The sequence below is a fragment of the Marmota flaviventris genome, chromosome 9, assembly GCF_047511675.1.
Source record: "Marmota flaviventris isolate mMarFla1 chromosome 9, mMarFla1.hap1, whole genome shotgun sequence".
NCBI lineage: Eukaryota > Metazoa > Chordata > Mammalia > Rodentia > Sciuridae > Marmota > Marmota flaviventris.
The window spans coordinates 35,517,233-35,805,590 of NC_092506.1; positions in this window are offsets into that span (position 1 = coordinate 35,517,233).

Sequence of the window (288,358 nt, forward strand, 5' to 3'; positions counted from 1 at the left end):
CAATGCTCAACTCTGCCCCTTCTTCCCCTGTTTTACAACTCGTCTCTCAGCTATGGAAAATTGTAGAAACCATATGTGGTCTAGTCAGCATGTTAGTTCTATTCCTCCATTCCTATGTGACCCATGGAAAATTATATAACTTCCTTATATGTTTGTCATCTAATAGAGATTTGACAGAAAATTACTGAGATCTCTTCCAGTTCTGTTATTCTGTGAATCCCTAATATAGGCAATAATATTTTGAGCTGACACAAAAAGTAAATTAAAATTTTCCATACAGAAAAGGAATACAATAATTTTGAATGGGGGGCTGGGGCTGTGGCTCAGAGGTAGAGTGCTCGCCTAGCACACATGAGGCACTGGGTTTGATCCTCAACACCACATAAAAATAAAATAAAGATATTGTGTCCACCTATAATTAAAAAATAAATATTAAAAATAAAAAACTCACAATTTTGAATGGAAAACATGAGGTTGATATGATACCAACAGTAAAATGCAAATGATGATGTATAGGTGAAAGTCAGTAGGTCTGGATGATTAAACCTTAATAAAGAATGAATGTGAAATGAATAGAGACACAAGGGAGTTAGGCAATAGTAGAACATGAAACCTCAAACCCTAGATTTCCTAAAATTCCCATACCAATTCATTGTCAAAGTTCACCAGATCAAGACCACTAAAGAGAGCACTCCCCACCAAGATAATTCACACCAAGTAAAGAGTTCAATGATCAAATCAACCTCAGAAACAGGAAATCATTACCTTTCTCCTAAAAATATAGAACATACTTTGACATTTTAAAGACATGCAGCATTTCTGCTGTGAGGAGTCCTAGCATCTTTGTTTGGCTCAGTGTTTCCCTTTATTTGTGCTTTATTAGCTAAAACACTAGAGCAGGTGAGTTGGGCAGTATGTCTATAGCTTAGATGGGACATCAGAAATACTGAGCTATAAAATCAGGCCTCATTATGGCAGAGAAAGGTTGATGTTGAACTGCTCAGGGGCTTCTCTCAAAGACAAACCCTTCAAGATGGTAATCCACTCAAATGAATTTCTTACCAAAGAGTCTCTTTGATTCTATAACCTCATCCTCTCTATCTTTCCAGTTAGGGATACAGTTCAGGGACCTGTAGATAAATAGAAAGGGATATCAGCTGTTTAAAGAAAGGGGTTTTTGAGTATAAAGTGGCAAGTGAGGCCCAGATAAACACATCTCAAGCTACCTTAGCAGACCAAGAAAAGAAGCTGTTTTTTTTTTTTTTTTTTTTTTTCAAAGTTTTAAAGTTTACTGGCCTTTCTCTGTGAGATGCGCTAACATAACAAGTTTGACTCACCAGGAGATGACGCATATAGCACAGGGAGTTTGAAAAGGCACTGCTTAACCTTGCTAAGAAATGCTGGTTATAAGAACAGCTGGAATATTGCTTTCTGATCCTCGACCATCAGCTCAGCAAGGACAAGAGATGTTTTGATGAAGAACAAAAAAAATAAATAAATAAAAATTAAAAAAAATACTTCATTGGGCAAATAAATCTAGTGAATATTGACAGCATTGGGGAAAACAACTTGACTCAAAATAATCCTTTTGTATGTAAGTAAAGGTGGCACCAGAGCTGCAGGATTCTGGAGATGCATATTGTATGAAGAGACCATTTCAAAGTGTCTTTTTTCCATTGACATTTTAAAGAAATATTTTTAATCTGCTCTTGTAAAATCCAGTATTCATGCTTTATCACCAGCAACTGAAACAACAGGTTGGAGTTGAACATTACCAATCTGGTGACTCAAATATTTATAAGGACCACTTCTGTTTTTTCCATGAGTGCTTGACGTAAGACACGAACAAATAATAACAAATAATAATGATCTTTGTGGGCAAACACTGAACTAATTATTGGTGTGGGGAAGTGTAGAGTACACAAAAATGAAAAAACAATGCCACGGATTTACTGACTCCTACTATCCAAAGAGCACCTGGACAGAACGGAAGGAAATAAAGTAAGAGAGAATTTAGTTTCTCTGGTTTTAGTTAAAACTGATTTCTTCAAAAATAGAGTATACTTTTGCTAATTCAAACAAGGGCTGTTCATTGACCAAAGAATCTCATACAAAACAAATGCAAAAAACAAACAAACAAACAAAAACAAAGTACAAATCATTCTTTTGGAAGCTGCAAAACTACTGGGAACCAAATAAACAGTTGTCTATTGACTGGGATTCCTCCATTGTCACCTATTCCATAGCCTTTGTCCTCCTTCAACATGGGTGGCACATGGCTTTGTCTTATCATGGTGCTGATTCTGGCCTTGACTTCACACAAATGTTAGTGTAGAGGAGACTGTGTCGTAACCTATCAGTTTGAATTTTCTTTTCAGAGAAAATTTGATGGTTGCTAGATGGGAAATAGACCAAAGGATTTGGGGCTAGGGGTCCAGCTCTGTCCAGGGAGCAGGAACTGTGTTGATAGTAATTTCATTTGTTTCTGATATGTTCCTCTGTTCTCTCTTTGGACTATGAAGAAACTAGTTCTTTACAAAGGGATATTTATGGGAAAGACCACTGAGTATGTTTATTATGCTTATTTTGGGAAACCTTATATTTACATAAGAAAAGAAGGCAAAAGATAGAAACTATATGCTAACTACTAGGTTATACAGATAATGACATCTTGTGTGATCTAGACATGGAGCTATATTTTAAGAAATATTTGACTTGGAATTAGGAAGAGAAGATGAGTCAAACAAATGGAAAAATGAACGAAAGAATGTGTTTGATGGAAGAAATGGTATGAGACATACATATACTAATGTGTAAAGAGTTTCAGAGAAGGACTTGGTTCATTTAATTTTTTAAGAACTCTCTTCTAGACAATGTAATATATCCAATGTATATTAAATTAGTTCAAAAATATTTATTGAGCAGCTATTTTGTGCCAGACATCATTTTAGGGCCTAGAAATTCATGAGAAAAACAAAGTTCTTGCCCCAGGAAACTTCAATTTTAGTAGAGGAAATAAAAATTATCATTTTTAAGTATTACTAAGTGGCCTACAATGGTTAAATAAATAATGTAAACTCAGCTTTATTCTTGAAATCAGCTTTCTCCTAAAGACCTTGATTATATCTAGAACTCTGTATCTATAAACTCATATTTTTATAGACTAGAGTCCATAATATTTTCTGAAAATTCTAGTTAGGAAATCTTCAAATATCCTTGCAAGCATTATGTCTATTCTTTCCTCTCTCTTAAACCAAACTCTATAGTCAGGAGAATAGGGTATTTTGGTGTAGGTTATCAATTTCCATGTAGGACCTAATGCCATGTGGGTGCATTTCAAGGACTTTCTGTGGACTGAGAGGTTTTACTAGCTCATCCTGTGTTACTAGATCCTCTAAATAGTGGATACTCCATGGTTCAGTTCTGAGACCCCATCTTATCTCTAGTTGCATTCTGTTCATAGGTGATTTCACTCAGTCTGAGGATATAAAGCGTTAATGCTGCTGATTCAATTTTTTTTAATTTTTTATAAATCCTTTCATACCTAGATTGTATAAATAAGAATTGGCATACAATTTAACTTTACTGGCTATTTTATGGGTATTTTAAACAAGAGTCCATATAGTACACTTGAGATAACTCCTACATCTGTTTCAATGTTTGTGTTCACGATATAAATAAATGATCATGATTTCCACCCACATAAGCAGGCAAAATGAAGCCTGTATCCTTGATTTCTATTTCACTTAATCTTTCTTCCTACAACTAATCCATTATCAAGTCTTATTCACTGTACCTTCAAATATATATTGAATCCATTAATTTCTACCTACCTCTAATACTCCACTATTCGGTCATATTCGCCTCTCACATGAAATTTGGCTACAACCCTATATTTTCCCCTGTATTTCTACTCTTCTGCTCTTCTAAACCATTTTTCTCAACATAAAGTAATCAGCAGGTTGTATTATTTCTCTGCTTTCAACATGCTATCGTCTCCCTATGACACTCAGGATGAAATCCAAATACTTTATGCTGGTTTTCAAAGCCTGACAGCATTTCAGTTGGCTACATTGATCAGAAAGTAACAGTTCTGTATTGGAGAAAGAAAACATATCAACATACATCAATAGAGTAACAAATTATGTAAGCATGTTCCTGAGATAATATGCTCATTTGCAAACATTATAAAAATAATAAGGAATTGCCAAATGTTTACATTTTTCTGACCACAGAAGTAGAAACTGACCAAATAAATTTGGGTTATCTGCAAAGGTTGAACTGCTCATGCTCCACATTTCGTTGCCTTGGAGATGAAGTACCTGCATAATGATACTTTTGTAATAAATAGAAAAGTCACAGTTCAAGGTGGATAAAAGCATGGTCTATGTAACTCTACTTTGGAAGAAGGTACATAGAAGTTTATAGATGTCCTGTGGCAGAAATATAACATGAAGAGGAAAATAACGTAATTAATAGGTGATCTGGGGCTTTAATACTACTCCCTTGACCTTAGTCGAGTCAGCAGTATTCCTAATAAACCCAAATTTTTTAGTGTCTGTGTTGCAACTTCATTCTTCTCTGATCTACTGCTGAAGGAGATTAAACCTTAAAGAGAGTAAAATAGATAGTCAACAATTTTCTCTGTGGGCTTATATACCTTTCAAGTTTTATTCCCTATCATTTTGAAAGTGACCATTTAAATTATTGTTCATACAAAGCCATTAAAATTATACTATGGTAGGTATAAGCAGGGCTGTCCTGGGGAAATGATGATATAGGTGAGCTAGCCCTAGGTTATTCTCCCCTTGGTATGTGTCAGACACATTCTTTCTTCTGACTTTTCAATACATCATATTCCTTTCTGCCTTGGATCATTGCAGCAACTCTTCCATTTATTTACAATAAGCTTTGACTAAATTATGACAAAAAAATCACCTTTTGAACATTTATGAGTAAAATCACCTTAAGTCACTTCTTAAAAATGGTCTTTCCTGGCAGCCCAACCTGAACTATATAGTTTACTCATTCTTTATCCTGTGAATATTCTCATGATATGCATAGTGTATCTTGACTTTTCATATCTCTTCCTTGTTTGTTGGATACATAACCAAATCATAAAATAAATTTCTGGCTGGGGCTAGCAGAAGAGTAGGCACTTCATTAATGCTCTAGAAAAAATAAATGAGTAAATAAAATCAAGTAGTTATCACACTGGGATTATATTAGAGTCAGTGATTTATATTTTAAGTATCATGATTTTTAGATTTAATATGCCTACTTGCCTTGTTTTATACTACAAATCTATACTTTTGGGCTTTTTCTTTTTTTCTTTTTTTTTTTTTTGGTCTGACATTTGTCTTGAATCCTTTTAAGAGCCTCATGTTTGTCATTATTCTTAGTACCTTTATGGCTTTTTAGATTTTTGTTTCCTTCCCACATGAAAAAAAAAGTTTAGGGCAGTATAGAAACTCCCCAGAGGTTGCTTCACTGTCTTCTAGAATTTGAACAAAGATAATTCTTTGCAAAACTCATTTTTTCCCACCATGTAGGGTGTAAGAACATAATGTGATCCTTTTCCACAACCACCACCACCCAACAATGGCCCCTGCCTCTCACCGCCAACACTGGCCCATCTGGTTGCAGGTGAACATATTTATTTCTGAACTTCAAATTCTTCTTCAGACCATTCCTAGGCATTGCTTACATACATTTTTCAAATGGGCACTTAGAATTTAGTCATTTTCAACTTTAATATGTTTAATTTTGTGAATATCTCCTATTATTTGCTTTAGAAACAATTTTTCTTCATCAACTGAAATTTTGCTCTGTTACTCATTGCCACCTCTTTTCCTCAGTGCTTTTTTTTTTTTTTTAAAGAATCCCTACTTACAGATTTATCTATAAATATTACCTCCATATTTTGGAGGGGCATCACAGACTTATTATTTGCATTATTTATTTATTTGTTTGTTTGTTTATTTATTTATTTATTTTTTTTCCTGCAGTGCTTTCTGGACCATGAGTCTTCTAATGTTCTTTTTAATCTTGGAAGTTCATTTTTAGCAGTTTATGATTTTTCTATACAGGTCTCCTCCAATTTATACCTCCTCTGTCTAAGCTTGCTCCTCACGTTTCAGTCATATCCTATTCGATTCTTCATTTCTTATCCGTATTCTGAAGTCTTTCTATTTGTAACCTACAATGCAAACATGTAAAAAGGTATGTATGTTCTACAGTAAATATTTTTAAAACTATACCCTTTCCAAGCATCTTAAGTATTACCATTATTATTTGAATACAACATAATGAGATCTGGAGTGTAAACATTATGGGTTGAAAAAGGGAGTAAGGAAAACTGAGATGTTTTATTCAGCTTTTTCACTGCTATGACCAAAATACCTGACAAGAACAATTTTAAGGAGGAAAAGTTTATTTTGGGCCTCACAGTTTCAGAGGTCTCAGCCCATAGATGGTCAACTTCAGTGCTCTGGGTGTTTCAGGAGAGGCAGGACTTATGGAAGAAGAGTATGGTGGAGGAAAGTAGCTCAGGACATGGCACCAGGAATCAGAGAGAGAAAGAGCTTTGCACAACAACGACAAAATATATACCTCATAGGTATGCCCCTAATCCACCCCTTCCAGCTACATCCTACCTGCCTATAGATAACACCCAGTTAATCCTTAAAAGGAGATTAACATACTGATTAAGTAAAGACTCTACAGCCCAAACATTTCACATCTAAGCCTTCTTGCACTGTCTCACATGTGAGCTTTTGGGGTATACTTTCATATAAATCCTAACAGTGAAGTCAAGGTGAAGAAAGAAGAAAAAGACTAGAGACCTGGATTTCTCTGAGAAAAAATATTAATTATTACTTATTTATTTATTTTGGGATACTAGGGATTGAATCCAGGGCACTTAAACACTGAACAACATCTCCAGCCCTTTTATATATATATACATATATATATATATATATATATTTTTTTTTTTTTTTTTTTTTTTTTTTAATTTTGAGACAGTGTCTTGCCAAGTTTCTTAGGACCTTGCTAAATTGCTGAGGCTGGCTTTGAACTTACAATTGTCCTCTCAGCTTCTTGAGCCACTGAGATTACAGGCATACACCACCACCCCAGGCTAGGAAAGATTAAATTTGAACAGTTCTGGGGCAGTGTAGTGATTTACAAAACCTATTTCCCAATGAAGTTTCACGGTTTGTTTCTGTGTGAGTTAAAAAAGTGGAGTAAAAGAAATGAAAATGGAACCCGAGGCTCAAAGTTTCTAGAACATGGAGAGCTATGAGAAATGATTTGGGAATCATACAAGATGAAATGGAATTTGATTTTTCCAAATTCAAATTTCTAGAGTCAGAGCAGAGGTCTTTATTCCAATTAGCAATTAGTTTCACTAAAAAAAAAAAAAATCCTCAAACAATGACATCATATTCAAATGTTGGATAGTGGGATTGACATCTGGGGATCCAAAGACTTTTCTTTGGACTGCTATTTCTAAAAAGTTCAGAGAAGTGGGTGCTTCAATTTTTCTTCAAGGAAAAGTTGATTAATTGATAATAGGTAAATTTTTCTCTAATTTTCTTCTGCATCTTAAAGTGCTTCACAACAGATATGATGCTTTAATGTCTATGGATGAGATATAAAACTAATTTTACATGTTTCCAATATCTGTAGATAAGTTAAACATCTAGTACTTAAGTGGTGTTAATGTTTAGTATCCAATGTTTAGTAGTACATTTATGTTATATAAATCCTTTTGTTGGTTTTGCTCAACAAATGGTTGTGCTCACTCAACAAATGAAAAAATATGGGGACTGGTTAGGTTCAGAGAATTCCTATGGAAGGTGCTTTAGAGATGCAAATACTTGCCCTCCAAGAAATCACAACCTATTATGGAAGGGGAAGGTAGGACAAGTGAACCATACAGGACAGAACCATACACTTAACATAATTTCTTCCAGTTTCATGACTTTTAAATTACAAGCTGCATTTCTTATAAAAACAATTGTGTACAACTTCTTATTCTATATGTCAATTTGTACAGGATCTGGAACATAAATGGAGCTCTATTAATAGCGACAGAATTTGGTCTATTTGTTTTTATCTAAATTTGCTCTCTAAGGAACTATTGGCAGCTCTTTGAGTCTATAGGATTGATATTATGCTAATATTGTCAGTCCTTCCCAATTAGCAAAGGATTGTGCATATTGGAATTGCTTACTAAACATCTCTTCAGTGATTTTCTAGAAAATAATATTCAGAAGATCATTATTATATATTTTGAAGTTTCCTAAGAAAGTTTGTGATAGAAGCACATCTACCAACATGAGCTAAGATCTTGAAACCAATAATTAGATAGCTTGCTTGTTATTTTCAAATGTGCTCTTTAAAATAAAAATTGTATTCTGTGGTACTCTCTTAGCAACTTCCAAGCCAATAACAATATATTATAATTAAACACAGTCACCATGATGTACAGTGAATCCCTAGAATTTATTCCTTCTGTCTAGTCAAAATCTTGTGTCCTCTGATCAGCATCTCCTCATTCCCTGCATACCACAGTCTCTCTTTTCTTGATTGTAACTTTTTAAGATCCTTCATATAGGCATGCTTCTTGTCTTTCTGTCCCTGGTTTTACTACACTTAACATAATTTCTTCCAGTTTCACTCATATTGCTGCAAATGATAGGATTTTCTTATTTTTTTAAGGCTAAAAAATATTGCATTGTGTATATATGTGTGCATATGTATATGCATATATACAACATACACCACGTTTTTTCTTTTTAAGTAAAATTTTACTTGATTAACACTGTTAATTATACACATTAATAGGGTTTGATGGGACATGTTTCAACACATGCATACAGTGTACACTAATCAAAATAGGTAATTAACATTCCCCTTTCCTTATTATTTCTTCATGTTTGGGATGTTTGAACTCCTGTCTTCTAGGTCTTTCTGAAATATATAATAGATTTTTGGGAACTATAATCTTCCCTTTGGGTTACAGAACACCTGAACTCATTACTTCTGCTTGTGTTTTGATAACTGTTACCCAACCACATATTCTCTATCCCCTCTCCCCACTTCCCAACCTCTATTCTACATTCAGGTCAAACATTTTTTAGCTTACACATAGGAGAGAGTACATGCATAGAACATCTTTTCTTTATCTATTTATCTCTTCATGGACACAAGTTGATTTAATATTTTAGCTATTGTGCAATGAAAATAAAAGGCAGATATTTTTTGTAACTACTGATTTAATATCTTTGTATATATCACCAGTAGCAGATTATTAGATTGTATAGTAATTCTTTTTTTCAAACTTTTTGAGCAAACTCCATTCTGTTTCCATAATGGTAGTCGTAATTAATAAGAAGGCTTTAATCATTAAAGAGCTTTGGTGGTGCCAGTCATGTTGGTATGCAGCTTGGGAGACTGACGCAGGAAGATCATGAGTTCAAGGGCAGCCTGGACAACTTAAACTTTGTCCAAAATTTAAAAAAAAGAAATAATAATAAAAGAATAAGGATGTAGCTCAGCAGAAGAGCAACCTTGGGTTCAATCCCCAATATGGTAATCAGCCAATCAAAAATTGGTGGGAAAATAAAAAGATTATAAAACAATTATCTTGGGTATGTGAAATCTAACTACCAAATTTTCATAAAAATGCTTGCTGCTTCTGCTGACATTAATTATGAAGATGGTTATGGAAATGGTGTTGATGATGACTATGATAAAGAAGGTGATGGCAACAATTGTGATTGTATTGTTAGTGAAGTGCTGATGCTTAAATTAGCAATGGAAATAATGCTGCACTCATGAAGTGCTTTTGATCATTGATACTGGTGACATAATAAGAATGTTTGTGTTGATGATATTACTCAGGACATAATCATATAATGATAAAGATGATTGATGGCAATGGATGATGACAATGAGAATGAGGATTGTTGTGAGAACCATTATCACAAAGCTATAGGACTAAGAGGCACCAAAAGGATTGACATCATATGTCTTGTTGTCCAGTAGGAATAAGTAAAAGATGCATGGAGAAATATCATCAATATCTTGGGACTAAATAAATCCTCAGGACTTTTGCCTAGTCCTGAAAATCAAACAAAAAATGACTAAGATGAAATTATCTCCTAAAAAGTTGTTTGTGAACATGACTTGAAATTGGTAGGAAAAAAATAAAAGCATACCATTTCTTGAACACTTGCAACACAGAATGACACCCTACACATAGAATTTCAGAAATTGACAAGCATCTAGAATTCACCTGTCCAAACCTCAGCATTTTTAGCTGACCTGAGAAAATGAAAGGAAGTGACATACTATTAGGTCTACCAGTGTTTAGGATTCAACCATTCAAAAGGTATTCATAATCTTAAATCATCATTAATCTTAAGTAACTAAAGGAACTTCTAAGAGTTTACCTTAAGAGTTAGCTCAGTGGATCATGATGATGATAATGATGATGATGACAATAAACTTTGAGTGCCTGGAATTGTTTACAAAGAGCACAGGTTCTTCACTTCCTGTGTAAGTTCTGCATGAAGGACTGCACATGCCTGATTAAATGCAGAGCCAACTGGGCCTGGATACAGTGTGCATGGTTCTTAAGTTGAGTATTAAGAAGTTCTTTTGCCCTTAAATTAAAGCCATCTACTCAAATTCAGCCTCTATTAGGTATAAAGGTGATATGTTGGTATCCACATTTTATTTCTTGTGTTATCCTCATTTTTCCCCCAGAACTCAGGTAGGTGCCATTTGTTGAGGTCTCTTTTGGAAATCCCCAAGTGAACTAGTAGTTACTCTATAATTAATACTACACAAAAAGTGATTAAATTAATCCAGACAGTTCTACTTATCTTTTATCTAAAGTGTGCTACATAAATGAACAGCTTTGGTATGATGAATTCAATTATTCCATTCGTCTGAAACCAGATATCCAAGAAATAAATCAAGCTTTCTTTCTCAAAGAGGTAATTATCCAATGGACTCTGATGACACTCAGTTTTGTGGGCAATGAGAGTAGTATCATTTGTGTCACATGTTTGCCATCATTCACATAAAAGTAACCACACTAAATTAGGGGACTAAGAAAAAGGAAATGGGAGCAAGTTTCTCTGAAATATATTTCCTTACTCTGTCAATGCAAATCAACAAATCATGCAAGACCTCATATGGCCTAAGTCATAATAGGCTCTATTTGGAGATTTTTGAGTTTATCAGGAAAATTATTAGCCATCTGAAAAGATCCTACCCCTCCATAAATCAGGGTAAAAACTTATTAATCCCAAGTAGTCTCCTGGCCTCGATATGTATTTTCCAATAACTCTGATGATCTGCAGATTAGGCTAGAATTCTTTAGCAAGACTTCAGTAAAGGCATAATTAGATTTAATGCATGTCTGGGAGTGAAGCTCATTGGTAGAGCACTTGCCTAGCATGCTCCAGGCCCTGGGTTTGATCCACAGCATTGCAAAAACAAATAATCAAACAAGCTGTGGGAAAACAGATATAAGTAAGGCATGGAATTGACTCTGAAGAATTCACCAGTCTGGCAAATGAGTTCCAAAGTTCCTGTAAATGATTACAGTTAGTGAAATAAAAGCAATAAAAAATATGCAGAAGCTTCAACAGGAGCCTAGGAAATAGTGATTTACTCTAAGGGGTTCATATATTGGACGAGAAAAAAGAAAGTCATTAGAAACCAAATTAAGAACAAACACAAAAACAAAAAGGTCTTTTTTAGAGAGCATATTTCAGTATTGCTAAGATAATAATATAGGACAGAGTAATACAATAAAAAATTTTAAAAAAAAGTACATACAAGAGGAAGTGAGGGGAAGGGGAAAAATAATACAAGGGGGACAAATGAATGTCAGTAGAGGGGGCAGAGAGAGAAGAGGGGAGGGGAGGGGAGGGGAGGGGGGATAGTAGAGGATAGGAAAGGCAGCAGAACACAACAGACACGAGTATGGCAATATGTAAATCAATGGATGTGTAACTGATGTGATTCTGCAATCTGTATATGGGGTAAAAATGGGAGTTCATAACCCACTTGAATCAAAGTGTGAAATATGATATATCAAGAACTATGTAATGTTTTGAACAGCCAACAATAAAAAATTAAAAAAAAATAATATAGGACAGATTTAGAGAGGAAAGTTGATTCCAATTATGAAAGATTTTTTTCCTCAAAAACCTAAAAGACTTATCAAAATATTTGCCACTTATTCTGTAAAGAGGTACAGCTATTTGATGAGTTTCACACATGAGATTGATGTCATATTTCCATTTTAGAAAGAACATAGTGAAGACAGAGTGGAGAAGGGCTTGGATCGGGTAGAGAACAGGAAGGAACCTACTGTTAAAAATGTTCTAGGTGAGAAAAGCCATAGCTCTTCATAGAGAAGGTTAAACCATGAGCCAGCTTTTGAGGAAAGGTATGAATAGGGAAGATGGTAATGAATCTCTGCCAATTTGGCATCTCCCTTTTTGCATTTAGTTTTAAATTAATAATGATCTTTTTCGTTTCTAATTAGCATTTTAAAAGTACAGGTGAGAGGAAGAAAGACAAATGATTCTTTGAAGGAGGGCTAAAGCTGAGCTTGGGAATCAGATCAAACAAGAAAAAGTTGCCAAAGGAGTATCAATGGAGTTCTTCTGCAAGGACTCCAGTAATGAAGCTGATAAACAACTGAATTTCAAAAGCAAGTTGTGATGATCTGGTCCATGACTTGTGATCATCTGACCTGTGGCTTGTTCTTCCTGACCTGGGACCTTTCCACGAAGAGTTCCCCATAAGACCAAAACATCAGATTCCAAGAAGTACCTAAAATGATATCCCTGTGCAAACTTTTATTTTTAAAAGAAGTATACCTTGGTACTTGCTGTCCTGAATTATATCTTGATATTGGCAACTCAACTCCATGTCTTGCATCATTCTTAGAATTTGTTGCTATTTACTGAAGCCATTTGTTTTCCTCTAATATTGGTGAAATCATCCTGAGATTGCCCTGCATTGATCTCTTACCAGTCAAATTTCATTTCTAGACATTTTTCTCAGCCAATCATGAACTTCCTTGGCATAATTATATTGCAAATATGATTATCATGTCAAATAATTATAGTATTAGATAATTATGTGAAATTATTATACTAATTATTATAGTATTATATAACATCTTAATGATGTACTTTTTTGGGTTAGCCAGAATAGAGAAGAAGAACACAGGATTTAGAGTCAGACTTACCTGAGGTGTAGTACATATTTATTTCTTTTTAGCTGTCTGATTTGTATAGCCAATGCCAATGGGTGCATTTCTCCTATATAAAATGAGAATAGGGACACCCATCTCATAGAAAGGTATAATCATTTTTATCTAAAACTTTCCCCCAGTAGAATTAAAAGTATTGGAAGCACTATGTTGAATGCTATTTTAAAAATCAGAATTATTACAGTGATTAATGCTACACTGAATTTTATTTTGTATTTGAACATTCTACTTCCATATTTTTCCACAATTTAAACAAATGAAATCTTTATTCCATGAACAATCTATTGTGTACCTTCATTTATTTAAAGTTTCAGATTTTTAGAAATGTAGTTTTGACTGAAAACAGGTGGTATCATTGGCTATAGAATTACATCTTTCATACCATTCTTCATTTTTAGGACAACAGATACTTGCTAAAAAAAAGTCACATCGTTAAATCATGTTTCAGTGATGAGCTACAATTTTGAAATTATTCCCTCCTTCCCAACCCATTGCAAAGATAACTGGGAAAATATAAGCACATCTATTTGTTCACAGAGAAATACTCTACTCTGCTATGAGACTTGCAAGTGGCAATAAGGAAATGTTGCAAATTTTATCTGAAAGAGCCTCTGGGAGACTACAAGAAAGGTAAACATGACAGGGAAATGTGAATGGAAGATTTGCCAGTCAGCTGCAAGCCTTTTTAAACCATTTCAGGAACATGACACATTTCCCTCTTCAAATTGAGATGTTTTGGAAACGTTAGGGGTCTCTCTCTCTCTTCTTTGTTTGAGCTCATCTTAAACTCTGCTCTTTGATATAAAGTCTGTTTCGACTTCCTGCTATGGGAAATTGGGAATTGAGAACCAATGTATGGAAAATTCTGGCTATCAAAAAGAGAAGCTACAAATGGCCCCAGAGCCTTCCCAGCCCATAAGCTCAGGATGAGCATAAACAGGAAAGCTGCTTGGATGACAGCGACTGACTCACCATGTGCGCCTGGGACTTGTTTTGCAGTTCACCTGGCAGGTGCAATTATGTCGGCAAAGAACGGGATGAAGAAATGACCTTTGAAGGCAGCTCTGGGGTGTGGGAGTTATGTGTGGAAACCTTATTAGACATCGGAAGCAGAGCTTCTGAAATAATAATCCAAGTGTAAAATAGCACCTCTGGATAATTGTAGCATAATACAATAGTTTTGGCAGGAAAATTTGAAAAGAAATACTGGATAAAATGTGAATTGAAACTCTATGTTCTTACAGGAAGTTCTTTTAATTTCCTGAGCCTTTTCCCATTCAAAAATCTAAGAAGTTTAGTAGCATTTTAATTAGCTGTGTTATGCTGAATTTCTTTGCTTTATATTAGTAAAACCAAATATTAGATTGACCTAGTCAAATGTGTTGTATGTGAGCTACTCCAAATATTCTAAATTAGGCAAGATGCATCATAAAGCTAGACTATTTATTTAGGTTACTTATCTAAGAATTTTACTTTACCTATTTCCCAAATATATTTTGCAGAATACATGTATACTAATTCCTTAATGAATAGAAATTCACTATCAATTATCTTGAAAGAATGGAAATCACTTGTATCAATATCCCAGTACACTTAACTACTGTTTTTAAACGTTACCTGTTACCCTATCTTTCTGACATATATAAGGTAAAGAGTGATATGTGAATGTAAACAGCATTTCCATAACCTTACCCAAGAAAACATTCAAGTTTTTCAGTAGAGGTCTACTATTCTGTGATAATTAGTTCTTAAAAAATTTTATAATGTGTGCCCTGCTATATAAGAAAAAGAACAAGAAAAACTGTCTTCCAGGCAGATAAAATCTATTAGATAAGTAGCAGAGTAGCCAAGGGTTATAGGTTATACTCTAACCACTCTATCAAGCTCAAATTTCTGCTCTACAGACAAGAACTAATTTCCAGGAAATTAATGTCTTTAAATCTTAGATTTCTCCTCTAAAAATGAGATGATCATTATAATGATGATGATAATAATAATAATAATAATAAATATTATATAAGATTCATGGAGTGTTTAAGATGTGATGGTCCTTTTTGAAATATTTTTCATATATTAACTCATTTAATCCTCACAAAAGCCTATGTGATTGGAACTATTATCATCATATTAGCCAACACATGTCACAAAGCTATAAAAATTTGGATCCAGGATTTTACTAGCTCCTTTATGGAATTATTGTGAAATGTAAATGTGATAAGTGTTTAGGAAAACAATGTGTGGAAAACATTTAATAAATGTTAACTATGATTTTCATTATTATTAAAGAGACAAAAATCAATCCACTTAGGTTATAACATAATTCAAGAATACAAATGCATTATTTATTCTTGTTCCCAAAACACTGACACTAGTTGAAAAAGAGATTGCACAGTTTATAATAGTACACTAGAAAGTGATAGAACATGAGCTATCCCTTGTCTATTGGGATACATTTTGAAAGGCAATGTAAAATGAGTATGGTAGGAAAGGAAAAGAGAAGGACCAAGGCTCAGGGGAAGAAAATCACAGGAGGTTTTCCAATGAAAGAACGGCATAAAACATGAGGCTAGGGATATATTTCAGGTAAACACAGATAACCTGAAATAACAAGTTAAAAGATTTAGAAGACTCTGAGGCAATCGGGAATCACTGAAGTTTGAACCGTAGTTGACAAAATACAAGTATAGTACCACGTGAAAATTTAGTACAGAAGATGATGGCTGCATGCAGGGTTTTGATAGCTGAGCCCATGGGGAAGAAAGAGGAGACAAACCTTTTTCTGGGTGTGAGTTTCCCAAGACTGAGTTTGGTCCCCTATGGTATGGTTTGTGCGGATTTTCCTTTGCTTATTTGCTTTGTTTTGTTTCTACTTTTTTATTCATTGTATTCATTAACTTTATCACTTGTATTAGTAAGGGTCCCACAGGATATAAATGGCAAGCTGAAATTGAAGAGAATTTAATAAAAGGACTATTTATTGACGTGTGGGCAGCGTTAAAGGATTTGGGCAGCAGTACTGCTTAGCTGCAATGGGAAGCTTATAGTTTGGCCTAAGTAAATGAGAGGGACAAATAATTGCCAGAACTACTCAAATTGTTAGAGTTAAGGAGAGGATTCCCTAGGGAAACAGTGGCCCTCAACCAAAGAATGCTTTCAATGCAAGGTCAATTTGAGGAGAGGAAGCTGAGAAAATCAACACCCCAACCTTGCTTCCTTCCCTCGTCAGTATCTTGTCAGACACTTGTATTGGCCAAGCTCGCCCACTAGCCAGACAAGAGGCCTATGGATGCACAAAGATTAGCCTCTTGGGACACACAATAGGGTGAGAAAAAAATGAAGAAGTGACATGAATGGGGAAATAGAAACCTATAGACCTCAAATTCAAATTGATATTCATCTTTGAACTTGGCAATGACCACTAAATCATAATTATTTTAAAGCTAGGATGGAGGCCTAGAGATGTGCCTCAGTGGTAGATAAACTTGCGTAGTTTATAGAAGGATCTGGGTTCAGTCCCCAATACCATTTCCCTCCCCTTACACACACACAAAGCTGGAATAGACCCTAACATTTATCTAGTTTACCTTTTCTTGCTGTTACTCCCATTTAAGAAATTTTTTTTAAAAAATCAAAGCTCAAGTTGTTCTGAAGATTACATAGTACATTGCAGGAAACAGAAAGGACTCTAGGTTTTTCCAACAGAAAGAGATTTCGAGCACAGAATTTAGAATTTTTATACCATTGTTGGAAGTACTGGGACATGGAGGGAGGTCAGTTCCTGAGGTATTGAATTCAAATATGCAAGTTCACAGCTGGTGCAAGTCATCACTACCAACACCACTCAACATTCATGAGCAAACTATATAATTCCAGCTGCTAGAATTGTCTCTTAAGACTCAATTTTTCTTTTGATTTTGCTTCCAGAATTGTAACCAAATAATGATGGTCTCTGTCTAACTACCATTTTCCAAATTTCAGGCGAACATATCTAGTGAGTGCAGTGCAATTTACATTCAGAACTATAACTACAAGAGAAGCATAGGAAGGTAGCTCTCACTTTTCCAGACTTGGAAAGACAAGAAGTCATCGGGAAAAAGAATGGATGCCGATGCCAGTCTATCATACTCAGCAATCAGCTTGTATTGGGAGGAGCTGAACTATTCCACAAGTGGAATCCCCAGATTCCAGACAAAGCTAGATTAAACAAACACAACTAGTATCAAATGATATTTCTCTTTCAGGAGTGATTGATTCTTTATAGCATCACAAAATATAAGTGCTGAGGACAAAGCTGTCAATGGATACTACATCACACAACATAGAACTGCAGTTTCTGGGTCAGAAAACCCAATGTGAAGATGGGTGAATCACTAAGTGCTGTGATTCTATGAACCATATCTATGTTTAGGCAACTCAAATCAACATTTTAACAGTATTATGTGTTCAACTTGTTATCTAATTTAGATCCTATGAAAATTCAACGAACTTTGCATTATTATCCTCCTTGCACCTGTTAGGAAAGTGAATCTCAGAGATAACAAGTACTTTACCCAAACTTACATAGCCAGTATGAGACAGGATTTAAGCCTAATTTTGTCTAATGCTATACATGGCATTGACTTATTTTTTCTTGTTCCTAAGAAATTTTGTTTTCTAGTCAGAAAACAAAAGTTAAACGGCACTGAGTTAAAAGGCACTGAGAAATTGGGATCTCTACCAGAAGTGTTACATCAAAGATGTTTGTAAATTTGACCATTGGTGACACCAGTAAACACTTTCTCCTTTCAAGCTGATTTTCTATGTAGATTATCCCAGTCCTCCCTTCTCTGGAGGCTCTTTCATAATGGGATGGAATTCTCCTTTTATTTGTTCTTTTCCATAAGTTAATACTTTGATATGGGTTTCAATAATGTAATGGGAAGATTGTGAAACTGCCCACCTGCTTCACTTTTAATTTTACTGTGAGGGACTGTAGGATTGGAAAGTAGAAGAAATGATGATGACAAATGCATGCATGAAAGCCCCAAGCAATACGGCTGTCCCCTTCTGGGCAGAGCAGCAGGTTGGAGGGGGTGTTGGTGGAATAGGTGAAATTAAATTCAATAGAATTTTTTTCATATTATAGGATTCAATCTCTAATGCCAAGCCAAGTAAGCCACCCACACTATTTAATATTTTCCATCTGTTCAATTTTACAACTTTGAAAACAGTGACAACTGATGTATAAAAAAGTACTTAATATATTAATATGAGTTACAAATAATCTAGTAGTCAAGGGGAGTTTTAAGGTAATGTTAGTACCACTCCTAACTGAATTAATTTCATCACTGGTAGTAATAAGGACAATTGCTTCCCCTGGCCTCCAAATACTATATTTTTCTTTTATTTATATACACTACTGGTATTTTGTTTATATAGTTTATTGTTTATATTTATTTTATTTTATATCCTTTCAAATTACTTTGAAAAAAATGTTAGAAATTATAAACTATTTATATCTTAAGTGTTAATTACTTTTAAATAAGATTTGGAATAACAAATGCAGATCTATGGTTAGATAAATAGTAACTTCATAAATTGTAGATAAAAGTGATAATCATATTCTGCTTTTTACAAGAAAGAATGTTGATACAATATTTTGTATTTATAGCAGATGAATATACCACTTTTAATATGTTTGCTTTTTTAAAATAACAAAAATGCAAAGATAGTGCAAGGAGTTTTTATATATCAACCAGCACTCCAATTTCTCATTATTAATATTTTACTTTAGCTTGTCACATTTGTTATATTAATTAATTCCTATTTTATTAGTTTTACCTAATATACTTTTTCTGTTACAGAAAACAACCCATAATGCAATATAACATTTTTAGTTGTCATGTCTTTTTAGGATATTCTTGTCTGTGATAGTACATTTAATTTTTAGCTATGAAAAATTCTTTTGAAACCACATGAGAATCAAATAGCAAAGTATGTTAAAAAGTTGCATTAAAAAATACTGTATACCTCTCTTACCTCTAATTTTTTTCAATGATTTACTTATTAAATTCAGGTAAACCTGTACTCTACCTTTGTGAATTGTTTTTATTTACTGCTGTGGCTTTAGGGCACTAGTTCTTAACCCTATCTGCATATTACTTATTAACTGGGTATCTTTGATAATTAATGATTCCTAGGCTCCACCCCAGACTAATTAAATCAGAATCTTTGAATGAGCCACCTGGGAATGGATCAGTGATTTTAGTACCCCAGTTTGTAACAGCATGCAGACAGAATTGAGAACCATTGCATTTAGGGGTTGAATTTTTGCACCTCAAGTTTTATAACTTCTCTGAGAATGTAAATGAATCAGGTTGGCAGCTACTGGTTTGATCTCTTACAGCACTGGATCCAAACTGTGGCAGAACTGAAAATCAACTTCTCTGGCATGTGTTGTGGGAGACAATGTGTGTAAGTAGAAAGGCTGCGATGTAAGAGTTGGTTTTATTTCCTTCTGAATGACTAGTACTGTGTACACCATAACTTTTATGGTTACAACTCACCATTAGAGGATTGGGCTAGATGATGTCTAAGAACAAGATGTATTCATACTAAGTGTAAACACCCTAATTTTATCTTATTACTGCTATTGTTGTTCCTGAAAGTGAGAATAGTGAGGAGTTCTATCACAAAAACAAGATATAAGGAAAAGGAAGAATAATATAACTACACCTAATTTACTTTTTCTTTTCTTAAGGTTAAAGAAGTTTTCCATTCATGCCAACTGCATACCAATTGACCATGAGAAGATCTGTCTGTCTACACAAATACTTCAATTTCTAGGAATGGAAGTCTCCGTGTAATTTTTATTCAGAAAAATTTAGTTTGTAATCACTTATTATTAGTGCATCCTTTTTGTTGATGGAATCTTAAAGTTAGTTGCATAAACACTCAAAGTTTTGGTAATTGCTATTTGATATCTGTGTGTCTGAAATATATCTGTGATGGAAAGAAGGATTATTTATATTCTTAATTGTTCATTGTGGAAAGATGAGTTTTCAAGCATTTATGCTACAGATTCTAGGTTTTTCACATTCTAGACCAGCTAATCTGAAATACTGGTCATCTAAGCCCTTGACAAATCAATCAATATGCAACATACCTTCATTTTGCACCAACTATATAATATATTACTCCAAAATTTTGGAAAATGGTGAAATTAGAGAAAATCTAGAAATTATGTTCTAAAGAATATAAATAAAATAGGAGAAATCAGACCATTTTCTAGGATCTGGGTATAGATATATAATGTAAACATTATAAAATCACTTCTATCACAGTTGAATGAATTTTTTTCCCTTTATTTGTTAGGCTTTCTATCAAGAGAACACAATGATAACTTCACAAACTGTGTGTGTGTGTGTGCGTGTGTGTGTGTCTCTCTCTCTGTGTGTAAATGTGTTTTGTACACTAATACAACCACATTTCTTTATTCAGTTATTTGGATAAGCACTTTTTTATCATATCCTTTTTTTTAAAACTAAGAACCTATAAAATAATTTTGTTATGTATGTATACAGGTATACATGTATGTACACACACATATATTTGTGATATGCATATAGGTATATATATATATATATATATATATATATACATACATACATATATATGTGTATATATATATATATATATATATATATATATATATATATATATTACAGATAAGAAAACTAAGACAAGAGAAATGAGATAAACTTATCTAAGCTGCCAGTAATTATCTGTAATAGAGTCAGGTTTTACATAAATATCCATTTGACTCCAACAGATAGATACTTAGTCACTATATGTACTATTTGACTAATTTTTGAGAAAGTATAAAGAATGTTAATTTTTATTTTAAGATTAATACATTACAGATACTATAAACTTAGAAATGGAAGACAAGTAAAATACATGGCATAGAGATGTTCCCTTAAAAAAGTAGAACCGATCACTTTTGTGGGGAAATACATTAATGGGGGCAAGACTTATTAAAATTACTAAATAAAAAGAAAATATAAATTAATATTACTGTTTTAAAATCTGATTAGTGAGAATATGAACATTTGCTATATTTTCTTTATATATTTCTCATTAAAGCTTCAAAAAGTCAATTTAACTTTTTTTTATAAAAATAGTTCAGTTGTGAAATACACATTAGAATTTTGATTATTAGTAACCAATCATTCTCCAAGTCTGAAACTTCCTATTCAGAAAGTTAAGAAAGAATTAGAGATTTCAACTGCCTTGTGTTAAAGAAGAATAAACAAACAATGAAATACAATCAGTTATCTACCAAATTAAAACAATAAGTGATATAAATAACTCTGACCTGGCTCATGGTGGTTAACTGCTTGCATTTGAAAACTCAAGGTCTTATTTTCTTTGTTTGTTGTCATTTCAGCTTAAAATAAATACATTAAAATGGATCTATGTATTCTTTTATGAAATAGGAAGATCTACTTCAAATTGGAAGCAAACTCATCTCTTTAGAAATTGAAATTAATGCTTTGAAGAGTAAGCCAGTTCGTTGCTAATAGCTTAGGCCCACATTTCAAAGACAGTTCCTTTTATGAAACTATGAGTGAGCCACTGGGGCTTTGCATGTGAAAGGATAAATTTGGGTATAGTGGAGATATCACTGAAGAAGTGAAATGGAGGTTGGAGATTAAGTGGCAGTCTAAGAGGCTTCAGCCCTCCTGAGAGCAGGCCTGTTGACTAGATGGCATTGAGTAAGTGGGACAGAAGAATAACTGGTATGTCCTAGAGATATATTGGACTAGAACCATCAATAGCAACATAGTTAGTTGTATGAACTGAAACCCTATACCTCTGAATTTAGCCTGTACTAGTCCAGTCTTTATGTAAATAAAAATCTTCATATTTCTCTGCTAATTTCCCACTTTTGTTGACCATTCAGAAATGGCATCTTATTTTGCCATGGGTATTTATTTTACCATTCTCCAGTCATACCTGAGGCTTCTCTTAGTACAGCAGTTTAAGTATGGAAAACCTCAGAATACCACTCAAGGTTGTGGCAACAAGTTTCAGCTTTTCCACCATTACTTAGAGTTAATTGGGTTAAGTCAACTGCAGAAGTCCATGCTGAAACAGTGAAAAATAAGCCTTCCTATCACATATGAATAGGAAGACCAATACTTTTTTTCGACACTGTGATTTATGCCAACAAATTGCCTCTTTGGTAGACTCTTGAAAATGGAGCCTTTGGTACAGTGAATAAATGTCTTCAATGAGTTTTCACACAAATCTAGGAATTAAGTGCTTCAGACTTTTAACTCCTCAATGGAAAATTTTTAGGTTAAATGAAAGTTTAAGTAATGATATGAACAAAAATTTTATTCAATAATTAAATATGCATATATGAGGACCCTGAATTACTATTATTAATCAAATAGTTCAAAGCACTGGAGACACTTCAAATTCTGGGATTAGATGTCTGTATCCCATCATTTCTCATCTGCCTGCTTTCTGTTTCAATGTTACCATTCAACTTTCTCCTTCTGGATCTCTCCTGTCTCCAGACCAGGCAATCAATTCTTAGCTTCTTTCTCAACTAGATGCAAATGTGTTTATGATATTTAGTAAGATTTTTATTGTGCTTTTACTTCTTGTAAATTTTACAAATCAGTAAGTAGCTGTATTAGACACTTAGGTTGGTGAACCAAATGCTAATTTCTTACTATCTTATCCTTTGTGTTTCTATTCGCAGAAGCTGGTCAGTCTGATATTAAATTTCGCAGTATAAGGTACACACGATAATGTAGGTAAGGGGAAGTTTGATGAAGAAACTACTGGGCAGGCTATCACTTTTCTAATAAAAAGTGACCAGAGATATAAACTCTATAGCTTTCATTCTATTTTTCCTTTTCTTCCAACCCCGAATGCAAATGTAATATTTGGATGAGGAAAGTAAACTTATAAAATTTCATATCAAACTAAGGATAGGTCTTTTAAGACAGAAGTGAAAATTTACAACATCTATGCATATTTATTGCTCCATTTTCTATTTGTGAGAAAATATACATCTATTTGATCAACTAAGTAATGTTTTTATTACTTGCAGCTTAATACATTCCTAAGTGATATAATGGCTAACAACAGTACTACAAAATGTTAAAAGTTGTAAGATACCTAAAGTGGCTATAATGGCCTTTCAAGACTGAATTATGGCCTTTGGATAAATGACTCTTCCTTCCCTCCCACATCCCACTGAAACCACAGTTAAAGTATTCAAAGGGAAAATATATAAATGTTTCAAGAATAAGAGGGAGGGATAAACATCATAAGAAAATATTATTTATATAATTTCTGCAATTTGTATCTCATTGAGAAGTAAATCCAAATGAAGAATCTGCAGCTCCAATACCACACAGATAAGCTTCATGAAGATTAAAAACGTATTTTTTAAAGAACCTCATAGAGATTTCAAGCTTGGAGAAGGTAGGTATAGACATCCAGCATTGACTCTGAAATCACACTCAACATAATGAATTAAGAACTACCCATAGAGGAGTTGAGTCACATTGCCACTATAGCCATTCTATGTATGTAGAAAGAACTGGCAGTAAAATAATGCACTCTGCAAATATCTGAGATTCATTCTGTAGTAGATAGAACATAATAGGTGGTTTGGAATGGAGACCAAGGTGTAACATGTTCTAAAAATTCCCCAGATGGTATAGATTTGGGTTGAGAATCCCCTTTCTAGTGGGAAGGAAATATATAATTATGTTATCATATAGATTAAACATTACTAATATCAGCAAGGGTCAAATTCTATAGGATCCTCTAAGCAACTTAGGAGTAAGAGAAGAATTCCCCAAAGAAATGACATCTGAGTAGTCAATTACATCACTCTTTCCTGTCCTCCTTAACCTCATGTTATCATCTTCCAAGATGAAAAGAGGTTAAGGGTTGTAGAAAAAACGTTTCTGACAATATGGCATACTTCAAGCGACACAAAGCAAATGAGAATGTGGCCTTGGTAGGTAACTACCAGGTGCTCGGTGTGGCTGGGGCTCATGGTATATAAATGATGTGGCAGGATTTGTCACCAGAGAAATATATGGTGGTTAGGGACATCTGACAAATTTTACTCATGGAAATCACATGATTGGCTTTTAATTTTAGAGAAGTTATAATGAATATAACATAAAAATGCTGAGATCTGAGGGGTTTTGCAGGTGGTTGAAAGAGAGAGAAAGTGGTTTGATATAGAACAATCAGAGTGAAGGAGGTGAAGACTTCCAAATGATTAAAGAGAGAGAAATAGCTAAACTTGATAATGCATTGAAATGGAGATTAGATGAAATAATTACAAGGAGCAAGGAGGTATGTCAGACAATATAATGAGAAAAAATAAGTTGATGAAATTGACTTTTAGAAAACACTGTTTGAGATTTCTATAGAAAATTTTTAGGAACTGATGATCTACATTTTCCACTTTCTCTCATAAAAAAGTATCAAAAGTCTCCACCTTCTGTCTCTACTTGTTCTGAAGAACAGAGTTTGTCCTTTGTCAATTATAAAACAAGAAAATGAATTTATATCTCAGAAAATCCCCTGGTCATTTTTTCTTTGGTCTTTGATTGTTATTTGACTCATGACTTTCATAAATCACAAGGTGAGTCTCTAGCTAAGCCGACCTCAAATGTAAGTCAGCAACGATATGTCTGAGGGGAAAGGAGTTCACCTTTTGGTCTCAAAACACCTTCCTCAATAGTTCAACTATTATTTTATTATCATATATCCTATTTTTTTTCCTTAAGACATTGAAGCCAAGTTTTAAACTTTAAATGCCTTCTTGGATCATGTAACTCATTAAGCCACCATTAATCATTAATGCTTTGTGTAGAAAAGAATTAGCCAGTTTAGTCAAAGAGTAGTTTTTGAGGTTTTGAGATTGCAGAAGTAAGTAAAGTTCCAGGTAATTTGGAAGGAGGAAAAATTGCTCATCTGTTAGGTATGCATTTTTGCTGAAGGTAATAGAATATCCTACTCACAATGGCTTAAACAACCAGGGGTTTATTGATCTTGTATAACAAGGAATCTGAAGGTAGGCGGCTGCTGGCATCCACTCAGCTGCTCATCAGTTATATCAAGGCTCATTTCCTCATTGTTTTGTGGTTTGACTTTCCAACCCTCAATGATTGTTCCATAGCCATAAGATAGTGGGCCCAGCTTCAGGTAGCATGACCAGAATCAAAAGACAGGCATTGAGGGAACAGCAGAGAACAGGAGGACCTCAGCTAAGCAATGTAAAGAGAAACAAATATACTTTCTGAAGAGAAGAAAATATTTCCTGGATAAACTTAAAATGTCCTTTTATTCCAGGCATGGTGGTGCTCCCTGGTAATCCCAGCAACTCAGAGGCTGAGGATCAGTAATTCAAGGCCAGCCTTGACAACTCAACAAGACCCCATCTCAAAAACAAACAAACAAAAAAATAGACTACAGATACAGCTTGGTGGTAAAGCACTCCTAGGATCAATCCCCAGCATACAAAAATAACTAAATTAATGAATGAGTAAATAAATTTCTCTCATATTTTAATTTCCCAGAAGTTGAAGTTGTGTCAAACTTTCCAATGGCCATGATTTTGGCTTATTACCTCAATAGATTCTGGGTCTCTTAACAGGTAAGATGTGGGTAAGGAAAATTCCAGTTGAGTAAAACTAGTTTCATTTGAATGTCTAGATGTTCTAGAAGCAGGGTAAAAGAGAAAACATTCTTCCTTTGTAGGCTTTTAAAATCATCTATGTATTTCAAATGTGTTTAAGTAGTAGAGCCAGGGCATGTAGTGATTTTTTTTTCCACCTCATGGGGACAGGATTTGGTGTATAGAAGGACAGCTTTCTTGTTTTCTTTTTCATATTGGTTGCTAAATTATATATTCTAGGTATACGCTAAAATGTGTTCTAGATATACTGTTAATTGTATATTTTAAATATACTAGAAACTATGTTCTAGATGTATGCCTTGTCAACATTCTGATCTTCTCTCTTTGAAGCAATAAAAAAGTAATTGACTGATCAGCATATGTGGGGGGATTGTGATTTGGAAAAATAAGAGACTTTGCTTTTAAATAGGCAGGGAATAATGGTGGTTGAATGTAGATGCAGGAGTGTAAAAATATAGTCTTGTTCTTATCGAGACAGGCAAGAACATCCTCTTTCTCCCTAATCTTGAAAACAAGGGACAGTAGAAAACTATATATATATATAAGCTTGTTTAAACGGTGGCCTTTCCCCCTGTAATTACAGTAAGAAACTAGGAGTATTAGTATGGAGTAGAATGTATGACCAGCACCTCGTCAATCTCCCAGACTCTGAAAGAAACACAGCAGCTCATAGCTATTTGCTAAACCACAAATGTCATGTCAAGACATTTCAGACACATTCCCCTTCTCGGTCTATTCCCTAAGGACCTAAAAAGAGCATGCTACAGGGACACTGCTACATCGATGTTCATAGCAGCACAATTCACAATAGCAAGACTGTGGAACCAACCTAGATGCCCTTCAATAGACGAATGGATAAAAAAATGTGGCAGTTATACACAATGGAGTATTACTCTGCATTAAAAAATGACAAAAATCATAGAATTTGCAGGGAAATGGATGGCATTAGTACAGATTATGCTAAGTGAAGCTAGCCAATCCCTAAAAAACAAATGCCAAATGTTTTCTTTGATATAAGGAGAGTAACTAAGAACAGAGTTGGGAGGAAGAGCATGAGAAGAAGATTAACATTAAACAGGGGTGAGAGGTGGGAGGGAAAAGGAAAGAGAAGGGAAATTGCATGGAAATGGAAGGAGACCCTCATGGTTATACAAAATTACATACAAGAGGAAGTGAGGGGAAAGGGAAAAAAAACAAGGGGGAGAAATGAATTACAGTAGATGGGGTAGAGAGAGAAGATGGGAGGGGAGGGGATGGGGGATAGTCGAGGATAGGAAAGGCAGCAGAATACAACAGACACTAGTATAGCAATATGTAAAACAGTGGAGGTGTAACCAATGTGATGCTGCAATCTGTATACGGGGTAAAAATGGGAGTTCATAGCCCACTTGAGTCAAAGTATGAAATATGATATGTCAAGAACTATGCAATGTTTTGAACAACCAACAATAAAAATTAAAGAAAAATATAATTTAAAAAAAAAGACATTTCAGACATTGCTACTATGGCTCTTAACCTATATTATTTTATTTTTTCTTATTCATTCAGCTATAGCTATGCTTAGAGGAAAATATATAGCCACATGCGCATGTATTCATATACAAGAACCAAAATCTATTATCTAGACATCTAGATTAAGAACTGAGAAAAATAACTACAAATTAAACCCCCAGATAGGGCAAAATAATAACATGATTAAAATCATAAATTAATAAACTAGAAAACAAACAATAAAAAAACCCCAGAAAGTCCACATCTGGTTCTTTAAAAATAAGTTAAAATTGACAAATCAGTCTTTATCTAAGCAAGAAAGCTGTTTATATATTGAAGACAGCCCATAATAGATTCATAAGATTTAAAGTAGTTTTTGTTAACCTCAAAGGCATGGCAATATTCGCACTTCTACATAATATCGCAGTATAATACAAACAAAATATGGTCTTGCTACTAAATAGTTGAGCATTGTTGCTGGCATCTCAGTTCCCCTTGTCTTTCTCAGCTGTTTTCCGTTATCAAGTCAGTTTGAGACATAATAGAGTCTTACCTAATGAGGCCATTGCCTTTTGGAAGTATGCTCTTGACCTTACATGGACAGGGTAGTGCAGAAACGTTAGACTCAAATGAACATGTTACTTCATTGGGAAACAATGGCATTTGGACAGAATGTATACCTGCCTTATTAAGACTCAACTCTCCCTCATGGCTGTGGTATTTGGGTTGTTATTATTCTAACGCAAACAAAGGGAAATGTTTGGGCTTCTAAATGAACTTAGAGTGATAATGTCATTAACAAAAAGTGTGGGAGTTTAGATCATGGAAGAAGAAAATAGTCTTGTTGGAGGCTTTTGAGTTAGCCCCAAGGACAGAAACACTAGAAGAAGGAAACTGGAATGGCTCCCACTCTTAAAGAGCAAGGCCAGTTAATGTCAGATTCATTATTGCCTTGAAAACTACCCCTGACTCACAGAACTTTATTAAATTCTTGATGCAGCTGAAGATTAACCATTCTTTTGAAGAATTCCTTACTTGCACATAATGAATAAATTTTCAGAGACAGCTATTCTTGCCCCTTTAGGGTCAGCTAGCTGCCAGATTTCTAATTTGCTTGGGCCTGTTAGAGGTAAGAAGGTGGCATGATAAAGACTGAGTTAAAATTCCAATTATAAAGGGAGATTATCAACAGCATGACCTGAGGTGGAACCAGGAAAGGCTGTAAAGAACTTTAGGCAAGATCTTGCCTTAATCATCTCTGTATCATATTGTAGGAACCACATGATCTGTTTTTCTTTTAACGGAACTGAATTGAATTAAATTGGATTGAACTGAGTGAAGCTCTGGATCATGAGAACCAACCTAAAAGAAAAGTCAGACCTTTGAAAAGACAATCAGTGTGAAACAAATAAGGGGAAAAAGTGATATTCATGAAGGTGCTAACACAAACTGGCCCATGACCAAACTACCAAAGGCACAAAATCCAAGTGGGGAATATATGGGAGGAACAGGGACCCAATATGTGAAATCACATAATCAGAAACAAGCCACTATCTTGATTTCTAGACATAGTGGTCTTTTCATGATTAAGATTTTTTTGTGTGTATGTGTGGTAATGGGGATTGAACCCAAGGTCTTGTGCATGCGAGGCAAGCACCCTATCCACTGAGCTATATCCCCAGCCCCATGGTTAAGATTCAAGTAAAATTATTTGTTTTTCCTATTACTTTACAATCATTAGTAAAATCATTAGTCAAAATAAATAATAGTTGAAGTATATTATAGGCCAGACTATGCTATATCTCAATTAAATTTTACAAAAACTTACACAATATTTACTTTTAGTACCACATTGGACAAATGAAGAGAGTAAGCTTAGATTAGATAAATTTTCTAAAATAGCAAATAGATTGACATGTTCTAAAGGAAGAAAAGAATACATCATCAACAAATACATATACACATGAGTTCTTCATCCAGTTAGTTTGCTAGCTATTGCTTACATATTTAGCTTTTACAATAGATAAAGGAGGTACCACATTGGTTCTTGTTAAGACTAGGCCAAACTGCTCCCTTCTGCTCTTATTGTCTCTGGGTATTCTTTGCATACTTAGCACATTTTAAATTACATAACAGTAAATATACACATTGCTTTTATTTTAAAAGTCTGTAAGATAGATGGATTTTTCTTTTCTGCCTCACGCACAGCTCTACTCTAAGGACAGTACTTAAGTGATTGAGAGAAACACAGGGGCACTCATATATAAATATCCCCCTTCTTTCGGCTTCCAGTAGTTCTTTATCTGGCTCCCTCCATTAACAATTTACATTCATGAGCACAAAAATCTTTAGTAGCATTAATCTATACTCTGAGAAGTATGACAACATAATAAGAGTATAGCATATACTATGGAGCTGGACTACCTCAGTTTGGACACTAACTACACCACTTCATGCCTGTGTGAACATGGGCAACATTTTCACCTTCTCCTCAGTGTCCATACCTATAAAAAGATGAAATGAATAATATTGACTCAGGGTTCTTTGTGTGATCATTGAAGGCATTGCTATAAACCAATTACTTAGAAAAATGCATAAGAATTGAACTATATAAGTGTTAATTGCTTTTCATGATCTTCCCAATTTTATTGCCCTGTGAAATAACCATGTACTAACTCCTCCTCAAGACACTTTCTAAATATGTCTTTGAAGAGCAGAAGGGGAAAATAAAGAGTAGAAACAAGAATATGATACCCATAAGAGAGGTTAAGCCCCCCCCCATTTCAGTAAAAAATTGATCTGACCCATTTTTCAGCTGAGATAACCCGCACACTGAAATTAGACTTTCCAAGGAGTTAAATGTCCAATTGTCACTCTGTAAGTACAGTCCCAAAATGCAGAGGGAAGCATCTTTAAGCAACTAAAGCAGCCTAGGTCCATTCCCCTTGGCATCTATTGTAAGACTCAACAATCGATGGGAAGAATAGAAATTCTCTCAGACCCATGGCTTGATATCACATGGTGTTTTCTCTCCTGGGGAGGAAGTTTGGAAGGCATAGCAACTCTGAGATCCAAAGCAGCTTGCTTGCCCCATAATGTGATACAAAGTGATAATAGTCAGGAATCTTGAGAAATGAGTCAGAAGAAGATATTGCTCTTTTTGTTCCGAGTTGCGGAAGCTTTGCTGGCATCCACTTGCCTGCAAAGCTGTTCCTGTCCCAGATAGAGGTAAGATGCATGAATGGAAGGGAGGACACAGAACACTGTGTGGCATTGGTACTAATCTGATCAATGAATTGGGTAAAAGGATGCCATCTGACTACAGCGCTGTCCGGCAGGAAATGTGTAAAAGCCCCGCAGTGAAAACATGATTTTTGCTAATCGTCTGCTTTCATCATGTAGATCCCTTGAGGCAGCCTAGCTGGCGTATGAGAAAGCCTGTCACTGGCTAAACTGCTGCCTAAGGTCCATTATGGGAGAAATCTGGGCCTCAGATATACCTAAAGTATGAAATATCATTAAGTGTCTATTCTGTCATTAATCTAGTGTATGGCCAAGAGCCAGGATTTTTAGCTTTTCCCGTCTGTTGTCAGTCAGTCCTTGTCTTCTCAACATATGTATCTGTCAATCTCTTCCTTTAATAATGACCATGTTTGAAAAACAGAAAAAGACTGATGTGACCTTGAGTATGGGCCACATTCCTGTTCATTATTTGCTCGAAATATGAAATATATAAAAAAAATAGATGCAAACAAGAATTATTCTTCATAAACTTGGTTTAATTCTTGCAAGCAAGTTTGTGAGTCATTTTATGAATGGCTCCCGCTTCAAATTAGGGCTCCTGTTTCCGCTTCCAATGAGCCTCTAGTATTACATCTAATATTGTTTCCTCTCAGCAATTGAAATGTACATCCCTGCTGGGTTGGTAAGAATAGAATTTCTTTCCGGAATTCTTTCTTCTTTCTGAATTGCTTCATTTTACTTCCCCCAAAACTAAAATAAAGTAATTTGTACCTAAAACCAGACAAAATTAACCTCGTGGCTTGTTCTCCTTTCAGTTTGCAACCTGACTGCTTGGCAAAGAAGGCTGCTCTCACTCATGGCCCCATTTTCTCACCTCTCTTCACCTCCCCTTACCTCTCCTCACCTCCTTTGGGCAGGAAGAAAATGGCCTCCATGGGTGGTCAATGGGCTTAGGTAAGATAAACTGCTTAGTGGGCTTTGGGGCTCAATACTGTAAAGGTGGAGACCAATGAAGGGTCAGTATCAAGGCTATGCTACCTGCTTCACATAAGTCCCCTGGGTGAGTGTTCCCTGTCCTCAGATCAGTCACACATGCTTGCAACTATGGAAGGTAGTCTTATGCCTACTTCAGAGAACCATGTCCTGTTGTTTCTGTGTTCTTGAGTATACTAGCTTTATCTAAAAGGCCCTCCTCATCTTCTTTGATTCAAAGAGAATGGTTCCATCATGATGATACAATGTATTTTTCACAAACTTCCCTCCTGTGTACAGGGCAGACATTACTAATTAAGACAATATCCTTCCCTGCTGAGGCTGGCAGTAGACTCAGGATGTTTTCCCACAAACTGGGTTTGGGAAAGCTAAAGGCAATCAGTTAGCACCATTATACATGATAAACAACAACAAGAAAAAAAAAATACTCTCTAGACTCAAGGTATTCATGTGCTCTGATGTTGTTCTTTGTGTGGTAACTAAGAAACAAAGAACCCAGAAATTTGATAGAGAAAACCGTAGTATACACGAGGGACCTTTGACTGTACCTCTAGTAAGCTACTAGAGGGGGCACGAAGCAGGAAGGACAAACACAAGTTCGATACAAGTGACAATTAATCATTATTATCATGCACTAAATAGTTATCATGCCAACACAAATATTTGTGTTGTCATTAATGCTCTAGACAGGAAGAAAGGATGAAGTAAGGAGAGGCTAAAATCAAAAGAAAACTTTCCCAAAATTACCTATTATCCTTCCTTCCACTCACATATTGCTGGCTAGAACCGTGTCCTATGGCTACCTGTGATTGCTAGGGAAGCTTAATTTGTGTGTGCGTGTGCATGTGCGTGTGTGTGTGTGTGTGTGTGTGTGTGTGTTTAAGCTAACATATAGGTGACCCAAACAAAATGAGGATTTCTGTAAGAAAGGCAGAATAGACTTTTGGTGATGAAACATGTCTGACACAGTGCTCTTTATTACATCTTTCGTAATATTATCTACATCTTTTTTCCCAGCAAAATTATGCAGTCACTTATATGAACATTGCCTTTGCCACCAGATTGTGAGCTCTGAGAAAGCTGAGTATTTGTCTGATTTTTAGCAACCATTTTATCTTTAAGAACCAGATCAATGTCTGTAACATAATAAGCACTCAAAAAATATTTGTTAAAAAATGGATAAATTCCACCATGCTTTCCTAATTAAAGCAAGTAATATTTTTTACCTGGTTGAGTACATTTCTTCCTAACACCTCAATTAGTGTTCTTGCTTTTACTCTACTGGCTAAGTGATCCCTCTAAATAATTTGTAACCAAGTTAAGCCACTCAATGTCACCATTACCTTAAGGACAAAGATTGGATTCCAGAGTATGATTTACAAAAGCCTTAATGATCTGCTCTCCCTATATCTTACTTGACTCATTGTTTATCACTGCATGATTCCTACTCTATTTCTACATTAACTATTGTTCTCATTTCCTCAAAAGGATGCCATCTTTCTTTTTTCACTCAAGTGTCACATACATCCAATAAAATCCATCTTTTTGTATACCAATTTAACAAGCTTTGACAAATGGAGAGTCATATGATTACCAACACAATCAATATGTAGAACATTTCCATCACTCCCACAATTCCCTCATGAGTTTTGTAGTCAACCCCTGCTGCTACCTGCAGCCCCTTACAACTAATAACCAGTTTCTTATTCCTATAAATTTGTTGTTTTCCAGAGAGACATCTATTCAGAATCATAGAGCATTGAGACTTTAGAGTCTAGATGTGTTTGCTTAGCATAATGTTTGAGATTTATCCACATTGGTATGTATATGAGTAATATGTTGCATTGGTTGCTGAGTAGTATTCCATGCATGGGTGTACCATAGTTTTTCCACTTACAATTAAAGAATATTTGCACTATTTCAAGTGTAGGTGATTATGAATAAAATCACTATAAATATTCACTTACATGTTTTTTCTGTGAAAATAAACTACCATTTCACCTTGGAGTAGAATTATGAGATTGTATATTTATGAAGTGTATGTGTAACTTTAGAGAAACTACCAAATTGTTTTCCAAAGTGGCATACCATTTTGCTTTCCCATCATATTGTCTTTTAAAGCTGGCCTTTTTGCATATCTTATTATTACTCCTCTCATTCACTTCATCCCCCTTATTTATACCTGTGGTTTAGTTTACAGCCTGGAGATTGCTTCTTTGGGAAAGTCTTTCCTGATCCCAGGTCTGAATTGTTTCTTCTCCTGTGTTCTGTCATACTACTGTATATCTCCTCAATTAATGTTTCATAGTGTAACTGAATACAGAGATAAGACTATTTTACCCTCAGTTTGAGCTGAGCTAGCAAGACAACAGATACTACTTCTCCATCTTTCCAAATACATATGCTATCCTACTACCTTAGTAGAATTTACAAAGACAATATTCCATGTCTGTTTTCAAGCTTAGCTTGGCACCCATTCAAGGACATGTAAGAGGATGAAGATTAAAATCCATAAGAGAATATTCCCTGGGAAATTCCTATTCATTGTGAGGCAAAGAGAGGTTGCTTCTATTTCCCTTCAAGACCAATGAAAGTAAATTCCAGAAGACCATTTGGAAAGGTTCATCTGTGTTCATGTGCACCTGTGGGGCTATATCAATATCTGTTCAAAATTATGAGGGCAAAGGACATATATTTCTTGCTTAAATGTGAGCCATTTAATAGATAATCTTCCTGTTCCACCACAGAAAGAATTAATGCAAGTGTGATAACTGGAAAGTAATGAGACCTTCAACAAAGAGTCTGTATCAAGTGAACCTTCCGTAACTGTGATCCTCTAAAGGAGACATTGCCCAAAGGAAAAGAAGAAAAGGAGCAAGACCCACCATGATAACTATCTTCACAGAACCCACAAATACACACCAGGGGAGATAGAAATGCAGATCATGGATGTGCCTTCCATTTGCCTCTTTTATATAATAAACACCATCTAACTAGATAAACTACAATATCTAGTGAGTGAAAAGGGAGGGGTAGAAATGCTACTGGGGAAGTTAGAGGAGAGGAAATAAAAATAACTTATTCATCCCTTATATTTTGACATTCAACTGTAGTTAACAATTTACCACTTTAAGTGATGATGCAAACAAATATTTTGGTATATAGATCATTGTCCAGATTTCCCACTCTTTTCTTAGATAACATACCTACATGTAGAGAAATCGGAACACAAAGTCCTAACAGTTTCAGGTTTTTTAAACATACTCTTTAAGTTTCAGTTCATAGAAGTGTGTAGCTTACATTCTCACTAGTAATTTATCACTTTACTCTCACCAACAAAATCATTTTCAGAAAATTCTGTTAAATTAATAAATGCAAAGAAGATGCCATTGTTTTAATGTCAATTACTAATGGAATTGTTTTATTTTATGTTTATTTCCACTCATATTTTCTCTGGATGAATTGTGGTTAATATTTGTAATGATAACATATGATTCAAGAGATTATCTTCCCCTCATGAGCTAAATTAAGGTAAAAAACATACTCCCAATCTTTCGAGGCCTCTCAATATCTCATGTACTTATTTCTGAGAAACCTGCATTTTGCAATGCAAACCATCATGCTCGACTATCAGTCTTTCTTTAATGCACATCTCTCCTTTTTGCTAGTTTAGAAAATCAATTCAACCAATTAATGTGTTGGAGATAAGAAAGGAGAAAAAAATGATGATGGTTCTCTATGGCATCCCTTTTCCTGTCATTTGGAAATGCATCTTAAATGTTTTAAGGAACATTAACAAAAGTATGTGAATGGGCATCCCTCGAGAGAGCAAGGAGAAGAAAAAAGAGAAAAACATGTGGATGTTCAAGTTATGCTAAGGGTAGAGGATGGGTAGACAATCATGACTCCAGTGCTTCTCTGAATCAACTTGAATTACAGCATCTCAGGAAGTAAAAAAGGGTAAGCAGAAATAGACTTTTAATTTCAGATAATATGTTTCCTGAGATGGCTAATGAAAGCATAATATAGGAAACTATAATTCCCTTAAAACTGATTAAATAAATAGGAAATAAAATATATTTATTTGGTTTTTCTTGGTAGGACCTAGAGAAAGGTGGGGGATAAGAAGGGTGACACTTCCCAGCAATATTTTCTTCTTTATGGCACAAACCATTGCAACAAACCTAGCCCCAGCCCAGAGAGAAATAGAGTCAAGAAAAAAATTAAAATAACTAGTAAGTTACATTTTTAGACACCAGCAAACAATTGCTCGACACATATTATTTTATTCTATCTCAAGCTCATAAGTTTAGTATAATTATTTTGCTAAGTTCTTCAGTGAGTAAACTGAATCTTAAGAGATGGGGAGTTCAGTAACTCAATATCACACATCTAAAATGTGGCATAGCAGAGATTTAGAGTAAGAATGTTTTAAACTCTAGAGCCACTGGTTCTAAACCTGGGATACACATTCTCCACCTTGGGTCCCACCAGGCTTGGGTAGCATCGTGATTCATTGGTCCTTTCCAAACACACCAAATCAAACCCTCTCTCTCCTTTTGAGATAATCCTATATTTTGTTATTCATTTTCATCAGGGCTACTTATTTTATTTGAGAATCCAGTGTAAAATGAAAATGCAGGGCCCTCGATGGTGTTAGAAAAGTCAACCGTCCCTTCCTTGGGCACATGATCCCAAACCACGGAAAGTGGGTGATCCCCCAGGACATTAAACCTCTGTATCTGGTCCTTGATTCCTAGAAAAATGATGCGTAAAAGCCTCTGCCAAGTTATCTGCCAGGCAGGATTGGGAATGGCTGCCTCCTTGCTTGGCCCAGAGATGTAGTAGGGTATATGCTTAAATTTTACTCCTAACATACGCAGGTCTGATAAGGGTAAAGGGCAATATGAAATACAGACCTGCTCCCAGCTATTTTGAGCAAGAAACCAACTTAGGAGGAGAATGATGCAATGATGAGATGGAAACCTGGTAAGAAAGCTTGGGTGGTGTCCAAGGGACTGGGTAGGGGAGTGCAGGGAACTCTGGAGCCCAAGGCTCCTAAGGGTCTTTGATCATTCATCTCAGAAAGGAGGTAAGAAATAGGACTATGTGTGAGCTAAACCTGCAAATGCCTTATATATACTCCTTTGTGTTATCATATTTCACTTACAAAACATAAATTTAAAGATAAAATTATTAAGAATTTTAAGATAGCAATTATAAAGTGTTAAATCCCAGTGTGGGAAGTTCTGAGCATGGCATCCTGCTACACACAACGCCTATGAAGTTGACCCTGTTTTTCATTTTCTGAATTTACTGAGAGAGGGAGTAAGGAATGGCAGTTTGTTTAAAAAGCCTGTGTATTGATCTTGTACAGTTCTGTTGCTTTGGTAGCAATAGAGTGTAATGGTTAAAATCTAAATTTAGACTTATACAGACATGGGTTTGAATCCAAACTCTTCATGTTAGATGGTTTGAGAAAGCATTTCAGTCTCTCAAATTCTGTTTCTCATGTTGTAAAAATGGGTCAAAGCAGGTTTAAATTTTTTGAGCATGTTAAAAATATAATTTATATAAAAGATTCAACACAGAGCCTGGCAGATACTATTGTGGTTAGTAAATGTTCTCAATTATTATCATTGCTATTTGTGATACGTTCAAATTTGGAGACTTAAGTAAATTTTTAGTTAATAAAAATCTTGCTCCCAATAAAAATCCTGTTCTCCTAGCTCATGCATTACCTTAGAGACACATCTCAAAATCTTGAGGAATCAAATTATCATACTAAAATGATACATCGAGCAATAACTATGTACCAGGCACTCCTTAAGTATGTCATGTTCATTCTTATTCAGTTCCCACAACAACTTTTAAGTATTTTATAGATGAAGAAGCTGAAGCTGACAAAGGCTAAACAAATGCCTAAGATTTAATAGCTGGTGAGAGAGTTAAGCTCCAACCTCCAGTCTGTCTGACTGCAAAGTCTACGTTCTTAACTCCTGTGTCATATTGTCTAGATTACTAATTCTTGACCACATTTGCACATTTAAAAATGTTTTAAAAGAAAACATGCTGGGGACCCAAACTAGATTATTTTAATCATAATACTGAAGATTGAGGTTCATGGGTTAAAAATGTTTTTAATGTGATTCAGGTAATTCTCATGTGCAGCCATGACTAAGAACTAACTGGTCTAGTTAGTTGTTACAGTGCACCTGGAAAAGGCTTACTTTTGGGATCCAATGTACTTGGTCGAATTAGCAGGTCATTTTGATTTGTGAAGGGAAATGAAACTCTAATCTGTTTTTTTTTTTTTAACCTGAAGAGTATTTTAAGACAAACACTAATGCACATCCATTGTAAGAAAGCAAACTTATTCACTTATTCTTTTTTTGAACAGGAAGAAAGACTTGTTATTGTCATGACCTTGAATAATCTTTTATAGATGGGTGTGGGAGTATGATTTATTTTCTCAAACTCAGAGAAGTAAAAGCATCTGTGTACTGACCTGAAATAATGTGTGGAAAACATAGCATGAGGAGAAGAATTACTACACTGTTTAGATCAGGAAATGTCAGGGTGGGCGGATGTGGGCTGGTAGAAAAGGAGTGTGTCGTGAATACTTCATAAGTGGGCCCCTTCTTCACATTTGTAAGTGTCATTTATAATGAGATGAATAATAATGTTAGGATGTGTGCACTGTGATATGTCCCTTTATATAAACAAATTCAAAGCAGCCCAGATAAAACTATTAACCATGTTTAGCCAGAGATGTGGTGTTAGTGATTTAAGTTCCTGGTCCTACCTGGAAGTTAATTTTTCCAGATAATTACTTCAGTTTCTCCATTTTATTCAGAAGTGGGGAGTTTATGATCAAGACTATACATCTTCCAACTCTTCTACCCATTAATTTTGTTTTGCAGTGTAGCTTTCTAGAAAGACATGAAATGAAGGAAATGATGTAGTGTGTAAAGAGATTTGGGCTATAGTTCTAGAGATATACTCCAGTCAATTTAAAACAGGTTAAAAGAAAAAAAATACAGACACTCTGATCATATTATGTTAAAGGCTACCAAGCCCAATAATATCCACTGTAAAATTCCCACCATTATATAATGTGTTAATCCCCTATTTAAGAGAAAAACTCAAATGATGTTAGAGGACTAAGAGTATTAGTGATTGATATTCAATAGGTTCAGAAGGAAAACCAATGAAGGAGTTCATTTATAAGGACTGACATATGGCTTAGAGTTCAGAAGTGAGGTTGTATCCCAATTTGCATCTTTGGGTAGACAGTTTGCTTGAGATACTACCAAGATAACTGACACAGAATAACTATGACTATTCCTGGTCAGGCATTTTATCTCCGCCCCCCCCCCCCCCAAAAAAAAAAAAAAAAAAAAAGAGTAGTTGGTCTCTTCATTTAAACAAAGGTGAATCTGGCTTTAGAAAAATGGGCTGAACCAATTGTGCTGCCTGGGGTGGGGGTAAGAATGTAAATTAACAGAAAACAAAAAACTCCTGCTTTTACTCAGATTGGTTCTGACAACAGGTGGTAAGTTTGAATCTGTTTTTTTTTTTAATTGTTTTAATCAGTTATACATGACAGTAGAGTGCATTTTGATGCATCATACATAAATGGAGTATAACTTCTCATTATTTTGGTTGTACATGATATAGAGTTACACTGGTTGCATAATCATATATGCACATAGGGAGGGGGGAATGTCCAATTTATTCTACTATTCTTCCTACCCCCATACCTGCCTCCTTCACTTCACTTCCTCTGGGTAATCCACATACCTCTATTCTTCCCCAGCCCTCCCCCTTATTGTGAATTATCATGCACAGACCAGAGAAATCATTAGGCCTTTAATTATTTGGGATTGTCTTATCTTGCTCAGCATAATATTCTCTAGCTTCATCTATTTACTGGCAAATGCCATGATTTTATTCTTCTTTAAGGCTGAGAAATATTCCATTGGGTTTATATATCACATTTTCTTTATCCATTCATTGTTTGAAGGGCACCTAGGTGATCCCATTTCATATCTATTGTGAATTAAGCTGATATATAAACACTGATGTGGCTACATCACTGTAGTATTCTGAGTTTAAGTCTTTGGGTATAAACCAAGGAGTGGGATAACTGGTCAGAGATAAAATTCAGGAGGTAAAAGATCACTTCAATAAAGAGATGGAGATCCTGAAAAGAAATCAAGCAGAAATCCTCAAAATGAAGAAATCAATAAATCAAATTAAATATTCATTGGGAATCATTATCAACAGACTAGACCACTTGGAAGACAGAATCTCAGGCAACGAAGACAAAATATATGATTTTTAAAATAAAGTTGACCACACAGAGAAGATGTTAAGAAACCACAGACAGAACTTCCAAGAAGTATCGAACAACAGGGAAAGATTTAAGATTTATTGGGATGGATGAAGGTGCAGAGATTCAAACCAAAGGAATACACAATCTTTTCAAAGAAATAATATCAGAAAATTTCCCAAACCTAAAGAATGAATTGGAAAATCAAATTCAAGAGGTTTAAGAAACCCAAATGTAAAAAAATTACAACTGACCCACACCAAGGCATATTATAATGAAAATACTTAACATATAGAATAAGAAGATAATTTCAAAGGTTAACAGAAGAAAACAACAGGTAACCTTTAGAGGGCAACCAATATGAATCTCAGCTATCTGTCAACCCAGACCCTCAAAGATAGAAGGTCTTGGAATAATATACACCAAGGTCTGAATGAAAATGAATGCCAGCCAAGACTACTATATCCAGCACAATTAAGCTTCAGATTATAAGATGAAAAGTTAAAAGAATTCACAACTAGAAAGCCTGCACTATAAAACATTCTCACAAAATATTCCATGGAGATGAAATAAAAAAATAGTGAAAACCAGCAAAGAAAGGAACTACACTAAAGGGATAGTCAATCAAAGGAGAAACTAAGCCAAATTAAAAACAAGAAATAAACCAAAATGACTGGGAACACAAATCATATCTCAATAATAACCTTGAATGTTAATGGCTTGAACTCATCAATCAAAAGACATAGACTGGCAGATTGTATTGTAAAATAAGACCCAACACATGCTATCTCCAGAAGACTCACCTCAAAGACAAAGACATCCACAGACTTAAGGTGAAAGGATAGAAAAAAAATAAGAAAAAAAAAAAAACATATCACATGGATCACATAAACAAGCAGGTGTTTTAAACCTTATATCAGATAAAATGGACTTCAAGCCAAAGTTAATCAGAAGGGACAAAGAAGGACATTTCATACTGTTTAAGGGAATTATATAACAACAAGACATAACAATCATGAATATTTATGCCCAAACAATGGAGGATCTACATACATCAAAGACACCCTTCTTAATTTCAAGAATCAAATAGACCACAATGCAATAAAACTGGTTGACTTTAATATACCTCTCTCACTATTAGATAGCTACTCAAATAAAAAATAAACAAAGAAACTACAGAATTCAACAATTAAATCAATAATTTAGACTTAACAGACATATATAGAATATTTCATCCATCAATGAGCGAACATACTTTCTTCTCAGCAGCACATGGATACTTCTCTAAAATAGACCATATCTATGCCACAAAGCAACCCTTAGCAAATAAAAAAAAATAAGACAATACCTTACATTTTATCAGATCATAATGGAATAAAATTAGAAATCAATGATCAAATAAAAAGTAGAAGCTACTTTAACACGTGAAGACTAAATAAGACACTAATGAATGACAAATGGGTAGCGGGAAAAATAGGGATGAAATGATAAAATGCTTATTTCTCTGCTTAGAAGTAAATGAGAATAGTGATACAACATAACCAAATCTTTGGGACACTATGAAGGCAGTACTAAGAGGAAAGTTCATTGCACTGAGGCTCATTTAGTAGAAGAATATAAAGTCAATCAATAAATGACCAAACATTATATTTTGAAATCCTAGAAAAAAAAAACAATCAAGACAGGAAATAATTAAAATCAGAACTGAAATCAATGAAACTGAAACAAAAAATTGACAAAACAAAAAAAAGTTGGTTCTTTGAATCTGCTTTTGATGATCAAATGCTCTTTACTATAGGATACCAGATCTAAAAAGCCTGGCAGGATCTGACAGTTTGTTCCAAATCATGCAGCTGCACCTCCTTGTTCAGATAATCTTCTGTCTCTCACCATTGTTATGGACCACTAGAATCTCATGGGATTTTATGAAATTAATATTTATAGATTGTATGGAACTACTGTAATTCATCATGGCCACAGTGTTTCTTACCATGATATTGAAGACAGGCATTACCCTTCTCCTAGTGATGAGGGAATATTCAATGATTGGTGCCATTCACTAGATTGCTTCCTTTCAACACATTATAAATGGTTTGCTGATAGCCATACCAACAAAGATTTATTTTACTTACCCTTACTGGAGTTTCTAAGTTTTTTTGTTTGTTTGGAGAATTACTAATAACACTCCCAACTTCACTGTAATTAATATTCTGTGGGACCTTTGGCTCTCCTGTGTACATTCCAATGCATGTGCAGATATCCCATGGAGAAGGGTAGGGACTTTTCTCATTGTTCCACCCAGGAAATGTCAGGGAGGCATTTACTTTCCTTGTAGATTGGAGGAAGAGAAGAGTTGAGCTTTAATATTTTCTCTCTCCTATCAAGTTTGGAGCCTCAAGGGAAGGTTTGAAGAACGAAAATTAGCCTTCCTTTCTCCTTCTCCCTTTAAATAAAATCTTTATGGGATTATGAAGAGGTAGTTGGGTAGGAAACCAACACCTCTCATGTACTAAGCAGAAAACCTGTTCAATAAATCCTAAGAGTAAAATTTTTAAAAACATTTTCCAACCATACTTTTATGACATGGGAATATATATACTGATTATAGTTCATATTGTCTTCTCCATGTTCCTGTGTTGAGACATATGCTTCTTAACTTACCTGAGCTGTTCTAGAAGGAGTCATATAGTAAAGTGTAATTATTATAATTGGTTGGACACTACTATAGATAACCTGTTCTTGAATAGTCTCTTCCAACTTTTTTCTCCTTTTCTAGTGGCCTGAAATTAAACACATCTGACAAAATGATTAACTCTCAATCTCAGAAAAAATCTTAAATGATAATTTACTTCATTGTGCAAACTAAAAAAACAATGAAGATTCTACTTTTCTATGTAATGTTGAGAGAGGTAGGATAACACTTTATATCAAACCAATAATTTTACAGAGGGATTAAATCATGGCTTATTTCTTTTGGGAAAATATGTTCTCTCCACTGAAAAACATATTGAAGATAGCTGTTCTCAGTAGTATCCAATATTGGCAGCTAGGAAAATCTTCAAGGGGCGAATCTCCCACTTTGGAAGCTATAGAGTGGTAAATTGGTGACTGCCTCTTGAAATTGCTGAGACTGTCACACACAGAAATACACTGAATGCTATTTATGTGCCTTTGTAGCTTGCAGATTTAATGAGGCTGAAATCTGAAGAATAAGAATATTTCCACTACAAAAATGAAAAAAAAAATTGGAATGAAATCTAGGTTCATTGCATGCCTAACATCCCAAGACCCAAACAAAATTTTTCTTTCATAAGATCACAGTGAGTGAAAGTGAGTCAATGTTCATTAGGATCTTTGTTTAAAAGACATCAAAGGGATGCTGACAATATCAGTATTTCACTTCATTTCACTATCCTCTGTGCAGACATAATATACTCCATTTTCAGGAAGCCTAAAGAATCTTATAAATTGTTGGTACTCTTCATGGAATGTGGATTGTGAAGTTATTTGGCCCTGAATATATAAACTATGAATTAAGTGTCACTTGAATGGAAAATTATTTGAAGAAAGTACACTATGATTCACTTCTAATGAATGCTTTCATAATTCTCTGCAAATATATTCATCCAAAGAGGTTCTCACAGAATCAGGGCAAGAAACTATTCTTTCCTTTTTTATTTGATCTAACAGTTTTAAAGTCAAATAATTCACTAAACCTAAGAAATTTCATTTTATCAAATAACACACAAAAAATTTTCCCCGTGCTTGGTTACAAGCTTACTAGATAGCCAAATAAAATTAAAAGTTTTTTCTAATCCACAAAAGCATATATCACATAAAACACAATGAGAACACTTGATAGAATTATGAAAACATATACTTAATGCTTTTTTATTTAACCTACCTCAAATAGTGTAGACTTACCTACTTTTAGAATGTGAGTAGTACCCAGTAGTTATTCATATACATTTTCACAATTTATTGTATTTTGGGTCAAGGTTATAAAAACAAATAGATCTTTTATATAATAAAGGCTAAAAAAATCAAAGGAAAAATAATATGCATATTCTATCGCCTAGTATTTGGATCCAAAGCAGTTGTTCTTGGCTGATGGCTATGTAACATTATCAATGACATATTTGTGTGTTGTGATAAAATTTTACAAAACCTTCCCAGCTAACAAAAGAATTGAGTTTTATCCCCAAAGACAAACAGTCAGTAGTAAATATTTCCCAAAAGGTGAAATGATCACCTTTGTTTTAGGAAACAAAAATTTGTAACAATTTAGAAAATGGAATTGCATCTAGAGCATTTAGTTGTAATTGCCGTTTTTCAAATGATAGATGATAAGAGGATGAATTTAACACAGTGGCAATTGAGATAGATCTGGAAAATGAATTTTAAAAAATCTCTGGATATAATCAACTCTCTATATACTGCTTATTGATTAAATGGGAGAAATGAATATAGAGGGGGAGGCATCAAGAAAGACATCAGAGGTGCTAGCTTGAGAGGAAGAGAGAATGATTTTAAGAGACTGAGGTAGAGAATGATTAGAGGAAAATGAGAAGTGCTATTTTAAAGGTGCCCTATTTCAGTTGCCTATAATTAAAGTTGATTGCATCAAACAGGCAATTCGAACTCTGAATTATGTGAAACCAAGTTATAGTAAGAAGCACTATTACCTTTTTCGTTTCTCAACTTTCTCCCTAAAAAAATTAATGGGACTGCTTCAGGGGATAATTCCAATGTCCCAATCATTGCCCTCCCCCACCCCAATTATACCCTGAAGATGCATATAGGGCTGCCTATGCTCTGTATGCTTAAGGGTGTCTACAGTTGATTTCATTAGACTAGCTCAGAGTCTTACACTGAAGTCTATTTTTTCCTGCACCTTCTTGGGATTTACAAAAGTTGGAATGTTCTCTGATCATATTTCCTTCACCAATATTGCCATAGAGGTAATATTGGTGAAGGAAATATTTATTTTTTAAGGTAATAAGATGTTCAAGTATGTCTCTAGCACCTATTGTTAAGATAGTAGGTTCTAGAGACATACTTGAACATCCTATTACCTTAAAAAATAAAACGTGGTAGAGCACTTGCCTCACATATGTGAGGCACTGAGTTCTATCCTCAGCATCACATAAAAATAAACAAATAAAATAAAGGTATTGAGTCCATCTATAATAATTACATTAACAATTAAAGCCCAATCAACTGCCTTTTATAGTATTATTATCATAGCCTCAGATTCTAAATGTTTCAATTCAAGTGTGGTTGAATGGAAAGAATACTGAATTTACACTGAACCATTTTTATTTTCAGTAGCTTTACTAATAAACTATACTACTAAAGTTTTGTTTTAGCATAATTATTTCACTCCTTTGCATAAAATGTCACTAGTAGGCACATAGCATTCATTTTCTGATTTAATCCTCCCAACTATTTTGGCATTCAGTAACTTTTTAAAAAAACTTTCTTTGTAGATGGTAAAAATTAAACAATTAAGTTGTTGGTAAATTCTGCTAGTCAATAATGAATTATTTCTGCTCTACTCTGCTTAATTGTATAGTATGAAAACATTGGGTTTTTAAAATCTAAGGTAAGATAAAATCTAAGTCTAACATCATGTACCTAGAATCTACACAGTTTTAGAAGTAGAAAATTATGTTTTTGGTTTAGATATGAAAAAATATGGGAATTACTTATCATGTGTCAGCCTTGGGAAGATAATTATCACTGGGCTTCGTTTCTGGAAGACTTAACATTAGAGGTAAGATTTAGAAAAACTTTAAAAAAGAATTAAGAAGGCAGATTTAAAGTCAAATGTCATTCCAAGAGTAATGAATAGCATTGAGTGAGAATATAAGTGAGAAAAGCAAAGTGTGGAATAGGGTAGGAAATGAGAGTGTAGAAGGAGCAGGGGTTCTCCACTCCTGCATGTCTTATATTTGACAATGAATCTAGAAAAGCAGAATAGTCAGAAAAATGAAAAGTTGTACTCCATTTGTGTACAATGAGTTGAAATGCAATATGCTGTCAAGAATAACTAATTACTACAAAAAAGAGTACATAAAAGTTAAAATTCTTGAATTTTGCATTTTCTCTTTATTGTAATGAGAAATAGAAATTTATTATAGTGACAATAATAATAAATGTTAACAAAAGCTTTGAAAATTTCAATATTCCTGTGTCTCTGCTTGAAGCACAAAATTTAAAATGATATAGTTACACACACATACACACACACATACACACACACACAAAGAAAGGCAGGACAGTACGGGTAGTATGGTAAGATGGGTATTACACAGGTCATCTAGGGAGATTGTTGAATTAGCTCTTTAGAGATTGGGCAGAAAAGGTAAATATTCATGACCTTCACCATAGCCTATCATTTAGATTCTCAAAGGAGAATTTGGATCTGACTTTGGGTATCGACAAAGAAGACATTACAAGAGATACATGAAGTCCAAGCATTGAGCCACAGATGACTCAGATGACTAACATTCAAAAAACATAAAATGGGCTGCTCTCCTTTAAGGATGTGGATTGGCATAGGATAGAAACTGTGGGAAAGAACTCAGCTATAGCAAAGTAACACTCTTTTACAGTGAGATATAACTGTTTAAAAACATTTTGTAAGTAGGGCAGAAGTGGCAGCTTCACAGCAGATAATTTTGACCAAGTCCTTTAATCCCTAAGATGAAGTTCCCAAAACTTGGGAGTTTGTTAGAAATTCAGGGTCTCAGGCATCGCTCCTGACCTAATGATCTGAATCTTTGAGAAACACTGCCCTAAATTCTCTTATTCTTAGTTTTCTCATCTGTAAAGTAGGGGAAATGGTTTCCTCATAAGGTTATTGTCAATTGACAATAAATAAAATAGAATACCAAGAAATAGAATACCAAGAATAGAATACCAAGAAATAAAACACAATACCAATAGAATGTTTAGTAGGTGCTTCTACAGTGTATAGCAAATAATGGGAAATCAATGTATTAATAATAGTAGCATATGTTAAAGGATAAGTTGCTGAGACTGGCTTTGAACTTTTCATCCTCCAGTCTCAGCTTCCCAAGTAGCTAGGATAACAAGCATATGTGACTGAACCTGGTTTAAAAATAATTTTAAAAAATAATATAAAATACGTTTTGTAAAGACCAGATAAATCTGACTTAAGGGTTGGGCATTTTAATTTCTGTACCATACACAGAGTTTGGCCACGTAGGCTACTCAAAATTTATAATTAGACCTATGTTTAGTAGAAAATTACCAGGTATTGGTTTTATTTTGAACTATGGCTCAATTGTCTCTCTTCCTCAGAGATTGTTATTACATGAGGATTCTGAGTCATTTCCAGTATCAGTGACTAAGAAAGGGAATTCTGAGCAGAAAAACCAATTGTTAGATTAACACAGTTCTAATATGTAATGCAAATATTATGCTAATGAAATAAAAATACAGACCTGCCCTTAATTACTCAAACCATCTCTCCCTGGGACATGAAAGGGTTTGTTTTTTCACTTAGCTTTAATTTATTCTAACTATTCTTAATCAGGCTTGCAAATGGGTTCAAAAGACCTGAAGGCCTGACAACATTTTAATCAACCCCAAAATCTTCTTTCTTCTTCCAGCAATATTTCATAAAATTGTTGTACTATGTATCACCAATGCACCTTTATCTCTGTTTTTTTCTAACTATCTAGATGGAGACAAAAAATTTGAATATCACAATCTCTATGCTAGACCATATCTCCAAGACAGCTTTGATTTTGATGCCCCCACAAAAGAAAATAGGGCTAACATAATGATAATCATTTATGATGATGGAGATGATGATATTGGTGACAATTACAGTAATAACTATCATAATAAAGATAACCAACAGTTACAAAGCATTTAATACCGTCTTCAAACTTGGAATATCTTCACTATTAATTTTTTGGGGTGGGGTACTAGGGATTTAACTCTGGGGCACTTTAACCAGTAAGCCACATGCCCAGCTCTTTTTATTTTTTATTTTGAGACAGGGTCTTGCCAAATTGCTTATGACCTTGCTAAGTTGCTGAGGCTGCCTTTAACTTGTGATCCTTCTGTCTCAGCCTTCTGAGTTGCTGAGATTACAGGATTGCACCACTGGGCCCGGCTACTAATTTTACCTGTAGTGGAAAGACTTGCCTCTGAATTTTGGACAACACAAATACAACTAACCTATTTAATATGTCTAATTTCGGACATCTGTGAGCCTGACTGTATAAAGAATTAGCTTACCATAAAACACTGTCCATCTTATAATCACTTAATCTTCATAATGACACTTTTCATTCTAAGAAAACTTGAGGTTTGTTTTTTGTCCATATCATCCCATTTGTCTGCAAATTCAGCCATCTGCCAGTCTGATGGTATCAACCATGATCTTTCCCACTGTGCAACTCTGTTTTGCAGGAAGAACTATTGCTGTTCATTTATGCCACTGATATATCAAAGTGGTTTTCTAATTTTGAGTTGCAAGGAATTCAGTGAAGAATGGAGATGTCCCTACTTGTCACAACTCACAAAATGGAAGATGTAATATAGAATGTGTGCAGAAAATATTGGCAATTAATGATAAGAAAAAGAGATTAAGTTCACAGTAACTTTGGCTTCAAGAGGTCCCTTTAGACTTAGAATAATTGTGTGTGTGTGTGTGTGTGTGTGTGTGTGTGTGTGTGAGAGAGAGAGAGAGAGAGAGAGAGAGAGAACAGAGAAGTATAGAAGTTCATGGAAATTCAACAATGGTTCCCAATGACAAGCATTTATTAAGTATTTACTGCATGTCTGGTACTATGCATTAAGGAGATGGAAAGACAAATATGAATAAGACAAAGTCTGTACATCCTCATGGAACTCTGATAGGGGAGTTAAAGAAGTAAATAGTTTAAATAATTATCGACTCAATTGACCAAACACTGTGACAGTGTTGATACACAGCACTATTCACCTGGGGGAAACAACCCAAATAGACTAGGACATCAACAAACCATACACAGTAAGTTTGCAAACCCACCCCCCACAAGCAAGCACAACATCACAGGGCTTGGGATTTACCAAATGTCATTGATTTGTTTAACAAAACCAAGAATAGAGCTTTGGGAATGGCTAAGGAATTGTCTTTTTAAAAAATGTCCACTTAACCAATGTTATAATTTTGTGCTATCAAATGCCATTTCATGGTGAAAGAGTATCCAGAACTGATTTTATAGAAAAGTGTCTGTTTGGTTTACTTCCCAAGAGTGTCTGTGTATTTGGGTGATCCATCCACAACAAATAAGCCACTGAGTGATACAGTACAGGGAACACTATACTCCTTGTGAGTTCAATTCAGGAGTGACATGGAAAAGATGGAGCATTAGAACACAAGCCAAGCTTTGGAAGCTTTTCTTATACTCTCAGTTGTGTTTTAAAGCAAATTTATTATCACTAAAAAGAAAATGGTTCTGCTAAAATGCAATTATTATGGAGAGTAAACATAGGCTTAACCAAAAGGGACTGCTTAGTTTAAATAATCATTTGTCTAATTATTATTGTTCTTGAAATATTTATTGGAGACCTACTATGTGCTGGATACTCTAAAGGGATACATAAAAAAAATGTAATCCCAGTATTCCAAAAGTGGATACCTTAGTGGAAAATGCACTATCAAACAAGTAACAAAGCAAGTAGTAGGATGGGTGTAGGTAGAAAGTGTGATAGATGGTCTGTCTCAAATATACCATAAAGCTGTGGCTGGGATTGTGGCTCAGAGGTAGAGCACTTGCCTAGCACACATGAGGCACTGGGTTCGATCCTCAGCACCATATAAAAATGAAGTAAAGATATTGTGCCCACCTACAACTAAAAAATAAATATATTTTTTTAAAAAATATACCATAAAGCTGAATGTGAAAACTAGAAAAAAAATAAGCTAGTGAATAAGTGACCTGAAAAAGAGAGCAATATTTCCAAGGGCATGGAGCATTGGGAAATTTGCCAAGAAAGCAAAACTGTTTTCTAACATCTGCCATTTCTTTCTGACTGTTGCTTAATTGTGACATTTAGCAGAAATTTTAGCTATTAGGAAGTCAAAATGATTTGTCATGGTAAACAGAAAGAAATGGGTTCTTACTCCCTAGCTATGTACAAGAGGCTATAGTTTCAGTGGTAAACTCTGTTTTTCTATCTAAGGTATTATAAGAGGCAATATTTCTTAAAAATATGATTTTCATGGATTGTTGATTCTAAAGGATATAAAAATACTACTGATTCGGATAAAATGTCTTAATAATTTATGTAAAATCTGTTGTTTGATTTTTCACCTATTTATTATATCATAAATGATTTGGGGAGTTAACAGGGAGCAACCTTTTATGTTAGACTCTGGAGAAATAGAGATAAATAACACACATCCTCATTTTCCAAGACCCAATATAATAGAATTTCATATACATCTAAATACATATTTACAAATGAGTATGAATAATTGGTTGTGGTGGTACATGCCTATAATCCCAGCAGCTCAGGAGGCTGAGGCAGGAGGATCACAAGTTCAAAGTCAGTCTGAGCAACTTAGCGAAGCCCTAAGCAGCTTAGCGAGATTCTGCTTTAACAAAAAATAAAAAAGAGCTGGGGATGTGGCTCAGTGGTTAAGCACCCCTGGGTTCAGTTCCAGAACAAAATAAAAGAGTAGGAACAATGTAAAAATAGAAACAAACAGGTAACAGAAGCTTAAACAAAGGTGACCTAATAAGAATGGATAAATATGTGGGAAACTAGTAAAATCTGCCCTGGCTTTTGATCAATGAGAAATGAGTGGGAATGTTTGTTTTAGACTAGAAAGGGATTTACTCAAATATAGAAGATGTAAAATGTTTGGGATGGCTAGAGAAGTTACATATAACATTTATTAATGATGGAATACCAAGAACACTGGAATAATGCAAGATGTAAGTAAAGACTTAGAGTTTATTTACACTTTTAATGTTGTGTGTTCTTGTCTTCACTGACAACCTACTCTCAGCCAAGCAGCATAATAATATCATAGGCTGTTCTGTATGGCTCTGGGATCTTTAACATCCAACAAAGAGGGAATACTTTGGGTATAGCTGAACAGTTGCCGTTAAGAAACAGATTAACAAATGAGTCAAAATGTGCTACTCAGGGTTTGTTAATACATTATATCAGTATTAATTAAGGTATTATTAAAAGGCTGAGTGTTGCCTCTCGTAATCCTAGAATGTATACATACACTCCATTAATCTTTGCCCTCCCTGTGGGATAAGCTACTGCACCTGTTCATCTTTATGAGAAAAAGTGCTGACTGCCAGAGAGCTGGTGTGTGGTTCAAGACAGGCATGGATGACATGTGGCAGATCAAAGAGAAAACACCCTGACATTTGATAGACATTTAACTTACTCTCCTTCACTATGGTGATGTACTTTTTTTTTAATTTTTATTTTTTGCTGTTGTTGCTTATCAGAGTAGAATTGTAAGACATACTCATTAAATTCCTCCTGCCTATGATGTCATAATCAATATCAAACACTATTTTTTTGTCCCAGACCTATTCTCCAAGATTTAGAATTTAAAATATGTGAAAATATTACAAGGTTTTGAAGAATGTCCCTATTTTTTACCATGGAAAATATGGCTGATCAAAGAACAGATGAAACAGATGGAAAATAGTGATCATACAGGCAAAGTACAGCTTCATCTGCAGGGAATTATTGGTAGGCATGGGAAATATAACCTTTAGCAATTCTTGGATGCAAGATTTCAAAATTTGGAGGGATAAAGCAAATAAAAATAATAACAATAGCCAGGAGCAGTGGCACATTCCTGTAATTCCAGTGGCTCAGGAGGCTGAGGCAGGAGGATCGCAAGTTCAAAGCCAGCTTCAGTGAAAGCGAGGTGCTAAGCAATTCAGTGAGACCCTGTCTCTAAATAAAATACAAAATAGGGCTGGGGATGTGGCTCAGTAGTTCAGTGCCCCTGAGTTCAATCACCAATATCCCCCCCCAAAAAAAAACAATAAAATCTGTTGCTTATGAAAGGCTTTTTTCATCAGGATTTGATCAAGTATATTGATATAAATTTGGATATATCATATAATTTTATAGGCATTTATTTGAGGTCAAAATTATATCTAATGTATAGTTGAAAAATCCCATCCTCCAGTGATTAAGTCACTTGTACACATTCCTGCAGTTAGAGGCAGAACCTGATTCAACTAGTGATGGATTTACCTCAACAGACTGTCATCTTAGCCATTAGCTTGAATTGTTTATATATTTGGGAGAAATGGGCAACTAGAAGAATTCCAACTTTGACTTTCAGTGAAGATCATTCACTGAATTTTCAGGAACTTTAAACACCAATCACATGTATCTTATTATGCTTCTCCAATGACTGGCTTGATTAAAATAGATTTTTAGGATAAGGAATGCATGATAGTCATTCAGGAAGGGTTCACAGGAAAAAATAAATAGCTGATTTCCTCCAAGTTTCACAGTCAGGCCTTCAATTTTGTCATGTCTGTGCAAATGTGATCATTCTTAAGGTTAGAAGGACTTATTATGAAATTGAAATCACAAGAGACAACTAAGTCCATTTAATAGTGTGTTTTGTTAAATACAACTAAAAATCTTATCAAAATGGCTCACTTCAGCTCAACATTATTGTCTTGTAGAATTCTATACACAAAAGTATCATATAATCAGAAAGCTGCTTAGTGATCACAGAATTAGAGCAAAAGAGGTTGAACAAATGGATCAACTTTTTTGTAGGAATATGTATTCCAAGAAGACAGAATACAACAGCCTAGTAATATGGCCTCTCCCCCAATAACAGAATACAATAGCCTAGTAATATGGCCTCTCCCCCAATAACTGATAGACACCTTGATTTTAGCCTCCTCTGTATTCTGGGATTTACTGGTATCTTTATTCTTTTGAAAAGTAACAGCTTTCAGAAACATACTCAAATTTTTCATTATATTTTTCTGAAGTGACATCCCTGTCATTATTGTACCTAAATGGTTGCAAATTTTCTATGTATTGGTAAGTGCATTCCTTCCACAGGTATTATACTACATGCATTTCTAGATATTTTTTAAAGGGATTTCTTAAAGATGATCCTAGTGTTGTTTACCACTCCTGCACTTTCAACACGTTAAGGATAAAAGCCACTATGTGCCACCATTATAGAAGGCACAAATGGTAAGACTTTATTATGCTTCTGACTAGTTTCTGTGAATCTTCTTATGCTAACATCATTTTTTTTACTGGAGCCAGAACAATCCTCTCAAAACTCTAAGTCTTAGCACATCAATGTGTCATATATTTTCTGACATAGAAATCTCCCTTTACGCTCTTTAGAACCTAAAAATCCTTAACAGGAGCTAAAGGCCCTGAAGTATGTGGTCTCTACCAACATCATCTGTCACCTAGGTCTATTTATTTTTTATGGTCCAACCACTTACTATACTAATATACTTCTTACCACAGAGCCTCATTATGGGTACTTTCTCTCTTTCCCATTTTGCCCATTTAATCCCTATCTTTCATATTTCAGATGAAATTTAATTCCCTAAGGAAAGACTTCTCTAAGCTCATAATCAAGGTCATGTCCCCCTATTAAATGATAGTATATTACCAGTGACCCCTCCTTTATAAATATGCTCTTACAACTTGTATTAATTTACATAATGATTTGCTCAATATCTCTCCCTTCTTATATATTTCTAATGACATAGGAATTCTATCTGAAAAAATGGAGTGTCAATTGTGACGACTACAATGATTGATGAATGCCAGTTGTTCTCAAATTTTTGTTGAGCAAATAATGAAATTTGTATAAATTTTTTACCTCTCCCTTTGATTTTTTAAATTTATTTTTTCCAATTCAATTATTTAAATTAGTTACCCTATCATAAAATGACTTCATATTCATTGTAAAATTTTCTTCAATATCAAATATACAGTATCAAGAATAAAAAATATAGAGAATAAAATGTTACAAAATCTCTGCTTCTCTCCCTGAAGTTGACAACCATTTTCATTTATTTTTTTCTATAATATTTTATGCCTGTGTGTAGCTTTTACATGACTGATATTATCTGGGCAGCTTCTTTTCAATTTAATATAAGGTAGAGAGAGTTCATTGATCATATATACATCAATCTCATATTTTTAACATTTATCTAGAATCCCATTGTACAAGTGTTTTACAATACTTCTTTATCATATATTTACCTTAATTTAATCATAAATAATACCTATCTTTGCCTTGCAAGTCCTTTGTATACATTTTTTTAGTATATACCTAGGTTTCTAACATGGGTATCGCAATATTAAAGGGATGTCTGCTTAAATGATAACAATATTTTCAAAGTTTTTTCATAATGAATTTAAACTTTAAAAATCCTCTAATTGTAAGAGTATCCTCATATTAAAGTTGAATATGCCCATAAATTGAAGATTTTATTAACCTATGAATTTGGCCTTCATTTTCCTTTAAACTTAACACTTATTCAAAGAATGCATGTATCTGAGAATGTAGTAGTATATATCCTTTGATATCTAAGTAGATTTTTTTAAAGGCCTAAGTGTTTAGAGCCTCTCAGTAGCAATTGATAAATATTACTAAAGAGAGCCCTGATTCTGATAACAGAATACTTAAGATTACAGTGTATTAGGCCATGGAAACATAGGTTTTATCATAAAATAAGATCAGAATGAGTTAAGGATGATAAAAGGAATGGTCAACTATGACCATGAAAATAATGGAAACCTACACTTTAATGGTTGTAGGCCCAGGTTCCTAAGAAAATTTATCTCATTCTTGTCACCCCTATTCCCATTGCCTCTCATTACAAACATTCTAACAATCAAAACAAGTTACAAAGGAAAGTTTCAGAAATATTTCCCATGCTCTCTTCACACTTATGTTCTTTTATTCTTGTGTTGAGGACTTTTCTGAAAACTGCCATGAATATACAAAGTGTAGCCAAAATGCAGATTTTTAAATCATATACCGCCAGAAAACCAATCAAGAATTATCCAAGGTCAAAAAAGAAAAATACTGCATGACATGTTCTGAGTATGTCAAACGAATTCATGTGTTAGCCTCAACTGTGGTGGAGTTGTGAGGTCTTTGGACATTGGGGGCTTTGCCCTCATGATTGATTAATGTCCTCTTGCAGAACTGGACGAACTTTCACTCTTGAGGAATGGGAATGGTTTTCTTGAGTGTAAATTGTTATAAAGTGAAGCTACCCCTTGTGTTTAGTCTTTTTTACCCTCACCATTTCCCCTTCCAGGGTTAACAAGAGCATCAGTTGGGAAAATTCTGTGTAATCTATGCTTTCTTGCCATTCAATTTCTCTGATCATAGTCAGCTTGGGATATGAGAAGACAGGGTGTCCATCAATATGAAATAATACAAAGAAAGCAATATACATAATCTCTCTTAAAATTCCAATGCAAATTGTACGTAAATGGAAGCTATTACTTAGTTCAAACCAGCCTTCTTGTATTTCAAACCTGTTTTCACTTGATCGATCCTAAATGGGAATAATGTGTAGCTGGTTACATCTCTATTCAATAGCCATAATAGTTCCCCAAACTTTGCAAGTCTCTGCCTGTTCCTACATATGATATTAAAAAGAAAACGCATTGAAAAGGAAAATTTCAAACACTTGATAAACTGGTAATTTTTTAGCAGGCCAGAGATCCTCATTACACAGCTATAAAATTTGGGACTAGACAGCTCTTTGTTAGTAGAGGTTTTCCTATGCACTGTGGGATGTTTAGCAATATTCCTGGTACTACTAAAAGAAATGAAGGGCTGCCACCTCCCCATTTTTAACAACCCAAAATGTCTCCAGACATGGTCAAATGTTCTCTGAAAGGCAAAAATTGCCCATCCACTAAGAACCACCATTTTATTTTAAGACTTACTGCTCAGACACAATTGGCAAAGGACATGTTTACATGCCATACAAGGCCCCAATGTCTTAATTCATCAGTTTAGATAAGCCAGTATGGAATTCTTCTTATCAAAATGTAGAAAACGCCTTTAAGGTTATCATCAGGCAGCTTTCATTTTTGAAAAATAGACTGTTCTGAGAATATTTTCACTGGGAAGCTATGGAAAAGATACAGAGATTGGGAAGCTAAGCACTTTCTAACATATCTTAATATATAGACCTTGATTTACTTGCCAGTTTTTGTGCCAAAGTTAATGAAAAATAATCCCAAGAGTTTCAAGCAATCAACTCATAGTCCACATAGAGAATTATACATGTATCTGCACAGACATGAAAATGCACTCTTAAATTCTCATATCAGAGATAGGAGATTGTAAAATCAATTCACCATCCTCTTCGATTAAAGAATGTTTTGTTAGCAGTAAGATATAAAAGCCCATAATGTCATATTAGGGAGAAAGGGAGATCAGTAATTTGTAGGGCCCATACTGTTTAATATGTTTGACATATATTAGTTTATTTGATATTCATATCAATGCTATTAAATAATATTAGTATACTTTTATTAAAAGATGAATAAATTGAGAGTTTTGTTGGTTCAAATGAACTGACCAACATGAGACTATAGGAAATGGCTAAAGTATGAATCTGCTTCCGGTCTAACTACAAAGTCCACTTTCTCTTTCCCCAATCTTATAGGGTCTGTTTTTGTTGTTTGTTTCTTTTTTTCAAAAAGTCAAAAAGATTCCAGAAGATTTTCTTGAAGAATCTCATTTGTGAAGATGTTACATGAGATAAAACCAAAATCACTTTGCTTATAATAAATAGTCTTAAAAAATATAAAAAAGAACATTTACAGGTCTGAATAATATGATAATGAACACAAATTTAAGAATTGAAATTTAGAAACATTTAAAATAGAAAATGAATTCTTAGCCAAAATATGTGCTCCTAGAAAATAAAAAAAGGAACATAACCAAAAGGCATTGAAACTAAATCACTTCCTGAGCCATAATGAGCTTAGGTTTTTAATCAGACTAATGAGAAAAGATCTGTAATTCAGCACGGCTCATGAGTCATACCATAAAGTTTCTCCCTACAGTTTCATGGCAGGCCTTGATGTATCATTCATTAGGTACTGGAAAAGTAACATTTTCAAGAACACAATGAACTGTAGACAGACAGGAAAAACAATGAGGAAGCAGCCCTGGTTCCCCTTCCAAACTGCCCTCTGCTTCCTCTGTCAGTGTGTTATCATCTCCAGGTCATGATGACGACCTCTAGTCTATATTAATTCAATGAATCATGGTGGGCTTTGAACTTGTGTTCTTCAAGACCCATATAATAAAAGTGTGGAATTGCGGGAAAACTCCAGTGGGAAACCATACTGTCAGTGAGGTTTCCATTCAGTACCCTACTCACTGGTCAGGGTAGGAAGAAGACAGATATCCCTGCAAGGTCTGCATGGTGTGACCTCAGACGTTCTAAATACTTATCATTTGTGGTTGGAAAGCATGGTACTAATGGTCTAAATGGGAAAATTCACCACCATATTTGCCTGTAGTTTAAAGTCTCTGAAGTTCTGAATAGGCACTGAAGCCAAAGACAATCAAGGAAACCTGAAAGACCACCTAGAGAGAGAACCAGTGGGTAAGGAGATGATAAAAGAGAGTTACAATAGAGGTTAAGATAGGAAGTACTATCTGGGTCTGTCATGTGTCAGCTGAGTGGCCTTAGAAGAAAGTTTGAATTTTCTTCAACCTCAATTTCCTCATCTGTAATTTGGGTAAGAATTCTGCATCAAAGGTTTCTTGAGATAGTCAAATATAATAATGCATCTGAAATAGAATGACAGTCTATTTTATTCTTATGCCTTGTATTTATAGCTGCTGTTATAAAGTTTTATATTAAATATACTCTTATTGTAAGAGACATGGCCAGTCCTCAATAATAGTACTAGATTCTTGACTTTTCCCCCCCTTTTTCTGTGGTACTGGTAATTGAGCCCAGGGCATTCTACCACTGGGTTATATACCCAGCCCCTTTTATTTTTATTTGCCCAGGCTAGCTTAGAACTTGAGATCCTCCTGCTTCAGCCTCCCAAGTTGTCATATGCTCTTTAAAATAGGAGAAGTTCATTTCACCCCTATTTCTTTGATTCCTGAAGGAATCCCTGTCCTCATTCATGTTGAACACATTTCCTCATTTCTGGATGAATTTCACCCTAGGCAGACTTGAACAGAACACCATTGATTTGTGCAAGTACTTGAACTGACCACGATCTTCTATCCCTTCCCTTCCCTTCCCTTCCTTTTCTCCTTCCTTCCATCTTTCCTCCCTCCCTTCCTTCCTTCACCAATTATTTTTTAGATTGTTGACTGATTCTCTGTGTTCCTTCAGACACCAGCTTCCCTCCCTTGGAAACCTCTTCCAGGGCTGTAGGTTTAGCTGTGATTACAGTTATGGCCATTAGGGAGCAGCAGAGTGCAAAGGAGCATCACTGGATTCTGGGAAAACCTCAGTAGTAAAGTCCAGCAAAAGATCAGAAGTCTGATCTTCCCACCTGAGCAGTCCCAGATTCCCAACCTTCCTGACATCCCAGAATATGGTATGGAATAGTGGAAAACAAACAGTCATATAAGTCAGAAAATGTGTTTTGAATAATTTTCCAACTGTGTGATCGATTTTTCTGGGCCTTGAATTCCATCATTTAAAATGTTAGGATCATGACAGCATTCGAATGATATTACTAAACTTTCTTTGTGTGCCAAACAACAAACATGGTGGCTGAGTCATAAAATGTATTCAATAACTATTATTTTCCTTCCTTGATATTTTACAATCACGCTTGTACTGACTTTTCCAAGCTTTACTTCAGGCCAGCCAAACCCAATATAACTATCCAGCCTTTATCTAAACACTCAGCTTACCAGCTGCCTATATGCATCCACTTGCAGCTTGCCTCTACATTTTGAACCTTCTCAACTGTTAACTCTGACTGCATTGTGACCTAGGAGATAACAGGATATCAGCTTTATAAGAATCTTGGATCAGACACAGAGTGAGTAGCAAGAAGACCAGTATAAAAGATTGGTTCTACTATGCCCTTTGGAGGTCACCATCTCTTGTTACTTAGGATCCAGTGTAATGCCTTTCCTTTGAATAACTTGCTTTTTGCCAAGAAGATACAGCAATATTGAGGAATGTCTCTTCTCTACTTAAGAGACAAAAGATTATGACTTTTGTCTTGCTAGCAGATTTCCTCTGTGTGTATGTCTTGTTGGTCTTGTGAACATGATGGAGAAAGGCCTATGTGGTAGGGAACTGAGGCTGTCTTGCAACAGTCCTTGTGGAACTGAATCTTCCCCCAAACTAAGGAAGTGGTGTGGAAGCAGACTTTTCCCCAGTTGAGCCTGCCTATGATACTGACCGACACCTTGACTGTATATAGCCTTGGAAAAAATCTCAAGGAAGAGGATCCAGCAAAATTGTACCCAGATTCTTAACCTTACAGAAATTACTAATTAAGATATACTGTTTTGGATATCCATATGTAAAAGAATGAGATTACATTCCTGTCTCTCACTCAGCACAAAAATCAACTCATTATGGATCAAAGAGGTAGGAATTAAATGAGAAACTTTGCAACTGCTAGAAGAAAACAGAGGCAACATTCCTACACCTAGAAGTAGGCAATGACTTCCTCAATAGTGGTCCTAATGGTCAGAAAATAATACTAAGAATTATAAGTGGGATTCCATCATTGAAAATGTTCTACACAGCAAAGGAAACACGAATGTGAAGAGAGAACCTACGGAAAGGGAGAAAAAAACAGTACTCTTTTGACAGAGAATTAATACTCAAAATACATAAAACCTCAAAAAAGTTAACAACAATAAAAAGCACCAAAAATCCAATAAAATTTGGCAAATAAACTAAATAGACATTTTTATTAGTACAGCTATTATAAAAATCAGTATGGATTTTTGTCAAAAGATTGAGAATACAACCACCATCTGACCTAGCCATACCACTCCTTGGTATTTATACAAAAGAATTAAAGTCAACATATTGCTATGACACATACCCAGGTTTGTAGCAGCTCAAGGCACAATGGTCAAGTTATGGAACTGGCCTAGGTGTCCACAAACAAATGAATGAATAAAGAAAATGTGACACGTGCACATGATAGAGTTTTACTCAGCCATTAAAAAAAAAATCCCACCATTATGTACAATTATTATGTACCAATAAATATGAGGAAATAATGAATGAATAAAACAAAAAGATGAAGGCTTATTTTTATTTATTTATTTATTTATTTTTTTTGGTACTGGGGATTGAACTCAGGGACACTCGACCACTCAGCCGCATCCCCAGCCCGACTTTGTATTTTATTTAGAGACAGTCTCACTGAGTTGCTTAGGGCCTCAGCTCCAGAGCCGCTGAGATTACAGGCGTGCACCACTGCACCTGGCAGAAGATGAAGGCTTTAAAGTACAAAATTTCATGTCAATTGCAGAAACTTGAGAACTTCATGCTAAATGAAATAAGTCAAACTCAGAGGTTAAAAATTATATGTTTTTTCTCCATATGTGCAGGCTAGAGAGAAAAAAATCTGGGAAGGAGATCTCACGAAGAAGGAAGGGAGACCAGCAGAGTAAAGGAACAGGATTAGGAAGAGGAAGGAGGGAAAGAAAGGAAAGGTACTAGGGATGGAATTGATCAAACAATGTTATTTGCATGTACAAATAGGTCACAATGAGTCCCACTTTACATATAATAATAATGTACTATTAATTTTTTTAAAGCATTTTTTTTAAGATGCTAAACTTGGGGCTGGGATTGTAGCTCAGTGGCAGAATGGCCTAGCACGTGCCAGGCACTGGGTTCGATCCTCAGCACCACATAAAATAAATAAATAAAACAAAGGTATTATGTCCATCTACTACTAAGAAAATATTTTTAAAAATTAAAAATAAATTAAAGATGCTGCACTTTGGGGTAGCTTGTTGAATAGCAATAGAAAACTAATACAAGGAATAAAAAGTAATGAGATCAGAGTTTATGTGGAAGCCACATCATATAGGATATTATACATGATAGAAATAAATTTATTTTTATTCTAAGTGCCTTTGGAAACCAATGGGGATTTCTCAATATAGGATAGACTTGCCCCAGATTATATTTTAGAATATTTAACTGGTTGCTTTGAGGTGATTAGACTATATGAGACCCATTCAGTGGTATTTTGTATGTCTTCATACTAAAATTAAAATAGTTTATTCTACCTTCAGAGAGAATGGGAGTACTCTTTCTCTATTGTCTCTTTAATCTCACTCATGAATAGGAGAACCTTGGAACCCCTTGCAATCATCTATTTCAGGATCAAAAATACCAGATAGGGAATTTTTTTAAAAAAATTAAACTTCTTTTGATAAACAGTTTCACTTGAAATTGTAAGACATAAAACAGAGTGATCCATATATGTCTTATCCATTTTCCCCAATGATAATATTACCATTAAGTATACTTCAAGATCATTACCAGGAAATTGGCATTGATATAATCCACTGATCTTTTTGTATTTCACTAGATTTACATGCATACACTTATGTGTTTGTTTGTGTGTATTTAGTTCTATGCAGTTTTATTACATATGCATATTCAGGTAACCATCAGCACATTTAAGATAAAGAATAGTTTCATCACTGCATTACTATTTTATAGTTGCCCAGTTCTTGTCTTCTTCTTCCATCCATAATATCTAGTAACCACTAATCTACTTTATAAGTTTTTTTTTCATTTTATTAATGTTATATAAGTAGAATCATATGGTATATAATAATTTGCAGTTCTTTTTTATATACTCACTATAATTCCTTGAAAATCAATTAAATTTGTGATATCAGCATTATTGCTTTTATTATTAAGTAGAATTCCATGTTATGGTTATATCCTGGTCTAATTAACCTTTCTCACTTTGAAGGATATCTGGGTTATTTGCAGTAATTTGCTATTCCTTTAGAATGTTATGAACATTCCTGCAGAGGATTTTGTAAGAGTGAAAGTTTTCATTTCTCTGGGATAAATGAACTCAAGTGTAATTGCTGGGCTTTAGGGTGGTTGCATATTTGGTTTTAGAAAAAATCTGCCAAATAATTTTCTGTAATGAATGTTGCATTTCACATTCCCACCAACAGTATGCAACAGTCTTTCTGTATCCTCATCAACTTTTGGTGTTATTATTGTTGTTTATTGTGCCCTTTTGATAAGTTTATAGTGCTATCTCATTATGGTTTAAATTTACATTTTCCTAGTGGCAAATGATGCTGAACAGCCTTTCATATGTTTATTTGCTATCCATATAACCTCTTCCATGAAATGTCTGTCAGGTATTGCACCCATTATCTAATTGCATTGTTTTTATTTTTATTGTTGAGTTTTGCATGGTCTTTATATTTTGCTAGACATTAACTGTCACATACATGATTTGCAAATATTTTACCCCAGTCTTCAACCATCACACTCTTAGCAGGTTCTTTCACAGCACAAAAGTTTATAATTTTGATGAGACCCAGTTTAACAGTTTTTCCTTTAATTGATATGTTTTCTGTCATTTATGAGTTCTCTGCTTAGTTAAACATACCAAAAGTTCTCTCATATTTTCTTTATAAAAGCTATTTTTTGTTTCACTTTTTACATTAAGTCCATAATACATTGTGAGTTAATTTTTACATAAGGTATACAATTAAGGATGAGGTTCATTTTTTGTCTGTGGAAGATCAGCTGCTCAAGCCAATATTATTTGTTGAAAATTCCGTCCATTATTTATATATTTAAAAAATCAGTTAGTGGATATGCACTTTTTTAAACAGATGAAGTTATATTCCTACTTCAGACCATGTGAAAAATTAATCCAAAATGATGATACACCTAAAATGCAAGAGCTAAGACAGTCTTAGGATGTATCTAGTCTGATTTGAGTATTAAATAAAACAATATGTCAAAATATTTTTTATCAAATCTTTTTCTATAATCTAATATTAAGAATGCTACTGGACCAGGTACGGTGACGAATGCCTATAATCCTAGTGACTTGGGAGGTGGAGGCAGGAGGATTGTAAATTCCAGCCCAGCCTCAGCAACTTAACAAGCTCTGTCTCTCAAAATAAAAAAAAATAAAAAGGGCTGGGGATGTAGCTCAGTGGTAAAGCACCCCTAGGTTCAATCTCCAGCCCCCTTGACCCCCCAAAAAAGAATGCTATTGAGATGTTGTTAACATGTTATAAATTTCTACTTGTATATTTTCTCCAGATCTCTTAGTAAGGTACCAAATCATTTAAAATGTAACACTAAGATTGCTAAGTTGATTTGATTGACACAATACATTTAATTTTGAATTATAATACACCTTCCCAATGTCATACTTCTGTGGGTGGCCACATCCTCTGCCATTTTTCTGAATCATGGCATTTGGCTAGAGCCAAACCTTTTATAACTTAGCTGCACTAAAGACACTTCAGGTTTTTACTCTATTGCATAATGGAACATATTAATTAATTTGGAAATGTTTTATAGCACTAGTCCAAAATATTTTCTATTGGACTTTGCTATTTAAAGGATCCATTACAGCAACATCACCAGAGACTTTATTAGATGTACAGAATTAGTGTACTCTATGCCTACTGAATTAAGATCTACACGTAAATTAGGCTTTTGCTAATTCTAGCACATTGAAGTTCATAAAATACTTGGATACAATACTAGATCCATGAACCACTAGGTTTTGTATAGCAATGGTGATAGCAGTAAAGATTCTGTGGTCAGAAGTTTGGAAAGCACCAGGTTGAATAAATTGAAGTAAGTATCTTTGTGTTCAGGTTTCTCAAATCTGTTAGCCTTCCAATAGGTATTATCAGTCTGCAACAAATTATTATGTACTGTACTTTTCAAATACATTTAATTCTGAATCTTCTTTTTAGTGAAATAACTAATATTCTACAGAATAAATTTAGGAAATCTTCATTTAAGTAAATTTTCCAGTGAGAAAAAAGTATGTTCATAAATGAAATTTAAACCTAAGAGTACTTCACAGAAATAATTTTGTTACAAGCAACAGGCTAGAGAATTAACTTAAGATGACAACTTTTGGGCTATGTATGCATTCTCCAAGTATGTCCTTGGCCTTTTAGAAATTTATCAGTTTGTAATTTTGAGCTGTCATGGCCAGTAGAGGTGATAATGACTATTGTCTTCTGGATAGTGGACTGTAACAGATATCATGACTTGTGAGGAAGCCCTTCTAAAGTATGATCACCAAAATATGACTTGGAGAAAGTCTCTCTGAATTTCACAACTAATGAGCACCAATTAAGAGCAATGAAAATAGAAAACTGATAGAGGAATAATTGAAAGTTTGTTGGACAAGACATCCAGAGATGGAATATTTATTAGTCCTATTCCTGTTATTAACTAGTGTGTGGATGCAGGTCAATCATTTAATTTCAATAATTCTTAGCTTATCCTTTTATGTGAAGAAATAGTCAGCATTTAGTAGTCATTATGAGCATGATTTAGAAACTAAAAAGACTTCTGACTGAATCCTGGCTCTGGAACTTACTTATTTTGTGACCCTGGACAATTTTTTTGATCTCCTTAAGCTAGCGTTCTCACAGGGTTCTTGTGAGGTTAAAAAAGACACTGCATGTAAAATACTTAGCGTGCTCAGAAGCTGATCATTATTATCACTTACAGACTGGACTCAGTGATTAAAGTGCATGCTCTAGAGCCTTCATTTTAATTCCATATCCATCATTTATTAGCTACTGAACACCAGACAGTATCAATACTGAGCCTCAATTATTTCATCTGTAAAATGGATATAATAAAGTTTCCAAAGCTTAAAGTTGCTGTGAAGATAAAAATGATGCATACAGGTAAGGATTTATCTAGGAACCTTACATATGTCAAATAGATAAGAAATTCAGAAATGTTTTTAGTAAAGTTAGTCAAGTAAAATTAGGCAATTCCCATAGACTAGTAGAATTAAGTTTACAACATAATTACTAGATTATAACACCTTAGGTGTAAATTTTAATACACTTTCCATTTTAATAGGTGGGGACAATTTTATAGAGAGACAGAAAGCCCAAATATAAGTCAATAGCTTTTGACAGCCTACTATGTATAAGACACAGTGACAGTCACTCAGTTACTGCATGAGCTATAATGGAAAAACATTTTTAGTAATAAAACTGGGATTGTCATCCAAGTTATTCCTTGACTCTAACTCTAATTGGAACTATATTTCTCATCATTTATATCCCAGATTCCCAATTTCTAACAGTTGGTTTTTTCTGTCCTGATGGAGAAGTCTATGTTTATGAAAACACTTCACTAAAGAGGTAGAGGGAAAGGTGCTGACTTAAATAGTAACAGGAGAAAACTGTACAACTAAAGGCAAGAGGAAGTGTACGTAGAGCAGTGCTCTAGTTGATAAAGTATCTTCCACAGGAATACTGGTTAATCATTCTGATATTGCTATAAATGGGCTAGAATTGAACAGTTATGTAAATGTATGACAAATGTGGGAGGCAAGTTTATCATGGTTGGATTATTTAGGGATATTAAAGGACAAAAATATAGAATGATCTATGAGTTAATGAATTAAAGTTGATGACATCAGTTTGAACTCATGTTCCAGCTTAATATAGATATGCATGGTTGCATATATGAATATTAATAGATATGTCTATTTACACTTATTAGTACACACATATATTTTGTTGTTTTGTCAAGTAAGACCTAGAAGCAATGATAATTCAATAGCAACCAGCATAGCTTAGCACTCAGCACTTGATTTCTAGGCTCCCATAAAGGTATCCAAAAATCCTTGGAGGAATAGCTGCTTTAAGACGGGAGTACAGAATATAAAACATGAGCCTGCAACATCCTGTGGTGACCAAGAGTAGGAAGTGCTAAGTTTATGTGTTCACACACATAAAATAATGGGGGTATGTCAAAGGGACATGACAAAGAAAGAGTTCCTACAGGCCAAAGCTGGAGCACATTAATCAACAAAACAAAGTAGTACTGGGTTTTTAACCCAAAATATGAAAGCAGTTTTGATATACTAAGACCAGTATCAGATATTAATACCAACCAATCATAAAAGAAATAAGTAAATTGGGGAGAATAGACCTGAGAAGAATTCCAAAACCTTTATACAGACACTCTGCCCTCAAAGAGGTGGAACATAACTCTACTTCTTAAGTGCAGGCTGCACATACTGACTTCCACATAAAAAAGAAATACAAGGAAAAATGGAAAAAGTCTTCATTCCTGGCAAATACTCCCTTAGTCAGATGATCAGAGTTAATATCAACAATAATCGTATGAAAGTCCATACTTGAATATGATGTGAAGCATTTAACTCTGCAGTCTTCCTTCCAAAGACAACCCTGCTTATCTTAAGAAAAACACGAGACAAATACCAACTGGGGGACAGGCCAGAAAAAAGCTTGACTATCAGTTTTCAAAAAATATCAAGTTCATCAGAAAGAAAGTGAGTCTGAAAAAAAAATGTCACAAACAAGAGTAAATGAAGGAGACATTATGACTAAATGTAATGTGGGATTCAGGATGGGAGAATTGAAAGAGGCCATTAGGTTAAAAAAAAATAAAGAAAACTAAAAAAAAAACATGTACTTAAGTTATTAATAATATATCAATATTTGTTCATTATTGTAACAAGTGTATCAAACAAATATAAGATGTTAAAAACTAGGAAAATTAGCTTGGGCATATGGGAAATCTCTATTTGGGGGTCTATTGGAATTCTCAAGATATTTTCAATTTTTCTGTGATTCTAAAACTGATGGAAAATAAAATTTATCTGAGAAAAATTTAAGCACATATTAAATGACCACTTAGAATGCTACAATAAACTTTTATAAAATATATTCTTTACCAAAACATTCTTTGTTTTTATTAGTGTATTATAGCTATATATAAGAGTGGAGTTCATTTTGACATACATGCATGGAATATAATTTGCTTCATTACCATCCTGGGTATTTTCATTTTCTCTCCCCTTCCTATAGTTTACTTGTCTTCCTTCTATTTATTGATTGTTTTTTTTAATTGGTGCCTAAATGAACATATAATTTCTTTGCATGGTTTTTAGTTTATCCTTATTCTCTATACTTGCTTTGCTACTCAAATAGAGAAAAATTGGAGGAAATATGTACTCATATGAATCTGGAACTTAAAAAATAAAGAAATAATTAGTTCACTAAAAACATTCAATTTTCCTTAAGAAACAAGCCCTTCCAAGGAGAGATTGTACTCTTAATCTGGCTCACTTGTGCATATCACATGGTCACCATATAATCAGAAAAAAAAGGAAATAAGATAAAATTTTAATAAATTTTTAAAAGCTAAGTGTGAGCTAGAGTTAGTACAAACACACAATGTTTGATTTAATGCACCAACTATTTTTCTTGGGTCTCCGTGGGGTGCTCATCAGAAAGACTGGGTGAAGAGTCAGGGACCTGAAAATATCCCCTTGGTGGTACAAGCCTGAAAAAAGGTGATGTAATCAGCAGCTGCTGAGGGAAAGACACCCTCCACTTACTTCTCTGAACTCTTCTCACCTACAAAGAAAAAGCAATACGCTCCTGGGAAAGAGGCACAACTAATTCATGTCCCATGGATGATTCATGGTATATTGTAGATAAGGTAGAAAACAGAATTTTCTGCTTGGGGAGGGAGTGTGGACCAGGAATTCTTCATCTGTCTAACATCCAGCAAAGCACAGATCTGCTGCTGCTGGCATTGGAGCAGAAAAAGCCCACATAAGACCAAATATTTCCAAGGCAGTTGGTTGCCACACTGGAGAGAAGCAGGATTGATAAATATCTCCACCACCAGTGGACTAAGCACACAGAGCCAACCTAGAAATTGGGCTGGATGAAAGGAGAGATTCCCAGTTATACTGGACCTAAGCTGCAGCAGTCTGCTGCTGGGGGCGGTGCAAGAGCATGAAGGCCTACCTCGTCTATAGCTTGGATAGGCAAAGATGAGTAAGGACCAAAAATGGAGCACAATTGCTGCCAAAAGTCACTCTTGGACTTAGTTCCTATCTTAAGCAATTAACAACAGTAGTCTGGATTTTGAGGCCCATGGTACCCTGGGATTATGTTAACAACAAAATTCTAACCCAATTCAACTCCTGGATAAACTGACTTAACACTCCCATCCAAGCATTATATTAGATGAAGAAATACATTGGTTGGTAGAATTAAACACTGTTTTCTCTGAGACATATACAAAAATCAAAAAGTTAATCAATTACCAAGAAAGGCAGGTACAAACATTTTGGCTTGTGCTTTCCTAACCCTTAAGCCACATAATATCAGTTCTCCAGAATTTTATTGGTTACAAATATGTAATTTAGTTTAACAAAGATTTAAGCAATGGGTTCTCAAACCTCATCTCTCTATACAAAAGGGTGTCAAAGAATTTTTAGACATGTTTTAAAGCTACCAAACTTATATCCCATGTCATGAGATGGTATCTTAATTCATAGTTGCATCTCAGTTTTGCATTTTAAAATCTCAGCAAAAGTAAGTGTATGCATTGGCATATCAAGAAGTTTCTGTGATTGATCACTAAGGCAGGGGTAATTACTAAAAAGACTATGACAGTGTGTATGGATCTTATTAACACACAATGGAGAACTTACAAAAACAATGACAGGCTTCATTCTTTAAACTCTCAGCTCAAGAGTTTAAAGATCACAGAACCAGAGTGTTCCTATGGTGGTCCTAGAGACTCCATTTTTTATTATAGATATGAGGCAAACCACATTAATAATGAGACACATAGTCCAATTGTATGGCTTGTGAAATAATAATAGTAAATTGTATTAGTAATAATAGTAAATTAATTTCACAGCCTCAAAAGTTGTTTATGTACAAAAGAGAGCACTGTATAGGAAGGAGTGGGACCCTGAGACTTAGAATCATAATATCTTGTTGGACTCATATACAGCTGAAAATCATGAACACCCGGGTTACTCAAAGCTTTCCTTTCCTGAGGAAGAGGTATGTCATCATGTACCTGAAGGAATTACTTTTCCCTACTTTTGAGATCCTATTTTAATCTTGTCTGGAGCGGTTGTTTTGCAAGTGGTGCTGATCCTCACCAAGACCTTCTCCTATCATATTGCATTGCTATTGGAACCAAGGCTAAGGTAAAATCTCAGTACAAGTCAAAGGGACCAGTACAAAGTCTGAGGAAATGTACTACAAAAGAAGTGTATGAATTTTCTATTTTATATCAACATAAATTAATGAATATGTGTCAATAAGTGATAAGGACAAGTGACAGAGAGGCAAGATAATATAACACTTACATTGGAATGAATGTTAATGTGAGTGTACTTATGAGAGTTTGTAGAGTGAATGTGTTAGCTTATGTAATTCAAAGTGGCTTTATCATTTGACTTGCTTTGGTGGATAAAGCTTGGATGGAATAATGGCCTCTATGGAATAAGGTGATGGTGAAATTTTGCCCATGATTTGACTTCCATGGATGTGAGAATATAACCATTAAATATGGACATCTGTTTAGACATCAATAATTAAGATTAGAACAGGTCATTCATAAATTTTCATAAATTAAATAATTACATATAAGCCAAAAACGAGAAATAAGTTTTGCAATGAAAAAAGGTTTTCATAAAGGGGCTACTGAGTTTGCAAAGAGATTAATTTACTTCCAACTCTGAATAACAATTATCATAATCAGAAAGAATCAATTCCTTTATTTCTATTCTAATACTAAACTTATTCTGCAATATCTATTAAGATAAACACAAGCAGAAAGAATCCCATTGGTTGAACATTAATTAAAGGATAAAATCTTGATGTACTATAATGCTGTAAAGGTTTTAAAATTACTATTAATTGAAAAGATATGCTTTTATTCCACAACAATATTTATATAATTTTACTTCAAAGAGTCTTTTTTTTTTCCTTCTCTTTCTCTCTACCTGATAATGCCTTTGAAATGTCTTTGTTAAACTTCCTTTGGGAAGACAGTGTTACAAATAACTTCTTCCATACATTGCAGAATGTAACTAAGAGTAACTTGGCTGGCTTGTCCACCTCCTTTGGGAGGTCCACTGGTTTGTTTTTATGTAGTATGCAGTTTTGACTAAAGTGGCAGTAGCAGGAGGAAGCTTAGAGGATGGCATTTGAAGTCAGACTAAGCTTCAGTATAGACATAGCCCCTTTTTTTGCTTTGTGACTTTGAGTAATAACTTGCTTAACAACTTGTAGTATTTCTCAAACACCCACAAACTACTTTAAACTGACATAGGCAAATGTCACCATTTATGTTACAGTTTTGCCTTTTGGTATTATCAGAATATTCTGATGATTTGAAAAGGGGGAGGCTCTTGCTCCCTCACCGTACTCACTACTAAGGATTTTGTTATGATATGACCTAGTGTAAGATAAAGTCTTCAATAATTATGAACATTTCTTAGCAAACAGGTCCAAAGACATTTATACTACTTCTTTGGAAGTTTGATATTTTCTGACCATTGTCCTTCTTAGCTCTCTAATAGCTTCCTTGAATAAAAGGTTTACTATAACAGGAATAATTCTATGACAGGATCAGATATACTTTTAGTTAGATCAAACAGGATAATTTTATGCTAAGCAGAAAGGGAAGAAATCTGAGGAAGGATGGTCTTTTAGATCAAATATACAATCCCAAATTTTTGTTGATGGAATTAGAAGGTTTTAATGTTTATTTATGTAAGAGATAACATGCCTGTTTAAGATTTAAGATTTTTATCAATCTCAACTTCTGAATACCATTTATTTCAACACAGAAAATTTATTTCTAACACCCTTTAGTCTAATTAGCCAATATGCTAGTACATTTCTAGGAATTTTTAAAAACACTCATTATGAAGTCTTAGGAGCATGGACCCCTGGTAAGCATTCTTTTTGTGCTAACCAAACATGGAGTGTAGACAAATGATTAGGATGATTCAAATGTTAACCAGCTGCCCTGGATTGTAGATTAAAATTTACTTAGACACACATATCAATGTCATTCTGTGTATCAGCGATTTCTAGACTTCAGGTCTCAGTGACCCATAAATGAGAAAAGAAAATAACGTCATGCATCAAGAGCAGCATTTTTACAAAACTATATATAATATAAAAAATATCATTATTCTCAGACATAGAAGAAAAGCTAAATATTTCTGTTAAAATTTTACACACATTACATGTACACGTATGAACACGTGTGTGTGTATGTATGTCAAACTTCAATAAACAACATTCTTCAAATTATGGATGGAGGTAAAATTATTTTAAAAGTACTAATTTTTATAGAGTCTTTTAAAGTAAATTACAGAAAATAGAGCAATCATATTCTTTTATTCTTTTCTCTAAATCTTGCTTCCAGCTCAGAGATGATTTATTAATTCTAAAATGAGTAAGAAGAGACTCATTAATTATTCTTTAAAAATTGTCCCTCTTTATTACAGGACTGCTTTTGAACTTTAAAAGTAAAGCATTTGGATCTTTGGTTCTTCTGATCCACTCTCCTTGGGGCAAGAGAAGATTTATGTCAAATGGCCACCACTGGTGAGGCCATCAACTTAAAGACAGTCAATCAGAAAAGCAAACAAACATAGCTTAATATCTGCATTACTGTATCAGTTAATTAACATGTAATATAACAGGAAATCTATAGATGGGAATGGAATAAAGGGGAGAGATTTTGAATATATTAAATATCCTTTGTTGATCTTATTAGGTGGGGTGAAGAGGGATCAGAATAATTTCAAGATACCTGGCTTGAGGGATAGCATGGGAAGGAAAAGTCATTAACTAAGGGATAAAATGTGTGTGTGTGTGTGTGTGTGTGTGTGTGTGTAGCAAATGTGGAGATAGAGAGCGTGTTACCTTTGAAGGTTTTATAGGAAAAACCATTGAAGATACCCAGCAACGAGTTATTTGAATTTGTATATAGTTAAAGAGAAAAGACTACAGTAAAGGCATTTTAGTATAATCAGCATATTTAGTGAAGCTATAAAAGTTCGATTTCTCAGAGAGATCATGTTGAATTAGATCACTTGAGGGCTAACACCATAACTTGAGACTACAGCAATAGATGAAACATAAGCAGAATACTACCCTTCAAGAAATAGCAAGGTGTGAAGAGAATAGAGGCAGAGTTTACTCATGAATTCAGTAAAAAACAATTTCAAGAAGGATAAAGTGTTTGACAGGTGCCACATGCCACACAAGGGTGAAGTAATATAAGAACTAAGAGTTTTTAGAGTGACATTGTCTATATTATGTTAACATAAAAAAGATTAGTTTTAGAGAACCAGTGAAGGAAGAAGACTGACTGCAGTGAGTTGAAGAGTAGGATTTATGGTGAAGAAGAGGAATCAAGAATAAACTATGCTTTTGAGGAATGTACCTGTGAAGGTGAGGTCCCAAGATCCAAAGGGGCAGAGATGGTGCCTTCTGTAATTTTATATGCCCTGTATGAAAGACAGTTTTGTGCATGATAATACTAAACAAGATATGAACTCTTGACTTACACACTTGTTTGCCAACAGGGCAGAGACATTTGCTGTTCAAAGGATATCTTAAACTTAGCCAACTTCCCTTCAGTCCTAATTATCCAGTCTTTATCCACCCACCATGTTCTTCATATCCACTAATGGGAGTTGACTCCTTCTAGTAGGTTAACAGAGCAAGTAAGAAATGCATTGGAATCATCCTGAATTTTCCCTTCTTTCGTCTACCCAACACTTCACATTCCTCAAGAAATCTTGTTTCTCAATATTTACCCAGTATTTTACAAGTAAAATACTGGGTAAATATTGCCAACTGTTACCATCTCCACTGCACCTAGATTGATTTTCCATCATCTTTCTCTCTCTCCTGGATTACTACCATGGGCTCCAAATGTATATCCTTATAATTTGTTCCTAATCCAAAGTATGCCTTATAAAATGTGAGTCATATAAAGTCACATATGCATAAAATCACCCAAGGGACCCCACTTCTCAAAGTGGGATTAAAGCCAGGATGATTTTGGTGGCCCATGTGACTACACTCTCTGGCTTGGTTTTCCCTGCTCACCTGACTTCATCTCCTGTTCCTTTCTCCCCTGTTGGCTCTGTTTCAGCCATGCTCACTTCCTTATTGTTCTTTGAGTGGTTCGCCAAACACTTTCCTTAGAACCTCAGAACCTTTATGTGTCTTACTCCTGCTAAAAGAAATCCTTTTCCTCAAAGTATCTGCAAAGGCAGATTTCTTACTTCCTTCAAATCTTTTAGGACTGCCCTCATTACCTTACTTTAAATTAAAAATTTCTTTCCCAAAGAATTTTCTTGGTATATTTTACTCACTGATATGTTCCAAGTGCTTGGGACAGTATTTGGCACATAAAAGGTTCTCATACATATTTAATTAATGAGAGTCTATGAATGAGCAAACTTAGTCTTTTATGATCAGTTATAGCTTCCAGAAGAACACCACTCTTAATGTGGCATTGATAAGATATTTATACATAGGTGGTTTGGGATATCTTCTTATTTTAAGATAAACAAAATTTTAAGTGCCAAGATGCCAATAACATGCCAATTTAGAAAGTATCTGAAATAATTAATAAGACCAAAGGCTGTTTCTGGAGAAAGGAATATGCACAGGAAATGCAGAAATATACATCCTCTTCTTTTTGCCCAATGGACTGTCTGACTCATCTTCAATCAAAGGAGTCCACAGCTTACAGGCAAATCCTTTGTATTCGAGAGTAAAGCTGCATAGGACACCAGTCATACCGGGAGGCTATTATTATATGCCATATTTTACAACTTGAGTACCTATTACATTATCTAGTTAGGTGGATCTGGGATCTTGAAAAAAGTTCACATTCTGTTTTCTTGTTCCAAATAGGATTGTAGCATTTATTTAGAAAGTTCTACAGATAGGACGGTCAATAAATAAATTAAATAATCCCATTTAGCACATTGTTTGACCAGAAGAAGTCAATATTAATGATATTATCAGGGTACAAACTGAGAATATGTTTGCCTTACTCCTGGATACTAAAACCCCAATGCCGTAGCGCTATAAAAGATCAGTTTTAGTACCTTCATTTGCTAGATAATGAGTTGGTTGAGTGGTTTCAAAGGATGAGACAGAAGTGGTTCAGAAGGCAATGAGAAGCAGTTAGGGAACTTAGGACAATAGGAATTTTGTACTTCAGCATTTTAGCAACCAGATTGGGTGAATGTTCTCCCTGTGACTTTACATCTCAATTTTCCTAGGGAAGTCTCATTCTATGCTTATTCTAACAGTATAATTAATAACTGTCCTTCACTTTCAAATTTTTCCTGGTTTGGATTATAAATTATTGCTATACTTTATTTCTTAGAAAATAGTTTGATTTTTCAGAATAAAAATTCACAAATAATATTGTATCACTGGCATATGTATGTTGGTAACAAAAAAAAAAAAAAAGATTCAATAAGACTTGCTGCTACTATACTAGATCCACAGCATTAATCATGAACTCTCCATCTAAAGGCACCTGAATAATAATAATATGATCCATTTCACACCTAAAGTCTCCTAAGTCAATGTAGCCTTTGTTAACGATCAGACCCACAGCATTCCCATATTACTAATCATGTATTGGTTTTTAAACTTTAAATACTTAAGTTTAATCCTAATATGGCTACAGTACTACAAAACCCTTGGAGCAGTTTTATAATCTTCTTTGATGTTAATCAAACATTACTATAAACTGAATCACTTTCTCATGCTAGATTAAAATAAAAGTTTATTTTACTTAATAAATCCCATGAATAAAAAATACAGTATATTCTGGGAACATAACCATTAAATCACTCCCTGTGTCCCAAGTGGACAAGGTCAAAGCCCTTTCATCATGACTCTTATGTAATAGTTATATGTTGTTTTTCCTACCATTATTTTTCCTTTTCTTATTTCTTAACTTACTTTTTAATTATATAGATTATACATATACACACTTATTTATGCATATGTATTTTTATATATACATATAGATTTATATATTTATGCTTATATATGTGATATATATATATATATATATATATATATATATATATATTACACACACACATACACTTAAGTAAAGCCAGGAAATATATATTAATAACCAAAAGTAGACATTAAAATTTACACAAGATAGTTAAAATTTTCTCTTTATTTTGGACCAATAAATAAATATTCCTCTCTTACAGGCCCCTGCACTAAAGGTTCTATTGAGCCATCTGTGTTTGAATCCTTTCTCCATCTTTTATGAACAGTGTGTTACTAAGCAAGTGATTTAACCTATTTTTTTCTTAGTTTTCTCCTCCATAAAATGGGAAAAATAGCAGTACTTACCTTTTACAGGGCTGAAGTAAGGATTAAACAAGTCACTACATGCAATGGTCTTGGAATGGTATTTGGCTTGTAAAAATCATTTAATAAACTTGAAAGTTTTTGCAAAGGCAAAGTGAAATAATATACAATGAATGAGGTTAGGAATTTCAGGATATGGATTTCTGTCTGCTTCTTTATTTACTAGCTGGATATCACTGAGTATATAAAATCTCTCAAAACTTCTTGCTTGCTTCTTTTTTTTGTCAATAAAACAGAGACAATAATACCTATATCAAAGTAAGGGTATGAAACTTGGGAGCACTTGTCCAAAATCAATTATTAGGCTATTAAATTTACTTTTTTTTCCAAACACACACTCTTATAATCATAGGACTTAATAGGAGTTGGAATTTCTTTAATATAATCCTCTGCAACAAAATCCTTCCAATTGCATGGTTTAATGGATCGCTGACTTTCTGACCTGAAAGCTTAAAAGAATTCAGCCATTCCTTCAAAAGTCCTTTCTTCAGTGAAAACAGGATGGTCACACAACCAAGTAAGTGTTTATCATATACTAGATAACGAGCATTAGAGCTCAGAACATCAGTCTTGGGGATGTCTGTCATCAATAATAAAATATAATGGAGGTAATACTAGAGATAATATAATAGAGGTAAGTAATGTAGAAAAAGTACACTCTTAACTTTCATTTCATATACACACATACATAGATATGAGTATACGTGCATACATTTTTATCTGCATTTATAAATTGCCCACACATGACACCAGTGTATGAGCTAGGAATAGGTTCAAATACTCCCTTCCAGGCTGACATTGGAGAGGAAGACAATGAGAAGAAGGGCAATACCAAGTCAGTAGCTTTCTTAGAAGGCAATAAGTTCTGAGAGGAAATAAGTCAACTGAGGCAGATGGTTACGAAAACCTCATAGACAAAGCCCTTAGACCCAGAGTGACCCAGAAGCAGAGCAAGCCATCAACCAGGACATGGACATTTCAGTGATGATATATATATATATATATATATATATATATATATATATATATATATATATATATGAAATATATCTAGTAATATTTAAAACTATATATTAGCTCTAGTATCTTTAAAATCATATTAGTTTTCATCTCCTATAAAACCCTGGAATTACACCTGCTGAAAAAATGATACATCCCAGGAAGGAGTGATTTGAAATTCATTCCAGTCCAGGAAGATGAGGGTTGAAATAGGAGCTATACTGAAACTAAATACCTGTGTATTTGTACACACTTGCATTTGAGGGTTGAGGATCTTCTCTGGTAAATGGCTTATAAACTCTTTTTATTCCAAGCATGTGCCTGTTTAAGTAGCCCCATGATGAAAGGCAGAGGGTCCATATGGAGAGTTAGAAAAATATCTTAAGCTTCCAGAAAGTGGAAGTAATTTTTCCTCTTCACAGACTAGCCTATACACTTTCCCAGTTCAGTCCTAGATCTAAACAACTCTAGAAAATTATGTGTTTACATAGGTGAACCAAGTAATGTATTCATGTTAGAGATTCAAAAACAGACATAAAATCCTGCATCGAAACAGGACCTCCCAATAAAAAAGAAACATCTATGCAGATAATTTTAATAGAAAAAAAATAACTTAGGACTGGAAAACATATCCATGGGAATCACAGAAGAAAGGACCTTAATCCATCCTGGAGTTTTAGAAATTTTTCCTCAAATGACCCATAAAAGATAATATATAGTAAAAACTGAAAGTAGAAGCAGCAGTAATGGTAATAAAATGCTTGACAATTATATTGGATTTATTATGTCAGACACCATTGTAAGCTCTTCTGATACATTATTTCACTTAAATGATTAATTTAGAAGAAGTGAAATATCTATTAATAAACTCTGACCTTCTGCTTTCACTGAACATATATTTTAATAAAATGGAGCTAAGGGAGCTTATACACCCTTGATCCCCCCAAAAGTACATCATTTGGCTGGACAGATTACTCAGAATGAATGCATGTGCAAAAAGGTTAAGTGTTTTTAGATTTCACCTGCAATTGCAACAATTGTACAAACCAGGAGAGCTTTCCCTTAAGCAAGAACATTTCTCTTCTTGTTGTTCATTCACAGACTCGCCTTCCTCTCACTACAAAATATGAAACTTCATTTGGAGGCAATGACAAATCCTGAGGCCTGCACCACACTCATCTTGCATGCAGTGCTCCCATGGAGGCCACTTAATCCGATTGACGTCAGCCAATGCTCCGTGCACAGAATGTGCCACTCAGAATCTAGGGGAATCGATCATCCCTCAACTTGCATTGCCATGACACCTACAGCCTCCAATTTATTTCAGTCTTGTAGTTTCTTTTCCTTTTATTTCTCTTGCCTCTCCAACTAAAGGAAGTTTATATTTTCTTTCTTCACAAATAGCACTTATTAGAGTCCCAGCTTCATCATGAGAAAATTCAGACTGTCATTTTGCACTGAAAATTTTTTTTCTACATAGAGCTGTTATGAAGAGCCATATAAGGCTGCAAAATGTACCACCACAAATCTCAGATTAAACTTTGACAGTGAAGGGGTCATTATTAGACATAAATACTTTTTTTCTGAACAGATCTAAGCATGGAATTTTATTAGCACAATTAAAGAAAGGAAGAGGAAGGAGATACACAGAAACATCTACCATATTCTGGGCATACTGCATACCCTATAACATGTAACTTGGCTCTCAACCAGATATACTCCCCACCCTTCTCCCAGAGGACATTTGGCAATATTTAGAGACATTAGCTATCATACCTGGTAGAAGGATGGTACTGGCATTTACTGATCACTAAGCATCCTATAATGTGTAGGTCAGTGCCCTCACAACAAGGAATTACACAGTCAAAAATTTCAATAGTACTGATGTCAAGAAACCCTGAAACCAAATCACATAAGGTTGTATGAGATGACTGCTAATATTACCAGTTAATAGATGAGACCACTGGAAGTGATTGCCTATATTCACAAAGTTAGTAAGTGGCACCATTTGAGCATAATCTGGTCTAGCTGCAAAATGTAGGGCCCTCCCACTACTTCAGGCTGTGCCAAACAAGTTTTGGTGAACAATGACAACAACAAAATAAAACAGAACTCTGAAGGCTGGTCCTCAGATGCATCTCATATTTTCCCTGTATCTGAGTTCACTCTTTAAAGAATATGAAGGCATCTTTGAAGTCTTAATTGTGGACAATTACTTGGCTGATGATGACTCCATGAAGTTTTAGACTGCCCATATAGAAGAAAATTCCCTTAATCTAATAACTATTTATCAAATGTCTACTCTGGCTATATTTAATACTTGGAACCATTAAGCATGTTTCAGTATATGCATATATGTAGGTATATATGATTTATTCTCCTACTTTGCCTGGCTCACACATGAGTAAATCATTATATTCCATTTTAACTTGATGAGTACAGTAGGGAAAGGTAGGTAATACAATGTGCTAAAGTTATGCACCAAGGGCAAGGATACCAGTAGGTGCTGACTTTAATTCTGGAAGATAAATTCATTCATCAGTCATTTATTTGACAAGCGCATGTTGATTAAATTTTTGGTTTAAGCTCAATGCATTCAGCCAGACACATAGCAGAGAAAAGTGTGATCAGTGCTGAGATAGACATGACAGTGAGTGGGATGGGAACACAGAAGCAGAGGCAATTCTTTTTCTTTGAAGATGGTGGAGAAGGCTTCCTAAAAGGGAGAAAAAATATTAAGATGGGAGCTCAGCAGGTGGAATGGTGGTGATGGAGCTGAAGGAGAAAGCAGATTCAGCCCATGAATCTAGTGGTCCGAAACCTTTAAATTTTGTTCCGAGAGTGAAATGAGGCTAGTGAGAGTCACACTGTTAGTGTGGATTCATGGAAGTGGTGAGCGTGGAGGGAGAGAGACATGCTATTAATCTGTTGTAGTGACCCAGGTAAGGAGTGATAAAAGCCTGGACTGCAGCAAGAGCAGAGAGAATAGAGAGGAAAGGCCAGGACCAAAATAGAATCAGAGCTAGCATTTTATAGGTCTCCAATATGGAAGCTAAGAGAGAGGGAGGGTTTCTCCTTTGGGAAATGAGAACTCAGAAAAAGCAGCTTACACTTGCACACAGTTAACTTTCAGGTAACCATGTTGAGTAAAACTATCATGGACTAACTAAATGTTAAGAGCACTAATAGTCCCTTCATATATTAATCCCCATGAAAGTCTTGTGATGTAGGTATTATTCCTTTTGCTTTATAGATGAAGGCTCATAGAGGTCAACTCGTTCCATTTCCTATGATAAGTGTCAGAGTTAAAGTGTTACTACATTTCTGGTTATCTTCAAGTCTATATTTTCTAACCACGATGCAATACTGCCTCCCTTTGAAAAGCTGATGCTCAGTGGGACCTAAAATAATATTTGAGCTAGAAATACAGTTCTAGAGATATTGTTCCTATAATTGGAAGCTGAGATCTTGAAATCTTGTATACATATGAACCAGCTCAGGGAGTGACTTAATCAGGAATGAGTGAGAAAGGGTGAGAATTACACACAGAAATCAATAGCTTTCCTCTTTCTTCTCCAATAATGAAACTGCTGAGAAAGAAATCAGGAAAACTATCCCATTTAATATAACCTCAAAAAGTAAAATAAGATACTTGAGAACAAATCTAACCAAGAAGATGAAGGATCTCTACAATGAAAACTATAGAACCCTGAAGAAAAAAATGAAGAATACCTTAGAATGTGGAAAGAACTTCCATATTCTTTGATAGGCAGAACTAATATTATCAAAATGAACATACTACAAAAGTACTATACAGATTAAAAGCAATCCCGATCAAAATACCAATGACATTTTTCAAAGAAGTAGAAAAAACAGTTCTAAAATTCATTTGCAAAAATAAAAGACCCAGAACATCCAAAGCAATACTGATCAAAAACAGCAATGTAGAAGGCATCACAATACCTGATCTCAAAGTATACTGCAAAGCTATAATTACAAAAACAACATAATGTTTTCATCAAAACAGACATGAAAACCAATATAATATAATAGAAGTCACAGAGACAAACCCACACAGATACAGTCATCTGACACCCAACAGAGGTGCAAAAAACCTATGTTGGAAAAAATACAGCCTTTATAAAATGGTGCTAGGAAAACTGGATATCCATAAGTAGAAGAATGAAACTAGATCACCATCTTTCACCCTGCACAAAAGTCAATTCAAAGTGGATTAGAGATTTAGGAATTAGACTAGAAACTTGCACCTGCTAGAAAAAAAAATACAGGATAAAACTCTAACATACTGGCACAGGGACTGACTTCATTAACAAGACCCTACAACTAAAGAAATAAAACCAAGAATTAATAAGTGGGATGACGTCAAATTAAAAGATTTCTGCAAAATGAAGAAAACAAAGGATGAAGAGAGAGCTTACAGAATGGAAGATCTTTGCCAGATAATCCTCTGAAAGAAGATTAATATCCAGAATATTAAAAAACCTACAAAAAACTTAACACCAAATAAACAAATAACCCAATTAATAAATAGACCAATGAAATAAACAACAGATGCTTCTCCAAGGAGAAACACAAATAACCAACTTATTAAAAAAAGTTCAACATCCCTAATAATTAGGGAAATGTAAATCAAAACTACACTGAGATTTTATCTTGCTCTAGTTAGAATGACAATCATCAAGATTACAAATAGTAATAAATACCAGAGGGAATGTGGGGAGAAAGGAATACTCATCCATAGTTGTTAGGAATGCAAATCAGTAGAAGTAATCTGGAAAGTCATCTGGAGATTCCTCAAAAAACTAGGAGTGGAATCACCAAATGACCCAGGTATCCCACTCCTTGGTATCTAGCAAAAGAATTTTATTCAGCATACTCTAGTGACACAGGTCCTTCAATATATATAGTAGAGCAATTCACAACAGCCAAGTTATAGAATCAGCCCAGGTGTCTGCCAGCAGATGCATGAATAAAGAATGTAGTATATATACACACAGAATTTTACTCGGCCACACAGAAGAATGCAACTATGACATTTTCTAGTAAACGAATGGAACTGGAGAACATTATGCTAAGTGAAATAAGTCAGACTCTGAAAGTCAAGGGTTGGATGCTTTCCATCATAAGAGCAAGACAGAACAACATAAAGTGGAGTATACCATGGAAATGGAAGGGAGATCAGTGGAGTAGAGATAAAGGCAGAAGGAAGAAGAATTGGAAAAGGAAAAAAACTGATGAATAAAATTGACAAATTATGCCATGTACATATGTGAATATACCACAGTGATTTCACCTTCATGTATACCTATAATCACCAATTAAAAACCAATAAGTGAATAGAAGGTAGAACAATAGAGTAAGGATAGGAGAGAGAAGAGGAGGGAAAGAGGATTTACTTTGGATTGAAATGCAATAAATTATGTTCCACGCATGTATGATCGTGTCAAATGAACTCCACCAATGCACTAATAAAAAAATTAAAATTAAAATAACATAAATAACAAAGTCACAGAGAATTTAGAACAGAGTCTCAGGCGCATGTTAATATTTAAAATAAATTATTAAAGGAGATTAAACAAAAACAGTCAAAGGGGTCAGCAGAGAGCAAAGAGGGGCATAGCGTCACAGACACAAACAAAAAATTCAGGAAACATCTTGCTAAAGAGTTAGATATTTTGCTGATTTGCACTTAGAAAACATCATATCACAGAGGCGCAGTATCTCTGCTGGGAAAAATCTTAGTCATTGGAGGTAATGTGGTTTCCATTCACTTCTTTTTATGCCCACTGCAAAGAGTCCATTTCAGGACCTGTTGTTTAGGTAAATGATGGGATTAAAGTCATTAACACATCACATCACACACACACACACACACACACACACACAGCACAATGTTCTTTTTTCATTGTCCAGGATACTAGATTGTTACTCTGACAACAAGGAACCTAATGTTTAGCTGAGAAGGACTCTTGAAACTTCAACAATTTATTAAATGCTAGTGCTACTTTGCAAGTTATTATTTGCATTGTATAGAGGTTGAAATTTAGGCACAAGGAGGTGAAGAACATTTGCTCAGATCTCAGGGCTCTTAAGTAACTGACCTAGAATTTGAATTAGCATTTGTTTGTCAATGTCTCTTCCTCAGTTGACAAATGCTGTTTTTAAGTTAACAAAAATCATATAATTTAATGTTAAAAGTAGGTTCCATCTGGTAGACAAAATCACTTGGTTTCCAAAATTTAGAGACCCTAATCACTTCCCTCATTATGGTCCCATGATGCTTAAGTCTGAGTGGGCTGAGGCTCCTTTTCCTGGCTTTAGAGCAGGAATTTTCAATCTGTGCATGACTAGAATTGGGAAAGATAATTCTGTGTTGTGGAGGGATACCTGTGCAATGTAGAGAGCTCATACGCAGTTCTGTATGTCTAACCAACACCTGCAAATCAGATTTCATTGCCACATTCTTCATAATATTTGAGAAATGGAAGCAACTTCACTGCCCATTAGTGGATTAATGCATAATGAGATTATGGCACACATAAACAACAGAAGACCAATTAGCCTTTGAAAAGTAGAAAATATTGTCTTTTGTGACAACCTGGATGAATCTGGAGGACATTATTCTGAGTGAAATGAGCTATCATAGAAAGACAAGTGCTACATGATCTCATGGATAGGTAGCATTTTAAAGCATTGAATTCATAGAAGCCGAGTACAAAAGTGGCTACCAGAGGCTGGGCTTGGGGGTGGGGTGTGAGGATTTGGGAGATACTGGTCAAAGGATACACAAGTTCAGTTAGGAAGAATGAGTTCAAGAGACCTATTCCACATCATGGTGACTATTGCTAATAAAAATGTACTGGACACTCTGAAATTGCTAAAAGGAGTAAATTTTAAATGTTCCTACTACAAAAAAGTAAGCATGAATAATGGATATGTTAATTAATTTCAATAGCCAGTGCAGAATATATACAGATATCAAAATACCAAGATTTATATTATGATTATGTATATTTTGCCAATTATAAATGAATAAAACAATTAATTCTTTTTAACACAAAAGAATACCTGGCTTCTATCCACTGGGTACAAGTAGAACCAACCAAGAGTTGTGACTAACAAAAATGTTTCCAGCATTTGCCTAATGTTCTAATTTAGGGGACAACATGCTCCCTGGCTGAGAACCACTGGTTCAGATGTATGACATCCTCAATCTAAGCACTGAGAACAGCCTAAGCCCCTGGGCTTACAATCCCCATCCAGTAGACTCTATCTGCCTATTCCCCAGGCCCTCATCTCCACCTTTTCTGTCCCATCCAAACATTCTTTACATCCTACATCCACCCCAGGTGCCAGGCCAAGGATCCACAACCTCTTCACTGACTTGGTAACTGAAACCAGCCCCTGATCTGGAGACCAAGGCAGTGAAAAGCAAGCTTCTCTGATTATGTCGCATTGGCTAGAAAGGTCCTCATAAATCACCTGATTGTTTCATGGGCCTTGGAGAGTGCTACTGGGAATGGCAGAGACTGTGACTCATCCTGTTGTACTGCTGTAATATTAAAGAAAATAAATAACGGAACTGAGAAAGCATTAAGTGAGGAAATGAGGCATGGATGCGTGAGGCAGAGTTGATCCTACTGCACTGCTTGTAAGTGGGTATCACCCAGTGACTTGGGGGAACAGAACTTAGGAAGGGAACTGCCAAATTATAGTTTTCTGAATGAACTACAGAGTGTACAGTCAGATTGTACTGAATTCCCCAGGCAAGTCTTTTCCCCTGGGCTCTCTTTCTGAACAATAAGGAAGTACATACAAGAGGGATGTCACGGTTTGTTCTGTCTTAAGTAATAATGGTAATAATCCTGCCTTATGTGTGTTCAGTGTTTCCTGGTTTACAGAGCACTTTCCCATGTATTAAGTCATCTACTTACAAAGCTACCTGGCAGACGCCCAGGCAGAAGGAAAACAGCATTTCCACAGGTTTGAGACAGAAGAGTGTGATTTTGAGAGCACAGGCTCTAGAATCCGAAGGTCTAGGTAAGAACAGCAGCTCAGACCAGCTTTGGAGGGCTGATCCTAAAACTGTCAAACTTCAGTATTCCTTTTGCGAGAGAACAATCTCATTTTTATAAGGTATTTAATGATATCAGACCCACAATTGCCAAGTATAGTACCAATCCTATACTATGCAACAGACTCTATAACAACAATTGTGGAAGGAATTTTTAAATTTTTTTTTCAGTTGTAGTTGGACACATACCTTTATTTTATTTATTTTTATATGATTCTGAGGATGGAACCCAGGGCCTCCCATGTGCTAGGTGAGAGCTCTACCACTGAGCTACAACCCCAGCCCTCCCCCTGGAAGAAATTTTTTAATTCAGAATGATTTCAAGATTACAAAAGTATAAATAACCTACTTATATTATATATTGATGAAGAGTAAAGACTTCTATGCCAAGTGACCAGAGTTTTAATGTCAGCCCTGCTTCTTGTAACTGTGTAACTTGAAATATTTCTTAACCTCCCTATGTCTTAGTTTTCTTATCCATAGAATGGTTCTTTGAGGATTAAACAAGTTAATAAATGAAAATATTTTATAACAGGGTACAGGCCCTCTGCCACCTCATCTATACTTGGATAATTCCTTGATGCAGACACTGATGTTTACTTTTGCATTATATTTTCCACAACTAATGTGATTTCTCAAAGTTGACTTTAGATATGGCATAATTCAAAGTAAACAGTGGATGCTATTATAAATCCCTATATTCAGTTGCTTAACACATTCCAATGAAAGTTCTTAGTGTGCGTGTTGGGATTTACTCTGCAAATATCCAGAGAACAAAGCTCAACTATGCTAGGTATCTACCTTCTTTAGGTTTTTAGAGTCTTCTATTTTGTGGAAGATGAAGAAAGCACGGGGATTGGCTATGGGGATTTCCAAAGGTCAATCCTGGAAGTTGAATTTTTGCTGTCATTTAATTGTCCAGGACTCAATTATATGGCACACCTCACTCAAAGCTTAAGAACTATAGTCAAGTGTCCAAGAAAAGGAGACTTCATATATTAGAGAGTGCTAGAAATCTCTTTTGCAAGACTTGAGATCAAGGTGCTTTTTAAAGTGCTGCTCTACAATAAAGGCTGGGGTGCCATGCAACTCTGACCTGTGTGGTCTCTGCTTAGTTGTTCTCCCATGGCCCTGTGAGCTATGCTTTGTATTCTCTGCATCAGGATTGATCTTATTTCTGATTAGGATACAAATAGAAAATAACCTTCCCTATGAATGGAAGTATAGGTTTCTTGATATATTCTATGTGTTTAATGATCAGCTGAGGGCATGATCCATGATGTAGAAATCCAGTGCCTTGTAAAAGACAGTTCCTTTGCTTTCAAGACTAAAATTAGAGCAATAGTTTCTCTACTGTCATAGGCACAAGGTCAAGGTGTATCTGCAGGAAACTGCAGGCAAATAGAGATGAGTTGAAAGACAGAAAAGTAAGATCAGGGCCTGTCTAGCTAGCCGCAATTTCGAACTAGAAAAAAGTATACTGACCCAGTAGAAAGTTTATAAAAATTGAGAATAAGACATCTGAAATATAGTGAAACCAGGAGAGGGAAAAAAGTGTGTGTGTGTGTGTCAGAAGAGACCCCCAAAAGATACCCTTAGACCAAAAGAATATAGAGTCAGTATAAAGGAGGGGTTTAAGAATACTGGTTTTGTGATTTGGGGGCCTGCATTCAAACCCAGGATTCAAACTCTACCCACTATGTAACTAAGCAAGTTCTTAACATTTCTGAACATCAGCTTTTCCATCAGTAAATTGGAGAAAATAACAAGTATTATTTTTCTCCCTAAATTGCTGTGAGATATACCTGAATTAATATAACTGAATTGTATCTAAAAGTGGGGTTTCCAGTTCTGGTTGAAGATTCCACGTTTGCATCTTCAACTTTCTTCATGACTTGATTTTTCCTTTGTTATTACACATATTCCTAAGTACCATCCATGGTGGTTCAAATTCAGTAGTTTTGGGGTAGCTTTCTGTACTTGTATTTTTATGAAGGATCAAAGATGATTTTAATTGCTGCAGCCCCATTTTCCCAAATGAAAGTCACCACACTATTACATTGGAGGTCATCACATTATTCTGAAAAAAGGGCCAGGCAGCAACTACCTTAGTACCAAATTTACACATGCATCAGAATCATTCAGAGGGTTTGTTAAAAACCCAGAGGGTTGGTGGCCACACCTAGAGTTTCTAATTCAGTAGGTCTCTAAAATAATGGTTTCTAAGGGATTCCCACGTGATTTTGCCTAGAGGCTACACTTTCAGGATAATTGGTCTAGAGAAAAACCAAAGCTACTTGAATCTGAAGATCTGGGTAAGAACAATTCAGATTGTCCCATTTATATATCATTTCCCATTTTTAAGGTTTGGACAATTATTTGGTGGTTGTTCATCTGAGTTTGTATACTTTAAGAAATACCTGAGTTAAAGATATTTCCATTACTTTAGCAGTTGTTTTATAGTCAGTAAATAATACTAGTTAAAGTTGTAGTCACTGGAGCAAGATCAGGGCAGATAACAGATTCAGGCAATCTCCCTCAGGTGTCCAACCTTGGGTAAGTACTTAACTTCTCAATATTTCAGTTGTCTCGTATGTAAAGTGAAGATGATCATGCCTCTATCAGAGGACTATTGCCACAAAAAAACAGGTAAGCCCCTAAAATAGTGCCTAGCCCACAGTAAACATTCAATAATTGTCGGTTATTATTACATCCAGATGTAAGTTATGACCATAAAGATGTTTTGGCAGGAACACGGAGCTGAGTTGAAGGCCCACATCAAGGGGATTCAAGTATGTATGTCAGTAGGGCCAAGATCTTTTGCCTCAGTAATTTCTGATCCACTTTTAGATAGAATTTAGCTAATCTAGGCCCATAGTTATACACTTGACCATGAATATTGTAGCTTGAAAGAAGTATTTTTTAAGTAAATATTACCAAATTCCCAAGAGGCCATTAAATATAAAATAAAGTATCCATCAGTTAACTAATATAAATATCGGAAGGTGTTAGATCTGTTGAATTTATTTATTCACCATAATCATTGAGGACTTAGTGGCAAGGTAGTGTGTGAAACACTAGTGAAAACACAGCATCCAAAGAGACAGGTACAATCTTTGCACTCAGTGAAGAAAACAAGCAAATAATCACTCAAACCAGTGACTCCTTACAACTGTCCTAAGTAGAAAGAACCGCCAAGTGTTATGAAGAGACATCACTGATGGAATTATTATGACCTAGAGAGGTGAAGGGCACAGGGATAACTTTCTTAGGGAGGACATCTCTGTCTAATCTGAGATTTACCAGCTGTTTTGTATTTCAGAGACATTAACTCAAATAATGATTTGTGGTTCTGGAAGTCTGACAAAAGTCTAAAGGGATTATTTAACTTTTCTTTATTTTCACAGTGATTATAGATCCTGCGTATAGATCCTGTTTATTAAGAGTGTTATCAAGTCATTTATGTATAAATCGAAGAAAAGAGGTGCAAGAAAGAGCTTCTGTGGGCAGACATATATTTTTATAAATTCCATTGGAAATTATCTTACCCACTAAGAGACTATTTATAGCAACCCTGACTCTTGGGATACCATTGATAATGAGTTTCGAGCACATATCCGTTCTACAGATCTTTTTGAACTACACATTTTATCCAGTTATTAATACCTAACCATGTTCTTGGCAAAAACTAAGGAAATGCTCATATATGCCACAAATGTATTTTGTTTTGGTCAGATTCTTGTTGTTGTGACCAAAAGAACAGACAAAAGCAATGTAGAGGAGGAAATGTTTATTTGGGATTCAAGGTTTCAAAGTTCTCAGTCCATAGATGACCAACTCCATTGCTCTGGGCCCAAACTAAGGCAGCATATTGCTGCAGTCTGGCTGGGCACAAATCACTAGCCACTGAAGCAGGAACAAACTTTATTTTTAAACTGCAGGAAAACACTTCACACAGCTCCCGGGGAATCGTCCCGAACGCCACGAGGCTTGTCCAGGAACCCCCAGCCGGAAATATCTCTCCCGGAAATCCCTCCTCCTGCACTTCCCCAACCAATGGGAACTCTCGGGGAATCCCCGGAAATCCCCAGGAGAACTCCAAAATAGTGCGAGAACTCAAAAGTTTCGGCAGAGGCGGATAGTAATGCCTCGCCTGTCAATCAATACTGTTGGCAAAATGCCAGGGGCCATACAGACTCAGCCGTGGCTCTCAGCAGCATGTCATGGTGGAAAGTAGCTCAGAACATTGTGGTCAGGAAGCAGAGAGAACTTCAAAGGAGAAAATTTAAACCTCCAAGGCAGGTGCCCAGTGACCTATGTCCTCCAGCCACACCTTACCTGCCCACAGTTACTGCCAATTAATTCTTCAAGTGGATTAATTCTCTGGTTAGCTTGAGGCTCTCATAACCCTGTCATTTCAGCTCTCAACTTTCTTGCATTACGTCACACACAAGCTTTGGGGCAACACCTCATATCTAAATGATAATAGTTTCCTTGACATATTTTCTTACAATACAGTAAAACGAACAGAAATAATCAGTAGAGCAATAGCTGAGCCTCAAGTTTGCCTCCTTTACTTCTATAGTATTAACCCGAAAAACTTAGTAAGTATGTGTAATACAAAGTACAATAACACCTCAAAGACGTTCAAATCCTAGTCTCAAGAACCGGTGAATGTGTTATACCACATGGCAAGAGAGGGGAGAAAAGTGACCTATGAACTTAAACTTGCTGATGAACTAACTCTAGGCCTGGGAGATTATCCTGCATTGGCTGAGTAGGCCCATTCAGGAAGAGAGGTTGATGAGTCCAGGTCAGCGTGCTCTATTGTGCAAAAGACTCAAGCACTATTACTGGCTTGCAGATGGAAGAAGAGCCTGAGCCTCTGGCAATAGAAAAGGGAAGAAAAGAGATTCTCCCCTAGAGCCTCCACTAAGGAAAGGAGCCCTGGTGACATGATTTTATCCCAGGGAGGCCCATGAATTTGTAGTAATTATATTTCAATAGGAAACTGATAAAATCCGCTTTTCTTATCAGGTATATATTTAAATAAATTAAGTACTCTAAGTTTTGAGGAGATAAGTGTTTCCTTTATAAAAACTATATATCCTTTAAGGAATAATCTAATTAGCATTTTGAATTCTTGATAATAAATACTTCTACTGAACTGAGGCCACCAGGTTGCCTCTTTCCTCTAGACCCACCAAACAAATATTTATGTAGAGAGAAGAACAGAAGAATATCTCATTTTCCTGTCTCACACTATGGGACACTATGTAAATATGTTAAATATATGGGTTTATTTATTGAAATATTCTTGGACAACTCATTATACCTATATGAAACAGATAACCTTAAATCATTAAGTTACCACATTTAAAATAAAATCTTTGGTACCAAACCAGCTCTGCTTATTTCCTAATTTTCTCCAATTTACTTAATATATAAACTCAAGAATGATACTGATGCCTCTTTTCCCTTTCGCCTCATTTTTTTAATTTTTTTTTTATTTTTTTAATTGAAGTTTGTTCAATATGGGGATTGAACTCAGGGGTACTTAATCACTGAGTACCATCTCTAGCCAATTTTATTTTATTTTATCTTATCTATCTTATTTCATGAGACAGGGTCTCAATAAGTTGCTTAGGGCCTAAGTTGTTAAGGCTGGCCTTGAACCTGTGATCCTCCTGGCTCAACCTCCTGAGCCACTGGGATTACAGGAGTTGCACCACAGCACCCAGCTCATTTCTTTCTTTCTGTATTTTTTTTTTTTTTTGGTAGCAGGGATTGAATGGCCTGGGGGCTTAACCACTGAACCACATTCCCACCCCTTTTTTATATTTTATTTAGAGACAGGGTATCTCTGAGTTGCTCAGGGCCTCCATAAGTTGAGGCTGGCTTTGAACTCATGATCCTCCCGTCTCATCCTCCCTAGCTGCTGGGATTATAGGCGTGCACTACTGAGCCTGCCTCATCTAATTTTTTAACAAATTAAAAAAAAAATCTTTCAAGGACCAACTATGTGCCTTGGCAAGAGATGAAATTATAAATAAATCCATAAGTTTCTCTTTAAAACGAACCAGGAACTGACCATTGCTCACTGCCTCTACCTCCACAGCATCATGTCTATCACATCACCATCTCTAATGAAAAATTAAAGGAGACTCCTAACTTGTCTCCTGATTCTATTCTCAGTCTCAATAATTTATTCTACATATAACGGCTAGAATGACTGGAGAAAAAATTAGATCATATCATATAATTCTTTTGCTTGTAGCATTTCAATGGCTTACTGTCATAATCAAATAAAAAACATTCTCAGCACTAGGATTGTATCCCTACCTAATCAGCCTGTCCCCTCTTATTTCTGACCTAATCCTCTACTGCTGTCTCCCTGGATCTTTCCACTCCACTCACATTGGAATCCTTATTCCTTGAACATAATCAGCATTGTCTCACGTGGGGAACTTTGCCCTTGCTGTTTTCTTATTCAAAGACATATTTTCATCAGGTTTTTCACATGGTGCATTCACATCACTCAGATTTCAGTTCACTGCAGGATCTCCAGCTCAAAAGTCTTCTAATTTTATCAAATATTCAGACAAACTTAAAGCACTTTGATTCACGGCACAAAATGAACACAGTAGTTTAAAATTGTTTATTTTGACACTCTTCTTAGAGCACCTAGGTTCGCACATTCTACTGTAAGCTAACTCATTCTAGAACTTTCTTTGAAGTTGGACATCAGGCTTTTCCATTATACATTTCGCTTGCCTTTGGTCACCTGAGAATAGGCTGTCTGTAGTCACTGGCAGTTCTTCAATTCATCAGAATTTCTCCAAAATTAAGCATCACTGATACTGAGATCATGACGGTAAGTTTATTCTTCACATTATAGTGGGATATATCTGAGAATTTACACTTGAACAGGTACATTATTTTCTTAATGTATTCTCATTTATAACAAATTATATTGAGATAATTTTAAAAATAAGGGTACTTGAATGGAAACAGAATTCTGTGCTGTCTAGAAACAATGAAAGATGACATTAAGTTCTTTAGAATTTTTAGGTCTACTTCCCTGGCATGGTCTGCCTTATCTTGCCAGTAGACTACCTTGGTTCCTGGGTAATGTGATCACCATAACTGGAGAAGTCTTGCTTTTGTTGCATTTGTGGCTAAGTGCTATTTTGTGGAATCCTGTACCCCATTTTATTTCAGAACATTTTATATTTCTAAAGTGTGATTACTATGTCATTGAAGTTACATTCTTTATCTTCTTGAAATGTACTATAAAGAATATATGTAAACTTGGTCTTTATCTGTTAACAAGAAATTAAACCAATCAGGATCACTCCAAGTGAATTTGGGCTGACTAAATAAAGACACAGACACAGAAAGTACCTTTTGGGGGGTTCAGTGACTATTCATCAGCCACAGCTCCCACAAGGTGGGCAAGACAGGCAAGAAAGAGAGGGAGCACACCTTTAACCTGGGTTTTATTAATGGGGGGAGCTAATCCATGGAATAGTCTATCCAAAAAAGGGCAGAAGGTTGGGATTACAACAAACAGGTGGGTGTGATTCAACTCCATCGTGTGACACCCACTTCCAGAGCTGCACCTTTCTTATCTGAGCGGAGGTAAAGTCCAGTTGTGTTGCAGAGTGCGAGACCAATCCAGTACCTCTTTACTCAGGACTTAAAGGTGTGTACAGAGCTCCTGTCCAGGGCAGTTCCCAACAATAATGCATCATAGTGGAAAAATAAACTTACTCCTTCCAATTGAACCTGACATACCTTGTTGTCTACACCGGTGATACAGACATGCAATGATGTAACCTCTTCTCAGTTCAGGTATTCTGTATTAATCTATGGCTTTATTATAACACACCACTGCTACTGCTGGAACACTTCCCATACCATAAAGGCTGTCAGGTGTTTCTTTATGATAACTGTTTCACCCTTTACTTCATAGTTAGCAAATTATTTGTTTACACGTTCAACAAGTATTTACTAGTACCTAGATCAGGGACTAGCTAGATGCTGAAGCATGGAAATACAAAGACTTACATTGATTAAAGAATTAATAATAGTATTGATAGAATCAGAAGCAAAAACTATCATGACAAGAGCAATAGGCTATCCTATGAAATGCTTGAATGGGAGTGCGTGGTCCACTGTAACTAAATTGTAGTCACAGATTTTATTTCTGTAGAAAGATACCCTAACTCTTTTCAGCAGAAAGTAATGTGTTTCCCCTTCTATCCAGGGATAGGAAACCAGCATTCATATTTTTGATGACAGTACTTATTTATAGCCATTACCTCATTTGATCCTTCTAACAACTAAATAATTTAGATGTTATAATTATTTCTACTTTATACAGATAAGGGCAGCAAGGCCAAGAGAAACTTGAGTGTTTTGCTCTCACATGATGCTAAGCACCATAATATAGTCTCTTATAATAAAGTTGAAGCTAAATAGAATTGCCTTTCCATAGCAATCTCTGAACATTAGACCATCTGCACCAAACAATGTAACTATCACTGTACTAACCAGATCATAACTTACAAAAGCCTGAGTTTTTATTAGTTTTTTTCAATTAAAAATATAAAACTGAAAGTTTTGGCTTTTAGATTCCATGAATTTGTTCATGCTACCATAATTGCAACACCACCTCTACTCCCTTGTTTAATTTTAGACTTTCCTTCCTTCAAAGCAAAGCATGGAGTGGTGTTTGTTCTCAGGTATCTTACTTTGAGAAAAAGAGTAAGGGCCTAGGAGGTGTGAAGCCAGAAGGGAAGGACAGACTATACAAAGAATAAGTTGGAAGCTGGTCCTATTGTGGGTAACTGGGACACCATCCTGCTAGGTTGAATTCACATAAGATGCATTTCATAATTGCCTATCCAAGGATAATAAAACGAGGGAATTAATCCCCTGGATTCTATTTCCTACTGGTCAATGGTTGATGTGTCATTATTTATATTTGTTTATAAATGCATCAAAATAGCTGAATGGAATCCTGGAAGCAAAGATAGAGGGGAACAGAGTACAATGGTGTGAGGTAATTTAAGGTTTCAGTGTACACATCTGGACTCCAGAGCAAGGGCCCGGATAAAATGCACGGCTGAGAGAACATAGGAATGAAATTTCTAACCCATCCTCCATGAGCCACTTTCTTTTTTTAATGGTCTCTTAAAAGTGTGACTGTTGAAGAAAAGGTCACAGGGTGAAGGCTGGTGAGACAGAATTGATGGGCCATGACTCTATGCATGTTTTCCTTGTGTCTGTGGTGTCTGTGATTCCCCACAGATGAGGATGCAGAGGGTTGCAATTAACACTTAAGATTCCATATAGGCTTTCTGTCTCAATCAGAAAATTCTCACATATCCTCATTGCATAATTTTTTTCTATTAATATCATCAAAAATAAGTTGCTATTGGAGATCTAGTCGCAGAAATCTAAGTATTCGCTAGGATGCACTGTCTTCCGTTTCTTAATTCTTTCATCCATTATTGCCATTCAGTCAACAATTGATCTTATCAACTGCATTCATCTCATCAACACTTCATTAATTTTTCACTTCCTTCTTTTCAACTGTCAATTATTAACTGATTATATCGTCTTTATTGTACTTATGATCCAGCCACTTTTGAATCTGTATTTTGTTTGCTTTTCTGTTTTATAGGAATATTTTTGGTTATGATTCCCCCTTTTCTAGTTGCAGTAGACATCTGCTGTTTTAGAGGCCAAAAACTCTTTTTCTATTTTCCTAGTAACCACATATCCATTACTTTAGTAAAATAGTTCTTCATCTCTCTATTCATTGATTATAATCACGTAATCTCACTTTCATGATCAAAGGGAAGATGAATCACCTGTATTGCACCGAGAACAGCATCTTGTCTCCAAGACAAAATATTGATGCCAGAAATAGTCAAACATCTAATTAAGACCAACTGGTTCTTCCCTGTCCAACTGTCCACATTCAAATTGCAAAGGTCATGATTTCACGTTCATGGTAACAAGATACCTGAGAAATATAGTTAGCATGTACAGAAAAGTAAAGCAGAGAAAGAGTAAGAGAGATGGAGTGGTATTTGGTTCTACTAGGGAGAATTATTAGTTCTCCAAATCAAACCATAAGAAGGGTGAAAGTGCAACTGACAAATCCCATTTTTTCATTAAATTACTTTAGTTGAATTTGTACTCAAAGATTTACGAGTGCTTTCCGAAACATATAGATCATCCAAATAATGTGTCAAATCCTTAGTGGTGATACTACCGTAGTAGTCACCATTCAGAAGCTTTATACTCTAGCATTTACTGAGGAATAAGAAGTTATTTAGGGACATATTAAATGTTGAAAAATTAGAAAACACTTTGATGTCTCATACTTAGACTCATCTGTGCACATAGAAGAGAGAATTGCATCTCGGCAGAATGTGTTTTCTAATTCCCCAGGAACTATCTCCATTTCTTACCAAAAACCCATTTTTGCAAAAGAAAGGGCTTCCATTCCTATTCTGGTCTAAAATAAACTGTTTTAATATCATTTTACCCTTCCATGGGAAGCAGTCATATTCTCCTTTTCTGGCATTATAAGCTTTATCTTAATCTTACTGGTAGAAGGGATTCAGGGGGAAAAATACTGAGAAGAGGCCATTTAGCAGAAAACCCATCAAATGTATCATCTCACTACATTTGGGAAAAATAATATGTGAATATAACCCTGACTAATGTCAAGTACCATATGATTATTTCAAAAAATAATAAAAATAACAAATAATACCCACTTCTGGGTAAAAAGAAAAGAAATATGCAGAAATAACAGAATGGAAGGATACTTCCTTGACATGATAAAGACCTTTTACACTAACTGCCAACTTCATACTTAATAGTGAAATACTATAGCCATTCCCATTAAAATCAGGAACAAGACAAAGACATCATTATTTTTTAACATTGTCTGGAAGTTCTTTCCAAAGCAATAAAGCATGATATTGTCTGACATTGGTATCAGACAAAATTAGCAGCATTTGCAAGTGGTAGAAATGTATATAAAGAAATGTAAGAAGACTGAAGAGTATTTGGTTAGATTGGATTTACATTCAGAATAGTGATTGTATTCCAGATTAATGAAAAAAAAAGATATTTTACTATATTACAAATATAGTACCAGAAATATGTTAAAAAACAGTTAAATTGATACTCTAAAGTCCAAATCATCCACTCTGAAAACACATAAAACAACCTATCCTTTATGCAGATATGTACACCAAACCCTGCCTAGAAATATTACTATGTGAAACAATATGAAGAAAGCTGTAAAATCTTTGTATTATCCATAATGTGCTAGGTTATGTTGTCATAACAAATAAGCCCTACAACCACCACCAAAGTAATTTTAGTTTATTTCTTACTCTTGTCACATGTCCTTGGTTAACTGGAAAGAAATTCTGCTCCATATGGTGCTCATTTAGGGACCAGGTATTGGAATGCCTGCATCTGTGACAAGGGAAAAGTGAAATGGAAAACTGTTCAAAAGAGTCCTATACCACTTCTGCTCACATTTTGTTGACCAAAGCAAGGCACACACCATGCCAAATTTCAAAGGGGGTAAAGTAGTTCAATAGGAACCACAATTTTAACTGAAAAATCCAGTAGCTATAGTAGCTGCTGGGCATAGTGGAACATTTTTATAACCCCAGTGAGGAGGTAGAAGCAGGAGGATTCCAAGTTGGAGGACAGCCTTGGCAATGTAGAGCCCATGTCTAAAAAAAAAAGTTAAAAAGACTTGAGATGATGTGGCTCAGTGATAAAGCACCCCTGTGTTCGATCCCAAGTTTGATGATGATGATGATAATAATAATAATAATAAATAATACATGAATTGCTTGCAATATTGGAACTACAGACTAAGGAATCAAGACTCCAGAAATAGTGCCTGGGTTCAAATTCTGGCTCTGACAATTATTGCCAAGTATCATTGAGTTAGTTATTTTACCTTGCTATGATTGGTTCTCCTAATCTAAAAATACTAGAAAACATAATGACATGTTCTTTAATGAATTAAAGTTTTATGAATTTATGAAAAATATTTGTTGAACCACTATTTTGTTCCAGAATATACCATTCTAGATGCTTGCATATCTCAGTGAACAAAATGGACAAATATCCCTGCCTTTGAGGAACATATTCTCAAGAGGGAAAAAGAAAATAAAGTTTTCCATGGGAAAACCAAATAAGTAAACTGAACAGAATTCTAGGATAATATTTTTAGATCATTATAAAGATTTTGACTGTTTAGATGAGGATCCTCAGGAGTTTTTCCCACAGGACTATTGATTCATTTACTTGTTATATTATGTGCATGTACAATTATGGCATAATGTATCCCACTATTATGTGTAGTTATAATGCAACAAAATATAAGAAAGAAAAACTTATTTACCTCTCTGTATTCTGTTGCAAAAAGACCCTAGTGAAGCAAGGGACAGAGAAAGGAGACTCCCAAAAAGGTCTCTTTAGCAATAAATATGAGAAATGATTGGACCAATATGGTAGTAGTAGAAATGCTACTACCCAGCACTAAATATATCCAGATATGTTCTTGATATATTTTGAAAGTAGAGTTATTGATTAATTACATATAGAGGATGAGAGAAGGAGAAGAGTCAATTAGGACTGCCAGATTTTAAACTAAGCCATTAAGTGAAATGGGGAAGGCAACAGAAGAGCCTAGTTTTGGACATGTCAAGCTGAGAATGCTTCTCAGCCATCCAAGAAATGTTGAATAGGAAGATGATACATTTAATAGAGTTCAGCTGGACACTCAGAACTGGAAAAGCAAGTGTGGATATTTTTTCAAAAGAATGTACTTAATGCCTTGGAACAAATCAGGTTGTTAAGGAAGTGAGTATATTGTGTTTTATATGATTAGTAAGCAGGAATGGCTTCAAATAATGATTTATTGTAAATACCCAGTAAATATTGATTGTTGTTATTATTTTGCTCCTTGAAAAGAAAAAAAAATCTTTCAAATTTTTTTGTTCTTACTAATTTAACTTATAGTCCTGGTGCCATCAATGTAATTTTTTTTGTTGTTGAAGAAAGAAATTAATAAAGCAATTCTTTATTATTATTATTATTATTATTATTATTATTATTATTATTATTTTGGTGGTCCTGAGGATTGAACTTGAAAGTTCTTAACCATACAGCCATACCCCGAGCCCTAGTTATAATTTTTATTTTGAGACAGGGTCTCACTAAGTTGCCTCACTAAGTTGCTGATGGGAGTTTTGAACTTGCAATCCTCCTGCCTTAGCCCCTGAGATTATATGCATACTCCACCGCTCCTGGTTTAATAATACAATTCTAAAGGTTTTCTGGGGAAAAAAAGCAAGTTTTTTTTTTTTTTTTTTTTTTGACATTTCAGCATAATGTATCTGAAAATGACAGACATGTGCTCACCTGATATTAAAAAAGTTGGACAATTTCAGCAAGTGTGGGCCTGAATTAAGTGCCAAAATAAAATAAAAGGAACACAGTACACAGTGCTCAAAGATATCATATATTTATGTTTACATCTATAAATAAAATTGATGTATTAAAAATATATTTCATACTAAAGCAGGAGGGGATGATCTTTTCACTCAACTAGCTGGGAAATTTGCCTATCCTAAATTGTTAAAATGTAAGATTCTTATCTCAGATTACATAGCAAAATAAATTTCAAATTATTAAAAGCACTTAAAAAGAAAAATAAATTACAAAAAGGTAGGAATTTTAAATGAATATTATTCCATCTACTTTTTTATCTAGAGAAGTACAGTCTGAGTAACAAAATATTGAGATATTTAACAATATAAAACTTTAAAGTTACTGGATAGCTTAAACATCATCACAAAAAGCAAATGGAAAACTTGAAAATGTTTTGAGAGAATATGACCAAGGGATGAACTCAACTACTATGTATAACCATAAAACTCTAATAAAAAATAATAATCTTAATAAAATTTTTAAAATATATGACCATAAGTAAACTATTTTAATATAACAAGACTTACTGGAAATAATCATGAAAAAAGAAATCTAATAATCAGTGTAGCAGAAAATGAGGAAAATACATGATCAAATAATTAATGGAATTAGAAACAGATATACCTCCTCTAAGATAAAATACTAAAACTTCCTAAGAAGTTCGAATTTCAAGAATAGTCAAAATTTTTGAAAATAGTGTATGTTTGTAAAGTTACAGTGAGCAAATATTATCATGTATTCTTGGAAGATACATTCATATAATCTCTTCTGAAAGTAATTTGGCAAAACAAATCCAAAGATCTAAAAGATGCATAAACATTAACCAACTAATTATACTTGTTGGAATTTATTCTAAGAATGGATCAAAATGTAAATAGTTTTACATTGAAGGGCTTGTTTCTGTGGTATTTTTTAAAACAATGCACAATGAAAAGCCATGTAAACTTCAACAATAGGAAATTGTCTACCTAACTAATGATCAATAAAAATAACATATAGCCATTGAAAATTATATTTTGTATCACTTGAATACAAACATAAAATATTCTTTTAACGTGCAAAAAACAGTGTTCAAAACTTTAAAAATAATTATCTATAGCTATATATGAATATAAAATTTATCTTTAGATCTTCATATTCATTTATACATAACAACAAAATGTTATTTCTGTGTGTTGCTGCAATTGAGTTTTTCTCTGTTTATTATATATTTTAAACTTTCCCATATTGCATATGCCTTAATATCATGATAAAGTATGCATAATATACAATGAAAATATATACATGGATCTACTTAAAATGTGTATTTGTATATGAGTTTTCTTACGATGTATCAAACATATGAATATGTAAAATAATAGAGAAAAGCAATTTATAATTTGTTAAAAATTTCAATGCTGGGAGAATATTTTTTCAGTAGTTACTAAACATTTTGTTGCCATTCTCCACAGTGTTGTTCCAAATGTCATGTTGTTAATTCACATACACTTTCAACCCTGTTGATTCCCATTTTACTCCATATAGGTGGCAGGACATTCCACATCATTGATAAATTCAAGATTGTGTGAACCAGTATTACCCCATAAATATACCAGTTAATGTCACTCGCTCACACATGTATGCTCTTTCCTCTTTATTTCAGATATCCAAAAAATACATACAATACTCTCAAGGTATCCTATAGTATTAGTTGTTAAATCTATTTTTCCCTACTTCCTTACTTCCTTTTTCCCCTGTGAAGTCCTACTCATGTATTAAGACCCAACTAAAGTAACATCTTTCTTTGAATTCTTCCTTGAGACCCACATACAACATTTTTCTATGTTATCACTCGAAAAATTTGCTCTATTTAAATATTTGATTATTTGTTTATTATTATATGTTTACCTACCCAAAAGTACTGTGAGTCTTAAATAAAAATACCACATCCAATTAATCTTTGAATTCTCAGAAGGCACTTTCGCATCTACCTTCTGTATGTAGGGGCTTAGTAATTATATATTAGAGGTAGCAGAATGTACTGGATTAAAAACTTGACCTCTGACATCTGACTAGATTCTATGACTCACATCTCAGAACTTGTTTTGCTATTTTATCATGGTGCTTAAATTAGAAAATAATTCCTAAGTCTCCATACTTGAATTTTCAATAAAGTGCTCATATGTCTTTCTTATACCCACTTCAGTGGTTATTTATTTTTTATGGAAAAAAATGCTAGATGAAATTGGTAACAACCAGTAGTGAATTCCAAAAGTCAATAATATTAAAACAATTCATCCTTGATCATAGTTTAATAGTGCTTTTTTATGTTGAATTTCTGAGTTGTTCATCCTTTTCAAAGGTCAGAACGTTCATACCAATAGCAATGACAAGAACATAATGGAAGAATTTAATAAATGTGTTCTTTTGAATTTATTTGGCAATATGAATTAAAACTGGCCACATTTCTTGACAAATCATCTTAAATAATATAATTCAATGCCAGAGCAAGTGTACCTTCAAAAGAAATTTCTACTTAATTGCCTTAAAACTTTAAAGAAACTCTATTCAAGAAATCCAGTGTGCAAATTTATGATGAGGTAAATATTTGATTTACTTTCAAAAGTCACGAAAAAAGCATTAGCTGTTGTGCCATTCTTACTAAGTTCACAAGTGATAAGACTAGTTTTGTTTGTGTTTATGTGTGTAGACATTACACAAAAAGTAACATCACAAATTCAGAGTTGAACAGGGGAGCAGGGGAGGAGAGTGTCTAGAATGTGCCCTTTTCTCTAAAATTTCCCCCATTTGGTTAAGCAGGAAATCCCTACATTATATTAAAAGAGTTAATCACTTTTCTTTCTTTTTCTCTAGGTATATCTGTAATAGCATAAATCAAAGGTATGAAATTGTAATTACAGAGATAGAAAGAATCTTTGTCCTCTGCATTGCTATAACAAAATACTTGAGACTGTCATTTATAAAGAACAGAGATTTCTAATAGTTCTGGAAGCTATGAAGTCTAATAGCAAGATGTCAACAGGTGGTAAGAGCCTCCTTGCTGGACAGTGATATGACAGAGAGCATTCATGGTAACACCAAGGGAGCAGGCATGAAAGAGAGCTTGAAGGACCTAGTTCACTATTATAAAAACCTGCCCTTGCCATAACTGCACTAATCCACTCAAGGGCACTCCACCCTCATGACTCACAACAGCATTTCCTTAAATATTCTTTGAGAATTTCTTGTGAAAAAGAGTTGTACATCCAGAAGAACTGACTAAATGCAATGTAAATTATGGCCACCTCAATAATCCCAAAAGATTATCATATTAAAGACTCCTAGAAACTTTTGAATCAACAAATCAACTTAACTTTTATTTAACCCAGAAATTTTAATTTGATTTGCTCAGAAATTCACTGTTATTTGTTAACCATTTCTATTAGATATCACTAACTTAAATAACTAAGTTTTGTATTTTATTTTAAAATTAAATCTATTTCTAAATATATTTTATAAGGATTAAATTTAAATCCTGATAGTTATTTAGTCAGGCTTTGCAGTCTTTTTTACTGGCTGAGTTAATTAAAGCTAGATTAGTGAAGTTGGCTAAATTAATTATCATTAAGTTTGATAGGAAAATGACCCTCTTGTGACAGGTAGGGTTTACAAGGCTACCAACTATCATTTTATCTAACAAACTGTAAGAACTATAGTTCCCCATGATAAACATAGCGTATGTGTTACAGAATCAATAGTTGTATCCCTTAAAATTCATATATTGAAGTCAAAATCCCCAATGTGCTGGTTTGGGAAGGAAATTAGACCTTGAGGATGAAGCTGTCAGAAATATAAGACTTAACTAGCTGTCACATGGGAGACACATGACACATGCTATCATGATATATAAAAATAGGATATTGGGCTGTGGATATAGCTCAGACGGTAGACTGCTTGTCTTGTATGCACAAGGCCCTGGGTTTAATCCCTAGCACACACACACACACAAAAAAAAAAACCCTGAAAAATTGTATATTTAATATTTATGAAATATTTATGAAGAATGTATAATGTGCTAAATGTATCACATGGACTATTTCATTCATCTCCCACAGCTTGTTAGGTAACCTTTTAAAGGTTCCACAGTGAGACTTGTTCTTTTAATATGGTAAGCTATCTAATATGTGGCATGTTTTCACTATACCACCATAGATAGAGGGAAGGAATGAGGGTTTCTGGTTTTAGCAATACAACCAAAGATGGCCCAAAGTTCATTTGAATTTTGAGGCTGATTTTTGAATTGCTGCTGCTAAGAGGAGTCATTCTACTTAATATGTAGCCCTCTTACTCAGATTAGTGTCAGACTAGACCTCCCTTCCTCTAGGGAAGCCTGAAAGACATGTTAAAGGAAATGAAGTGAATATATTGAGAACATTTTATTGGTTGTAGCTTGTTATGAGAGAATAAGGACATCAATCACGGAAAAAAAAAAAAAAAAGTCCTCCTCCTGAATTGCCTGCTTCATGCTTAGTGCTATGTTGTCCCCCTCTGCCTTCACATAACTAGAAACCAGGCTCAAAGTCAAGACCACAAAGGACAGGAAAGCTATTAATAACAAACAAAGGGTTACATACCTTCATGAGTTTGATATTTGAAATTTTATTTTCCACAGTTTGGGAGACTTAACCTATGGATTAACCTACGGATCCATGACTTTTAAGCAGTATGTAATTTTTATAAATTACATATTTGATTTATACTGCAAAGATACTACAAGCAGAAATTTGGAATCAACGTCTGATCTTCAAATATCTAATTACATCATTTTACACTCATTTATGACTGCTTGGAGACTCCAAAAAGTTATTTTAAAACTATTTCAAAAAAAATCATAGTTGTATTCTTTAATTTGGGTATTTGTGAAGGAAAATGATTTATTTATTTCTAATTGTAAGTTTTATTCTTCTTCATGAGGCAGAAGATTAAATGGATATAAGAATGGAAGCCAGGCTCCACAGCACACACCTGCAAGCCCAGTGACTAGGGAGGATGGGGAAAGAGGATTGCAAGTTCAAGGCCAGCCTCAGCAACTTAGCAAGACCCTGTCTCAAAATAAAAAAATAAAAAATGTTGGGCATGTAGCTCAGTAGTAAAATGCCCCTGTGTTAAATTCTCAATTTAAAAAAAATGGGAAAAGATTTCAGTATTTTCCAGCTCCAAATTGTTATAATTTTCCTCCCTACCAGAAATATTCTACATGGTAGAAATAAAAATTTTATAATAATATTAATGTGAATCATCACACAACTCCTGGTAACTTCAGTATTTCTCTGTGGAAAACAAGTGTATCTATTTTATAATGTTCTTGTCAATATTAAGAAAATCTGGCTCATGTAGAATAGTAACAAATATAAAAGAAATTATTATCACTAAATTATTATTCAACCAAGAAATATAATTGCCCAGAACATTTTATTCCATGAGCATTTTAATTATGTGAAGACGTTTATACTTAGTTCAGGGAATAAGAGACGTAAGCCTGCTATCATTGTTTGCAAAGAAATAGTTCTGATATCAAAATTTAAGAAACAATCCTGAAAACTTCTCACAAATTGGTATTAGTACTGACTGAACAAGACAGAGAGGGGTTGTCTGAACAGTTCAAAATAGCTACTGACATCATGGAATAGGTTCTAAGTAATTTATGCTTTGTAGCCAAAGTGACTGGAATTTCTTCAGTTCTATGATTCTAATTATTCTTGTTGTCATCGTTTTTATCATCATTAACAGGCATAAGCTTTTCCTTTTTAATATACAATGCGCAGTCAGAAGATTATTATTATTATTTTTTTAAGAACTAAAAAGGCCACTAAACATTTAACACTCACTTAGTATACTCCTGTCGTGTGTTCTACACTAAGATTCAGAGAAAAGCAGGACCTCTGCTTTCAAGGAGCTCCTGTCTTTGTGGTAAAGAGAGACAGAAAGCTCACTGCAGTAAAACAGCAGGATGAGGTCGTTGTGTAAGAGGGACACCAAAGTCACACCCATGGAAGGCGATGGCAGCTGTTTCAGGAAAAATGAATAGGCACAGGGCAGGTGATGGAGGGGAAAAACCATTCCAAGTCCAGAGGAGACAATACAGCAGAAGATCTGGGGTTGGACAGTCTCTTATAAAAGAATTGTGAAAAAGTGGCATGTGACTGGAGCCTAGAGGACTCGTGGCAGAAAGGAGGAGGTGGAGTTGGAGAAGAGGCATATGTAGAAGAGTTTGTAGACTGTATTGTACATAAATAAGGACTTTAACCTAAAAAGTAGGGCTAGCCCTCAAAGACTTAAACTTTTATTAAATTTGTAGCTTCTCTCAGGGAGAGAAAGAGAAAACAAACAAAAATGAATGTAAGAAAGTGGGGAGATGGAATCTTACGAAAATACAAGGAATATCAGCAGAGAAGAGAAAGGAGATTGAGAAGGAGGGAGGGTACTGAGGAACAAAATCTACTGTTATACAGTTTGCATTATGAATATATCAGAATGAATCCTGCATACATATTATACATATAAAACAAATATATAATTATATAATTACAGACAACTAATTAAAAGAGTAATAACAATGAGAGAAGGGAGAATAGTAGAGCAAGTTCACTTGGAACTTGTGAGGAAGGAGGCAAGTGAAAGAAAATGTACTGGGTTATGGGATTGATCAACTGTGTCATGTGCATATACAATACAGCACAATGAATTCCTCTATCATTATAATGCACTGATAAAAATGGTATATATGTATATATTCCAGTGAATCTCACCATTATGTACATCCACAAGAATGGGGTTCTAATTAGAATAAAATATATTTCATTCTTCTATAATTATAACAAAATCAAAATGGATTCTACTGTCATGTAAAACTTAAAAGGACCAATAAAAATAAAAAGAAAGAAAAATATAAAAATAAAATAAAGTTTTTGAAAATAATATCACCTCTCAACTGGCAGAAGAGACATTCCCAAGTGAAAATTTTGCATCTGTTAATAACAACAGTTATTAACCACATTATTTGTCTAATAACAATAGTTATTAAACACTCAAGGATTACTTTGCTAAAATTGCATATTCACCTTCTGTAATTATTCCCACCAACATAACCAGGTATGAATCTGATAATAATTATTAGACAAATAATGACATGCTGAACAGTGGCAGCATTTGGAATTGTTGTCACATTATCACATAACTTTTCAAGTGCATAGGCCTCATTTTTCCAACCTGAGGGTGGATTTTTGAGAATAAGAACAATAACAATATTTTCTTGCACCTTAGTTTAAAAATGTCTTGCATAGTGCCTTTCATATAATATGTATATGCTAAGTAAATTCTTTCATTTTAACTGAAATAGGTTTATGGTTTAATTTTATTCAGGATAAATATTTGCTCATTTAAGATATAAATATACAATAATAAAATTGAATAATCTGTGGGAGGAGCTATCAACATTGACTTCCCACTATGCTGTTTACCACTTCCATGTAATATGCAAATGTAGTTGAAGTACTAGACAAATATAGATTATTAATTTTCATAAGTACTTGATTGGACAGGTTTTATTAAGATCATTTTATATATTTTGTAAATAAGGAAACATTTCAAGGAAAATGGGGTAAATTGTGTGAAGTGATATCTAGGAAGTAGCTGAACTGAAACTTCAACTTCTTAACTTAAGCCCTTTATCACATAATGCCCCTACACCTCTGTTTTTATAAAATAACATTATCACATTAATTTCAACCAAAATTATTTTAAAAAATTGGGCAACAGAATTAGGAAAAAGAGATCCTTTCTCTCTTTACATGTATCACATAATTCCACTCCTAGGAAGTAAGCACTGTTAACCAACTTACACTGTGCATCATTCCAAAAGATTTTTAATCATATAAACTATATCACTGCTGTTTTTCTCTGTCAGAAAATGCAATCACCTCAATTCTTGATTTCAGATTGCTACACAGTATGCATTAAAAATTACTTTAACTGTTCCTTTATTGATGGGTATTTAGATCTTCTACAAAGATTTATATAGTTAGTTAAAACCTGGAATACTTTACTTTTTTGTTTCTTTTAAATTTATAAATGTATTTTTATTTCAGACATTTTAGGAAATTTTATTAATGCTATTAGTTATAAGTCATTTCCTCAATGATAAATTTTACAGAAAATTTTCACCTTTGCAGGTGTAAATTGAGATTCAAACTTTATTTTTTGGTATTGCTTTATTAACATTTTTTCTCTGTAAAATTATTCATCTTATATTTCAAAATAATACATCTGAAACTTTCTTCTATTCCCACTCCAAATTTAGGTTAGTGGCTCAGGCCTGAACCACAGATTTACATTATTTGTTTTGGCAAAGTGAAGGGTTCCTAAATGCATATTTGGTAAGGACCTAAAGAGAAATATGCTCTTTCTCTGGAATTCTTGACTATAAAAATTAAGAAAAGGTGAGTAATTTTGATATGCCTATCGTTTAGCTGATGTATATCAATTTAACCAAGCTTCATGTTGATGTCCTGTGACATCACGATTACTTTGTAAGATAAGGTAAGTAATATGTCTGTAACAAAAAAATTCAAAATTCACACATAAATATTTTTTTCTTAGAATCAAATTCCAGGGTCTACTCAGGCAACTCCTGGGTAGTTTAATTGTAGGGCTCACTAGTTACTGGAGCCAGGGAAGTGATACCATGAGGATGAGAAGAGACACAATGTTACTAGTCACATGATTTCAGCTTGCCACAGGATGGGCGTATTTATGGGGAGCTCTCACTATTTCTGCCACAGTTGTTTATTGCATTCTGAGAGGATGGTTACACTTTAAGAATATTTAAAGTATTTTAATATCTTAAAAATATTTTGGAAACTGCCCTTCCTATGATGCATGAGTATCAAAAAATTCACAGGGAAAACACATGGGTGGTGCAGAATGCCAAAAGTTCAAAGAGGTCAGTAAGTACATGACACTCCCAAGATGACCATACCTAAGACTGGAGGTTTCCTTCATGTGGTTATCTTTATATTTCCTCATAATGTTCCTATGCTTGCCAAAACATATGGATCACTATGAAAATGGAAAAGAAATGAAATGAAAACCTGCTGCAGAAATAATGAAATAGGTAAAAGATCATTTATTACTCTATATGCCAGGTCAAGTGTGCTCCTTTGAACTAATTTTGAGAGCAAGCACTGTGATGTTGGCAAACTGCTAAAAACAAATAGAAAAGACTAGTTTTTATTTTTCTATGTTGTCAGGACACAAGTTACTACAGCTATTAAAAGAGATTAAGAATATTTTAATTACAACAGCCTTTTATGGCAATGAGTCACACTGAACGCTAAAGTAGAAATAAAGAATATCCTTTTGCTTTTGAGACTCATTGCATATAGGCTTTTCCACAGGTGGGGACAGGAATCAATAGTTTCAGCAAGTCACCAAGGCAAAATGTTCCTGTACTTTTTGTATGTTTTTTATATGAATTACGGGGCAACCTTAAAGAAGTGGATGTTTTGGCCTTCTTTTTACTTTATTTTCTAATTTTTGTATTTATTAGTCTTCAAGGCATCAAGAGAGACCGTGACCAAGGTTTAGAGATGCTTTTTTTCTTTCTCAAGCCTGGAGATAAATTTTATATGGGTAATGATAATTGTAAGAAGAAACTGTTACTATTCTCTGTGTATTATGTTCTGGGTATTTAGCTAAATATTCTACATCGGTTATCTTATTTAACCCTGAAGGTTAAATAGTATCACTATAAATAGTATCACTGCTCTATAAATAGTATCACTGCTATTCTAAATTTGTAAATTAAGACATTAAAATTCAGAGTGAAACAAGCCAGGCATGGTACTGCGCACCTGAAATCCCAGTGGCTCAGGTGGCTGAGGCAGGAGGATTGCAGGTTCAAAGCCAGCCTCAGCAATGATGAGGCTCTAAGCAACTCCGTGAGACTCTGTTTCTAAATAAAATACAAAATAGGGCTGGGGATGTGGCCCAGTGGCTGAGTGTCCCTGAGTTCAAGCCCCATTCCCCTCCCCACAAACAAAAATTAAAGAGTGATACAATTTGCTAAGTATCACATAAGAAGGAAATGGTAGAACGGGGATTTGAACAAGGAAGACTGACTTTTGGGCATCATGAATGTTTATCTTCTGACCAGAGTAGTAAGGTATTCATGGCATGTACAAATCTAAGAATTACCACACAATGTTTTGGAAATTTCCAGTAATCCAATGTGAGGGAAGATATTTTGGCAAAAAAAAAAAAAAAAAAAAAAATGTTGTCTCTGTAAAGGATAAGAATTTATGAAAAAAGATCTCTCTTCTTCCCTGCTATTACATTTCTGATTTATATAAACAAAATCCAAATGTATTACAGAAATTTAAAGAGCTTGTTGAAGCAAAGATGAGACTTCTCATGCTGGATGTTCTTCTCCAAAAGTACTACAAAACTGAAGAAAAATAGAACCTGGACAACTTTTTAAAAATGTGTTGAGGTCATTTCCTTTTTTAAATTACCAGCATGGACAACTAGCAATTCAATGATGGTGATTACTATATTCTTTCTCCTTACATTTACTTTAGTACCATTTCTAGTCAAGGACATAAATAACATGATTGTCCATAACTGTATCCTAAGAGTTGTTTTATCAACAAGTATTCTCTTTTTGATCCTGTCAGTCTCAGAAAAGCTTAGAAAGTCTTCAGAAATGAACACCAAAAACCTAGGACAGTCCATCCTTATTACATCTTTATCAAGTGTTAAATGAAACCCAGTCTTATTCACTCTACCTTAGAATAGCCAGTGCTGTCACAACCATTACCACCCCACTTTGTTCATTTATATATTACTTCTAGTCATTGTCTTTGCAACCAGGGCTTAATTATGTCATGACTTGTTTACACATATAATATTGGGAGGATTTTTTTTCTTTTATCCTTTTTTCTCCTCTGTTTTAATCTGTACTGTCAAGACTCACAAAGGAAGAAATGTACTTAGAACTCATTCTAAGCAGAATGAGTGGAAGGACTCTTTCTGGGTCAAGACCCTGTGAAAATCACCTTGTAGAAATCAGGTAATAAGACAGAAGCCATGGTCAATCTAGACTTGGCATCATTTGACCATTACATTAGTAATATCTTTCCTAGTTTTTGGCTTCCAATTTCTTTTTCCCTACTTTGCACCAAGACTTTATTTTTAAAGAACATATGTTACAGACTTTCCACAAATATGACACTCATATATACATAGTTACTAAATCCAGCAAACATAAAGCAAGCTTTTATTTAATTGTGTTCTTAAAGGCACGGTTTATATTCTTTATTCTTGCTCATTGGAATTACTTACAAAATCACTGTTGGCCAAGGCTACCCACTGAAGTAGAGATGTTATTTGCCTTCATTCAGTTAGCTATTTGATAGTGGAAACTAAATTCGTGACTTTTTCTGTGCCCCATCCACTTTCATGACAATCCTCCAGTCATTTCAGAGGAGAGATAGAACTGACAATGGAGTGGCATTGGAGATCAATAAATGAAATGTTGAATCCACCAATTTGTATATATTTTTACCTAAAAAAATAGAGGTCTGGACTCCCCATTGGAATTCCTTTTAGTTTGGATTTGACTGAAGCCTGGTGTTCACTGCCTATGACTAGTTCTGTATGGCAGTAGAGGTGAAATTGCAAGCAGTCTGGTACACCTTGCATTTCAGGGGCTATTTGAGCTATGACTATGTCAATTTAGGTACTGATAAATTATTCCATAAGCCCTTTAATAAATAAAGTAAGTCTAAATTCTAAAAGCAGAAGCTGGATATTCTTGAATTCAATTCCTGAATCAAATTCTTTATAGTCTGCACTCTTAGACAAGGTATTTTACTGACTCAAAATTTTATAAGGAGTAGAGATAATAAAATTATCAATGTAAAATGTTTATTGTGAAGATTAACTGAAAAATGCAATAAAAGTTTGACACAGAGTTTTATGTATTATAACACATTTTAGATATAATTATTATCACAATTCATAAGCCACCAGAAAGGACATAATATAGAAAATAATTTCAAATCTCTTCTTCCCTTGACATATACTGAAGCACACACCCTACATACATTCACACACACATACACATCCTAAAAGCCTGATCTTGCTCACTCCAGACAAATATAATTTGGAAAAACATTTGTTCAGATGATTATATGCATAATCAAAGGAAGAAAAGAAAAAAAATACATCATTATTTCAGGAGTTCTTTAAGTTTTGTTTACAGATCAACAAAGAACTTTATCAAACCAACATTCAGCTTCTAAACTCAATTAGGCAAAACTTTTCTAGAAGTATTGCTACTCCCACTTAACTGATGAAGATTGCAGATAATACATGGGAAGTGGTAACTACCCTCCAAAATCAGAAAGATTGGAAGTGGGAACTACTAGTAATCTTGTCACAAGGCTAATCCATTAATACTTGCTGGATGGTTTCCAAAATAATTTGGAAAATCGCTACTTAGCCATAATGGTTTTAATTTTTCTAATTCTTTAAAGCCTTTTAGCCCATTGTCATTAATTTTTATTTTAGCTTGGTATTTTTCTTTGTTAATTCTCAAGATGACCAGCTGTTCTTTATTCAACTCACATGTAGCTGCCCAGTGATAAAAGCTGCATTTTGGAGATTGAGTAGAATTTTTATTGGAATACAGAAACATAGGCGAAAAATGTTATCATATGTAGTACTGGAATGAATAAAAAAGCAGTGACAAGTAGTGGAATTTGTATAGAGAAATGAGGAAATAATGTTTTGGTTAAAATTATGCTGAATTACCTATTTCCTATTTAATATTATCACAGCTTTCAGAACTTTTGCGTTTGGTGTCAATGAAAGGCATTAGTGTACAATTTAAAAGATGGGACACCAGTCTATTAATCTAGAGAACATTAGAATACCCACATGGGCAAAAGTTAAGATTCATGGTTGGCTTTAGTAAGTGGCAACTGCTATTTCGGCTGTGGCAGTCTGAGTTAGCCTTTGTGAATTTATTACAATGACCTCAAGATTCACAAGAGCCTGTTCAAGCTCTTGAGGACTACCCACTCTTCTGTGCAGAGTAAGATTGGTGGGATGAAGACTTAGTGGATCCCAGAGGCAGAGCCTGAGTTAAGGATTGAAATGCAAAGAATTTAACAGGGCAGTCATCCTAGGAAGTATCAACAGGGGAGTGGAGAACACATGGAAGGCAATGAGGATAATAGTACACCAAATCCAATTATCCTAGTGGATTACCAGAGATTGATTTTATGGAAAACTCCAAAATTCAGTGTGGAACTTGCATCTCAAAGTTAATCTGCCTAAGGGATAAGGAAACTGGGATGTTTGTATCCCAAGTCCCATTTGTCATTGGTGGAGAGCTGCACCAGAAAAACATCTATTTATTGAAATAATTGGCCAATGGTGAGCTTATGTAGTAGGGACCTGGTATAGTGGAAAGCTCTTCAGTTGCTGGAAATCAGATCTTATTCATGGTCATGGTAAATCCAGAAGCGATATGGCCATAGTGTAACTAACTGATTGTCAAAATCCTATTGATTCTCAATGTCAACTTAAATACTCCATGACATCATCTCCAGTTTGCCCTATTTAGTATTAATTATGTCCTTATCTCTGCTCCCATATCACTTTGCTTTAAAGTCATTTTAACAGTTAGGTTGATCTTATGGAATAAATTTATGTGGGTATCTATTGACTGTGGTGTGATGAGAACATTCTGAAGTCAGATCTATGGAGACTTCAAGTCACAAAGCATAATCTTTGCGTGAAGTCCTGAGTGGGTCAAGTTGAAGGGATTTCTCTAGATAGGGAGACTAGAGATTAAGAACTCAGGATTCAAGACAGACAGGCCTGTGTTCTAATATCAAATCCTCCACTTAATAAGTGTATATCTTAGGCTGGAAATTGACCTGGTAAGGCATCACCATTATTTTTTGTCTATAAAATAGGAATGTTCATAAATATTGCAGAGCATTGAACTCTTTAAAATGCCTTTCTCTTTCTCAATATGTTCTTGTTCTTATGTGTTCTAATAGGCAGGACTCAAATCAATGGAGGAAGGTAAAAAGGAATCCCACACATGAGCAAGGAGGTTGAGCAGAGGTGATGTCTACTGTTCTTTTCAACTCCAATATTCTACAGAGTAATATAATACATATTTCATAGGTCTCAAACTGCCCAAAGGCAAAAGGCATGCAAATTATATTAGTGAAGTTAAAGTAATAGTTTCAAAACAATCACCTTGGATATATAACATTTTTAGCAGTTCTGCAACTTCATTCTTTTCCCCATTTCAAAAATTCCCTGGGTGCTTTCTGGTATGCATACTTCCTGAAATCTATAGGTGAGGGACATTACCTATTTTTATCATTACTGTATCGTTAGCATCTAGAATATGGCCAGAAACAGGATCAGTGTTCAAGCTGCCTGTACTTGCTATTAAGTGAATGAGCACAAGAAAGGGTTAATGTGTCTTGTGTTCACACATATGCCCACGTGTACTCAGGTGTTGAATGTATATTCATATGGACCTTTGAATATATTCTACTCAAGTGCTACATATGCTTCAAAAGATGTTGCTCCTCCTTCTGAAGGGAAATATACCTGAAACTAAGGACAGACTGCTAAAACTTAGAAGGATAATCTGATGCTACAAAGCAATTTTTATAAATACTATAGGAATAGAGCCTATTAAGGAAGAATTAGTGTTAGGGCACTGTCAACAAAAGGTGCTACCCCAAAGTATCATAATGCAGGGTCTGGCATAGCAAATGCACATTAAAATGTGATTTTAAAATTGAGTTGGAAGATTAGACAAGATATCTAAAGTCTCTTTAGGTTGTATCATTCCTTCATTTTTCATGTATAACCTGATGATTAAAAATTCATAGATTGTATTAGAATTTAATGAAGTCAGATAAAAGCCGTAGATATATTACTCAGGGTACTAATGAAAATTCAGCATTTTAAGGGTTAAAACAGTACCCTTGGAACTTGAGAGGAGTGAATAGGAAAGAAGTGAGATTGAGTTGGATATGTCTCCAGGATGGTATCCTGCTTCTGTCATTTGTTAGTTTAGATGTCTTGGACAATGTAGTTACCAAAAGACTTATTTTATAAAATGTAAATTATGAATGATGCCTGCTTCATATAGCTGTTCTCAAGATTAAAAGTTATAACATGCAGCTATACTTATGCAGCCCCCAATACAAGGAAATGCTTGATAACTGGCAGAGTGTCTGATTTTGTTTGTAATTAGAAAGAGTAAGGTTAAATTCTCATTCAGAAGATATACACTTTATTGGGAAGCTATCGAGGGATCTTCATACCACGTGTTTTGCATCTTTTGATTCCACAGACGTAATGAAATGCATTTCCATAACTTTTTCTATTCCACAAAGTTAATTTGAATCCAGCAGATTACAAAGTTTATAAAGACCTTAATTAAGGCAAAAGATTTAAGACAGAGCCTGGCTCATGGCAAGCACTCTGTGTTTGTTATCATCATCATTAAAATAACAAATTTCATGTTTGACTTCTCAAACACAGATTTTTTTAAGGTAATTTGCTTCACAATTAATTTTTTATTTAAGGAATGGTTCCTTGTTGCCTTCAGATATGCATGCTAATTTACCAAAACTAAATTAGCAAATATGCTAAGAAAGAAAATTTTGGAAATTCATAAATGCCAGAACCTACAGGCATTCCCTCCTACTATTCTAGAAATTCCTCTAATTCTCTTCATTTATTAATTTGCTTATATTAATTGATCTTTATTTAAGACAGGCATATTTATACAGATTTGCCTCTGTTTTTCAACTTATTCCATACAATTTTTTATGTTACCATTATTTTTCAAAGCTGCATTTTCTCTTTAAGCCTGCAAAATATCCCACACTTTCTAATAATTTTCCTACCTTTGGGACATTAAGTTATTTCCAATTGTTTTTTTACAATAAATTCAGTGTAGTTATGATATCCTTGGACATAAATTACTGTTGCATATATGATTATGTATTCATGGTAAATTCTCTGAAATATAATTACTAGAGCAATGAATTCAGGTGTTTTTAAACCTCTGGTTTCACCTTATTAACTCTCTTTCTAGAATTTTGGTGTTTCCTCATTTTGATCAAAGTAAAAAACCTTACTAGATCTACATATGTGGTCCGCTAATAAATCTCTAACCTGTCCTTCCTTTTCATTTATTATACCAGAAACAAACTTGCCTGTGGTTGCATTTTTATACAGCATGCACCTTCCAATGCCCAGTTCCTTCTTTCTAGCTAATTCTTCCTTGCAGGTGATTTTTGTCTACTATCTTCTTGCAGTCTACCATGTAGCTTGCCACATTTTCTTCAAATCTTCACCTTTCTTCTGAAACTTCTACCTTCAATGTTCTGACTGTATAATTCAACTATTCATTGTGTTGCTTTTTTATTTGTCTTTCCTCATTCTAGAAGCTCTTTAGGAATAGGAGTCTTTCACAGTTTTCTTCACTACGTATCCCAGTTGTCCATAGCCATGCTCTGAGCAACAAAAGTACTTGATATTTGTTGGATGAATGAACATATTGACTTACCCCACCAGCAACCACCATGACTGTGTCTGTTATTTGACACTTTCATAGACAATGTTTTTTTCTTTTAGTTCTTCTATACAGAACATGTTCTCTCCCTCTTTACTCTGATTGTATTACTCCTTTCTGCTGTAATCCAGGAGTTATTGCAAAGCTAGTTCACAAATCGTCACACTGGTTTTTCTAAACTTGATTCTGATTTTTACTTTTTTTAAGAGAGAGAGAGAGAGAGAGAGAGAGAGAGAGAGAGAGAGAGAGAGAAAGAGAAAATTTTTTAATATTTATTTATTTATTTTTTGGTGGACACATCTTTATTTATTTTATGTGGTGCTGAGGATCGAACCCAGAGCCCTGTGCTTGCCAGGCGAGTGCGCTACCACTTGAGTCACATCCCCAGCCCTGATTTTTACTTTTTTAAATGAATGTTTATTAAAATCTCAGGTGTGACTGCTTGCCTATGTTCATAAATCCCTAAGTTTCTTTCAACTATCTCACATCTAAAATGGCTGAATTTTATTTCCAACTTCCTTACAACAAGATCTTGTTTAAAATAGTACTCTACATTTCATTTGAACTGAATTTGATAAAGCCCCAATTATTTGGATAATGTTCTGAAACCAAAGCAGATATTTGTCTTAAGTTTGCTTCTTATAATTTTCAAAAGATTGTTCTATTTCTTTGTGTGCTCTGTTCCTGTGTGTGTTCATGTACATCTGTGACCTTAGTATATAGTCCTTACATGGTCAAGTTTTTGTTTTGTATTATTATTATTATTATTATTATTATTATTATGCATATATTAGAATAAAAAGAGAGAGTCATTCTTAACATTTTTGCCATAAGCCAAATATATATATATATATATATATATATATATATATATATATATATGAATGATATAGATATAGATAAATTCTATGTATCTAGTTTGTTGAATTTAGCTACAGATTTGAGAAAAGGGATTATCTGCTTACTCTGGTTAGAATTAAGAAAACAAAAAATTATTCCTCAGTAATTGAAAAATAATACAAAAAGGCATAAAATAATTAACAATCTAATTAGAGAAAGATGAAAGTTATTGGCTAAAAGCCAAGGGAAGTGGTATATACCTGTAAGCCCAGCAATTTAGGTGGCCAAGGCTGGAGGATCTCAAATTTGAAGCCAGCCTCAGCAATTTGGTGAGGCCATAAGCAACACAGCAAGACCTGTCTCAAAATAAAAAGTAAAAAAGGGCTGGGGAATGTGTCTCAGTGGTAAATTGCTCCTGGGTTAAATCCCTAGTAACAAAATGTGTGTGTGTGTGTGTGTGTGTATAAACAATATACATATTTCTACCTATTATAATATAGAAATATATATTATAAAATAGTTACATATTTTATATAGTTTATTTACATAACATATATATTTTATAATGGTTAAAATTCCTATTACTATTAGTTGATAAGCATATGTATTTTGATTAATCATTGAATATTTAATAAAATTTGTATATGTGTCTCATAAGTCAGTTATTTTATTGAGACACTAAAAATATTCCATTTTATACTCAGTTATATCATTTGAGTTTCACAAATTACAGATTCATAGAATATTACAATTGAAGGAGCATTTCAGATCATGTAGTCTATGGATGGCAGATAATTTTCACCTTGCATGACAACTCTTAGTGAATAACAGACCAGTGATCCTATAGCAATGTCTGTTATCTTGGGAGACAGAAATTGTAGCACATAGGTTATATTTCTGTTATGCTCAATCTCATCCACCTTCAAGTGCATATATGGAAACCTGAGAATCAGGAGGCAAATGAATGTTCAATAGTCCAATAGTTCCATAGTTTCTGGAGGAATCAGAACAATAATCCAGTGTTTCTCATTGCATCAGATTTCCTTCATGTTATTTTTGGTCTGTATTCTCCAAAATTTACTTTTTCAGATTAACCATTTTTTATGTTTTATAAAACATAAAGCCATTCTTGGGAACTAGATAGTATTACATACAATAGGTCTAATTTGTTCAGGACTTATTTCAAGCCTGATATCATTTTAGCCATGCTGCAAATAGTACAAAAATTTACATCTTTACTAACAATATTGTTTAGAGAATGTTATTTGAAAGTACTATCAATACCAATTACTCTATCATATTTTGAAATCATAATTAAAGTAACTAACATAATGCTTTTAATATCAGATTCTCATTATTTAAAATATCTCATCTGTAAGCATTCCTTGACCATTTTAATCTATTGAGTTTTACTGATAATTTACTCTGTATTTGTCATTACAGAATAGCTATAATATCTTTCTAGCCAGGGTTTCCTCTAGTATATGCAAGGTGCCAGTCCCAGTGAAAATATTTGTGTTGTCCCCTTTCTGTATAAAAACTAAAGGTTAATATAGGCTCCCCATTTGTCCAGGACTAAGATGATATTGGCTCTATCATTATCATTTTCCCTCATTAAGGTACTTTAAGGTACACCCTCAATATTAAACTCAATAATTTTTAAATATAAAATATATATAAATGTATATTTACTTTTAAGTATATATATTTATATGTATAAATTTATATCTATATGTCTCTCTCTCTCTCTCTCTCTCTCTCTCTCTATATATATATATATATATATATATATATATAGATAGATAGATAGATATAGATATAGATATATTTGTATACCCATCTCTTGGTATTTTGGCCAAAATAGAGCAGGCATTTAATTATTTATTAAATTAATTACTGTTCAAAATTGATAAAATAAGTAAATACCACAAAATAACACTGACATGTCTTTTCCTTCTTCTTGAAGCCTTTATTAAGTCTCCAGCTCCCCCTCCACAAAATTTGTGTTTTTCCTTGACCTCCTTATACAATGAGGTTGTACAATTTACTTATTTACTTTCTTATTTTACTTATATAATACTTTTGTCATTATGTCATCTAAAAATCTGCCACCTTCTTTAGGACAGAATTTATGCCTAATAGTCTATGTATTTGTCTGGTGATGAGTACTGCAAATATTTGGGGCACAATCAATGCCTGTTGAAAGAATAATTAACTAGGTGAAGAGGTGTAAAATGAAGACAATATTCTACTTTAACAAGGTTGATGTGAAACTCAAATGAAAACAAAGCGCATATAATGTAACTCTGAAATATGTGAAGTGACACAATTTTAAAGCATGAGCATGATGCTAATGATTTCTTGCCATATACATGGAACCCCATGGAGTTGGGTGCTCTACCATAACTGCTATTAGACACTGTTGACTGCTTCTCCCAGTTCAACACATTGTGGGCCACACCTCAGTCATCATTTATGGGTTAAAAAAAACAACTACTTGCTAATTGAAGCCATACTAGAATAGGCTTCAGGGTTCTCTAGACAAGTATGAGAATCTTTTGAATTAAACTGAGATGCATGCAATGTTTATCTGAGAAATATTTTTGAATGCTTAGTATGAGCCAGGCAACGTCAAGTGCTAGGAGCTAAGCATATAGCAATGAACAAAATGGTCATGTTCACTGCCCTCAGAGAGTATATTTTCCAAAATAATTATGTCTAACAATATATTTATGCTTTTAAAGTTTTGTAATCAGATCTCTTTGAAAATTTTTAGAATAAATACTTTAAGCTGCTTCATCCCTTTGATTCTTAGGAGATTTGGTAAATGCTTTAGAAAGAATCCCTCCATGAAGATTTCTATAATCAAGTTTAACCTTCTGAATCTAAAGGAATAATGCCCTTGTAACTCAGGGATAAGCCATTAACATTACCTGGTTTATAACTCTTTTGATTCTTGGTATCAGGAGGTCTAATTAATTTAGATGGATTGGAATTAGTCAATGTGTTTGATTTCAGCAAAGACAAGTTGTGTGCCTTGTCCACCCACATGCTCAGCCATAGAACTGTGTCTAACTAAATGAGAGCTGGGAAATTTTGTTCTCTACTCCTAAACTAATAAAAAGAGGAAGCTGACAACTTCTAGAAAACCTCTGATTGACAATGCAAGGCCAAAGTCCTTCAATACTGTCACATATGAAATCACATATGAAGACATGTTAAATCGTGTATGTATATGAATATGATTTGGTATACTATGCCATGATAGGTTTTGATATGATACATATATTACATATACATATGTCACATATAATATGTATTTGACTTAATAGATTCACTGAGTGACTTTTTTATAATATTTATTTATTCATTTTGTGATGCTGAAGATCGATCCCAGTGCTTCACATGTGTCCAAGCCTGTGACATGCTTTCTTGTCTGTCATTGTTCTCTCCTTTAATCACATTGGCATGTGAACAATTTTTTGTCAAGGAATCCTACACATTGATACTAAGAAATACTGATGTGAGTATTCAACATGACTTCAAATGAAACAGTAATAATTCCAAATAACTCTGATAAAATTTTTTCTTGAACCTATTCTTCCCATTTTGTAGTCATTATTGAGGTTGTTAAAGCAGTGGCTTGTGTATCCATTGACTTGCTGAACCATCAGAGAGGGTAGAAAAGTCATTCTTCTGGGTATTGAAATAATAAAAATTAAATTGGATGAAGTGTAAAAAAAACCTGTCTTTCTCTAAAGAAAATTATCAGCTAGAATTCTGATCTGTCTTTCATACCACTGAAAAGTGAACACACGCTACCATGAAAAACCAATTCTGGGAATATTCTCTTTAGTACAGTTCTTTTGGACACCACATTCTCTGTTATGTTCTTCCCCTCATGTGACCTGTCCTTAGTTTTGACAGTTTTTTCTTCTTCTGGCCCTTGTTCAACTTTAGTTTCCTTCTCTTTTTTCTTCCCATCACTTTCTACATTCTCACAGAAACCTTATTCTGTCCAGTATCTTGAGTACCATTTAAGCCATCAATTTTCACAGGGAATTCAGATCCATATTTTCAAATGCTAATTAGCCTTTTATACTTGGATATAATACGAGCAACTCAGTTTAAAATATCAACATTTAAACTTATCTCTCCTCACCCAAAACCTGCTTATTTCACCACAATTTCCATGTATGTAAAAAAAAAAATTGGTAATAATTGAGTTGCCAAGTAATAACCATAATCATAATGTACCAAATCACATATCCATGTGTATGTCTCTTCCATGACCCCATTCCACCCAATATCAATTCAGATGATTATAGCTCTTTAATATGTCTGAAATTTATCCAATTCTTTCAATCCTATACTAACTACAACCCTAATTCAGGTCATCAGGTCACCACTAACTCTAATCTGCATTACTACAATATTATGTAGCTTCTTCCTAATCTACTCTATTCATGGGGATAGTTTTCTGAAATGCAAATATGACAAGGCTATATTCTTGCTTAGAACCTCCCATGACTTCCCAATGCCCTCCAGACAAATTCTAAAACTGTTCTCTGAGGCTGTTATCATAGCCTGACCTTTGATAATTTGCCTGGCCTTAGTTCTTTGCCTTTCCCTTGATTTTGGCTTTTCATTTTGAACTAGAATAAGATTAAATCTCTTGCCTCTTCCTGAGGGCACTATGTGAATCCCAATCCTATTTTCTAGAATTTTATACATGCCATTTTTTTTCTCTCTAAAAATGTCCTCCCCTCTTAGCATGATTTATTCTTAACTCATTTGCCAGGTAACATTTAAATATAACTTTTGTTTAGAAAGTCTGTCTGGATTTATGTACCCTGTACTCCATATCTCTGATTTTAATTTCCCCCATCCATGCACACATAGCACCTTTAGTTTCTTCATAATAATTCTTACAACCTCTATTGCAATTGCTTGGTCACTTGTGTCCCTCCCCCATGGAGTGTTGATTTCATGAAGACTGAAAATATTGTGTTATTATTCACCATTAAATCACTAGTATTTCTCATAATGTCCATGACATAGAAGATACTAAAAAAACCATTGCTACATTTCCAAAATTTCTGTCATATCTTTTTCATTCATGATGGCAGATTTTCACCGCCGTCTTCATCCCATCTTCACTTTAACTGAGGTCCCTGTTATCTGAATACCATAATGGCTTCAGCTAAGATTTTATTTAAACTACCACAAAATGAAATTTGCAGTATTTCTCATTTAAGGAAAATGTGTTTAGCCGGGGTCTTATCTCTTAAAATGAGAAGTGTGATATTTCCCTCTTTTTAATTGCTCCCTTTTCTTCCTGTGCAATTTCTAGTGCAATCACTTGGCTACTTGTCTGGTCCAGGATGGAGTCCAATTACTCATCTTTGTACATCTTAAAGTGTGTCCAACAGTACCTTATACCTACTCTGCTCTGAATAAATGTCCGACGTAATTGAACACAAAACCAGGTAACCATCAACCTGATCTCTCATTAGAGACACTACTTAGGACGGGTCTCCAATTTGACATCCAGATATATTTTCCACCTTGCTTTGTATATAGAGAGGCTGACCATGATGGACTGCATCAACAGGCTCTCTTGCTCTTGGCCTCTGGCTGGGTTGGCCAAGACACACAGATCAGGGTGTGCATTGTGTGGATCCCCCATGCCAGGTCACTCCTCAGTGAGTTCCAATAAATTCAGCTCCCCACGAGCAGATTCAATTCTAAGAGTCCTAACAGCGGTTTAATGTTGTAAGGACACACATACTCAGTATTGTACTATTTTTTTTCCTTTAATCTGCCCCCACCTTTATAATATATCCTTTATTAAATCCTCACAGAAACAAATTTGTGTGTGTTGTCTTTTCCCACAAGGACCTTAATTCATAAACAACCTACTCCTGTATTATCTGGCCTGTTCTCTTTTAATCTCTTTTAATGGTACATATTAAAAAGTGAAAGTTCTAATTCAAGCAATTTACTTTAAAAAATAGACCAAATGAGAAGGATAACCAAATGAAATTTCAAGATGGAGAATTTTTACCATATTTTGTTTTATTTAAATAAAATGACTTATCCCCCTGGGTCTAGTTTGGGGAAAGTTTAGGCAATTAGCAATAAGCCAGTGATTCATTTCTTCAAATTTAATACATAGACCACTCTAGCATAAAACTTCACATGAGCCTAATCTGAAATTCCTAACCATTACTCTGTAGACATGATCTTACACTTTGGTCCAATTTTAGGCTCTGCTCATCTATGTATGTTGTCTTTAAATAATATTAGCCACTGCAATCATAAAGCCACCCAAAGTGGAATAGTTATTCTTACTAACATCTTCAACTCCAGCTTCCTTTCTTATTTTTGATATTCCAGAGGCCTTGTTTTTTTTTTTTTTTTTTTTTTTGGCCACCTTCATCATTTATCATGAATTTGATCATTTTCTGGTTTTCATTAGTCATGAAGGTGAAAGTGTCTCTTTATAAAACTTTTGCCTTTATTTGGGGACTAACAGCACACAGATTAATTCATTTTTGTCAAGTTTGAATAAACTCTAGTGTTCCAAGTAGAATGATTTCAAAGGAAGCATAACTGTGTCCTACATTGTGTTGGCTTTTAAATAGTTCAATAATTTATTACATTAATTCTTACCATCTTTCATAATCTTTTGCATTTGAACCCTTAAAGTTAGTTGATATGTTGTAGTCAATATTCTAGATAATTTTAAATCTCTTTCCATTTAGTTTTCTCTAAATGTTGGGTAAATGACAATCTCATGTTTTTCTGTAATTAATCCACTGGTGGGGTACCAAACTTTATCACCAATTCTAAGAATGTAAACCATACAAATGTCAGTCTTATATGACTCTCAGCTTTGTTAAAGTGAAGTCTAAAATAAGTTATTCTTAGTCTGTTTTATTGGTACAAATCAGATAAATTATGTATAGTTTCTAATTTGAATCTAGTAGAAGTGAGCACTTAGTATGATCAACAATTATCTATTAGGTCACTATAAAATCATTTTTAATCTACTTACAGCACTTTTCTCCAGTATCCATTATTTTATATTATAAAATATAATATTATAAAATAATATAATATAATATTATAATATTATCCTTAGTTTACATGGACTTGTATTGTCTTTAAGTCTTTCTATCTCTCTGGTTATTTTTCAATCTTTTTTAGTTCAAAGTGTTGCTATAGGCCATGATTTTTTTTCTTTCCTTTGAACTAGGTGACCTCATCCTTGCCAAAACATTGTTAATTATATGTCATTACTACCATTTGTATCTCTAGCTCAGTCATTTCCTCTGAACTCCAAATTCTTACATTCAGTGACTTCTATAACATTTCCACTCAGATGTCTAAAAAACAAAACTTATAATCTTAATTATTTAATTTTGTTTTTCAGCTAGTGTTTTCTCTCTTAATGTATGAACAAAAGATATTTCCTTTCCTGTGGAATATCTGGATATGTACCTCTCTCCAAATGTCATGCATTTGCATGTCCTATAGATTTTATTTTCTACATATCTTTTTTTAAAATTTTTTTTTAGTTGTAGATGGACACAATACCTTTGTTTATTTTTATGTGGTGCCGGGATCGAACCCAGTGCCTCACACATGCTAGGCAAGTGCTCTACAACTGAGCCACAATCCCAGCCCCTTCCTAAATATCTTAACACATCCATTTCTATCCTACTACAACTGTTTTAGTCTAAAATTTCACAACTGCACCATTGAAAACAATGGACCAACTTTTTTGCTTCTGCCTCCAAAATCCATTTTTCATGCTTGAGCCAGAATTATCAGATCTTTAACAAAAGAAAAATTTTAAAAAGCTAATAATAACAAAAAGAAGTGTGTTATATCATGTTCCTGCCTAAGGGACATCAATGATCTGTCTCATTAGATTTCAGATAAAGTTCTGTGGCATAACCTGCACCATCTGACTTTCATTCTACATTCTACTGAGCGGCTTTATTGTAGATATATTAGAACCTTGAGCTCACAACATGCCTTCAACATGTTAGTCCTGACAGTTCATGAAATGTTTTTCCAGAAAAGGTGTCCTCATCCCCTAAAATCATTTGGGTTTCTGGAACATGCTTTCATATTTCTGTGTATGTTTCCTCCATAATCCTTGATTCATTCATTTATCTATTAAATAGCCTCCGTTAGGTTAGAGGTCTCTTCTTCCTTCTTGCTAAAGGAAGGAAGAAGGTCATTTTTGTTATACACAATATTAGGAATTATTTTAACATAATTGTAAAATCATGGAAAACAATTTTCTATCATTCAGTTACAGTCCTTCCCCTTTCCCTCTCCTCCTCCCTCCCCATGAACCCTTCCCTCTACTCTATTAAGCTTTCTGCTATATATCTATAGTTCTTAAAATTAGTGACTTGTGGATATACATAAATGTGAGATTCACTATGCTAATATTCATTTTCCCCGGCTTTTTCTTACTTTTCTCTCTTTCTTTCCTTTCTTCCTTTTTGTTTCTTATCATTTCTGGCAGGAAGTTTCATTCAATATGAAATATATTCCCTTAGCTAATTTTTATGTATATAAAACTTATACACTTAGTATATTTGACATTTTTAAAAAAAATTTATATACTTGGTATATTTGACATATTTTTAAAAAGTTTTTGTATAAGGAAAACTATAATTTCTTTTTGTGCCAGGCTCCCCAAATTATGTAGCTGAACTTAAGAACAGAATCAATTAACTGAGGATTTTGATAAAGAAAATGTGAGCCACTTCTTTTTTGCTTTCCTTCCCTAAACTTCCTTTTTCCTTTATACCCACATGAAATGTTATTTTGTGTTTCCTGGGAGATATTACTCAAAGAGGACAGTTGTTGTGTATTATTTAAATATTTGTGTCATTTGGTAGAGGAAAAGAAACATCACCATAGCTCCCTCCACATTTCTACCATTTTGTTCCTTTTCCACTGGACTTCACCCTTTCATTTCACTTGGATTTCATGGGTGATGATGAATCGATGGCACTTCTCACCAATGCTCCCTTGGGTATCCTAGCAGTTTAGATCACCTCCATTGCAGACAAAGCTGCTAGAAACACATGCAAAACTCAGTTCCTCTCAGAGTTATTCTAGGAACCTTAATTTATTTGAAAAGTGAAGGGGTGGCAAAGAACTTCAGCCTACACTCCAAGTTACAAAGCAGAGAAAAACACTGAATTTTTTTTTTTCAGAGATGACAAATCAGAGGACAAGCAGTCAGAAACACCCTCATAAAAGGTCAAAATATATCAACCCTCACATGTCCTAGGCGATATCATTTCCCTCTGGATAGCAACAGTTTTCCTGAGGTGTGGTTAGAGATGCAATGAGTGAGACTCAATGTGTAGAATTACAAGAAAGGGGATAAGAATGTTGATATTGAACCAAATGATGAGATGAAGGAGCCTCACAAGGAGGAAACATATGGCTATGCATATGCATGGTGATTTGGATCAGAAGCACATGTGGCTAGATGACAGCATGGTAATGCTAGGAGAGAGCAGTCAGAATCAAGTCCTAAAAATGCTTACTCTCTACTGTGTGCTTCCCCACAGTGGGAAGATAGTTTTCAACTATATTAAAATGAATTTCTTCACTGTCTTTCAGTCTGGTAAATATCTGGATCTAAATGCATGTCAGAATAAAAGGTACCTTCCTTAGCACTTCTATCTGCATTGGAGAAATTTATATATATATATATATATATATATATATATATATATATCATATACTATATATCAGCTTGATTGATCTTTGCCATCTTTCTCATTGAAAAATTCTTCACGTTAACTTAAAGTACTTAGATGATAATGATGATGATGCATATCAACTTCATCTGCATTGCATGACACCATATTATTGAAAATCTGTGGAACATATCAGTACTGTTTGAGCTGTAATTATGAAGGGGTCATATTGTTCTCAATATAGTGTAGCACTGCTAGTGCTATAGATGAGAAACAAGGCCTATGACATTTAATAAATGTCATCTTGATGTTACTTATCCAGTTAGTTTTGTTACATGTGGAACTGGAAAATATTGTGGGGTCTAACGAAATATTCTTTACAGAGGAGATGATTTGGCATCTATGGTAATTATAATAGAACTTACTATTTGCCAGGGACTTCAGCTAATAGATGATGCATTTGTAAACTTGATATTACAAACGTTTCCATCTCGAAGATTTTTCTCACAGTAAACAATATAAAACATCATTCTCTATTTATAGCTCTAGAATGTGCCTCCTGAACATGGTACATATGAAAAATTGACAGTTCTTTTTCAGAGAATTTACTTTTCAGAAAAGATACCAAATGAAATTTCAAGGAGAATTTTATCTCTATTTTATTTAATAATTTAAAATATCTCTTGCCTATTTCTGACTTGTAGAATAATTGCTTCATGTTCTGAGTTCTCTGGGACTATTACAGACATTATTGCTCTCTCAGAACCTATCTCTGTTTTACTATTCCCCATAAGTAAAGGATCTGCATCTTTCAATGTTTAATATGAGAAATTAGTTACATGTCCATACTATGCATAGGTGTGGATCCTAAGGTATGTCAACACATGATTTCACTGTTGATTTAAAGATTTTGGCATCCAACAAAGGCTGAGACATATAGGAGATGCCAAACTAATTTTCATTTACCAAATATTTGTGGATCAGCAAAATTTTTGCTGGTGCTCTTTGAGGTGCTGGAGAAACTGTTATAAGGGAAAAACATTTCTGCTGCCATAGGGCTTACCTTATAGTGAGGTCAAACAGACATTATGAAGCTCAACTAATGTGACAGTAGGTGGCAAGTGGGATCTAGGGAAATGCACTTCTCACTAAAGGAGTAGCATGTATAAAGAGCTCTGGATGTAAGTCATGTTAGAGTGTTTAAGATTCATAAGTATAGTATAGCTCCAGCATAGTAAGCAATGCATAAATAAATAGGAGTGTAAGCCAAATATAGGAGACCATACAGCAGGAGTCAGGTGAATCAGGCCACAAAAATGTATTTTTGACTTTAATAGCACATCGTATTTTGAGACGTTCTATATCTATATGTGTCTTATATGGACTTCATCCTTCGGTTTTTTGAGAACAAAGGTGTGTCTCCATCATTCTAATGAAACCAAGAAAGCAAAGAGACTGATCTATCCTTTGATATTTAAGAGTTTTCTATAAAATACTTGACGTTAGGTAATGGGAAAACCAAAAACCATATCAATCTCTATTTATGGGAGTGATGCATACCCACTGAATTAGTTTAACTTGAAAAGTAATTAATTAAATTGTAAAATTTGAACATCCAGCAGGAAAGCCTTTTAAAAAGAAAATCTTCCGTATTTCTTATGTGCTAAAGATGAAAAGAAAACTTAAAATCAAAATTTCAATTTAATGCTAAAGTGACTGGCTATTAATACAATTTTAGACATGAACATTAATTAGTATTAATGTCTAAGACTACATGTGATCAGAAGACATGGCCTTCAACCTAGATGGAGTAAAATCTGTGACTAATATCACTACAGAATGCCAGGATCATAGAAAGATTATAGACTCAACTTATTGGTTTATGAGAAGCATTACCATTACTGTGACTAGAAAATGCTGTCTAATATGAGAAATGCCTAAAAATTTGAAAGCCTAAAAGCAAGCTAGAATGAACAGAAGAAAGAATTCTGGAGTTTGAAGATAATAGCCAAAATAATATTACATTATGACAACAATTACAAAGAAAGAAATAATGAAGACAACACAGAAGATCTCTGGGATACTAATAAAAAATAAAAATTTCATATTAGTGGTAGACTGGAGAGAGAAGAACTACATGCTGAGGACCTTGAAAATATATTCAGTGAAATAATAGTAGGAAATTTCCTAAATGTTGGGAAAGATGTGGACATCCAGATATAGAAGACATCTAGAACCCCAAATAGACAGGACCACAAAGGAGCCTCTTCGTGACATAGTATAGTTAAATGGCCAAAATTAAAAATCAAAGAAAATATATTAAAAGCTGAAAGAGAGAAACAGTAAATCATATTTAAAGGCAAACCCGTTATACTAAAAGAAGATTTCCCAGAAGAAACTCTAAAGCTCAGGAGGGAATGGAATAATGTATTTCAAGTCTAAAAGAAAATATCTGCCAAACTAAATTACTATACGCATCAAGGTTATCCTTCAGAATGAAAGAATAAATAAAAATTCTCTAAGATATACATAATCTAAGGGATTTCATGAACATGGGAACAGCATTACATAGAATACAGAAGATAATTCTATGTCCAGAAGGAAAAATAAGAAAAGACCACCACAATTGTGAGAGTTATATGAAGGAATAAATCCCGCCAGAATACTAGACACAAAATGTAAAATAGGAGTAAATCAATCATTATCAATTGAGTAAACAATCCAACTTCTAAGATAAATAAGAGAGGAAGAAATGAGAATAGAATATTTGAAACAACCAGGAAAAACACATACCTTATATACAGAGATATGATAAATCGTGGTATAAAGGTATATTAAGAATTGTAATGCAAAAAGAAAAAAGAGAGAGAGAGTTCATGTATAATGGCACAATTTGGGGTGAACATACTTTATAAATAGAGTTCCTAAAAATCATGCTGTGAATGGATAATTATGAATGTAATGCATTCCACTATTGTCATGTGTGTAAGAAATAAATTTAAAAAATGTCAGGAACAAAAACATCTTCAATAATTACTCTGAATGTAAATATTCTTAGTTCTTTAATTAAAAAACAGACCAGCTGGATGGATTACAAAATAACGATAAAAAATAAATAAATAAAAAACAGCAAAACAAGATTCCTACAATATGCTGAATAGAACAAACTCACCTCATCTGCAAAGTTATACACAGACTGACTGAAAATGAAAACAGAAAAAAAGATACTAAAGCAAATGAAATCTGAAAGCAAGTAGGGGTAGCTATTCTGCTAAAATTAAGACAAAATCAAAAGACACATAAAAGGTCACCATATATTTATGAAGAGACCGATACAAAAAGAAGATAAAACAATTATAAATGTATATATGCTGAATTCCAGAAACCTAATTTCATAAAAGAAACACTACTGGACATAAAGGGTAAAATAGGTCTCAATATAATTATATTGGGTGAGTTAATATCTTACCCTAATGGATAGTCAAATCATCCAGACAAAACATCAATAATGAAACATCAGAATTAAATTATACTACAGATCAATTGGACTTAACATACATCTACAGAATACTCCTTCCAACCCCTGTGGAATACACATTCTTCTCATCAACATGTGGGAAGTTTTCCAGAATGAACTATTTATTAGGCCACAAAGTTGGTGTTAACAAATTCAAGAAAACTGAAACACTTTCTTGCATCTGATATAATCATAATGAATGAAATTAGAAATCAACAGCAAAATTGAACAACACATAGCTGAACAAACAGCATATCATTGAAGGAATCAGAGGGAAATTTTCTAAAATTTCTTAAATGAAATATAAACACAAAATATGATAAACTGTAGGATATAGCAAAAGTGATAGCAAAAGAAAAATTTATAGCAGAAAAAGAAAAATAGCAAGATCTTGAATAGATAACCAAATGATAAATCTCAATTTATTAAAAAAAAAACAAGAATAAAGCAAACCCAAAATAAGCAGGAGAGAAATGGTAATTATGAGAACAGAAATAAATGAATAAAAAGAACAATCCAAAGTATCAATGAAGCTAAATGTTGATTATTGGAAATAAATAACTTTGACAAATATTTAGCTAAATTCACCAAAAGAGAGAGAAGACCCCTATAATATGAGAGATTAAACCGGTATTAAGCCAGTATCACCCCTCCCCTGTTACCAAATCCTGACAAGGACAAGAAAGGAAGGAAGGAAGGAAGGGAGGAAAGGAAACTCTATCCCAATATCCTTGATAAACACAGCTGCAAAAATTCTCAACAAAATACTCGTAAATTTTATTCAATATCACATTCAAAAGATCATACACCATGATCAAATTGGTTTCCTTCAAGAAATGCAAGGATGATTCAATATAAACAAATCAATAAACATACCACACCACATAAATAGAAATAAGGATAAAAATTACCTGAGCATCTCAATAGATGCAGAAAAATCCTTAGATAAAATTCAATGTCTCTTCCTGAAAAATATTCCTGAACAAATTAGCTATAGAAGTATTATACCTCAGTATAATAAAGGCTATGCATGGGAAAACCATAGTAAATGTCATAGGGAATGGGAAAAAATTTCCTTTAAAATCAGGAACAATGCAAGAGTGTTGAATTTATCATTCTTATTCAATACAATAATAGAAAATTTAATCAGTAGAACCATACAACAGAGAAATAGGAAGGATGTCAATAAGAAAGGAAGAAGTTAAATTACCTGTTTTGAGATTATATGATTCTATACATAAAAAAAAATCTAAAGAATTCCCAAAAGACTTACAACTGCTAAAATAAACTAAAGTAGCAAGATACAAAAAATTTCAAACTGCAATAATTAGTTGCTTTTCTATATACCAATAATGAACTTTCTGAGAAAAAAATCAGGAAATCCTTCCCATTCACCACAGTCACAAAGAAGGAGAAGGAAAGGCAGCATCAGCAGCATTCTGGAAATAAACCTCACTAAGGATGCCAAAGACCTCCACAATTAAAACTATGTCACACATAGGAAAGAAATGAAGACTACACTAGCAGATAAAAGACCTCCAATTTTCGTGTATTGGAGACTTAATATTGTTAAAACAGACTTAATATTATTAAAATTGCCATACTACCCTAAGTGGTCTACTTATTCAATAGAACCCCCAACAAAACACTGAGGACATTCTTGACAGAACTAGAAAAGACAGTCCTGAAATGCATATGGAAACACAAAAGATCATAAATAGCCAGAGAAATCCTAAGCAAAATGAGCAATTCTCATTATATAATCACGATACATGATTTCAAAGCATACCACAGAGACATAGTAATAAAAACAGCATGATACTGGTATAAAAACAGATTTGGGATCAGTGGAATAGAATAAAGGACCCAGAAATAAATCCACCTGTCTTCAGACAATTTATTCTTCACAAAGCTGCTAAAAAAATACATTGGAAAAGGGACAGCCTCTTCAATAAACAGTGCTGGAAAAGCTGGTTATTCACATGTAGAAGATTGAAACTTGATCCCTATCTCTGACCCTATACAATAATCCTCTCAAATGCAATCAAAGACCTTGATGTAAGACCTTGAACATGGAAAAATACTAAAAGAAAACATAGGAAAATATTTCAGTGTATTATTAATATAAATAATGATTTCCTTACTAGTTAGACTTCAACAGACCAGGAAACAAAAGCAAGAATTAACAGATAGAATTAAATCAAAAAGCTTCTGCAAAGCAAAGGAAATAATCTTCTGTGAATAGACATCCTACAGAATGGGAAAAAAAAATTTGCCAGGTATTCATCTAACAGATTATTTATTTCCAGAATAAATACAGAAATAAGAAAAAATAACAACCGAAACCAGAAATTCAATAAATAATTGGGCAAATAATCTGAATAGACACTTTAAAATCAAGAAGTACAAATGTCCAATAAATAAACAAAAAATTCCTCCATATATTTAGTCACCAGGAAAATACAAATCAAAACCATACTGAAATTGTGTCTCACCCTGGTTAGAATAAATATTATAAAAGATAGAAAAATAAATAAATGCTGGCAAGGTTGTGGGGATAAAAAAGAAATCCCTGTATACTGTTGGTGGGGATATAAATTGTTACAGCCACTATGAAAATAGTATGGGGGTTCCTCAAAAAACTAAAAATAGATCTACATATGATACAGCTATATCACTCTCAGGTATATATATCTGAAAGAAATGAAGTCAGAATACAAAAGAGACACCTGCATTCCCATGTTTATTATGGTACCATTCACAATAGCTAAGATACAGAATAAGCCTAGTTGCCTGTCAACAGATAAAGAAAATATGGTATATTATATAAACAATGCAGTATTATTTAGCTATAAAGTAGGATGAAATCCTACCATTTGCAGGAAAATTGGTACAACAGGCAGATACGATGTTAAATAAAATATTCCAGATCCAGAAACACAAGGATCACATGCTTTCTCTTACATATGTGAACTGAAAACAAACAAAAACCAAAGATGACCTAAAAGTGAAACTATTTGTGTATATAAAGGAGACCTGGGAAGGGGGAAAATCCCATGGGGGAGGGTAGTACCAGGGAGGGGAGACTGTTCAAATCTCAGTGTATGCATGTTTGGAAATGCCACAGAGAAACTAATTGATTTGTACAATTAAAATGTTCATAATTATAATAATTAAAATTGATCTCAAATTATAGCAGTGAGAAGAAAGTATAGTACACACATCAATTATTTTCAAGTTCAACCATAAATTAAATATAATTGTAATCAAGATCTAAATATGACTTTTTATGGAAACTGATCATTTTATTTTTTAAATCTTATTATACAAGGCCAAGACATTTTTGGGAGAAATGGGAAGTAAACTTCCTTACAAGATATAATGACATTTTAGTGTTAAATAATATAATACTATTTATATGTTGTAGAGATTGAAAAGTAGACACCTGATGACTATGAGCCTAGATATATATATATTTGTATATAAGAAAATGGAATATGGTAGATTAAGGATTACAAATAATTTGGGCAAATAAAGATTTTTTTATTAAATGGATCTAAGAAAAAATGACAAGGCATATGACAATAAATAAAATCAGGTTTCCTATTCTGTACTGTATTTCAAAAGATTTCAATTTTTAAAGACCTAAATATTAAACATTTAGATGAGAATGTCATTATGAATTAGGGGCAGAAAGGATTTCTGAAAAAAATGTTCAAGAAGTACAAAATTTAATAGGGAAGATTCTTAATGAATAAGAGTAAAAGAAAAAGATAATTGCAGCCAGGCTCGGTGGTGCATGCCTGTAATCCTAGTAGTTCAGGAGGCTGAGGCAGGAGGATCTCAAGTTCAAAGCCAGCCTCAGAAAAGCAATACACTGTGCAACTCAGTGAGACCCTGTCTCTAAATAAAATATAAAGTTGGGCTGGGAATGTGGCTCAATGGTTGAGTGTTTGTGAGTTCAATCCCGGGTAACCCCCCCCCAAAAAAAAAAAAAAATAGCATTGCAAACAACAAACAATATTAAAAGATAAACTGCTTTGTTGGTGAAAGTGCTTTCATTGTATGTAGTCAATAAGATTGGTACATAGATTATATTTAAAATGGTTTCAAATTAATATTAGAAAGATAAATAATCCAAAAGTAAGATATAAACAAAGAGCTAACTCAAGGATATTATGGTAGACATGAGATGTCTCCCAAAAGCTCATGTGTGAGATTATTCAAGTTTAGAAGTGAAATAGTTGGGTTATGAGGGGCTTAACATAATCAGTGCATTAATCCACTTGAGTGGGTTAACTGGGTGGTATGTAGATAGGTTAGGTTGTGGCTAGAGGAGGTGGGTCACTGGACATATTTTTTTTAATTTTATATTTTGTCCCTGGTGAGTGAGAGGTCTGTCTGCTTGCTCCCTGGTGGCCATGACCTGCGCTGTTTTCATCCACACCACCCTTCCACCATGATGTTCTGCCTGACCTTGTGTGCAGAGAAATAAAGCCAACTGGCTATGGACTGAGATCCCTGAAACTGTGAATGTCAAATAAACTTTTCCTCTTCTAAAGTTGTTCTTATCAGGTCTTTTGTTCACAGTGGTGAAAAAGCTGACTAAAACAAGAGACGTGGAAGCTGTGATGAAAGATGCAATTTAAAATTGCAAATTATAATTTATAAATTATGGGAAATTATAAATTATAAGCTACAATAAACGTATTTTTGCCAGAGTTGCAAAAGTCAAATATTCATAATTTTGAGGATATAGAGAAATAAGAAATTTTTATTATTTGTATTGAAAGATTAAAGAATAACATTTATTATGTACAACATGATATGTGGAATTCAAGTTATACCATGTTAGGAGTGCTCCCATTTCCTCCAGAAGTGGAACTATTTGTTTATATAAAGGAGACCTGGGGAGGGGCAAATCTCATGGGGGAGGGTAGCACCAGGGAGGGGAGACTGTTCAAGAAACAGAAACCTTTTTACAGTCATGCATATTGGCACTATATAACCTCTATACAGAAGGTGATTGAAAATAAGAATAAGAATGTGGTAGTTCATTCCCAATGTTCTCTCTGTGAGTGCAAGCTTTAAGCCATGTCAGTAGTGTTCTGTTTCAGAGCTGTTCTTAAAAGCTTTCTTGCGATAGTGCATATTCATACTTTGTGAATACTGTGTGTCTGATTTTATGCCAGTGACATTTGTGTTGGTTATGATAACTTTACATTATATTTTGAAGTAAGGTAGCATTATGCCTCCAACCTTGTTCTTTTTGCTTAAAAACGCTTTAATATTCAGAATCTTTGTGATTTAAATTTTAGAATTATTTTTTGTTTCTGTGAAGAATATCATTGGAATTTTGATAGAGATTTAACTGAATTTGTAGATCTCTTATGGAAATTCTAATAATGTTAATTCTCCCAATTCATGAATGCAGATTATGTTTCCATTTATTTGTGCCTTCCTTTATTTCTTCCATCAACTGTTTATAATTATTGATGTAGAGATCTTTTATCTCCTTGGTTTATTTCTAAGTATTTTATCCTTTTTGATGCAGTTATAAAGGAGACTTTTTCTTTTTATAGTTCATTTACTGTATAGTAATGCTACTGATTTTATGTTGATTTCATGTTCTTCAACTTTACTGAATTACTTTATTATTTCTAACAGGTTTTTTTGTGGGGGAGGAATGGGGAGTCCTTAGGATTTTCTTTATGATATAATATTATCTGCAATCAGATCTCTTTTCTTTTCTATTTATATACCTATTTTTATTTTTCTCTTGTCTAATTGCTTTAGCTAGAACCTCTAGTACATTATTGAAGAGAAGTGGCAAGAGCAAGTATCTTCATCTTCTTCCAGATCTTTTAACTCTTCTCCTTTTAGTGTGATGTTAGGTATGGGTTTGTCACATTTGACCTTTATTATGTTGAGATACTTTTCTATAACTAATTTGTTTAGAGGATTTTTAATTTTAATTATGAGAAGATTTTGAATTTGATCTAAGTTTTATTTCTTTAAAAATTAGCATTTAAAACAAATTTGGACTTATGAAAGTTCACAGAGCTAATAAATAAAAATGATAATAATTAGACCCATGTTTTAAAATACCATAAAATCTCTTGCTCTGTCCATTCAACCATCATCCAAGCACTTAGAAAAAAGTCATAAAGTTCAGAAGTAAGAGAACAGTTTCCAGAAGCAAATATTGGAACATCTTGAATACTTTTATTCATTATGGACAGTGTATAAAATGTCATCAAGTCAGTTTAGAAAAAAAATTGAAAAGCTCATTTGTTTTCTAGTTCATGTAAAAAATTTATTAGCTAAATGCTTTTTAAATTTCTTCTGTATTATGTAAATACTGTTTAAATGGAAAGATTATCATATTCTTATATTTTAATAAATTTCTCCAAATATGCCTTTTTCCAATTGCATATTTCTACTCTCCCTATACATATGGGTGTGTGTTATGTATGCTCACAAATCAAGTGGCAAAGATTAGAGGGTGGGGCTGCATCCTATTATAAAGCATGCATTCATGGAGGAGGTACACAATGCAGCCAAGCTCTTCATTTTGAAAAAAACTGTTCCCTAAGGATGAGTATTTCCAAGTGCTTTTCCATGAATTATATGAATATAGGTCCATTAACTCTTAGAAACTTCACACTGACCAAAGGGATAATTCATGTTTCATTTTACAAAAATCCATGGTACCTTTCTACACTACCCATTTAATTCATAGTTCATTAAGATTTTTAACTTGATTTTTTAAATGTGTATATTTGTGTGCTGGGGAAATGAAGAATTTGTTCTGCCTTGTCTTACATGAGATCTAAATGGATTTATAAGAAGGAAAAGGAAAGCTACTAGCTTATCCCACCAAGAAGTTACAGAGCTTAGTCTGCTCTTTTAAAATCACAAGACACCATTCTATTGTCAAATTTATAACAAATCATTTTAGCTATCTTTAAGGCATTGATTTATTTCATGTGTAAGTTTAATGATGCCAAGATTTACACAAATTGTAGTGACTCTCAGAGTTATCCATCCATCAGTCTCTCTCTACTCAAAAGCTACAAAATATTTATTTCTTCTTCAGCATGATAAGTGTTATGTCATCTTTAATGTCAAGCCACCCACAAAGATGGTGAAATATGCAATGACATCCAATATAGTTGGCAATGTCAGCAGAACACTGTGACAAAAAGAGAATCTGAAAGTTTCTCAAATGTGAATGTTAAGTGTTTAATAATAAAAACAAGTTAGCATTAGCCTCATTAGTATGAGATGGAAAATATGGGATTATTTTCTACCCCTATGAACAGTGGAAAAATAAATAGGAAGTAGATTAAGGTTGTATCAAGGTTTGCAAGTTCATGAGCATTAGATATGTTTTATAGCAAAATTCTATGCATATGCATCAATAAATAACTATATAAATGGGTAAACACACTCGGGCAGTACAAACCAACCTATATTTTTCAAATAAAAAGTTTCCTAATTTCCAGGACTGGTTGATTCATCTACCGATCCTAATTTCCAATAACTGTTGAGTATAAACCAGTTTTCTGGGACTCTGGATAAAAATTGGTGGACAAGACAGAGAAATATTGTTCTCTTGGAATGCAGTTTAATAGGAGAAAAAAAAATTCTTTTAAACCATGGAATGTGTTTTGAGCATAGAAGAGTCACCTAACCTAATCTGAGATAAAGAAAGTTCCTTATGTAGAAGTGACATTAAATAGCTTCCTCTAAAAGGTAGAGTAATGAACTGGGTTAAATGTTAATATTTCCTTTCCAGCTACATTTCTAAGATATTATAACTGCTCTTATATTTTGCCAACTGAAAAAAAACAACTCAAAAGGTTAAATTTCAATCACTTTTTAAAAACTATTCTAAACCTTTTCTGCATCTGTCCTGTCATATGTAAAATAAGGAAACTAACACCCAGCTAGACACTTCAACAGAAATACTGTAAACTTTATCATTTATTTTAGGTGTGCACTAAGAATATATAAGCACAAAAATGACAAATATAATTTTTATTATTAATCACTAAATCTCACTTAGTCAATGTATCTACAGTATTATTATTATTACATATTATCATAATAATAGTAATCTGGTATTTTACCTTCTTTTATTGCTCTATACTATATATTTAATATCCATTGTATATCTTACACTTACAACATCTTCATTAGAATGAGCCACATTTCTAATGCTCAACAGCTATATATGGTTATGCTTTTAATTATTATATTGGACAGCACAACAATGCAATCATCCAGCCATTATATAACATGCTGAAAACAAAAAACAGTACAGAAGGTGTTAAATAAAGCATAGAAAGTTCCTACATAGACTCACAATGCCCTTTTCCAGTTGCAATCTCTATTAAAACTGTTTTGTGTGTGCTCCTTAAATATATTTATACCTTGGGCTGGGGGTGTAACTCCGTGGTAGAGCAATTGCTTAGCATGCACCAGACCCTGGGTTGATCCCTAGCATTGCCATAAAAAGTAAACCAAAAAAAATTTTGTATATCTGTCACTATGAATCTGTGTATACACGTATATGTAATTTTAGATAATATATACATAATTATATATTATGTAATTTATATTTACATATTTATTAAATATTCATATATTTATAATTATATATATATGCACTGCATTTTCTCAACAGGATAAAAACACTATGGTAAGCATCTTTATACAAACATCTTTGTGTTTGTATATAAATACCTCTGTAAGACACATTTTGCTTAGACAAACAGTGAACAGTGCCAAATTATCCAGGTTTTTTAAAATTAGGAGACTATGTATAAAGTTTAAACACATCTCCATACAGAGAATGATATTACTTAATAAGTGATCATTTCTTTTCTTGATACCCATCTTCATCTCCTAAATCCTAATCCTAGTACTCTCTTTTGGAATGATTCATATTATCAGTTTGGAGTATCTTCCTCTAGTGTGTTCCAATGGATTATACACTCTCCCCAAACAATTCAGAAATATGGTAGCTTATTAATCAAAACATTAGCTCATCCATATGATCTTATACCTTCAATAAAAAGTTTAACAATAGTATTTAAGATACATATGATTTGGGTTAGACTTGAAAATTTTATAAATAGGAAAAAAGATTTATTAGTGAATTCATGAATTGATCTTCAATCTGTAGTTCTAATTCAAAGGCTAAAAATTCATTGTCATAGACTGTTTTTCTGAGAAGAGTTAACATCTGAAAGTATCCTAAACTGAATCCTTGTTAAGGAAACATCACACTTCAGCCATTCACACATATTTGTGAAATTCATGTGCATGCATTCTCGTTCCTAGAGGAACTTTAAATAAACAAATAGCATAATTGAGAAAAGATAGTAAACACGCACCATTGCTGGCCTTAATATAAATGCCAGATACTGCTACCTTCAATCCTTTGGGGTAGTTCTTTCTTAAGTCTTTAGTAGTTTTTTCACCCACATGTTCTGCCGATCAGTACTTAGCTGAATACTTGAGGGAGAACCTTTACCGGTCTCTCTACATTTCTGGCTCTGCCCTGAGTCTAGTTGTATTTGTCTATCCATGTTGTTAATTCCATTTCCCTAATTCAGTCATCTTTTAGGTCCCACCAAGGTTTCTCCTATACCATGATCTGTATATTCTCTCAAGTTAGCAATCTGGGGAATTAGTCTGGCTCACTTCATTTATTTACCATCTCTCAGAGTTCCTCATCCATTCACTGATGGCCAGTGTCTTAAAAACTATTTTAAGCCACTGGTGGCCAGTGTCTTAAAAACTATTTTCTGTTATATTTTGTCTAATGCTTTTTTGCCTGGACAATTTTGATTTTTAATTTTTTTTCATTATTTAGTTGTTGATAAACCTTTATATATTTACTTATTTATTTATATTTATATGTGGTGTTGACAATCCAACCCATTGCCTCACACATGCTAGGCAAGTACGCTACCACTGAGCCACAGCTCCAGCCCTGACAATTTTGATTTTTAACTGGAACAATCAAATGCCTTTTTCTCTATCAATTAACAAACTATTTTTTGATTTAGAAATCCAAATGGGGTTGAAGAAATTAACTCTTACTTTCATGTCCGTCCTTGGAAATGAAATATAGTAGAACTATTAAAAATAGACATTGGAATTGTATTTTGGCTCCATGGGTTTAAAGAACTTAATAAAACTCACTCTGTGCATCATTGTTTACATGTATAAAACAAAGATAACATCTACTTACACAAATTTTATTAAGTATTAAAGAAATTAATGTATGCTAAACACATTGTGTTTCAAAAGGATCTGGCAACTGCTAAGCTTGCTAAAGAAGTTAATTATACAAAATATTTCAGAGATAAAAATGTCCACAATTTGCCTTCATAAAAATATATTTAACACAGTCGTGATTAATGTAAAGGCCTTACAGCAAATTCTGGGTAGACTTCATTGTGAGTATCCATTTATGGATGTTAAATATTTAGGTGAATTTGTGTTTTATATTTATCAGATTCAATTCCCATAAATAATCCAGTGAAGTCAATAGTTATCAGCATAAAACCATACAACCATGAAAAAAATAAGAAAAGAACTAAGATGATTCATTGGTACTGAAAAACCAAAAATTGGCTTAGTTTGGCCAATTTTTCAGATTTCCTATAGCCCACCTAATGAAGAAAATCCTCCTGGTCAGATTTCCATATTTTGAGTACTAATTTTGGGTTCAGTTTTATATGTTGCTATGAGATTGTTCCTCCACTTAAAAATTTTATAAAATTCTAAAGTGACAAAGACCCCAAGATGTGCTCATGATGGTCTAGTCTAATATAACTATGACAAAGTTGTTCTGAATCATAACTTGAAGCATAAAGGAAAGATATTATTTCCTGATTTCTGTGATGTTGTCCCCCACCTTCTTCATTAACTCTCACACCATTTGTTCTACAAAACAACAAACAAGCACAATGATACCCAGGTGCTGGTGAGGTATACAGGTAGAGGAATGCCAAAATTGATTGCATCCCTACTATGGGCCAGACTTAGATTTTTTTAAGTATGTTATTTCTCTCTACCTTTCAAAAAATACCACTCTTTCATTAACCCTATTTTGCAGAAATACATGTGTTTTTTTTTGTTGTTGTTGTTTTGTTTTGTTTTGTTTTTACAGGAGTGATATGGATGACTTGAGTATCTGGTCACAACATTCATGGTCAACTAACTGAGAAGTTAGGGGTCAAATCATTTTGATAGTAACAGCTGAGATTAATTGAATTTTACTCAATCCTCATGATAGCTATATAGTATACATACTGTTATCCTCATGTCACTTAAAAAAAAACTAAACCTCAGAAAAATTGCCCCAGGCTTCTCAATAAGGAGCAGAAATATACCCTGAAACTATACACTCACAAGACAGCAAAACTATTCATCTCATGTATGTTAAAATTTGAGGCAATGCAAGTTTTGTACATTAAACTCATATTTATGGTACCATTAAGAAAGACACAAACAAAATGAGAAAAGATCGTTCTAGAAGGAAGTTAATATTTGTGTCTCAAAGTTTAGTATTATGTTTAATTTGGATTGTGTATGATAGGCCCGAGATGGTGTGCACTGACACGTTTGTATCATTTAAGAATCTTTTCTGAAGGCAGTTAGTTACAAATAGATTGGATCCTGGGAATCAGGAGCAGCAGTGGGAAGATGTATTTAATCATTACCCTCCTTCACTTCACCACATAGGTATCCATACCAACTTGGAACCCAGGGAAACTTGATTCTTTAAAATGATATTTTTGTACTTTACATTTTCCATCTTTGTTTCCAAAATGGACTTAAACATACTGAAATTTCACTTCTGAATCACTAACAGTCAAATGATATTTTCACCTTCTTTTAAGAAGGAGGGCAGTTTGCCAAATTTATTTTCAATATGTTTTTAGTTTTGAGAATCTTCTTTCTCTCCCTTTTTCTTTGCCAAGAAAGAAAAGGGGTAAGAATAGAAAGGATCACCAGACAAACCACCATGAGCATGCTATTTTTTTTTTCTTAAACATCTGACCTCAAAATTTACATCAAGAAGTGTGAAATCTGACTAAGGGAGGAAAACTATCTGTACCAAGACTTATGTCCTTTGAAAAAAATATCATGGTGTATTCCACTATAATAATTATTTCTCCTTTGCATGACTTGACAAAAGAAATTCTGGCATGTGTCTACCCACCATTCATATCAGTCACATGCAGAATGACAAGCATGTACTTTGCAGAGGCTGAGGATGCAGCATGAGCAGGACAATGATGAGCAGGACACATGGTTTGATCATTGTCTGGTCTTTTTTTGTAAAGCATGTCTTACAATGATCATATTTTTTATGTCAGTCTGAAAAATTGGCCTAAGGGCAGGCTACTTTTGAAAGGAGCATGGTGGGTAGAGGAATAATAGAAAAGTTGGCAAAGTGTAATTCTGAAAATATGAGCAGTGGGCCAGCAATGAGACAGAACTGGGCAGTGTGGGGGAGCAGGTGGGCAGGGATCTTGGCTGGGGATGGGATAAAACATGAATCATGACTAAGGCTTGATAAAATTGACTACAAATAAATAATTGTCTCTTATGCTGAAGAAATATCAAATGGCATAGGAATGCTTTCTCAATATGAAAAAACAAGTTGTTCCTCCAGCTTTAAATACCCATAACTGTAGTAAGGATTTAGTTTTTCCTAGGACCCTTACCAAAAAGAAAGCAGGATATGCTTATATAGGCATATAGAAATTTAGCTTCATGGTATTACAATGGATGCTATAGACATATTTTAATGTTGCAGCTGATAAAAATGGGAAAGCCTAGAGTTGGAGTCCCAATGATTATGTTGGAAAGAAAGTTGTAATATCTTGTCTTCATCATTTGCAAGGTTCATTGCTGACACCTCTATCACTAAAGATAGGTTAACAAAAGAAAAGCATAACAAATTTATTTAACAAAAGTTTTATATGACATATTAAATGAAGACCTGCTGGAGGTAATAGCTCAATGGTAGAATATGTGGGCAGCATGCACCAGGTCCTAGGTTTTATTATGAAAGGAAAGAAGGAAGAAAGGAAGGAGGGAAGGAAGGAAGGAAGGAAGGAAGGAAGGAAGGAAGGAAGGAAGGAAGGAAGGAAGGAAGGAAAGGGTCAGCCCAGGGAGAACTATCTATACCCAAAGACTTAAAAATCAGCATACTACAGTGATACAGCCACATCAATGTTTATAGTAGCTCAATTCACAATAGCCAAGCTATGGAACCAACCTAGGTGTCCTTCAACAGATGAATGGGTAAAGAAAATTTGGTACATATTTTATGCTAATTCTTAAGAAAGAAGTGATTAGTTATGGAGAACCATGATTGCACAAAAAGAGATGTGATCCATTGGTAATAAACCGGGGGAACTCCAGCAAATCTTGTTTGTTCAGATTCCTTCCTGTGTCTTTATAAGACATTCCTTTCCCTCAGCAGATAGGTCAAAAAAAAAAAATCCTTTATGATCATGCTTCAGGAGAGAAAAGAAGGAGAAAGTCAGAGAGACCTTCTTGCTTCTACATTTTTTTTTCATAATACCAAGACACATGTTTTGGAGTATCATGTTCTAATCCCAAGAATTACAAAGATCTTCAGTATCATGGCAATGGTAGCTTGCAAACTCTGTACAAACAAGTGGGCTAAATTCTTCATGATCATTTACTATTTCAAATAACCCTACTGGATAGATATTATTTGCTCCATTGCCAAAAAGTGTTCAAAGATGTGGCCAACCTCAACTAGAAGCAAGCAAGTTACAGGAGTCGAGGACCACATTTGACTTAAATTCCTAATACTTTGGAACCTTATTGTTAACCACTAGGAAGAAGTGCTCCCACTGAACGCCCTTTGGGCTGATCTACACTTAGGCTGCAACATGCACTGACCCAGAGAATACTGATGTTAAGTCTGGGAGTCTGTATCCAATACATAGAGCACCCTGTCGTTTCCCAAAGCAGCTGACACATGCAGTGATGACCACACTGTTGAGAACAGGCTGTCGTTCCCTTCATCAGCACGATGTGTCAGGAAAGATGAGTGGGGGCTGGCATAAGGGGTGGGAGAAATGGAAGGTGGTGAGTCATGCTCTCATCTCCACATCTAAAAATAATCGCAGCATATTAAAAGAACATATTTCCTTCTATAAAAATGAGTAATTTTTTACCTATATGTCTGTAACTTTCCGTTTCCAAACAGTATTCCATTGGCATGAGGACGTAGAGTTATATCCCTCGAAAATATGAGCTATCATCCTGAGAAGCCAGGGAGCCAATTTAAATTGTGGCACCTACATAGGCCATTGATAATGCAGGCCCAGCAATCCGTTGGTTGCCAGGGATGTCCTTTGAAATAACTTTAAGAGAAATGAGCATAGTTCAGAGGGCTTTTAGACACAGTTACTATCTTTTGCCCACAAATTCACCCACCAGAGATCTTTAGGAGGTAAAATAATTTTGTTCAGCTCCCACAAAATCCACATCTAGGTCCTCACATTTATATGAAGGAGAAACAGACAGATTTCCCCATTCCTTGTTATCACAGCAATAAATCTGCCATTATTGAAGAAGATCAAACCCAGGGTGGTTTTTGAAGGGGCACCAAAAGGACAAAGGAATATGCCCGAGAGTATAAAAATACATCTAAGATCTGCATAGTGAATCACTGGTTATTTTTAACACTGAAACTGAATTGATCTGAAACTTAGTTATAGGTGCACTACAGATGTGGAAGAGATCTTGAATTTTTGCTGACATCCATGAAATTAGAAAGAAAAAGAATCTCAGTTTTTCTGTTATGCCCCGTGATTAGAAATTTTTAAAAATGCCCTGACCAATTAAAACTTCAGGAAGCATAATTTTCAGTTTTTGTTTTACCCTAACACATAACCAATTGTTAACTTTGTCAGAGTAGATGCTTGGGAAATATTCAGTCAATAAAACAAAGGTATTTCAATATGAGGAAAATGTCAGAACCTCAGGGAATACATTGCAGATGTAGATGTTTGTTAATTAGATTTACAAAGGCAGTAAAATTAATGAAGCCAATATCATATATGGCATTACTAAAGAAACAGCTGTTCCCTCCACTCCACTGACTTGATATGTGCATGTCCCTCCCCCTAAAGAGCTGTCAAGTTTTGAGAATATTTGCTTTATTTTTACATATTAATAATTCTATAGAAGAATCCACCTAAAATGTTATCAATAATTTACACTAGGGAAAGTGATGGGAAATATATGAAATACAGTTACAGGACTTCTTCAACCCATAACCATAGGAAAATTATGCCTCATCACATATCTAATCTTTATTCCAGGAATAGATAATGATTGCTTCCATCATAGATTATGAAAATTGGTTTCAATGGACTTTTATTCTGAGTTAACATATTCCCATTTTGCTTTCGTGAAGTACATGGAAAAAGAGTTGTGTAAGTGAAGAGGGTTAAAACCCAATTGCTAAAATGCAGTGCCTCTTAGGATATTTTTGTTTTTGTTTTGTTTTGTTTTTTCATAAAAGGAAACTAAAGTCATATCACTAGTGAGTGGCAGAGCAGGGATTTAAGCTCTCATAGACTATTATAATCTCCACCTATACTGGCTTTATTTATTAGTACCTCCGAATCAAAGAAATGAATGTGTCACTGTATTACACATTACTTAGACCTCATCCCAGATACTGTGTCCACTTCAAGACATCACTAGTTATTTGAAACATTGACTGATTTGAATACCCTAAAAATGGTAACCAGGGTAATGACAGATTGAAAGCTCCTTCTTATTACTAATTCTAGCCACGCTAACATAAGGAGTTATTTTAAGAGAAATCAATGTGGAAAATGTGAGTAATAATAAAAAAATGATGTGATGTGAAAAATGTAATAATGCAAAAATGATATAGTCTTCAACTTCATCACAGTCACAATCATCATTAGCATACCTAATATTTTATAAGTAAGTCTTATTATATATGTATCTTAATTTTAGCATTTTAGAGATTTATAATTAATAACACATTGATTAGTTTCAGTTCTTTGGGAACAAATTGAAGTCATTATTTTTAGTATTTAATTTGATGAATCAGATCCAGTTTAGTATAATACCAGATTCCCTTTCTTCTTTCTCCAGATCCTTTCCTACTATTTCAAGGATAAGAGTTGGTTAAAAATTTTAAGGAGAAAAGTTGGAATGCTAAAGTATCCATCAAAAGGACTCCGTAGTCAGTGGGTGGTGTTATTGTAACCTGGTGAAGGTATGAAAACAGACCACCAACCATCACATGAAAGTACTTTCTCATCTCTTAGAAGGATGGCAGCAATCCAAGTAGATACTGCCAGAGAAAGACATTCCAATAGTTCCAAGCAGCCACTTCCCACTGTCAGAAGTGCAGCGTTATCTAAGACATCCAATAAAAACTGGCATTCTGACAGACTAGATTAAAAAAATCTAGTAACTTTCTTGTTTCTATCTCTCAACCAAAGTCTTTCCCCACCCAATAAATTGCATCACCATTCACCTAATTGTTCCAACCAAAAATCCTAAAGCCTTCCTTGGCTCCTATCTTTTCTTCATATTTTACATGTAATCTATCAAAAACCCTGTAGGCTGAAGTTTCTAAATAGTCAACTGCTTATCAACTCTTCTACCAACTCCACCCTAATCCAAACAACTTTCACCTGCCAACCTAGATTGGACAGGAACTATTTTCTGCTGCTTTTTTTCAACCCAATTCAAAGATTATTTTCAATGTTGCTACCAGAGTAATTCTATTATTTCTTGTCAAAACACAGCATTATTTCATGCATAACTGTTCCCAGTCTTTGTATTCAGCTAGGAACAGAAGTTAAGATACTTAACTACAACATAAAGAAACCAGAAAGTTCAATGTCTGATGGCCTGAGCTTCACCTTCCTATTCTGCTCTGATTACAGGTGAGCTGACCCCTTCAGGATATACTGGCCTGTTTCTAGATCAACCCAACCATTGGAAGGTACTGCCAAGAAATTAGAAGGCATAGGAAGGGAGAATCATGGGTATTTCCCCTGCTATATGCAGCTTCTCCAAGATACAACGGGATGTCCCTCCTCTGTGTCCTCACTTAACACAGAGTGTGTTTCCATGGTCCTGGTTTCTGACAGGCCCTGGGCTCCATAAACACCTACCTCAGTCTTTGCTAGGATGGTAGCAAATTCTTACTGGTACTAATCTCTATTTTATCACTCTATCTCATATTTGACTCTCATTTCCTCCATCATCCTTATCAACTCATTCACTGAGTTAATTTTCTTCAACTGTAAATAATTCAAGTTTTCTCTCTCTCTCTCTCTCTCTCTCTCTCTCTCTCTCTCTCTCTCTCTCTCTCTCTCTCTCTCTCTTATTTTGACTTTGACAGACACAGAGGTTCAATAAAATCCAATTTTATGTCATGCTTGTGCTCAAGGAAAAAATAGGGGAATTAGTATAGAAACTCTGCTCCAGCAAGTATCAAGTCCAATATATTTTGCTTTTGAAATGCCACCTTTAATGCAGACTTTGGTGGTTTCTACATCAGTGGTACATAATGAGACAAAGAAAGAACGGGGTTTCAGTGGAAGAATTATATGGGGTCAAGACTGCATTTGGGTGGACATCTTTTCTACTCTTTTCAGTTGACCAGAACTAAGTCTATCCATACTACTGACTGCATGCATTAGAAAACATAACCTAGTTCTAAGTCTGGAAGATGAGAAGAATACAGATATTATTGAATATTAGCAGTTTTTCCAGAGTTAATAGTCACATTTCTGTATCTCATGGCTCAACAGATGGTGATAAATTTCATAAAGAAAAGTAAAGCTGTACTTTATATAGGTCACTCAGTGAATACCATCAGACACCTGATACAGTAAAAGAGTGAACTATGGAAGATAGAAGACTACTCCAGACAGAGCATGTTAGATGTAATACCCACAGCAGGATTAAGCTTGGTATGTTTGAGAATCAGTAAGAAGCGAGTGTGCATGACATTTGCTTAGTATTTAATTTTTAAGGAAGATCTCAGTGAACCTTTTTTTAATCTTCAGAACTATTTTTGAAATACCTAACTTTATTTAAATTATAGAAAATATTTACATCTCATTGTCAAGGTTATATATCAAAGTATATTCAATAGGAATCTTATTTCAGTTTCTTTCCAATCTAATAGCTTCTTTTCTATAACTAATGTTCTTTATTAATTTTCTCTTTTATACAGTCACTGTTTCTTTTTTGAAAGTGTAAGCAAATGTAAGTTTGGATATGTACATATATGTATATATGATATGTGTACATATATAAATATGTGTACCTATAGCCATATCTTCCTGTTATTATACAAAAGGTAACATGTTAAATAAACGGTTCTGGCAATCAACTCATATCAGTATTTAGAGATCCTTCTTGACCCTTTTTGCCACTGATCATAAATGCATTTGTTAACTATAGCATAGACCATTCAACAAGTCCCCTATAGCTGGTCACTGGTATTACTCCCTGTCTTTTACTCTAATTTGAAGTTTCTCCTAAATCACTCACTTTTATTGGTTTGTTTTCCTCAAGGCATGCATTCCTAAAACAATTTTGATTATTTACTTGTTTATTTCCTGTCTCCCACTCTGGCTATGGGTACCAAAAAACCACTTATCTTATTTGTTTTGCTTATTTTTATATCTGCATTACCTGGAACAGTGCCTGGTACTTAGTAGAAACTCAGGTGTTGATTGCATCCTTTTATTCTGGCCCTCTAAAGCACTCTGATTATTATTTTTTTTCAAAGGGGGGGAAGCAGCCTGTATTAGTCAGGGTCCTCCATAGAAACAGAACCAATAGAATATACATATACCACATATATAATAAACCATTAACTAGTATCATTATAAAGGTTGAGAAGTCCCACAGTCTGCCATCTGCAAGTTGAAGACCCAGAAAAGTCAGAGGTATAGTTGAAAGGTCCAAGAGCCAGAGGATTGAGAAGCTTAAAATCAACTTTCCAGTTCAAATAGTGAAATAAAAGATGCACAAATCCAAATTCCTCCTCCATTATGTTTTACTCTGCCCTTCAAAAGAGTGGAAGATAAACACACACAATGGAAAGCACAAGGTACTTTACTAAATCCCATAGTTCCAATGGTAGTCTCTTCCAGAATAACTTTACAGACACATTCACAAATAATGTTTAACATATATCTAGGCACCCCAGAACCCAGTCAAACTGACAAATAAAGTAAAATGTTACACATCCCTTAGTTTAAAAATGAGATGATTTGCAAAGGTACTGGTTTTCCATATCATGGGTAGAAAATCCTCTTCCAGACAGGTCAGCACTGGGCTTGGGTAGGCAACATGTAGAGTGAGGAAGGAATCCATTCAATGAAAAGTTGAAACCAAACATCCTAATACTTAAAGCTTGAGTTTGAGCTCAAATTCTATTAATTCACTAACTCTTTGATTTTGGACAAGATGCCTAATTCCTCTGACCTTTAGATTCTTTATCTACAAAATAGGGTTGTACAATAATAACTCCCACATAAATTAAATAGGATAATTCATATAAAGAACTTAGTAAAATGTTTCACAGAGTAAGATATCGATGAATGTTAACCATCATCATTATAAATTTTTTTGTTGTTGTTGCGGGGGGAGGTTACTAGAGATTGAACTCAGGGCCACTGGACCACTGAGCCACATCCCCAGCTCTATTTTGTATTTTATTTAGAGTCAGGGTCTCACTGAGTTGCTTAGTGCCTCACTGTTTCTGAGGCTGGCTTTAAACTCACTATCCTCCTGCCTCAGCCTCCTGAGTCACTGGGATTAAAGGCATGTGCCACAGCACCCTGCCGTCATCATTATCATTAAAGGAAAATAATATTTAAGTGCTTTCAGAATCTAGATAAACATTCCATGTGCCTTATATTTTGCCATTGTTGTGGATACATGGCTAGAATATTACTAGATACTGAGCTGACATTTAGAAAGAGATAAAATACAAATCACAAAGCTTATAGTCAGTATCACAGGTAGAGACTGAATATCACAATGAGGCCTTCTCCTTGCTGGCTTTATGCCCTTTGTAAAAGGAAAGACAGCAATAATGATAGAGTCACTTCTTTCTTTTGCTGGAGAAACAAATTGTTTTTAAATATGTATATGCACAATGGGTCTCTGAATGAAAAACTGCTGACCCGCCACTTGGATTACAAGATGCCAATCTTCTCATACATGATGAATGACTGAGAAAAGGGTGTTAAGAAAAGCAGACAAGTCAAAGAAACAAAAGAATAAAGAAAGAGCTCATAGCCAATGGGCCACACTGTCTCTGAAAGCAGTAACAGATTCCACCTCTCTCCTATGAATACATTAGGATTTCACTTAGAGTTGCAGAGTTATAATAGCTTCTTTAAAACATTTCATTTAACATTGTTTTGTTCAAATACTTAATTAAATGTTTACTAGTAAACAGATGTCAGATGTTCAGAAATCTCACTTAATGTAATTAAAATACATATACTGAATGCTCAGATGAATGTGCCTTGGCTTTGAGAATTCTTCAGATACTCATCAAAACCTATTTTTAGAATTCTAGCAGAGCTTTTAAAAGTAGTTTCTTTGTGGCGAGAAACTATTTCATTTTTAATGTGTCCCTGAGAGAGAAAAATGATTAGGGTGTATTGAAAAACATGTACAATAAGAGTCATGGAAATGTTGACAGTGTCTGTAGTCTCTACACATGCTTTGTCTACACACAGCCATTTTCCTGGCACTTCCTGTGCAACTTCACTAAGGCGGACTTGCAATCGCAACAAGTGGACATTTGTTCATCACCCTTGCATCTTTTGTATTATTGCATAGCTAAGTATTTGTGCAAATGCTGACCCCTTCTGCATGTCACCAAAGAATGACATTGTAAAACACGGATATTAAAATTAAAAAAACATGAGTCATATTTGTGCTAAGCTTTTTGTGATTTTCTTCCTTCATTTCGATTATTCAGGAAATGTAGGAAAAGTCTTTATATAAAAAAAAATTGAAACACATTCAAACAAAAGGGAAAAAGTCAAAGGCCACATGAATTTATTTCTCTTCTTAATTCTTTCCCCAGAATTTCTCCTGTGATTATTTTGGTGTTTATTTCTCTAGCCCTTATTCTTTAGTTACAAAAATAAAGCAAATATTTATATATGAACAAATAAGCTCATATATACTTATTGCTTACTTTATCTAATAGAAAAATAGAATCCAGTTAGATATATTCCTCTTTAATTTGTTAATTTCATTTCTCAATATGACTTAAAGATCTTTTCATGTCATTACATATAGAACTATTGTATTCTTGGAACTGTGCAATATGAATACATAACAGTTTGTAACACTTTATTTGATGGATTTGAAATTTTCCTTCTTATTAGTTAAAATCCATGCACATAGCTTATTATAAATACGTATATATAATCTTTTAGTTGAAACATCTAAATTTTAATTGCTAGTTCAAAGACAATAGGAACTGTCATACTAATCTCCCCAAAAGATGTACACATCTAAATTCTTATCAATTTCCCATATATCAGCCAACATTTGACAATGACCATCTGTTTTTAAAAAATCTAATATTTGTTTTACTTTTGCATTTCTCTCTTAATGAAGTTGAAGTCATTTCTGTGTGTTTATTGGTCCATTTCTCCTATGAATAGTCTGATCATAGTCTTTGATAACAACCATTAATTACTTTGTCCTTTCTTTTAGAAATATGATTGGAAGTAATTATTTCTTAATACGAATAATAATTTTCTGTGTATTATATTTTGGAAAACATTTTCCCAGGGTACCTCTTGTCTTTTATTATTTTTTATAATATGGAATGTTTTATATTTATAAAGTCAAACATCTGTTATTTTATGTAGTTTTCAAATTCCTTAGGAAGGCCTTTAAGCCGAGGTCACAGACTCATTACTCTGTATTTTCCACCAATTCTTTTTACTGAAGTATAACATAGTTAAATATAATTGAATAAACCATTAAGTGTACAGTTTGATAAAGGATCACAATATGAACACACCCATGTGCCTGCATCAAAGAATGGAACATAATAGCCACAGAGAAAATTTTTTGACTTCTTGTTAAGAGATCATTCCCTCTTCAAAAGTAAACTATTGTCCTAATCTCTAATACTGTAACTTCCCCATTTTAAAAATATTTTTAGTTATAGGTGGACACACTGTCTTATTTTATTTTCATGTGGTGCTGAGGATCAAACCCAGTGCCTCACACATAGTAGGCAAGCGATTTAGCTCTAAGCTACAACCCAGCCCTACTTCCCCATTTTTTTAAACTTGGTTCTTCTTTAATACTGACTTTGTTTATTCTTGTCATTTTGTATCACCAGATAATTTTTATCAGGTTATTTTAATTTCATAGAAATAGTGGAGATTAACTGAAATTTCATAAAAACAGTTTGGAGAGGCCTGATTCATTTACATATTGAGTCTTCCAATTCATGAATATTAAATAATTATTTATTTAGAACATCTTTAATTTTTCTCAGTAATGCTTTATAGATTTCTAGGCAAAGGTATTGAATGGTTTGTTCAAGCTATTTTTAAATATATTATTTGTATACTATTATAAATTACATGATTTAATTTTTATTTAAAAATGACTTTTGATATATTTAGAAATATTTTCCCATTGATCTTCTAAGCCATGTCATTCATAAAATCACTTATTAATTCTACTAGTTCTCTAAAGATTCTTTCAGAGCATTTTAAAATATATAATCAGATCTACGAATAAAAGTAATATTTATTCCTCTCCAGTCTGTATTCTTTACTTTTGGCTTATTCTCCTTGGTAGGATATGCACTAAAATGTTGACTATCATTGGGGATGAAATGCATCTCTTTTTTAATTTCCAATTTTAGGGTATACATTTTCAATAGCTCTTCATTGAGAATGGTTTTGCCAATAGGTCTTCATTATGAGATGGGGAAGATCTCTTTTATTACTAGTTTGTGACCTTTTTAAAATCATAAATGAACAACTATTTTTCTTTAGTGCTTCTCCTGAATCTCTTGCAATGATATTATTTTCCTATTTGCTATTAATGTGTGGTCACTACTACTGATTTTCACATATTAAATCAACTAACATTCATGTAATAAACCCAACTTTGTCATGCAATAATATCCCTCCACACTTGTGAAAATAAATTTCACTTTCACATTTGTGATCTGAAAATACTTTGTTTAGAAGTTTTATATTTATGAGTCTAAAAGGAACTCACAGTATTCTAGTAATTTTTTTCCCTGAAATTCTATGCCACAGTTATAACTTTTTATATAACTAGCCCAAATTAGGTATATCATACCTTTGATTGTCTTTGATTATTTTCTCTATTATTTCTAATTATCCAACAGCATCCCTCATGGGAAATAGGTATTAAATGAGGATAATTCAAAGAGATGTTAATGAAGAAACTGTATGCAATGAATAAACTGCAACAAATTGGATTACTAATTGTACAACTGATTCCATCGATAGGCCCAAATGAATACAGAGTGGAATGGTTTCTGGAATTCTTAAGAGAAGTATCTCAAAAGAAGTGCAATTCTCAGGACTAATGATTTTTAATTTAGGGACAAAATCATCCCAAATCTGCCTCTCTGTCCTCCTCCCTTTCACATTCCTCCTAGGTTTCCCATTGGCCACACTCAACTTGAAAAGAAAGGTTGCACGATGCAATTAATGTGTTTTATTCAAGTCAGTTTCCTGAAGAAGACAGCAAGGTAGATAAGGATATGAAGGAACAAATGGTAAATTACTGGCACCATGACCCAATTACCTGCAGTTCTCTGTCCTAAGTTTAACATCTTGTGTTGACATACATTAGAACTTCTCAAAGTTGTCTTTGAATGACCCTCCTCACCTTTCATCTTCCAGTCCTGTTGGGTAATTGTTTCCTTGGGTTCTGACTTCATTGTCCTCTTTGGGGTTTTCTCTTTAGTACCAGGAATTCGGAAACTCTGGCTCCTGGATCTCACATTTTTTATTGATTTCTCCACAGAGTCAGATTTCAGATACAGGGAAATTAAATTATAGGTGAAATCTTAAGTTATAGTAAATTTCTCCAAGAATTTATAAAAGGTCCTTTTTGTATTCTATTTTACAGTATTGAGTATCTGATGCTTTTCACATAACTCATCTTTTCATGATCCTGGGCTTTCTCCCCTCTTTGAAACTCTGTCAAAATGCCCCTTGCCATTTTTTTTTTTTTTGGTCCACATTGTTTTTTTTTTTTGTTTGTTTGTTTTGTTTTTTATTTTATTTATTTTATTTATTTTATTGGTTGTTCAAAACATTACAAAGCTCATGACATATCATCTTCCATACATTTGATTCAAGTGGGTTATGAACTCCCATTTTTTACCCCAAATACAAGTTGCAGAATCACATCGGTTACACATCCACATTTTTACATCCACGTTGGTTTTTAAATATGATTGGTAATTCCATTAAAAATTCTATAAATATTTTGAGTAAAATTGCATTCAATATATTGAATTTGGAAAATGTGATATCTTTATGATTCAGGATATTCCTGTACTAAAGCATATAACATAATTTCTTTGTGTTTAAAATGCTTCAGTATTTCTTCTTTTATATAATATGTGTTTTAGTTAGCTTTTTCATCGCTGTGACCAAAAGATCAGAGGAGGAAAATTTCATTTTGTGGCTCATGGTTTCAGATGTCTCAGTCCATAGAATGTTAGTTCCATTCCTCAGGACATAAAGTAAGACAGGACATCATGGTGGAAGGGTGGAGCAGAGAAAAGCAGCTGAAATCATGGTACCAGGAAGCAAAGAGAGAGAGTGCTGTACTCAACAAGGACAAAATATATATTAAAAAGTTATACCCATAATGACCCAACTCCTGCAGCCACACCCATACCCTATCTGCCAACAGTCACCAGTCAGTTAATCCTTAACAGGGGATTAATTCATTGATTAGGATAAGGCTCTCATAACCCAATCATTTCACCTCTAAACATTGAATTGTTTCACACATGAGCTTTTGGGGGACACCTCATACTTAAACCACAACAATATGTATCTTTAGAATTTATTCTTCATGCAAGATATGCTCCCTCTTTTCTTAAATAACCTTAAAAATATTCATAAATGAGTTTGCAATTTTGGGGTAAGTCTTTTTCTCATTTTACTATTTCTCAGTTTATTGGCCTAATTTGTTTTTTACTTCATGAATCAATTTTTTTGAGAATCAAATAAAATCAATTTCCATTGAATAAAATAAAAATTGAGTCCATATATGCTTGTTAGTATTTCCTAGAAAAATTGCTCAATTCATCTAGATTATTAAATATGTTGATTTAAAGTTTGTATACTGTTATTTTATAGGCACTTTTTCTTAATTTTTTACCAATAACTTCTCTGATTCTTTACAGGATAATTTTATCTAACTTGTTACTGTTAAAGAACTTATTTTTATTGATCAAATTTATAGTCATTACCTTATGCTTTCTTTTTATATTTTATTTTTTTCTATTAAACCTTTAAAAAATGCATCTTTGTAATTATTTTGCATTTATTTGTTGTTTTCCACCTCTTTTTTTGCATTGATCACTTATTTTTCAAATAAATATTTATTTTTAACAGGACATTTATAGCTATAAATATTTCTCTAGTTATTTTGTTTTTGTCACAGATATTCAATCTATGCTCATTCATTTTGAACGTCATTTAATTTCAGTTTCTTTTTTTGGTTTTATTATTTAAATACATTATAGCAAAATACAACACAATTTGTATTACACATATAGAAAGATTTTTCATATCTCTGTTTGTATATTAAGTATGTTCACACCATTTCATGTCTTCATACGTGTACTTTGGATAATGATGTCCATCACATTTCTCTATCCTTGCTAACCCTTTGCCCCCTCCCTTCCCCTCCCACCCCTCTGCCCTATCTAGAGTTTGTAAATTCCTCTCACGCTCCATTTGAAGGTAAATGGATGCAGTTGGAGAAGATAATGCTAATTTCAGTTTCTTCATCATTTAGACAGTGGCTGTTTTATTGAAATCATTTTTATTTATATTTTTACCAGTACATTATAATTATGTATAATACTGGAATTCATTATGCCATATTCATACATGCATATAACATAATTTGATAAATATCATTCCCCATTTCTCTTTTCTACTTATAAAACTCAACTATATACTTCATTCAGATTTTGTCAATATGTCAATTAACTGATGTTGAGAAAACTACATATCCACAAGCAGAAAAATAAAATTAGGCTCTTATCTCATACTATATAAAAGTTGAACTCAAAATTGATTAAGGAATTTGATACTTCAATGTACAATGGAAACTCTAAAATTATTAAAAGAAAATATAGGGCAAAAGCATACATTACATTGGTCTAAATAATGGACCTTTTAAAATGACAGCAAAAGTAATGGAAATGAAAGCAAAAATCAAACTATAAAGTCTATGCACAGCAAAAGATATGATCAACAGACAGCCTGCATGAGAAAATATATTTACCAATTATATATCTAATAAGGAATTAATATCCAAAATAAATATGGAACTGAAAAATCAATAGTAGTATGAAAACAAATGACCTGATTTTTTTAAAATGGGTAAAATATCTGAGTAGGTGTGTCCCCAAAGAACATACAAATTGCCAACAGATATATGGAAACTGTACGTCAATGATCATCAGGGGAATATGAATTAAAACCACAATGAGATATCACCTCACAACTGTAAGAAAGTCTATTATTAGAAACATGAAAGATGACAGTGTCAGAAAGAATATGGCAAAAAGGAAAGTCTTATACATTGTTAGTTGGAATGTAAATTAATATAGCCATTATGTAAAACTATGCAAAACATTATGTAAAACTCAAAAAAATAAACAAATAGATCATCAGATTTCTTGATATTTATCTGAAGTAATTAAAATCAGGGTCTCAAAGAGATATGAATAGGAATGCAGATTTTTGTTAAAATAAAGATAGCTATCTGGATCAGTGGCAAATTCCTATTATCCCAGCAGTTTGGGAGGCTGAAGCAAGAGGATTGAAAGTTTAAAGCCTACCTCAGCAACTTAATGAGGCCATAAGCAACTTAGCAAGACCCTGTCTCAAAATAAATAAAAAGGGCTGTGGATATGAGTCAGTAGTTAAATGCCCTGAGTTTAATCACTAGGAACAAAAATAAATAGTAAAATATGATATGAATAAGTCAAATAGTATATGTAAACACACATGTATCAAAAAGATAACATAGTATCAAAAATAGTTGATAATGTATATTTCACAGAGGAAATGGTGAAGTATTTTAAAATCTATTTTCTACAGTTTGCATTTCTATAATGTTTTAATTTGTTTTAGATTTCCACGACTTTTATAATCATGAAGAATAGGAAAATTATTTTGAAAGATCAAAAAAGTTAATGGCTCTACACTGAGAAGAAAAGTAAATGATGATAATGACTTTGTCTTCAAGAATGTTAATAAGATGACAGTCTTACCAGAGACATAAAATATCATTTCATTAATCACAAAATATGTAAATACTTATTTAAAAGATCTAAAGAGCTTTCCCCAGGCTCTCCATAGGTTTGACTCCTTTGCGTTCTGCACGTGTTGGCTTAGATATCATCTCACATAATCCTTCCCTGATCTAGCTAAGGTAAGTACCATAATTTTACTCTCTATTACAATGGCTGTCTTATTCCCTTCATCTCACTTATCACCTTCTGTAGGGTTTATTATTATTATTATTTCTTTCCAGTTCATCGCTTCCCATTTGAACTGTAGCTTTCATCAGGGCAGGGACTTAGATGTCTTTTTTTTTTTTTTTTATTTGACCCTCCATAGGACAGTACACAAGTAACAAAACAGTGGAATAAGAAGTATTGAATGGTTAGGGTGAAAGGCTTAAGAAAATTTCACTAAAAGGCTGCCGTCTTGGTAATGGCACTGTGATTAGCCCAGCTGGCCAGCCTAAAAGCCCAGGAGCTCTGCCTAGATTCTCTCTTCCTCATCTCTAATTCATCAGTACATTTCTATCTTTAAAATATCCTGAATTTGACCTCTTCATATCTCTTACTGCCACTGTCATTGATGTCACCATCAATTCAAAAATTACTGCTAGAACCTCTTATGTTTTTTTTTTCCTTAAAACTTTTAAACACTTTGTGTTTTTACATAAAAGAAACCCAAACTCTCTACCACAGCCAAGGAGGTTCTGTAGAGTCATCATGTTCCAACCACACTGACCTGACAGATGAAGTGTTTTGTCCAGGGCTCTTACAGTTATTGTTCAGTCTTGGTTTACTTGCCCTATGTACCTGCCTCCACCAAGATTTGCCTTTCATCTTTCCCCAATTTTCAATCTCTCTTTTTATGTTAATTATTTAAAATACACACAACAGTCTATATAAAACTACTGTAACATACCCCAAATAAAAACATACATGCATGGGTATATAGACACAGAATCCCTTCCTGCCTTATGCACTTTTTAGATGCAAACCCAGAATTATTTTGTTTATATCACTTATGAATGTATGAAGCTATTTATTTATTGGTTAATTTGGTGTTACTAGAAGTTATACCTCACAAGATAAGGGATTTTGTCTTCCTTATTTACCACCATGTTCCCAGAATCTAATTTCTTTCTACAAATAAACAATGATGATGCAATAATAACTATATATATAAATGTAATGGTAACTCAAGGAATAATGAAATAGAACTCGTTAAGGTAAAATTCTTATCACTTTAAAAGCTATCTTGCTTTTAGTCATGTATATTTTTCATATACGGTGAAATAGCAAAGAACACATTCTAAAACCTATTACTTTGAAATTTTTTTCTTTCTTCCTTAAACTAGATACCAAGTCATTCTTCATCACATGACCAAGAGCCCCTTCACTGACAAAGCTTTCTATTATCTTCCTAATATGACTGAATGTCCCTATTAGAAATTATTGAAACTACAACTTTCCATATAGTGCTTATGTTAGTTGCAATCTATCTAATTCTAAAAATTTAAATGTTTTTTTTTCCATGTCTGTCTTCCACTAGACTCTAGCTCTATGAATACAGGGATGTTATCTATTTTTAATACTGTTTAATCCAAACTGCTTATTCCAGTACCTGGATTTTCTTAGTAATTCAAAAATATTTCTTGAAAAAAAATAAATCCCCACCAGCATTTCTCCTCATTGTTTGATACAAAATACATGAACATGGCTTCATACTCCAGGATTAAGTCATTCATGCACAACATGAACTATGTACATATTTATATTGGACTTGGAGTCCTTTATTTTTTTCCCAAACTGGAATAGTGGAAGCCAAAACTGGTTAATTTAATGCCCCTTCAGTTGAATTATATGTAATTAAGGTTATTATTTTATGAATTTGTAAGGGGTGAAATAGTTTTTCTCCTCTATGTTGAGTGTGATTCCTCATGTTAAGCTACTTAAATGAACTCTATCACTTCATTTTACAAGAAATACTCATTTTTATTAACTCATTAACTCATCTTCCTTCCCTTCTACATTCCATTTGAGTCACCAAAATGTTATTCCAACAGAAAAAAATGCTTTTATAAGTGAATATCAGCAATTTGAAAACAAAATATATTTGGGGGCATATATCTTAGCAATTGAAATATATTCTGTATATTCAAAAATAGTTTTTCTAAATGTAGCACTGGGAAAGGACAGTTGGTTAAACGTTTTTCTTTTTAACCTTCTTCTCACATTTAATGATTCATTCTTAGCAGTGTCAGCATTCAATACAGGAACATAAAGTTAAGTTCTCTCAAAAGGTTGAACATTTTGTCATTTCCTGAAAGACTGAAGAAAACCAAACCCAGCTAGCCACCCTTACTTCCTAGGTTAGTAATATTTTTACCTATATATAAGTCTTCACAATAAAATGACAACTCAAAGAAATCAGAATTTTTTAAATTAAATATCTATTATCACCCAACTTAAATTATTATTATTGTTGTTACTTTAAATTTTAGCACAGAAAGGAATCATACATTTCTTATGAGCATTTGTTTGATGTATATTAGGAAATTAACCCAACTAAACGATTGATAGTATATGCTCATTTCAGCCATATGTACAGTAGAAAAACACTTATTAAACCTGATTCTTCCAGATATTGTGGAAATGATCAAGCACTCATATGACTAGAGAAAACTGTGAGGCATATAGAGATGGTGGAAAGATAGTGTCTGTTTCAAATTGAAACAAATATATGTTTTACTCAAAGACAAAATGTTAATATGAATCTGAATTTGAAGACTGTGTGTGTGTGTGTGTGTGTGTGTGTGTGTGTGTGTCTTATCAGGAAAAGAGAAGAGAAAATATTTTTGTTACCCTTGTAGAGAAACGCAAAAGGCAAATAATAATAATAATAATAATAATAATAATAATAATAGTAATAATAATAATAATAATGGTATGTGCCAAGTCTAGAGCTGAGTACTGAAGCTGCAGAGATAAATAAGAGAGGTATGGTTCTTGACCTCATTAAACTCATTGTAAATGGATTAACCATGCCAACATGTTAACCTACTCCCATGCCTTTACATACATATCTGCTATATATAAAACTGTACATATTGCTATTTGATTCCAATCAACATGTGTACTTCAATGGAGCCTGAGTGCTACAAGAGACTTTATAGTAGTTAAATTTAAATAATTTACATTTTAGAGAAGGCTTCCCTAAAAAAGGCAGGGTGCAATTCAGACAAGTCATGAGTGTATAATGAAAGTTGAAATGACGAATGGGATGGAGGTGTTAGCTGAGGAAATGTCATCTTTAAAGACTGTTATGTTGCAAGAGGTTTGGTGAATTCCTGGAAATGAAAATACAGATCCTGTGTAGATAAAATTGAGGAAGTCAGGAATGGTAGGAAATGAGACAGAAGTTATGGTTAGGAATAAAATTACTTTAGGATATGTTAGATTTTAATCTAAGAATGACAGGAAACCATGCAAGGGTTTTAAACAAGGGAATGACATGAACATTTTCCTTACTAAACCTTACTAAATGAAGGTGTGTTCCATGATTCCTGATTACCATCATACAACCAACTTCAAGGCCGATAATTCATGCTTGAGAGTCATACTTTGTGTTCCCATGTATATTTTTCATTTCACTGTAGCTTTTATATATTGGTTTCTTTCCATTTCAATACTGTGATCACATCAAGTATTATTGTCTTGGGTAAACCAGGTAGATCTATAGATCCAGCTGACATTTCCTAAGTGACCTCCTGACTTGAAGTGACTCCATTTTTCATTCAAACAAAAATAGTACTTCTGCCTAATAGGGTATTACGCAGCCTTTAAAATATATATATATTGATCCAGGCACAGTGGTGCACGCTTGTAATCCCAGCTACTCAGAAGGCTGAAGCAGAAGGACTTCAATTTCAAGGTCATCTTTCAGCAACTCAGTAAGACTATGCTATGTCTCAAAATTAAAAAAAAAAAACAAAAAAACATAAAACAAAAAATGACTACTGATATATATCTCAGTGGCAAATAACCCTGGGTTCAATCATAAGTATACACACATTTATATACATGTATACACTGAATACTTATAAAGAGAAAGAGTGAAGGGAGAGAAAGGGAAGAGGGCAGAAGATGGCAAAATACAAGATTGGTGGACTAGATGAAGGGATTGAGTGGTGGGGAGAAAGAATAGGATAAGGAAAAACAGTGGAATGAATCTGACATAACTTTCCAATGTGCACATATGAATATACCACAATGAATATCACCATCATGTATGCACAAAAGATACTAACTTTAAAAACATTATAAGTAAATAGCAGAGAGAAGCAGAGTAGAAGGAAGGGAACATGGAGGGGTAGGGGAGGTAGGAGGAGAAGGAGAAAAGGAGAAATACTGGGAACTGAATTAGAGCAAATTATATTCCATGCTTTCATACTTATGTCAAAATGAATCCTAAAGTTATGCATAACTAAACAGAACCAATAAAAAAGAAAAAAAACATTATAAAATTAAGTTTAAAAAGGACAGGAAGCTACTAAAATTATCACATTATACTTTAGAATAAAGAAATAACAAAATTTATGTCTTCTTTGCTTCTATATTTTCATCTGTTGCTCATCATGATTATATATTATGTATAAAAGGACAAACAAATGAAGGAAACTTTAATTTTTATAAAGGGAAACTTGCCTTTCCAAAGGACACCAATACTAAGCTAAACTGAGAAGTAAAATTTCTGAATTGTCTTAGATTAGATAGTACTTCAAACTTTGAAGTTTCATAATTAAAATGTCTACACTTTGATGTCAGAAAACAACATTATTATTAAAAATCTTCATCTGAGGCAGTCTCAGAATGAATCTGTATTTTAAGATTTAATGAATTTAAGCTCCAAATTAGGTATTTAATTAGATACATTTGTTCATTATTGTTTAATTTTTGTCCCTTTTTAAAATTTGCCTTTGTTATTCCATTTCAAAGGAACTACATAAACTGACTTCATATTCCCTCCTGAATATGGCTTCTTCCTGCCTCAGGACCCATGCCCCTAAAGTTTTCTTATCCCCTACTTGTTGGGCACCTTCTTTCTTGCGTTCCCTGGAAAATGTTCTGAATTCCAGTCTGTATTTCAACTTTCTCACCCCCCTCCACCCAGGCCTAGAACAGATTATAGAAACTCACTTCAGTTAGTGTCCTTATTGAAAAATTGTGGAGAATGAAAGTGCATTCCTTACAGTTCATGAAAATCAAATGAAATAAAAAGTAATTCCTGGTCCCTAACATATATTTATTCAGGGAACATTAGCAACCAGAGAAATAGTTTCCCAGGTTGTGGACTGGATTCTGTGGGAAGCACACCCTGAAGAAGAGCTTCAAGTAAAGTTTCCTTGGGAACACGCTCAGGATCATCAGCTATGGAGGGCAATGAACAGGAAGGAAGTGGATTGGGCTGATGGAAGTTGAATCAGTTGGAACAAATGCCATAGCTGTCCCCATAGGCAAGCTGGAGGATTCCTACAGTGTCTCAGGAATCAATGTCATTGGATATGGCTGTTCCTCAAGGTAACTCTTTCCAGCCTACAATAATTTCTGGAGAAGATTCTGAGTTAAGAATGGTCAGTAATCAGTACTCTTAGCAGCTGGAAATATAATTCCTATAGTCCTGCAGGGAGATCAGCATGCCTTGCAACAATACTCTAAAACAGGTTGGAGAGAAAGACAATGTATTTCGGTGTTTCCTTTCTTTCTCTATTCCTACCCAAACTCTTTCTTCCCACAAATAGTTCATTTAGTAAAATTTAATGTTTTGTCATAGTTCACTGTATTTTTCTCCCCATTCATCTCAATTATTTCTTTTCTTCTCTACTCATTTTGTGTGTATTTTTTTTTCCTGGATTGGTATCATATCCTAATTTTCATAGAATGAAAAGATGATTCATTCTTATAAAAATGTGGTTTTCTTAACATTTCCTCACTCTGTAATCAACTTTAAAAACTGCCTCAGGATATTAAAATGATACATTTTCATTTTGAGGGAAATTTTCAAAATGTATTTTGAATAAGTAGTTAAACGTGTTTCCCTGAAGGTTGATATTATATGATTATTTGATATTTCAATAACAATTGTTGGTTACTGACATGGCTTGCCTTTTCCCGGGGAGACACATAAAAATAGCAGGAGCCTCTGAACAATTTCCTAGCTAAAGGAAGTTTTGCTTTGTGTCTTCAATTATAATTATCTTCATTGCATTGTAAAGAATCAATGTCATACACAAAATCCTCCATTAACAATCACAATGTGTACAAATTATCTTCATTCCAGGATATCTCAAGGGCCCAGGCTGTTTGTATATGATAACAGTTCATTGAGACCTAAATTACAGAGAATTAAAAGAAATGAATAGGAAAAATACTGCTTTTTACTGATGATGCAAGCATTAGCTTTTAAAAAGAACATGTTTATCTTTATATAAGCAACTAACATTTAAGGATGGCTCTTTGGAAGGAAGCACCCCTTTAGTTAAACTAAAATGGAGGAGGAGGAGTAAGAGGAGAAGGAAGAAGAAAATAATATGAAAAAGAAACAACAACAAAAACAGAAGGAATGTGTCCCAAGGAAAGTGTGAGTAGAAGTATCCTGGAATTCTGGCCCTAAACGAGAAGAATGATCAAAAATTCAAAAAACAATAGACCCATTTTTGTTATTAATAACAATTAATTAAATGGGTAAACAATAAGATTTACATTTTAAAAGGTATATTAATGTACTATCATTATTTTATGTGATAACACAATTCTGAATGAAACACAAAATTTTATGTGTTGCTGCTAATCTAAAGTGAGGAATCCATCCCTTGATATTCAGAACACTGAGTTCCCAGCTTCCTTTCACCTTTTCAGTTAGTTTCAAGGTAAGAGTCAAATGACTGATTAAACATATATCTATGACAGTTTATGTAAATCAGATTGATATGAATAACTCCTGGTGGATGTGTAATGAACAGAAAGCTATATGAGTGGGAAGTTCCTGTATGAGAAATACAGAAGAATACCTGCTGTCATGCCAGTCACTTTTCAGGGCACAGGGAATATCATAGGAAAACTAAAAGTGACAACAACCAAAGTGTGATGTGAGTGAGGTTAATGAAAAGGGGCAATAGAGACCAACAAGTCTAAAATTACACTACACAAAACCGAACGAATAGCAGTTCAATGATATGCTTTTGGTGCTAAGGGAACTGAAGAGGTGTTTTTGGAGAATGATGTTTTAGGCAGGACACTTTCATTTGTAAGAGAAAGGAAGCTTTCCATTTCCATAGAACTAAGCCAGAATAGGCTTTAATGTTTTATGTGGCTAAAAAGGTTCTTTGGGATAATTGACTTTGGGAACAGCTGAATATAGGTGCTCAAAAGTTGTTATTGGAACTGAGACTTGTTCTTTTCATCTTTTGATGTTATGGTTTGGATCTTGAATGTCCCCCAAAGGTCCATGTATTTGAGTCTTCTGCCCCAGCTTGGCATTATTGGGAGGTAGTGGAACCCTTAAGAGGTGGGACCTAGTAGGAGGCTTTACGGTAGGGGAGACATGCTCTTAAAAGGGGAATGTGGGCCCACAGTCTCTTCTTTTTTTTTTTTTTTTTCAAGTCCCAGGTATGACGCGAGCAGCTTTGTTCTATCACAAACTCCTCACTACATGTCCAAAAGCAAAACATAAGGCAGCATAAACCTTTTATCTTTCTGAAGTTGGTTGTCTCAGGTAATTGTTACAGAATCTGACGAGAACATTGGATGATACCTTGTTCAGTATGGGCTTCATCCTTAGACTGCATGTTGTCATATTCTCCTTAAATGGATATCATCATATGTTTTTTTTTTTTTTCTCACTAATTAGATAGGAAATAATGCTATTATCTGTTCTTTCTTTCATAAATCTCCAGGACTGATTCTAAATGGACTAACTTGGGTTGAGTGTCCAACCTTGCACCAATATCTATGATAATAAGGAAGATGGTCCCTTGTCAAAGGTCCATATGAATCATATACACTGGGAGAAAGGGAAAGTGGTACTTTCCAAAAGGGAATCCAGGGTGCTTTTATAACAAAATGGGACAATATCTGTCAGGGAGTAGGGCACCAAAAGAGTATTTGTTTACCACTAATGGTAAAAAAGAGATTCAATTCAAGCAAGGGAACTGAATTGAAAGTATATTTGTGAGGAAAGATCATAAAATTCACATGCCTTCTTTACTAGCATTAACACTCACTTTCAGTCAAAAGAACTAGATTCAGATTTTTAGAAGAAAAGCATGCCCTGATAGCATTTCTTCTGTCCTTTCTCTCAAACTTGTCTGTAAGTTACACATGCTGATATACCAAGTTTTGTACCTGAGGCTTCAGTTGGAGCATATTAAAATTGAAGAAGAAAAGAGAATGGTCATATTCCAGACCTCCAAACAATGGCAATGAGTGGCACTTTACCTGCTCCCACCCATAAGCTAGGGCAGGGCACAGAGGGCAAAGGGAGGTGAAGGTTACAATACATAGAGAAGATAATAATGAGGAGTAATTCTAGAAATTTAGAATTAGAGGTCACCAAAAAGGGTAAAAGAAAAAAAAAACATAAAGTCTGATGTGCAGGAGAAAGTCATCCTAATCCTTCTGTATAATTAAAAGATGGATTTCTTGGAGTTTTCATTTTATTTTCTCTCAATTAGCTCTCAAATGTTTGTTTAACTTGGTGAGAAAAGTTCCCTGCACAATTAAATGATACAGTTGCTGCTATGTTCAAAGCACCTAGGCTAGGCAGAGAGAGATTGGCAATACCAGCCTCCCCCCCATAGATTTGATAAGGCTTATTGAGGTCAAGCTACATAAGGAAGAATTTTGTGATTTAGCTAGGAAAAAGTCCAAATAAATTGGAAAATAATATTTTATAAGTAGGACAAAAAGACCTAAGATCTTCTAAGAAATAGAAATAATTGTTCTGTTCTGTTAATGAACAAAAACAATTATTTACTACAATAACTGATCATATCTTACCTTGTGTAATTATAAGTGTGTATAAGATAAAGTCTTAACAAGCTAAGTAGGAAAGACTTTCATAAGATCAGGGAAAAATATATTTATCTAATCTTTCTCTGGCACAATCAATCTATTAAATTGAATGTAGCAAAAAAAGAAAAAAAAATGTACAGATAAACCTACAAAACTGCTATTATGGAAGACTGCTGGCCTGATACGAGAACAAAGTGTAGGTGGTGCTCAGTGATTCACACACGAAACCAATTGGGAACTAGCAGCAAATAACATTTATAACCTCTGATGCATGTATACCAATTTTCAGAACATGGGTAATAAAGTAAACAAGATTCTGGCACTAAATGCTATTGTAATATTTTAGTAACAAAATTATGTCCATATTACATATATTTATTTATAAATAGAAATATATGTACAATTTATATGTGTTAAGAAACGCCAGGAGACTTAGGAAAAAGAGTAAAGGACTTCATCAGTAAAGGGGACTCCCCACTGAGGGAAGTTGAAATGAATTATAGGAAATTGCACAGCTCAGTTAAATGAGACTACATTTCAGGCTACCACCAACTTGCATTTGAAACTTTTTTTCTGTTTTTCGTGGTGATGAACCATCGTGGAGAAATCGGCTTGGTGCCACAAAGCTGCAGATAGTGGCAGTCCTTTTTAAAATTGACTGTAATTACCTATACACAAACTTTAGATTTATAAGCATGAGGTTAATCTTCAGCATATTTCAATAACATACTATGAAACAAGTCCTTTGTGAACATTTGGAAATGGAAGTACAAATCAGCAGGAATGAGGATGAGTTTAAAAAGAAAGAGTCAGCTTCCAAGATGGCTAAGTAGAGGCACCCAATACTCACCTCCTCATCCACATAGAAGAAATAAAACAAGTAAATAGATGTATTTTGAGATGAGTAGCTGAAACTCAGCAAGGGAGCACTGGAACTCAGCAAGGAAGCACAGGGACCCTATGAGACATGAAGATCTAAGATAGGAGAACAAAGAAAGGAATAAAGCACACTAGCAGCCACAATCTAGATGGAGTTCTGAGGTGGAAAGTTGGGGGTGAAGTGGGGTAGGGACAGAGGAATCTTCATTTCAGTGGAAAGGGAAACAGGAGAATCCCTCTGGATCCCATCACTGTGGATGCCTGACACAGGCACTCTTAGTTACAGAAGAGTCCAAAAGTTAATCCACATGCTTGGAGTCCAGTTAGGGAATTTTCTGGAGTGTCCAGGGTAGCTTTGCTTTAGGAGAAGAATCTCCTAGTTGTCCCCACCTCAACTAGGTTCACAGGCTTCTACATCATAGTGAAATTCTGAGAAAGGACACTCTGTCAGAATTTGTACTACTCAAATGGACAGAAATCTCTAAGTGTCCCTGTCTCTGGCACTCCACAGACCTTACATCATACTAGCTTAAAGTGCTACAGTTTTGCAAATCCAACTAGACCCAGAAATGCAATGGTTACTCCAATACTCAAGCCCATGCAGTGCCCTATACTACAAGGAATTGGAGATTCAGCATACCACACAGTATGTGCTGCCACCAAGACCTGAGACTCTAGGGTTCTTGCTGCTGGGACATGAGGGGCATCCCCTTTTCCCTTCCTGGTTGGTTCCATGTGCCTGCAATGGAACTAAGGGCATGTGCTCTATGCCCATGCCACTGCCACCACTGCACTAGCCCTCCTGCCACTGTTAGGATTGACAGCATAAGCTTTTGCCACCCTGGACTGAGGATATGGACGCCAATGACCATACACCCACTTCTGCCACCATCACCTATATTGGAAGAAGCTGTAGAGAGACTACACAATGGCACCCAACTAGAATCAAAGCCAACAAAGTATTGAAAACCAACATCCTACTACACTAACCGCTGATTTTTCAGCAGAAAACTTACAGGCCAAGAGAAAAATAGAAAGACCTTGTCAAGTTCTGAAGGAAAAAATTATCTTTCAGTCAAGAATATTATAGTAAGCAAAGCTGTATTATAGAAATAAGAAGAAAAAGAAACTTTCCAAAACAGCAAAACTTGAGGAAGTATATCATCACAAAATCACTCCCACAAAAGTGCTTGAAGAAGTCCTACATCTGGAAGTGAATGAATGATAACTACCATCATGAAAGAAACATGAAATTATAAAGCTCAATTGTAAAAAAAAGAAAGAGAAAAGAATAAACCCTTCTTGGTACAGAAAACCACCAAACCACAAAAATAAGCAATAAGAAATATGAAAAGGAGCAAAGAACATACAATTAGAAAACAATAAATTGGCCATGTAAATTCTACTCATCAATAAAAATTTTGAATGTAAATAGATTAAATCTTCAATCAAGCGATATAGAGCAACTTAATGAATAAAATAAGACTCAAAGGTATATGTTGCCTTAAGGAATACATCATCAGTAAAAATACCCATAGACTAAAAGAACAGATGGGAAAAAATATTCCATACAATGGAAACCAAAAGTGGACAGGAAATAAGAACAAATTTATGACATTTGTAGGAAATAGAATGGAAATGAAGAACATCATGTTGAGTGAGTAAGTCAGGATCAGAAAACCAAGGGTCATATGTTCTTTCTCATAGGTAAAAATCTGTAGAAAAAAATATGAGAGGGGGATCTAATAAAAACATAAAGGAGATTAGTCAGATTGAAAAAGGATATCAGGAGGAGGGAGGAGCAGAGGGCAAAGGGAAGTACTGGGGAATAAAATTGATATGGATAGGTTTCTGGACATATATAACTTACCAAAATTGAACCATGAACACGTAGAATCCCTCAAAGAACAAGAACAAGTAATGAGGTTGAATCAGTAATAAAGTCTTCCAGCAAAGGAAATTCCAGGATCTGAGAGCTTCCCATGAAAGTCTCCAAAACATTTAAAGTAAAAATAATACCAATTCTCAAACTACTTCCAAAAAATGAAAAGAAAGAAACTTTGCTAAACTCATCCTAAAAACCCAGCCTTACCCTGAAATCTAAAACAGACAAAGGTATAACCAAAAGGGTGAAGGGGGGAAATAAACCAATATCCAGAAGAAACACAGATGCAAAAATTCTCAACAAAATAACTACCAAACAAAATCCAAAAGCACATCAAAAAGATCATGCACCATAATCGAGTGGGATTTATTCAAAGTATGCAAGGATGTTTTGACATAAGCAAATAAACAATCCTTATACAGTGCATTAACAGATTGAAAAACAAACACTATATGATCATACAAATAGATACTAAAGAAGCATTGAATAAAACACAACCTTCTACCATGGTAAAATCCTCAACAACTTAGGCATAGAGAGAACATATTTCAACACAATAAAACCTATACCAGACAAACACCCAACAAACATCATGCAAAATGGAGAAAAGCTGAAATCATTTCCTCTAAGATCTGGAAGAAAACAAGGGGTCCTCTTTCACCTTTCCATATTCAACATGGTACAGGAAGTTTTAGCCTGCAGACTTAGGCATGAGAAAGAAAGAAATGGTTTCCAAAGGAAAAGAAGTTAAATTATTGTTATTTTCAGACAATATGACTTTAAAAATATTTAAATTTATATAAATTTATATAATTAAATAGTTATATTTATTTAGTTAAACCTAAAATCTCCATGGGGGGAAAACTGTTAGAATTGATAAATTTAGTGAAGTTGTAGGACATAAAATCAACATACAAAAAAGTACTATTTTTATACCAATAATAACCTGACTAAAAGAGAAATAAAAAGTCTAATATATATAATATCTACCCCAAAAAATTCTAAGTAGGAATAAATAAAACAAGAAAGTAAAAGATCTCTACATGCAAAATTATAAAACATTGATGAAAGAAATCATAAGGAACACACATACAAAAAGAAAATGGAAAGTTATCCCATGCTCATGAAATGGAACTATTATTTAAATGTGAGTATTACCCATAGTAGTCTACACATTCAGTATAATCTCCACCAAAATACCATTAGCGTTTGTGTTAATTTTCCATTATTATAAAATATGTTTGAGATAAATCAACATTTATGGAACAATGGTTTATCTTGCCATTGGTTTCAGAGGTTTCAATCCATGGTCACACAGCCCTGTGTCTTTGGGCCTGTGGTACATCCCATTGAGGAGCACATGATACAGAACACTGCTTAAATCAAATCATCACAGTCAGAAAGTAAAAAGACAGGAAGAGACTGGGGTGCTAATATCCCAATAACTAACTGTCTCTCACTAGGCCACACCTCTTAAAGGTTACAAGACCTCCCAATAGTGCCATGGGCTAAGGATCAAACCTTTAACACATGGGCCTTCGGAGACATTCCATATCTAAAATCTAGCAACATCTTCATGGAACTAGAAAAAAGAATCACAAAATTCATATGGAACCACAAAAAGAGCCAGAATAGCCAAAGCAATTCTAAGGGGGTTGGGGAAACAAAACTGAAAGCATTGCAATACCTGTTGTCAAAACAAATTACAACATAGTACAAAGAAAGACATCAAATCAGCAAAATAGTGCCATAAAAGCAGACACCAAGACCAATGGAAGACAACAGAAAACCCAGACATCAATCTATGTATTTACAACCAATTGACTTTTAACAACATTGCCAGGAACACACATTGGAGAAAGAACAGTCTTACTTCAACAAATGGTACTGGACAAACTGTAGATGTACAGAAGATCAAAACTAGACCCATTCTACAAAAATCAACTCAATTGTATCAATGATCTAAATATTAATACCTAAAACTATGAAATGACTAGAAGAAAAAAATAGGGGAAGCACTTTAAGATACTGAAAGGGGCAAAAAGACTTGGGTCAAAAGACTTTGAAAGCACAGGCAACAAAAAAAATTAGACAAATAGGATTATATAAGATTAAGAATTTCTGCACAGCAAAAGAAACAAATTAATGGAGATAACCCATACAGGGGAGAAAAGTTTTACAAGCAATTCATCTGATAAAGGTTTACTAATCAGAAAACATAAGAAACTCAGACAACAGTAAAAAACAACAACCAAATAATCCAATTAAAAGAGAAACAAATATGAACAGGCATTTCTCAAAAGAGGATATACAAGTAACCAACAAATAAATGGAAAAATGCTCAACATCATTTATCATAAGAGAAATACAAATCAAAACCACAATGAGATATCATCCTATTCCAGGTGGAATGGTTATTATCAATAAAACAAAAAATAACAAATGCTGATGAGGATGCATGCCATCATCCCAAGAAAGAGGGTCTGTCATACACGGTTGGTGGAATTTAAATTTGTACAGTGATTATGGAAAATGACATGGGAATTCTTCAGAAAATTTAAAATAGAAGAATGATATGATATGCCAATCCCACTGCTGGGTATATATCCAAAGAAAATCAGATTGTTAGGCTAAAAAGCGGAATGCAGTGGATATTGAGAGGATGGAAAACAAATACCAAAACACAGTTGGGGGAGCAGTTCTGGCAATGTATGGCACAGAAAAGCAACTGTGGTCTGCATCAATTAACTATTAATCTCAATATAACTAGGAAAGAGTTTGAAGGTTTCACAGAGAAATGTTAACATTTGGATAGATGGAAATGCTAATTACCCTGATTTAATCATTACACTTTGTATTCATGTATTGAATTACAATACTGTAACCATAAATATGTATGAATATTATGTGTCAATTAAAAAAACAAAATCAAATTAAAAAAGAATAATGAGTCAGAATGAGTCAGATGAAGCTGACTACATTCTCGCTTGGACAAGTATTCAAGAAAGGTAGATGATGTCCATCTGAATTTAGCCAAGTATTTGTCACAGTCACAACAGACACATAACTTAGACAATTGTTCAGAGAAAGAGATCCATAAGATCATAATCAACGAATTGACTAATTCATGGAGCATAGAATTTTGTTTTCAAAAACCTCTTCCCTTGCTTCCTTTGTTTTTGAGAATATTAGCTACCATTTTTGAGCACCTATAATGTGCTAACCCTTGTGCTATTCCCAGGACATAAATCCCATTATCACAATGACCGATGAGACAGCTGTTCTTTGAATAACACACAGAAAAATCTAGAGATTTGGCCAAGATCATGGGCCTGTAGACAAGAAGCTTACATTAGCAAATTACATGAAGGAGGAGAAAGAATAAATATGTTGGATTACAGAATCAGGCTCTAAGAGAATCTAATCTCATTACTGTGTCAGATTAAGTATGACATTCATACATGTCTTATTTTCTCATAAGCTCAATATGAGTAAGTATTATTGACATGGTCTCTAAGAAAATCAAATGATTTTTAGGTTATTCTGTAGGATAACACTGTCTTAAGAAAGGGAGGTGATGTGGTTGCTCTTTCAGTATTTTTAGTTCTAACATACCTTAATATAGGGTATATGTATCAGAATTCTTTCTTTTGGTAGTGACAGAATCTCTTAATGCAAGAAAGGGATTTTTTTTTACTCACAAAGCTAAGAGTTCTCAGATAATCTATACACCTGAAGAAAGAACTGTGGAAGCCTGAACTTCAGGAATAGGGTCCTAGAACCATCTGGTCTCTATTTTCAGTCTCTCATTGCAGCTTATCATTGCTTTGCTTTGCATGTTGGACTCATGTTCTGTTTCATATAGGCTTTGCCACTGGGAACAAGCAGAGTCACCAAGAGTTTGGGCTTATCTGTGGCAGATGAAGGAGAGAGCTTCAATTTTCCTAATATCAATGTGTTAATTCCTTAATCCCTAGGAGAAATTCTGATTGGTCATTATGTAGTTATAAAATTTTAAAAATAAATAAAAACTCCAGCTTAATCACTATTGTCAGTGGCCAGATGGGGTAGTGTGGATGGCCAGGATTTGGTCATATGATCACTCTTGTGGACAGCGTTGTTCAGAGTGTGGAGTGGAGCAGAACCTATTACTACAAGATAGATAACAAAGAAGCTCGCTGAATAGATCACACACGACATAGTAATTCCAGACATGTTCAGAGAGTTTTAGGCATAGAGACTGCATTATGAGGACCAGATGAAGGATCAGGGGTTGCTGGGAAAAGAAAGAGAGCAAATACATTCTAATAGGTTCAAGGAATTGAATCTGAACCATTCTCACTGAACCTTTTATAAGATTTCAACTTTATGATAATTTAATTATCAAATCTCACAGCAGCTGGGAATGAAACAGGAATTCTATCACTTCCATTTTGAAGTCATAATCTGTTTCACCATTTCCCAGGGAAGTTGTACAAGGATTATGAGTATCTGGTGAAGGGTTGGACTAAATTGAGAGGTAATTCTGAAAATCCTGGATTTTAAAATCAGACAGATATGGATAGGAACCTCAGGTATGACACTCACTAGTTATTTTTACTCTCAAAAATCTTTTTGAGGGCCGGGGATGTGGCTCAAGGGGTAGCGCACTCACCTGGCATGTGTGCGGCCCGGGTTCGATCCTCAGCACCACATACAAACAAAGATGTTGTGTCCGCCGAAAACTAAAAAATAAATATTAAAATTCTCTCTCTCTCTCTCTTTCTCTTTAAAAAAAATATTTTGAAACAGAGAGTATTGTTATTACCTTGTACAGCCACTGTTAGTAGTGGAGATTACCTAAACAGAAATCTTGATTCATGGATAGCTCTTAATAAATTATAGTTTCTGTGTATACACACACACACACACACACACACACACACACACAGGCACAAACTTACACATAGAGGTGTATCCCGAAATTCGCTGACCTCTCTGATACAGGAAGCATGTCACACCTGAACCACAACAAACCCTTATAAATGCACAAACTATGGATATGTACACTGTGGTTCGAAATGAGAGAAAAACCAGGGATGCCAATGTAACATAATGCACATAATCAGAACATAATTAATAATAACAATTTATTAAGACTGGTCAGTACCTTGGAATTGGCTTAGAAATCCAGCATACATAGGATGGAATTTGAAAAATTTTGGTTAGCACATACGTTTTAGATATTTATTTCATGAGGATTAAGTGAAAAAGTAATTAAAAATTTTCTTAGACACTTAGTGCCCCATTAATACTCTATGAAATTTTGTTATTATTTTAATTCAGGGTTTATTGCATGGTCTTCGCCTCTTAGAATATGAGTTTCTCAAGACATAGACCCTGCCATACTGAGGTCTTTTTCTTTAGAGTTTAGTTTAATGTCTGGTGCCTTAATAGGCACTTAAATAAAAGATGAGAGAAAAGGAGATATGGTGCCATGAAACAAAAGCCACAAACTAAAAATTATAAGACAATGTGAATTAATAACTACACACTTGAAAGAGAAGCAAGAGAAACTAAGCCTAATTGGTAATAAAAAAGTAAGAGGCATGACAGAAAGGTGAATAGCAAAAAGAATGATTAGGAGATAAATCAACAAGCAGAAGTATACCATTCTAATTCTGTATGTTTCAGAGTCCAATAATTATACCACTCAAATCAGGTATTTAACACATTAATAATTCCATGAGTTCAGTTTTCTTTCTTTCTTTTTTTTTTTTTTTTTTTGATACCAGATATTGAACCCAGGGGTACTTAACCACTAAGCCATATTCCCTGCCCTTTTTAGTTTTCATTTTGATACAGGACCTTGCTAAATTACTGAGGCTGGCTTTGAACTGGCTATCTTCCTAACTCAGCCTCCCAATCTGCTGGGATTACAGGTGTGTGCCATCATAACCAACACAAATTCAATGGCTCCTTGTTGATGCCATCGTGATATAAATTTCTGTAACAAATATCATTTTAATACAATGTTTTCATGTTCACTGCAGCTGGTTTCTAAGCCAGAGCTAAAATTCATAAGCTAGCAGGCACTTCTGTCAGGCTGCTTATACATGTTTGGTGTTTATCTTTCTTGCTCTAAAGAAAGACTTTATGATTTCTTTCATTCCATGGCATACAGATACTATTAGGGCACTTATGGAGATGATGGAATAAAATTCCATTATTGGGGAAAGATTGCTCCCAGAGCTCCAACTGACCTGGGTCTTGCACTGCTGTCCCAAGACTGAGGGGTGCACTATCACAGCAGACCTCTGATTAGTTGAAACTATAAATGGCAGGGGTCACTCCTGTTGGCAAACCCTGCACTAACACTGTGAAGAAGTGGATGGAGATTTTTTATTATTTGTTTGTTTGTTTGTTTGTTTTTGGTACTGGAGGATTGAACTCAGGATTGTTTTACAACTGAGCCACATCCCCAACTCCTTTATTTTTTTTTTTTTTATTTTGAGATAGGGTTTCTCTAAGTTGCTGAGGGCCTTGCTAAATTGGAGAAGCTGGCTCTGAACTTATGGTCCTCCTGCCTCAGGCTCTTGAGCCATGGAACATGTTTTATAGATTCATTTACTCAAAAAATATTTATGGTAGTTACTCTTGTGGCCACTGAGATGAAGAAATGAACAAAATATAATTTGTTATAAATATCTTCAAACTCTGCTTTCCTTGGGGAGAAAAAAAGTCTGAAAGACTAAGTGACCTGGTCAGGTCCACAGGGACTTGGGACCACTACCAGATGCTGTAGAACTTGAATCAACTCAGTTCTTGCCAAGGGGGCGGGGAGTGGGAAACAATGCTCACAGGTCTGTACTGTATAATTACATTCACCATTCCTTGGTGAAGAAAATGACTGCCAAATGTTTTCAGCTTATAAGTTTGTCAATTTATGCTCTGTTAGTTTGGAATATGAGAGAATTTAGGGAATGTTAAAGTCTGTGATTGCATTTGTTTCTTAATTAGTTGACATGATAAAAGGAAAAAAAGAAATTTGGGGGTCAGTGCTACTCTGATACATGTTCGTCTCTTTCATGTGGGAACTTTAACATCTATCAATGATTTTCAATGTAGAGAGCCAATACCTTTCAGCCCCTCCCACTCTCAACAGGGAGGTCAAAGAGGGAGACCATAAAGTGTCACCAGAATTCTGCTCTCACTAAGATGAGACAAGTTTGGCAGAAAAGCACATTTAAACTGTTTAAGAAAATAAAAATGTAGTGCACATAATTGCTAATTACAGAGGCATCTTCATTTTTCATTAAAGCATGTCTCTGAAGAATTCTACTTGAGAAACATTTTAATGGCTTATTTGAATATTTATGCCCCCACACTATACGTATATATTCTTATAAATAATAAACTGATTGCATTTATTTATTCAATAATTCAGGATTTTTCCTAATCCTTATAATGAGAGGTGATGAATGATAGATTATGGAAAATATTGTGTAGTGAAGGATTTTTCATATACTTGTATCTGGTCCGCACAGATGCTTATTCATCTAAAAGTCGATGATTTCTAAACAAAATGACAGAGGGGAAGATGTTACTATATTCTTACTGACCCTGAATTTGTTAGTCATATTATTACTGTTTTTAAAAAAATGGTAGCAACTTACTTGCTAGAGTCAAAGACAGGATTGAAATATGACCCCAAACCCCTCAAATACTCCAGATTGTCTCTGTAAAATTTTGGAGCTTATCCAAAAATCTGCTCATATTTCAACTTACTTTTCATGTTTAATTGTTATTTCTGTATAAATATGTTCTTTTAAGCTCAATGTTTAGAACAAAATATAATTTGTTATAAATATCTCCAAACTCTGAGCACTTATATTAGATAATTATGCATGTAATTTTACTTATTAAGCACATTTTGGGTTTGACACTAAAGTGTTCAACTGCAGAGAATAACAAAACACCAACCCTGTGAAAAATCCCCAGCATCAAAGAGAAATGAATGACAGTTACTTAGGTTTTTAGTCTTCAAATCTGGCCCATTATTCTTTTGAAACAAAGGTTAAAATTGTGTTTGTTAACTGCATAGAGAACAGGGATGAACAATTTTTGAGCATCTGCCATAAGCCAGTACATGATATTGGGATATCCTCTTATGTATCTCAAATTATGTGTGTGCTAACCAACGGGGGACCCTGTTAACAATACAGATTTTGGTTCAGTGGGTCTGGGGACTGTGGGGCAACATGAGTTGGGTCAAAACTGGTTGCTGAAGCACTGAAAGCTTTACTCAGTAATCTCCCTCTTAGTATTGGTGCCACTGGACCACACTTGAGTACCATACAGTAAATAGCCTCTGCACACCATAAAAAAACACCTTCTTATGACACATAAGGAGATGGATCTCGGGAAGTATATGCTTTGGCCAACATCTCTCAATAATGAATATTAAATTTCTCTGGTGATTTTAAAAACCCAGCCATTTCTACCATCTCATTTATTTTCCCATTCCTAGAAGTCAGTTAAATGAAAGGAGAAATGCAATGGATAAATTCCTCCCAGGAATTTTTAAATACAGTGAATCAATTTTGATTTTGTAGAGGAGTTTGAAATGCTTCTCTTAGCATCTCAATTAGAGTGTGCTTTGTACTTGGCTTTTATAAAATCCTCTGTTTCTAATGTGGTTGTATTTTTTTTTAATTATTGTGTCCTTTATGGGAAAAATGTAATGACCTGAAAAAAAATTATGTGACAGAAGATATTATGTTATTCTAAAGTCATCTAAAAAAAGGAATGGAGAATGTGATCTACACTTAACATGATTTAATTTTCTCTGACTCCATGGTGGAATGCAAGAGAATAAAATAACTGCTTTGTTCTACCTAGATGCTCAGGAGCTTAGAGGGTTGTCAAGGTAACCATAACTTTTGATTAGTATCAGAGTACATAAGAATCAAAAACAGCCCTGAATTTTCATTTTCTGTGTTACCATGTCACTTGGAATAATAGTAATATAGGCCTTCTCCTCCCTTCCCATCTGAAAACTGGTTTTCTCCACACCACTGCATTTAACCATCTGTGTTTTCAGGAAAGGCGTTACAAACAAGAAATATCCAGAATCCTTTAATGTGGGGAGGCAACAGGGTCGAGAAAGAAAGCACTCCACTCCATCCACAAAAGGGCTTCAGTAAATAAGCAAATCTCTTTGTCTGAGAAATGGGGGTGGTGCAATGAGAAGAGAATCCTAAGGGAAAGTCCCAAGCTAGAGCAACAACCCAGAATACCAGGCTCCAGGGCAGATACATAATCAGACAAATACAATTCCAGACAAATAAAAGCAGTTATGTAAATGTTTCTTATATAATAGAATGGGCAATAAGACATTAAAAAATAACATTCAGGGCAACAATTATAATCCCCTAGAAAAGTGAAATGTGGCTATTTGGGGATTTGGTTTGGTTTAGTTTGGGTTTCATGTTTACAGCTAAGCGTTATTCCTCATCTCATTTGTTCTTCAGAAATATATTCCTGACACATTATTGCACATTATACGAATGCAAGAATTTTCCAATAAGCCATATAAGATTTAATGAAAGAGCATAAGCTAGTCTTTTCCATTAAAAACATTAAATATCTTATTATATAAAATTTGGAGAATACCAAAGAGTAGCACCTAAACCCCTTCCAAATTACCTGGAAAATTATTTTTATTGTATGTATTTAAAGAATACAACATAATGTTTTGATAAAATAAATATTGTGAAATAATTACAACAATTAAACTAATTAACAGCTCATGCAGATACCTTTTTTTTTGTGGTGAGAACAGATCTACTCTCTTAGGAAATCTCAAGTATAGAATACACTAGTATTAACTATTATCACTGTGCTATACATTAGATCTCCAAAATTTACTCATTTTATAATTGAAAGTTTTGTGCTTTGACTGAAATCCTACAATTATGTAAACAATTCATTTTTCTCTAATAATTTAATACAGATAAGACCTTTTATTTACATAATGTTGGAGCATGATTTTAACCTAAATCTATAAGTATTTTATGTCAGAATTCTTCTCAAATACACTTAACCATTTCCTATTTTTCTGTAATTAAATTATTTCAAAAATGCTTGTCTTTTAAGGAAGTACTGAATTGAACGTCTTTGTAGTAAAAGCCTTCCTCTGTGTTTTAGGCCCTTCTATTTGTATATATTTTTTGAAGTATAATTGCAAAACTAAAGAGGGACTATATGTTAAAATTCTAGATAAGAATTGTCAATTTTTCCCCAAATAATTTTTGCTTAAATGTATCATAAGTTTTGATTAAATGCATACGTATGTATAGTCATCCTTTTAAAAATACATGAAAACTGCAGTGGAAGAGCACAGAGGTCAAGAGCCCCAGACTTGGAGTCAAATCTACCTGAGTTCTGGGATACATGAACAGGAAGCTCCTAACCTTTCTTCCAGACCTTGCCACATACAAGACATGGCAAAAGTTTGTGAATATATGATCCATAACTATCACAGTAAGTTTGTTAACTCCGTTTTATAAAGGAAAAAATAAAAATCAAAAGAAAAAGGTTAAACGAGTGGTGAATTTTGCCGTCCCCCAGGTCAGGTGCTATTTCCATCACCCAGCGCTTCTGGTGTATGCATACAGACTTCAAATGTTGGTTTTCTGATCTAATCTCCACATACTATTTTAAAGCACATGCTTTATGTGATTTAGCATTTAAGTTCGCTGAGCTTTGATGAGATGAATAGTGCTTTCCTCTTGTCATGATGTCATTACTTACTCAATGCATTTTCCCCTTTTTGGAATCATATCATGCACATTCAATTCCCTAAATCCTATAATAGAAGCTTTTTATTTTTTAACCTCATGTGTGCTCTACTTCAACCTTTTATCATAAAAGCCTGTTTGTTCACTTTCTGACAGCTCTCCACAGCTCATCACCCTGCCGGCTGCAGCTAAACCATACTATTGTATGAATTTCAATATATAGAAAAAGATGAAAGATGAAAAAAAGAAGAATAGATAATGGGTCTACGATAAGTCAAAGAATTAACAAAAAGAGTCAAATTACCTGAAGTTCAAACCAAAAGACATCAAAGGTGGAAAGCCAAGTACTAAAATAAGAGATAATAGAAGATGATTAGGGGAAAAAAATCATAATAAAAGGGAGATAATGGTTGGTAACTGGGAAGAGAAATTGTAAAGAACTAGAAATAAACGGGTAAGATAGAATTAAAAGTATAATAATGAGAACTGAAAAATAATAGTGGATGTAGTGAGAGATAAACCTGTCATATTTTCACAGGGAAGACAGGAATAGAGGGAATCGTTCCTGTGGGAAGGTTCCAAAGCTGCAGACTGAGTTTATATTCAGAGGTGGAGTGAAGTCATGGAGATATAAAAGTAAATTGGGATAACATTGAAACTGGGTAATTACAATGGTGGCAAGGCAAGTCTTGTGACTTAAAACAGTAGGGTTGTAAGAAAGGTCCTTAGGCTTCCTGTTCCACAAAGAAAAATCAGTGCTCTTGCAAATCTGTCTGATCTGCCTCTCAATTCATCTTATTAAAACTAAATATTCTGAATAATAAATATCCTTACTGAGAAACAAGTGTATGTGCACGTGTGTGCATCTTTCAAAATTTCTGTATGGAACTGTGTATCCCAAGTGTCTTTGTTCACATCAACCTCCTTTTTCATTCCCCTAATGATACTGATCATGTGCTTTGCTATTTCAAATTTTTATCTTGACTTGATCTGATTGATCACTTGAGTACACAGGTTTTAAAGTGAAATTATACTTATAAAATCACCAAAATACAAACATAAAGCACTAACATAGCCTGTAAATTCCAGTTATACAAAGAATTATTTTGCTTTACTTGAGCTTCGACTTTTTAAACAATAAAAAGACATTCAAATATACTATTTTATTATGTGACTGGGGGCTTACTTTATGTATGCTATGAAAGTTATCCAGGGGGGGGACAAGACTGCGTGTGGGCAAGAAATCACAATATACTATCCTGTAAGTATTGAACTCTGCCCAGACCATATATATTCTTGGCTATAATAAAAGGTACAAATTGAAAATATAATATCATTTCAGTCTGCGAATGAATGGATGAATTAATGAGTGCATTAATTAATACACATTTTAATTCCTAGCAAATCTGGAATCAGGTATACTAGAGACATTTATATCACAATTTTTTTTTAATTTTAGGAAAATCTCTGAATATTATACAAAACTCCCTACAATGGTTAATGTAGCAAATATGCACATTTCCATGTTCTTATCTAACAATTATGATTATACCTCACAATGAAAGGCTACTTTGATTAACCAATCAATTTATAAGCAGATAATATAGGAGGCTTTTACAGTTAGCTACTGAGTTATTATTCACTGAATAGTAATGTCAACTTTATTATCTAAGATGTTTTGTAAGAGTGATTTAATTTAATCACCTATAAATAAAACAAGTATTGAACTCAGTAGAACTCATGAGACTCATTAAAAATCATATATTTAAGAATAACAGCTTTCCTACTAATACCATGTTTACTAAATATTTTTAAAAAGTTGGTCAGGTAGAGATAATTGTAAGTAATAATATAAGAAATAAGTATGGGAATGAGGGGGTGAAATATTTATTCAAATTTTTACTTGATTCCCTATTAGAAAAAAAAATTAAAGCTCACTCAAACCATGTGCTACAGAATTCAATATAACATGCAAGAATATATTAGAAGGATGTTTAATATTTATAAATAATTACTTGGTTACAAACTATATATCCATTTACCAAAGAAAGGTTTAATATACCCATGATATCCATGTTGGGCTGGTGAGAAGCATATGCTTGGATATCTCAGGGAACAGAAAATAAACAAAAATATCTGAATCTTTCAACCAATATGTGAAAAGTCTCTTCTAGATCCAAAGTCAATGCCCATTTTGAAATCAGAGGCATCTATTGAGGTTGCATCAATAAGGTTAAGCTACAATCATGTGGACACATGAAATCAGGAATCTTCTTGAATGGAGAAAAACAGGATCTGGGTCTGTGGAGGCCACATGCACAGGCAAGGAGGACTAACCAGATGAGAAATACAGCTCATTCCATTTGGGGAAAGAGTCCCCCATATACATAATCTGTCACAAAAGTGTAATCTTCATTTTCATATCTCTAACTCCAGATTGATTCTTTTGACCCCTGTATTGACCATTTCCGTGCTTTTTATTCCTTTGTGTTGATGTATGTGTTATTCCTATTTAGTATTATTTTCCTTCTGCTCGAATTACTTCCTTTAATTTTTTTCATAGTACATATTTTCTAAAGATGAATGTCTTCAGCTTTTGCAGAGAAGAAGTGGTATTTATTTTCCATCATTTTTGAGAATTTTTTAATAGTTACAGAACAATAGATTTAAATATTTTTTAAATGTTTCTCCATCACTTGCTTGCAATTTCTGGAAAAAATATTTTGTATTTTTTTTTGTTATTGTATTTCTGTGTGTGTGTGTGTGTGTGTGTTTAAATCACTCTGAGATACAGCATCACATTCTGGAACTTCCTAAAGAGGACATTATAGTTTCTGTTATGGTAATGAGATAAAAATGTATAAATGTTGAAGAAAATAATATAATGTCAAAAAGCCCCACCCTAGGTAAGCTTCAGGGAAATTTTAAACTTCTCAAGTTAGCTTATAAGACATAGCGCAATAACTTTTCATAACTTTGGTAATGAGCACCTTCAAGTCAACAAAATATTTTAAGATTCTATAAGCCATACCAGCCTTAGCTTGTTAACATCTCCTAACCCATAAAATATTAAAGGGACACAAAGGAAAGGTAGTTGATCTAGCTTGCCAATATAGAATGCAAGATGGTGGGCAGTTATGATGTTACCTACACAGATCCTACCTTATACTTTCTGTAGGGTACTTACATACCACAGGCAAAATTATGAATGTGCTTTGAAATTTATTTCCTACAAGTTATGAATGTACAACCCCACATACTCACTGGAACTTCTGAGGGAAATTGCGAGGAAACTTGAGTTACATATTTTGGATGCAGAATAAGTGCTAACAGTGGTAGAGACAAGAAAAAAATGTAGAATTTTTTTTGTGCTGCCTCATAGTCTCATCCCTAACACAACAATGAATATAACTGAATACAATAAATAAAAAGGAGAAAATTTTTAATGCTATTGTGTAGAAATACAAAGAACTCTCATTAAAAATATATGGAACTACATCTCAAAGCCTTAGGAAAAGAAGAACAAATTAATACCAAAAGCAGTAGAAGACAGAAAATAATTAAAATCAGAGCTAAAATTAATAAAATTGAAACAAAAGAAACAATTGAAAAATTAACAAAACAAAAAGTTGGTTGTTTAAAAAAATAAATAAGACACATAAACTGCTGGCCATGCTAACAAAGAGAAAAAGAGAGAAAACTCAAATTACTAAAATACAAGATGAAGAAGGAAATATCACAATGGACACATCTGAAATACAGAAGATAACTAGAAACTATTTTGAAAATTTATACTTTAATAAAATAGAAAATATTAAAGACATCAAAAAATTTCTAGAGACATATGACCTACCCAAACTGAATAAGGAGGTAATACATGATTTAAATAGATCAATTTCAAATAATGAAATAGAAAATGCTATCAAAAGTCTACCAACCAAGAAAATCCCAGGACCAGATGGATTCTCAGCCAAGTTCTACAAGACTTTCAAAGAAGAAATAACATCAATACTCCTTAAAGTATTCCATGAAATTGAAAAGGAGAGAACCCTTCCAAACTCATTCTCTGAGGCTAATATCACCCTGATACCAAAACCAGACAAAAACACATAAAGGAAAGAAAACTTCAGACCAATATACCTAATGAACCTAGATTCAAATTTTTTTAATAAAATTCTGGCAAATTGCATACAAAAACATATTAAAAAGATAGTGCACCATGATCAAGTGTGATTCATCCAAAGGATGCAGGGTTGGTTCAACATATGGAAATCAATAAGCATAATACATCATATTAATAGACTTATAAACAAGAATCATATCATCATCTCAATAGATACATTAAAAGTATTTGACAAAATACAGCACACACCTTCATGTTCAAAACACTAGAAAAACTAGGGATAGTAGGAGCATACCTCAACATTATAAAAGCTATATATGATAAACCCAAGGCCAGCATCATTCTAAATTGGAAAAAAACTGAAAACATTCCTGCTAAAAACTGGAGTAACACATGAATGTCCTCTTTTACCACTTCTATTCAATATCATCCTTGAAACTCTAGCCAGAACAATTAGACAAAAGAAAGAAATTAAAGAGATACAAATAGGTAAAGAAGAATGAGCTCAAACTATCACCATTTGCTGGTGATACAATTCTATATATAGAAGATCCAAAAAAATTCACTAGAAAACTTCTAAAACTAATAAATGAATTCAGCAAAGTAACAGAATATAAAATCAACATCCACAAGTCAAACATATTCCTATACGTCAGGCATGAATCCACTGAAATAGAAATTAGAAAAACTACTCCATTCACAATAACCTCAAAACAAACAAACAAACAAACACCTGGGAATCAATCTAACAAAAGAGGTGAAAGACCTCTGCAATGAAAATTACAGAACTCTAAAGAAAGAAATTAAGAAAACCTCAGAAGATGGAAAGATCTCCAATGCTCCTGGATAGGTAGAATTAATATTGTCAAAATGGCCATAGTACCAAAAGCATTATACAAATTTAATGCAATTTCTATTAAGATCCCAATTACATTCTTCATAGAAATAGAAAAAGCAATCATGAAATTTATTTGGAAAAATAAGAGGCCCAGAATAGTGAAAGCAATTCTTATCAAGAAAAGTGAAGCAGGAGGCATCACAATACCAGATCTTAAATTATACTACAGAGCTATAATAATAAAAATGGTACGGTATTGGCACCAAAATACACTTGTAGACCAATGATACAGAATAGACAGAACAGAGACAAATCCACATAAATATGGTTATGTCAAACTAGACAAAGGTACTAAAAGCATTCACTGGAGAAAACCTATTCAACAAATGGTGCTGGCAAAACTGGAAATCCATATGTAACAAACAAATTAAACCTCTGTATCTCACCCTGCACAAAAATTGATTTAGGCATTAGAACAGAGACCCTGCTCCTAATAGAAGAAAAAATAGGCCCAAATCTTTACCCTGTCAGCCTAGAATCTGACTTCCTTAACAAGACTCCTACAGTGCAATAAGTAAAATCAAGAATTAATAAAAGGGGTAGATTCAAGTTAAAAAGCTTTCTCTCAGCAAAGGAAATAATAAAGTGAGGAAAGAGCCTACAGATTGGGAGAACATCTTCACCACATGCACCTCCAATAGAGCATTAATCTCTAGGATATATAAAGAACTCAAAAAACTGAACACCAAAAAATAACAAATAACCCAATCAATAAATAGGCAAAGGAACAGAACAAACACTTCATAGAAGAAGAAATACAAATGATCAACAAATATATGAAAAAGTGTTCATTATCTCTAGCAATCAGAGAAATGCAAATCAAAACTACTCTAAGATTCCATCTCACTCCTGTCAGAAGGGCAATCATCAAGAATACGGGCAACAATAAATGTTGGCGAGGATGTGGTGAAAAAGTACACTCATACATTGCTGGTTGGACTGCAAATTGATGCAACCACTATGGAAAGCAGTATGAAGATTCCTCAGAAAACTGGGAATGGAACCACCATTTGACCAAGCTATCCTAACTCCTTTGTTTATAACCAACGGACTTAAAATCAGCATACTACAGTGACACAGCCACATCAATGTTTATAGCAGCTCAATTCATAATAGCTAGACTATGGAACCAACCTAGGTGTCCCTCAATAGATAAACGGATAAAAAAAATGTGGTATATATACTCAATGGAATATTACTCAGCTTTAAAGAAGAGTAAAATTATGGCATTTGCCAGTAAATGGTTGGAGTTGGAGAATATCACGCTAAACGAAATAAGCCAATCCCACAAAACCAAAAAAGAATATTTTCTCTAATATGCAGATACTAATTCACAATAAGGCGGGAGGCACTAGGGAAGAATAACATTACCATAGATTAGGTAGAGGGGAGTGAAGGGAGGGAAGAGGAGGGAATGTGGGGAGAGGAAAGATAGTAGAATGAAAAAGACATTATATATATATATATATATATATATATATATATATATATATATGCATGACTAATATGATTCTGCAACATGTACACTCAGAAAAATGAGAAATTATATCCCATCTATGTATGATATATCAAAGTGTATAAATGCAGTCTACTGTCATGTATAACTAATTAAAACAAATTAATTTTTTTTTTTAAATATGGAACTTTTGGCCTGGGATTGTGGCTCAATGATAGAGTACTTGCCTAATAGGTGTGAGGCACTGGGTTCGATCCTCAGCACCACATAAAAATAAATAAATAAAATAAAGTTATTGTGTTCATCTAGAAGTAAAAATATTTAAAAAAAATATATATATATGGAACTTTTGAATTCACTGAATGATCATGAGTATATAGAAGAAAGATGCTTAATGTAGGAAGTCTTTTTACCTGGTGACTTGGACTAAAAAATCAAAAAGTACCTCAGATGGATTATTTGATATGGGTACAAAAGCCATGTGTAAAAATCCCTGCAGTTTGGTTTAAATTAGTGACTGATTTTGAATGAAGGAGGTGGGAACTTACAACCCCTTTGGTGGGGGAGGGCTGGGAAGGAAACTGAAGAATCTGATCTTCCAAATTTTCCTTATCTGCTAAAGTTCCCCTGCCTGCCAAAAGTAAGCCCAACACTCCTCCCAAGCTGTGGCCCTGCGAAACCCTACAAAACTCCGACCCTTGTAGCCAGTTGCCATTTTCCTCTTGAAAATGTGTCCCTCCTCTGCTTAATAAAGCACAGCTGATCTGTTGAGGTCTGTCTCCATTTTTGTTGTTGTTGTTGTTTTTTTCCTTTTGTATTCTCTCCCATTTTTTTTCAGGACTCAATTTACTTATTTACAAGTAAATAAGACACAACAAAATGAACTAGCCAGACTTCCTTCCTTCATACCATTCTGCTCTCCTTCCTTCCTTCTATCCATTGACAAGTCATTTGTTTAAAATTTAAAATTTATCAATCCACAGTACAGGTTTTGGAGCAACACAGCTTGAGTTTTAAAAATCTAATTCAATTCATGCCTAGCTCAATACCATAGACAAAATAGAATATAACATTTAGTATAAATATACAGCATGATAGTATTGGCTAAATAATTTTTAAGGCCCACTAAAATATATCAATGCAGACACCTTTTTCAAAAAATTATTTAAAAATTTCAAGATGGCAATAGGAGAATATTAAATTAAGTATGGGCACAGTGAAACCATGTAGGTGGCTTATGCATAAATCTGACCCTGGTATGAGAAAAAGATGATTGACCAATGGAATAAGAATATCCATTCAAAACTAAACAGTGCCACCTATATAAAAATAAATCTGTCTGAACTACACCATTTCACTACCCCTCCCAAAGAAATTCAGAGGTATAACCTTCTCTTAATCTCATTGTAAATTATCATGAGGGATGAATTGAAGAGAAGAAAATGATTTAGAAATGCATAGCAAAAATTTGACAGAGAAAATAAAGTGGGAAAATATCATTGATCCTTCTCTTTTGTCTCTTTTTAGCAATGGTTTTGAGAGTAAATTGTAATACAAGAAGCAAAACAAAGCAGGTGGAATTTAAAGGACATGCGGGATTATGTAATTACTTCTGTAGCTGATGAAGTGCAAATGCCTAAAACTTACAAAGTAATTACAAGGCAATTATGGAAAGAAGGGCTGTTTTGTTCACTCTCATTTCAGGTATGACAAAAAAAAGTTAGTGTGTCAAACCAGAACTTTGAGTAAGTCAATTGCCATTCAGAAAGCTAAAATAAGATATTTTGGTATCTTACTCCCCCCCCAAAAAAAGGGGGGAGAGAGAGAAAAGAAAAAGAAATTATAGCTACAGCAACTATAATTCTTTTCATAAACCAATCTCTTGTAGCAGTTACTTTCATAGAAAAATAACAGCTGAATGTAGTATCAACAATACAGGAAGATAAATCTTTGATTTTTCAGGAGAGTTCTTAAGGAAATGCTTGATCATCACCCAGGGAAGCTTGGTGAACGATGGTACTTGAACTTTGCAAAGATGAACCCAGGAGAAGGTGGACAGCGAATCACTTTAAATTATTTGTGACCAAATGAGTTATATAATTAACTTAATCATTGAATTTACTTTTTGATGCATATTTACATTTTTACTCCAAATGTCATTAGGATTAGCATGGTTTAAGAATATTTTCCCATGATGCTCCCTCATATACTTGAAACATTAGAATTTTCTAAAGTACTGGTTTAACACATCTCTCCCTAAATTGTATGTGCTATATCTAATGAAATGTGGCCATTTTTGTTGTGACAAACTATTCAGCTTATATTGTTTGAAGATTAAAGGAGATAACTGAAGAGAGATTTGATTTTACAAGCACATGCTATTCCATGGCTTTTATATGGCTTTAACTGAAGGAACTGGAGGTTTGGACTTTAGTATACATAAATTCAAATTCCTTCTTGATAATTTAGGACACAATTTTATTTAGAATTTTCATTCATAAAGTGAGGGTTTAGTATCAACCTCATAGGATATTGTTGGAAAATAATAGTTATCTGTCTAGTGAGCTATCAAAATTCTGCTACAGGTCTCATCATGTAGTTCGAGTTTTATAAATATCATTGCTGTTTCTATTTTTCAGAAGTGGAATAGACTGCCTTTGTTTCTTAGTATATCACTTATTATTCATCAAGTTCTCTATTTTAATTAAGCTGTTGATTATGCCTTTAAGGATCTACCATGATAGCTTCCGATTTGTAGTATGTGCACATGTTACAGATTTAAATGCAGATCCTATAATGACTGTGAAAAATTTGGAAGGAAAAGTCACTTCTTCCATCTTTGAAAGCAAATACCGATACCAGGATTCTGTAAGGATAAAAACCCTGGGCATCTTTACCAGCACAGGTTATTCAAATTACATTATTTTTCCCCAAAGAGTATAAACCCATTCAGATATGTAGCATATGTCTAACATCCATAATCTTTAGATTAACCCACATTTATCTTAATTTTAGTTCTTGTCATAAAAATCTCAAAAGAAAACATGGTAGAAAAAATAAAGTGGTACATACTATTTTAAGATGAAAAAATTATAGCTATGATTATGGTATGTGCTCCAATGCTTACAACTTAAAATAACCAAAGCATTTTTCTTGACAGACTTGAATTGAACAATTAAAACTTTTTTAAGGCTTGTAGCTTTTGAGTAAGTTAAATGACTTGAGGCACACTGAATAACACATTCTACTTCTTTGGGACATTCATTCAACAAATGAGTGCCTATTATGGGGAGTGTGTCCTAAACTGTGTCCTAAAATGTGCAGGGCATTTAAGATACATCAATGAAAAAAAAAAATACAAAGAATCCGCCCTTCTTCAGATACCATGAAAGCTGGATATACACTGTACAATAAACATAATAATTCAGCCAACTGAAGGGAACAATGGAAGAAGTACTTACGTAAATTGAAAGTACTCTAATGTAGGTGGACTCCTATGGTCTGTATATATGTTCCCTTCAACAGTCGTATTGAAATTTAATTGCCCAAGTTATGTGTTAATGGTATTTGAAGATGAGGCCTTTGGAAGGTAATTAGGATTAGATGAGATCATGATGGTGAAGCCCCCATCATTACATTAGTGGCTTTATAGGAAGAGAGATCCAAGTTAGCACATTTGTGCTGCCTAGCCCTGTGAGGCCCTTTGCCACATTATGTATGATACAACCCTCACCAGATGGCAGTGTCATGGAGGTAGTGGCTACAATTCCATGTTTATTGTCAAGGCTGGGTTTATCTGGTTACCAGCCCTCATCCAAGAGCCCACCAAGAACTGCCTTGGATGAGGGCTGGTAACAAGAGATGATTAAAAGGGATTACAAACTCTGTGTCAGGAACTGAGATTAAAAACAAAGAATAGAACAAAAAGTCCTTCTAGTACCTATAATGTTCAGGAAATTATATAGGTTTAAGAGCTGTCTGGCAGGAACTGGGAACAGAGACAGAATATATATTTCTATTTATATCGCAATATCAAAATTTACCAAATTTGTGGGAAACAGAGGAGGCAATGGTTAAAGAGAAAATTAAAGCATCAAATACAAAAAAAGGAAAGATCTAATAACAATCTGAACTTTCACCTTAGAAAACTAGAAAGAGAAAAATAGTTGAAATTCAAAGTAAGCAGAAGAAAATAAGTAATAAAAAATAGAATATAAATCATTGAAATTTAAAAAAGGAAATCGAGAGAAAAAGTTAAAAAATAAACAACAAAGCTTGTTCTTTCAAAAAATAAAAAAAATATTGGTAAATCTGTAACTACAATAATGAGGAGAAAAGAGAGAGGACATACTACTAATATCAGAAAAGAAATGACAAATATCTCTCACTACAAATCCTATGGAGACTAAAATAATGAAAATAATAATGAAAAAATACAATGAAAACTTATGCTTATATATTTGGTAACATAGATGAAATGTAACAATTTCTAGAAAGATAGAATCTGCTAAAACTCATCCATAAAGAAATAGTCAATCTGGTTTATAGTAATCAAATCAATAATTAATTACTGGTCTGGGGTTGTAGCTCTGTGATAGGATGCTTGCCTAGCATTGTCGAGGCACTGGGTTCAATCCTGAGCACCACATAAAAAACAAACAAATAAAAAATAAAGGTTAAATTATCTAAAATAATATAATAACTTTAATAATAATAATAATAATCATAATAATAAATTTCCAAACAAAAAGCTAATGACCCTATATTAGTTCACTGGTAAATTCTATACCAAGCATTTATGGAAAAAAATTGTACCAGTTTTTTACTAACTCATTCTATGATGCTAGAATTACCTTAATACCCAAGCCAGACAAAAACATTATGAGAAAGAAGTCTAAAGCGTAAATGACTATTGATTTCTCATTGATAAGTATGAAAAATGAAAAAAATATATCAGAAAGCCAAATGGATCTACAGAAATGAATGAAAAGCATAGGACTGGCAAATTGATAGGTCAATGAGAATGATGGTGTTTGTCTGTTTTTGTAATTTCTATTAAAGGAGATTCATCTTTCAAAGAAAAAAAAACAATAACATTCACAAAAGATGGTTTGTATCAGATGAAGAAGCAAAGGATAAAACTACAATATTAAAATGCACATGGTTAAGTGGGAAAACAGTAGTGGGAACTGGAAATTGCCCAGAGTCAAGTACTGAATGATGCACACAGTAACCAACAGTAGAGTGGTAGAAAGAATGGACTGCAAAGGACCTTTGAGAACCTTAGAATGCAGATCATAAGCCCTGGGACAAATAATAAAATGAAGGCAGTCCCAGAAGTCAACATAAAATGAAATAGAAGACAAAAAGTTAAAAAAACACAAAAACTCAAAAGAAGTCAAGAAGGGGAAACAAAAAGCTAAATAGAGAGATAAGTGAAAAACAAGTACCAATAGAGTAGACTTAAATCTAACTGCACTGATATAATTATGACATTAAGTACAATGATAATTATGTTAAATACAACTATACTGAAGACTAATTAAAAATGAAGAAATTATCAGACTAAAAGAGCAAGACTCAACTATATACTATGTATGATAGATGCACTGAAAATATAATAACATAAATATATTGGGGAACAAAAAGAGTTGGTATAGTGGTTTTATTCACATCAGAGATTGTAATAAATGGTATTATAAGAGATTAAAAGGAGGGATTGGGGATGTAGCTCAATAGTAGGGCACTTGCCTAGCATATGTTTGACCCTCTGCATCACTTAAAAATAAATAAATAAAATAAAGTTATTGTCCCTATCTACAATTAAACAAAGAAATTAAAACCTTATATTTAAAAAAGAGATTAAAAGAAAATTTTATAGTGATAAAAAAAAAATCATTAAGAAGGGCTGGTGATATAGCTCAGTTATTAGAGTGTTTGCTTGCATGCACAAGGCTCTGGGTTCAATCCTCAGCACCACAATAAATAAATAAATAAATAAATAAATCGATCTTAAAAAAATTATTAAGAAGACAAAATAATTCATAATAGCTATTTAAACTTTATGAGATTAATGGGACAATTAATTAGTTCGCAAATACAGTGGATATTTTAACAGCCTTCCCTTAGCATTTAATCAAAAAAGTAGACAAAAATTAGTAAAAGTAAAATATTTGACAAGCATTGTCAATCAACCTAACTTCATCAATAGTTATAAAAGATTCAACAACAAAACTGATAAATGCATATTTTAATATTGTACAGAATTTTTATTGTGATAAAACATATGTTGGACCATAAAATAAATCGAAATGTAAAAGAATTATATATCATCTTAGTGATATTCATCAGTAATGTGAAGTTGGTTCAACACTCAAAATTCAATAAATTATTTCACTGTCATAACAGAACTCAAGAGAATATTTAAATAATGACCTCAAATGCAGCACTCATTCATGATAAAAATTTTAAGCAAGCTGGAATAGAAAGAAACATCTTCAACTTGATAACACCATTTAAAAAACAAACTACAGTTAGCATATTTAATCATGAAAAGTCAAATGCTTTTCTTTTAAAAATAGAAACAATACAAAGATGCCCACTTTCACTATTTGTATTAAATATTGTACCAGAGGCAGGTTAAATTAAGAAAAAGAAATTCAGAAACACCAAGTGAGGATCAGAAGACATGTAGATCTCTATCATAGAGTACATGATTAATTCTGTAGAAAACTGAGGAATTAAAGAAAACATTTAGAATTCTGTATGTAAATTTAGAGCTCTTGTGGATTTCATGGTAACAAAGGCAATTCTGAAAATGAAAGGAATAGAAATTCTTAAGTTATTCAAGACTAGAGTTATTAACGTAGTCTTACACAGAAACAAAGCTGAATTAGTGGGGGAAAAATAGAGAATCTAGGAAAATCCTTATGTATATGTCAATTGGTTTTTGATAAAGATTCCAAAGGTGAAAGTAGCCTTTTCAATAAGGGGTACTGTCAGAACTTTTTGTCTGTATTAAACACACACACACACACACACACACACACACTTTGATCTATCTCTCACACTTCACACAGATTAACATTAGATGTGATATAGATGTAAACATAAAGGTAAATTGTAAATCTTTTGAAGATAACATGAAAGTGTTCACAAGTTTGTTAGGCAAAGGTTTTCTAAAAACAATAAAAATGCATTGACTATTTTTTAAAAGATACATTGAATTCAATTAAAATGTATTCTCTTTAAATGATATCACTGATGAAAAAAAGTTAAAAAGTCATAAACTAAAGAAAATATTTTCTATATACAGTACATGAATAGATATTCATCCATATATACATATATATGCACACATGTTTGCATGAAGTGATAAAACATTTGCATGCAAAGATATAAAAAAAATTCTTACAATTTAATAATATAAAGACAGCCCAACAAAAACTTTTTCAAAATATTTGAAAAAAACCACACACACACACACACACACAAAAAAAAAAAAAAAATACCCATCATAAAATGACCACTAATTAGCTGAAAAGAATCTCAGTATAATTAATGATATGGGAAAAGTAATTTAAAAATACTATGAAATATTGCCTCATACACACTAGACTAGAAAAGAAAAGCCATTATGACTGAGTAGCAGAAGATAGGGGAAGAGCAGTATAAGAAGTATACAGAGATTGGGGGTAGGAGTGCAATGTTAAAGACTTTGGCTTTTACTGTAATTAAACAGAGACCTTAAAAGGTTAAAAAAAAAAAAGAGCAACATCATCTGACTTTAATTTTACAATTAATCTGGCTCCTAGTTTGAGATTAAATTGCATGGATCAAACATGAAGTTATTTCAGCATCCCATGAAGATAGAAAAAGTGACTGAGATAATGGAGGAACCAAAATATATGGAAATAGTTGGATTCCAAATCTATTTTTAAAGGAACACTAGCAGTCTTATCTGATGAATTAGATGTAGGATGTGGGAAAAGAGAAAAGGAGTTATAATGATTTCCAGGTATTTTCAATAAACAAGTAGAAAGATAGGTCTCAGATTAGCTGAGTTGGGAAAGATTGAGTATGGAGCAGACTTTGGAAAGAATATCAGAATTTCTATGTTGGACATGTTGAGTTTATAATGCCTAGTTGCCATCTAGCTCACCAAATTAGAAACCTGGATATTGCCCCTGGTTCCTTCCACACTGAATCATTCTCAAGTCCTGCTGCTTTTCACCATGAATAGCAAAGGGCAAGTTCTAATTCTGATCTGTTTCATTCTAAAAATTTTGTTCTTTCCACATTGAACTTATAAATAGATACAGAATATCATATTTGTCACAACTTTGAAGGGATATTTAATCCAACTTTCCACTCAAAAGTGATTAAATCTAAATATTATCAAATATTGAACATTTATGTTTAGTTAAATTAATTTTGTGGAGAGAATAACTTGTCTTGAGGAGAATCATTCCAACTTGATTTCCATCGACTATTGAACAGATGGCTCTACCAAGGAAAAAAAATGAGCAGAAGATGATATGTTGGCCTTTTAGGCAAACAAACTCGAAATTCTCAGAACAGTTGAAAACTGACCAAATCATTTGAAAACAACCATTTGTTAAATAAAGGAAGTTAGTTACAAAGATTTATCAACAAACTATGTAAGGTATGTGCCTGAGGTTAAATTGGGTTGCCACTGTAGCTGGGCAGAGAAACTCATGACTACATGGAAAATTTCATGAGGTTCCCAGGAAGGACTTGAAATGACAGAGAATATGTGTAAATCAGATCCCAGGATTCTGCTTTACTTCACCTCTAGAACCCATGTCCCACTTTTTGTTCTCATATCCCCTTCAACGTCATTCACTCAACCACAAGAACCTCTGTCAACATAACCCCATATTTCTCTCCATTGTTTAAAAAAATGGTCTATCCTTTAGTCTTAACACAAGACTGGAAAACTACTGACTTGGTATTATGCAATTCCATCAATCTGTGTGTTTGTACATATATGTATGTACACATATATACACACACATGTATATATGTGTATATACATGTGTATATATGTGTATACATATATGTACATATATATACATGCAGTATAATTGATATATTCACTACACAGTCTAATTCAGGAAAATATTAATTTATTCACATATATTGGCTATTAACTATCATGTAAATTATGGAAGTTTTGCTAATATGGTTGGTTACTCAACACAATCAAAGTCCCTTGGAATATATCCTGCTGTTTACCCTATAATTCACTTCAATTATCAATGCCACTTGTATCATGCACCACTCCAACTGTGTTCTCACTCACTGTCTTGAGAAACTTCTCAGAACAAATTTGGGAGTTGAATGCCTTCTGTTCTGTCTTGTTTCACTAATCCCAAAGGGAAGCACCCAAATTAGCCAGCCAGCTCATTTTCCACCAACACTGACAAAGGTCTCTGCCACTGAGAGACAGCTCAACCACGCAGGTGGAAAATATTGCTACAGACCAGATAGTTGCTCTCAATGCCAGAACAAACAGGTGTGGATTTTATTGATGCAACAGAAGTGAAATAAATAAGGCAAAATAGAGTTGCACACATAATTACAAATTTCCCAGAATAAAAAGCAGAGAAGAGGACTTTTCAGAGTAAATAATGACATGCCCTTTCCTGATCTAAATCAAAGTCATGGTTGTTGCACCCCAACATATTCCATAATGTCAGAACTCTTTTGGCAACTCTGTCTCGTAATAGTTGCATTATCATGGAATGCTCTGAGAATAAAATATGTGTAAGTAGAAAGAGGTAAAATTTTGTAAAACTGAATAGATTTTAATTATAGTGAATAGCTATTTCATAATAAGCGAATATCTATTTTGGAAGAGAAAAACGATGTGATCAATTGTAAAAAAAAAGGGGGGGGGGGTCACATTTTACAGACATGTTATCAAGTGATAAAGTCTTTACTTTCACCCTATGAATCCGAACTTGGCCTCCTGCCTTGCTTTAGCTAAAGGGATATTAGCAACATGAGGACAAGTAGAAGCTTGAAAGTGCTGTGCATTGGAATTTACAATTATCATGTGGAAAACCTTGAGTTATTCTGTTAGAAAAATGTAGTTTATTTACCCTAGCCAAAGCCAGACATGAATAGAGCCTTGGAGGATTAATCGACTCACATGTAATTCAAGTCATCTACAGTCACTTGAGTGAGCCCAGGCAAAACAAATAGGATCTCTCAACTGAGTCCCGTCCACATTGCTTACTAAGTCAGGAACTAAGAAATCATGTTTGATGTGTCTGTTACTCAGCAACATTTGACTGAGAGATGACATAGCCCAGCTCAAAGCTGCAAAAGGATTAAAGGGAGAAGGAATACTTTCTTCCGTGTTTGGAGTCATACTGCGCATCAGACTCTAGTCAGAGCATTGACTGGAGCCCTCAAGGTGTTGAGTCCTAGTCTAGAAGCTCCAGTAGGTTGAAGACAAAGGGAAATCGATACCACCATCTAACATCACATACCATACCGAAGCAAATTTTTATTGCATTTTTGTCACTTTTCAATTTACTCTGTCGTCAAGTATCCATAGCCAGCCCCTGATCTGCTCTCAAAATAGGCATTTACTGTGAACTAAAGAAAACCTAGAGATCTATGTGTCATTCATGCGGCAGCCCTAGAGCCCACCACATTTAATTATAACTCAAAGCGATTCTATATTCTTGCCAAGGAACTCATTTAAAACTAGGGGGGTGGTGTCTGACAATGGTGGAAAAAAACCTGTATAAAAGCAACATGGAATCTTGGTAAAAGGCAAATGTTGATTCAGTGTATCTGGGTCTGGTCTGAGAGTCTGCATTTCAAACAAGGCTCTCTCTCAGCTCATGCCACTGCTGTTCTTCTACAAATCATGCTTTGAGTGGCAAGGCACTAGGATTTCTTCTGGTCTTGGGGCAGCATAAATGTCTCTGAGGAGATTTATATTTTAACACGAGGGCATTCGTTGCTGGAGAATTAAATCAGTATTTTAACAGGAAAAAATATGCTGAACTACATAAACCCTTAATTACAAAATTCAGTGAAACTCTTGATTGACAAAGAACGTCAGAATGAACATTTTCGTATCACAGAGTTTATTCCTACTAAAATCTCCTTACATGCTATCTGTGTGGAAATGCTAAAACTTGATAAAATGATATGATACTTGCATCATATTGGCATCAGATTTTAAACTTAAAACAGTGAAAATTCTTGATCCTGCTATTCTTTTTTTCCCCTTGTAATTGTTTTTCTTATTTTTACTTTAGTTTTACCTTATGGATATTCTAGTTTAAAACTTATCAGATGATCAAGATTTTAGAGAAAAAAAATACTTCTAGCGCTTGAATGTGAGTTTTATCTGCAGTTATGCTACCTAATGCCAAACTACATCAATTTAAGAACCTAAATACAAAGTTTCTTTCATACAGGACAAATAATCTGAATGAATAATTTATTGGCCTTCTGTTTTCTATCCAGTACCCTGTTGGAAGATTATTAATGTAGATACATTAATTCCTATTGGTCTTCTAATTTTTCTTGGAGACTTTCAGGAATCCCAATAATTTGTTAGAAACCTTAATTACTATAAAATTTTCCCCTTGAACATCCATTCACAGGTACAGAATGTCTGACTATCGTCATTACACATGTGCTTTCAAATTCCAGACTTTTTACTTTCTACCTCTTACACCACAATCAACTTAGCGGAGTCTTTCATAAACCTGAGTTTTCTCATTTGGAGAAGGGAGATGAAACATATTCTTCATGGCTCTTGATACAGTGTAATTTCTCTTAAAAAGAAATGTACTTGTCCTTTCACTTTCAACACTATGTCATCTGGTACAAGAGAGACAAATTTACTTCCTCTTCTGCAAGACAGAATTACCACTATTCATTCATTTATTTATTTTTTCAAAAGTATGGGTGGGAGGCTTGAGGTGTAGTTCAGTGGCAGAACACTTGCATAACCTGTTTCGTATCCCTGCACCCCACCCACACGATTATCCATGAAATGCTGAATTCTAAGTGCACCCTGTACAGAGGTAAAATATATAAATATATACATAGTTTTAGTTTTGGATAGTGAGGTGAGAGCATAGATATATAAAGAAAAATTCTAAGTGTGTGATATGTAATAATTAACTTATGTATTAGATACAATAGGAACACAGAGAAGGAGAAGGTGGCATTCTAGACAGAGAAGTCAGAGAAGCAATATTAATTTTTATGTTTTAGGCACTACAATCTGCACCTTACCAGCATGATTCCGTTTAACTTCTAAATAACATTGTAAGGTTGATACTACTATGTTAATTTACCAATGAGGGAGCTGAGGTTTCACTATTAAGCACACATTTCACAAACCCAATAAAGACAGGATTTGAAACCAGACCATTTAACGATAGAGCCCAACACTAACATAGTTCAGCACATATTATTGTAAGTGCAAGGCACTGAGCAACATCCTGTAGGTTATGTGTAGAGAAATGTAAATAATTTGAAATTTCTGGAATATAAATAGGCGTTAGAGGATAAAGAACCCTGAATTCAGAAAATTAGTCAGTGATCACATGCTGGAGGGCACTGTTAAGGTTTCACATTAAGGGGCTTAGAATTTGTCCTTGAGTAAAGATTATTCCAGAAGAGGAAGAAGACAGTTTTGTGTCTTAGACTGATTCCAGAATAGTTGACTTAGAGACCTGACATTATCCTATTAACCCCTTACCTTGCAGTTCATTTGTCTTTAATGAAATATTATCTTCTTCTTGTTTGAAGGTCATTGTCAATGACAGTGTAAGAGATAATTCATTTAACTCTTTTTCTTATTTTTCAGCAATATGCCATCTTCCCACAGGCAATATATCCAATGTTTCATCCTCTTCTCAGTTAAAAGCTCAGTGCAAATGTCTTCTTGTTTGCATCATGCTAAGAAAATGTGAAATATTTCTAGCTCTGGCCTTCTTGAAATTTTTTATTCAGCTCATCCCATATTTTTAAATTAGATTTAACTCCTTCTAACCTTAGATTAATTTTAACCTGATCTTTTTAAATCTGATCCTTTGCATTAAATTATGAATATTTCTATTGACTGATCAATTTTATCAAATTTCTAAAACCCAAATTTTCATGTGAAGATTTGCCTCATCAGAACAAAGGTTTGATTAATACTTTACATTTTTACAATGTATTTCCATGATGTTGAGAATATTTTCTAGTAATGTAAACTAATGAATAATTTCTTCTTCACTATATGACTTCTCATTATAACATAGCTCTTTACTACTAAGTATTGACTCTCATCTGCATTTTTTGTTTTAAAATTAATTAATTAATTAATTTTTGTGCTGGGGATTGAACCCAGGAGTGCTTCATCACTGAGATACATCCTCCATCCCTTTTATTTATTTATTTATTTATTTATCTTGACACAGGGTCTTGCTAAGTTGTTGAGTCTGGCCTGGAACTCGTGATCTTCCTGCCTCAGACTCCTGAGTAGCTTGGATTGCTGGCATGTTCCACATTGCCTGGCCTTTTTTTAATTCTTAATGGACACATCCCTAGTTACTTTATTCTTGGTTGTGTAAACTACCCCCAAGTGACTTTTTTCTCAATAAGTCTGTTAATTTTTCAAGGTAAGTATTTATCAAATCTTCTGTTTTTTTTTTTTTTTTGGAATAATACATTCAACAAACATCTAAGCCCTCTCAGTATACTCTCCCTTGCTTCTTGGGGATACCTATTCAACCTTTATAAGATAGCCTTGAATATATCACCCATCTAGCCAGGCAGACTACAAATTACTTCCTCAACAATTCTGCCTTTATGCCTTTCTTTCATCCTGATTTTCTGTGTGTGTGTGTGTGTTGTGTATGTGTGTGTATGAACACCTGTGTGTTACCTGCCATATTACCCCTCAGTGCTCAGAGTTCTCCTGAGGGGAATGACATCAGTATGAACCTGGATGGCTGCCCATTATTTATTCTTCAGTTTGCTTCTTTAAGATTCTTATGGTTTTCTGATTTTCTGTATCATTCTAGAAAATCTCCATTGGAAGAAAGAAAAGAAAAAGAGCCTCCCATGCATAGATTTGTAATGATCCACAATTACCAAGGTCATCCATAGGTGCCCTTCTAAGGAGACTACCCAATCTGTCTCACATCCTCAATCTGTTTTTTCATGCTTAATTTTTCATGTTACTATGAATCTTTCGTTCAATCTGTAAGAGATGATCTCAGTAGCATGTTCTTGAATATGCCCTATTTACCACAATTACTCATAGCAGGAATGTTCATAGTCCGAGCAGCCTTGTATTTTAGTTTTTTAATCTTGTGTCTCCTACTGACTGTAAGTTCTAAAGGGATAGACATCTGATTTTCATTTGATACCCTTAACAACCAGCACATATTCCAGGTGCTTCATAAATATAAATTAAACTAATCTAACAATAGCCCTAACTTTTCCTGTCCAACTACTAAATCAATTGTGTGAAACACACACACACACACAAAGTAAAAGATATTTTTTTTCAGGATAATCACTCTCTAATTCATGTACACTGAACCTAGAGAAGAGCAATTAGAATAATTGATTAAAGCACCAAATTAGACTCTAATATTGTTCATTTAAGTAAGGTATTAAGAAATTTAAATTGCTTCCTGTATTGAACGTCAACACAAATCCAGACAGACCAACATCTTTAACGTATCAACAGTCAGAAGTGCGGAACTGCTTGAATCATTTCCTTTAGTCAATACTTAAATAGGAAACTGACTCCTTAAAATGTACTCCTTCAATTTTCTATTTGCATAATTAAAGCTATGGAGGAAGCTCATTTGCACAGTTTGTTTTCCCAAGGTAGGTAGTTACCATGACAATGGTTATTGTTTGAGGATGATCAGGATATTATTATGAGTATTATTCAGGGCAGAATTATCAGAGAATGATCCTGCTCAATAAGTCAGTGTGTCTGAGGAAAAAAAAAAACTAAGATATAACCATTCTGAGCTCTTCTTAAATGAGATTTTCTAAATTACATTTTAGGAAAGAAGGAACTTTTTTTTTTTTCAAAAGGCACAGTATTACTAATTTATTCAAATGTCACAAAACACCAGCTTAGATCAGGTGATGCACAGGCTCTCTTCCCTATAGAAGGACAATATCTTCTGTTCATAATTACCTGCTGTGACAGTGTCACAAAAAAAGAACATTTTAACAGAAACTGCATCACCAAGACAAATTCACCTCCAGAAAATTATGATTATTGGATAAGGAATGCATTTGATTTTCCATAGTTAAATAACAATTCTATGCAATGAAGTATATACTATGTAACGGGGAACAGGCTTTAAACATTAGTAGAAAGGGGAGGGAGGATGTGGTGCTCTCCTCTGATATTGTACCATGGTAATTTTGAGCATGTTATAGAGAGATTTGAGATTCTTTCCTCTAATTTAGGAAAATAATCCATAATGTATTCCATGAATGTTTGTGCTTAAATTTGTCTGCAACCACAGCTTCTCTGGTATCCCTGTCACTAATTCTGTCTTCTCTTATCAGTGGGCTAGACTGCCACATATGATTGCACAGGATGTCTCTTTAAATTACAAAAGGAAATTCACACTTAGAAAATAATTGTGTTAATTCTATAATTTGGTTACCTCTGTCCCACTTTGCGAAGTTTGTTATCAACAATTTAATAGATCTTCATTCATCAGATATATAAGTGGGTCTGAATGAAAAGAATGTTGAATTCTAATTTAGTTGCCCTTTGAACTATTTAGTCTCCACAAGAAATTTCTCTGCTGTGTCTTGTGTGGTCTGTTTGACTTCTATACTTCCAAACAAATGCTTAGTTATTTTGTCTAATTTCCATTGAGGTTCTCAAATTGAATTACTTGCATTTTTGAATGTAGGTGATTTGAAGTATATGAAGAAAAAAATTGAAAACTTACTTTAAATTACAAAAAAAACCCATATATTATCCTGATATAAAGCAGAATGCAGATGTCAAATAATGTAAGATAATGTGTGATTTCCAAGAACAGTTCCATTTTTAATGGGGTTTTATCAACATCTGCCCCCTCCTACACCATCCCAAATGGACTCAATCTTCCTCTCCCCACAGTCAGGAATACTTCAGTTTCAAAGTTAGAAAATTTTTTTCCCATCTGTAACTTCTCACAATTCAAGTTTTGCTATGAATTACAACTTAAAATTAAATCACTAGTTAAAAATTAACTTTCATTTTGAAAATGGCATGCCAGTTTTGCTTGAATGTGGAAATATGTTTTAAATACCTCAAAGTGTTGCATAAGAAAGTTTAGCCTATATACTTCTAATAGCAACAACACTTGCTCAATTTTAGAAGATTATTGGAAAATAGGCATCAAAAGTATATAAGACAATAGTTTTTCTTAATCTACTAACTTCATATATAAGAATTTCTCTATCATATTTAAGAATTTCATTATTAACCATATCTCATATCTCTCTGAGCAATAAACCTGAAATACCAAAAAAAAATTCTACATGAAAACATTCTTTTTAGCATATTTAAAGAGATATATAAGTCATATATTATTTTAATAATTGAGTAAACTGGCCTGGCATGGTGGTGCATGCCTGTAATCCCAACAACTGGGGAGGCTGAGTCAGGAGGATGGCAAGTTCAAAGTTCACCTCAGCCAAAGTCAGATACTAATACAAAATAGGGCTGCGGATGTGGTTCAATGGTCAGGTGTCCCTGAGTTCAATCCCCAGTAACAAAATAAAAATAATAAATAATTGAATAAATTATGTCAAGTTCATCCCTCCACATTACAGAAAACTCAAATAAAATGTACTTAAAACAGTTAAAATATGCATAATCGATGATACAGGAAATATAATTTGCTTATATAGCTGAAAACTTCATGGAAACAATGAGAAAAATATGAAACACAAATCTATCAGTTTAGCTTTTTTCTAGCTAGCTGTCTGATCCCTTGAAGGGTAAACATGGCTGCCGGTGGTGCTACCATCAAAGTCCAGCATAAAGATTAAAAAAATCCCTTGTAAATTTTACACAGGTTTCTGGAATTTACTCTGGTTATACCTTATTTCAGTGAAGCATTGCTAAAGCAATCATCGTGGCTAGGGAAATTAAATTATCCCAACTGGCCAAGCTTTGGTCAAATGCCAAGCCTTGAATAAATCATTATAACAAGATGAATCCTGTGGTTACTTTTTCCTCTTTTTTCCTCTCAAAACTGTGTGATCTTGGGAAAATATGCTAACTTCTTGGGAACTATCTACTAAATGAGAGAATCAAACCAGATCATTTCTAAGAGTCTTTTGACCATAATTGTTTATGATGCTACTGTGTTGACTGTGGACTGACGTGTGAATAAAAACATTTCCTGGGAAGAGATAAGCATTGGAGGACAAACTTTATAAACCTGGAGCACATGATCTGTTACTCAGCATGTGTTTTAAAACATGCTTAAAAGTTGTTTAAAAGAATCATACCAAAGAGAATGCGGATGAAGATCTTCAGCTATTTTTAAAGATTTGTTTTACCAGGACTATGATATTTTTGGTGAAAATATAATAAGGAAACTTATTAATGATTAAATGAATATGATCTATGGATTTTTGTAGGTGTTTACAGGGGTATAGAAAAAATAGAACAAAACAAATGCACACCTTCTCACGATCTTGCTATATAAACTTTTAGAGTTGTGTGAAATGTGAAATAGCGCAGCAGTTTGCAACTCATATTTTTTTCATGGAATTTGCATAATATTCTTCTAATAATTTGCTTTTCCACATTTGAGAATGTAGTTGGGGAACTGAGTATTCAGAAGACAGTTAATCCAAGAGATCTCTGTTTTCTGCTAATGTGGTTTTAATTCCTGAAAAGAAAAAGTTTGAAGACAAGTTCATTGTTACAGGCCTATCCTTCAGTCACACCGTTATGAATGCTTATCCTAAGAAATAAAAACATGCCCTTTTTGTGGGGAGGGAGTGTTACTGGGGACTGAACTCGGGGGTACTATACCACTGAGCCACATCCCCAGCCCTATTTTATATTTTATTTAGAGACAGGGTATCACTGAGTTGCTTAGTACCTCACTATTGCTGAGGCTGGCTTTAAACTCCCGATACTTCTGTCTCAGCCTCCAGAGCTGCTGGGATAACAGGCATGAGCCACCACACCAGGAAAAAAAATGCCTTTTTTATTATGCACATAATTAATTTTTTTTCCTCCTGCAAATGTATACCAGATCTCATAAACTTCCAGGAAGTGAAGGTATAGGGCTAGAGTAGGAGATAGTAGAGCAAATGGTAAGGAAACCTAAATATTTAATACTCCCATCCTGAAGTTCTCTTGGTACCTTCATTTTGGGGTGCATATTGTACTATGTGTGATGTGTTACAGTTGGCATCTTTATTCCCTTTTTTAGGATTATGTGATGTTTTATATAGTTACGTATCATGATTTACCAAAAGTGGAGTCAGAGATATAAAAAGAAAATGTCTCAAGTGAAAAATTACAGCGGGTATCAAATCTACGAGGACCCTATTTTTAGGAATAAGGGTTTCTTCACCAGCTTTTGGATGACAAATGACTCATCACATGTATACCATCTCTTCGGCAAATCTTTCTAGAAACTGTATTGGATAATTAGGAACCCTTATTAAAAAGTCACTGTAGTTTATAAAATATTTAAAATAATTACATATGATTATGAAATTACTTTATAAAGCGCAGAGTAAAAGCATAAAGTTCCTGCATGAGTCATTCATTCCCAGGCCCAGAATTTTTTTTTAGGCAAATGATTCTTATTCACTCATTACAAGTTTTGATTAAGTTGGATGAATAAAGAATGTCTTGTTAGTCTATTGACTTTGCCAAAGATTGATTTTTTTTTTTCTGGCATTGAAACAAGACTGAACACAAAAGTATACAGACTTCATTCTACAGCTGAGAAGCATGAACATCTCCAGGGAGAAGGTTTTGGTATAAAAGTCTACAAGAGAAATTGTACTTCTACAGAGATATATTCACCCCCTTCTGCATTTAATAGGATTTTTATTAAATGTGCCTATAATGCAATGCAACTAATTATATACTAAATTCTTAGAAGCCATTTTTCCAAATAAAGTTGGCCCCATTCAGAGTAGCTATAGTGGCAGGCAACATATTTGTTTTTGTCCGTTTTGACACTGCTATGACTAAAAGACTTGACTAGAATAATTTCAGGGGAGGAAAAATTTATTTGAGGGCTCATGGTTCAAAGGTCTCAGTCCACAGATAGCCAGCTCTATTCCTCAGGGCTCAAGGTGAGACTGAACATCATGGTGAAATAGTGTGACAGAGGGAAGTGGCTCACATGTTGATCAGAAAGCAGAGAGAGAGATTCTACTCACCAGATACAAAATATATTCCCTAAAGTCATACCCCCAATGCCACCTACTCCAGCCATACCCTACCCTCCTTCAATGACCACTCAGTTAATTCTCATCAGGGATTAATGGCTAACTCTAGTGGGAGCTCAGAAGACTAGAAAGCCAGAATGAGATTTGGTGGGGCACTTCACAACCAAACCATGACTATTGATGCCAAAGATACTGTTCTTTGGGTTTGGCGGAGAAAAATAAGAAGGAGCAAAAGGGGGAGGAAAAGTAGGGAGAAAGTAGGGAGGTAGGGTAAAGACACAGAAAAGAGCTGAGCTTTGTGGCACATGACTGTGATAACAGACACTTGGGAGGCTGAAGTAGGAGGATCTAAAATTCTAGGCCAGACTTGGTAACTTAGAAGACCTTCAAAACAAGGAGTGGAGAGGTAGCTAGCCATGTATCCCAGAGGTAGAATATTGCTAGGTTCAATCCCCACTACTTCCAAAAAATAAAAAGAAAGAAAGAAAAGAACAGATTTTTTTTTATTAAGAACCTACTATATATCTGGCACTACCAGGCATAACAAACTAGAGTAAATATTATTAACTTTGCTTTATACACACTGATCAAGGTGGTTAAGTAGCTTAAAATAGCAATCACTTTATTGCTCACCATTTTTTTAGGTTGGCAATGTAGGATTTACCTGATCAGGTCTTCTGTTGGTCTTGATTGGGGTCACTTAAGGTTGCAAATATCAGGTGGCTTGTTTGGGCTGACTGTTCTAAGGTAGCCTCACTCCCACATTTGACTGTTGGGCTTGGCTGTTGGCCTGGCCACATGTCTCTGGCAGGTGATCTATTTAAACTTCTTTATATAGTGGCCACATTCCAAGAGAGCAAGCTCCCAGGTATAAATGTTTCTTAAGGCCTTGCTTATCTTACTCTTTCTGATGTCCCACTGGCTCATTGGCCAGAGAAAGTTACAAAAACATGTCTAAGAAAATATAGGAGCCCACAGTATATACATACAGAGCCGCTAGTGTAATAATTTGGTAGTGTAACAATATCTAGTCTAATTGCATAGTAAGAAGATGATGATTCTAATTCAGGTCTTCATGGTGACAATCCTTGTGTTCTTTCCTGAGTATCATGTTATTAGTCCTTGTTGTTAGGTATCACTTTTTCAATAAATATTAGAGAACAAAGTAAGAGAGGGTAGCAATGCATAGTTTAGCAGTATCAGAACTTTATATTATTTAATGTCTGCTTTCTCAAATAAAATATTCAATATACCTTGCATTGGTTAGCTTTTGCTATGGCAACAAACAACTCCAATATCTCAGTGAATTTCTGAGTTATTATAGTGCCCAGACTGTTTCTTGGCCATGGAAAGTCTGAGGGGTCAATTTACATATGGAAGAGTCGGTCTCCTTTAATCTATTCTGCCAATATAATTCTCTCAACTGCCCCCCCACCCCTGCCACCTTTTTCACTTTCTATTTCATTATATTTATCTCCTTTGTCAGAAACCACATCAACAGTTATTTTTTTCTGACATTTTTAACTCTCTAGATCTGTGTATTCAAATATAGTAGCCATTAGTCACATATGGCTATTAAGAATTTTTTTTTGCAATGTGGCTTAAATATGAATTAAGATGTCCTCTAGTGTAAAGCACACATCTGATATTGAAAACTAAATACAAAAGAAAATATCTCATATTTTATATTGATTATATCAGAAATTATATTTTTATATATTGAATTAAAAATATATATGAATGAATAAATGTATTAAATTAATGTCATCTGTTTCTTTTTAAAATGTAAGTTACTAAACATTTTAGGTTAAATATATGATGGTTTGCAGTATTGATCTTTTCTCTGAGGCATTCTTTCCAAAAGGAAGGATTTTTTTGACTCCATCTGAACTTAGCCAGGGATTTTTTTTTTTTTTTTTTTTGGTGGGGGGTACCAGGGATTGAATTCAGGGGCACTTGACCACTGAGACACATCTCCAGCCCTATTTTTTGTATTTTATTAGAGACAGGATCTCACTGAGTTTCTTAGCACCTCGTCATTGCTAAGGCTGGCTTTGAACCCGAGATCCTCCTGCCTCAGCCTCCTGAGCCACTAGGATTACAGGCGTGCATCACCATGCCTGGCTACCCAGAGATCTTAAAGAGTATGATGAGAACACTTCTGTCTGGTCTTCTGCCCTAAGACTATCATAATTTGAGAATGGTTTGCTGGAAGAAGATGAGAAAGTTTTGTATCTTTCAATCTACCAGTCCTAGAACATTGGTAGTAGCTCTTTCCCTTTTCTTCATCCTTGAAAATATTTAATTCTTCTTAGTTCATTCTTTTTTGGAATATCTAACATAATTTAGCAAATAACAACTAACTCATGTGATAGAAATTCTGCTCAATCATTCCTTGCCCAAAGTCACAAATTTATTAGATGCAGTTTCAATCTTCTGACTTATTTCAGGCAATAGTCTTACCCCTTGTTTTACCAAGGTCATTATTTTTTTCTGCCTTCTATATAGGCTTGCTTGCTGTCTACTCCACTGGCCTATATTTTAATTTTCTGCTTGGCATCATGATAATTCTGACACCATTTACTTTGTTGGTCAGTATTCCTGCAGTAATCAACATCTTGGTGACTTTTGACCAGTATTAACTTTTACTCATGTAACATGAGAACAATGGGTTCCCTGTGGCTTTTGGCCACTCTCTTAGCCATGACTGTGCTAGTTAGACTCCATGTGCCTTCTCATTCTGAACCCAGGCTGAAAGGATTCTGCTATTCAAAAATGCTGCTCTATCGTGGCAGAGGGAAGACTCAAAGCCATTCTTTGAGCTTCTGCTTGGGTATGGTAAATGTCATTTTTGCTTACTTCCCATTAGCCAAGCCATGTTATATAACCAAGCTCTAATCCAGGGTCTACAGGGAAGCAGAGCAATGGTAGAGAGGAAATAAATCATTATGGAATTATAATTCAATCTTCCCCTTTACTTGTTCAGAATTATCTCCAAGACCAATTTCTACTTAGCAGAACATTAGTGTCCTCATAGTTCACCAAAAATGCAAGACTAAACTAATATTTCATGGCCTGCTCAATCTCTTCATCTATCAGACATGTCTAGAAAGATTTTTTTTATGAAAAATAGAATGTAACTTTAACAAGATGGAGATCTGCCACTAATGGCAACACTTCAAATAATGTACCACTGACGGTGAGGCCAATATACCAAATATGTTTGAAGCATTGAAAATAACATGGCAAAAAAGAATCAGACCTTCTTTGAGGCTAAAATTTAAGTTCTATTAAAACATTTGCTGTTTTGCCTTGCACTTATATGTTGTCTCATGAAACCAGAGGCTAGATTTATTTTTTTGGCCAGCCTCTGAACACAGCCAAATAGCACAGATATTTCCTTTCCCCGTGGACCCCCTTTCTCTTTGACAACTGCCTGTTAATAAAACTATCCTATTTGAACTCTACCTAAAACTTTGTAACTTAGATCATTCAGGGTAATTTTAATAGCCTCAAAATAAGATTGCTGGCCTCTTTTTAGAAAGGTTAATCAATATCCTTTTCTCTTTTTCCTCATTGGGTTCCTAGAAGACCACAATATAATATTTTTTCCTAGAAATCCCTGTACTACTTCACAGTTTTTAACTTGATGCATTTACTTTGTGATTTTCAACTCAAAAATTCAACTGCAAGAGTTCTCAGTTTATACATCCCCATGTAGAATTTAAGAAAATGTGATTCAAATCCCAATTTCAAGACTAAAGTTTCAGAAAGTAAGTAATTAATAAACTCTTCCAAAAAATAGTTTTTATTTTGATTAATTTTAAACATGTGGATATCAAAATGCTCCTTAGACCTTAGTCAAAGTGACCCTCATATATTTGGAATAAAAAGAAAATCTTAAACAAAGTTTTTTATACCATAAAGTATAAATATATATCACTTGTTGAATTTTTACTATGTGCTAGACATTCTCTAACATATTTAGATGAATTCATTCGCATAATTCCCTTATAAAATATAATCCATAAATCTTCTGTTACATTAGAAAAATAAAATCTAATATAGAAAAATGGAAATTGTAAGAAAGCTAAAAGGATAAAATTAATAACAATCAGAATGTTATTAAGTTTCCTAGAAGTTTTCTCTGTTAACTCATTAGGGTGCACTGAGATCTCATTTATGTGGCTTCTTCAGAATAAAGAAGTAAAGGAGAAATGAAGTGAATATTCATCCACAGCTTTTTCTAGCTAATCTATCATTTCATTATTGCTCTATTTACTACTTTACTACATGTTTTGACTGAATGTTCATGCTCCCGCAATGCTGAAGTCCTAACCAGCCCCCATGTGTCTGATTTCAAGGACAGGCTCCATATGGAGGTAATAAGGATCAAATGAGATCATGAGGATGTGGCCCTAATCTGATAGAGATGTGTCCTTGTAAAAAGACAAAACAGTACTAGAACTTTCTCTTTCAGATTGAATAATGAGAAGGTGGTTATCAGAGACCACACAAGACATCAACTCGTCCATGTCCTCCATTTTGGATTGCTAGCCTCTGGAATTGTCAGAAATATAATTCCATTCTGTGGTATTTTGTTATAGCAATCTGAGCAACCTAATGCTCTCTCAAAATATAGTTGATTATTTATGAGTAGTCATTGTTGATAGAATCATTTGTTGGTGAGCCTTCTATCCTTCTATGTATTTCAGCATTTTAAGGTGGCATACTTTCATATGTAACAGGATGTACTCTGGACTTTTCCGCTTTCTTCTTACATAATAACCCTGACTTAGACTTTTACAAAATTGGAACATATTTTAACACCTCTGTCATTCCTCCCCAATTATTCATCTTTTTCAAGTATTTCCAAGATGTCTTTCCAAACAAACTTTAGTATGATGCCAACAAATAATTACTGAGATCAATTTTACATTACAAGAAATTATGCAGTAAGTATACTTTAAAATACTAGGTTTTTCTTTTCAGAACTAGAGAATTTTTATTATTTATTTATTTATTTTTGTGGTGCTGAGGATTGAACCCAGGGCCTTGTGCATGCAAGGAAAACATTCTACCAGCTGAGCTATATCCCCAGCTCACTGGAGTATTTCTTGATGAAAGCTTTTTGTTTGTTTTTCTGATTGACAGAAGGTATTGAGATTTCTTTATCTCATCCATTTTTTTGTTAAATGACTTCCTCTGTATTTTGTAATTTTGTCGCAGTTGTGAATAAAGACACCTTCCTCCCGCAAAAAAAAAAAAAAAAAACACACACTGTTATTAGATTTCCTTACGGTTTACATTTTTAAATCTTAGATCTTAAGTTTCAAATATTTAAAAGAAATTTTCTCTGGTTTAATGTTCTAGCAATAAATTGTGAGGATTACGAAACCTGCTGAGACTTTGGAAGCATCATTTCTGCAGTCTTTTTTTCTGTACTTGTTGAATCTGCTATTCCAAGGGATTGCATTTTGTGTTTGGCCTCCGTTATACATAAATAATGTGATCTCATACGTTATCTTTATGTTCTATCCATTTGGAGTGAAACCTAGGAAATAAAGTGATTCTGAGAGAGACTCTGAGAGAAAATCCTATAGCTAGGGCAATGCTGCAATTGATCATTTAAAGTGATACATTTGTGACAGAGACAAAGAGCATTATTAAAATTTTATGGACTACAAGCATAAATCAAGGCCCTCCCAAGTAAGCCAGAATGAATCTATGGCCCCAGGTCTCTCATGTGTGCATAACGCTCAACCTTGAACTTTGTTGCCTAGTCTTCTTGCCCCTTTCCTTGTCCCAGTCCCTTCTTAATGATGGTGACCTATCAAAAATTCAAAGTGGCATCTACCTGTGTGGTTTGTGACTTCCCTGTGTTGCTCTGGGACCTGCTTCCCTCAAATTTGGTTCTGACATTTCCCCTGTCTCTGCACTGCAGACTTCCATACTACCTGGCTTCTGACTTGATTATACTCATGGGAGACACTGGCAGAGGAAATTGAAAGACAGGACAGGAGGGCCCCAATTTAATACCACTCCTCCTTCTCAGCCTCAGGTGGCAACTCTGGCAGGGTTGGAATTCTCCAAATGACTTCCAATCCTGCCAGAGAAGCCTGCTCTAATATAAACTTTCTTTTATTAGTCCATTATAGTTATGCATGATAGTTGGGTTCCTTTAGACAAAACCACATCTTCATGGAATTTAATTGTGGTATATCTTTTCTTTTTCTTTCCTTTCTTATCTGATTATCTTTTCTAATTGTATTGATGTCACTGATTTAGGGTGGTGTTGTCAGAATGGGGAGAAATAACTTTTATAACAGATGACTTTATTTCATTCAAGTAATGGAAAACAAGGAAACTACTTCCCTGGAATTTTTTTTTTTTTTTTTTTTTTTTACTATAACATGAATAATCTAGGTTCTTTATGGAAAGAATACAAAAAAAAAAAAAAACAGGCAAAACAGAGTGTCATAGAGAATGTGCTTTTCTTTATTTTTCTCATTATAATTAGACTATCTTTTCTTATCTAAACCTACAGATTTATTTATGACTTTGAATATCTGGAAATTATTCCTTGACAAACTGTTCCATTATATATTCAACTATGTAAACTATGTATTTAGTGTGCCTTTATTAGAACAAAATATTTACTCTTCCGTATTATAAACAATACATACATAAACGTACACTGTAATGAATATGCTTAATTATGCACTTGCAAAATTAGTCATGATGAATTTCTGATAGAACTAGTTTTATTCAAAAGTCACAGGAGTTTTTAAGGCTTTTCATTCACATGCTAATTACTATCCCTCAAAGTTAGGCCCATATTCATTACCACTAACAATAAATGAAAATGTTCCTATCCTTATTCATCATTGGGACTCAGTATTATCATTCTTTACTTTTTGTTGCCTTAAAATTCTAAAAATGATTCTCATTATCTTTCCACTTCCAATTATTTTATTACCAAAGCTTTTATTTACTAAAAGTTTATTAACTGGCTATGTTTCTTCTCAATTATAATGAGGAGATTTGTCTACATGCATTCAGAACATATTCTCCATCAAGATATTCAGAATGTTTGTGTTACTCTTTCATACTTAGGTAATTATAAAGTGTTGGTGGTTGTTGTGGTTTGGATATGAGACGTCTCTCAAATGTTCCTATGTTAATGCATAAGTATTCAGAGGTAAATTAATTAGAGTATGCAAGCTATAAACTATTTGCCTATTCTAGTTTGAGTGGATTAACAGGGTGGTAACTGTAGGCAGGTAAGGGATGGATAGAGAAGGTGGAAACTTGGGGTGTGCCCTAAAAGAGTGCAACTTCCCTGTGACTCCTTCTCTCACCCTGTCTGCTTCCTGACCATTCTCAGTGGAGCAATACTCCTCCACCATGCCCTTCCACCATGGTGTTCTGCCTCACCTTGCGCCCAAAGCAATGGAGTCAGCATATTCTGGACTAAATCTCTGAAACCTTGAGCCAAAATAAACTCTCCCTCCTCTAATTTGTTCTTGTCAGGTATTTTGGTCACAGCAATGCAAAGCTGACTAACACAGTTGTCATGTATCTTAGATACATCCTTTTCTCAGTTTGTCATTTGCCTTTGAAGTATGGTTTTTGTTTTTATGATAGGAATTTTTTATAAGACTGGTTAATAGTTTCCTTAACCCGGAGTCAAGTGTTCTTCTACTTGCCATCTGTAGGCTTGGGCAAGTTAACCGTCTACATACTAATTTTCTCATCTGTAAATTAAGGAAGATTATAGTGCTTATCTCACAGACTCATTGCCAGGATCAACTGTATTATAACATATTCAAATTAGACCTAATAGGTAAATGCTATATAAAGTCTAGAACATAATAAACTCTTCAGTCTATTTAAATAGAGTATCTTCTGTCTCATTGTTGTTGTTTTCTTACATTATCTCTGTAGTCTAGAATAGTTCAAGATTTTTCCCATATAACCAATTCTATCGTCTCTATTATGTGTACTTATTCATTCCAATGTGGGATGTAATTAAGACAATTCATAGGTCATTTTCTAGCAGTTCTTCCTTGTTCCTTCATTCTCTATCTTAACTCTGTATTTTAACTCTGTATTTTACCTTATTCTCTCCATTTTTGTTATACTGCTGTTATTGAATTTTCCTGAGGTATGAAAATATTCTATTCCAGCAATACACTATTTTCAGAGGCATCCATCTCTTTTTAGATGTAAGGGTAAAACACTATTTTATTTCCTTTAAATAGTATTTTCCTCCTCAGCTTCCCATTTTTAGTTACTCTGTTTTCTTTATTTACACTTTTTCTTGAATAAAGTCAGTTCAGCCCAGACAAAAACTAGTGTTTGCTTTTAGGATTGCTCTTATCTCTTCTTCATATGCCTTTAGGTTTTGTTTGAATCTCTTTTTCTCTTTCTCAGTACTACGGCCCAAGTTCTCTGTTTTTGGAAACTAATCTTCTACTGTCATTCTTACCTATTTTATATCTCCATACCTGTTATGTGGTATGCTGATGTTCTGAACTGTTGCAAACAGTTTTCCAAATTCTAAATAAACTATTACCAAGGATTTTCCTGTCTTTTATCATACCAAGAGTGTTTTAATTATGGTGATGTCAATTATTTGGACACAGCATGCCACAGTCACATCTATCCCTACTTTAGCAAACTGTACCAAGTGTTTCCTTACCAGTTATACCCTGGACGTTTCTATATTTGGATTTAGAAATTTGACAAAGGAAAAGAAAAGAAAGAGAATAGATGTACCAACAGATGTACCAACCAACATCGGTTATTTTTTTTTTCTTTCCTCTTTTCATAGTGTCTATATCTGAAATTGAAAACTGAATATGTTGTAGCATGTTTTATAGATGGGGAGAGTCCTTAAAATATCTGAAAGCAGAGGGGAAAGAGAGAAGAGTGAGTTCACTGTGGGTAAAGGAAGACCAGTCTGATAAACTAGGCTGAGCACACAGTATAAATGGCCTTGTACGCCAGGGCTTCACTTACATGTATAGCCTTGGTCACATGGAATCATGGAAGATGTGAACCAAAGGAATATCATAAGTTTTAACAGTGATTACCCTGCTGGAACCATAGGTAGAGAAAAACAGAGTCTAGAGTCAGTGAAATAAATTTCAAAACTATTAGCACATCTAGATAAGAGATGATGAAGGCCAGAATAAAGATTTCACACAGTGGTACAAACAAAAAAAGAGAATATAAATTTCAAAAGCAATTTGTAGGTGTTTGAGGTTAAAGAGGCAACTAAAAAAAAGCTTCAACTGCATATTCTCCCAACTTCAAGCTAAAACAACATATAGAACGCAGGAATATAAATAAATAAATGAACCCCCACATCTCCACCAAAAAAAGGAGATAGAGTGACGAATCAGAATCATTTCATTCTGACCAGGGGAGTGGGGCCTTACTAAAGCACAGCCATTCCAAGGAGGGAGTTGGCAGCAGAAAGCATTAAAGGAGAGCAAGTTGCAGGGCAATGAGGAAAGCTGTGAATGCAGAGAAAAAGACAAGTGCAGTGTCTGTCACTGCCAGACCCCAGGGATCCTTAGAGAGAGATCATAATGGACTTCAAAGTTCTAAGCAGTGTCTGGCCCAAACTAAAATTTAATGTTCCCTGAAAAGTTGTTTTACTGGAACCAAAATGTGGTATGTGTGTATTTAATAAAAGATGAACAATGCAAAGACCTTACAGGGAAAGTAGTGTGGGGACATTTGTAGAGAAATCACAAAAGAATAAGCATGATCCATTAACATAGTTTTAGTAGGTTCTCTATTTGGATTATTATGTTATGACAAGGCCCATATAAAAATTGACAAACTAATTTTCATTTGATAATTCCAGAAGTAGACTGAATACGTATCTTTTCATGTGAAATTTTAAGAAGATAATTTATACTTGACCTTTTGATCACAACAATTTTCAAGCATTCTTAGAAAGCAAATCAGACATTCAGATCAAATCTACACACACAAACACATACTTTATTTCTCATTAAAATTATCTTTCATCATAAGACCCTGTAAGGCACCAATTTCTCAAGTTATTTTATGATCTGAGTAAACTTTCCCCCTTGAAAGCACAGGACCCAGGTACCTTTTTTAGCAGTCATTCTTCCAAAGAGAGATGCCAACTATTCTGGGTTGCCAGATGCTTTGAAGTTATTATTCTTAAATGTAGTATAAGAGGGCGTAGGCGAATAAGAGGGCATTTAAAAAATCTATCTTAAACATCCAATTCTTCAAGCTCTGTTCTGGCTCCTCATCTTCTAACTAGGACTGTCCCCTGCAAGTGAAGCAGGCTTTCATCTAATTCTAGCTGAAACTTGACAGTCTCATTAGTTTTTGATGACATTTCCTGTTCCTTCCATCACTGAGGCTTTTTGCATGACAGACACTGTCTGGCTTGGGCCCTGAAGTTTTCTTCAGAACTTCAACCCTCTGGTTTCCAGATGGGAATTCTTTTATATGCACATCAGTTCTCGCCCAATTGATCTGTATGAGGTATTTCTTTTGTCCTGCCTAACTATTTTCATGCTCAATATCATTACTGGTACTCCCTGGAAATAATCTCTCCTATTGTCCTCCTATTGGGCTCTACAATGAGTCATGAGGAGGAAATGAAGGCGACAAAGCTTCCCTCCACTGACTCACGTGATTTCAGAGACATTTCTGCAAAAGAATGTGGTGCAAGAAAGAATTTTAATAGCCTCCCCATTCTTCCTCTCTGTTTCCTATGTGAGCTTTTCTATGAAAGTGACTTTCTGTGCAAGTGTTTAAGGGATTAATTCAAAGTTCCGAGGGAAGGAATTTGCAATTCAGTGGCAGCTTAGATGAACAACTGTGACTCAGGGCATCCCAAACAGTCAAGATGTTAACTGGAGCTTCAGTCATCTGGGACTTTCACTGGGGTTGGAGGATTTCCCAAGGTGTCTCAGGACCAGGAAGTTAACGCTGGCTCTTGGTAGGAAGTCTCAGTTCCTTTCCATGTGTGCATCTAAATTGGGCTACTTGAGAGTACTCATGACATGATGAATGGCTTCCCCAGAGGGAGGAATCCCAGAGACAAAGGCAGATGCTGCCCTGGCTTTATGAGGCCAGGAGGAAGTTTTACTTCCACTTAGGACTTAGAATCTGAAGTCTCACATCATCACTTCCGTCATAACTTAGATCACATCGGCTAGATGTGACTCAGAGTGGGAAGGAACTCCAAAAGGGCATAAATACCTGCAGGTAAGGATAATAAGAGTGCTCATATTAGAGACTGATAATCACCACTATCTAGCAATGGGCCTAGCATATAAAAATCTTCATCAAATGATAGGTTTTTTTTTTTTTGATTGACATAAAATCATTTGTTAATAGCCCATGAGTTTACAATGTGCTCCTAACTTTCTTCCTTCATTTGTTCTTCCTGTAAATGTTCCCTCTTTATAAAATCCCAAAATGAATATTTCTAAAATGTTGCTTTCTTCCTCTCTTTGTTAAGCTACAGATGGAATTGGCCAGTCACCAGATCTTAGCTGTCAGATGTTGTCAAATTTGGGAGGATTTCTATGAAGCTCCTGTTAAATGTAGGATAATAAGCTTTTTATTTTATTCAGTTACCTAAAATGCAACTTTGAAGATTGTTGGCTCTTCAGCACAAAATTATTTTTGGAAAAAGTCTAAAACAAATCAACTAAATTGACAACGTGGATACTCTATATCTTAATATATTTGATGTGTGCAAATTTCTAGGAGTAACTCAAATAATGCTGTTTAGTCAAAACAGAGAAGAGACTTATTTATAATAATATAAAGACTTTTTTTTTTTTTGCCAATGCTGGGGATCAAACCAGGGCCTTGAGCATACAAGGCAATGGTTCTATCACTGTACTACATCACCAGAAATTCTAAGATCTTATCTTTTATTTCTATTAGCTTTTAATTTTGAATTTACTCTTATTCACTATACTAAGAGGAACAATTAGAACAGGTTAGACAAATATAAGAACAGATTATTTAGATATATACATATCTGGGTTTATATATATATATATATATATATATATATATATATATATATATATATATAAATTTAAAGTTTACTTAAGAATATGTATTTTGCTACATGATGATACATGGTAGCAGATGTTCTGGGAATTTATTTCCAACTAGATAATTATTTGATGAAAATATCTCTTAGGAAAAGATAGATGTCTTTTAGCTGCTTCTCATGCTCTGTCAACCATGGAGTTAATTCTATCTTTTGACCCAAGTCAGTTCAAAGGTTTGCTCCTCCATGAAGTCTTCCATGGTTACTGCTATCTAAAGTACCGTCCATCTGCTCCAAGCCCCTGTTGCCCATGCTATCTGTGACCCTCATGATATATGACTTTCAAAGCACTATATTGACAGCTATTTCTTTTCCCAAATATATTGGTAAACTACTCCCATATATTGTGAAGTTCTTCAATTTTTTTTAATGAAATGAAGAAAGCAAAAGTCTTCATACAAACTGGATACCCAATTATTGAGAGTCCTTTCTCTTTCTCACATAATTCCTGTCTAGCCCACCAAGCACAGAGCCATGCACATCACAAACGCATAGTAAATGCTTGCAGACTGACTAGAAAGCAGGACATGATAGTCCCTAGGAGGGCATATTATATTATACTCTGTATAAATGAAATCATCATGTACAATACTCGCATTAACCCAAACCTTCCAAAACAATCAACCTTACCTCAGGAAGTTAACAAAGGGCACAAAGGAAGTGAGTGTGCTCTCTCTCCACCTAGACAGATGTTTATATTCTGTATACCACACACGGTGTGTGCAGATCCCAGCTGAGAATTCCTATTATGTGGCCCACTGAGGTGTGTGTGGTTTGAAGCCCTGGTAAGCACTGCGACCTATTTCCCAACCTGGGGGTGGAAAGGTTGACTTATGTATGTGTGGGAACAGAGGCCCACAGAGACATTCACAGTGGGGCCTTGGGGAGGAAAGGAAGAATTTTTTTCTTCTCTTTCTTTTTCTTCCTTTCCTTCTCTCTACAAACATGATGATCTTCCCCAAATGGAAGCCTATGGATCCCCATTGTACTGCACATTTATTTTAGCATATGTAGTGGTGATTTTTTCTTTTAATTAAACCATCACTTAATGATAAAAAAGAATCACACAAAAGTCTCACATTCGGTTTTTCTAAAAAAGCTCTGAAGATCTGTCAACTACAGGGTAGAGATGAGTAGCAACTGCCCTTACCAGGAAAAGATCATACAAAAATAGCTAACAAATAAAGCAGCATCTTAAAAAAAAAAGTCACAGCATATAGAAGGAGGAGAAGGAGGCTTTCATTTTGAAGCAGAGTTTGATAAAGAGATGGCATTGTGGCAGAGCTTTAAAATCTAGATTTGGATACAAAGAGAATAGCATGTAGGCAGAAAAGGAAAGCATGAACCGTGTTTGTTCATGCTGGAATTTTGGCTGGAAAAAAAAAATATTCTCACAGTAGAGTCAAGAGAAAAATAGCTTGGGGAGGAAGGAAAAAAAATTGTCAGGTAATTTGAATGTAAGATAAAAAACTTTACAGATGGTTTTATAAACAGTTAGGAACCATTCCGTTTACTTTTCCTTCTTCCTTCATTCCTTTCATTCTCTTTTTCTTGTTTTATATTCTATTGATATTGATGTATTTTCTGTTTATTTTTACCACTCTCCAGAAATGTCCAGAAGGTAAATATGTGGTATTTATAAGGCTTATACTTACTACACATAACATAGCAAAATAGCTTCTTGTCACTTAAGCCAAATTAATGCCTTTTCAGATTCCAGTTCCAAAGCAACAATAGAAGACACCTATTTAACATAGGCAGTTACACTCTCTCAGTAGGAACAAAGAGAGAAATGAGGAGCTTGTATCACATTGTAAGTCACTTCTGTCGTGTGATAATAAAGATAATAAGAAAGATTACTTTTACTTTCATATTTTAGGCCATGAATGTTTCTAGTTTTCATTGCTGGGATTCCCAAATTCTGAACAACATAAACAAAACTTTAGCCAACTTCTCACACCAGACCATGTCCTCCTGCTAGTGAAATGGTCAGGCATATGCAAATGACACTGAAAATGTTACAAGCACCTATGATTAATAAGTGTATTTTCCAATTAGGATTAGGAAAAACTGAGTCTGCGTCTGTATTTCCTGTTTATATTTTGTCATTGTAATTAATCTTAAGGTTGTGTAGTTTCAAATCTGTTATTTATCTGGAGAACAGAGTCATAACAATCTTCTTCTGAAGGTTTCATTTTTCAAATAGATAGATAAAATTTATGACTTTATCTGTCTGGAGCACCCCACATGAGAAATGATTCATCCAGAGTAGACCAGCTAATACGTAGCCACTTCTGGCCCCACAGGTTGTAACTTGGACATCTTTCTAAAGAGAATGTTCTGTAAACTGCCTTTTCAATTCTGTCTGGGACTGAGGCCCCTCAGCTGAAGCCCTGCAGAAAAGTCAAGTATTGTGGTATTAAAATGGGCTTCCCTTACACACAATTCTTGATACTCCTCCTTCTATCAAGAGCAAGGTGTATGTCCCCTGCCCGTTAACATGAAGGCTTGTAACTATTTTGACCAATAGAGCACCATATAGTGTTGCTAAGGGGTAGGTCAAGAAAGGCCATGTAATATTTCTGTTTCATGATGCTGTTGAGATGTTTGCTGTAAGCAAAGTTAGTTTCCATGAATCAGTCCAACTATACCCTGAAATCAAGATGCTGGAAAAGCCATATATATATATATATATATATATATATATATATATATATATATATATATATATATATATATATATGCTTAGGACGGATTAAACCATCAATGCTGTACTGATTTAGCACAGATTTAGAAAAGCTAACTTTTCATATCTATGAAACCATCTCCTATTCCTTACATTATTGATTCAGCACTAACATATTAATTTGTTCAATGTGGCATCATATTTTCATAAAAGAAGCAGTTATGGAAGGACTCAGTGTAATTTATTGTGGTCCATGCATTCCTAGGTTAAACTCCTATCTCTTAAATTTTCTAATTTTGCAATCTTGTACAATAAATACAACCTCCTACAAACCTCATTTCTCCTATCTAACAAATGAGGATATTGCTGCTCGAATCATAGGATTAGGTGACAATTAGATGAGATAATGGGAATGATTAGCTTTGAGTCATAACAAAAATAGCTACTAGGCCTTGTCCTTTATACACATGTAATCCTAATAATTATCTCATGAAGCAGAAAACATTATCATTATTGTAATTATAAAAATAAAGAATGGAAGTACAGAGCAGCTAAGCAAATTGCATCATATTATCAAATGGTAGAGCCAGGATTTGAATGTGGGCAACCTGGCTGTTTTAATCACAATTAAATTATTACATCTTGAATAGGTAAATCAAATATGGCAGCTATTTTTATTCATCAATAATAGTAGAATTCAAGAATGTGGATGCAAGTGTAGTGTGTCTGCAAAAACATGCACAACTGACTTTCCTTCATTATCAGGAAATACAATATTTATCTATAAAGTGAAAATCAAATTACTAATAGCTAACAAGATGGTCTTAAGTAATTTGAGTTCATTAATAAAATGCTGAAATAGATTGTGTGAAAACAATGCAATTATATGAATCATCAAATTTATGTTTGATATTCTGTTTCAGTAAGCAATTTCTGAGAATATTAGTAAAACTAAGAAAAATAAACATTTATTTAGCACTTAGTAGCTGAAACACATTACATAGAACATCTTATGTAATGCTAGGTAAACTAGGTACAATGTAGTTGAATCATGCACATTTTAACTTACTCAAAATCAAATAAATTTACTCAACGAATAAAAAATTAAAGTGAGACAAAAAAGGAAACAAATAAGGGTAAAATGATCTGTCCTATTTCACTCAATGAACATATGTCCCAAAGGGAACACAATTTTGCAAACTTAAATATATTTTGGCCTTATTTAAATACTTCAGCTCCTCTGTTCACATTTTAACAACAATCTAGACATTTTATGCTAATTTCTACATAAAGAGCTAACAAATAAGGGAAGTTTCATATATATGTATGTATATATATATATATATATATATATATATATATATATATATATATATATATTTTAAAAAATGTTTACCTAAAATACATAAGTCAAGTACATAAGTCAAATCCCCTAATGAAATTTTAAAAAATAGTCATTTTAGGCCTGGGGTTGTAGCTCAGTGATAAAGTGCTTGCCTAGCACATGTAAGGCTCTCCACATAAAAATAAATAAATAAAATAAAAGTATTGTGTCCATCTAAAACTAAAAAATAAAAATTCTTTTCATTGTTTTAAAGTATACTGATTTCAACCTTACATCTCAATAGAGGGTAATTTTTTTAGCAATTTTCAAGGCACAATGCAACGAACAACAAAAAGATGATAAGTAGGTAAAATAGTAATCTGGGAATAGACTTTTTCCTTCTGATCATGTATTAGGTCTGACATTTAATTTTGATCTCTTTTTCAAAGTTACAAATTCTCACCATGTTATGTAATTAAACTTCTGTAGCATCCTCAGACTTTAGTTTTACATTGCTTTAGCAACTCATTAAAACTAATTTTTAACATACATTCTGCAGATCATGGCTCCGCAAAGAAAAAATGTCAAATGATATTGAGCAGGCCATCAAGAACTTGACTCATTGCAGTACTCTGAGGGTATACATTGATCTCATCCTTCCTCAAATCTCAACGAAGGCATAGGGAATAGTAACAAGTGGGAGAACAAAATCATAATCCTGTAAGAGAGAAATAAGGCATGGAAGCAGAGGCAGACTTGGACAACTTTAATGCAGAAAGTTCAGAAGTCTTCAACAGAAGTGGGGGTGGCTCTTCCAGGTAGAATCATAAAAGAATTCCAAACTTAACACTGGAAGGTATGAGTATAGCAATAGGCAATGAGGCAAGTATCAAAGTAATTCTCTTAAAAAACTGAATATAAAATAACAATATAAGCATCCATCCAACAACCCCTCTCAAAAAAAAAAAAATATATATATATATATATAAACACACACATACACACATATATACACATATACATATAATTTATAAATATATGTATTTATAAACTTTATATATATATATATATATATATATATATATATATATATATATATTTATATATAAAAAATGTGAAGGGTTTCTGCAGTATGTAATGGCATTTGAGAGCAAATCTCACCTATAGAAGTATATGGCTATGTTCTGTATTATGAAGTGTATACCACAGAAAGCAGCCTTTAATTGAAACGCTGCTGAGAACAAAATAAACACCCCTTTTACATATGCAGAAAGATATTTTGAAGAAAGAGATTTAGATATCAAAAAAGCAGAAGCATACAAGCCACCTATATTGATTAATCTAGTCCTGCATTTGTAAACACAAAAAGAAAACCAAAGAACTCCCAACAACTGAGAAGACCAGCTATGCGAAAGAGAAAAGACTCAGACAAAAAAAAAAAAAAAAAACTACTAAGGAGGGCAGAATGAAAGACCATTTAGAGGAAAAAACTAAAAATAAAAGCAAGATGGTAATGGCCATTTTCAGAGTAATGCAAAAATATGATGCAATGAGAAACCAAGAAAAAGCTTTCTGGGGAAAAAATATAAACAGAAAGAAAAGAAAAAAAAATGTTTTAGAAAAATTAAAATACATGACTATAGTTTCTTTCTCTGGCAACATGACAGTAGATACCCTAAAAATCCCCCACATACAAAGTAGGACATATTAAAAACACTCTGATGGGTGATGTGTTAAAAACAAGAAAATAAGAGTAACAATCTGACCCCAGCCAGCAGGAGCTACAATTCAATCAGCATGAAGCAGCCATATACCCCGAAGGGCACTTACAAAGACCAAGAGCCCAAGAGCCCAGAGCTTTGGAATACCTTGCCATTCAGTGACCTGACTAGCATCTACTTCAAATTAAAAATGGACTACGGAAGGGTTGTGCCCTCACAAGAGGAAAGAATCAACATGAAAAAAATCAATAAGACAAAAGCTAAAATGCCCCTTGAGGCAGGCAACAAGAGAAATTATTGGTCTTCACTCAGATTATTGGCCAAAAACACCAAAGCCTTTCCATTGAACATGTATTTACTAATTATTCTAATATTGGACTAGGAGCCTAGCATTACATTAGAATGTGGCTTCCAAAGCCAAAAACCTGAGTTTTTAATTTAATGGAGCACCTCAGATTCAGGACATTAGCAAAGAAAACATCTGCCTAAAAGGAATGTTTCCTGTACTCAAACCTCAAAGAAAAAATTCTCAGAATCATGAAAGATGAGAATTCAAAACAAATTCACTCAAACCCATAGTACACACCAACAGTTCTCAAGGAAACAAGTTACCATGAGCAATTACCAGCAAAAATAAAAAGTGAATCAAAGCAGTGTAGTAGTACATAAATAAAATAAAGGACAAAGATAAGTACAAAAGTAGAAATTAATAAAAGATAAATGTACAATTCAGAAAAGTAAAATGTGAAAAGTTGATAAGGAAACTAAAACTTTACAGATCTTTGGAAATTTATTCATTGAAAATATAAGTTACATGTAAACAACACTAGTAATAAAAAATGGGGTTATAACCATAGTACAAAAGAGATTAAAAATAGAAAAAGAGAATACCATAGACATTTTATGTCATCAAATTTCAACGTTTAGATGAAATGGATAGAGTCATGGAAAAAAGAATTTATGGAACTGGCTCAGAAAGAAAGAAAAATCTATAGTCCTATATTTATTTATGTAATTGAAGCTATTGTGGAAAATACAAATATACATACGTAGTCTTGGATCTTTCACTGGGGAATTCTAGCAAGTGATTACCAGCTAATTCCAATCTTTTACAAAATTTTCCATCAATTAGTGGAATAAAGAAACCTTCCCTACTCCAAAAATGAGGCTTTTATGTGTTTAACTCAAAACAGATAAGAGCTGTATAAGAAAAGAAAATTATAAGGCAATTATTTTCATAAACTAGTTGCAAAAGAATTAATATAAAAACAAATCTAACAGTATGTAAAACATGTAGTATTTCAGGACCAACTTAAGCTATCTTATTTGCAATGGTACTTATACTTTAAAACTTCTATAAATACAATTTATCATATTAAAAGATTAAGGAGAAAAAAAGAGATAACACAGATCTTTAAATAGAGTATGATGTCTATTGAAATGAAAAGCTTTTAGCAAACGAATATTTATCTCATAGGTCTACTCAAATAGTTGAGTTATTATATGTAAAAAATTTTAACCATGGTTAGAATTATAGCAGTACTATAGTCATGTTTACAAAACACAAAATAAGCAGGATCTGATCAAGGGTATCCAAAGAATTATAAAGCAAAATAATTCTTAATGATAAAAAACCATTGAAAAATTCTTAATAATAAAAAAGCAGTGAAACTATTAAAATACAGATAAAGATAAAAATGCTAAATTCAACACTTTAACAAGGTATTACATAGGTACTAAATGATATTTTAAAAAGCCAAATACAAAGGTGAATATATTAAAATTCCCAATGAATCATATGGATAGCTATTCATAGATTTCTTGATTGTATATTTGGAAACTCAGAATAATCCCAAATTACTAAGAGAATTTAGCAAAATTTATGGACATAAGGCCATTTCCCCATACTAATCATATTTCCATGGAAGAAAAACAACAGAATATATTTTTATAGAAATGCAATATACATATCAATAAATAAGTCAAATTATAGGTACATGTGAATGAATGTAACAAAGAATATGCAGGATCTTAATGGAAAAACAATATAAAACTTTACAGCAGTAATAATAAAGCTAACTCATATAGAGAATAATTGCTTCCATGGATAGGTTGACTAAATATATTGATTCTCCCCCATGTAATCTATAGATTAAATTGAATTCTGATAAAAATTTCAAGGTATATCATGGAAACTGACAAAATGACCAATAACTTTATTAAAATATGGCTGAATGCAATAGGAATTAAAAACAAAAAATTCTGACAACAAAATTTTATGGAACAATATGAATAATCACAAAGTGTTGATAGGCATATAAATTGGTAAATTAATTTGGTATTTTCTAGCCATGTGAAAATTTGCATGTCCTATTCCCCAGCAGTTCTACCTGAGAGATGCCTAGACATGGAAAGAAAATTAACATGGAAACTTGTATAGGATATTTCATGAAAACATTGTTACTCAAATACAAAACTAGCAAAAGCCTAATAATTAAAAAAATCTATTAACAGGAGAATAAATAAGCCCATTCATTTTCCACTCCATTTGTATCTCTGTACAAAATTCAAACAGCATCTTTTCCTTCTTCTTCCTGAATGGACAATTACAAATAAGCATCCCTTTATGGATGGAGGCTTTGGATTGATGGGTTCTAACTTTGCCTCTCTTCCTCTTAGAAAGTCATAGGGGGCTCTACCCAGAAGACTTTATCTAATCTATTCCTAACCACCTCCCAAAAGCTCCTCCTTTAATCACTATACCTGATTAAGGTCCTATTTTCTTAATATCTCACAACAGGAATTAAATTCTAACACAGAATCCCTTGGGGGACACACCCAAATGACTGCAAAACTATAGCAAGTGGGAACCTTGCTTAGTGACAAGGGTGAGAAATGGAATAATGGATGTAGACTTAGGTATCCTGGGAAGCTCCTGCCCTTCCTTTTCTGATCTGTACCACTGATTTCAAGCTCCGTAAACTTCATCTTCTCGGTATTAATTTTAATTAGTTTAAATATATCATCAAGTAAAAATAAAATAAGGGTGACTGTGGATAGTTTTATTTTACCTACCAAATTGACTGAAAGTCTGACTGTATACTATTCATTTTTAAATCAAAATGTTTTCTCTCAGAACTTTATTACCACTTTTGAATTCAGTTTTGCGAGTGGAATTTCAAGCTAGTCTGATTCTTGTTTCATTCCATGTAATTTTCACCTGTCCACTACCTTCTTCCTCTGCTGTAACACTTTAGTGGGTTCAAATCTTTTACTTTACTTTCTTGCCAATCTAAGGCTCACTGAGTTGCTAAATGCGTTGCTAAGTTGCTGAGGCTGGCTTTGAACTCATGATCCTCCTGCCACAGCTTCCTAAGTCACAGAAATTATAGGCATGCACCACTATACCTGGCTTAGTTAGTTTTATTTTACTAATTTCTCTTTTTCATTTTCTCTTTGCAGTATACCTCTAGTAAGGATGTTGAACTTTATTGGTTCTGTCTGTTCAGATTTCTCTAATATTTAAATATTTTATGTCATTTTGGAGTATATGTACTTTTTCTTCTACTTTCTCTTAGTTTTCTTTCTTTGCAAAAAATCAAATATTTGGCATTCTAACTATATGCATTTTAGGGGTAAAGCTTGAAACATAGTAATAATACCCTAAAACCAAACTTAAGAAAATAAATGTTATATAACACAACTGAAGTTTTGTTACTGGTTCTCTTTTTGTTGAAACTTACCTCATCTGCAGTATTGTGTTACTAGCAACACAAAACAGACTAAAGTAACTGGCCTCTCATAGCACACTGCAATTTTCTTTCTAGGCATGATCAAAGTCATAAATAAGTTCCCATGACTGCAGTTTGGTCAATGTATCTATCCCCAAGGCTAGATATCCAGCTTCCTATGGGTAGGAAGTATACATTCACCATACGAATACATTCACCATAGCATCTTTAAATCCTATTTCAGGATTGAACAATAAACTTTCAAAGATATTTTAAATAAATGAATGAATGCCTACAAACATGTTCATAAAAACTCCTTTCAACCAAGCCTCATCCTCAAAACTGCTGCCAAGTTAATTTTGTGCCCATTTCTTATATTCTGTAAACAATTATAACTCAAGTATCTGTGGGTGTGAATAAAATCACATGACCTTCTCTGCTTCCTTCCCCTGATGCTAATTCGTTAGGAAATACAGTCTTTGGGTATGCCAGGCCCCTCCAGGCCCTCTCAATTTAGTCAACTGTAATATCACCCACCTAATATCTTAACTTCCTTATGTTCAACAATGATGTCTTAGTTATTTCCTTCCTGTAGGCCTGTTCTCTGACAGTATCCAGCAAGTCCATAGCAGACACTTCTGCAACATATAACCTGCCTTGGCACACACTTAGTTTAAGCTGTAACTAGATGACAGTTTCAGTGCACACTGAGGGCATTCTGCCTCCTGCCTGCGAGTCTTACATCTTTCTGCCTCAGCATTTTCTCTGATCTGTGTTCTGCTACTTAGCTACCACCCCCCAAAAGTTCCTTGGGGCTAATGCTCCCAGGGGCAATCTTCACTGGGCAGCCCTCCTGCTCATCCTTTGATTAAACCAATTGGAAGTGCTTACTATTCACTTCCTTAGTGGGCTGCCAGCAATATAGGCCCTGAGTGGGCCAGAGCAGTGACCTTTATGGATTTCTCCCCTTTTGTTGTTTCACTGTACTTTCTAGCGGCTTGCTGGGATCACTTCCAAGTAATCTACCTGCAACTTGAGTCTCTACCTCAAGATTTGGTTCAGAGAAAGCCAGAGTTGGATGACCTCTAATTAACAATGAATATATTTCTGTCCTTATCTTCAACTCTAATCTTTTGCAAGATTAGACCTTGTGACGCCTGTTTCAATAAAATTTTCTCACCTTGCTTTTTTTTTTTAAAACAATGTGTTCCTGTATTGTTCCTATATTTGTTGTTTTCTTGTTTTCCTTTTAAACTATGGAACTCTTTCCTCTGTTCTTAGATCTCATTGGTTCAGTTCCTTGAACTCATCCTTTAAGATATCCATTCACATGTGCTTAACAGTTAGCCATTTGTACATTGATGGCTATCAAATCTACCTCTACAGTTCATGTTTGTCTAGTTACAGACACATATTTTCACTTCTCCATTTAGATGTCCTCAAAGGCATTGCTTTTAGTACCAACGCACTTATAACTATTTGTGATATTTCCTCACTCCAAATATGCACTCTCTTTCAAAATGTTTTCTGGCAACATTTCTGGTAATGGTGAAGCCGGAATTAGACAGGCAATTCGTGTAGATAGGTAAATTGAGTCAGGTCAGATCAAGGAGGCCAATTTGAGTGAGTCTGGGAAGTTGGAGACTGCCCCATGATGGACTGAAATGCCCTCAGAGCCCTTCCTCCACCCTATCAAGATAACCTGCCCCTGATCAAACCTGTTGCTAAGGTAACCTGTCCCAAGGATTGCCCCTCTCTACAGGGAGCTATAAGGTTGTTAATTAGCATTTCTTGGGCTGCTCCATCCTGCCCTTCCCCCTTCAGCCCACCTGTTTTCCACCTTTTGGCCACCCCACAGAGAATTTCCTGGACCTAGTCACATATGGAGAATAAAGGAGGCCTAGGACATATAAAAAAAGGCAGAATGCCTCCCTTCTTGGGATACCAGGAAACCAGCTATGGCCCCCTTCTCTCTCCTGGGAGAAATCTATGATACCCCTTTTTAAATAAACCCTGCTTTATATACTTTCATTGGCGTGCTTCTCTCATGTTATACTTCAACATTTGAGGGAGCAAAACTCATCACCAATAACCACCGGTATCAATGGCTTCTGGTCATCCACACTTTTACCAATTTTTACCACTCTTATTTCTCTCTTCAAATTGCATATGAATTCTCTCTCTCCCTCTCTCTCTCCAAACACACACACACACACACACACACATACACACACTCATTCACACACTCATTCCATTTATCCACATATATCCATATCCATATATATCCATCCCATTCCATATCCATATATACCATGTTTCTATTTCATATGTTCTACATATGGAATAGCTGTGTGTTTGACTTTTTAACATACTTATTGTGTCTCACCTCGCTAATGCCTTCCTCCTTTCACACCTAGAACATTACAACAATCAACTAGTCACACAGTTGAAGGCTTCCAAGTCACTTTCATCAGAAGTGTTTTTCTAAGTCAAAGGTCAAATGTTTTCTCATATATGGAAGTCAGACCAAAAAAAAAAAAAAACGAGGGAGGGGTTGGGGAGTGGGTGGGGAGGTCTCATGAAAATAAAAGGGAGATAAGTGAAACAGAGAAAGGGGACTGAGGGAGAGGGTAGATGGACAGAAAAAGAGAGAGACAGTAGAATGAAATTGACCAAACTGTGCTATCAACATACATGAATATAACAGAGTGAATTTCACCTTTATTTACAGCTATGATGCACTAATTTTAAAAAATAAATAAATAGAGGGAAGACAAGTAGAGTACAGGAAGGGGGAGGGAGTAAGAGGGAAAGGGGAAGTACTGGGGACTGAAGTAGAGCAAATTAAATCACATGGCTTATATGATCATATCAAAATAAACCCTAATATTATGTATAACTATACTACACCAAAAAACTTTTTCCAAAAAGTGTTTATCCAAAATGAAAACGCAATCATCAAAAACTCATGCTTAAAATCATAGCATTATGTATTAGCATTTTTTCATGTATTATATTAATTCCTTATCTAGGAATCAAGAATCTAGGGAAATGGCTTAGGCAGCAACTTATTTTTTTCCTTTATAAATGTGGCTATTTGAGAAGGGTTAGATCAAGTGTGATACCTGAGAAACAAGCAAGCATAGGCACTTACAATCTCAGGTAGAAAGACAACTCCTAAAGGCAAATTTTTGCTCTTAAGTGAGATATTTTTATCATGCTTAGAAGTGGGCCTTGTAAAGATCCCAAATAAATTCTGAAGATTAAAAAAATATAAATTATACCAAAATAGTTTTTCATGTTCCTGGATAAATTAGCATGTGATATTTACAATCTACTCTTTAGTATTACACAATTTTTCAAAAGCAGATTATTTTACTATATAATGCCAAATCAGTAAAGAATCAGGACTCTGACTTTTCTTGCTTCCTCTGTACTATAAACAGATGTGTTTAAAATACTTTCAGTCTTTTTATTCAGCCTTTTTCTGATCACTACCCAAGGAAAGTAGTTAAAATAGGCCATTGACAGAATGATAATACTTATTTTCTCAACAATGATCTTTGGTAGGTGATAAAATGCTACTTCCCTTGTAAAGGAAAAGGGCAGCTGCCTACAAAACAACAGTGATCTTCTAAGGTGTGAGCAAAAGAAAATGTATTGTGCAATAAATCTACGAAGGAAGGAGTTATTTTAGGACTACTAGATGACGTCAAATGTGGTCTTTTGAAGGTCAGCAATTTCGTGATCTATGTTATTAGAAATTGCAAGGAGTACTGCAATGTCTTGATCTGAAATTTTTATGTAAATTACTTTGTTGGTCTTTATGACTAAAATTAAAATAATAGCATAAGGCTGTATTATTGTTCTTCATCTTCAATAGGTCTAGAATTGACTATAGGACACAACTGAGAAAATCTGAAGAGAATAGATAACTGTATTTAAAAGATTTTCCCACTGACTATAGGATAAAATTCAGATGTTCATAACCAGCAACTCTCTCATTTCCTGGTTTATCTACAGCCCTCTCAACATACTACCTGGCACAGGATGCCACACACAGGATGCTACACAGTGAAGTCCGCAACATTTACAACATTACAGGGCCACCTCTACAAGGATGTGCTACCACATTAATGTGTTATCATAACACAATTTGTGATGGTAAATTTCTATTCAATCTTCAAGGTGCAAAATACCCAACTCCTTTTGTGAACTTTTCACAGTGACTCTCCAGGCAATATAAAACTTTACATATACCTAACTTTTATATAGTCATTACTGTATATTTCACATATGATTCTGTATTCAAAAAATTTTCTGTTTATCCTGGGATAAGCCACACAATTTTGAAATTGACTTTGAAGCTTTTGTCTCCTCTGAACCACCCTTATCCTGACTGCCCGTTGAAGACTCCTTTCAATCTTTTGAGTAGATCTTTCTGCTTCTTGATCCTCACTTATCTTAAATTTCACTCATCCTCAAGGGATTCAGCTTAAACTCAACCAGATAAGAAGTTTCACTTGATCACTAGACTAGTGAACTTAATTTACTTCCAAATTCTCAAAGGTCCCTTTTGTCTCTATTGTAGCATTCTTCACCTGTAATTGCTTGTGTGAGTTTTGAAGCTGCATGTAGACAGAGGTGATCTCACTCTCATTCACTGATGTTTCCCAATAGTTGCTATGTTTCCTAGTATATAAATAAGTAAACAATACACTAATTCATTACACTGCAAATGCTTTCAATCAAGCACTTGACTTTCATTTTTCCATGATCTCACTCAATCAACCATTTAACGTTTATGGAAAATCTAAATACCTGGCACAATTATAATCTCCGGAGATGCACAAGAGCATGCGACACAGCTCTGGGACTAAAGAAACACAGTCTAGGTGGGTAAGGGAGTAAAAAAGCATGCTGATTAGTTAGAATATTTGTTCAAGGATAGTGTCTTTATATATTTCTGGCCAATGTACATCATTTGTTCCCACAAGCCACAGTAATTGCTTCAGTAATGTGCATGTGATACCAAATGGATTTATCAGAGTAAATTTCAGAGCAATGTAAGAGCTACCTGGGGGTGGAGGGAGGTACTTTCTCTTTGTACTGGTTGATTGCCTAGTGTTGCAGGTATCCCTGTCACCACCTTTTGAGTCTAGAATATGAAACAAATGGGAACTAGCGAATCGAAAAGCCTATGTAGGAATATCATTTAAGCTCCCAAATACTAATGCATTTGGTTGAATCCCAAACATTTGAACTACATAAGCAATGCATTTCTTCTTTTGGTTTCTGATGGTATCTTCATTGCATGACACTGCTTTGACTTGAATTGGTCTTGCTGTCACATGGAATGGAATGACAGATGAGGTGTCATTTTAACAGTCTTTGAAAGTTAAAGAGGAAAGTAATAATTAGTAATAACAGCACATGTTTTTATTTTTGCAACAGCACTGTTTTGCTCTTTTAAGTGGTTTGTATATATTAATAAATTGTATGTGAAAAAGTCATTTAAGGTACAATAACTGAGCATCTTCAATGGGGTGTCTGCTGCGTGGTGAGGGGAGATGGGGAGTAAAAGATGATCATAGGAATGACATACATCAATACAGACAGATTGCAAAGAATTCCTTATGCCCTGCTAAACTGTATATCATATTCCATATCTATTCACTGAAAACATACAAATACAGTCAATACAAACCCAGAATTTGTCATAACTTCTAACATTTTAAAAGAACTTCTTAAAATATTAAACTGAATGACATCTAGGTTTCATTTTATTAAACTTCCCAAATGGTTGTAATAGCAGGATTCTAAAGAGGTTAACAGACTTTTTGTACGTACTTAAGTATGAGCTTAAATGAAATATAATTCCGGACCACAAATTTGGAACTCTTTCCACAATACCCCAGATACCAATCAGTTTTCTTAGTTTCCATGAACACAAGAGCATGGAGTCAAAACCTATAGACTTAGCAGTAAATAACACTGGTCCTATCCTCAGTTTTATGACCTAATAACTATGTGATCCTCAGAAAGAGGCTTAAATTTACAAGGTATATTTTTCTCATCTATAACATGGGAATTCTATATTTTTCTTTTTCATCAGGTTATATTGAAAATTAAATGGGAGAATGTTTAGCACAAAGTTTAGTCCTTACTAAGGACAGCACAAATATTTAAGAATAACAATTAAAAATAACTACTGTAATAAAAAATATCCCCTTTCTTGTTTGTCCAATTAATATAATTTCTTTCAGAAATGAAGCAACTTATTCCTAGAATGTGGTCATGTTGCCTTTATTAGAGTTTTTGTTAAACAGTTGGAGTAAAAAGATAAATATGAGAGATAAAAAATTGGATTAGATAATGTGTTTTTCCCTAAATAGAGACAAAGGTGAAGTTGAAATTCATCGTATAAAGCTTATTTGAGAGTTTGAGATATCAGATCATGATGAATTATGAATTAGCAGTTGCTATCTGCAAGAATCCAGATATAAGTGCTGTGAAGACAGGATTGTTTATTTATTCTGAAAAAAAAAAAAAACAACAACTCCATAGGGCATTTTTTTTAAAAAAAATCTTTTAGTTGTTGAGGGACCTTTATTTTATTTGCTTATTTATATGTGGTGCTAGGAATTGAACCCAGTGCCTCACACATATGAGGCAAGTGCTCTACCTCTGAGCTACAAATCCAGCCCTCAATAGAGTCATTTTATTCCTTCAGTTTCACTTTGACTTTCAGGCCTCTTCCTTAGAGGCTTGCTTGAAGCAAAGATTTAGAGACACACGGAACAATTTCTAAAACCAGGTGAGGGAGAAACAAATTGGTTAGCACTATGTTGATATGAGCCAACCCAGTGGCAGTCCAAAAACTGATCATATAGAACAAATAAAAGACTGCAGACATTTAAGGCAAAGAGTAACAGCTGATGTGCACTTGCACTGTTGATTGTTCATTGGGTCTTAGGGCAAAAGTGAGTCTCCTGATAGAGAAGTTACCTTTGAACTGTGAACTTTGCTCCAGTCAAGGGATGAGAAGCAAGGGACTTTGTAAGGATGGTCATCAGGTTGCTTCACTTCAGTTTGGGTTATCCAGTGCTTCTGTCTTGTGTGATGAAGACCTGGTTACAAACAAAAGTAAAGGAATGGAGTTTTAAAAATATTTGCAAATGTTGTTTGGAGAAGAGAGAAATGCTATAATTAGGCTGTTGTACAAATATAGGAGAAAATGGTAATGAATCTTCAGGATATCTTGAGGATGAGACATTGGGCTCCTTATACAAGGACAAAGATTGGGTCTCCATCTGTATCTAATAGAAGAAAAAGTAGGCCCTAATCTCCATCATGCGGGTCCCAACTTGCTTAATAAGACTCCTGTGATGCAAGAATTAAAATCAAGAATCAATAAATGGGATGGACGCAAACTAAAAAGTTTCTTCTCAACAAAAGAAATAATCTGTGAGGTGAATAGAGAGCCTACATCTTAGGAGCAAATCTTTACCCCTCACACGTCAGATAGAGCACTAATCTCTAGGGTATATAAAGAACTCAATAAGCTAACCACCAAAAATCAAATAACCCAATCAATAAATAGGCCAAGGACCTGAACAGATACTTCTCAAAAGAGGATATACAATCAATCAACAAATATATAAAAAAAATGTTCATCATCACTAGCAATTAGAGAAATGCAAATCAAAATCACTTTAAGATTTCATCTCACTCCTGTCAGAATGGCAACTATTATGCATACAAACAACAATAAATGTTGGTGAGGATGTGGGGGGAAAAGTACATTCATACACTGCTGGTGGGACTGCAAATGGGTACAGCCAATATGGAAAGCAATATGGAGATTTCTTGGAAAATTGAGAATGGAACCACCATTTGACCCAGCTGTCTCCTCGGTCTATACCCAAAGGACTTAAAAACAGCAGAGTACAGGGACACAGCCACATCAATGTTTACAGAAGCATAATTCACAATAGCTAAACTGTGGAACCAACCCAGATGCCTTTCAATAGATGAATGGGTAAAAAAAAAATGTGGTATTTTTGAATGGAATATTACTCAGCAATAAAAGAGAATAAAATCATGGCATTTTCAGGAAAATGGATGGAGTTAGAGAAGATAATGCTAAGTGAAGTTAGCCAATCCCCAAAAACCAAATGCCAAATGTTTTCTTTGATATAAGGAGGCTGATTCATAGTGGGATAGGGAGCGGGAGCATGGGAAATAGATGAACTCTAGATATGGCAGAGGGGTGGGAGGGGAAGAGAGTGGGCGTGGGGTTATTAATGATGGTTGAATGTGATGATCATTATTATCCAAAGTACATGTATGAAGACACGAATTGGTGTGAATATACTCTGTATACAACAAGAGATAGGAAAAATTGTGCTCTATATGTGTAATAAGAATTGTAATGCATTCTGCTGTCATATATAAATGTTTTAAAAAGTAAAAAAAGATTGGGTCTCCAACACTCTTATAGATGATTATGACCCCAGGTACATTTATAAACAGCAGAATGAGATAAAAGAGAAATGTAGAGGACAAAGAATGGAGATATGTGAAGGAAATGACTCGAAGACATCATAAAACCATGCATTTACTCAAAACATATTTTTGTGGAGCTACTATGTGTATGTTCCTGTGTTAGGTACTGATGGTAGAGAGTCAGTTAAAACTCTTACCTTTGAGGAATTCGAACTCTAGATGTTAAAGACCAAATGAACAAACAAATCCCAAGACAACAGATAAGTAGAATACAAAATTGTATGGGACCAAGATATAAGTATCAAGAAATAGATTATTATCAGGGGCACATTGACATGAAACAAAGAATAAAGTTACCAGAAATCTAAGTTACTGAGAAAATGTAAAATAAAATGTTATCGTTTATGGATATAGTCTGCAAGGTTGTGGTTTTCAATAGATATTATAGCAGGTCTTGTTTCCATTTTATGAAAAGATGCAAACTCAGGTAATAGATCAAAGTCAAAACTTCTTTTAATTACAGTTTATTTTTAAATGCAAGCCTGAAATGCATCCAAATATCATTTAATTATCGGATTTTCCAATGATGCCTTATTGTAGCATTCCTGCTTACATTACATCAGATAACATCTGTCACAAGGAAGAGCCAGAGATGATGTGTTATTTTTAAGACTGCACATTAGCAAGGAAAAGTAACTTTGCTACTATCACTAACCTCTTAGTAATTTGTGGATCAAGAAATGAGGTATATTTCAATATCTGTAACAGACGTAACACCACACCTGAATTACAAGAAAATGTCATTTAAATCTCTTTAAAAATTTGGATGTCCATAGCTATTTATACTTTAGGATCACACAGAAAGGGAGATGGTAAGCAGAGGGAAAGGGGCAATAATAATGAACCTCTGGAGGCTTATATGCAATTAGTTTTTCCTGCCAGCTTTTATTCTTACTAAATTAAAATAATAACCCAAGTTTTGAGTTTTCAATTCTGTAAATGTAATCAATATTCAAATAGTATTTCAAAGTTATCATGAGTGGCATGTTTGTCATTCAATTTAAGTTTTTATAGGTGCTCCACATATGGAATGATGTGACAAATGAGTTGAAGAACCTTAAAAAAAATCATATAAATAAAACCACAGCTTTTCCAATCATTAATTAACAGAGTTAATCTGGACGTATTGTGGAGGATTCTAGATGCTTTTACTTAAGGACATTTTAATAGGTTAATGTTGCATAAAAAAAGAAGAATTATGTGTTAGTAGTGAATCCTTTTTTCCACAAAGGAATTAATAGATTCCATTGAAAAATCCTGTCCAAAAACTGTCTGTTTTTGGTTAACAGTTCTATCTCATGATAATGTAAGTTAACCCATGTGCATTGTAGGAAGAATGAGCCTTGAAAGCTCTCTTCAAAATGACAGACTCTCTAGGTTTCATTTTTCTTATTTGCATAGTAAAGACAACTATGTCTGTCTTATTGGGATTCAGTGGGATTCATTCCTTCGCTCAACTAATACCTACTGAATGTCCTTAACATGATAGGCATCAACTAGTAACAAACAAGACACACATGCTGCTACTACTACACAAAGCCTCCCACTGAAAGGGGATTTTATTAGTTATTAAGTGTATGAGAAAACATTTAACATAGAACTTTGCACACAATAATAAATCTCAATCATTTCTAGCATTATTATTGCATCTCAAAGAAGTAATAGAGCATGCTGTTGTAAAATAAAAGAAAAAGAAGGATCAGGGTCAACTTGGTTGCATACTTATATACTTACACACAAACACACCTCACACACTCACAAATACATGTGTGTATACACAAATACTGTGTGTATACACACAGTAAGATGTCCAAATGTATCAACATGACAATGATTTTGTGATATCCACTACAATTCTTCATTTTAAAAATCTGAGATCCAATATAGTTTCTCTTAATACAGAGGCTTAGGATTCAAACTAATTTAATAAAGATTTTAAATGAAGTTAGAATAGTCAGTGACTCATAGGTCAGAAGTGGGTGGCAGGTGACAGAGGGGAAGGCCCTGGGCAGAAAAGAGATGCTCAGTATCATTCTCCCATTTAGAATGCTCTGAGGTATTATTTCTTCTGTTATTTTAACCTATGGTTGATGCATAAGTCACAGTTTCCCACACTTCTATATGTGAAAATAATGTTTAGAGAATTTCTGAAAAGAAAACTTGTCATCCAATCCCAAAGCCAACAAAAACCAAAGGATAGGTAACATTTTTATACAGTCTTACATTTATTCTTAAAGATTCTGGATTTCTCCCTCCCTTTCCTACTGCCCATATAAACCATCTGTAGCTGAACATACTGCCTCTTGCTTTAAGAAGAACATAACTATAAATTATGTTTATAATTTAACTTAATGCCCAAAATTCTGTGTAATAAGGAACACAGGCATTTTATCTAAATTTTAAGTTGCTTATTCATCATCTTTAGTAATTTGGAATTACACAGAGTAAACAAGAAATGTACTTTTAAACCTATACTATATTAAATCAAATATTTTCATAGTTTTGCTTTGCTTCTTTCAGAATTATACACATTAATATTTAATATCTAGGTAAAAATTTCCTGGGGCTATGATTTCTGTATAGAAATGCTAGGTTGTCTTCACATCTTTAACTCTTATAAATCAATAAAATATATTTAAAACTTACAAATTATTCATCCAAGAATACACCTAAACCTAATAAACTACTTGAAAGTCTTCAGAGGTTGGGTATTTACTATTACTGCTACTACAAAAAGAGTAAATCTTTTTGATTATCCTAAATATCTTGAACAAAATATCAAAGCATAAAATCATAACTATGTAAGTCTGAAATGTTATGTTAGGCCAATTAACATGAAACTATATGCAAACATAGGTATGGTAATGAAACAATTCTGTCACTCATCTAAAAGGTAAGGGATAATTGAATGAGTGGCTAGTATTTTTTGTATCTTTTATAACAATCATAATACATTTTTGCCACATAAAATCTTTGAGGTTAAACTCTTAGAATACTAAATTTATTGTGGCAATTTGTTTACATGGACATGAATTTATAAATACTTTGAAATAAAATGTCAATCTCAATGTGGATGTACTTAGTATAAACTTACTCCATGAAGTGGTATCTATAACCAAAAAATTCACTATGATCAAATAGGAAAATCAGTATATTAATTGAATAACCAAGATGAACGGAAGGCATAAGATGTGGCACTCAGTTGACTAGATCCTGTACGTGAATCAGAGCTGAGATACTTATTTTTGATGTATGATGAGTCCTTGCTAAATGACTTAGTACTAAACAGTAAACATATAGCAGTAAGCATAAGAAGCTCTTGTCTAATACAAGTCTGATAAGACTGATAAATAAACGGAAAACTGAAATTTAGTGATGAGTAAAACCTAGAAATCAGAAAAATAATTTGATGAAAATATAAGGGAAATCTAAGTAGGGCAGAGAATGAGGATCATGCACAAAGAATACAATTCATAATGATGACAGGGAGGTACTGGGAAATAAAATTGATCCAATTATCTTATGTACATGTATGAATATGGCACAATGAAACCCACTATTCTTTATACTTACTATGTAATCATAAAAAATTTAAGAGAAAAAGAATTTGATTCTACATTTGGGAAAGTGCAGATTGAAGATGTGAAGATCAAAATTTATCTGGAGTAGAGGTTAGAAGTTGTTAGCGAAAGAGAAAATAATTAACTAGGCAAAGTGAGATAGGCTTATCAGAATATCAATTTCAATCAGAAAGTATGACCTTGACATTGTAAGCAAGTCAATCAAGGAAGTAACAGATCTTTCATTTAATATAAGTGATATGGTGATGATCCAGTGGTAGGCAAACAGTGGGTAATACAGGAAAATCAGTGTGAGAATACCTAGCCAGGACTCCTCACTTTAGTGAACAATGATAAGGGAGAAGAAGAAACCCAGAGATTGACAAAAGAAGAATCAAATGACCTAATAACACACTGGATGCTATAGATGTCAGAGAGAAGAGGAAAAAGCAATTCTACAATGAGTTCATGGTCCCAGAAATATGAGAGAAGTACTTCACACAGCTTCTGTCTGGAAAGGAAAGGCAATTTGGGAAGAAATTTTCTGAATTCACTTGAAATGCACTGAATTTAACATGATACCCACAATGCAATTTAATGTACATTATTGCAAGTTGAAAGTAAGAACAGGAGGAATGCATACAAGAAACTAGGGACGAAGATCTCACTTGGGAATTACCGCACAGAGATAAAAAATGAAGCCACAGGTATTCACTAAGAATAGCAAAGGTTTGGTGCAGAAGCTTGAGTGCTCTCTGATCTAAAGAGTAAGAGAAAAGGATATTCTTAAAAACATACAGAAACCATGGACAGAGGAATTTTAGTCAAGGCAACTCACCAACCAAATTAGAAGAAAACTAGAAGTAGAATTGTCCTCAAATATCAAATATCTAAGTGCATCCAAGAAACATCAGAGCTAAGGTACAGTTTGATTGTACAGGCAGAAAGGTCTCTGGTAATCTTTTGATAGTATTTCCAGGAGTTCATGGGTTTAGAAGAAAGGGAAATTCTATGTCACACGGTTAAAATAATGTTAAGTAGATAGAAATAGAAACAATGGATAAGTCTCTTTCTATAAGATTTCTATATAAATGGAGATACCGAAAAGTAGTTAGGATAAATAACAGGGTAAAGGAAGGTGTTTTGATGTTTTATTGTTATATGCACGTGAGTTAATTTGGAAGCAAACTTCACATTAAAGAAAATCAGCTAGACACAAAGGATACAAGTCACAATGATGATCTTCAAGGGGCTCACAGGACTTCTCCAAAGAGCCTGAACAGAAACATGAGAGGATGCTGAGTAGATAAGGTAATGAGAAAAGGTTTTCAGTAAAATTTGTTTTTCAGAGTAAAAAGTAGTATTTCAGGAATGAGAGAGGGAAAAATGGAAGATGGCTATATATTTTAAGGAGAAACGAATAATAACCAGGGAAATAGGTTGATGAAATTTGAGAGGTACATAAAAGAGTTGATGTGATCATGACATGATTGTGATGAAATTCCATAGATATTATCCATAGGTGTCACAATGGTGCGTTCTCTTTCATCAGCATTCTATGGCCAGATAGCAAAGATGGAATGAATAAGCACCTGGGAGACTAGATGCTTGAGGAATGATGTATAGGGAATAAGTACATCTTTGAAGATTAAAAAGGCCATGTAGTGATCTAAACTTAGATATAAATAAAGCAAAGTGGAGCAATTCTAGTCTTTAATGAAGTGCATTAGAATGAAGTACTTTAAAGACTAATGATATAGTAGGGTCAATATCATTACTGCTAATTGACATACATAACTAATATGGCAAAGACATTTATGGTAGATATCTCAAGGGTTTATTCTGGCCTGAACCTGATACATATATGATAGAGAACTCCAGAAATAACAAAAATAGATTCAGGTCTGCTTAAGCCATCCTACCTATTCTTGCTAAAGTGTTCCTTAGTTCTTTTAGGGCACTGACTCTGTGGCTAAAAATAGAAGTTGGCTGATAAAGTGTCAAAGTCTAAAGTGGGCCTTGGAACCACATCTTGGCTTTTGCCCCAGATCCTCTGGAGGAAGACCAATGCCAGAATCCTCAAGGTCAAGATTAAGAGTAGGGTACGTTTTCATACCAACATGGTCTCCCAATAAATATTAAAAAGGTAGAATGGCTCTATCAGCTTAATTTAGTCACTTTAGTCCTAAAAGATACATAAAGCTATATTCTGTGGGAAGAAGAAATAAAAAATCCGGAGGGATGGAGACATAGCTCTTTTATTAGATACATTTGGTGGCAAGAACAGTACATAAAAACAAGTTCAAGTAAAAAAATAGATGCTCTTAAAGATACACAATAATCAATCATACATTTATTTACAGTCAAGAAGTGAAAGGAGCTGGACCTCAATATGGATTGAGCCAGGAACTTCAAAATTCACTGCTGAGTTTTCTTTCTTAGACTTACATTCTGTTTTGTCTTCTAGCTGCATGTCTCCTTACTCTGTCTCTCTGGGTTTTCTACTATCCTTGAATATAGTCAATCATAAGAAGAGAACCAGTTCCAGGCAACCAGTTCACATTCTCTATTCAAATTCCTTATACCTGAAAGAGATCAGCTAATTAGTTTCCAGGGTTGTACACAAAGATTTTTCTTTAAGAAGGGATTTGGGTAAGGAAAATATTTAGTATCTCACGCACCATGGTCTAGTACGTCACAAAAAGTACGGAACCATACCATGTCTAATTAGATGAACTAACTTGTGATTTAAGCAGAAACATTCTTGAGCAGATAATCCATGTAGGCTCAACTCAAATGTCTTCATAATAAATTATGACTTAGGCCTGAGCATAAGAACCAGAATAGGATACAGGAATGTGAAGCTTAGTGTATCAAAATCTACACACTGAGTTACATCTTCTTTATTCAGAGAGCTATTTTTTTAATATTCTAATGCTATATTCTCTAATCGAATACATTATTATTACACATTTTAGGAAAATCAAATTCAAGTCTTTTGGGCTTTAAAGCGAGGCAAGTTAAAGTAATTTAAATATTGGTACAAGAAAACAATAGAATATGCCAACATAGACTCAAGCGCTATAAGCTTCTCCCTCCCTCAGGGCTTCATTGCCTTGTGAATGGACGGTCTGCAGCTAGATTTTTACACTCTGACCTAATTCAGCTCTCTTCAAAGAAGGTATGACGTTCCACAAAACTCATTTGTACTTAAGAAAAGCCTGCCACCACCTCCCCCTATTTCTCAACTCTGATCCAAGCAAGAAGGTTGTTTTAAATTGGATCCTCACACTTGAGTCAGATCTTTATAGGAACACAGCAAGACAGGAAACTTGTCCTGTGTGAATCATATCTTCAATCACTGTGTTGACCTGTAAAGATGGCGAAAAATGATTGAGTACATCATATTGCAAATACAGTTCAAATCCCTTTCACACTGATCTCACAGAAATGCATTGTATCTATAAATGTCTTTGCTTTGTATATAATATTGCTCTAAGCTATGGCAGGAAATCTTATTATCACATGAACATTTAAGATGTAAATGATTTATTATAGGTTTATAACCCTGTGCTAGAAAATGAATTGCATGTCCCCCAAATTCACATTGAAGCCCTAACCTCCAATGTGACTGTATTTGGAGACAATGCTTTTAAATGAAAAAAATATTTAAAAGAGGTCGCAAGAGTTGGGGTCCTGATACTATTGTATTAGTAACCTTACAAAAGAATAAACAGAGAGAAAGTTCTCCACATATATGCACCAAGGAAAGATCATGTGAGCACACAGCAAGAAAGCAGCTTTCTGGGAAGCAGGAGTGGGCACTCACTGGAACACAACAATATTGGAACCCTGTCTTCAGACTTTCAGACTGTACAACTGTGAGAAAATTAATTTCTGCTGTGTAAGCTATCCAATCTATAGTATTTTGTTCTGGTAGCCAGTTGCTCCAAATCACACAATTTGATGAGAATTATATACAGGGAAAATCTGTAAACACAAAGGAAACTATAAATTTGCAAATCCTATGATATCTTTAAAATAATTAATTAACCTATGGGTCAATTAGAAACATGTGAAACATTTGGCTATTTTGTGATAGTTATTTTGTTTTCTTAAAATTTCAGAGAAATGCTAAAATATAGCTTCAAAGTTAATTACATCCTGAACTGACACTTAATGGAAGTAATTTTGATTTATGAGAAAACCAATAGCTCTTAGCTTGAGATAACTGAATTAATCATAAATTGATTTTATTATGGAATGATTAAGCATGAGGATGAAGTCATCATTGCATTATTAATTTATATACTACAAAGATGCAATTTATGTTTGTGATTTTTTTTAATTTACAAGTTTCAAATACCAGTAAAGCCTGCTGCTAATTTGAGTCTTGGTTTAGCACTTCAGTTGCCTCATGTTATATAATGCCACCTCACTTAATTCAGAGGAGAATTTAAAAATATAAATAGAGAAGGTAATTTTAGAAATTTAATTAGTGATCCCTCCCACACCACTGGTTAAGTTTGGCTTTGGATCATTGATTTTCAAAGAAATAATAAATTCTCTAAAAATTCCATGAGCTAATATTATTGAACACATCCTTATATAGTTTATACTTTCTTAAAACAGATCAACATTATCTCTGCTATATACTAAAGAAAATAAAGTTATGGAGGTGTGTCAGCTGTATGACAGCTTTGAAATGGAGGCTTCTTTTCAAGACTGCATTGTATTCCATTGAGGACATATAATATTATATACTGTGGGAGAGATGGGTTGCAACTATGAATAAACTTATATTATTTGTGGATAATAAGAATATATAAGTATTTTTATATTTCCCTGAGCAGAAAAAAATGTAGGTAGATGTCAACTCTTATTTATTTTTTGTTTTGGTGCTGAGGATCAAATCAAGGACGTTACACATGCTAAGCATATGCTCCACACTGAGCTACTCCCCCAGTCCTCCAATTTATTTCTAATTCCTTTTATTAAAAAAGAAATGCACTGAGCTTGTAATGTTGAAAAATAATTACCCAGAGGGTATGCTAAGATATTGGAGGTTACAATATTGTCTTTCAGAAGATTCAAAAACAACAGTATACTGTATTTTTCCTTTTTTATATTCCATTTATGGAGTACCAGAAAAGTACATTTTGATCCTATATGAGAATGCAAGTGTTAGAGTGTCTGCTAGGGACTGGAGAGTCAATGATGATTAAAAACACATTTGGTTTTTATGCTTACAGAGCTTATTGTCCAATGTGGGAGAATAACACTAATAATCACATAAATTTATGTGAAATCATAGATGTAGTACAGGCTGTGAAAAAGTTGTGTGTTGTTCTAACAGTACTATAGGCTTAGAGAAAAGAATTGGGCTACTCTAAAACAGCCAAGACTTGAAGAGGGAGCTGCTTAGAGCTGGTAGACAAAAGAGAGTTTGGTAAAAGATGACATTCAAGAGTTGACTTTCATCGTAACAATGATGAAAAATTTTGGAAGATTTTAAGTAAGTTGGGATGGAAGATGGTGTAATTACACTTGCATTTAAAGAATATATTAGTGTTAGATTGAGTAAAGGCAGACTAAATAGAAGGTAATTAGGGAGAAGTGGAGGGTAAATCAACAGAATTTGGTAATGGATTGGGTCTATAGAAGCCAGAAAAAAAAAAAAACACTTTTTGATCTTATATGGGTTTATAACATTACTGTTAAGGTAGAGGAAGAAAAAAAAATACCTACTCATGTTGTGACTTTTGTGATAATGACGGGAAGACTCTGTTAAGTATATAAAAAAATAAAGTTATTCAATACTGATATTTCTAAGTCTTACTCCCAATATAAATATCCTTTTCCTGATCAATTACTGTGCTGTCCAGGTGGTCAACAAAAGTCTTCCCATGGTCTGTGGTATCTACCTGCAATTTTTGTTTCTGAATTCTCCCTTGAGTTAAATCTACTTCTGTAGAATTTATTTCACATCCTCGGTGAAAATTACTCTAATTTGAAGGGCACTGCTTAGGGCTTATCATTCATAAGGGGACTGACATTTCACCAGGGCAAGACTACCCTTGAATTCTCAGGACTTCCGGTTGCTAAGCAACCCAGCGAACTAGCCCAGAAATCCTTAAAAAGGAAAAAAAAAAAGAAAGAAAAAAAAGTGTGTGTGTTAACCTCCTCAAATGGACACATATCCAAATGTGGCTTGAAATTCCCATATATTTTTAAGAAAACTCTAATTACTCCTACAACACTTTGTGGTCCACAATGTGAAATGTGAAACAGAGTTAATTAACTTTTCTTAGTATCTGAATAAACTGTAGCTTATAATTAGGATAACATTCTCTTTTTAATAGAAGAATCACCCAAATAATTTAAGGCATGATTTTGATTGTTCATACTAGAAGATGATCTATTTTTCCTGAAAGTCAAAATTAAATCCTCAACAATTTTTGCAAAAATTGTATGACTATGACTACTAAAAACTTGTCCATGGATTCACAAAGATGAATTTTCCCATTCATTTTGAAGTTGTTCAGTTTGACTTTGCCTCTAAAGACGGCATCCTACAAAATCAAAGGAATAATAAAACTGTCAAATGTCAAATTGGCTTTCTCGTCAACTTATTCCCCAGTGTCACTTTCTCTTGAGTTTTGATTTCTTCTCAAGAAGAAATATTGAAATCCATCTTAAAAACAGCGACACTAAATTCTTATTGTAAGTTCTTCAACTATCAATATATAGATTTAATAATAGATACAGTATGTAAAAATGTACAGGTTAAGTATGTATTTGATGTACATTTTCTATTTCATCTTGTTCAAGACAAGATGTAGACAATTCCTTTTATCCTAATTTTCTTACATTTGTATTTTCTTCTGACAACACCCACTTTCTGACAGTACGGTTGACAATGCCACCCCCAATGTGACAGTTTCATTATTTTACCCATAGTCTGTGGGATGGACACAAAATACTTTTAAGTTCAAACAAACTTCAACTTGGAATTCTTGAGAGAAAATAACTTTTATAATAAAAGAATTCAAATCAAAGAACTTAGGCAAGATATAATGCCAGGAGAAAGGCCAACAATATTGATGTTGAAAGCTTAATACAGACTCCACTTTGATGTCAAATCTGTTTCCACATTTTGAATTGTGTAAGTACTTATAGTTGCTTCTTTTTGCCTTTTTGCAGTTTTTTCTTTATACTACCACTTGACTTATTGTATTTCTTCTCTTGATAGTTAATCTTTACATGTTAAAAAATAGAATATGTATGAATAGCTCTTCATTATAAATATTGACTCATTATGCATATGCGAAATATAGGAACAAGTAGTAGAAAGAATCCGTCCACTGTCCCACTTCTCAAAAGTGATCACTACTGACCATTTTCTTACAATTTCAGAATGACTATTCCAAGAAGATACTTAAGAAGTGATCTCAATTGCACTCTCTCTTCCACAAAGTCCAAAAGGAGAAATTTTGCAAACCCATTCATATATTTAGAGACAACAATGACCTTAAACAAAGAAATCATAATTTTAGAGGTGACCACTCATTTTTCAAGTGAAGAAACAAATTCAGAATGACTAAAGTTTCCCAAGGTGAAATAGCTTGCACTGGCATGAGAAATGAACAATGATCACCTGCTTGGCCCCTGTCATTTTCCTATAACCATAGGTATTCAATGTTTATTGTAGTTGCTTGATCAAAAGATAGAATCATCTGAAAAAAAAAACTGTCCACAATATGGATTCCCATAATTATAGATGCCCATAATTATTCAATGAATCAGTTTGGGGAAGAAATACATTCTCTCTACAAAAGTTTGTAAAGCATTGCTGATAACCAGCAAATTTTCCAAACCACTAATATAGAACAACTTTCCCTTCTTCTGTGATTTTCATACTGTTCTTTGCTTTCCTTCCTATCCTTCATTTATTTATATTCATTAAAATAATGTGTTCAGGCAACATGCTAGCTGCAAGATAGATACAAAGAAAAATATGCAAAATGGATCTTGACCTTGAGGGTTGGGCAGTAGTACATGGTAAAAAAGTAAAGAAATGGGTCTAAAGTAGTCATTATAAGTTAAGTGACTGCTATAATACATGTACAAAGTGTTATGTAGATGTTGTAGGTGAACTGCATCTCCCAGGAGGTATGTTGAAAGTCCTAACCCCAACCTGTAAATGTGACTTGGTGCCTTTCCAGATGTAATCAAGATAAGAAAACATCATACTCAATGAGTGTGTCTCCTAAATATGACGGTAGATATCTTTAAGGAGAGAGGATTACAGAGACACAGAAAAACACAGAGGAAATAAGGCCATGTGAAAGACAGAGGCAGAAATTGGTGTGATTTAGCTACAAGTCCAGGGATATCAAATATTGCTAGGAAATGTTAAACCTGAAAAGTCAAGGAGGGATACTTGCTTAAAGCCTTCAGAGGAAGCATGGCCCTGTGACATCTTGATTCCAGACTTCTACATCTAGAATGGGAGAATAAATTTCCATTGTTGTAAACCAACTATCTTGTGGTAATTTGTTAAGTGGGAAACTAACACAGCAAGTATTGTTTTAATAGCTTCATTTTTCAGGGGAAAAACATATTGGAATGGTCAATAAAATTTGTTAAGAGTAGATAAGTTGAGTTATTTTAAATTTAGTGATTGCTACAGCCAAGTTCCTGGGAAAAAATTAATCATATTAAGATTTTCCTAATTTTTGCCTGTTTTCTTTACCAACATGAAAATGTAAGAAAGATATCCCTAAAAAACAAATGCCGAATGTCTTCGCTGATATAAGGGAGGTGACTCAAAACAGAGTAGGAAGGAAGAGCATGAGTCGATTACCACGAAATAAGGAAAAGAGGAGGGAGGGAAAGGGAGGGAGAAGGGGAAATGCACAGAAGATGGAAGGAGACCTTCATGGATTCACAAAATGCATATATGATAGTTTAAGGGGAAGGGAAGGGAAAATGGGAAAGAGAGAGAGAGAGAGAGAGAGAGAGAGAGAGAGAGAGAAGTGTCACAGTAGAATGGGTAGACAATAGGGAGGGGAGCAGAGGGGAGGGGAGGGGAGGGGGGATAGGGAGGACAGCAGAATACAACTGACACTAGGATTGCTGTATGTATACACATGGATGTATAACCAATGTGATCCTGCAATCTGTACACGTGGAAAAATGAGAATTCATACCCTATTTGAATCAAATGTATGATATGTCAAGATCATTGTATTGTCTTGGACAACTAATAAAAAAAGAAAATGTAATAAAGAAATATAAATCTTTGCATTAAAATCTATTTTAAAATTCAATGACTATATGCAAAGTTCTCAAAAATAAAGTATTTTTTTCCTTTTTAATCTACACAATATGAGATCCAAATGCCCTAGTCTATAGCAAGAATGTTACATTTTCTGTATAATTCTGCGTTCTCTATTTCTTCAGATGGAATCCATCTGACAATGATAGTGATGTTGATCAACACAGAAGATCATTATCATATGTTGGCACATATTCAGCTCTTACTATATACCAAACATTCTCATTTCTTTGCAAATACTATTTATTTTACCTTTACTTTAATAATAGTGGGGTTAGGATTCTTATACTAATATTTTAAAGATGAAACTGAGTTTCAGGTAGTTGAAGTAAATTGCCCAAAGCTTCCCAGTGGTAATGACAGAATTCAAATCCAGGTGTGCCTAACATCACAACTTGTGTTTTTAACCACCAACTTATATGGTCTCCCTTTGTCCTTCTTTCCTGCATCCTCTTTCCAAATTGACCCCAGAGCAGAGTGGTATTCCATACTATGGATTGGTGGAATGTGTAAAATGGAGAGAAAAATTTTGTGTGAGTTTTTTCCCTGGGGTCTTTCCATATTCTGGATGGTAGAAGCCATCAGAACCTTGAGCAGGGTTAGTCTTTTCTAACATTCCTGAACAGATGAAGAAGTGGAATGAACCAGAATTCTCACAGGAAATGCTAGAATGACAGTTAAAAAATTTGGTTTACCAGTAACCCAGGTTCAAACTTAATAGGTAAAAAAATCTATAAGAGAGGAAGAAGAGCTTTAAAAACTCAAAAGGAGGGGAAATTCAACCAGCTATTGGAAGCAGGAAAATCAGAGAGAAATTAGGAGGTCACTAAGTAGAGACCCAATGCCCTATCCACCCCTCCAGTGGAAAACAGATTTTATGTTCATGTGTGGAAGGAGGGACAAATAGCTAGAAATCTCTACAGGATTATTGATGTGTTATGTATGATAGTAAATGGTGGCTATGATCTAGACAATTTTCAGCTTCAATTGTTCTTTTTGTACTTATGATTAATCCAGAGGACACAGCCCCCTCAAAGGGAAAGTAGAGAAGGAAGCCAATGAATAGCCTATCTTTTATTAATTTTAATTTTCATTATTCATGCATTAAATAAAAAGAGCAAAGGAAAATGTTTTAATCACCCATGACTATCTTAAAATTATGTGATTTTTAAATTTTTATGTGCATTATATATTTTATATAGTTTGATAACCTAAACCACCTCTATATTAACTTATAACTATTATATACATCTAACTATTTATGCCTATAAAAATAGAGTTATATAAATTACATAATTTTCTGTTAACTTCCTTTTTCCCTTGGAAATTTATTATGAACATTTTTCATATGAAAAATATAAACTGCATAACAAATTTAATTTTGACATAGTATATTATACACATCAGTAATTATATTTTAAAATCCTCTTATAAGAAATTTCAATTATTTCATTTTTTTCATTATAAATAATATTGCAATGAACATCCTTAGCTTTTGCATGATTAATTCCCTGGGGGCAGATTTCTAGAATTAGATTCTACTTCAAGGAGCATGTCCTCTTTTGACATATGCTGCTCTCTGACAGTGTTGTACTGCTTTACTCCCACAAGCAGTATATGAAGATGTCCATTTTCCAACGCCCTCGCCCACACGAGGCCTGGTTAATGGCATATTGTAAAACTACTTTATGGTATGATACTTGTGTGTAGGAAGGAAACTCTAGTGTTGTGTTAGAGTTTAGATTATCCCCCACTTGAGTGGAAGGATGAGGCAAGCTATCCATTACTGATAAAGAACACATTTAATGAAAAGATTAAGAATAAATAGTATATCAATGGTAGAAATATCAACAATTATAGGAGGCTACCATAAATGTTTGTTCTCTCAAAATATTGTTGGAATAGCTTCCAACAGCATCAGAAACTTCAGTTTTAATGACCTGAATGACATTTATTAACTTTTCCATTATTAGTGCAAAATAAACCAGTATCCTTTTTAGCCAAAAAGAAAATTAATCTGCACCACAGTTCCTTTTTATGTGAGTCACCAAATACCACCTACCTGTGACAAGTTCCATGAGCCATTAGAAGGGATTTTCCATCCTCTGCAATGGCTTACTGACCACCCAAAAGAAATTTTTTAAAATCATATTTAAAAAATAGGCACATATATATTTATGTGTACACACCTACACAAACACACACAAAAATTAATTTTACTTTCCCAGAATATATTGGGATTATATTGTTAGCTAGAGTCTACTGTTCTCTCAGCCAGTCTCAGTTCCTGTACACCTTTCACAGTGTATGATTCTTTTCTTCTGTGCATTGTGACTCTGTTTTTAAAGTAGGTTGGACTTGCAAAAAATCATATAAAAAGCCTTTATTTTTGTTTCCCTTTTGCATACATGGGCTCATTCTCATCCCTGAAAGGCAAATCATGTATTTTACCTCAAACTTAAAAAAAAGAAAAAGAAAAAGCCTACCCATACATAATACTAAGCATATTCATTAGTTCTCAATAAATTGCTCAAGGATATTGAAAGAGGATCAGACTCTGTACCAGACACTAGGCAAAACTCTAATCCATTCTCAGTGTTTCTACATGTTCAGGCAAGATTTTTGTTCCCCTCAGGCTCCTCTATTCAAAGATAGGGATCAATGTGTCTTTGCCTAATGTGGCTTTGTGTTCCTGCCATGAGATTATCAACATTTTAGAACAAAATGACTTGAGGTTGTCTGCATAATGGTTTATTTAAGTTGGCATTTTCAGCTACAATCGGAATACTTTTGCCCTGATTGTTAATTTAAGAAAAGTTAAAGTCCTGAAACAATCCAACAATGCCAATAAAAGAATTTAATGTACAAAGGTTGGTAAAAGTTCCACTTCCCTGGAAAGTTTCACTTCTTAGATGTTGCTCATACTAGTCCTGGAAAAGTGAATGACATGGATGTTGCTTCTGAAAATTTCCTTCTTTCCATGTATTCTCTTTTTTATCCTAAGAATTAAATACTTGAGTGTTTTCTTATAATTTTAAGGGGTATTTCAAAATACAAGGCTGTGTAAGATATATCCAGACACCCCCCCTTACACACATACTCTTATGTGGGTAGAATTTGGGCTAGAATCACACCTAAGTTTTATAATCCAGTGACTTTCTCCAGAGAAAAATTAGATAACATTCCTCATTCCTCATAAGCATTTATTCCTTTAAAAATTAATTATAGTAAATGCTGACTTGAAGTAATGTGAAACTGTATCACCTACATCAATGTAGTTCCAACTATTTAGTTGGAAATTGAGCAGATGGCATCAAGCAGTCAGGCATCAAGATCATTATAGGAATCCAGATCATTAGAAACAATTCTCAAAAATAGCAACACCACTGGACTTACAGTCAAAAAAAGGCTTAGTCTTATTTCAGAATTTAGTGTCTTTTCAATACTTAACTAATTCCTGAACCCATCTGAGACTCAGTCTTACCACTTGTAAAAGAGTAGATGGGCATTTATGGAAATTGAATATAAAATGCAGGTAAATACGATATACAGGGTACCCAGCATATAAGGTGTAATCAACAATTATTTGTTGAATTAATGAGTGATCGATTCCTAGTGATTCATGAAGTGATAAAAATCTTTATTCTACTGAAGATGAACCAGCCAAAAATTGTTTTGATCTTTCTGTTGTTACTGACATGCTATTTTTCTTCTAATTTTTTTAAAAATTAAATTTACATTTTGATGCTTATCTACTGAATACTGAAGAAAATTAATATTTAAAATTAAATTATTCCCATCATGCCATCTATGCCCAAGTATCAAAAGAAGAACAATCCCAAAAAAGGAGATTAATTGGACTTTACTTCTTCTAATAAGAGCCCATACACACCTCTTTCTGCTTCCTTGTTAAGTGCCTACATAGTGAACTTCTTTATGGTCCCTTAGTCCTTGAGAGCCACAATAATGGGGAGTATATTTAAATTCTATTATTCATTAAGTCATAGAAAATTTCTGGGAACATAATACAGAAATCACATGTGGCAAAAAAAAAAAAAATACATTTGCATAGACTTTATTTTCCTCATTGCAGTATTTTCCCAAAGCATATCTGGCAAAATTATCTTTCAAGTCTAGGGTTAATCATATAGATTGACTCATTTACCACCCATTTCAAATTGCCTCCCCTTTCCTGCCTCTATTTTCTCATTCCAGGTTGCCTCAAACCTCAGGGTGACCCAACTATGGTATGAGATCTCTGGGCAACATTTTTCTCCATCTTCTACTCTCTTCCTCTAACTTAGACTAAATCCCCAGAGAAACAACCATCATCTTTCAGCCAAAAGACAAAATACACATGGTAAGGACAGCAGGAGTTGAGTTAGAATTATTGATGGTATAATGGAGATATGCACATTTCCGATTTGTTTTTATGACAAACTTAAAGCTTTTCTTTAAAGAAAGAGATCTCTGTACTTCCATTTGAGTGCATCATGATATAAGGCCTGATTTCAAGTCATCCCCCTGAGATGATTTATTTGATGTCCCAAGTCAAATACAGGAACTTTTTTTTTTCTCTGCTTTTCCCACATAAATTTGTGCATACCATTTTTCAATAAATAATGTTTTCATTGAAGTGTAAACCAAAAGTGGACAAATTAAATAGCTTGATGAGCTATTGTAAAGTGAACACAGACTTGTAATCAAATCATGAAACAGAACATTCACAAGAACCCAGAGCATACTTTTGTTTCTCCTCCTTGTCACTAGCCTTTCCATATCCTGCAAGAATAACCTCACTGTGAGTACCCTAGAGTCGTCTTCATGATTTCTGAATTTAAATCAATATTATCACACCACATGTATTATGTTATTATGATATTAAGAAATATTTCTACTTCAAGATCCAAAGCTATCTTCTAAAAGCCCTATGACTTTTCCTTTCATTTTTAGGTCCTCAACACAACACAACTGAATTAATGCCTGGGCATACTATGGGGTAGAAATCAAGAGTCCTTATTTAAATATGGATACCCATATATATTGTATGGGTAAAAACAGAAATAGGAATAAGACTTAATTAGAGAAAGTTGAGCATTTTAAAGTGTCATAGACCTTTAACATCAAAGGATAAATAATATAAATTATATTAATTAGCATCGTAAGAGTTGCAGATTATTTATAACATTATATCTTAAGAAATGCAAGTTATTTGAATACCATTGCAATATATAGCAGTTTAGATTGAATGGAATAGAGTAACATTCTAAACTTATCCATTTTATTTCCAATGACAAAACACAGCATTGCACATTAAAAATTATAAACATTTGTGATGGAGATAATAAAAGATGATATCTTTAAAAAATATTATACTTTTAAAGTAAATGAAGAAAAGAATTACTTCAAAAAGTTGGGGTAATTTAATATCATTTTGAATTACTGATTTTCAATAAGTGTTAACCAATCCTATTACTTAATCTAATACATAGTTCTAAAACAAAGTAATTTTCTCTCTAAAACTATTGCTCACTAACATCAATAGTATCTGTGTTTTGGACAAGAAAAATTAAGTTGTACCTTTGTATATTCTGTTGCTATACTACAAGATGGCCTTCAAAGATACTTAGAATAGAGCATAAAATGACAAGGGAACTTCCAATCTGTGTCTTTCTGGATCCGTACCATAGTCTAGTCTTTCCACTATCATGCTCACTCCTCAATATCATATGCTTCTAATATGTACACTACACATGTTCAATGAAATTCACTGAGTGTGTGGTAAACAAAGAAATAATCTGAATGTCCCTGTTACTATATTTTCAAGGACTGCTACTAAGAACATGCATTCTTTCTGTGGATAGTTTCCAAATTGCTTCCAGAAACTGAGAAGATACTCACAGACTAACATGATTACCACTTAACAGAATAGCTGGGTAAAATGGTGGAGTCATTGAGAATAGATGACATCATTACAATGTTTAGATCCTTATAGGAAAAACATTTCAGTCACTTCATAATTTCAAGTTGTGTCTTTCCTTAGTGCTCCTTGAAAACGTTTGAAATACACACAAAAAAAAAATATTAAAAGAAAGTTGAAAACTTTTTCAGTGAAATTCAACATCTTAAAAAGCATTTCATACTACAATGAAGTGTTCATGGTTCGTTTCATTTAACTTACCTTCCAGATAACTCGTTAGGAAAAAAAGGATTCAATTTGATTTTAAAATCATTTCAAAATTATATGAAGTGACATAAGGAGATGAATGCAATAGTTGCTAATGTTTCTTGGAGGAGTCATGGGGCAAGGGAGAGAAAGAAACAGATTAAGATGCTGTAGACATTTGTTATTTGAATAGCAGCAGGAATGGAAAACACACAGGGGTAACATTTTAAAGCTGTGTGTGGGAGGCACTTGTACAAAATATTTTGCCAACAGGATTTCTGCGTACACCTCTCACACACTGCTTAGGAAATTTACCCTAGAATAGAGATTCTCAACTTTTTTTCTCTTGCAAGCTGTCTAGCCTATGTAATTAAAGTCCGCCAGCAAAATAGTATTCAGGTGCTGACAAGATTGATAGGTCCCTAGACTTTGCCACAGAGGGGCAGAGCTAGGCGTTTTCATTTCACTCACCCACAGTTGTGAAAAATAATCTCTCTCATCTTCCTCCTAGAGCAATCTACACTACTAAGTTTCTCTGCCAGCGCCAAATGACATTTCCCCTCTATTTTGCTGGTAGACATTCACTGTCTACAAGCACATTTATTAATATTTGATCAAATGCATGCTAACATCTTGAACCTTTATCCATGGTAGTAATAAAAAACCATGTTAAAGATCTCTAAAAAAAAGCACATTGTGAGGCTAAATCTGTTGTCAAATGCTAAGAATCATTGATTTTTCTATTTCCTTATTTGCAGGTATGCTACTCCCATGTCCCAAGGCACTGTCATGTGTACTCTTATGGGTCATATTAACATTCAGACCCTGCTTTGTAGATTAATTAGCTCCAATTTGATCATTTAAGATTTGAAAGCCATTTTTTTTGCCCACACCTGAGACCTCCCTGAAAAGTCTGTCTCAGTTATTTCTAGGCATATCCTTAGAATATCTTACCAGTTTTCCAGAAAAAAAAATTATTCCCATGAAGCCCTCCCATTGGATAGAACTTCTGCAATTGAGGGAGCTTTCTGGCTCTTTGATTGCTGATAGTGCTCCCTCCATAAAACTGATGATTGCTGCTTAAGTCATCTCCTTTCAGAACAGGCAAAGGTGCAAAATCCTTTTCAGCAGTGTTATTTCCTTCCATCTTTAATAAAAATTGGAAGAAAATCAAACCGTCCCCCAAATTGGGGTAACATTATTACTCTATATCATAATCTGTCTCTGAAATTCTAAATCATTTCTCCTTTCCCCAAATCTTACAATGTTCCCTAGTGTTCTACTCCCTCATCTTCTAAATGCAACTTGTTTTCATTGGCTTTTTTGCCATTGTGACCAAAAGCCCTGACAAGAACAATTAGAGGAGGAAAATTTTATTTGGGAGGTTGTGACTTCGGAGGTCTCAGTCCGTAGGTAGCCTGCTCAATTCCTAAGGGCTCAAAGTAACATAGAACATCATAGTGAAAATGTGTGGTGGAGGAAAGTAGGTTAGGGCATGTCCAGGAATCAGAGAAGTTCTGCTCAACAAGGACAAAATAAAAACCCAAAGCCATGCCCTCAGTGACCTACCTCCTCCAGCCACACTCTACCTGCCTACAGTTACCACTCACATAATCTCTATCAGAGTATTAATTCACTGATTGGGTTAAGGATCTTATAATCCAATTGTTTTATCTCTGAACTTTCTTGCATTGTCTAATACATGAGCTTTTAGGGGACACCTCAGACCCAAACCATGACACAACTCATGTCTCTCCAGTCATTCAAATTTAGCATCATTAGTTAATATGGAAGAAGATATCTTCTATTTTCCCAGGCCTCAGGCACAAAACTATCTTTTCAAAACTCATTTCCATCACACATGAAAATAGACTTGAAATACTGGTAATCAAATGATTTGACATCTACACTGAGGCATTATTTAATAAAAGGGTGATAATTATATTGGAATCATGAGTATAAACTAGAAAAAGAACAGGATGGATGGCCACCTTACCTCTAGATTTCAGACAGTTTCTAATCTCTGAATAATTTCCACATCTTTTCATTAATACATTCATCCATTAATGCAAGATAATTTGTTGACAACATACAATATTATAAGGTCTAGGTTAGAAGGTAAGAAAATAAGCAGAATATAGCTCCTATTCTGCCAAAACACAGAATTTAATAAAGGATTATAGAATTTAATAAATGAATGAGATAATGGCAGTAAATGGTTAATTACAGTAATAAATGAATAAGATAATATGAAACAGCTATGTAGTGTAGGTGTTATGGGAAAACAGTGAAGAGTAATTTCACACATGGACCAATTTTCCTGAGTGTATATTAGGTATAGCAAAGAAACAGTTATGGATGTTCAAGATGAAGTGCTGATACTGGGCTATTAAGACTAATGAGAGACAATAATAAGTGAAGAGAATACAACAGAGAGAGCAATATAGATCTGAAGTAAGAGACTTTGAGAAAATTTAGGAATTCATAAAATTTGGACATGGTTAGTAGAAAGAATAAACTAGAAGAAGGGCAAGTTACAGCAGGATCTCATAATGAATTTTCTTCAGTGATATTAAACATGTCTATGAATTAGTCTTTTTTATTGTTCATATTTACTTGATAGAGGAATAGATTCTGAGGTCTTCCTCTAAGGACCAGAGACTATAAATGATTTGTGAATGACTCTGTTTTTCATGGATGTGTCCAGTATTGCTCACAGAAGGGCCACATTTCCACAGTTGCTAATGGCTTTCCAAAAACCCTAAACAGTTCTAAGTGAAGTTACTCTGACTGAACATATTGTCCCATTAACCATGGAGATTTGTTCCTGTCCCCCATATTCCTCTTAGTTTTTTCTAGGCTTATGCCAATTAATCCAAGTAAAGTCCTCATGCTATGAACACATAACTTCCTCTCTTTAGGTAAAACTCGGCAAACAGTGCCCACCCACAATACTGTGGGGGCTCAGGCTGTGACTGAGATGGCAGTTCAGCTATATGGAGCTGTTTCTACAGGCACACACATGATGCCAAGATGGCAAGCTCAACCAATTCCCAACTCATCCAAAGTGCTTTGTCAAAGCTCTTCCTACAATTGTCTTCCTCCTTTACTTCATTAAGATTTTTATAACAAATTATGGTACTAGCCCAGAAATAACCCATTCTTAAGGAATCTCCATCAGATAATGCTTTTATATTTTTGGATCCTAATTTAGGAATCTCTTATATCTCTGGGCATAATAGACACAGAGCTTTATTTCCTCCCGATCTTAAAAACTCAAAGAAATTATTTATTTTGGGGAAAAGTGAACTTTGCCTTATAATGAACGCTTTCACACAAGGTTCTTTTCCAGATATAGTGACTTTTAATTTATTTGTATTGTAATCAGCATTTACAAATTACAATCAAATTGCTATAGTAAAAGCCTCCACTGGCATATAAAAGGTTCCAAATAACATTTTCACTGTAACAGTGAAGGAAAGCTAAATGCCATACAGAATCATATTTCCGTAAGAGACTGCAAAACAACCAAATAAATTGAATTCCAAAGAGGAACAAGCCTCTTCAAGGACAGACAAATCCGTGAGAGTTGCACCTTCAGCAGAGCATGGGAGACCCCAGTGGCTGCCCAACAAGCAAGGAAGAGGGAATCAATTTAAAACGTAACATATTGTAAAAGACCAAGTGTGGGCTAGTGTTGGTTTAGAAAAGATGAAGACAACAGACATAAGTCAAGTCTGAAATTCATTTTCAAGATCTTCTACATGGACTCTGGTTTGGTTCTCAAAAGAAAGAATGAGGTAGGGCAGAAGACTAGAAAGAATCCAGTCTCTTGGTGCTGACTGGCCTGTTAGGAGACAACAATAGCTGTTGGCTGGTTGATACAAAGCCCATCCCCCTGCACAGATCCTTCTCTTCCACAAAGCAAATGTTTAAAACCACTTGGAGGAAAGCATTAAATTTGTCACTCCCAGGACACAGATCAAGATCCTTCATAACCAGGGAAACAGTAGCAGAAAACAAAATTCCTCTACCCTAGGGAAAGAGCAGTAAATTAACTTGGGCCCAGACCCCACATTAATACCAAGTGGAAGTCTAAAGTTGCTGGGGGAAGGACAGGAATCTTCTGACCCAGAGTAAGTACACATAAATGCAGGGTTTTGTTGTCAAGGAAAGGAGGGGCAGGAAAGGTGAGACTCCCTCCCAAGACCCATGTATAGAGAGGCTGCTGAGACAGAATCAGAATGACAGAGCACAGTCCTGTCCCCATAACAAGGCTAGCATTACATCATCAAGTATATATTAAATAATATAACAGAAAACATCAATAAAATACATAACCACATGGGGAACATCAAAAAGACGGGAGCTGTAAGATAAATGAAAATGTTAGAAATAAGAAATAAATCAGGAAAGAACAATTTCTTTAATAAACTCATTAGTAAATCAACAACAGAGGAAAAAAAAAAACACATGGATATGAAAACAGGCCAACATAAATTGCCCAACTCAGACACAAAGAGAAAAAAAAAGTGAAGAAAATGGAATGAATCTCAGTATATTTGGGGCAATTTTAGTCAAACAATGCATTTGAAGAGATAACAAAATTCTTCCTAAAATAAAGAAAGCCACACATGTAAGAAAGTAGAAATCCTAAGCAAGAAAATTATGAAAAATATCGAGGAAAGGAAAAAAGAAGATACTAGTCAAATGTATATATATGAAAAATAAAGAAAAAATACGAAGACAAAGAGAATTTTGAGGACATAGGACACACAAAATATAAAAGAAAGAAAAACAGACTGGTTTTTTTTGTGTGTGTGTTTCAGAAATCATGCAAGGCTGAAGAAAAGAAGCATTATTTTTAACATAACAAAAGAAAAAAAAACTATCAACCGAGAATCCTATATCAAGCAATTTTTTTTCTTCAAAATGAAAGCAAAATAAAAACGTATTCAGACAAATGAAGCCTGAGAGAATTAAATTCAGCATAAGTGTACCATAAGAGGTATTTAAGAAAGTTCCTCAGCAGAATAAAAGAGGACACTCAAAGAAACTCAGTCTATAACTATAAGAATTTGAAATAAAATAGAAAAGAAAACTGTAAAAAGGAAAGGAAAGGAAAAAAAACAATTTTTGTATATTTTTAGGGCCTTCATTCAGTGTTACTATTTGTGTTTAATTATCTGGTAAGCTCCTCATAATAAACTTAAAAGTTAAATATATGAAACTTGAAGGAAGAGAGAACTTGAATATATGAATATATTGTTATAAGGTTCATATATTATCTGTGAAGTAGTATAGTGTCATTTGAAGACAGACATGAAAAATTAGGCATGTAGTTAAACATGCATCATATATAAATCTTTAAACAACAACTAAGATCTTAAACATTGATATAATTACTAAGCTAAGAGTAGAGATGAAATTAAAGAATACAAATTAAAACTGGAGAAGGCAGAAAAGAGGGAAAATGGAATAAAAAAGGAAACAAAATTATCAATACAATAATTGAAACCCAACTATATCAATGACAACATTAAAAAAGTAGAAACACGCTTATTAAATGGCAAAAAAAAAAACTCAGAATAAAACAAAATTGAACAATATGTTATTATCCAATTAATATGAGAGAAAACAAAAGGATTGAAAAGTATATGATACAGCATCACTAAATTTCAAAAGTTAGAAAATTAGGTTAACATCAGACAAAGCAGACTTCCAAACAAGGAATATTGCCTGGAATATAGATACATATTACATTAATTAATCAGTAAGACCTAAAAAGACTAAATCAACATTTGTAAAAAATAAATAAATTTAAAAAAAAAACAGAACATCAAATTATATGAAGTAAAACCCAGAAAATTGCCACAATTATAGTTGGAGACTTCAGACTCCTCACTCAGTAACTGATAGAACAGGTAGGCAGAAAATCAATAAGGATATAGAACTGAACACCACCAAACTGTTGTTACCCCAGAGGTGACAGCGGTAGAACATCACACCCAGCATCAGAGAAGACATGTGCAAGAGCACAGAAACGTTCACTACTACACACAGCACGTAAAAGATTTGAAATGACTAAAACGAAGCAAACCAGAAATCAGAAAATTAAACTACAAATTAACAAAAACATGCCAGTAAGAGGAAAACTCATTAGGTAAATTAGAAAGTATTTTCCATGAAATCACAACATTGCAAACATTGGGGACTACAGCTAAAACAGAGGTTAGGAGAAAATGTGCAGCCTGGTGCAGTTACATTAGAAAATAACTAAGGGTTCAAATTAATAATTCAGGCGCCTACCTTAAGAAACTAGACCAAGAAAAAAAGAAACCCACAGCAAGCCAAAGGTACTATTATCTATGAAAAAACTTGATGAAATTAGACATGAGAGACCATTCAAAATTTAATGAAATCAAAATTTGCCTTTTTCTATGAATAGATCAATGATTATTAATTGTCTATACTGACTTAGAAAAAAAGAGAAAGATAGAAAAAAAAGAGAAAGATAGTAACAGGTGTGACAAAAAAAAAAAAAAAGACATTGCTAAAGATCTTGGGGACAGGCAAAAAGACTTTAAGAGAAATCCTGGGCATGATCATATCAAGAAATTTTATAACTTAGATGAAAAGACATATTTTGAAATACAAAACCCACCAAGCTCAATAATATGAAACCTAAAAAGAGTTTTATATTTATTGAAGAACTTTAGCCTGTAATTAAAAAAAACCTCTCAAAATAGAAACCTCCAGCTCCACACAGCTTCACCGGTGAATTTTACCAAACACTTAGGAAAAAGGATTATTAATTCTACACAAACATTTCCAGATAATAGAAGAGAGGCTACTTCCCAACTCTTCATATGGGCCTCACATAGTTTAATATTAGACAGATGCTACCCAGAAGAAAACCGCAGACCAATATTCTCCTGAACATAGATGCAAAAATCATTTGAATATTAGTAAATTGACCCAGTAATAAGTGAAAGGTTTAATAAATCATAATCATATAAGGTTTATCCCAAGAATGCAAGGAAACTTTAATATTTGAAAATCAATAAGCATAATTAACTATCATCAACTAGCTAGAGAAAGAAAGCACAATTTTCTCAGTTGACTAAAAAGAAAGCTTTTGACAAAATTCAACATCTGTTAATTATAAGAAATCCTCAGCATGCCAGGAATATAACATCTTCGACCTGATAGAGTAAGTCTATAAAGTATCTGCATGTAAAATGGTAAAAATTTAATAACCTTTCCCTAAAATGTGGAACAATACAAAGGTGTTCACTCTCATTACTTTTTATTTCATGTCATAGCAAAGGCTCTAATCATTAAAATAAAGCAAGTAAAATAAATAAATATAGATAGGAAAAACAGAAAAGAAGCTGTCTCTATTTTCAGAGGACATGATTGGGTATAAAATAAAAAAAAAAAACATTTTCAAAAAGCTTTAGATTAATAACTAGGGTTAGCAAGTCTCAGGGAAAATAAACAGCTGTATTTTCATACTGGCAATAAAAATTGTAAATTTAAATTAAAAAATTGATTGAACCTGGGGTGTTTTGAATGCTAAACAAAATGCTCTACCACTGAGCTACACTCCAGATCCACTTAGTATTATTAAGATATCAATTCTCCAAAGATTAATCTATAGATTCAAACCATACCCATCAAAATTCCAATAGGTAGTTTACAGAAATTTAAAGTATGATTAAAACAACTGTATGGAAAAGAAACTGATGCAGAATTGAAAAGTAATTATTGAGAAAAGAACCAAAGTTGTAGTTCTCACAAATCCTGAGTCAAATGATGCTGATGCTACAACAGTCAAGAGAGCATACTATTGGGAAAAAATAAACACACAAATATACAAGACAAAAAGGAAAAGCCAAACATAGACAATATTAATTGAATTTTGATGAAAAATATCAAAATAATTCAATGCAGAAGGATTATCTCTTTAACTAATTATGCTTGAATAATTAGACATCATATATAAAAGTGGCCCTTGACTCATGTACTTTATCTCAAACTAAATCATAGGCATACATATAAAATATAAAACTAAAATTCTAGGGGGGAAATGAGAAAATTATTTTGACCCTTCCCAAAGTAAAGATCATTTATAAATGATAGAAAAATATCTCAAAATATTATTAATAAGTGCTACTTCATCAAAATTTAAAATTTTTGTTCTTTAAAAATGAAGTGACATTCAGATGAAAAGACAAGGCAATGATTGTAAGAAAATATTGGTAAAATCTGTATCTGTTAAAAGACTTGCACTGAGGATATGCCAAGAACCCTATATCGATTATGAGAAAACTAATTATCTACACACAAAATAGGCAAAATATTTGAACATATTTATCACAAATAAAAGATATACAAACACAAGTAAGTATAAGAGTCTCAACATCATTGGGCACTAAAAAATGAAAATTAAATCTACCATGTGATATATCTATCCAACGAAATGGCTGGATTTAAAAATAAAAGTGAAAATTCCAAACACAGGATTAGATGTAGAACAGCAAGCACTCTCATACATTACTGCTGGGACTACAAAATTATACAACTTCTTTGGGACACATTTTGGCAGTTTCTTATAAAGTTAAACATAAAATTTCCATATGATCTAGCAATCGTGCTACTGGTATTTATTCAAAATAAATTAAAATATTCATGTACCCAAAGTCTGTAAATATGAAAATTTCTAGCAGATATATTTCTCCATGATCACTCACACCTAGGAAATAATGTATTAACAAATTACCATACATCATTGCAAAAAAGTAATTCTATCTGCTTTAGGCAAGGAATGAACTTCAGATGCATTCAACAACAATCTTCATGAACCCCAAGGTATAATTAATACTGAACACTGAGAAAATACTATCTGGCTATTCCTATTTGCCTCTCTAAGGATTTTCCAAATGGATAAGTAAAAGGTTTACTTTATCAGAAATATAAAATAAAAAAATTGGGGAAGAATAAAGAAAAGCTGTTCCCAGAAACCTCTAGAGAAAATGACTCATATATTATTGACAAGTGAATTCAAGGTCCTTTCCTTGAGGTAGACATGTGGCATGCCCACACATCACATAGCCTAGCCTTACAGCATGGACACATAAACACACAGGCTGTATGACACTTCTCTCTGTGTAAAGGAAAGGTCATGTGCTGTGAGTCTTAGCCTAGAGTTTAAGGGTTATACTAATAATGAGAAAAATATAATTTCTAAGAAATTGATTAATAGGAATTATGTAACTTTTTATCATCTAGATCCAGAACTGATCTGTATCTCCCCCAATCTGAATCTAAAGAATATAGAATATACCATTGATATCATTTTTTCCAACTTGATAAAATTACTGACATTCATTCTATTTTCCATGCTTTTGTATTTTAATAAATTTGATGAGTATATTGTAGGTAGAGTGCTTCAGATTATCATTGAAGTTGCTCTGGATTATGATGTTAGTGTTAATTTTCAAAAGATCTTTTTTTATATTTTCCAAAATTTCTCAATTTCATTTATAAATGTTACATACACTGGCATCTCTCTGAAGAAATTAGCAGATTAAACAACACTAGGATATAACATAAAGAGGAACCCCCTCCCCCCATGGAGTCAACCATTTACAGACAGTATCCATATAGATGTCAACTTAGTGTAAAATTGCTATTTTTAGATATAAAGACAAAACATTAAATTTTCCCTGGCACTTGTTTATTGTGTGGAATCATTTGCAACAGAGATTTTTTTCTTAAATTTCACCATTATTTATAAATATTATAATGCTACTTCTTGACATTTATTGGTGAAATATGTTGACTCATCAATTTGAAGAAAAAGTTTGTTTTCCATGAATTATACAAAATCTCTGCAGTGTGATGTGACATGTCATCAATACGTAGCTCACTGCACTGTTTCAGAATAGGACCTTCAATTCCCATGCTGTATCTTGTCCAAACATTTTATTCAGTGTTACATGCTGACATGATTAGTTTTCTCACCAGCTTTGTGTCTCTTTTATCTTTTGGGAAAAAATTTAGTTATTAAATAACTTGATTTTTGAGTCTTTTAGCTCAACATGACTTTTTAAAAATAAAACTTTACTCTGCTTTGAGAAAGCTATGGCCATTTAAATAACTTGATTTTTGAGTCTTTTAACTCAACATGACTTTTTAAAAATAAAACTTTACTCTGCTTTGAGAAAGCTATAGTCATTTATAGTCATTTAAAATGAGCACTAGTTTCATATATCAAATGGTTTTGAGTTTTAAATTTAGAAAGCAGCTTTGCTACATTGGCAAATTGTAATGCTTACTAATTCATGGTATCAGGATTGCCATCAGCCATGCTTTACCATAACTTCTTCCATGTCTTATCACATCTTCAAACATCACTAGGTCAGATGGCCAGACATGTTTTTAGTATAATATGATACAAGTAGAAAGGTATAATGATAAATGATAATTTTTTAAAGTAAATGAAATGTCATAGTATTACTCAAATCTATTATTCAAATCATATAGTCCTTATTTGGCTAAGCTCACAACAGCAAAACACAAAGAGGTAACTATATGTCAGTGTGGAAAATGTCATGTTCATATTGGAAAATTCCCTACAATTTTTTTTTTCACTAGCAGAGGTTCTTCAATCCTGTGAATCAGTAACCACATAAGGAGAGGTGAGGGTGGGTGATTTAGAGGGAGATGCTGACGTCTCCAACAGTGTCCTACCTTCCCTCCAGAAGACTCATCACTAGTCAGTTGCCTCCCCTACCTTGTGTCAGAAACTTAGAATATACTCTCATAAAAGGCTGACATTATTAAAAAAAATCTGATAGTGATGCTTAGTTAATATATGGCATAGCTAACATACTCAAAATTTAAATAACAATTATTTTCCCAAACCTCATCTCTCATAGAAACTAGCATACTTCTGCAGGAACTTAATTGAGAAACTATTATAAAACCAGTGATATAAAATCAATACAATATTGCTTTGGGTTAAAAACTAAGGATTTTTTTTCAGATATCTATATGAATGAGATGTTAACATATGATAAATTTAGCTTAGTAAAATATAGACTGTTTAATGAATGGTTCTGGGAAAATTGTCTAACAATTTTGAAGAAAAGAATAATACTCTCTAGGATCCTAAATAAGTTCCTAAAATAAGCTCAAATAGATGCAATACTTAATTAACATCAACAATACAAATCAGAACACATGCAAGGAACTCTAAGAAACTATACTCTCTAGGGATCAGGAAGACTTCCCTAGTTCTTACCTAGATCATATAATCATATGAAAGATCAACACATAGATTAAGACTTTTGCATGGAAAAGATACCATTAAAATGCTAAAAAAGTGAGGCTGGGGCTGTGGCTCAGAGGTAGGGTGCTCGCCTAGTGTGCGCAAGGTGCTGGGTTGGCTCCTCAGCACCACATAAAAACAAATAAATAAAATAAACATTAAAAAATTAACTTATGAGTCAACAAAGAAACCATAATAAATTTTTTTAAAAATTGCTAAAAAAGGAATCGTTTTTTAAAAAAATTAAGGTGGATGATATTCGTTTAATTTGCACAATATATAATACCTTTTACAAGTTAAATAGAATAAAACAATTTAATACAAAATGTGGAAATTGTAAGAATAGATAATTCACAGAAGAGCAAATTCACATGAACAAATCTGTATAAATGTACTCATTACCATTAATAGTCAATGAAACCCAGATTGAAGTGGCAATTATGTGATATCTAAATTGTCATGTCTACAGCCCTGATAGGACAGGATGTCATGAATTATTTTAGGGCCTGTGAAGTGCTACTGCATATCTACCCAGAAATTTCTTTATGATAATCTACCCCATGAAAGGAAAAGTACCAGTTTAGGCCAGAAGGGGATATGGATAAGAATGTTTATTTGACCTTGATGACAGTAGTCGTGAACTAAAAAAAAAAAAAGAGACTGCCCATTAAATTAGAAGTCACTAGTTTGTAGTGCTCCACACCATACATTATTACATGGCCATTAAAAAGATAAATTTAAACTACAGCACATGATAAAAAAGATTTCTGAAATGTTTTGAAGGTTGATGAAAGAAACATATAAAAATTATATCATGGTATATTTTTGTAAATCTAACATTTAAATGACCATCACTTAATGTTAATCAAAAGGGGGAAATGTCTATGGGTATAAAGCATGTGTGTATGTGTATAAAAATGGAAAAGTAATGCACAAGTCCATGTTATTAAAATTATTTATCTTAAGGCGTAGGATTAAGTGTGCTGATATTGTGGGCAAAAGGGAATACAGGAAACATGCCAAAGATAAAATGAGCACATAAATGAGTAAATAAGTAAAATATTTTACATTATTAAAATAATATAAAGTACTATTGAGAAAAATAAAGAATAAACACAGGGATAGAAAGAAATGGGGAATTAATAATAAAAGTGATAATTCACTTTAAAGTAATTTGCAAGTTGAATGTGATTCTAATAAAACTGAGTTAACACTGGAAATAGATAATATCATTTTAAATCTCACTTACCTTTAAAAATACCTGATGTAAACAGCCAGGAAGTTCTGAAAAGAAGAGCAATTGCAGAACATGTTCTTCACCAAAAATTTAAATTGGCATAAAGATATAGTCATGAAAATAGTACAGAAACAAAGGTAGATACACAGAATGAGTGAGAATCCAGAAATAGACACAAATACATATGGGAATGTAGTAGAAATGGTAAATGCAGCATTTCAAATCAATGAGTCGAATAAGCATTTAAAAAAAAAAAAACTAAATAGTGTTGAAACAATTGCGCAGCCATCTGGAAAAAATGAACTTGGATTTTTATGTTGTCTCTGCCTCCCAAATAATGTCCAGATGTCTCAAGTATTTAAATATATAAATGAAACCATAAAGGATAAAGAAAAAATATTAGAGTGTTTAAATCATAACAGCATAGAAGAAAATGCCTTATTTAAAACCTAACACAGAGGAAGTATTAAAAGGATTGATAATTTTGAATTATGAAAACTAAAAATTTCTGCAAAGTGAAGAAGACTACAAACTAAGTCAAAAACACAAATTACAAAATGAGAGAAAATATTTGCCACACTAGAACAAAGACCAAATTTCTATGATATGTAAAGAGCATTTGCAAATCAATAGAAAAAGGAGGTAAAGTTTGTAGATATGAAATTCACAGAAAAAAATAGATATATAAGCATAATGACAAAGCCTCAGACTTACTCATTTAAGATAGGCAATTGAAATTATTTTGGATAAAATTTGTGCCTATGAACAAAGTTTTAGTTATATATATCAGTGTTCAATTTACTAAAGTCAACTCTATTGTAATTAAAAAGAGTACGGATATTTTAAAAGATAATTATTATAATTAAAATACCATGCTGTATATATCTTCCCTTTATAATTGTACATACACACATAAATGCTTATATGTATTTACAGAGAAAAAAATGATAAAGCAAATAAAATGAAAACAGATAGCTGAAACTATATATTGAGTATATGGATGTTCCTTGTATTATTTTGTTTGCAATTTATAATTTTGAAATTAATTTTACATGCACACAAAAAATTTTTGGATATAGTGTGGAGAAAAACATTATTTGGTAAAATGTAAAATTCAGCAATAAAGTTCACATATGAAAATGCAAATATCTGTCTATCAAATGATTTATAGGAATTTTACTATAAATATAATCCCAAATGTGCAAAACAGCTATTTACAAAAATAGTTATTCCAGGATTGCTAAGTATATAAAAAGTCTAGAAATAACACTTAGTAATGTAAAATGGATTAATCCCAAAAAAATCCTCCCCAAAAAACATACATATGATGGAATACAATGAAGAAATTACTGAATGAGTTAAATAAAGATTCATAAAAATAAACATCTCTCTCTCTCTCTCTCTCTTTCTCTTTCTCTCTCCTTTCTCTTATTTTCCTCTTCCATTTTCAAAATGTGCCTTAGTCTTTTAACATAAATATAGCCAAAAGTCCATTATTGGTTCCCTTGAGGATTTTCAGCAGTGACATTTTTGCCCAGAAGAATATGCCTTTTAGGTTTACATAATCATATCTGTCTCTTTTTGCTTTTGTTTTCTCTGCTTTTTGGGTTTTTATCTAAAAAAGTTTTGCTAATTCCAATGTTCTAGAGCACTTCCTTTATGTTTTCCTCTAGTAATTTCATAGTTTAAAGTCTTACATTTAGGTTTTGAATACATTCTGAGTTGAGTTTTGCCATGGCCTAGACACGAGTCTAGTTTAATTCTTCTATACAAGGATATCAAATTTTTCTAGTACCACTTATTAAAAGGGGTAAAACAGCATACTACAGGGATACAGCCTCATAAATGTTTGTAGCAACACAATTCACAATAGCTAAATTGTGGAGCCAACCTAAATACCCTTCAGTAGATGAATGGATAAAGAAAAATGTGGCATATATATGCACAATGGAATTTTACTCAGCATTAAAAAAGAACAAAATCATGGCATTTGCAGGTAAATGGATGGTGTTGGAGAAGATAATGCTGTGTGAAGTTAGCCAATCCCCAATAAACAAATGCGGAATGTTTTCTCTGATATAAGGAGGCTGACTCCTAGTGGGATAGGGAGGGAGAGCAGAGGAGGAAAGATGAATTCTAGGGCATAGAGGTGGGAGGGAAAGGGAGGAGGCAGGGGATTAGCAAGGATGGTGGAATGTGATGGACATCATTATCCAAAGTACATGTATGAAGACAGGAATTGGTGTCAACATACTTTATATACAACCACGGATACGAAAAATTGTGTTTTTATATGTGTAATAAGAATTGTAATGCATTACTGTCATTTATTTATTTTTTAATCAATATTTTTTTTTAAAAAATGTATCCTTTCTCCATGTATGTTCTTAGCATCCTTATGAAAACTCAGTTGGCTCCAGATGCATGGGTTGACTTCTAGGTTCTCTATTCTGTTCCACTGATCTATGTATCTCTTTTTATGACAATATAATACTGTTTTGATTACTACAGCTTTTTAATATTTCCTGAAGTCAGGTAATGTAATATTTCATGCTTTATTCTTTTTTAGTCCAGATAACTTTGGCTCTTCAGGTTTTTTTTTTTGTTGTTGTTCCCATATAAATATATCCATATAAAGACAAATATATCTATATAAATGAAGAATGTTATTAGCATTTTGATAGAGATTACATTGAATCTGTACTTTGTTTTCTGTAATGATGAATATTTTAACAATATTGATTTGTCCAGTCTACAAACATGGTATGACTTTTCATTTTTCCTCCTTCAATTTATTTCATGAACACATTATAGCTTTCAGTGTAAAGATCTTTTGCCTCTTTCTTCTTAGAATGAATTCTTAAAATTTAGTGGTTGTGGTCGGGCACTGTGCCACAGGCTTGTAATCCCAGGGCTCAGGGGCACTGAGGTATGAGGATCAAAAGTTCAAAGCCAGCCTCAGCAAATGCAAGGTGGAAGCTACTCAGTGAGACCCTTCCTCTAAATAAAATATAAAATAGGGCTGAGGATGTGGTTCAGTGGTCAATTGCCCTTTAGTTCAAGTACCCCTGCAAAAAAAAATTTAGCTGTTGTTTTGTTTGTTTTATTTGTGGTTGTTATACATGGGATTGTTTTAAGTATTTCTATTTCAGGTCATTCACTAATGGTATATAACAATACTACTAATTTTTGTATTTTGAGTTACTATCCTGTAACTTTACTCAATTAGTTTGAGTTCCCACAATAATTTTTGTGGAATCATTGAACTTTTCTGTATATAAGATTGTATCATCTGCATAAAGCAGCAATTTGATTTCTGCTTTTCTATTTTGATAACCTTTGTTTTTTCTCTTGTCTGATAACTTTGGCTAAGTCATCCACTACTGTAGTGAATGAAAGTGGTGAAAATGGGCATCCTTGTCACATTCTAGACCCTGGAGAGAAAGTTTTCAGTTTTTCCCCATTGGGAAAAACTCATATTATTATATATGGCCTTTCTATGGTTAGATACAGATAAATGATGTAGATACATTTCTTCTATATCAACTTGTTCAGTGTTTTTTTTTCATGAATGATTTTGAATTTTATTAAATGATTTTTCTCTGCATCTGAGAAGATCACATGGTTTTGTCCTTCATTCTGTTGATATGACATCGTGATTTTGTTTTCCACATTGAACTATCCTTGCATCCTCTTATACTACTGATGAAAAAGTAAACTTCCACCCACACCATATAGACTTGCTTATTCATAGAATATTTTAAATCCATACAAATTGACAATACTCTTTATCTCTAGAGTAGAAAAGGGTACATAATTACTAAATAAAAGAGACTTTCTACAGTATACATTTTTACTCTTGGTAACCATATGTATATACATATATATATATATATATATATATATATATGTATATATGTATATACATATATGTATGAACTTAATAAAGAAAAAATAGAATACTTTGCTCTTAACTGTTGGCTTAGAACAAAAGTGATGAGCTTTGGCAAAATAAATAAAGGTTATAATATTCACTCTCTAAAAATATTATTGTTTTAAAAAGAGTCACACTTACTTTTATACATCTAGATATCTTGCCAATGACATCAGTTTAGATGCTGACTAGAAGGATGCCTATGAATTGGGGAAATTTTCTGCATCTTTCATGAAAGGCAAAATACACACATTCATGTTAGGGTTGCTTGTGCTCACATTTCTGATGCCAATGGAGGGACATACTCTCACATGAGCATCAGAATACTTCCCAATGCAGCATCAGATTTCTTCTCAATGTCCTTACCTTTTGATAAGTAGTTGGTAGTGCTGCATGCAGTTAGAGTGAATTTCAGAATTTGCCAGATTTAGTTTGTCTCTAGCTGCAAAATTTATATGCACGGTATTTGAAATTTACAAAGGCTCCCTGTGTTACTCCTTGTATAGATTAAAAAACAGAGCTGGGGATGTGGCTCAAGCAGTAATGCGGTCGCCTGGCATGCGCCGGGCACTGGGTTTGATCCTCAGCACCACATAAAAATAAAATAAAGATGTTTTGCCACTGAAAACTGAAAAATAAATATTAAAAAATTTTCTCTCTCTTAAAAAAATACATTGAAAAATATTATATGTAGTATCCAACATAAATATTAAATTCATAATTCATATTGTCAATGTTAGTAGATATAGTTTCTATTGTTCCTATCATTGACTATGTGATTCTGGTCTAAACTCAGACATTAGTGCAAAATTTTAATGTTAACTAAAATTTATTACAGACTTAATAAAGTAATATGTGAGGACACTATTATGAGAGAAATATAGTGTCCTGTCCAGAAATCTAAACTGGAGTTGAGGGGGAAAAAAAAAAAAAAACTAAACTAATGCTAGAAAGGAGAGAGTTCACTCACGGGTTCAAATCACAGGTTAGTTTTCCAACTTTTGTATTATTTCTAATCAAAATTAAATACAAGTTGCTAGCAGTTTTGAAAGTATCTTCAAGTTTGAGGGAGTTGATGATTACCAGTGTACTGCATCGCATCATGCTACAATTTTATGGGAAAGTTAATCCACAGGAGAAAAAAAAAATCACCATTTTGGTCACATCTGTTTATGTTAAACACTGAAGAGATTTGCAATAACATTCTGAATATATTGACCTTAGCCCTTTGATGGTGAATATAATGTGTCAATCTACAATGTTAGATCTCTTGACATCTAGTGAATGCAAGAATTTAATAAATTTTGGTAAAATATAACTGATTAGAACAAATAAAAATATAAATCAATAAATCATGTAATCAAGGTAGAGGAGACTTCTCGTGTGTCTTTGAAGAATTTGTACTGGATCAATAAATCTTTAATGAAAATATGGAATAGGCCCTAATGTGGCACAGAATTATTCAGCTACAATGCTCTTGCCTTTAAACTATGAACAAATCAACAACTATCCAATAGATGATAAATGAATGCTGGCATGAGAACCTATATCTCAGTTCTCATTATTTTGTATTCCATTTATTCTCTGGGAATCCCCCCAAATAGAGTGCTATTTCAAGTTACGAAGAAAATATTAGTCCATTATATATCTTTGTGCATATTATATACCTTCAAAAAAAAGTATCTGAGGTGTGAATGAAGAAAAGGGGAGGAATTTCACATACCATTGAAACATGCTAGACCTCTAGGCATTTCCCTTTGGTTTGGTTCAGCTGAAAAACTGAAGTTTCTCCTCACTTCCCTGATTTGTATTTTCACAAGAACATATTATTTGAAACATTTTTCAGGCTTACAATACAGCATTCATTGTTTAAATAATGAATTATTTGCTTCCCTTCCTAATCAAAGATCCATGGAAACAGGTTCTCTTCACACCAAATAAATATGATTTTATTATGACATCCCCAATGTCCAGAATAATGTTTGGCAAGAAACAGATATCAACAGATATTTGTAATGCATAAGTCACTGGAATGTGCTTTTCTATGTTACATTTATGAATGTTCAGAATAGTTGGACTGATCCAACTGAAAACGTAGTCTATGTAGGAAGATGCTTTTTAGCCTTCAAATCATCAGTTTTTTTTCCAGTTGTCTAGTAGAAATTTTTTTAGTCTTTGCATTAAGTAACTTTTGCATTTTATATCTGTGCCACAAAGTAGATCACTATTCCTATCCAATCTTTAACTCTCATCAATTGAAATCCTTTGACTCACTCAAATCTTACTTTAAAAGCTGAGTGATCTTTACCAAAGGTTTTCCTTTATTTTTTTCTGTTCTTTTTTTTTTCACAGATTCAATATACTTCTTACTAATTACCTAGTTCTGTCAATCTGCATACATTGAATTGAATATACTACTGAAGTGAAATATAAATACAAAATGAGAAACTTATGATAAAAGGACTTAAATGTGATTTAATTCCACTCTCGTTGTTAAGAAGTAAGAAACAGAGGATGAGACAGTGACTCAGCTGAAGTTCCCCAGTAAGTTTGCTGCTGAGGTTGTCAAAAACCCAAATTTCCTCACACCAAGGGCAAAATCACTCCACCATAATGGATATATTATCAGTCTCTCAATTTCTAATCCTAAACCATCTTAAACACCAATTTAAGGCAATTATTTTCCACTGACTCAGGCAAATTGACATCTTTTCAGAACAATGGTCATTAGTGAGCAAAACCTACAAATGTTGGAACTGAGACACTGCTAGTTTGGGGAAACTATTTCATCTCACTTACTGAATACTCAAGATATTGACTAAGTCCCAAAGAGTATAATGTCATGGAGTTATCTGCATTTTAAACATTGTGTAGGATTTAGTTGGTAATAGCTATTTTATTTGTTTCCCTTTGATTGCTATACTTGAACCAAAAAAGTGTATCAAATTTCCAAATACTTCTATTATTTCAAAAGGAAGTTTCAAATACAAAACACATTATCTTTCCTAAATTAATCAGCAGATACCTTTCTATCTCAGTGCTTATTTTTGCCATAAAATCACATTGTGAGGAGAGTGGACAGATGGTAATACAAGAAGATATTGTTTCACTGATTAATTTCCTGGCCATAGAAAACTCTTGCCTCCTTTTGGTGTGGGGTTATTCATAAAACAGGCATCGATTTGTAAATTTAATTCAGTAGTAATTTTGGAGTTAAAAAGATTCTTAAATGCCACAAATAATAATTTACATTATGCCTAAATAATCTAAATGTCACAAAATAGGAGGAAAGGTAAATTATCATATATTCACAATATACAAACTTTTCACAAAATATGTAATTACAAATATAATAGAAATAATGAATGTAGCAAGCATAACAAATGTAATCTCCACTATATGTCAGGCAGTATGATAAGCATTCAGTAATGATAATTATAATGGCCCTATGAGAAAAACCCTTTCATTTTCTCAAAAAATAAAGTCCTATTTCAAAGTAAATATGCCAAAATGCAAACAATAGTTATTTTGAGGGCAGGTGATTATTTTTTTGCTGTGATATCATTTGTTATATTTTCTGTATTACTATTTGTCATACTTTTAAAATTAACTAAAATAGTTTTCTTCTAAATTAAATTAATTAAATAAAATTTATCAACTTTATAATATTTTGAGTACTATGGGAGAAGTCCATGATAACTAAGGTTATGGAAGATGGACAACTATTTAATTTCTCAATTCTTCTACATTATATTACTCCACAATCGGTTTTCTAAGATGGTGGGTCAGAGAAATTCATGGTATTGCAGCAGCTTTCCAAGAGTGAATTAAATCAGAACTTCTACAATGGAAAACTGAGAAGAATCAGAGGTAAAATTAACACTTGGATTATTCAGTGTCTATCTGATGAAACCATGCTATAATGATATGCCATAATACAAAAGAGATAACTACTCACCAAGGGACTTCCTCAAAAAAAAGGAAGAGAGCCAGACATGGTGGCTCATGACTATAATACCAGTGACTCAGGTGGCTGAGGCAGGAGAATCATAAGTTCAAAGCAAGTCTCAGCAATTTAGCAAGGCCCTTAGCAACTTAGTGAAACCCTGTCTCAAAAAAAAAAAAAAAAAAAAAAAAATATATATATATATATATATATATATATATATATATATATATATATATAAAATATGGGCTGGGGATGTGGCTCTGTGGTTAATTAGCACTAAGTTCCATCCTTGGTTTTTAAAAAAAAAAGTAGGAAAAGGAAAAAAAAATCAATCTCAATAAATGTGCATGTCTAAGGCCCCCGAAAACATGAGAAAACAGGCAAAGAAGTCTCTCCTCAAAATTTACAATCCCCCCAAAAGGAACCCAGAGATATTGAAGGGGATGAAATTCCAGAGAAAAACTACAAAAAATGATTGTTACAATGATTGGTAAGCTAAAAGAAGATCTAATGAAAGAAGTAAGGGAGAAAACACAGGAGGTAAAAGACCATTTCAATAGAGACAGAGCTTCTGAGGAAAAAGAATAACAAAACAAGCAGAACTCCTGGTAATGAAGGACATTTTATATCAAATAAAAATTTCAGTTGGTATGACCAACAGATTAGATTATGCAGAAAACAGAACTTAAAATGTTAAGGACAGGGTATATGAATTTAAACACTCATAAGTATCAACTCAAAAAATTTTAAAAAGACCATGATCAGTTTATATAAGAACTCTGAGATAACATTAAGTGATCCTAAATTAAGAGTCATTGGAATTGACAGCATAGAAATACAGACTAATGACATTAAAAAACATTACATTAAAATAATACAAGATTTATTTTCATGTGAATGACTTGGACATTCACATACAGGAAGTATGTTAACCCCAAATACATAAGATTAAATGAGCAGAGCACAATGCCTAACACAGAAATTAAGGATAGAATATGGAAGGTCACAAGAGAAAAATGTCAGGTCACATTTAGAAGTGACCAATAAAATAGATATTTGACTTTTCAGTTCAGACTCTGTAATCCAAGCTCAGCAAGAAAACAATTGCCAAAAAGATTTCTGTCTAGCAAAACTATCATTCAAAATCAAAGCAGAAATAACAACTTTTCAAGATAAAGTTAAACTAAAAGAATTCATGACCACTAAACCTGTACTACAGAAACTTCTTAAAAGACATACTATACACAGAGCTCCTCAGTAGGTAAATTTCACTAGAAGAGCTGTTAAGCAAATGAAAATTAAGAATATATTAAATATATGAAACAAATTGTAATGGCAGTAAATAATAACATCTCACCATAATAACTCTGAATGTAAATAATCTCAATGCTGCACTTTAATATGTAGACTGACAGAGTGGATTAAAAAACAAAACTATATGCTGTTTGCAAGAGATTCGTCTTACAGGCAAAGATCTTCACAGGCTAAAAGTAAAAGGACAGAAAAGATATTGCATGAAAATGGAGTCTGAAAACAAGCAGGAGCAGCTATTCTTATACCAGAGCAGACTTCATACAAAAGTTAATCAGGAGAGACAGGAAGGTCATTAAATACTGGTAAAGGGAACTATCCAAGAATATATTATTATATCAATTCCCTAAATTTCAGTGCAATTAATAACATAAAACAGATACTTCTTGACATGAAGTCTCAGATAGACCCCAATAAAATTACTGTATGATTTCAACACACCCCTCTCACCAAGTGACAGAAAATTCAGACATAAAATCAATAAAGATACTACTGATATAAACAATATTATAAATCAAATGAATCTAACAGACATTTCATGAGGAACAACTGAATTTAATTTCTTCTTAGTAGCTCATGGAACATTTTCCAAAATAAATCATATTTCAGATCACAAAGTAAGTCTTATCAAGTATTAAAAAAACCAATAATGTCCCTTGCATCTTATCAGATCATGATGGAATTAAATTAGAAATCAACAATAAAAATTATAGAAACTACATAAACACATGAATGAGGAAACAATCAAAGAAGAAATAAAAAGAGATTCCTAGAATCAAACTAGTGAATTTATTCTACTACTTAACGTTTTGAGTGTAGAAATATAAAGAGAATTAAGTCATTGTTGTCATTATTCAAGAGAATTATTGCCCAAAACAAACAGGAACACTTTGTGAACAAAGATAAGAACTGTGGGTATATATCAGAAAAAACAGATGCAACATGAACCCAAGACTCAGTATCTGATACTTCCACCAGGAAAATCATTCTACCAAAGAACACTGATGAAGGAATGTCTGGGGAATGTCCTTCTGAAAAGGAACTGAATAGAGACAGAAAACCAAGCTTCATGAAGTCTTAAACACTGCCAGACTTAAAATATGAAATTCTATTATCCATTCAATGACTCAGAATATAAGACGGCCACTGGATTAATAAACTGACTTTATGGTTTTGATAACCATCTCAAAATGCAATGTATGTTAAAGATCACTGCCATTTTCATTATCATATTCCTCAGGCCTCTTTTAATACACTTTTGATATGAGTCTGTTTTTTCTTTAATCTCTGTGGACTCTCATATGAAGTTCAATGAGCTTGTCACTTAATGATGACCCTTGAAAGGGTTTCAAGAAAAATAATAGATCTGAGCCAACTCTGCCTGTCAATCATCCATGTTTTCTTTTAATATCTACCCACACAATTTTATCCCCAGTGTGAAGCCTCTAGAATACTTTGCTCAAAATTTCTAAGTTACTGCTGAGTATCTAGATACTTTTGTCAACAAATGCATAGTTTTATACTATAATAGAAAGTGTTTCTATTACAAACCTTGCTGTAGAATAGGCGCTATTCTTATTCTCATTTTACAGAAAAGGAAACTAATATTCAGGGATGTCTAGTGTTTAAGATTACACAGCTTAAGTGGCAAAGTTAGGGGTTAAATTTAGCAACGTCAAACTTCAGACGTACTCTCATAACTCCATTTCATTTTCTTTATATACCTACATTAAGTATACCAAGTATAGATGTTATGGCTTATGGATTTACTGCTATTATAAAAATTTTGTTTATTATAATATTGAACAATCAGGAGCAAATACATTGCTACTTTTTAACATCTGAAAATCTATTTGAAACAAGATTGCTTCTCAGAGGTTTGATAGAGGTTTCTTCAACCTAGAGAGTATTTATGGGTTAAAACCATTCATTTAAAGGGAACATTTGAGAAAACCTCAGTCTTACTGGAATAAACCCTTTGAAAAAGCATATAATGTATCAAGAACCATAAGGAAAGTGCTAAAAGCAATGGTTGCTTTGCTTAATGGAGCAAGTGGAAAGTGTTTGACGTTGCTCTTAATAGTAGTCAGTAAAACAGTTTCCAGTAAAACTTAAGTGGGGAAATTAATCCCATAATAGCACCATGCATGCAGGTATTGTTCAAGTAATAGCAGTGTGATAGCATGAAGAAAACAGCCTTTAATTTGTGCTTTAAAACATGCTTGGTAGGTGAATTGCACACTCACAAAATGAGTTATTTATTAATCAATTTTATTATTCAGCAAGAAGTTCAAAAATGCTATATTAGATAAGTCCTATGTAACCTAAAAATATTAAATAATAGCATTTAGTCTAAATAATAGTGTAATAAATCATTTCATAAATATTTATTAAGCATCTACTACTTTATACCAGGTACTTTGATGCTAAATTCTAAAGATATCAAGTTATAAAATGAAATATTTAGTCCTTTGCCCTCAGATGGCTCATGGAAGAGTAGAAGAGATCAGCAGATAAACAACATTTTAATTTTAATATTACACAAATGTTTCTATGTGACATGGACATCCATGTGTGCTTGTTTTAGTCAACTTTTTTGCTGCTGTGACTTAAAGACCCAACCAGCACAATCATAGGGGAAGAAAAGTTTATTTGGAAGCTTAAAGTTTTAGCAGTCTTAGTCCATAGAAGGCCGGCTCCATTCCTCAGGGCTCCAGTTTATGCTGAACATCATGGCGGGAGAGAGTAGTGGAGGGAAACAGCTCACATCATGGTGATCAGGAAATAGGGAGTCTCCACCCTCAAGATACTAAATATTATATCCCATATCCATGCCCCCAGTGTACCACTTCCTCCAGCCACACACACCTGCCTCTAATTACTACTCAGTTAATCCAGTCAGGGATTTATTATTCACTGATTAGGTTAAGACTCTCGCAACCCAATCATTTCTCCTCTGAAATTTCTTGCATTGTCTCACACAAGAGCTTTTGGGGGACGCCACAGCTAAACCATAACGGTGCTCAAAAGCTCATTTCATTTTCTTTGTATAAATTCACTAGGGTACATTTTCCATTTTCCTTGTAGTGAAGCATGGTCACATGACTGAGTTTTTCTAATGGGATATAGAAAGAATGAAGTTGACCCTTTAAACCTGGCCCATAGAAATCACTCACAGGTGATGTTCCCTCTCATTTTCTCATCTTCCTAATAAACAGGATTCTGAAAAACTTAAGGATGGTATAACAACAAGATGGAAGGTATATACATCTAGGAAGCTATTCTCACCAGGCCATCTGCCAAATGCCTACACTGAATGATTGCCTGAGTGAGAAGTAAATCTCCATTGTTTAAAGCCACTGATATTTGGAGGTTGTTTCTCATAGCAGTTACCCAATTCTGATTAGCGCACACTGTCTACAGTGAAGATTCACAGGAATGCCAAGGGTCCATGGAAGAGGGGGCAGTAATTCTTCCTGGGTCAAATGGAATATTTAGGGCTACTCTATTTACACCTGACAATTTAGAAGTACTCAGAGATAGTCCTCTCTTCCCTTAAAACAGTTTACCTAAAATAAGATATGGTTCTGTTTTTGTTCTGTCCAGATTTGAATAATACAGAACCCAGAATTTGCGTGCAAAAATTGGCCAAGCAGAGGCATGATGCAGTGAGCTCCAGAAATTAACATAATAACCGACTTGTGGGATAGCAAGCCCCTTTCATAAACTGCTTAAATGAGATTAGGTACTTCCTGAATGATTCATCAACTCTTCACTAGAAATCTCAAATCAGAGTTTGCATTCCAAGATTTTTTGATCTTACCTCAACTTTCTTACCTTACTGTCCACTAATTCATAAGGGGCATATCTTGATCCTTATTCAATGCTAATCAAACCTCCCCACAGTAGGCCCAAATCCAAAATCTCAAAAATACCCTTAGCAAATGCATTCCCTACCCCTCTTGAAGAGGATATGAAGTAAAACTCTGTCTAGATAATGTTCTCCCTTCCTGCAGTAAGCAACCTCAACTTGATCTTAGCAATAGGTTGTCAGGATGATCTTTTAGTTTCTTGGGGCTAATGTAAGGAGTTACCACAAACTGCACAGATTAAAAGAATGGCATTGTTTTCTCACAGTTTGGGAGCTCAGATGTCTGAAATCTGGGTGTTGGCAGGGTGATGCTCTCACTGAAGGATCCAGAATATCCTTTCTTGCCCTTTCCTTGTACCTGGTTATTGCCAGCAATCCTTAAAATGTTTAGGCTTTTGGTCTGTGCCTCTGTCTTCACATGACATCTTTCTTATAAGAGTATCTGTACCCAATTTTCCTCTTAGAAAGATACCTGGCATTGAATGAGGGTCCATCCATCTAGTATGACTTCTTTCGTCTACAAAGACTTTATTTCCAAATAAGATTTACAAGTCCAAGGTAGATGTGAGTTTGAGGATGGGGGCGCACTATTCAACCCAGCACAGATAATATTTTGAAGAGCCAGAATTTTAATTCCCTCTACTGCACATTATAATAACTGAAATATCTTTTACTGTGGTTATAACCTCTGGTTTCTAAATTAGACAGAAAATTTAGATACCACTGGAGAAAGATACTAGCACTAGTTGCATGAAACTGTAAATGGCTGGCTTTAGAGTCTTCCAGAAGACAAGTTTTGTCAAAGATGTACAACACAAGAGGAAAAAGAATGTCTAAGAGAATTCTGAGACTACTGCATGTGTGTGTGCAAATACACGTGCAAACACACACAATGTCTCATGAATTTGAAAGAAAATACTAGTACTAATCTTGAGGCCAAAATTCTATCTCTCTTTGGCCTACTCTGGTGACTGGATTCCTACTTAAATGATGGGTCATTTGGGACCTCAGCAATGCATCCTTAAAATGTCTATCTTTTACATGTGAATAATTGAACAAAGGTGACACATTAAGAAATGCTACAACATTAGCATTTTTTGTGGGATTCTTTAACAGATAACCAGTTATCAGAGTTATCAGTGTATAGCCAAAGGGGGGCTCTGAGAATATTATAAATCCCCAGTTAGTTTCTTCCTGAGGAAGGTGCTGGAGGAGAAAGCTCAGCTTATTCAGTTAAGCATAAGCATAAGGCAAATAAATAATTTATCAATATCCTGTACATGTATTTACCTAACCAAGAAAAGGAAGCATAATCAACACTGCTTAGTTTTATATTCACTGGAAATATTTTTGTATTTCTAGAACCTTGCCATGAGCAGTGCTGCCTGTGAACTCCTGAAATCTGTTTATGCTCCAGGTATCTACTAAATTTACCTGAGGTTAGCAAAACCCTGTATTATTGAACCTAGAAGTCCTCTCAAATAATCCCTGCATTTAGGAGACTGAACAGCTCCTAAATTAACATTTTTTTTTCACTTCACAATACAACATCTCCACTGAAATATCTAAGATGAAATCTGGTCATGATTTAGCTGTTTAACATTCAGTCATTTTGAGTTTATCTAAAACCTACCATTTTCCTGTTTTAAAATCAAAAACTCATTTGACCCAGGATTTTGAAAAGCTTGATATTTTTTCTAAGTTACAAAGGTTTAGTGAGTTTTTTGAAAGTATACATGCAGCAGACTTGTTGTTTTTGAGGTACTAGGGATTGACCCTAGAACCTAGAGTTGCTTTACCACTGAGCTACGTTCCCAGCCTTTATATTGGGATGGGATTTCCCTAAATTGACAAAGTTGGACTGAAATTTGCAATCATCCTGCCTCAGCCTCCATAGTTGCTGGGATTATAGTCATGTACTACTGTACCTAGCTATATCCAGAGTTTTATTTATTTTTATATCATTTGTGTGTGTGTGTGCGCATGTTTGTGTGTGTGTGTGTGTGTGTGTGTGTGGCTATGTCTTCATATTAGGTTGTACATATACCCTAGCTTGAATGTGAATATATTTCACATAACTGAAAAAGTAATTATAACTGTGGTGGGCCTCAAGTTTCTCTTTGGCATATTTACTTCGCCTTCAGTTTAACAGAAATTCTTCTCTTTGTAGAATTTTAGAGAGTTATATGTAAGAACATACAATTTTATATTTTATTAATATAATTCATGCAATAAGTGTGTGTACAGGTCTACACATTTATAATGCCTAGGATGATGAAAATCACCCATTTTTACTCACCAAGTAATAAGGAAGCCTGTGATTTCCCCAGGAACATCATTACCATTCAAATCACAAACTATCTGTGTTGTGGTGGGCAAGGTACATAACTTCTCTGTGCCTCACTCATAAGGATTTACTGAATTGGTCTGTGCAAAGTGCTAAGACCAGCAATTGAGACACAGTAAACCGTTCACCAAATTCCATCTATTAATATTATTGTTGATCTCTTTGGCAACAAAAAGGAAGAACATAGCTTTTCTGCCCTCAAAGCATTTGCAGCATGGGGAGAAAAGTAGAACTAAAGATAATTAATCAATAACACAAGGTCTGCAGTGCTACAGTGAGGAGATTGAGGTGATGAAGACGGAAGTGATCATGACCAGAATTACATCTGGAAGATGAATAGGCACAGCTCAGTGTTTAGGGAAATGAGAGGCATTCAAGGCAAAATTACAGTATGGAAGACGCAAGGGAGGCAAGAAGGGACAATAGGTTCACTGTGTGGGGAGAAAGATCTTCCCACAGGACATTTCCTACAGAACAGTCCAGGACTGAAGTAAGGGGAACTTGTTATACAAGACCCCTGAAAGCAACCTAAGGTGATTTCTTCATAAAGATTCATGTATCAGAATGAGAAACAGAATAATATTAGTCTTGAAATGAAGAGTCAAGGATGCCAATCGATAGCTGATTCCTATGTAAAGTAGTAATGTCATTATATTTTTCATTACTTGGCACATCTTCAACAAAATTAATCTTAGAGAGTTAACTCTAGACACAGAACTGAAAATGACATTTGATTAATAATGTATCAAGAATTTGTCCTTCATGTGCTCTTCCCTCCCCCATTTCTCTCCCCTCCCTTCCTTCTTTCTTTCTTCTTTCCTTTGTTATTTTGCTTGACCAACAAGCATCTTTGCTCTGGGAAAAGTGCAATAGATGACAGATACACAATATTTATTCTTATAAATGAAAGAACAATTAACAGAAGTGAGCTCTGCCCTCAAGAATCCCACAGTCTAGTGAAAGTGATTAAACTGGCTTTAGCTATTATTCAACACAGAGAATGATCACCTATGAACGATACCAATAAAATATAATCAGAGTTCAGAAGTAGGAGAGGGGATTTCTGCCAAAGAAGATCAGGAAAGAGAATGGAGGTCACACAATCTAGCTTTGGAAGATATCTGAAAGGGGAAGATGAAGTATTCCAGTAAGAGAATATGAATGGACAACGATTCAAATTCAAGCAAATCTTCTCATGAACACAACACTTCCTTTAGGAAGTTTAAAGTGTATGTGAAGAAACAAACAAAAAAAAGGAATCTGAGACCAACTAGGTTTGAAAAACATTTGGTTAAAGGAAATGGATCTAGTTTCATTGTTAAAGGATTTCTCAGAGTTTTTATTATGCTAATTTGTATTACAAATCTTTAAGAGAGTAATGTAGTATACAGCTATTAATAAACTTATTTTACTATGGAATCATCCTCCTTCTCAGAATATTTAAAAGGAAAACTATTCAATGAATATATTGCCATGTGCACTGTTGGAACACAAATAGAGAATGCTTAGGGGATCTAATGGCAGAGGACTTAGAAAGCCAAACTAATGAATTTTGGCCTTTCTTCAGAAAATCAAATCAGTAAGGGAAGCCAATGTTTGCCTGTGTAAATTGATTCATTTTAGTGTGTGTTCAAAACATAGCATTGGTCAATTGGGAGACATTTCTTATTGTAAAGCTTACTCGTCAGAGGAAAACTGAGAGGAATTTGCCAATACGCCCTGTTGTAATATTCAAATGATCATGAGCCAACATTTTAAATGTAGTGGGACAACACATATTTTGAAGAGCAAACAGGAGGATAAAGCCAGTTCTGACTGAACACAATTATATTTTCTTATGCCTGTATGTTCCCAGCTACTTTATTTTTTTATTTAATGTCATACTGACCAAATAAATACAGTCTATGGGAAACACTTTTCAGTTCTGTAGCTAAAACATGGTCTCTAAATCTCCAACCTGTTGGTATGTATATATATATATATATATATATATATATATATATATATATATACTTTTATTATAATTTTCCTGCTTTTATTATAATTTTCCTGCTTTACCCAAGAGTTGTCAACAAAAGCAGAACAAACAGATGTTAGCATCAACAGAGCTATCAAGATACAAAAATTATCAAATTTAGAAGCTGAAGTCAATCATCTTGGAATTTAAGAAGACTTTAAGCAACTAAATATCTGCAAAGAGTCTTGAGCTCCTTAAAACAAAGATGCAACATGCTTAGCTCACATTTTGAAAAACTGAGAAAATTAAATTGATTTAAAGAGGAATTTTCTCCCCAGGAGAATCTAATTACGCAGCATCTACTTTCATTGCTCTTACACTCCATGAGTCATCAGGAAGTAACACAAAGTCACACAAGAACACAGAGTCCTCCTGGGATTTTGAAACAAATGGATTTGAAACTGCACAGTTGATCCTACCCAGAGGATGATATATACAGGAATTCAGCATAAGGAGAGTTTGATCAGTACAATTAAATGTAAGCATTGCACCTGTGGAATCTGGAACATGATGTTACCGTGTGATTTATGAGGCCAGCGTGGGTGGATTTCATTAATTCAAAGCCTTAAAATCTTGCATCTTTGTCATGTGGTAAATGTTACTACCATTTTAATGTTTCTTCAATTAATCTACTTCTGAAATCAGAAACATATTTTTCAACTTTCCAAAAATGTACTGAGTACCTACTATGTGTCAGTTACTCTATGAGCCACTGAGGATTACAAAGTGAAGGGCAATCAGTTTGGCTTCTTTAAAAGACAACTGAAACACAGTGCGGCAAGTCCTAGGGTAGAAGCAAGCACAGAGCCTAGGTGGGGACCTGAAAGAGAGAGAGACTATACCTTCAGTATTTAGAAGAGATGAATCTAAGCAGTTAATAAGGACCAGAAAGGTTTAGCTAGGCCTAGCTGGGAGAAGATTTGAGAGGTGGAAGGAGCCAAGCTGCCTGAGCCAGATGAGAGAGCATTACTTATTAGAACAAATACAAATAGTCTGTTCTGCTGGTTTTTATGATCATGTGTTCTATGGGGTTGAGGTCATCAGCAGATCTTATGGAAAGCTTCACCTGTCCTGTTTGGGAATATGAAATTTTACCCTGAAGTACATGAAGACATAGATAGTAAAATGCTTTAAGCTATGTGAAGAAAATATAAACAAAGATAATAATCATTTATCTATCTGGGGCTGATCTAGTCTAGCATCTACTCCATCTTTCTAGCAGCACTCCGGTTCTTTCTTGGGAGTGTCTTCTACCTCACTGTGTATAATCTTAGGGAGATTGTAAGTCCAGCTCTCCTGCCTTCAGAAACTGAAAGAGTCTCTGGGGATATCAATTGTTATATCCTTCTTTAAGATTTTATGACCATCACTGTGAACAAAACAAAGGTCTAAGATCAGTCCAACAAAGGAGGAAAACACTTTTTCTTTTTTTTTTTTTTTTCATTTCCAGCAGATGTACCTATACAAACCTACTAAACAAGTTCTACTGGTAAAAAATTAGTTGATATCTGACCAAACTTTCTTCTTTTGAATTCCCTTTTATCTTTAAACTTCCAGTATCCTTCCAATTTTTTTAATACATCACCTTTTTGCTTTAATTAGCCAGAGATGGTATCCCTTGCTTGCCATGAAAGGAAATCTAATTAATGTAAGCAATTATCTTGGAATCAGCAGGAAGAAAACCTTGAAGGAATATAAAATTGGAGGTATGAAAATTTGACACACACACAAAAAAATACTAAAAGAATCTAAGAAAGAGATAATAGGGACCTGAAACAAAAACAACATAGAGGCCAAAGAGTTTTAATGAAATGAATTCAAGTAAAACATTTTAAAGAATAGAATTGAAAGGACTTTGCAATTCATTAGGTGTAGCAAGGGAGAGAAAGTGAAGATTCAAGCCACTCAGTTTCCTGGCTTGGGCAATGGAATATGTGACACTACCATTCACAAAAGGGGACACACAGAAACTAATAAAAATTTAGAGATAAAAAAAGGAGAATTTGTGTTCACACATATCCAGTGAGGTATGCATGTTGAATCACCCATCAGTTACTAAGTATTCCAGAGCACAGGGAGATCCTGGTAAAATATAAAGATCTGGCATTATATATTGGTAGGAAAGAATCGGATGCAGAAGCATCACCAGACCATGGGGTGAAAAGAGGACAAGGTAAAGAATGGAGAAGGACTGGATTCAAGGAGCAAGTAAAGAACAAAAATGTGCATAAAAGAAAGTTGAGAAAGAGTAACCATAGCCAGGCACATGCTTATAATCTCAGTGACCTGTGAAGCTGAGGCAGGAAGACCACAAGTTCAAGGCTAGCCTCAGCAATTTAGTGAGACCCTGTTTCAAAATAAAAAATAAATAGGTCTGGGAATGTATTGTAGCTCAATAGTAAAGTGCTCCTGGGTTGGATCCCCAGTATTAGGAAGGAAGGAAGGAAGAAAGGAAGGAAGGAAGGGAGGGAGAGAGGGAGGAAGGGAGAAAAAGGAATAAAGAAAGAATAAAAAGAAAGGAAGGAACAACCATAAAGGTAGGAATATGAAAAACAAAAAGAAATTTGGTCAAGCAAATCAAGTAATAAAAGGAAAGACGATGGAGGGTATCAAATGTTGCTTTAGATGAGGGTTAAGAATTGTTCATTGAGTTTAATATATCAAAGATCACTAATGACTCTATTAGTTAGTTATTAATATACAATAAACAACCCCCAAAATTTGTGGCTTAAAACAACAATTGTAGGGCTGGTGTTGTGGCTCAGTGGTAGAGTGCTCGCCTGGCATTCATGAGGTACTGGGCTCGATCCTCAGCATCACATACATGTAAAATAAAGATACTGTGTCCACCTAAAACTAAAAAAAAAAAAACAACATTTTTTGATTCTCCCTCATTGGCAGGTTGCTGGAAGATCTGATAATCTAGTCTGGATTCAACTGGGAACATTCAGATCTGCTCTGTCATTTGTCATCATCTTTCTAAGACCATCAGGCTAGTCCATGAACAATTTTTCCATGGCAATATCCAAGGTAGAGGATAAGCCCTTACCTGTCTAAGCACTTTGTCCTGTCACACTTAGTAACATTCCACCAGCCAAAGAAAGTAACGTGACTGAAGCCAAAGTCAAAGGGAGCAAAAATACATTTGCCTCATTAGTGACAGGAACTATAAAGGCACAGGGAAAAATCATGAGCACAGAGCGGGTATAGCATTAGGATCCCTAATGCAACGTCCCACTCTACCTTCTCAGCCATGGCTACACATAGCCCTTTTCACATACAAATTATGCTAAACTCTAACTCAGGAACTCTACCATGTCCATTAATCATGCATTAAATGTATAAATGCTATGAAGATCTTGTGTTCTGTTGTATCTGGCTGAAATATGGCTTCCCCTAATCCAAAGTCATCATCTAAAAGATAGGTTATCAACCCTACACAATGTTGAAACACTCAGTGTTGAAATGGGGACAACAAGAAGAACAATAAACACTTCTATTTTAAAAAGGGAGAAATTAGATAATAGCTATTAAACCTCTGCAATTCTAAAATTACACTGCAAAAATACTCTCTGGTTCTTCTATTATTAGAACAGGGAATATTTTTTATTAGACACAAATTCTGATCCCTTGAATTAGCTCCCCTGTACCTTGCTCTCTATAGCTCATGGTTATGGCTTCTGAAATTCCGGTTTTCTATTTATGAGGAAGGCATTGGAAGATAGATCATCTCTTAGAACCAAGCAATTTCCTGCTTGAAGAAAGTTGAAGGGCCACTTATATTTTGAATAACTTCAGTGTCTTTCAGATCAGAATGGTAGCAAATATGTAATTGTGTTATCTAAAACATTTAGTGGTTTTTTTTTTACCAGACAACTTTATCAAAGC